This window comes from Sus scrofa, chromosome 2, assembly GCF_054392235.1.
Source record: "Sus scrofa isolate SSC_HxYL_T2T_F1_AM1 chromosome 2, Sscrofa_HxYL_maternal_Yorkshire_Landrace_v2.0, whole genome shotgun sequence".
NCBI lineage: Eukaryota > Metazoa > Chordata > Mammalia > Artiodactyla > Suidae > Sus > Sus scrofa.
This window is the reverse complement of record NC_139384.1, coordinates 148,718,197-149,003,356: the sequence shown is the minus strand read 5'-3', so window position 1 is coordinate 149,003,356 and position 285,160 is coordinate 148,718,197. Positions and strand designations below refer to the sequence as shown.

Sequence of the window (285,160 nt, the reverse complement as noted above, 5' to 3'; positions counted from 1 at the left end):
AGCCAACACCCATCACCCAGAGACAATCTGTTACGTTTTTAGCTTACTCTGCTCTGAGGATTAGTCTTCTCATTCTCCTTCATTTAGGCCCCCCACTTTCAACTTCTCTAGGCATTGCTTCATTCATTCATTCAACAAATATTTATGGTACTCCAGAAGTTGGGATCAGAAAAATATTAGAACTGTTCAAGTAGTTTTGAAGAAGGTGGAGATTCAATGCATCTCTTAGAAATCTTTTGGGAATTTGCACAGATCTGATCTGATTAGACTCTCTCTACTTATGGAGATACGATTCTACCTTTACTTACGTAGGTGTCCAGTAAGTGCTTGCTGCATTGGATTAAAAGTGTATGCCTACACATGTACGTATGTGCGGTGATCCCTGATGTGCCCAAGTGCCTGTGACAAGGACGGTCATGGAGAGATGAATCCACCTCACTTCGCAGGTTCCAACACTTATGTTTTCACCTTGCAAATGAATGAAGAGAGTAGCAAGTCAAGTCCTTTTCAAGGAAACATCTAAATAAAGAAAAGCATTTGTAGATTTTCTCCAGGACAATCTTTATTCTGGCTTAGTTGCTGACTCTGGGGAAAGTTGGGTACCAAATGGTTTAATAATAATTTCCTTATATGAAATGTTTTCTTTGATTTCCTTTGTGTAGATGTTACTTCTCTGTGTAATTGTTTCACTCTCAGCCAAGAAGGAAGAATGGAATTGTTGTGAAGTCAACTTATCAAGATTATTAACAATTATCAATCATTTCAATAGAATTTTCTTGATTTTAATAGAATTTTCTTCTCCCTTTATATACTGTGTAACTTATCTACTGCTGCATCACATACCACTGTAAGACTCAGTGGTTTAAAACAACAGCCATTTTGTTGTTCACAAGGTGTGCTGGCTGGGCTCGGCGTGGATGGCTGTTTGTTCCACAGAGTCACCTGGGACAACTCAGCCAGCAGGAAAGATCCACGAAAGCCTCACCCCCACATCTGGGAGCTTGGCGCTAACCGTGGGCCAGGGTGCTTTAGTAACCCTCGAAGTGGCCTCCCTCTCCAAGTCAGCTCTCTGGAGCAAGATGGCCTGGGTTTCTCTACACAGTGGTTGGGTTTTTGAAAGCGAGAGCAGAAGCTACAAGGCCTATTAATATCTGGGTTTCGAAATTCCAGAACCTCACTTCTACTACATTCCTCTTGGTCAAAGCAAGCCGCAGGGTTGACCCAGAGTCAAGGGGTCGAGAAACAGACTACATCTCGTGATGGGTGAAACATGAAGTCACACTGCAAAGGGGTACTGACACAAGACGGTATACTTCACTAGATGCGGTTTTAAAGTCTTTCTGCCGAGTTGGGTGAGAGGTGCCCTGGAGGGACTCACTGAGCCCAGACACACCCAGCAGAATCAAAGCAGCCCACAAGGAGGGCTGATACGACTTAAGAAGGGCCTCCGTGAGGGCCACCCTGAGTCTGGCGGGCAGGGGGTTGGCTGAAATGAGGACTCTTGTTCAAAGCCCACTGCATGGACCTGGCAGCCCAACAGATCCAGGTTCAAACTCCAGTGTTGCTATCTATGTGCCAGTCCTGGCAGGTTCCCAACCTCTACAAAGCTTTTTCTCTCAAGCACAGAAGAGGCATAATATTATTAGGGGCCTCCCAAAGGTTTGTGTGAATAAAGCGTTTCAGATGAAGTGCTTAGCAGAGAACCTGGTACAGGGTGAGTACTTAATAAACAATAGCTCCTATTTCACTGGGAATGAAAGATTTTCCTCTAAAAGAAATGCCCCTCCTGACTGCACAGCCTGCTGGGAGAAGGCAAGCTGGGCTTTCCCTGGCTGGGAAGCAAGAGTGTGACTCAAAATACTAACCGATCTCTGTGACCCTGGACTAGCCAATCAAAACTGAAGCCAGTCAGCCAGTTGTAGGGCCCTGCTGTGCTGAGCAACAGCCCTTAAATTACTGGATTGGGAAAGATTCAGGAGATCTCAGGGGACAGGCCAGGGCAAGCGGGGTGACAGAAGAGCCTGTGAAGGCCTTGGAGCAGTGGCTGTTCACCAATACATGCAAAAATATTTCAATGTCGTACCTCTAAGGATGGCCACAGAGGTGTGAACCAGCTAAGACGACAGCCTTATCCAGAACCATAAGTGCCAAGGCCCCTCCTCTGGAGGTGACTTACCTTCTCCGCATAAGCAGCAAGGAGTAAGGTAGTTAACACACCATGTGACGCACTCAGCACAGAGCCAGGTCCTGGTCGCGGGTAAGCGTGATGACTGTTCCCACCACCACACACAGCTCGGCAGCTGTGCACTGACCAAAGGGGTCTGGTCACTCCGAGCCATGTTCCCATGAGGTGTCTGGCATTTTCTCATTCCCTAAAACCACTGTATAGCTGAGGAGAGCCCTGACGTCCTCATAAAATTTTGTGAGAACAAATTGAGATTGTATCATTGTGTGTTCAGCCCAGGGTTTGACAAGAATTATATGTTCACTGTTGCTGCTTTATCATTGTGTTGCTGCTGATGAAAACACTACCTTTCCTGCCAAACTACTCTGCCCATTGCCTGCGGCACACAAAGGGTTCCTTGCCCTTCCAAGTTTCGCAGGGGCCTGTCTAGTGCACCTCCAAGGGTTAAAGCTTTCCCATATGCCAAACCCCTCTTCAGTTCCTGCGGCCTCTGTAAATCTTTCTCTGACAACTTTCGCCTTCCTCTTTTGAACCCCAGAGCATCAACTGTCAGCATAATTCACTTGGTAATTAATCATTCTGCGCCTTGTCAGGGCTCCGCACCAGAGTGAACCGGATTATGCTGAACTGTCTCTGCACCTTCCCGTTGCCCACCACACCCCCCAACCTTTGGATGTCCCTGAAGCTCCCAGCCCAGTTCTAGCACCCAGGAGGAGCTAGGAGTATTCATTTGGAGAATGAGATGAGATACGGCAGTGACTTAAAGGGTTAAGAGCAAAGTGCTTATGGAAGGTTCTGTGACGATTGTAAACAAAACCTGTACAAAAGAAAATCAGTCAGTCAATGAGGCAGGAAAGGACATTTTTTCATTAGCAGCCACACTGACTGACTGACCGTGTGTAAGTGTATAAATGAATGGTATAAATATAAAATCAATCTGTATTAATAACAATATTTTATCTGTTTTAAAATGTATGTGATCTTGGAAGTTCCCATTGTTGGCAGCAGATTCCAAACCTGACTAGGATCCATGAGGATGTGAGTTCCATCCCTGACCTTGCTCAGTGGGTTGCCGTGGTAGCTGTAGTGTATGTAGGTTACAGACGCAGCTCAAATCTGGCATTCCTGTGGCTGTGGTATAGGCTGTAGGTCGGCAGCTGCTGCTCAGACGAGACCCCTAGCCCAGGAACTTCCCTATGCTGCAGGTGTGGCCATAAGAAGCAAAAAAAAAAAAAAAAAAAAAAAAGTCTGCAATCTTGTTTGAAAATGGGTCCCACTGCTTAAAACAAAAACTGCAACACAAGTTTGAAAAAGACTGTTTCCTATCATACATCTGGTAATTAACCCTTAATGATCTAAAAAATCTCTGGCATTGTTGTCTTGCATCGTCCATATGTGTGGACCACATATTAATTAATTGTGGTCTTTAAAAAAAAAAAAATGTTGGGGAAATTGAGTTCAGTTGCAGAAGCAGCAGGGAGCTGAAGCTGGGCTTTCTGCCATTCCGGTCCGCCCTGCCTTTCTCCAGTCAGAGGAGCCCCCCTGTTCACTTCAGAGGAGTGGGCACAGAAGATCAGACATGGACTGGCATCATTTTCTAAGATTTTACAGAGATGTGTCCACCTGCGTTCCTCTCCTATTCCATCCTTACGCTGATGACATCAATGATGGCCAAGGGTCACTGACGTCCTGGCTTCCCTGGCTGCGCTGGCTCTTCTTCATCAAACCGGTGCTCCAGACCTCCTACTCCTAAGAGCCCGCAGTGTGTTGCCAGGTTTGCGGAGTCCCGTTTCAGGACTGGTGGAGTCTGTGGACTATCTGGAGTTCTTCCCGTGAGGGAGAGCTCAAGCATCATGGGTGCCTGTGATCTATTGTCACAGATGTTTCAATTCACTTAGAGCAAAGAGTTTTAAGTAAGAGTTAAAATAGAAGGCCATTTCCCATAGACGATATGCACATGCTGAAATTAGACTAATTTTTATCCCAGGCTTCTCCACTGATGTGCTGTAAGATCTTGGGAAAGTGATTTAACGTCGAGCTTCAGTTTCCTCATTTTTTAAAAAAAGACAATAGTAATACCTGCCTTTTAGGCATTTTGAGGATAAGGGAGGACGGCAGGACCATATATATAAGTGTTTTGAGAGTATCTGGCATACAACGAATGTTAGCTATTATTTTTAGTTAATGAAGTTACAGTTAAATCAGCAAGGCCTCACTCTCACTGACCCACTTGTAAAAAGCTTTCCTGAATGATAATGAAAGGCTGGAGGGGTAGCTAAGCCGTGCTAAATTTCTCACAGTCTCAGGAATATAAAATAGAGTACCTTGCACCCAGAAACATCCATCATGTCCCGGGGGTTTCAGACATGCATCTCCACCTAAAGCCAAAGGCATTTCTTCAGGAGCAAAATTCTTAAGCTTTCTGATGACTTTCCTTTCTTTTTAAAATATAAGGACTTTAAGATCATGCCTACAGCCCAAAAATGTCAAGACGCACAGCAGTAAGAAGATACAACTTTTGTCTGCTTTTTTTTTTTTTTTTTTTTTGTCTTTTTGCCTTTTCTAGGGCCGCTCCCGCAGCAAATGGAAGTTCCCAGGCCAGGGGTCTAATCGGAGCTGTAGCCGCCGGACTACACCAGAGCCACAGCAACACAGGATCCGAGCCGCATCTGCCACCTACACCACAGCTCATGGCAATGCCAGATCCTTAACCCACTGAGCAAGGCCAGGGATCAAACCTGCAATTTCATGGTTCCTAGGCAGATTTGTTAACCACTGCGCCACAATGGCAACTTCAAGAAGATACAACTTTTGGAAGCACAGAGATATGGGTCAGAGTGTAGCTTAACCACAAATCATGTGATCCTGGAAAAGTCATTTAAATTCCATCAGCCTTTCTCTCTCTTCCTCTCTCCCTCTCCCTCTCTCTCTTTCTTTCCCTTTCCTTCTCTCTCTTTCTCTCTCTCGCTCCCTCTCTCCCCTTCCCTCTCCTTCTCATTAGATGGGACAAAGTAGCCATATCCTTCTGAATTGTTAAAAGGATTAAGTTAAAATACACCAAGCATATAAACTGGACCTTTTTTCCCATATGTGGCGTTAAGCAAGGTAATCTCTAAATATCCATTTCTTCATGAATATATTGAGAATGAAAATAATCTGTTTTTTTATACTTGAGTCACAACTGACATGCAACAAACTGCATTTATTTCAAGTGAACACTTCCATAATCTTTAATGTATGTATACACCTGCAAAACCACCACCACAATCAAGATAATGAACATAATATCCACAGCCCAAAATGGTGCCTCACACACCTTTGTAATCCTTCTCTCTCGTCCCTCCTGTGAATTCGGGCAATCAACTATCGATATAATTTCTATCATTCTACATTAGGTGAATCTCCTAGAATTTTAGATAAGTACAATCATTATAGTATGTACTCTATCTTTGTGGGGGGGGGGGTTGCACTCAGCATAACTATTTTGAGAGTTACAGAAGTGTGTATCCACAGTTCATTCTTTTTGTTGCTGAGTAGCACTCCATGAGATGAATACGGTCTGTTTATCCTTTTGTCTGCTGATAGACATTTGGGTTGTTTCCATTTTTAGGCTATTCCAGATAAAGCGTGTTGAACATTTGTATACAAGTCTTTGTATGGACATAGGATTTCACTGCTCTCGGGTAAATTCCACTCCTAAGAACAGGATGGCTGGGCCGTGTGGTTGGTTTAACTTGTGGGGAACTAAAAAGCTGTTTTCCAAAGCACTCTTACCATTGCACGTTCTTACTAGCAAAGTATGAGAGCTCCAGCCCCTCCACCTCCCGACGGTTGGCATGGTCCGTCTGCTCTGAAGTCGTCGTTACCAGCGAGCAGCAGTCCTTCACTGTGATCTTCATTTGCGCTTCGCTAATGGACTAATAACTGCGTTGATCAGTTTCTCAAGGGCTTCTTTGCCATTCAGGCATCTCCTCCACTGGAGAAGAGGATCAAATCTCCTGGCCATATCTTTATTTTGTTTTGTCTTCTCATTTTTTTCATTTAAGAGTTCTTTACATATTCTGGACGTGAGACCTTTATCAGATACAGGTTTCGTAAACATTTTCTCAGATTCCAGCTTGTCCTTTCAGTCTCCTACCGCCCTATTCCAAGAGTAGAAGTTTTAATTTTGATGAAGTCTAATTCATCAATGTTTTTCTTATAATTCATGCTTTTTGTGTCATATCTTAGATATCTTTGCTTACTCCAAGGTTACAAAACTTCTATATTTTCTCCTAGAATTTTTATAGGTTTAGGTGTGACATTTATATTTATGATCTATTTTGAAATTTTTTTGCATATGCTGTGAGTCATGGTCAAAGTCCTTTTTTTGTTTGCTTTGTTTTGTTTCCCATATGGATGTACAATTTTTCCAGCACAATTTGTTGAAAAGACTACTGTTTTCCCACTGATTCACCTTTGTGCTTTTGTTAAAAGTCAGTTCCTCATACATGTGGGAGTCTATTTTTTCAATTTGCTACTCTATTCCATTTTTATTACTATCTTTGCAGTGACACCACACTATAATAATTACAGAGGTTTTATAATGTCTTGAAATCAGTAGTGCTAGTCTACCAATTTTGTTCTTCTTTTTCAAAGTTTTTTGCCTGTTTTAGTTCTTTGAAATTGCATTAAAATTTTACAATCGGTATGTCAATATCTCCCCAAAAAAAGGGGGGGGGCTAGTAGGATTTTTATTGGGGATTCAGCTATGAAATAATCTGACAGAATTGTCATTTAACGACATCTTATGACCAACAGTAGTATCTTAACAATGCTGAGTTGACTAACCCATAAATACAGTATACCTCTCAATTTTCTTAAGACTCCTTTAATTTTTCTTTGTGTATCCATCTTTCATCTCTTTTGTCAGACTTCTCCCTAAGTATTTTACACATTTTGATTTTACTGAAAATACGTTTTTTTCTTTCAATTTCCAATCGATTTCTTCTAATTGAGAAAAAGAGCTGACTTTTGCATATTGATCTTATATTTATAACTTTGTTAAGCTTACTTGTCAGTTCCAGAATCATTTTGTATACTCCACTTCACTTTGTACAAAGACAGTAATGTTCTCTGTGAATAAAGAGAGTTTCACTTCTTTTTTCCCCCAATTTGGATGCTTTTTATTTACTTTTCTTGCCTGTTTGCATTGGCTAGAACGGCTAGTATAAAGCTGAAAAGATGTAATAGAGCTGACATCCTTGTATTGCTTCCGCTGTTAAGGGGAAAGCTTTAAGTGTTTCATCAATAAACATTTGCTTTTTTTGTAGGTTTTCTGTACATATCCTTATGGCTAAGGAAATTGAATTCTATTTCTACATTGTTAAAAAATTTTTATCAGGAATAAATCTCAGATTTTGTAAAATGCTTCTTCTCATATACTAAGTTGATCATATACGGCTTTTCAGTTTTTGGTATGTTAATATAATAAATTACACTGATTTTTTTTTTTTAATGCTGAACCACCTTTGAATTCCTGGGATAAAGCCACCTTAGCCTCTTTTTATATATTGTTGAATACGATTTGCTAAAATTTTGTTTTAAATGTTCCCATAAGGGATATCTGTCTGCAGTTTTCTTATATTGATTTTCTCTGGTTTTGCTAACAAGTTAATGCTAATCTCAAAGAACTAATTAGGTAGTGTTTGTCTTCACCAATTTTCTGAAAGACTTCACATAAAATTGGTATCTTTTCTCCTCAAACGTATGGATGAATTCACTAGGAAGCCATTTGAGCATTTAGTTTTCTTTATAGGAAAGTTTTTAACTAAAAACTAATAAACTAAAGTTTTTTAACTAAAAATTCAGTATCTCAGATATTCAAGTTTATTTCTTATTGAGTGAATGTTGGTAATTTGAGTCTTTCAAGGAATTTTTCCTTTTCATCTAAGCTGTCAGATTTACAGGCATAAAGTTGTTAATAACATTCCCATGTTAGCCTTGTAACAGCTGTAGAATCTGCAATGATGCCATGTCTCCCATTCCTGATAAGAGAAGAACACATGTTCCTTGGATTAGTCTGGCTGCAGGTTTAATTTTTTGATCTTCTCAAATATATGCATTTTTTGTTTTCTCGTTATTTCTGCTTCGAACTTTATTGCTTCCTTTTCTCCTTTCTTTAGTATAATTTGCTCTTCTTTTTCTGCTTTTGTTTTTAAGATGGTACCTAAGATCACTGTTTTATGAGTTATCTTTTTTCTAATATAGATGTAAAGGTGCACGCACCCCTATGTTCACTGCAGTGCTATTCACAATAGCCAAGACATGGAAACAACCTAAATGTCCACCAACAGATGAATGGATTAAAAAGATGTGCTATATATATACGTGGAATACTACTCAGCCATAAAAAATTATGAAATAATGCCATTTGAAGCAACACAGATGCAACTACATATTCTCATACTAAATGAAGCAAGTAAGAAAGACAAAGACAAAAACTACATGCTATCACTTATATGTGGAATCTAAAATGTGGCACAGATGAACCTATCTACAAAACAGAAACTGAATCATGGACTTGGAAAACAGACTTGTGGTTGCCAAGGCGGAGGGAAGAGGGAGTGAGATGGATGGGGAGATTGGGGTTTGGGGATGCAAAGTGTTACATTTAGAATGGATAAGCAATGAAGCCCTACTGTATAGCACAGAGAACTATATCCATTCTCTTGAGATATACCGTAATGGAAGATAATATGAGGAAAAGAATGTGTATATATATTCATATGACTGGGTCACTATGCCATACAGCTGAAACTGACTCAACACTGTAAGTCAACTATACCTTAATTAAAAAAATTAATTTTTAAAAAGCACTAAATACAACACCTGTTTCTGATAAAAATTCTCCAGAAAGTGGGCACAGAGGGAAAGTACCTCAACATAATAAAAGCCATATACGAAAAACTCACAATTAACATAATTCTCAATGATGAAAAACTTAAAGCATTTCTAATAAGATCAGGAACAAGACAACGCTGTCCATTTTCACCACTACTATTCAACACAGTTTCGGAAGTCCTAGCCATGGCAATCAGAGAAGAAAAAGAAATAAAAGGAATCCAAATTGGAAAAGAAGTAAAACTATCACTGCTTGAAGATGACATGATATTATACCTAGAAAACCCTAAAGACACTACCAGGGAACTGTTAGAACTCAGCAATGAATTTGGCAAAGTTGCAGGTTACAAAATTAATACACAGAAATCGACTGCATGTCTGTATATTAACAATGAAAGATCAGAAAGAGAAATCAGAGAAACCATCCCATTTAACATCACATCAAGAAGAATTAAATGCCTAGGAATAAATTTTCCAAAGTAGACAAAAGACCCATACTATGAAAACTATAAGACACTGATGTAAGAAACAAAGATGATGCAAACAGATGGAAAGATAGGCATGCTCCTGGACTGGAAGAATTAATGTTGTCAAAATGACTGTACTACCCAAGGCAATCTGCAGATTCAATGCCATCCCTATCAAATTACTAAGGACATTTGTCACAGAACTAGGACAGAATATTTTAACATTCGTATGGAAACATAAGAGACCCCAAATAGCCAAAGCAACATTGAAAAAGAGAAACGGAACTGGAGGAATCAGGCTCCATGACTTCAGACCCTACTACAAAGCTACAGTCATAAAAAACAGTATGATACAGGCACAAAAACAGAAAAATACATCAATGGAACAGGATAAAAAGCCCAGAAATAAACCCAAGCACCTAGGGCCAACAAATCTATGACAAAGGAGGCAAGAACATACAGTGAAAAGAAAGATTTTCTCTTCAATAAATGCTGCTGGGAAGTTCCCATTGTGATGCAGCAGAAACAAATCTGACTAGGAACTATGAGGTTGTTGGTTAGACCCCTGGCCTTGCTCAGTGGGTTAAGGATACAGCATTGCCATGAGACACGGTGTGGTTTGCAGATGTGGCTTGGATCCTGTGTTGCCGTGGCTGTGGTGTAAGCCAGCAGGTGTAGCTTCGATTTGACCCCTAGCCTGGGAACCTCCATATGCTGCAGATGCAGCCCTAAAAAGCAAATAATAATAATAATAATATCAATGGTGCTGGGAAAACTGGAAAGTTACATGTAAAAGAATGAAATTAGAACACTCCCTAACACCATACACAAAAATAAACTCAAAATGGATCAGACACTTAAATATAAGACCGGATACTATAAAACTAGAGGAAAACATAGGCAGAACACTCTTTGACATAAATCAGCAACATCATGTTTTATCCACCTCCTAAAATAATGACAATGGAGACAAAAATAAATCAATAGGACCTAATTAAACTCAAAAGCTTTTGCACAGCAAAGGAAATCAGTTAAAAAAAATGAAAATACAACCCACAAAATGGGAGAAAATCTTTGCAAATGATGCAACAGACAAGGGCCTAATCTCCAAAATATACAAACAGCTCATATAACTCAAGAACAACAAAAAACAACAACCTAATCGAAAAACATGCAGAAGACCTAAATAGACATTTCTCCAAAGACAACATATGAATGGCCAACAAGCACATGAAAAAATGCTCAAATCACTAATTATTAGAGAAACACAAATCAAAACTACAGTGAGGTACCACCTAACACAGATCAAAATGGCTATCATTAACATCTCAACAAACAACAAATGCTACAGAGGGTGTGGAGAAAAGGGTACCCTCCTTCACTGTTGGTGGGAATGTGAATTGATACAACCATTATGGAAAACAGTATAGAGGTACCTCAGAAAACTAAACAGAGAACTACCGTATGATCCAGCAATCCCACTCCTGGACATATATCTGGACAAAACATTCATTCAAAAAGATACATGCACCCCCATGTTCACTGCAGCACTATTCACAATAGCCAAGACATGGAAACAATCTAAATGTGCATCGACAGATGAACAGGTTAAGAAGATGTGGCAGATATATACAATGGAATACCACTCAACCTATAAAAGACAAACTAATGCCATTTCAGCAACATGGATGAAACTGGAGATTCTCATACTAAGCGAAGTAAGCCAGAAAGAAAAAGACAAACGCCATATGATATCATTTATTTGTGGAATCAAAAAAATGCCACAGATGATCCTGTCTACAAAACAGAAACAGATCGTGGCCAAGGAAAGCAGACTTGCAGTTCCCAGGGGAGGGGAGGAGGGAGTGGGATGGATGATGGGTGGGGAGGTTGGGTTTTCGGATGCAAACTGCTACACTTGAAATGGATTCGCAATGGGGCCCACCTGTACAGCCCAGGAACTGCATGCCTGGGTCACTGTGCTGTACAACAGAACCTGAAGAAACACTGTAAATCAACTAAACTTTAATAAAAAAATTAAAAAGCTCTAAGTAAAATACTGTTTAGCAGCATCCCAAAAATTCTCACTGTTTTTTTTAATTTTAATTCATTTCAAATACTTTGAATTCTCCTCTGATTTCTTCCTTGACCCACATGTTACTTAGAAATATGCTACTCCGTTTCTAAACATTTGGGGATTTTTCAGAAATCCTTCTCCTATTGATTTCTAATTTAGTTCTATTACAGTCCGAAATTAGACTGTAATCATTCTAAATTTATTGAGACTTATTTTATGACCCAGGGGTCCGCCTTGGTAAATGTTTTGTGTACATTTGAAAATAAAGTATATTCTGCTGATGTTGAGAGAGCTATGTAAATACCAATCAGGTCAGGTTGGTTGACAGTGTTGTTCGAAACTGCTATGTACTTGGAGAATTCCTGCCTGTGTGTTTGAGGGGAGGTATATAATCTCTCAAAATAATTATGCTTTTGTTTATTCTTCTTGCAGTTCTGTCAGTTTTTGCCAGGTGTTTTGAAGCTGTGTCGTTAGGCATATAATAAACATTTAGGACTGTTATGTCCTCTTGATGATCTGACCTACTTATCATTATGAAATTACTTTCTTTGTCCCTAGTAATATTTTTTGTTTTGAAATCTATTTTGTCTGGTATTAATATAATCACTTCAGCTCCTTTTTGGCTACTGTTATCAAGATACCTATTTTCCTATTCTTTTACTTTTAACCTATGTGTGTCTTCACACTTCTTACAAGCAGCATATTACTGGGTCTTGCTTGCTTTTTTAGCCAATTTCACAATCTCTGCTTCACTGGAGTAGTTACATTTAATATGATAACTGATCTATTATGTTTAAGTTCTTCATCCTGGTTTTTGATTTCTATATGTGTCTTTTGTTCTTTGCTTTTTCTTTCTTTTCTGCATTTTTGAGGGACTAAATATTTTTTAAAATATAATTTATCTCTTTTGTTGGCTTATTAGTTGTTAATCTTGCTCTGTTGTTCTAGTGATTTCACTGGAGTTTATAGAACACATCTTTAACTTATCACAGTTTATCTTCAAGTGATAATATACCACTTCATACAGAGTATTAGACCTTAACAATAACACACTTTCATTTCTCACCTCTAGGTTTTAATGCTATCATTCTCATATATTTGTATATATATATGTATTATAAATTCCCCAATACATTACTGTTATTTTTATTTAGTCAATTATCTTTTAAAGTTATTTAAATAATAAATACTATCTACCTGTGTAATTACCATTTCTATATGCTTTATCCTTATATATAAATTCCCTCTGGTATCATTGTCCTTCTGCCTAAAGGACTTTTTCTAACATTTCCTGTAATATAGGTCTGCTAGTGGTGAATTCTCTCAGTTTTTGTATGCCTGAAAACATCTTTATTTTGCCTTCATTTTTGAAATATATGTTTCACATGTATAGAATTCTCTGCTGATAGTATCTTTCTTTCAGTTCCTTAAAGATGCTTCTCCCTTGCATTGTTTCTAATGAGAAATTTTCTGGCATTCTTATTTCTGTTTCTTTGTACACAAGGTCCCATTTCCCTCTGATGGCAATAATTTTTTTCTTTTTCTTTTTTTATTTGTTATAATGATTTTTATTTTTTCCATTATAGCTGGTTTACAGTGTTCTGCCAATTTTCTATTGTACAGCAAGGTGACCCGGTCACACATACATGGATACATTCTTTTTTCTCACATTATCATGCTCCATCATCAGTGCTACACAGCAGGATCTCATTGCTAATCCATTCCAAAGGCAATAGTTTGCCATCTATCAACCCCAAATTTCCAGTCCATCCCACTCCCTCCCCCTCCCACTTGACTTTGAAAAAACAGATCATGTGCTGTGCTGTAATTTTACTTATATTTCTTGTGTTTGCCGCTCATTTATTTTCTTAGATTTGCGATGATCAGATGCAGAAATCTAATCTGGAGTTTAAAGGAAGTAATAGCTCACATGAGCCAGAGGTAATAAAGATAAAACACCTTATACCAACAGCCCATCTGAAAAGTCTCCTGGATCAAAGGCTATAATCAGGGATGGTACCTGGAAAATAAACTTTGTGGAGAGACGTGTTTCAAACCTCTGTTTTGGGGTCATTCAAGTATTATAAGGCTTTCTATGAATGGGAGATACTTCAGGCTGATTCCTGTGTTTCAAGAAAAGAGTAGAGAAAAACCCTGAGAGCGGGTATAAAGAAATGAGGGATTTTCAGCAATTTGACAGACCAAATTTGGAATGGAATTTCACATGGAAAGAAATTTATTGTATCAAAGATGTCTCAAAAATGCTTCCCAATAATGACTCTATTTATATAATTCTCTGGTGGATGTGTTCTGTGGTCTAGCCTTTTCTAAGAGTTTTAGAGTGCACTAAAAAATCTGAATGCACAAAGGAGAAGGAGGTAGAAGAGAGGTAAAAGGGAGGGGAGGGGAGGGCAAATGTTCAAACTCACGACTGCACTCGAAAATCTTGGTTTTGCAGGTGTATTTTAAGAATATTTTAAGAATATCTCTGCTGCCATTCCTCGTCTCCTTTCACAAGCCTCCATTTCCGAAAATGCCTTTGTCATGGCAAATCATCATACAAACTGATATGGAAACAACACAGGCAGGTCTAAAGGAGAGGGGGAAACAATTATGTTTATAAAGTGTAGACTTTTGGTAAGAGGAATAAAGCTATAAATAAAAGAAAATGCTAAAAGGATTTCATGAAGAACATATTCCTGTCTGCTGGGAGACACAACAGCTGAATGTGGGCAAAGCAACATGATTTGGGCAAAGCACTGAACCCTGGAACAGGCAGAGTCAATACAAATGGGAGATAGCAGCTTCTTGTGATGCTGCTGATGCAGAGCAGCCTCGTTCTTCTCAGACTCACAGAAATGCTTGATAACACATTCTTCACAAAGTGTAGAATTCAAAGTCCAATGTGAAAGAAGCAAAAGGAATGCCCAAGGGTCACAAATGAAAAGGGAAAGCAATAAAGGGAAGGTAGTGTCACGGCGGATTAAAGGAGTGTAGGAACATATAAAGGCTCTAGGGAGTGGAAGCTGGGGTTTTAAGAGTCCTCTCAGGAACCCAGGGTGACATGGGACACAGCCCCATGTTACAGCGATACAGTTCCGTGCAACAGAGCTCTCAGAGGGATAGCAAATCCTCCCTGTCTAGTATTCCATTTTATAATTACATCAAAAGTTAACTGTTCATTCTCAACTGACAGACATCTGGGTTATTTCTGCTCTTTAGGAATACAGACATTGGTGCAAATATAAACAACTGGTGAATTGATATCTGTTGAGTCAGTCTCCTCCACCACCTTTTTTTTCCCTCTGAGAAGTTTTAGCCATCATTGCTCTCTTGCTGCTCTGCCAAACCAAATGCCCCACCACACACACACACACACACACACACACACACACACACAGAGAGAGACCTGTTCTTATACTATGTTTAAAAGTTTAGTAAAGAATGATAAAATATTAGCAGAAACATGATATGGTAATATTAATATCAAATTACACTAGGGCAAAATGCTTCTTTAGGGACAGAACAGTATCCTACTTGATGAAATTTAGAGTTTACCAGGAAGATATGACAATCCTGACCCAGTATAAATGAACCACAATCTCCAAATGTATAAGAAAAATAAGTAGACTCTAGATGAGAAATTGATCAAACAATCACTATGGGGTATTTTAACACATCTCTCTTGGAAACTGATAGATTAAGCAAGCTATGGATAAATAAGGTGATGAAAGATTTGAACAGCAAAATAATATTGATTTGGCAGACATATCCTACAAATAGAATAAACACTATGGATAAATAAGGTGATGAAAGATTTGAACAGCAAAATAATATTGATTCAGCAGACATATCCTACAAATAGAATAAACACATTCTTTTCAAGTACACAAGGATAATCACAAAAATTGACTGCGTTCTGGACCATAAAAGAAGTTTCCATCAAGCGATCAATGAGAAACACTGAATTTTATAATTATAAGGCAATAGCATTAGAAATCAATAGCAAAAAGAATGCTCTTCAAAAATCTATATACACAGCTCGTATAGAGTTTTTCAGTTTGCCAAGCTCTTGGAAAGAGAATTGTTCAATGGCCTTTCCCATAAAAGTTTAGAAAAAAAATGACTTAAGCTATGGGATCAACCAGACCCTGGTGGGATTCAAGCTCATTACAGTAGCCTCGTGACCTTGGGCGAGTGACACAGCCTTTCTGTGTTTCTACCTCTGCAGACAGAGTGTAAAGTGCCTTTCTCATAGGGCTAGATGAGGATTCAATGAGATAACACACAGCATAAGACTGCAAAGAAATATCTGATGTTGGGGGGTTTTATTAGGTTTTATTTAATTTTGTTCAGTTATTGTTGGTATTATTATTATCATACTAACAGCTGCTTTTCAACATCACAGTCAATTTTTCTCTGGATTTCTGTCCTGGTACAGCCACCCTTTTTCAAGTATGAACCACAGGTTAAATTTCAGACATAGCACTACAGTAGAGGAGGCCAAGAAAAGTAATTAGCTTCTGGTTTCTCACACTGGGATTCTCGGGGTGTTCATGGCTCCCAAGGAAACTCTTCTTCCAATTTCCCTATTTAAAGCGCCCAAAGAGACCCATTCAGATTTGACTACCTATTAGCAAACATGTGGACTAGAGATTTTTTTCCCCCTCTATTTTTTTTTTTTTTTCTTTTTTGCTATTTCTTTGGGCCGCTCCCGCAGCATATGGAGGTTCCCAGGCTAGGGGTCCAGTCGGAGCTGTAGCCACCGGCCTACACCAGAGCCACAGCAACACGGGATCCGAGCCACGTCTGCAACCTACACCACAGCTCACGGCAACGCCAGATCTCGTTAACCCACTGAGCAAGGGCAGGGACTGAACCCGCAACCTCATGGTTCCTAGTCGGATTCGTTAACCACTGCGCCACGACGGGAACTCCCTTTTTCCCCCTCTATTACCTTTGTTATCTCTTCTTTGAAATCCTTCCAAGTCCTCTATGGATGAGTATGGAGTTGTGGATATTTAAAATGCTAATAAACTAGCAGCAAAGTGACTGGGGTTAGAAAGCCTGCTGTGTCTCCTTTAGCCTGCTGGTGACCCTAAAGGGGTCTGTCTAATGGGGAAAGTCCCTTTTTGCTAGGGAAATGGAAGACACTTCTGGGGAGCAAAGAGAACTTAAAGTGACATATTTATGCACCAGTTGAGGTTATTAGCGCCTCCCCCAACCCCACCTGTGGCCCTCACAGCCGCTCCTCCCTTCCCCCCAGGGAACATTTATGCTCCCTTCAAATCTGACACATATACAGAAAGGGAGGGAGGGAAGGAGGTACTCTATTGGAACAAAGTTCAAGAAGATATGGGAAGTGTGACAAATCAAATTAGCAGGAGTCATGGAGAAGAGACGGTCCCAGGAAACTGGAAAGGTGGGTCTGCCGCGGGATGTTTCCAGGCACCTCTGACAATAATGACAAGGAGACATGAGTGATGATAGAAACAAAAGCCCCCTTACAGATGCTACATAAGATAACAATGAAAACGCAATGCATATAGTCATCGAATAAAATACAATTTTCCTGGTTTAAAAAAAAAATCATTTCTTTGAAGATTTGTTGATGGGGAGAAAGCTTGTGATAGAATGATAAATAAGTAAATACCTGTGAGTGCACTGGAGGGTAATCATTCTTTCTTCATTATTTTGTTCTGTACCTTTCTCATATTGTACCATAAATGTGCACGATTTCTACTGTCATAGGCTGAACCAACATGGAGGGACATGGACGCCAAATTAAACACTGGGAATGCACTGACTGGGGCGAAAGACTGTGCCTAATTTGTCTTTTTATCCCATGTACCTGCAAAAAGATGGGGGGTATGGAGGGTGCTCAGAGAGTGTCTGTTCAAAGGAGTGAAGAGGAATTGGATTCCATGAGCACTGAGGCTCATGAGCAAGAGCATAATGAGAAGAGAGTAAACATCACACTACACAAGCACTCACAGTGGGATGTGACCAAAATGTCCTCTGTTTCTCCTACTGTTCCTCTGATGTTCTTCCTTATTGAAGTATAAGTGACGTACAATAAGCCACAAATGTTTAAATTGAACAATTTGATGAATTTTGATATGTATACACCCCCATTTAAGCATGAGCACAATCAAGATAGTGAACATTTCAATTACCCCTGAAAGCTTCCTCCTCACATTCCTTTAAACAGGCTTTGAGACAGAGGCCTGTGTGCAGGTTTACCCAGGAGCACTCTCAGGAATAAGCTCTCTGCAGGAGTGAGGCAAGCGGGACTGGGGTCGAACTGTAAGCAGGCTCGGCAGAGGCTTTGACCAGCCGACCCCACGTGGAGCTCTTCAGAGCTGCCTCACATTGAGACAAGGGAGCCTGTCCCATCCTTTGTACCCCACTTCTGCCAGCCATCTGGATACGGACTTCCCCCTGGGGAGGAGCTTAACTCTGACAGCTGCCTTTGACCTAAGGTAATTCCTGGGGGTCAGGGGGGGACTCAGCTATGAGCCTCAGCCAGCAACTTTCCCAGCAGCTGCAAGAATAAGAACCTGCATCATCCAGAGGAATCGGGGTGGGGCAGCACAACATCCACCTCCAACGGGGCCAGTGAGGGATACTAGGGCAGACAGACCTGGTCCTTACCCTTACGGAATGAACAGGTGCTAAGGGGAATTCCCTCCAACCAAACCAAAGCTTCTGCCTGCACTGCGCCATGCACTATTCTAAGCACTGCACGCTTCTCACAACCACACCATCACACCCTGGGAATGTAGATGAGGCAATTGCAACACAGAGAGGCCAAATAATCACCCAACATTACATAATCAGCAAGCTCAGAGCTCACAATCAAGACTCCAGGCTGTGTGGTACTATTTTACATTTTTAACTACTACAATCTGCGGCCTCTCTGAGCTTGTATTTCCACTCAAGTTTTTTTTATTATGTTTTATGTTGCATATCTTTATCTTGTAAAAGGTACCATTTTTACATTTTATGTTCAAAATGCAAAAATTGGCAGTTTGACATACACTGAGTCTATAAATCATTCCACGCCTGTATTAGAAATTACCAAAGTAACATCTGCAAAGTTACATGATATTTTGTCACTACATTACTACAAGGCTATCATTATAGCTTGTAATCATGATGGAATGAAAACACCATCCTAGAATTAGTGGGATTCAAAGGAGTTAGAATTGGAAATATATATTTCAACACATTCCAAGGAAGGAGAACTTGAAGGCCCAGACTCAGAGCCTTATTTCTTTTTTTTTTTTTTTTTTTTTTTTGTCTTTTTTGCTATTTCTTTGGGCCGCTCCTGCGGCATATGGAGGTTCCCAGGCTAGGGGTCCAATCGGAGCTGTAGCTGCCAGCCTACGCTGGAGCCACAGCAACGCGGGATCCGAGCCGCGTCTGCAACCTACACCACAGCTCACGGCAACGCCGGATCGTTAACCCACTGAGCAAGGGCAGGGATCGAACCCGCAACCTCATGGTTCCTAGTCGGATTCGTTAACCACTGCGCCACGACGGGAACTCCAGAGCCTTATTTCTTATGCCTTAGGAAATGGTCACCTTTTACTGAATTGTCCTAGTAACCGAGAGAGATTAAGCCCCATCTCTGCAGCTCTCTGATGAAACTCATTACCTGTTACAACTGACAGAGTTCTATGAGAGAAGCAAAATCACTGTGACAGATTAGATATATTAAAAGCTGCATCAGCAATTGGTAAAGCAGGTTAAAGAGTCTATGCGAAACTTCCACCTGCCTATGAGCCTAAATCTGCAGACAAGATCATCAGGAAGAGAGGACAGGTGAAAAATGGGGAATGCAAGGACAGAGTGCCACCCATGAGGATGAGCAGAAAGGACAAGTACCCACTGCAGGCTCTCACTGCCTCTGGGCTCCTACTTTGATGATGGAGGTATCCTTCAGGGAAAGCAGACACCTTCATCACAGAGCTAAGCACATGTCTGCTCCAAGCGTTAGAGAAGGGTGGAGGCAGAAATGCGGCAGCAGCTGGAGGTGAACCAGCAGATCGGCTGCAGCATGTGATGACATGCACGGGCTACACCAGCACCTCATGCCCTACACTGCCTTGTAGGCACAAAGAACACGGCTGCTTTGTCACTTCCACCTGCCACATCTCCTGAAAAATGCCTCTTCTCACCCAAATGACTTAGAATTACATGGGGAAAGGAATTCTGGGAACTTCGCTTTTAGCTACATTGACAATACAAATCGATCATGCTTATTTTGGGGGCAGATCTAGGAAAATGATCAGATATTCCACCTGAGTAACTGTCACATTAGAGCTTCTAAATGGAGTTGTGAGCATTACGTAGGCAAAGATTTAGTTGGGTTTTTTCCCCGCAAACACTTGGCACTGTGGATTTATATCCATTACCTTAGTTAACTCTTACGGAGAGTACTCTATTTATTAGTCCTAATTTGCAAACAAATAAAATGAAGCTTAGACAAATTACCAGGCTTACTCAGAGCGACACAGCATGTTGCAAATTTTGTAACTCCTGCCATCACCAATTCACTCTGCTGTTCCTGTGTCACTAGTTAGAGAAAATCTTTCCTATCAACACCTCTTATGAAAATCTGGGAAGAAGCAGATTCTTTATTGAACTGGTATAGCCCTACCTACTTCTTCCTGGGTGGACAGTGAGAGTGAGAATCAGAGACCCATAAGGAATTAGAACTGGAAGGGAGCCAGGAGAAGGCCCACTTCTAGAAAGAAAGGAAGAGAAGGGAAAGACGATTAAAAGTTCAGGAAAAAAGTAAGAGAAGACAATCACAGGCCTATAAAGGGAATATCCAACTAAGGCAGGAAAGAGAAAGATGTACGAGCAACGGAAGGGAAGTACTCATGCATTTTCAAAAGGAAAAGGAGAATTTGTTTAGAGTCATGGGCAGGCCAAGGGAAAGACAGAAATTTTAGTGAGGCCTGGGGTTAGGAAGAAAGCTGTGCCTCTCTGCCTCTATAATTCTGCACTGTCATGACCAAAATGGCCTTATCATGCCCCCAGCTTAACTAAACTTTAACAGGCTTCTTTTTTCTTAGAGCATTTACTGTAGAAATCATAACTGCAAATCTTTTCTCTGCTTCTTTGAGATGTTAAGTCTTTTAAAAAGTTTCTTAACCCATTTTACAAACCCTATAACATCTTTCTCAAGGACCGGGAGCCATCTTTACGAGACAGACATATTAAGGGAGTTAGCTCCCCTATCTCCTCGTTTCTAGGAGGGGCAGCATGGTCGTCTAACTTCCCAAGTTGACCTAAGGTACAAGTCAAATCCAAAGTAAAGAGAAAAAGAGAAAACAATAAGCATGGACAGAAATTCATAAAATTGAAATCAAACAAGAGAGAGAATTAACAGTCAAAAATTCTTTGAAGAAAATAGTTAAAACTGATAAATATTTACTAAGACTGGTAAAAAAGAAAGAGAGAGAGACTGCGACTTAACAACATTGTTAAGAAGTACATCACTGAAAAATCTACTGATGTTAAAAGGGTGAGAGGAGATTATAAAGAGCGTTACGCCAATAAATGTGACCACTTAGATGAAATGGATGAATTCCTCAAAAAACACAACTTACTAAAACTAACCTAAGATTTAGATTAGATATTTTAGCAAATATACTATTACCGAGGTACTGTTTTGTCCTTCTTAGTTCATGACTTCAGGAGGCACATAATGTAAGTTTATTCCACTTTTAGAGATGCCAGGTTTGATTGCCTGGGTGAGGTGTAAAACATCAGTTATGTCCATTATAAAAGCAAATTTTTCCTTTTACCCCAAATAGTCTCTGGGATGTACTCTGAAGCCACATAGATATCCTGCTGCTCAACAATCATTAACCAAATAGTTTCAGCATTTACTGATCATCCTAGATTGAAGAATTAATAATTAATTGATAATAATTTATTACATTGGAATGAAAATTTTAATTCCTGGTAGAGTGATTCCACCTACATCTACTAGCCAGCATTTTTTATAAAAAGAGCCTTTCTTCCCTCTTGATCTCTTTTATCTTCCTGTTTCTCTCATCTCAACACGAGGAGCCCATGAATTCCGTTTACTCAACATGTTATAATCAATTATCATCATTCTTTTTGACGTGTAACTTGTCCCAAGCCAGCTTTTGTACTTTTCTTGTTAATGATCCCATTAGTCTTTGTGCATTTACTTGCTTTTTGACATGTGATTTTTCAGGTTTACTTTGTAAATTCCCTGCTCTGGGCTTGGCAACAGCCATTCCTCTAGGAAATGCTTTCATGGTAATTCAGTGATAACCAAATTTAAAAAGGAAAAATTATAAGCCATATACAATGAATGTAGGAATTCAGATACTCTGAGGAGGCAAAAATTTCTTTTTAATCCTTTACAATTTGTATACGTGCTACATTTTAATGTAACTTTTTAGAAATGTGAACTTTAATAGATCTAACAGTCTATTTTATATCTTAAGAAATCCATTACACTATTTTTACATCCCACTCTAGCAAGATCCAGCTATAACCCGTTAGCTGCCATAAAATAATATTTTTTTTTTGAGGGAATGATTTAGTCTCAGAATTAGTCCCACGAGACAATGTAACTGAACAGGACTCTATGAGGCCTTCCCAGAGTGGGCCCCCACCAGGTCTTCCACCTGCCTTTTGTCCATAGAAAAACTTTAGTCAAAGAATCAATTTAATGGGGAAAAAAGGAAAACAGCCAAGCAATACAAAATAAAAACAGTTAAGCCATTCAGTGAAGTCAAAGACCTTTAGTGCTTCCTCGAGGACTGCAGATAAACATTCTGAGCCATGTCCTTGGAGCTATTTTTCAGGTGCTGAAGCCCCCATCAGGTGGAAGAAGTCAATTATGTGCTGCCCACAAGCACATGGATTCCAGACCGGTTGGAACCAGAAAGCTGATAATGCTGACTTGCAATTACCTCACCACCAACCAATCAGGAAAAGGTCCAGGAGCGGAAGCTGATCATACCCTGCTCCTTGAACACTGAAGGGTCCTCATTACCCCTTCCCGGAGCGGGGAGCCTAGTCCCGAGGCACTAGCCTGCTGTGTTCCCTCTTGCCTGCCAAGTAAAGCCACTTTTTCTGTTTCTTTCAACTCTGTTTCCATGTTTCTACTTAGCATCTGTGTACAGAGGCAGCTGATATTGTGTCAACAAGATCACTTTCTTGTAAGAAAATCAGTAGTGGATCTGTGTTCATATCCTAGAAAATTAAGGGCTCAAAATCAAAGGCTTCGCTGACTTGCGATTCAGGTACTCCAGCTGGAAGATTCTCTGGGCCCCTCGATGTTCCATTTATTTCTTCCCTTTTTCTCCTCCTTTCTCCTATTTGCCAGTGTCCTCTTCGGCACTGGGTAACATCACCATTTCCGGGAAAGAGCAACAAAAGGGTAAATAAATCAGCTCAGGTAAAAACATTCTGGTGCAAAGGAGGATGAAATAAATAATAATAGTGCATGAGGCACCATTAGTCATCGTGGTCCTGCAAACTCTTTCTCCAATAAAACCATCTTTACCACACTCCCTTAGATAATTGGTTCCAATGACTAATACATGCCCACTGATCCAGAGCCTGAGGACTGTGAGTGACAAACAATAAACCTGCTTAGGATAATGTGATTGATTGTAATTCCATTTAAGATAAATGTAACAAATGGTGATATGCCATCTAGTTAACCATGCAGCACAATTATAATTGCTAAGGTTGTTCATTTCATTACACAGAGTCCTCTGTCAGAAAATTAGAAAAAAAAAAAAAAGTTTTCTGCTCTTAGAATCCCTTCATCTGATCACATGGTTTCCACTGACTTGTTACTTGGCCAGTTTTTATTTCACTCTGGCTTCTGGAAAATCTGGAGCCTGTCTATAGCCTGTGGGCGGGACTCAGGGAGATAGCTGCATGTTAGCTTAAATCAAGCAGTTTATGTCCCTATTCTTATTACTGCCCTACTTTTTTTCAACTATCTCTAATCGTGTTTCATAATGTATTTATTCCTGTGAGTCATCTGCCGCAGGTTCTCCAGAAACAGCTCAGATACGGTGTTTGGGGTCTAAGACATTTATTTGTCATCAACACTGGTGACAAGAAGAAGGAGGAAGTAGAATTGGGCAGAGGGAAAACACAGGTCTGATCAAACTTCTGCCAACCTGACAGAGCTCCACGAAATGAGTACAGTCTTGTGCCAGCCCTAATGGCTGGTATATTCCCTACCTCCAACAGTCACCAGAAACAGGCTTCCCCCAACAGGGATAGGAGCTCATGCGAGGTTGGCCTCTAGAGCTGAGGGAGACTCTGAAGGGGCTGAAATACAGAGACTGTCTGCTGATTCTAACACTCTCAGCCAGCAAGTAGTCCCTCCTTGATGAAGAAAGATGGGTGCCATATCTACATTTTTCCATTGCAACCCTCTGTTCCCCACAGGATGGAAGACAAGCTCCACCAGGGGTCTGGCATGCCTCTCTTTCTAAAAGAAGCTTGTAGAAAAGCTATTAGTGTGATAACTACAGTGCCTAAAGCGGAAGTGGGTCTCAGAATCCCAACTCCCAGCAGATAGACACTCATTATTTTCTTCTTCCACTATCTGTATTAGATTCCTTTAACTGTCAACCACCACCCCTGCTGGCCTGGGTGCTTACCTGTTAATGCGCCTCAGCCCTAAAGGCCTGAGCCTGAGATCACCATGCCCTTTGGCTGTGGTCACTGTACCAGCCCATTTACAATCACAACTAGGCAAAGGAATACTAATACAGACTCAAGTGGACCTACTGAGTTCCTCCCCTATTACTCCCGGCCTCCACTGTGTAACAGCAACCCTATCTCCTCCAAATGATCAGTCAGCTCCCCCACCAACATCGTGACTCCTCTTCTTGGTTCCTGAACACCAGAAAGTCAAAGTGCTTTGACTAAACTAAAGCTTTTAATTCAATGGGGCTCTTCCTGTGTGCCCTTGTCAAAGTGTCCCCTCTGGGAAGCAGGCCTCTAACCCAGAAGAACCCAAAATTATGGGGAAAGGAAACGCAATGACACTCAGCAGGTTATTGAAAGCAATGCTAAGTGGAGCTACTGTTTCCACCCTTTGATTCTTGTGTTCACATATTCTTCCTTCTGGGGACACAACACCATATAAAGGTCACTGGCTCAAAGTATTCTGGGAGACAGCATCACATTTGTGTAGAGTATTAACTCTGCGCTTCTCATGATCTATTAGGCTAGTAGTTTATGAGTGGAGTAGAACGTGGTATGGCCAGTGAATCTCATGGTCATAGACCCATTCATGAACCTTCTTTGTTATAAAGGACTCCATACCAATGAATCAAACCCTCTGTAAGTTCTTAGATGGCAGTGCTGGTTGATACTCTATGGACAGGAAAGGCAAACTCAAACCCAGAATACATGTCCATTCCTGTGAGATGTGAAAATAAACAACTAAAATGAATTCCATGTAGTCAACCTGCCAGCTGGGTGGTCTTCTTGATTAGTGGTATCATATTAACATTGTTCTCCGGTACTTGCATACTGGTTATTAAGCAGTAACCATAGCTAGACAAGCCTTGATAATAGGAGTCCAGGCTGTTGAGGGCCTGCACATCCTTTATCTTTGTCACCGTCATTTATGTGTCCATTGGGACAGCAGTGCAGTGGCTGGTAATGGAAGCTGGTGGCTGTCAGCAGAAGAGGTCATTTTGTTTCTGTGGTTATTTAGTTTCACTCCCATAGTAGATGCTGTCTGGTGGACATGAACATGTGATACAGCGATCGTCACAATCCATTCCCACCCCCATAGGTCCATTCACAGCCCTCTTACCCAGACTTTCTGGTCATCAGTCTTCCATTCTTTCTTCTTCTAGGCCCCTGATCAGCTGGCCAAGTCACACCTTACTGTCCATCAGTTTGGATGTATTTTTAATCTCAGGTTAGTTCTCTTTCCATGCAAAAGGGGTAGCCAGGGCCACCAATCCTCTGTGTATTGAGGGGATTTCCCTTATCTTTCAAGGCCCTTTTTGAAAGAGATTCTGGTATAGTTACCATCTATTTTTCAACTTGTACCCAAATACAAAGCCAACTCATTAGTACACTGAATTCAGATTTTTTTTTCCTCCTTTTTCACCTAATATATTAAATTCTTCACACAGCCATCAGTACGACCTGAAGAAAGAACAATGGTGCCACAGCAGTGGATGGCATGGGGATCTGAGCTACCTGCTCATGCTTGTCACATATTTTGCTTGTTTCTTCTGGTTCTGATATTACTCAGTCCTAGATATATCGCTTTCAGTTTTCAATGAATTGTTCCTGGGCCCATCTGATCTTAGGACTTGTACCTCTGACAGAACCCAGTTCAATGGACAGTTCTGGATACACAGTCAATTAGTTTGGTCAAATGATCCATCTCTCCTAGGACCCAGCAGCATTCCAGATGTTGTTTTTAAAATAGTATAAAATTCTCCACTGCAAATAGAACCCTAAAGGCCTACATCATGATTCTCTCACTGGGGCTTAACAAAAACTATGCACGACACCTTTTCCCATAAATGATAACCCCTAATCATATTTGGTCTGCCAGAGTCTGTGGCCCAAGAGCAAGGCCACTTGTACTATAACCTGGTCCTACTGTAGAGTCTTTTCCTGCTCTGTGATGCACTCAAAGCTGGAAATCTTTCAAGATTCCTTGAATATAGGCTGCAGCAGAATCCTTAGACATAGAATTTGCTGCCTCCAGAATCCAAAGAGGCCTACGAGTCAATATGCTTCTCTTTTTTGGACAGGAGACTGCAAGACACAGTAATTTGTTTTTACTTGGGGACGGATGTACGAGCATGCTCCTGATTCCTGGACCCCTAAATATTTTACAGACTCAGAAAACCCATAATCTTCATAGTTTTCATCTCCTTCCTTCTGGGGTACATGTGTCGCATCAGGACCTCCAGCATACTGACATCTTGCTCATCTGACCCAGTCAACATAATATTACCAACCTAATAACTTACTAAGGTGTTGTGCGGTACGCCTAGGCAGCCCAGATGTCTTTGTTCTACGTTATGACAGAGATCAGGAAAGTTAACATAAGACCCCAAGCAAAACAATAGATGTATACTGTTGTCTCTTCAGTGGGAACATCTGATCCTCCTTCATGATTTGGAATACAAAATAATGTATTTTCCCAAACAATGACAACATTTCTATTGTGTATTAATCTACCCCAACAAAGACCATATTTAGTAAGCAGCTGTGACAGGGACTACCATTTGCTTGAACTTGCGGGAGTTTACAGCTATCGTCTGGGACCACAGGTTTCTGCAAGTGCGAGACGGACCAATTAAGTGGAGGTACTTCGAGGACTATCATTTCTGTATCCTTTAAATTCTAAAGAGTACTATAAATCCCCACTACTTTTCTTCTCCAGGATGCCACATTCCTTCTCACTTTACTATTTGTGTAGAAGGTATGGGGGATAGCTTCAAGAGCCTCTCACTTGATTTTTCCTGCTGTGTTGGTTCCTACCCCACATAACTAAAACCCAACATGGAGGTTACAACATCTGACAGGTATGCCAAACTCATTTAATATCCTGGCACCAGGGAAAGGGCCATCAGGTGGGTTCATGGAAACAGTGGATCCCCCATAAGCTCAAGCTAGGCCAGCCAGCACTCCGTTTATTAACTGGTCATTATATACCACCACTCTCACAAGAGGGCTATGATGAGGCTTTGGGTCCCTGAGTGTTAATGTTAACTCAGACCCTGCAACCAACAGATCCCAAAATGCCTGGGCATTCCCCTTTCTCTCTTCCCTAGTGCAAAGGTGTTCAGGTAAATGATCTAGGGACCCTTCAAGGAAGGGCTAGAGCAATCATCACCATGTAAAGATGCCAGGTGTTCTTTCTTCTAGGAATCAGCTCACTTCTTTAATCAGTGAGTTCCAGGCCAGAAAGCTGGATCAGATCCAAACACTGGGCAAGGGATCATGATCTTTAAAAAAGGAAAAAAAATAAAAGACTGTACGTTTTAAAGGAATTCTATGTTCACAACAAAACTGAACACCAAGTAGAAGATGTTCCCATATGCCCCCTGCCCCCACACTATCACCATGCCCCCTCAGAGTGGTGTACTTGTTAGAACTGGTGGACCCACACAAGCATATCATTTTCACCCAAAGTCTATAGCTTCCATTAGGGTTCACTCTTGGTGTCGTATATTCTGTGGGTTTTGACAAATGTAATAATAACATGTATCTACCATCACAGTATCATGAAGAATAGTTTTATTGCCCTAAAAATCTTCTGTCATCCCTCCTTCCCTGCTAACCCCTATCAACCACTGAACCTCTTGCTAGCCACACAGCTTCGTCTTTTTAAGAACATCATACAGTTAGAATCATACAGTACATAGCCTTTTCAGACTGGTTTCTTTCTCTAAGTAATATGTATTTAGGATCATGCCCTTTTTATTAAAGTAACATACTCTCAGCCTACCAGTAATCCTTTCCTGATTTTTCTACAGGCACATACTGAATAGTAGCTTAGTCAGCTGCCCATCTGTTTTGTCCTTAGTGATAATATTTTCTATTAAGCATTTCTATAACTCTGTAGGTTATACCCTCTTGACTGCCCCTCCAGTCTTGCTGGTGAGTACAATATTACAACAGCCTGGCTTAGGATGTTTAAGTATGGCCACCTAACTCCAGCGCTTCAGGGTTCTATGAAGCCCACTGAGCCAAGTTCTACAACAGACTATCCTACTGACGGCCCTGGCCTACAGAGAAGAACCACACTAAAAATTTTAGTGATACTGGTGCCTTTCTAACAAATGCATTTCTATGCCCCTGGGAAAAGATGTGTCCTCTACACCTCATGAACATAATCATATAATGGGCCTTCGAGCCAAACAGTGATTCCAGCATCCTGATATCTATAAGCTTTTTATTCCCTTCCCCCATCCCCTACCATGGAAATTCCGTCATGTAAACTTTGCATATTGTGATCCATTGTTTTGGTTTTGGTTTTTGTTTTCATTATTCCAGGGACCAGCCTAGCAATAAGTTCACACCATCTCCTGGGATCCCTGCCAGAATGTTAAATCCTATAATTTAAGAATCAATAAACTTTCACCATCCAATTTTTATTCCATGCCCCCATGATCAAGCACCCTCAGAATCCAGCCCCACACATACTCTCCTGACTCCTTCGAGTATATGCTGACTAGTTCTTGTACCTTCTTTCCTGCCTTATCTACCTCAAAATACCCTCTGCTCTATTATGGATCTCTAGAGTTAATGTCAACTCAGATCCTGTGTAACTTAACCCAAATTATAGGACTTGTAGGCAGTAGGGAAGGTGATGTGGGTCCTGAGCCAGATACGTGGTACTTCATGGGTGAGAGGCCTGTATCATGCCTTCCGGGTGAGACAGTGGTAAGTAGCTCTTGATGGGGATGACAGGGCCAGGTCTGCAGGCTCAGAGGGTTCAGAGGTATATGGGACGCCAATATATCCAGAGATGTCCATGCAGATATCCTCATTCCATCAGAGTCCTGGATTTTCCCAATCAAGGAGCTGACCTTGGCATGACAGGCCTAATTTGGTTTGGCATTTAGTCATCTCTGAAACTCAACCCTCAAAGTATTAACTGCTAGGCCCAGGTCTTTATTTTCTCTACCCTCCCACTAGTGCAGATAAGAGCTTCTTTGCATGTTAAGAGGTCCTCTGGCTTTTACACCTGGATTTCAATTTCCTATTACACATTCTCATTTACTCATTCTTTTTGTTGGGCACCTGTGGAATTTAATAATAGCCATCTGATACCACTGCACTTATTATTATTTCTCCTTTATGTTTCAAAGGCATGACACATGACACCTGTTCATGTATTCTCTTCTACAAATACAACCTCCTAACTCAGCATAGGTTAAAAAAGTTTAGGTACTAGACCATGACCTTATTCCAGGAGTTGTATATACTGCATATACAACCTGTGTTGGGGTCCATAATGCCAGCTGGATGGTGATGATAACATCGTTAAAACCCATTTTCGTCACCTACTTTCTCAAACCACACCTGGTGCCAATTAATGCAGGTGGTATTCTCTGGACACTGAGCTACAGTTTTGGGTGAAAGATACTTATTAGGTAACAGCATGTATGAAAGAAAAAGAGAGGAAGGACGACTGGGCAGAGGAAGAAATCAAACTATGATAATATAGCAATGAACAATGGAATAAGTATTGCTTAGAAGAGTATCCCTCAAATGGCCTGTATACTCCCACCTTTCTTGGTCACCAGATAAAAAAGCTACCCAAGAAAAGGTGTTACCTCAAGCAAGGTGGCTCTTTGTAGCTGAAGGCAGACCCCATCTCCACACAAGTCCTTCCTTGAAAGAGGATTCCTATGTGCTAATAATTATTTCATATTCATTTCTATTTGCTTTTTACAGAAAGCTTTAATAGGTTACTGGCCAATTACTGCAGAGATAAGTACAACATTGGAACCCACAAAATGACAGTGCAGACTGGAAGTTCAGTAATTTCCTATAAAATGCATAAAAATGAATAGTATTAAATCAGCACTATTCTTATCACTTTGAGATACTATGCTATTTCTAGTGACTCCCCACCTGTTTGTGAATAAAAACACAGTTTTCATTACTCAAGAACAGTCTAGAGCATAGGATTTTGACTGGACCATGTGCCCACTCTGGAGAAGTTTTGCAGTGATACTGCCATCAACCAAGACAAGAGACCACCCCTATTCTTTGAGCTTAACAAAGAGACTTTGAACAATGTAAACCAGATTTTTTTTGCAATAGGACTGATTTGCACCACTTTCCTAAATCAAAAGTGTAAGAAGTATGCTTATATTATATGACAGTATATTGCTGTTTCTATCCAGGAGAAATACCCAGGTCTGTCCAGTAACCCAACAAAGTAACATGCACTGTTAAGGCACATTCTGAGGAGGAGTTGGGGAGAGAAAATGAATGCACCAAAGCATTCAGTCATTTGAAACAGACTTTCACACTCAGGCTGTGGTTTCTGAAACAGCTCGGTCTTCCAAAAGACAAGAGCGGTGTTTCCTCAAAGGATGATTTATGAATCACTTGCATCAGAATCACCAGAGATTCTTGGAGAAAAATGCAAATTCTCTGGCAGCACCAGAAATTTGTCTTTTATATTTTTAAGAAGCTGGAACACACAAAGTGTGAGAACCATGCATCAACAGGATGCTCACTGTTCAGCCACAGATTGAGTTGTTAAGCAAGAAGAAAAGCTTACAGGAAGGGTCCAAGATGGAGGTGTAGGAAGACCCTGAGCTCACCTCCTCCCACAGACACACCAAATTTACACCTACCTATAGAGAAATTCCTCCTGCAGAAGACCTGCGGGCTGACTGAACAGCTACTGCCTACAAAAGAACCACATAGAAATGGGCAGGAAAGCTAAAGACACAGTATCCACAGGCACCTCATCCCCAATAGAGGCAACCTGGATTAGGGAGGGACACTGCAGGGGAGCCTGGGGAGCCTGAGCATAGAAAACACACACACACACAAACAGTTTAAAAGGTACTTAGATTATGTGGGAAGGTAATCAATTCACCAACCCCAGAGTTTCTGCCAAACAGTCAAGGAATTGCTAAAACTCCCTCCAAGGCCAGAAGTACCAGAGGGCAGACGTTTTGAGGCTTCCTAGGACTCCCCCGACCCTGTGACCACTCTAGTTCTATCCATCTCAGTAAGGTGGCCTTAGGTTCAGCACTCCCCAGGGACTGGCCGTGGTCCAGGCCCACTCCAGCTCTAGCCATCCGACCAAGGTGCCCATGGGCTCAGAATTCCCCAGGGACTTCCCAATGCCCATGCCAACTCCAGCTCCAGCTGGCTTTCCAAAGCCTCTACACACAAAGAGTCTACATGGGTGATGCTCCCACTCAAGGCCATTTCTTCAAGACCAGGAGAGACAGCTTAACTCATGGAGATGAAACCAAAAGTCAAACAAATGAGGAAACAGAGTCATATGTTCCAAAGGAAAGAACAAAGTAAAAGCCTAGAAAAAAAATGTAATGAAACAGGGTTTTCTTTCTCTTTACCGATTAAAGAGTTCAGAGAAAATGGTCATAATGACGCTCATTAAACCCAAGAAAAGAATGGAGGGACTCCGTGAGAAATTCAACAAAAACTAGGAGAAAAACAAGAAAAGAACCAATCAGAAATGAAAAATACAGTAAGGGTAGTAAAATTAACTAGAGGTAATCAATAGCAGATTATACAACAAAAAAGAAAGGACAAATGATATGGAAGACAGAACAGTGGAAATCACCCAATTACAACAGCAAAAAGAAGGAATTTTAAGTAATGAGGAGACTTAAGGGACCTCTGAGATAACATCGAACATTCAAACATTCATATGATGGGGTCCCAGAAGGGAAACAGAGAAAAGAGGGGAAAAAACTTACTTGAAAGGAGGTTCCTTGTGGCTCAGCAGGTTAAGGATCCAACACTGTCACTGCTATGGCTCAGGTCACTGCTGTGGTGCAGGTTTGATCCCTGGCCCAGGAACTCCTGCATGCCAATGGGCACAGTCAAAGAATATATAAGCATATATATCTTACTTGAAGAAATAATGGCTAAAAATTTCCCTAACCTGGAAAAGGAAACAGACACCCAAGTACAAGAAGCACAGAGAGTTCAAACAAGATGAACCCAAAGGGATTCGCACCAAGATATATTATAATTAAAATGGCAAAACTTAAAGAAAGAATTTTAAAGGTAGCAAGAGAAAAACAACTAATCACATACAAGGGAAATCCCACAAAACCATCAGCTGATTTTTCAGTAGAAACTTTACAGTGAAGAATGGAGTAGGAAGATATATTTAAAGGGCTGAAAAGAAAAAAACTTTCGACCTGGAATACTCTATCCAGTAAGATTATCATTCAGAATTGAAGGAGAGATAAGCGGTTTTCTAGGCAAGCAAAAAATAAAGGAGTTCATCACCAGTAAACCAGCCTCACAAACAATTTTAAAGGGTCTTCATTGCACAGAAAAGAAAAGGCCACAACTAGAAATTTTTAAAAAGTATAAAAGAAAAAAATCTCACTGGTAAAGGTGAATACATAGTTTACCTGGATCCACCACTTAGCAAGCTAGATTGAAAGTAATAAGACAACAGTGGAATAATCAACTCTAACTACAATAAGGAGTAAAAGAATACACAAAATAAAAAGATGTAAAACATGGAGTTCCCATCAAGGAACAGTGGAAATGAATCCGACTAGGAATTATGAGGTGGTGGGTTTGATCCCTGGCCTCGCTGGGTGGGTTAAGGATCTGGCATTGTTGTGATCCTGTGGTGTAGGTCGCAGACTCAGCTCGGATCTGGCATTGCTGTGGCTGTGGTGTAGGCCAGCAGCAACAGCTCCGATTGGACCCCTAGCCTGGGAACCTCCATATGCCACAGCTGTGGTCCTAAAAAGACAAAAGACAAAAAAAAAAAAGATTTAAAACATTATATCAAAAACATATAGGGGACGGAGTAAAAATGTAGTACTTTTGGAATGCCTTCAAACTTAAATGATATCCGTTTAAAACAGATGGCTACATATATAGGTCTGTACACATGAAAAACAAGCTAAAAGCCTAAAATGGATACACAAAAAATAAAGAGAAAGGGATCCAAACACAATGCTAAAAGAATCCATCAAACACCAAGGGAAGAAAACATGAAAAGACAGGAACAGACAACAGTTAACAAAAAGGCAATAAGTAATACTTGTTAATAATAATTTTAATGGAAAATGGACTAATTCCTCCAACCAAAAGTCAGAGAGTAGCTGAATGAATCAAAAAATAAGACCCAGGAGTTCCCATTGTGGCTCAGTGGTAATGAACCTAACTAGTATCCATGAGGATGTGGGTTCAATCCCTGGCCTCGCTCAGTGGGTTAAGGATCTAGCACTGCCATAAGCAGTGGTATAGGCCAGCAGCTATGATTTGACCCCTAACTTGGGAACTTCCATATGCTGCAGGTGCAGCCAGAAAAAGCAAAAATGAAATGAAAAACAAATAAAAAAATATAAGACCCATCTACATGCTGCTGCCTACAAGAGACAACTCACATCTAAAAACACATAAAAATAAAAGTGAAGGAATGAAAAAAGATACTCTATGTAAATGGAAAAGGAAAGAAAGCTAGAAATACTCATATCAGACAAAATAGATTTTAATTTCCTCATCTTTTTTTTTTTTTTTTTTTTGGTTTTTAGGGACACACCTGCAGCATATGGAAACTACCAGGCTAGGGGTCAAATCAGAGCTACAGCTGCTGGCCTACACCCCAGTCACAGCAAAGGAGAATCTACAGCTCACAGCAATGTCAGATCACCCACTCACTGAGCAAAGCCAGGGACTGAACCCACATCCTCATAGATACAAGTCAGATTCATTTCTGCTGTGCCATGACAGGAACTCCCCAAAATAGACTTTAAAACAAAGACCGTAAAAAAAAAAAAAAAGAAAAGAAAGAAAAAGGGCATTACATAATGATAAATGGGTCAATCCAACCAGAGGCTATAACACTTGTAAACACTTATGAGTCCAGGAGAGAAGCATCTAAATATATAAAGCAAATAGAAATAGAAATACAAGGAGAAAGAGGCCGTAATACAGTTATGGTAGGGAAATTTAATATCCTTCTTATATCACTGGGCGGATCATTCAGACAGAAAATCAACAAGGAAAGACTGGCTTTAAATGCACATTAGATCAGATGAACTTAATAGATATACAGAGAATATTACATCCTAAATCAGTGGGATATACATTTTTTTCAAGTGCACATGGAATTTTTACCAGGAAATATCACATGTTAAGCCACAAAATGAGGGTCAATAAATTTAAGAAGATACAGTTCCCCTTGTAGCTCAGTGGTTAACGAACCTGACTAGGAACCATGAAGTTGCAGGTTCGATCCCCGACCTCACTCAGCAGGTTAAGGATCCAGCATTGCTGTGAACTGTGGTGTAGGTCGCAGATGAGGCTTGGATCCTGCGCTGCTGTGGCTGTGGCATAGCCCAGCGGCTATGGCTTCAATTAAACCCCTAGCCTGGGAACCTCCATATGCTGTGGGTGTAGCCCTAGAAAAAAACAAAAATAAAAAAAATAAATAAGACTGAGATCACATCAAGCACACTTCACTGGTTTCAAACTAGAAATCAACTAAAATAAGAAAACTGGAAAAAACACAAAAATGTAAAAACTAAACAATATCTTATTAAACAATCAATTGATCAATGAGGAAATCAAAAAATACCTGAGGCAAATGAAAATAAAAACACAACTTTCCAAAACCTATGGGACACAGGGAAAGCAATTCTAAGAGGGAAGTTCACAGTGCTAAAGACCTCCCTCAAGGAACAAGAAAAATTCAGCAATCTAACAGTACATTGAAAAAACAAAAAAAAAAAACTAAAAAAAGAACAAGCAAAAATCAAAGTTAGTAGAGGGAAATGAACTAGAGATCAGGACAGAAATAAGTGACGGAGACTGAAAATAATAAAAAAGATCAATGAAAGAGTTGACTCTCTGAAAAGATAAAGTCAACAAACCATTAGCAAGACTTATAAAGAAAGAGAGCCTAACTAAATGATATCAGAAATAGGAGATATTACAACTGGCAACACAGAAATATAAAAAAATCACAAAATAATACTATGAACAATTATATGTCAACAAATCATATAAGCTAGAACAAATATAAAACTCCTAGAAACATGCAGCCTTCTAAGACTGAATCATGAATAGAAAATCTGAATAGGCCAATTACTAGTAAAAAAATTAAATCAAAAATCAAAATGACCTTTGAATAAAAGTTCTTTCTAATTAAAAAAAAACCTCCCCCCCAAAAAAAACAATAAATCCAGATCCAGATGACTTCCCAGTTAAATATACCAAACATTTATGGAAGAGTTAATACTTTTCCTTCTCAAATTATTCCAAAAAATTGAACAGGAAGTAAGACCTCCAAACCTATTTTAAAAGGTCTGAATTACCCTGATAACAAAACCAGACAGAAATATCAAAAAAGAGAGAGGGGAGAAATTACAGGCCAGCATGCCTGATGAACATAAACGCAAAAACTGTCAAAAATATTAGGAACCCAAATTCAACCATACATGAAAAGAATCATAAACCATGATCAAGCGGAATTCATTCCAGGTTTACAAATATGGTTTAACATCTATAAATCAATAAATGTAACACACCATATTACCAAGGATAAAAATAATATGTTCATCTCAATAGATGCAGAAAAAGCATCTGACAAAATTCAACATCCATGTATGATAAAAACACTCCAGAAAGTGGGTATACAAGGAAATACCTCAACATAATAAAGGTAATATATGGCAAACCTGTAGCTAAACATCATACTCTATGGTAAAAAGCTGAAAGCTTTTTCTCTAAGAGCAGGAAGACGATAAGGAAGCCCACTCTCACTACTTTCACTCAAAAAGTATGGGAAATCCTATCCACAGTAATTAGGCAAAAAAAGAGAAATGAAAGGTATCCAAATTGGAAAGTAAGAATTAAAACTGTCATTTGAAGATAATATGATACAGTATATAGAAAACCCCAAAGACTCCACCAAGAAGTTATTAGAACTAAGAAATGAATTCCGTGAAGCTGCAGGATACAAAATTAATATAAAGAAATCTGTTGCATTTCTATACACTGATAATGAACTATCAGAAAGAGAAATGAAAAAAAATCCCAATTACAACTTCATCAAAAAGAATGAAATAACTTGGAATAAGTTTAACCAAGGAGGTAAAAGACCTGTACTCTAAAAACTGTAAGATGTTGAGGGAGGAAACTCAAGATGATACAAATCAATTGAAAAATATATCATGTTCATGGAGTAGAAGAATAAATATCATTGAAATACCCACATTACCCAAAGCAGTCTACAAATACAGTGCAACCTCTATCAAAACACCAGTGGCATTTTCCCCAGAACTAGAACAAACAAGACTAAATTCTGTATGGAACTACAGAAGACCCCTGAAGAATCAAAGCAATCTTGAGAAAGAAGATCAGAGCTGAAAGTATAATGCTCCCAGACTTGAAATCATACTACAAAGCTACAGTAACCAAAAGAGTATGGCACTGGCACAAAAAAATGACACAAGATCAATGGAGTAAAATAGAGTCCAGAAATAAACCCACACTCATATGGTCAATTAATCTATAATCACAGAGGCAAGAATACACAATGGAGAAAAGACTATCTCTTCAAGAAATGGTGTTGGAAAACTGGACAGAAACTTCCAAAGGAAAAAAATTGGGTCGCTTTCTTATACCATATATAAAAGTGGATTAAAAATGGATTAAAGGCTTAAATAGCTGACCTTAAATCATAAAACCCCTAGAACAAAATATAGGCAGAACCACTCTGACATCAGTCCTAACAGTATTTTTTGGATATGTCTCCTCAGACAAGGGCAAAAAAAGCAAAAACGAACAAATAGAAGCACATCAAACTAAGAAGCTTTTGCACAGTGAAAGAAACCACCAACAAAATGAAAGGACAACCTCTTGAATGGGAAAATATATTTTCAAATTACATATCTGATAAGGGGTTGATATCCAAAGTGTATAAAGAACTCATACAACTCAATCATCAAAAAAGCAAAAAAACTGATTTAAAAAATGGGCAGAGGAACTGAACAGACATTTTCCCAAAGAAAACATACAGAGAGACAACAGACACATGATAAGGTGCTGGCACATCGCTAATCAACAAGAAATGCTAATCAGAACCACCTCATACCTGTCAGAATGGCTATTACCAAAAAGATAAGAAATAGCAAGTATTGTTGAGGCTGTTGCACTGCTGGTCGGAAAGTATACTGGTGCAGCAACAGTACAGAGTTTCTTTAAAAAAAAAAAAAACTAACTAAAAATTGAACTACCATACAGTCCAGAGATTCCACTTCTGGGCATTTATTCAAAGAAAAGAAAAACACTTATTTGAAAAGATATACATACACCTACATTTGCTGCAGAACTACATTGCTCCAGCCAAGATATGGAGGTAATATAAGTGTCCATTGACAGATGAACGGACAAAGAAGTCATGGTGTATACACATACAATTGAATATTACTCAGCCGTAGAAAAGAATAAAATCTTGCCTTTTGCAGCACCATGAAGAGAACTACCATGTATTATGCTAGGTGAAATAAGTCAGTTAAATACTATATGATTTCATTTATGTGGAATCTAAAAAACAAAACAAACAAATTAAGACGCATGGATAGAGAGAACAATCTGGTAGTTGCCAGAAGGAATGGGGTAGGAGGGATGGGGGAAAAGGTGAAAGGGATTAGAGGTATAAACTTCCAGTTATTAAATACATAAGTCACAGGGATATAATGTAAACTATGGGGAATATTGTCAAGAACAATGTATCAACTCTGTATCGTAATGGAGGTAAGCAGACCTGCTGTGGTAACCATTTGTATAAAAATATTACATCACAGAGTTCCTGTTGTGGCAGAGAGGAAACGAATCCAACTAGCATCCATGAGGATGTGGGTTTGATCCGAGGCCTTGCTCAGTGGGTCAGGGATCCAGTGTTGCTGTGAGCTGTGGTGTAGTATGGCAGCTGTAGCTCCAATTCGACCCCTAACCTGGGAACTTCTATACGTTGCGGGTGTGGCCCTAAAAAAAAATGGTATGTTAATTATAACTCAAAATATTTTTTGCTTTTAAAAAAAGAATGAAAGCTGATATTTGCTGAGCTCTGACTGTGCACCAGGAATTTGCTATTAGCACTTTATGTGAGTTGTCCCATTTTTTTCTTCACTGTAACTCTACAAGTAATGGACGTTATTTTCCTCATTTCACAGGTGATAAAATTAAGTGATACACTTGGGGAAAGGAATATTTACAATTAAAACACAAAAAGTTTGACTAGAAGTGGTATGTCCTCTACTGTGAGCCCAGGACAAAAACTAAGCTCAAGACCTTACACAGAAAACCCATGCGGGAGTTCCCGTCGTGGCGCAGTGGTTAACGAATCCGACTAGGAACCATGAGGTTGCGGGTTCGGTCCCTGCCCCTGCTCAGTGGGTTAAGGATCCAGCGTTGCCGTGAGTTGTGGTGTAGGTCGCAGACGCGGCTCGGATCCCGCATTGCTGTGGCTCTGGCACAGGCTGGCAGCTGCAGCTCCGAGTGGACCCTAGCCTGGGAACCTTCATATGCCGTGGGAGCGGCCCAAGAAATGGCAAAAAAAAAAAAAAAAAAAAAAAAAGAAAGAAAACCCATATATCTACCACCTTCTGAACTTTTACTGTTAATAGTGAGGACATAATCATTTCTTGCGTTTTTACAAATTGAAAATACTTTGATCTGTATGTAACTATTTTCAGATTAAAAGTGTTTACCCCCAAACCAAATGTGTTGTGTATAATACCCTTCAGAAGTGATGAAGTGCTCTAACAATGTGGATCCTTCATAAAATATCATCTTAACCTACACTTCTAAAGAGCTGATTCTGACATCTCTCTAATCAATACATCTACAGGTAGCTCATTTCCTCCATCTATATGACTGTGGTACTGTCATTGGCACAGTTTTTAAAATACATTTTTTTATGAGCTCATCGTGAGTGGAAACAAGAACACAGTTCATGTCAGAATTTCTTTGGGTTATTTATTAAAAACAGAATATAATAAGACTTCATCTCCATCATCAACTAAAAGCCACAATCTAGTATTCTTCGAAAGTATTTTATGATTAAGAGTATCTTATTCTATTTTGCTTCACTAATCATGAGGAGGAGGATCCCAATCAAAGGGGTATTATCAGTGTCACAGCTCATCTTCTAACTCTGGGGTTGAAGAAGACACTGTTCCCGTCACGTGTTTTGCTCTATACTTTACCGTAATACTAAATAGCTCTTAATTCATTAATATTTTATTAAAAATGAGTTAAATGTATTTTGTGCTGATTAAAATTAAAAATAAAATTCCCTGGTTCTTCAAAACTAAAATTTTTAAGAGAAAAAGTCTAGATGTTTTAGAAATTTTTTTAAATAGTATTTTATCCATTCAAGCACAATCATTAACACTAGAGAGCTTGTGTGGACGCTTATGAGAATAAAATTAGTTTGTTGTCATGCTTTTTAGAGTTTTAACTGGATAATTACTGTAACTTCTCTTGAGAAAGGAGGGGAGGAGAACTCAAATTTACTATGCATCTCTTAAATGTTAACTCTTCTGGGTGTTTCATATATATGTTACTTCAATTGATTATTACTATGCACTTTGAAAAAAGCATTATTACCCATTTTTACCCACCATTTACAAATGAGAAGACTGAGATTCAGTGAGGTTAAGTATTATGCCCAAGGTCACACAGTTCATAAGTGAATCAAAATTTCAGGCTCTTTTCCCACACGCCATGTTGTATGCAGAGAAAATGCCAGTAGCATATTAATAAACCAACACAATCTGATTTGCATATAAACCTAGGATGAAATTGTGCAAAATACATTAAAGCCAACTCTTTATCCTAAGTATTGTATCTGCACACAGAGATGGTCATTAATACAGACTGTCAGTTGTTGATCATGAGTTGGTTTCAAAGAATAAGCATTCTGACTTATTTTTCAGTGACCCAGGTAGATCCTGGGCATAATTCTGGTTTGTTTCTCTTACAGTTAATATTTCAGTTAAGGAGGTTTCTTTCCAATGAGGCCATCAAAATAATGTTTAAGAATTGTAGATCATTTATTAAAATAGCAATGGGTGAGGATGGGGAGGTGGGGAAATTTTTGCATTAGGAATTTTCTTTAAAAAATGGAAGTCACAAATGAAACTTAACCCTATTAAAGTCTTTTTACTAGCATTAGACTTGATCTACATCACTGACCTCTTCCTGATCCAAGACAAGGCTAAAAGATCATGAAACAAAAGGTTGAAGTTAGAAAATGTATCACTCACAGAAGACAAAGTGGGGTGTGACCTTAAAGCTTAATTAAAGTAAACCACCTCTGTTATTCTTCAGGTTCATCTCCTTACAGTGTTCTTCTCAACTCCCTCCCTCTGTAAACACACACAGACACAACAGGTAGGAAAGCAATTCATTCCTCATTTTCATTTCTTTTAACAGACGAATATTCTGCTTCAGGAGCTAGAACTTGCTACCTTATATAACTGAGGTGTGTGTGTGTTCATGCGTGCACGTGTGCGTGTGCATGTGTGTTATGTGCCCTGTTCTGGGGTGTAAGAGGGGGCAGGCAGAAATCCTAAGGAGCTGTGGCAGGAAGGCAGAGTCCTTACCTTCTTTTCAAAGCTACTGGGAGAGGGGGTGGAGACTCTAACAACCCATCACCACCCGCATGCCAGTCTCACACACGCGTCTTTCTCCATCATGTTCCCTGGGAAATTTCCCCCAGATTAGGAAAAGAACAGTAAAGCGGGTCTGCCTCCGAAGGCGAGTTTTTACTATTGCAACACAAAGGACAGTGGAGCGCGCTTTCACATCCCTGCAACTCCACTCACTCGACCAGCCCCACACTTCAGCACCACGGAGAGTGGCATCTATTTGGCTACCACCCATGGGGAGCCAGATTCCCGGGACTCAACACCGGATTCCGGTCATCTAGAGAAGGGACAAGCCTGCGTGTTTCACCCTCAATGTAAGCAGCTATGATGATTCTTTCATAATGATTTTTCCAGTAGAGGTTGTTTTCTCGCAGAAATATGGAATTAAACTTTTTGTATTAGCTATCTCCCTCTTGTGCATTGCTTGGATTTTTAGATGTAAATCTGCATCTGAGGGCTTTCTTATTTGTTGGGTTGGTAGAGAATTTTTTTTTTACTTCTCACTTTAAGTCTAAGTTTACAAAGCCTTTCATAGAGAACTCATCCTGGTAGCCCTGTCCTTTTGTGCTAGAGTGTAATTTTATTCCTAGAAGAGAATGTGTTGTCACTTCTCCTTCTACTTCACTACTGTCAGCTTTTTAATCTGATTTTTTGTGGTTGTATTTATCTTAATGTAAATTACAGGGGGAAGGAGGAGGAAGAAGGCTATATTCTAATAAGTAGCCAGCACTAAAGAACTACAGGTGGGAAGAAGGAGATTATTATTTTTCTTTGCTTTGCTTTGATGAAAACATGTCCTTTAGACATATTTATGCTTTTAATAAGAGATGTAATCTGGCAGGGCTTTGATACATGCTTTGAAACCCTAGAAAAAGAATCTCCCTTTTTAAGTTTGAAGTTGTAAATTCACTTAAGTATGACTAAGACGACATGCCCAGGATGCTATTGCCATTAATTGTGATTTAAAGGCTTAATGGATTTAGGGTAGATTTGAGAGAGGCAATAATGATTGACCCTCTCTGGTGGCACTCAATGAATTTTTGCTTCAGAATGCCACCTGCTGGTGGGTCCTATTTCTGAAGCATTGGGCACACATCAGATTTATGAATGAATTCACATTAATCCAGAATGTTCATTTTGGATTATGATTCAAACTCACTCACTAATATCTTAAACAATGACATTGGTTCAATCATTTAACAATTTACCAAGGTTCTATGTCACAATTATAAGTTCATAAAAATTCATTTCTAAAAACACTTGTTCCTAAGCTTCAGGACATACAGACTAGCTAACTCCTTTAGGCAGTAATTAACCCAGAAAAAAATCAAAACTACATGGAGCCTCGCTGAAGCCAATTACAGATGCATGCGGTATCCTGGATGAGCGTATTTTGCTTAGGAAAAGCAATCATTTCCTCCCTCCCCAGATAAATTTTCAGAATGCTATTTTTCTCAGAATTATAATTTCATGATTTAAGGGCCTCTCTTACTTTTTTGGTAGTATATGTTCATTTCAGACTCTTGTCACAGAGGTCCACAAACAATGTGGTAGTAAACCTTTTGATTAAAAGGTTATACATATCTATGTATTCCAAGAAAAACCTTTGGAGGAAAAAAAATCTTCTAACTATTAGAAGAACGTGTTTCAGCTCTATCTCAAGCTGTACACAATGGGATATAGACATCCAGTTTCATAACTCTCCAGTTCCAAATAGACTAGGCTTTAGTAAGAAAAAATAAAATAAGCACACACACAAAGCACCAGTTATATTAATACATAAGGTAGTTCGAAAATACCGAGAACAACCTCTTCTTTGAATGATGATATTTGGTGAAAAATAAATTTCTTATAAAATCATTTATCAACATTCAGGAACATTAGATAAATTTTTAAATTCAAGATGGAATAGGGGAAAAAACCCCACATGATAAGCATTTGGAAAGCATATCTCAAAATAATGTATTACAATGAGTAGAAGGATACTTGGCTTGCTTCCTGTAGGACCTGACTGGCAAAAGGTATATGAACTCATGTATATTTAAGGAGTAAATAAGTGATTATATTTTTTATTCAAAATATGTGTGCTGTACAAGCAAATCATTTTCACTAATTTTGGTGGGAACTTGAATGCTTTGGATCCACAATTATTATAATTGCATGAAACTAAAATCGCTAATAGTATCCAATTATTACTAGAGTACTTGCAAAGCACTATAATTTATATGCACTATCTCACCTCAACTTTGACAAAATAAGGAAAATGATACCTAGAAAAAAGTTGGATGACTTTGGAAACACATTTTTTTAAAAATTTGGAAGTATTTTAAAGAAGTGGAATTCCCAAGCTATCTGCCTAAGTCACCCACAAGACTTAATACATCCTGTGATATTAGCAGTCTAACCTAGCAACTTATGGGCCATTATTTATAATGGAGCTAACTGGAAACTGATTTTCCTTTGGAACTCATACTTTATTTTGAAAGTTGTCAGTTACAAATAGGAAATAATAGTTATAGGATTATATGGCTCTTGCGTTTGTAAGAAAGAGGACATTGGTAAACACTAGCTCTCTGTTTTATTGGCCTTCTTTAATAACCAACCCAAATTAAAGTATTTAAGAATTAAGTTAGTTGACCGTGCACTATATGCCAGGTATGAGGGGTACTGGGAGCCAGATACATATACCATACAAACAGGTTAATTCTCCTACCCTCAAGGATCCTGCACTCTAGTGGGAGAATTTACAGTCTAAGGAAACTTAGAAAAAAATGCAGGAGGAAGATGGATGGCAGCAGCATAGCAGTTGAAAGCATGGGCTCTGAAATCAAACAGATGGGACTCCTAACAGTGCGTCTACCATTCACAAATTACATAGTGTAGGCAAAAGCGGTTATTTTATCTGAGCCTCACTTTATCATCTGTTAAATGGGAATGACAATAGCAACTGTATCATATAGTAGTTTATGAGAATTCAAAGTGATAATGCATGTAAAGTACTCAGCATGGCAACATGATTAATGTGTAATAAGTGTTAATCATTATGATTAGTCATTAAGGAAAAGAGCCAAGCTTATCACATGATTTGTGTGAATTTAAAACAATTCATATAAAGCACTTAGCATAGTGTCTGGCACATGGCAAATGTGTAATACATATTAACTCTTGCTATTATACAGTCATTTAGAAAAATAGCTGAGCTTAATATATTAGTGTAGAGTAAAATGTAAGCCAATTTATAATTATTCACTTAAGTGTACTGATATGTAAGGTTTTCATCATTATTGCCATGGACATGTGTATAAGGCTGGAGAACATTCTAGGGTAGGACGTTTGATATACATTATTTCATCTTGACTGCAGTCTTAAGGCACACAGAGTATGGATTTTATTATTTTCTTTCTATGAGTAAGAGAACTTAGATTTAGGAGAAAACTCCAGGTCACTTTGCTATTTCATCACTATTTCTCTGAACTAAAATTCATAACATGTACACCTGCAAGAGGATCAGAGCTGGGTTTTTTTCCTGGACGACTGACCTGCCTCCAAGATTTTGTTTGGTTTCCATGTTTAGTTGGGGAATGTCACAGAGTGAATTGGTTTCGGTCTTGGATAATTTCCTCAAAGACCTATGGTGCATGTAGCAATTTCATTAAAAAAAAAACAAATATTTCTAAAAAGACATTTTCATTAAGTGTGGCCTTTTCTTCTTCGGTAATTAACCACAGTTCCTATCTCCAAACGGCTCTGCGATGACGCTTTTGCAGCTGGACTCAGGGTGTGGAACTCATACTTTTTATGGATCACTGACATCTGGCTTCCTTCAGACTGGCTGATGCATCTGTAAGAGCAGCTTGATAAAAATAGCAACCAAGGGATCAAGAGGGAGTTTAATAATCAGTCCTCCTCTCAAATACGGTTTTGTTTCCACTGGAACCCTTCCTCTCAATGACATCAAATGTCAATGTATGCATTTATGGAAAATGAAAACCACAGTATCTTAATTGAGGTGTTTGAAGAGTTTGATCACTTGTTATCTCAGTAATATATGCAAATAAAAAGGCATTTGCATTCAAAGTTCATTTTTAAGAAAAATATTAAAGAAAGGGCAATCAAATGTTAACTGCATTTTAGGAAGAATCGTTTTGCTCATTATTGGCAGTAAAACTGTGACAAGATCCCCAGGGTCCAGCAGAGCAACACTTCAGATTCATGACTGTGAGCTCTGGCCACCAGCTATCAAGGGCCAAACGACTTTATCTTTCTGACATATCATCATTTGTGGATTCTTTCCAACCTGTGTGAAAGGTATGGCTAAAGCTTGACGATAATGTCAAGATTATATGGCAAGGGTACAGCGGCTAAATATTTACATAGTTGTATAAACGTTTAAATGGGGGAAACAGAGAGGTTGGTAAAGAGTACAAACTTAGAGCTATAAGATGAATAAAGTCTGAAGATCTAAGGTAAAATACGGTAACTAACGCTGATAACACTGTAACTGAAATCTGCTAAGAGGGTACACCTTAAATGTTCTAATCAAAACATATGTGTGTGTGTGTGTGTGTGTGTGTGTGTGTGTGTGTATAGTGATAGACGTGTTAAATAATAAGGTGATGGGTGGGATTCCTTTCAGGGTGTATGCACATATCAAATCATCACAATGTATATATACTTCAATATTTCACAGTTTTATTTGTCAATTCTACCTTAACAGAGCTTAACAGAGCTGAAAAAATAAATGTTTAAAAAGCATCATCAGAAGAAAAGCTGGAGCGAACAGGAACTCCCAGGAGGGTTAAGAGGCCTCCACCAATATCTGAATCAATTCATGTAGCTCCAGGCTGTGCTGTGAACCCTTATCTTGAGAGCAGTCTCATGGTGCAGCAGACCCCACTACATGCTTGTTTGCATACATGACTTGAAGGCCCGTCACGTTTCATTAATGCCAGATTCTATCAGGAAGGGATCAGAACTGACAATGCTGTGAGCATCCAAATGCATCTCAAAGCTGAGGTATTTTAAAGGCGGGAAAGAGAGGCTTGTTTATTTCTTACTACATCTGGGTGTTTGCTTTCAAGGTCATTCAGAAAAAAATCATGCCAAACGATGAGACCATTTTAACTTCTCACAAATACCTGCCACGCGCACGTATTTTTCTTTGATAAATCACAATTATTACGGAAACATCAAGATTTATACAATGCTCTACTCTTGTGCAGAAAGTATTTGCCCTAAAGTTCAGTCATTTACCTCAGTTTCTCTACCTAAAAATGAGAATGTTAGTACATTGCTTTTTATGTTCGTTTGCATAAAGAGGGGAATTAACAAATGAGGCTTTAACATCCTTAACATTTGTAGGCTACAGCATCTGACATTCAGGTGGACTCTGAATTTAGATTGGGTACTTATGTCTTCCTTGTGAAATGTTTTTCTGCTCTGACTTAGTTTGGTAGTTATTATATTTCCTTTGAATTAATCTGTCTGTGGCTTGATACTGTGTATTAGTTGTATACTTTTGACCTTGCAGTGTGACCTCTCCTCCCCCTTGAGCAGATTGCTAATGGAAAAGCGATGTGGAATCAAGCTCCAGCTCCTTCTAGGACAGTTACTGTTACATCTCTGACATTCAGCTCAGATGCTCTTGAATGGAAAGTGTCTTTATTCGGGTTGAGAGTCCAGAGAGGGGCTCCTGAGAAGGGGGAAGCCTCATCACAGGACAGGCTGAGAAATGCCATGAGAAAGAGTTTTATTTAGTCTTCTGTGGGCTTAATTCCCACCTGAGTGTGTGTACTCAGATGACAGATCATAAAACTGAGTTTATATCATCTTCTGAAACAAGGCCCTTTGAGGACACAAATGAGGTAATGGCTTAGCTTTCAACTCAGTCACTGCCTCTCCTTCTGAGAAACCTATAAGACTTAATACATGTACCAATTTGTGAGCCCTTCTCCCTCCTGTAAAGATCACTCTTGGACTCCCAATCTCCAGTCTGCACTGGCATCAGTGAGCATCCTCTGTCCCTGGAATGAGGGCATTGTGGAGAGAAACAGTTCAGAAGGCACTCACAAACCTGCATCTGGAGAATCTTGGATCAATGTGCACTGTAGAAGAGTGGGTGACAGCTGAGACATTCTCGCGAAAGGAGCTCAGAGCTCTCCATCAGGATTCATCACCCACAGCTGCCTTTGGAAGGATTTGCCCATCATTATTCCTTTCCCTTTTCTGCAGATGAAGAAGCTGATCCACTGAATGGTTCAGCAGCTTCTCCCAAGAAGTGTGACTCAGGACTAGGCAGAGTTAGAGCATAAGGTCTAACCTCCAAGTCTCTGCTTTATACCAAATCAGGCCCCTCAAGGCGCTAAAACCAAACAGGTTTGAGCATGTCAAGAGGTAAAATGAACAGAAAGCCCCCAAATTTTTAAAAATCACAACATTGAGTGACACTATTTTATTTCAAAATGTAATTTAGAAGCCTTCTTCTGTGATTACTTTTGTGTGTTTATTTTTTATAAATGACTTCAGTTTATTTTTTATAAATGACTTTTTCTTTTTATGGCCACACCCGTGGCATATGGAAGGTCCCAGACTAGGGGTGGAAATGGAGCTGCAGCTGCAGGCCTACACCACAGCCACAGCAATGTCAGATCTGAGCCTTATCTGTGACCTGCACTGCAGCTCAGGGCAACGCCAGATCCTTAACCCACTGAGCCACCACAGGAAGCCCTGGGGTTTTTTGGTTGTTGTTGTTGTTTTGTCTTTTTTTATTTTGGGGGGAGGCTGCACCTGCGGCATATGGAAGTTCCTGGGTCAGGGACTGAATCTGAGCCACAGCTATGACTTATGCCGCAGCTGTGGCACCACCAGATCCTTTAACCCAATGTGTCCGGTCCATGCCTCTGGAGCAACTCAAGCCACCGCAGTCATAATCTTAACCCACTGCACCACAGTGGGAACTCCCTGAGTATTCTTAATACATGGAGACTTGACCAATAACAACAACGACAAAAACGAAAAACAATCGGGAACACGGAAAATAGTCTAAGACACCCCAAGTACTTGCTCTTTACAACAGATACTTTCTTTTTGAAATGTATGCCATCCTAACATGTGAATGATTTGAGTGGGGACAGACTAGAAAAGGAGATTTGAAAATATAGGTAGGGCCAACTGGAGAATCAAAACAGTGTGAGAGGTTCAAGTTGGTTGAGAATTAGGGAACGTCTGGTCCAGAGTCTCTACTTTATAGTTAAAGCATCTCGAACAAGGAGTCAAGGTGATCCAGAGATGGGGGTCCAGCTCAAGCTCAAATACGTGACAGCTATTATTCCCTCTAGTCTGCCATTTCAAAACCCTGACAAACTAACGGTTAGGTAACTTGTCCAAAGTCACAGGGCTGGCAAAAGCTGGAGCCAGGATTCCTACGCTAGACCTGCTGATGTGACAGCCTGTCTCGGGATCTTCATGTGAGCTAAGGATAATAATAGCATCTACGCCATAGGGTTTATGCAAGAATTACGCTGGCAATATACGTAAAGTACATTAACCTCTTAGTTGTTTGAGGCACATCACAGGTGTTTAATAAATGTTGACTACTCCTGCTAATAGTATTAGTATTAATGTTACACTGTATGTTACCACAATAGGTAAGGACAACACATTGAAAATCAGCTCAGCATATAAATTAACCTGCTTTTCCATCCATATAAAAATTCAAGCTTGCTCTTAAGAAACTATGGCTGAATTTCCTCAGGAAGGCGTACCCAGTGGCCATGAGTAAGCGGCAATGAGTCTATGCCTGCTTCATGCCACACCTTGCCCTTTCGTGGGTGCTTGGGCTACATGGGGATGACAAAGAAAGCACAGGCCCGATACAGCACAGCACTAAGCGTAGAAACAGAGGCATGTGGCCATGCCTGCATACTGAAGCAGTTTTGTCGTAGTGTGGGAGCTCAGTGGGGACAATACATCTGAAGCAAAGGCGCCAGGATCCCTGGTGGCCATCTCTACGGCACAGCCCTTGGAGAAGTGGCCATACCAACAGGCAGGAGCAGAGCATAAAACCAGCACCGACTGAGTCCTTTCCACACGCATGTTACTTCACGTAGTCCTCCTATGGACCCTGTGGCACACAAGTTATCCACACGATACTGGTAAAAGCAGAGAAGCACTGAACTAAAGCACAGGAAGTCTAGCGACATGCCTGACTTTGCACAAAGGGAAATAAAACAGACAGGTATGTTTCAGCCATATCATGACTTCACGCTCTCCACCTCCCATTCAAGTTGGCCTAAACCCACATTTCAGCCCTCCAGACACTCCTCCACCCAAGGCATACAGATACTGCATAACTAAATCAATATTCTTCTCTTACTAGAAGAATTGCTCAGGTGATCCAATGTGCCTTACACTTAGTGAAAAAGCAGTAATTTATAATAAGATTGCAACATTTCTCATAATTTTCCAACTGTGACATTCCTTTTCATTTTAACCGTTTCTGTTTGCTCTGCCCTTGGGGAAGCTGCAGAATCCTGGGAGAGTAACAAGCATTCCTGCCTTGTCGCCCCACAGGTTGGGGAGCAGCACCTTCAAAAACATGCAGCGCCGGCACACGACACTGAGAGAAAAGGGCCGCCGTCAGGCCATCCGGGGTCCTGCCTACATGTTTAACGAGAAGGGCACGAGCCTGACGCCGGAGGAGGAGCGCTTCCTGGACTCGGCCGAGTATGGCAACATCCCGGTGGTCAGGAAGATGCTGGAGGAGTCCAAGACCCTCAACTTCAACTGCGTGGACTACATGGGGCAGAACGCGCTGCAGCTGGCGGTGGGCAACGAGCACCTGGAGGTCACGGAACTGCTGCTCAAGAAGGAGAACCTGGCGCGGGTGGGGGACGCGCTGCTGCTGGCCATCAGCAAGGGCTACGTCCGCATCGTGGAGGCCATCCTCAACCACCCGGCCTTCGCGCAGGGCCAGCGCCTGACGCTCAGCCCACTGGAGCAGGAGCTGCGCGACGACGACTTCTATGCCTACGACGAGGACGGCACGCGCTTCTCCCACGACATCACGCCCATCATCCTGGCGGCCCACTGCCAGGAGTATGAGATCGTGCACATCCTCCTGCTCAAGGGCGCCCGCATCGAGCGGCCGCACGACTACTTCTGCAAGTGCAATGAGTGCACCGAGAAGCAGCGGAAGGACTCCTTCAGCCACTCCCGCTCGCGCATGAACGCCTACAAGGGGCTGGCAAGTGCTGCTTACTTGTCCCTGTCCAGCGAGGACCCTGTCCTCACCGCGCTGGAGCTGAGCAACGAACTCGCCAGACTAGCCAACATCGAGACCGAATTCAAGGTAACTCTCCCACTTACCACCCCGCAGGCAGATTGGCTGGTGGGCTCTTCCAGGCGTGTCCAGGAGACAAACGGGTCGTCTTCAGGTCTAAGGCGGGGTCGTGCCTGGAACAGGCCCACAGGGAGGAAGGGAACTTCCTCAACCTGTGGCAGGTGTAGGCCTGAAGGAAAAGCAGCCCATTAGGTCAAACACCTGCAACCACATAATTTGGTCAAGAGGTGACTGACACACAAATGCACATAGGAAAAAATGCAGCACACAGGCAGGAGTCCACTGCGGTTCTGGTGTGAAGGCCTCAGCTCTGCAGGCAGCTCACAGGTGTCTACGATACCTGTGCTTGTTTTCCAGTCCTGGTCTTGGACATTTTGATTGTCTCATCTGCATAGTTTTCACTTGTCTTGTTCAGATTGGCTCTAACTCATCCTAGGCTGGGCTGCTCCTAGATTCAATAGTAATAACTGGCTAAATAGAGAAAGGCTTGCAAGTTCTGTCAAAGAGCTGAGGAAGAGGTACAGGAAATGAAAATAAAACTGCCTCTGTACAGCTGGGGTTGTCATCCCAGTAGATGGACCCAGGGCAACTCCCTGAGAATACCTGGAACTGCCAGACTAGCCCAGGGGATGCAGACCCATCTCCAAAGTCTGTTACTGCATAACGGTCCCAGGCTTTTACTGTCAACTGACTCTTCCCTTAAAAGAGAAGACTGGGATTCCCATCATGGCTCAGTGGTTAATGAATCCAACCAGGAACCATGAGGCTGTGGGTTCGATCCCGGGCCTTGTTCAGTGGGTTAAGGATCCGGCGTTGCTGTGGGCTATGGTGTAAGTCACAGATGCAGCTCGGATCTGGCGTTGCTGTGGCTCTGGCATAGGCCGGCAGCGGTAGTTCTGACTGGACCCCTGGCCTGGGAACCTCCGTATGCTGCAGGTGCAGCCCTAGGAAAGACCAAAAAAAAGAGAGAGAGAGAAGACTAGGACCTAATTATTTTAACAATTTAATATTAAATTAAGACCCAATATTTAGTGGGCACTTACCATGTGCCAAGCACTAACTTCCTTACCTATATGATATTCTTTAATCCCCTCAACAGCCATTGGTATGGGAACCATGATTATCTTTAATTTGTGTGAAGACACAGAGATAGAGAGATATCATATAGCTAAAAAGTAATAAAACCATTGTTTTATTCCAGGCACTCAGCCCTAAAGGCAGCTCTTGGCCAATGTGGGAAGTTGTAAAGTCAGAAGCCTTGTTCATGCGTTGGGGTTCTCAGAGTTACATTTGTCTCTATCTGAATAGATCCTTCTACTGCAGAAGGTGTGACTGAAAGAGTAGAAACTACATAATTTCTCATCCTGCCATTCAATCAGAACCCATGATGTCACGGAGCATGCGAAAAGGGTGTCACGTGGGAGGCTGACAATGCAGCTGGGGAACATACCTCGGGAGGGAAAAGGTTCATCGTCCAAACAAGCTGTCAGTGCAAGAGTTGCCCCTGCATGGGACACATTCAGGTGGACAAGAATGGGCACCAACTCACGGAAAAGGAGGCCCCAAGGACCATGTTGAGGTAGATCTCAAAGGAAGAAATGAAGTGAAGTGGGCTTTAATGAGCAGGAGGAGCTGAATCAGTGGGGAGAGAGGTAGACATTCAGAGGAGGGAAGGGAAGGTGAGAGGTCCGGAACGGCCCACAGCAGGCAGAGGACTGAGAAGCCCCCTGTGACGACTGTAACGCCTTCCTGTAGCGACACACAGCAGGAAACCCGAAGGGATGAGCAGACAGATCTCAGAGGGCCCTGCCCGTCAAGCTGAGCAGTTGGGATCCTGCAGGAAACGGAGAGCCACTGAAAGTTCATAATTAGGAGGCTGAAATGAAAGCTAGGGTTTTGGAAATTTACTTGGCTGGTACGTAAGATGAGGTAGAGGATTTGGGTTATGAAGCACTGGGACCACAGAGGGGACAGTTGTGTTGTGCACGCCTGGGGCCCCTGAACCTCTCTGCAGGAATGGGATCGGCCACAGCCAGGCGCAGAAGAGCCAGGCCCACAGGAAGCTGCCGGTCACCACAAATTATAAATAGATGAAAAATCCTATAATTAAACTAATTCTACTCCATCTGTCCCCTCATCTTGGACGCATCTCCTGACTTGGAACCACTTCCATAAATCCTATCATGTTCACAGAAAAACTGGTGGTGGTCAGTGTAGAGGTTAACCAAAGAGACTCCAAGGAATGTAGCTATTCCCTCTTATTTCTTTGTTTCTGTACAATAAATTCCACCTACCAGCAGTACGGCCAGTGATGTCTCAAGGAAGCTTAGGGGAGTTTTGTTTGTTCCCTGGCTTCACACGGAATTTGCACAAATCATATAAAAGAGATGGTTAAGCCAAAGAGCTTAGATATTTCTGCCCGAGGGGGAAAAAAAAAAAAAACATTTCAAGCAAAAGATGTTTTTTGGATCAGATTATCTGGATAACTGCACAATTCTCTACTTATGTGGATTCTGGCAGCAGGCCAGCCTTACTAAATAAATCGATGCTAGGCTAACATTTGGAAGTACATCTCAGCCATTTGTTTTCTTTCCTAAAACCCAAGTCTGGCATATTTTTGGTACATATAGTATCTAAAATTGGAAATTTATTTAAAATATCTGCTATGATATTTTCATTTTAAAAGTAACTTACAAAAAGTATGGACAATTAAGAACATGACTCACACGATGACAAATCTTTTCTACACTGCCATGAATAAATATATCTGCTGGCTAGTAACATCCCCTAGTTATCTCTGTTTGAAATAATGCCTTTCAGATCGCTGACAAATGGTGCGTTATATACTAACATAAGCATTCCCTCAGAACCTTATTACTTATTTAACTATCCTTGTCAGTGCACTCCTGACATTATAAATCTCAGAGAAGAAGAGAGCAGTTTATTAGCAACAGGGAAGTCAAATTGTCATAAAAGAATAAAGAGCAAGTGATACGTCCTCACTGTCCAGGAGTCTGTTCTGCTTTAAAGGGACGACACACTGACGACTGTAACCTTGTGTTATGGAGATGGCCCAGTGCTCACTGGAGATGTCATCTGTCACCTCCAGGTCCTCTAAAACACTCACTCTGGGAGTGACTCTTCCTGACTGGAAAATACCATGCATGAAAATCTGGATTTAGTTGCCCAAGATATGGTTTTTGGAGTCTCTTTAATTTATTACCAGAAGAAAGTTTAGTCATTAATAAAAAGTACATCCAATGCCAAGGTCTGCAGCAAATTGTGGCTGGACTCAGATATCTAATAGCAAGTCATTATTCTTAGTGTGGAAATTTTGCAGCTATTCAAGAATTTTCTTATGTCTTTCTTACCTACTTTGGGTCTAGAAAGATACTAGAACTTGACATGGCTAGTGAGGCTGATGTGGCTAGTGAGGCCTTCCACACGCCATGAATGGTACCCAGTAATCTAGTAAGCATTCCATAAATATTTGGATAAAAGATATCCTTAAAGGATAATCATTTCAACTGCTTGGTTTTCTTCACTGATCATCCTTCTGATGAAACTATTCAGGTTCCCCTTTATTTTGCTAGTGTCTTTCCAATCAAATTCTGGGGCATTTTGTCTATGTGTGTCATTTATCTGTGGAACTGTTGTTTCAAAGGGATTACAGGTGTTCCTCTTTCTTCCAACTTAAGAGTTATGCCAACAGCAATGCCTCGTGGGGTGAGGAGGGGATGGGGAAGGAAAGCAGGACAGGGGAGTGTTACAGAGTGAAATTCAGGGCTTTGGGAAACAAAGCGAAAGCAGGATGAGGACTGGAGGTTTTCCCTTGCTTTCTCATCTTTTGCTTAAATTAAAAACTACCCAGGAATTGCTGTTGTGGCTCAGCGGTAACAAGCCTGGCTCGTATCCATGAGCATGAGGGTTCGATCCCTGGCCTCGCTCAGTGGGTTAAGGATCCCACGTTGCCATGAACTGCAGTGTAGGTTGCAAATGTGGCTTGGATCTGGCGTTGCTGTGGCTGTGGCATAGGAGGGCAGCTGCAGCTCCAGTTGACCCCTAGCCTGGGAACTTCCATATGCAGGTGTAGCACTAAAAAGCAAAAACAAACAAAAACAAAACAAAACAAAAACCTACCCAATGTTCCCAATTCAAGAAACTGTGGAAGCACAACAAATACTTTACCTCAGTAGGTTAAGATTTGATCATTCTGAATAATAACAAAGTTGCAACTGAGAAAGCTTTTCCTGTTAACAAACACCAGCACAGAGGCTGCAGATGATGCCTCGGTTACAAGCACTTCATTCTTAGAGACCACAGAGAGGAAGAGTAGGGGGTAAAAAAGCTAAAGCTGTAATTCTATCTTGCTTAAAGTGTTGATGATTTTTCTGTGTTGTCAATGGGTTGTTAACCACATGTATTATGAAAAACAGATAATGAATTATGTATCAATGTTTGTGTTGCCATTTTAAGACCCATAAAAAACTCTCCCAGCCTAAAATACCACAAATTAAAAATGCAAATAATGATAAATCGGACCAATTTGCCACCTGCTATGATCTCTAGTGAGATCCCATTGTGGAAGGTAAAGATGTTGAGATGACAGTTTGCAATCTGCTTGCAAACTTATTGAAATGGAAGAGGGGACTGAAAGGCAGAAAGGGGAAGGGTGACTTCATATTGTGGTAGCAAGAACCCAGAGCACATTTGAACCCCGGAATCCAGAGCCAGGAAGCTTGAGCAAAGGCTCCTTCTGGGACTAGGGTGGTCCCAAAGCTGAACAAGCCCATTGCCCCCAGCCTGCAGTGGAGTCTATGTTTGCACCTGTTTCCCATACCCTTTGAATGTTTTTAGTATTTTTTAAGTTTTATAGTCCAACATCCTGGGAAAATACATTTCCTTGAAGTCTGAAAGCTTGGCTGGCAGTATAAACAAATGCCTGCTTAATATGCAGAAAATGACTTGAAAATTGTTTCTTTTTCCACGGGGAAAATATGTTTAAGCTGTGAAGGCTGCAAGTCTTAAAAGCAAGTTGTTGCTGCTTTTTAAGAGAATCAGGCAGAAACTTCCTCAAAGCACTCATTTATATATCATCCAAAAGACCCTCGTGGATCTGACTGTGCCACCCAAGTCCTCTGCTGGAGCATCTGAGGATGCAGAATGTAAGCAGGGAAGAGACAGATCACAGATGTCAAGTGGTGCGCTGTGACGGGACGGTCCCACTCTGCATGCACAGGGAAAGTGCGGTCAGAGCATGAGCGCCAGTCTCCAAATCTCCAGGGACTGGCTGGTCTCAGGAGAAGAGGCAGAGGTGAATCCACCTGTTAACTTTGCCTTTTTCTATTTTCCTACCTAAGTGTCTGGAGAAGCACTTTCACCAGAGCATTCCTTAATGAGTCATCATAGGAAAATGAGCTAATTAATGTCTTTTAATGATGATTTTTCATTGGATCACCACTATGCCTCAAGTTGTTTAATTTTCCTCTTCTACTCTTTATGCCAAAAGGAGTAACCTCTAAAATACGAGAGACAGTGTAAGCTGGGTGACAGGCATTCAGGGGACATAAAAGGGGCCACTATGCTAGACAGAGATAAGGACAGGGGACAGGGTTGGGGTGAGCACCCAGTGCAGCCATGCTTCATTTTCTCAAGGGTATGGAACAGAGAGCACAGACCTCGGCTCTGGCATCAGACTGACCTGGGTTCCAGTTCACAGCCATCTGGTAGCAACATATAATCTTGGACATCCAGTAAAAGTCAATTTTCTTATTCGAAAAATAGGGGTGAAGAGAGAACAGATGTTAGAATAGAACTCTCACATCTCCAAGACGGAGCCCTGTTCTCCCCACCCCTGCCCTTACCCTAATGCCTGTAAATGACATCTCAATCCACCCCACTGTTAAGAGCTTTCAATGCCTCATACCATTTAACCTCCAGAATGTCCTGGCACATATTAGGTACTCAGTAAACATTAGTTCAGTAAAGAGTCGGCGAGTGAATTAATGAGTAATGACCTCTGGGGGGGCTGGTGAGGATTGAATGAGGTGAAGAATATCAACTCTGTTTGCAGAGGACCTGACTCGAATCTTCCCCAGAGATCTCAGTGGGGATCCCTGTGTGTTCCCCAAAGCCCACTGCATTTTCCACACTACCACTTTTCCCCCCAATAAACATAACTGAGGTTTCAGAATTTCCCCTCCTCAGGGGGTCTTCTGATTTCTGCTTAAGCCTCTCTCCCAACCTCAAAGATCTTTCCAGAACAAGAAGACACACAGGCTGTATGTGTGAGCTCCATGAATAGAAATAGGCCAAGGGAGTATGTCCCAATTGGAAAAATGCAGACCCCTGAAACTGAAGAAGCTTGGCGTGCTGCTAAAATATTGCTGGGAAAAGCAGCAACGCAGGCAGGAAAGACAGAGGCTGCAAAGGAGCAGGCAGGAGGAAACCGGGAGGCAGAGCTCCTGCCAAGTACAGACAAAGATTATTTTCTGAGCTCTATCTCTGGGGAAAATATTCATCACTACACACATACAAAAAAAAAACCTGGGAAAATCATTTCCTATACAAGTGCAACTATCAGTCTGAAATATCAGAGATACGGAGAAAATGGAGGCAGTTCTTGGAGGATATCAATGAGCAGTAGCACAAATTACATCAGAAGGATAAGATGGAAATGCAGGGTTCTTCTCTGAAAAAAGTTACAATTCTATATATAAATTAATCACAGCCGGGCAACACTAATCAAGTATGCTGCGCACACCATCGACGGGGAGGCCTGTCTTTTCCTAGCAGTGAATTCACATGCAGATTGAATGTGGAAAATACATGCGAGGAGGGTAGATGGGAATTTGGTCTGCAGACCCAGAGAAGAGCAGATCAGGGTGGAGCCTGGTTCCAGAGCTACCTGAAAGTTCAGCATTCGTACAACACATATTTAATCACGCCTCTAGCCTGAGCCAGGCTCTGGATTGGGTGCTGGGATGAAACGATGAAAAAGATACAGTTCCTGCCCTCAGAACCTAGCAGTCTAGTGGAAGAGACAGGCACGCTCCATGTGATCACAGAAACATGGCTTTGCAAATCATGCAGAGGCTACGCAGTAAACCAGCAGGCTTAAAAGAGCTGCCTCTGTGCGTGTGCAGGTGCTTAAAGATTTCTCAGAGACGGTAACATTTAAATGAAAATGGAAGGTATGGGAGAGATAAACAGACAGCAGGGAATGGGAAGATGGTTCTAGGCATAGACAATGCACATGAACTAGCCCGGTGCAGAGAAGGAAAGAGAGGCCTTGTAGAGAACTGAGAGCAGGGAGTGAACAGGAGAGGTAGCAGGGGCTGGAGGTGCAGAAGGACACCTTAGCCATAGACCACACTGCTTGGCAGCCACCGGAAGAAAACAGACTTCACTGTATGGTGAATGAGGACGGTCCAAACGTTTCAGCAGATGAGTGAGTGACTCTCATCTGTAGCCTGGGGAAAGATCCACTGTGCCTACTGGAGAAACCAGCTTAGTGGGGACAAGACCGGTGGTAGTCCTCCCAGGATGCGGGGAGTGGCAGAAGGACCAGCACATCTCAAACAGCAGGTGACTCACTGCAGCTGGAGTGACAGCACAGTCGCAGGAGGTAATGGCTCCTGGCTGTTTCCAGGACAGCTTTCTTGACTGTGAGCTCCCAGGAACTTCTGTCCCTAGAGCCTATTAGTGCTCCGGCAGTGGAGAGACACAGCAGGGAGGGAAAAAGCAAGGTTTCCACAGGATTTTAATCTTTCCACTGCACTTTCCAGATTCTGAGAACATCTTTCTCTCAGTGTTCGCTGCATGGCCCAAGTAAAGTTTTCATTAAAGTAGAGGAAAAGGCCTAATTTCATCTCTGATTTGTGTTCAACTGGAGCTGGTTTTAGCACAAATAAAGGCAAAAAGGAGACCTCTCCCTCATCTTCCCCCAAGACTCCAGCTGTTGAGAATGCCAGTCCAGGACGGTCCTGGAGGCAGGCTTTTCTGGGCACACAGAATTCTCCCTGGTGAACACCCAATTGAGCCTAGCTTAGATGTGTTAGTTTCTTGGGGCTGCTGTAACAGAGGACGACACATGCGGTGACTGAAAACAAGAGAAATTTATTTTCTCACAGTGCTGGTGGCCAGAAGTCCAGAATCAAGGTGCTGGCAGGGCCATGTTCACTCTGAAGGCTCCAGGGTGGGAGAGGTGCTTCCTCGGCAATCCTTTGCTTGTAGACGCCACTCCAGCCCCTGTCTGTCATCACACAGTGAGCTCCCTGTGTGCCTCTGTGTCTCTTACCCTCTTCTTAAAAGGGCCCACTCTCTTCCAGTAGGACCTTGTCTTAACACATTACACCTGCAAACCCTATCTCTAAACATGGTGCTATTCTGAAGTTCAGGAAAGGATGTGAGTTGGGGGGGCACAACTCGTTTCCACACAATGTGGCAGCACCAGACTGAGATAAACTGAGGAAGGCGGACACCAGGAATCTAGGCAGACCCACAAAGCAGGGCAGGATAAAAGGGCACAGGTCAGTTATTCTTGGAAAACGAAGACAATCCTAAAACTAGGAGGTCATTCTGGAAAAAAAGGTAGAGACTACTGATCCTTGCACAAGCCAAGACAAAGATATGGGAATTCTGTAAAAGCCTGTGTGTGTGTGTGTCTGTGTCTGTGTGCACGTGCGTGTGCGAGTATACGCGAGTATGCACATGCATGCACACGTGTGCGTGTGTGTGTGCGTGTGAGTGTGTGTATGTAGGAGAGGCAGATGGGTAAGAAGTGGGAGGCAGCTGACAGAAGCAATGGGGGAAATTGAGTATTGGGGCCCGCCCACCCAAGCAGGAGAAAACATTTTCAACTTTTGGGCTTGGGGATAATGAAAATAAAACACACTGATTATAAAACTTTTAGAAAATACAAGAGAAGTAGAACAAAAAGATCAGCAACAATCCCGCCGTCTAAGAGCGCCTTCTGTTTCGGCACGTTTCCGTCTAGTGCTCCCGCTACCCCAGGTGCAAACACTGCCTACTGCGACTTCGCCGGTGGCTCTTTACCATCGTATTTTTGTTTCCCTTCATACTTTATCCTCGTGCCTCTCCTCCCCACCCCTGAAGAAAAGCACCCACTTTAATGTATGCATTTTGATATGAATATCAAAATATGAATAGTGCAACAGTCCCTCATGAGATGTCAATACTTTATACATAAGTTTCTAGAAAATTTTAGCGTCCTGTTTTGGGAGGAAAAAATTTCCACTACCATCTTAGGCTTCGATAGTTGGGGGCCTGTAAATTTACTAACAAAAGACAGATTAACAAGAGAAGAGACAGATTCAAAGATTAACAAAAGAATAGTTGGGGGCCTGTAAATTTACTAACAAAAGAGATTAACAAGAGAAAATTTTTCATACACACATAGAAATGCATAAAAGCAGCACGTCTCTGCACTGCTCAAGACAGGGGTTTATATACCGAGTAAGGAAAGGAAGAGGAGAAAAGAGTTTCTACAGAAAAAAAGCACATTTAGGACACACCTGGGCTTTTAGGGAAACAAATGGGAGGCATGAGAGTTGGTGATGTTTGTTCTCATCTGGGTACTAGTGGTCAATCTACTTTTTAGGCTGTAAACCACACCCCCAACACCCGCCACAAAGGGGATTTATGGCTGCTGGATTTTCGCTTAATCAGCAAAAGAAGTTTAGCTACTGTTTTGTTCAGATGTTTTTAATTTAAAATAATCTTCGTGCCATTGTGATGATCTTCAGAGTCCCTACAGAGAATCAATAACTAAATCCCTGGGCCCCACCACCTATCTCCTGTGGACCAGTATAGGGTGAGGGTGGCCCTGGGGACTGGGGCAGGGCCATGTGAAGAAGGGTGTCCCAGCTCCGCCCACAGAGAGACAGACAGGCCTGTGCAGGGGAACAATTTTCCCACCACCCTCTGAGTTCAGAGCTGAGACCCCATGCAATAAAAGAGTAAGAGAAGAAAAACAAACAGAAGTTAGAAGCATGTGTACCTCATGTATAAAAATGAGTAACTCTCTGAGGTGGCTTGGAATCCAAAACTAAATACCACCCTAACAGGAAAGGACTAGGGTAGGCCTTTTAGGGGCCCACACATGATTTTGGGGAAGCATGGATGGACCTTAGGAGAACAGTGGGAGGCATGACAGTTTGTAACAAGGTCTGTCTGGGTGTAGCACCTCCTCTCCCATGATAAGAGCCCATCTTCCTTGCTTCAGAAAGCTTCCTGGGTGGGGCATGGGGGGGCAGATCTATGACAATCAGGTTCCTTTTGGACACTCTGTTCTGTCTTTAGGCAGATAAGGCCGGCGTTCGGAGAAAGCTTCTTTCTGCATGTGCTGTTGCTGTAAGTGTCTACAGCTCAAAATAATCAATACACCAACATGGCATATTTTGCTTTCCTTCAAGGGCTACTGAATGATGTTTGGACTCAGGTTTGGTTTGCAGAGTGTCACCTTCACCTTTCTCTCCCAAAGAGACCTCACTGCCCCAGGGACTGGTGACAATCCACTTAAAAGTGAGAAGGGCGTCCTCATATCCTGAAAGGCTCTTTCTCTTACACCCCACCCGCTAGCAGCCCTAAGCAGAATGAGAAGACAGATCCCAGGGATCCTGGATATGCTGCTGATGGCCCTGCAGAACTGGCGTGGTGAACAGAGAGGCCTCTGAGGCCATCCACTAGCCCTTTGCCAGCCCAGCCAGTGGGGGGACCAGGCAGGACCAAGACAGCTTCAGGGCCAGCTGCCCCAGTGGACGTTTACCATTTTTTGTTGAAGTTTTATGTAAAAGACACTTAGAAGACCCTGGAAATTGCATATAAGAGTTAAAGGACTAAGTGGTAGAGGAGGGGATGGGGAAAGCCAAGGAAATATGAATCAATTACCCAAAGGGCTATTAGGAAAGAAGGGTGAGGGCTGTTGTCTCTACTTCCTGGGGAGTACAAGAGGGAGCTCGAAAAAAAAGTCACTGATAAGCGAGCTAAGATCAGAGATTTGTTTCCAAAATGACTTCGGCAATGTGGGCTGAGTCGGATTCCACTGAATGAATCCACACTGAGGACCAGAACTACACCATGACGACGATCTGGGGTCCCCCCCTTGCTGCTGGATCTGTACCTGACTGAAGAGTTCCTTGTAGATGCAGGAACTCAGCCTGCAGCAGTCAAGAGTCTGGTTTCTCCTTGGGGTTCCCTTTGTAGCAGAGCACACAGGAATAAGGGACAAATGAGGAAGCCACCCATCTTCTCCAATTTTTATCAAAGGAATATATGATGTAAAAATAATTCAGATAGGACTCGACGATATACAGTAAGGAGTAAGCTCTCCCTTCCTTGAACCCTCTCTCCTGCCCAATCGCATTTCTCAGACTCAGCCTTATTAATCATTTATTCTATATCCGGGTATAACTCTTTTATTCACACATAGGCATATATTCACAGCCTATGTAAACAGACATGTCTATTTACTTTGTGTCTTATATGTATTGAAACATACTCCACATTGAGTTCCCAACTTACTTTTCTTCACTTAATAAAATCTGCAGAGATGTCTTTCCATATCAGTATCTCAAAGTCCAGCCCTGGCTCCAAGAGCTGTAGAGTGTCCACAGCACAGACGCACCGTCATTTATGTAACATTGCCTTATCTCTGGGCCTTCAGATTAGTTGCAGCTTTTATTCTGATAAACAATTCTGCATTGAACATCCATGTACATATAGCTTTGTGCACTTCTGGGAGCACATGCGTAGGCTAAACTCCTCGAAAAGGAACTGCCGGATCAAAGAGCATGAATATTTAAAACTGTGCTACAGAGTGACAACTGCCCATCCCATAGCGAAGTGCCAAATTATAAACATCACCACCAGGGTGTAAAAGTGTCTTTTACACACTCTCCTGCCCACAGTGAGTGCTGCCAAACTTTTTAATTGTTACTGGTTTCATAGGTAACAAATGGTCATTCAGTACTAGCCTAACGTGAGTTTTTTAAAGATTAGACACCTTTTTGTTTATTGTCCATTTGTATTCATTTCTCTATGAATTGTTTGTTGCTACCTTTGTCCACTTTTTACATTCATATTTTGTTCATTCCTCTTTTAATTTTTATTTTGTAAGAATTGTTTTTACGAAAAAGAAAGTAGACCTTTATCTATACGGTATATAGCAAATATTTTTCAGCTTGTTGTCTCTTATGGTATTCTTTTCTGAACAGCCATGCGTAAATTTTATTTTGTCTGATTTGTCAGTCTTTAGTTGTGGCTTCTAGGTTTCATGTCATGCTTCTAAAGGTCTCCCTATGCAAAGATTATTTTTAAAATGTACCTGTGTTTTCTTCTAGTAATGATACTACTTCATTTTTGTATAATTAACTTTTAATACATCTGGAATTTATTTAGATATAAGGAAGAAATTTGCTCACCTTCTTAAGAGCAACATTCTTCTGCTCCTTCCAGTAAATTACCAAGATTTGATTTCAGCTCTATAGATGGTGGCTCCTATGTGAAAATATCAACCAAAAGAACTTATTGTAATTAAGGAAAATGACGTGAATGCCAGGGGACATGACTACTCATTTACCCATCAAACCCCAGCTACGTACATTTAAGCCATACATTCTTAAAAGAAATAGCCAAAAGCCACGTTCCATTAATTTTTTTTCAATTTTAAAAGTTTTTTTTCTGGCTTCGGATTATTTCAGTGTTTGGTTTTTACCAAACAAATAGTCATGGTTCTCTTCTTCCATTAGGCAACAGAGCAGAAAAAAAAAATCTTTTTCTTCCTATCCTTCTAGGTTCCCCAGCTAGAGTTCTACAAACTAGACTGAGAAAAGACAGATAAACAAACAAAAAAAATAGATGTTTTTTAATACGTTCATCATGCAAGTAGAAGAGAGAACTCAGTAACTCAAAGGGGTGGCTAGGACTTGAGCTTACAGATCATGTTAACAAAAGAATAAATTTTTAGAGACATGACAAGATAACAGAAAAGAACTCTGAGTTGGTAAGGGCATCAAACTGTAGGAGGTAAATATATGGGGGAACTAACAGTAGGCGAGAGCTAGTTTTAACAAGGTTACATAGATTCCTCTGGCGCTGTCTCTGGGCTGAAAGGTCTAGCGTTGTCTCTGGAGATTAACTTCTCTTTTCCTTGGTAGAGACTGGAGCAGGGACACTCTTTACAAATTTACGTTCTGCTTTTACCCAAACAGAATGCAGACTATTTCTTGACTACCTTTAGCTCGAAATAATCCTGATGACAAAGTGGCATATTTTAGGGTGGCAGATTCTGCTACCCTTCAAGCCCATGAACTGTAAGAAGCTGGCAGAAACCACTATAGCTCCTGGACTCCAGATAAGAGGTTCATTTAATACCAACAAAGAAACTGAGAGAACTGCATTTGAGTGCTAAGGGAAAGAAGTTTCCATCATACAGAAATCTTGTTTGGCAGTGATGAACTAAGAGTCTTTTTTTAAACTGTGTGATCAGTGTCTACCATAAGTGTTTTACACTCAAACACAGTGCAGGGGTAAGATACTCTGCAATAAACACTCTTAATATACTGGCATGGGCTTCCTTTCAAAATACGTATTGCCCTGGCACTAGGAGGCCATGGGCTTTTCCATCAGCTCTCAGTAAGACAGATCAGGTGGCAGGGTACCTTTGCCAAAATCCCAGGAAGCCTGGAGGAGTTGGAGTATAGGCTCTGGTCACCGTAGAGGCAGGATGGCATAAGATCCAGGAAAAATAAGGAAACTCAACTTGTATACCTAGTCCTAAAATTAGTGATGTAAGAATGACTGAAGCTAAAATTTTCTAAGCACTATCAACTCTCAAACAGAAAAGGGTTCCCCAAATGCTTGTAGCATAATTATCTTTCATATTATTATGGTCTTTCTGTCTCCCATACCTGCAGTGTGAAATTAATAATAATGACCTGTTTTTCTGAGCTCCAGGGCAGGTTTGCTAATTATTGATGGATAAGTGCTTTGAACATTAAGAAGGGCCGCAGTGAAATGCTAAGCTTCTCTCTCTTTCTCTCACTCTCATACACAGAGACACACACAAACATACACATACACACACAAGCATGCACGCGCACACACACACACACACACACACACACACATATGCTGGAAATACAACACACTTCCCATTTACTAGTAATACAATTGCTTGGACAGGGGGGTTGGGGGTGTGGGGTTGGGCAGAAGTCACATTCGCATTTTTGGGAAGAGTAGCATGCCTTTTGCTTGATAAAGACCAGGGCTTCCCCTGTGGAGTAAATAGCTTCTCCTGCATAGTGTTTGAAAACAGCAGCCCAAAAATCTTTCTGATGATAATTTCTCTTCTCTGATGATTATTAATTTTGTTTAAAGTTTATACTCCAAAGAATTCACCCAAGACCTTTCCACAGCACATAAGAAACTTGATGTTTTCTGTGTTTAAAGCCAATATTTTAACAGAAACATGAAGATGACCTCCAGGAAATGTGAGAAAATGTTTAATTTGGCTGAAAAAATCTAGGAGCAGGAGTTGATTTCTCCAGATGGTATCCCCTCTAAAATTATAACTGTAGAAACCAGATTTTTAACATACAGTTGTATCTTTTCTTTCCCTAAAGCAAACATGTGAAGGGTGTGCTCATGGTAGTCAGATTCTGGAAATGGCTTGAGGGAACCAAATAGCTTACAGCTTTGTAGGCACACTCTGCCCAGGACATGGCATATGTCACACAGGTGATCTGGATGCTAGGACGTGGGTACTGAAGGAGGAGACCCAGGGCTCTACCAGGAACTGATGTGTGACCTCGGCTCAGCCATTCTACTGCTCCATAGCTCATCCTCCTTATTCATACTGCCAAATGCTTTGACTCCTAATTCCTTGTTGAGTCCCAACTTTTCTAGCCCTTTCTGCTTCTCCTTTCTACAGTCATAAATGTCGTCCAAGTTGAGGTTTAAGAGATATTACTCCCATTGTAGAGATGAGGAAACAGACTGAGAGGGATTAAATGATTTTGGCAAAAGGTAGTCTTCCTTCTGTGTGCCAGATATGGTCAGATACTATGTACCAGGTCTACAAGTGTGGAAGAGACCTGAATTCTGTCCTCAAAGCAGAGGACAAATACAATGCAGGGGAATCGGAGCAAAACTCTATGACAACACAAAAAAGAATGCAATGAACTGCCTGGTGATGTGAGAGAAGGATTCTGGAAGAGATGATATTTTAAAGTGATTGCTGAAGGATGAGTTTGGCAGATGGAGGAGAGAAAGGCATAAAGGCAGATGAGTGAGCATGTGCAGAGGCATGAAAGGGTGTGCTTGGTGGTCAGGTGTAGCTGGAGGGGAGGTGGGTTTATGGGAAGGGGGCAATCTTAGCGAAGTATATTGAAATATGACAATAAAGATGTGTGGATTTTCTTCCATATGTGCTTAACAAAGGGACAGTGGTTTGGCATCCGGGTAGAAGGGAACTATTGTCAATAAAGAGTCCAATTAGGAGGCTAATTCACAAGTCTAGACACTAAATTATAAGGGCCTGAATTAAGATGACTGTGAGTGTGTGTGGCAGTGGTTAGACAGTGGAGAATCTTTAGATCACCATCTGCAGATCTTGATAACTAATTGAAACAGGGACAAAGGAGAACCCAGGATTTCTAGCGCAGGAGGCTTAGTGAATGGGGACTCTCTTTCCTGAAGCAAAAAGCAGAAGATCAGGCCTGGTTGTTAGATGGAAGACCCATATGTTCAATTCAGGGCGTGCAGAGTTTGACACCTCTGTGGAACTTACCAGTGCAGATGACCACTTGGCAGCTGAATATTTAAATTTGCTCCTCAGAATACAGGTGGGAGGTAAAAATCTAGAAGTCATCGGCATGGAGGTAACAGTGGAAGCTGTAGAGATACATGAAAACATGTCAAAGACTCAGCTCTCTTTTTTTCATACGTACACAACAGCTTTAGGTCCTACTTCCAAGGGTTACTCAGTCATTCATTGGATAAATCAGTCAAAAAAAAAAACAGAATCTGATTTTCCTGATTAGATTTTAACTTATTTGAATGCAATCACTTACTCATATTTTACCCATGTCCTCAGGGATTTTTAGAAAGTCAGTGTAGTTTTCTATGCTTAAGATAATGAGCCTTTAACAGGCAGGTTTGGCTTCAAGAGCATCTCTGAGTGCCAAGTATACCCCACAGTGCTGCTCCTAGATCAATTCCCTGGTAGCCATACACCAGCACTTACTTGCACCTCAATTTCCCATACATAAAATTCTTGAATCAGGGTATATGCACGGTCATTTTATACAGCATTTATTAAGTCCTGTAATGTGGCAAGACTTGGGCTAAGATATACAAATGAATAAAGTTGATCAGTTAAATATGAAAATACCAAATATACAGAGAGCACTTTGAGAGGGCTACTGGACCCTAAGAATAAAATGCAGCGGTGCTCCAGTGTGACAGATTTCCCCCAGGGATATCGGGAAAGCCATCCTGGAGTTATCTTTGAGCTGGTCTTGAGAAGGGCAGAGGTTCTTAGGAAAAGAAAAGAAGAGCCTCGGTCCAGGCTTGAGGATTCAATGGATACTGGTAAGGCGGTGAAAAGACCGGTGCATGCTTCTTGATCAGAGAAGTCATGAGTACTATTTGCCTAATACGGCTTTGGGGTTTTGTTTCCTAGTGAGCAGGGCCCTCTACGTTTTTTAATCCCTACTTTGCCGTCTAGTCAGCCCCTCTTCATCAACAGCATTTTCAGCAATCACAAGCAAATTTTTAAAAAATTACTTCTATACATATGCTATGCTCTAATTACTCTTTAAAACAAGTGTCATGAACATTTACTATTCTGAATCCATAATCAGGTGAGTCTTGGCATAATCCTCTGGAAGGGTTGTATTATCTGGTGATGCCAACTCTAAATTAGTGTTTCTCTGAAATGTTTTCACAAGAGACAGTAAGTACAAATAAGATGCCTAGGTCGTATTTGCTCTGAATCTCATTTTGGATGTCCTTTTAATGTATTAGATATCAAGTAGAGAAGATGGCAGGCCTGGCTGAGACAGCACCAAGGCTGGATACCCCTCTCCAACACTGAGATTAAAGAGTTCAGCAAACTTTGCCCAAAGGAAAATAGGCAGGTTTAAATACCATAACTCAACTCAAAATTATTTCTTCACGTTGGAAAATGTGCAATTAATGCAAGAAATGAAACTGTTCGTTTGTAAGAAAATTCACCTATAGTCCCATCAGATACTAATATTTTAGGGCATTTCCTTTCATTGTTTGACATACAAAGGATGCCATTTATTGAATTCTTGCTTCCCCTCTGCACCCTAAATCCTGCTGGTACTAAACCCTAAATGTATTCCCCAATCCATTTCCACCCCTGCACCTGGCCAGATGATCACAGCAGCTTCCACACTGATCCCACCTCCAAGCCCCAACTTCCCACCACTGAGGTGGTCCTCCGCATAGGGCCAAAAGGGTCCCAGGGAAATGCAAGTCAACCAGGCCCTTCTCCCACTTAACTGTGGTGCCAACTGCCTATGGGAGGAAGTTCCAGCTCCTTATCATGGAAAACAAAACCATCTGCGGCATGGCTCCTGCCTACTTCCCCCAGACTCATCTTACGCTGCCCTCTGCCTCCGCTTGCCTAGTTTCCCGGATACTCATACAGTATATTTCTTGCGCCTCTAGAACCCTGCTTATGTCATATCCTCAACTTGGAATGCCCTTCCTCCACTTCTTGAACTTGGCAACTGATTTTATTCTTCAAGATCCAGTCACAACTTATTTCCTCTAGGGCAACTTCCCTAAATACCCAGGCAGGAATAAAAGCCTATCATTGATGCTGGTGTCCCAAAGCACCCAGCTTACCTGTCTGTGACCCTTTGTCAGGCAGACACTGCCACCATAATGTTGTGTGACAAACCACCCTAAAATGCAACAGTCTACATGTCAACATTTACTATCATGTCTACAAGTCTGAGGGTTGGGGAGAAGGCTGCTCTACATACCTAATCCTGGGGTCCAGGCTGGATGGACAGTAGAGACCAAGGGTACTCATGGCAGAGGTCAGAACTCCCAGAGAGACAAGGAAAAATACATGATGCCTCTGCAGACCTAGGTTTAAAGGTTACGCACTGTAGTAAATGGGCTAAAGTACAGCCTTTACTTTAATGGGCTGAAGTTAAGTCCCATAACCAAGTTCAATATCAATGGGGAAGGAAGCACACTCCTCTCATGGAGAAAGAGCAGGAAGAGGGAAAAAGCTCATCTAACAAAGGGCTCATCTCATAAATGGTTGTTCAGACCAGAAACCTCAGAGTCACTCATCCTATCTCTTCTCCTTCTTTTTTCTTTCTTGATGTCCAATCCATCAATAAATCCTCTTGGCTCTATCTTTCAAATTCATCCAGAACTCTACTCTTCTCATCCCCCTGACCATTTAATTTTCTGACCTAGGCCACCTCCATCTCTTCCCCGGGTAAATGCAATAGCCTCTTAATTGGTCTTCGGGCCTCTGCTCTTGCTCCTTACAACTTACTGCATCCCAGCAGCCAGAGTGGTCCTCTTTAAACATCCTCCAGATCATGCTAATTCTGCTTTCCAAAGCCTTCCCATGACTCCCCATCTCACCAGAGTAAAAGCCGCAGCATCACAAGTGCCTATTTGGGCTTTGGCCGTCTGTCCCCTGCAGTTCCTCTGGCCTCACCTCTTCCTGTTCTCCTCCTCACGAACTCTGCCCCAGGAACTGGCCTCCTTGCTAGTCCTCAAAAATACCGGATGCCCCCCTCTTCCTCTTGGCACTCCTCTCCCGCTCCGCACTGGGGACCTTCCGTCTGGAGCACTCCTTCCTCATCTATCTACCACAGACAGCTCCCTTCTTCTCCAAGTCTCCATCCAAAACCACCTCCTCAGGGAGCTCCTCTTCTATCTAGATGAAAGAGCAATCTGTGGTCCCCGGGGCCCCAGTAAAATATGAGCTCCACAAGGGTAAGGAGTCTGTTTTGGTAATGGCTGTATTCAAAGACTGAGAACGTACCTGGAACAGAATGGGAGCTCAGTGGCTATGTGCTGAATGAGTGAACAGCACTGCCATATAATTTCAGAATGACTGGGCTATGTGCAGCCCCTCCCACGGCTGGGCGGTAACCACATCCCAGTCCTCCTTACGCCAGTACTGGGCAGAGCTTCTAGAACACAGAAAGCCCTGTAAGCAAAGGTTCAGCCAGGGGAACATTGTGCAAGGATAGATTACTGGAAAGCACTCACGCTTTCTAGCTCATAGACTTTTAATGTTTCTACTGCTCACCAACTAGGTTTATTTGGAAGGGAACTTTTCCTGGGAATGAGGCAGAATGTCAAGAAACTCAGGTCTAAGAGTTCCCGTTGTGACTCAGTGAGTTAAGAACCCAATCAGTATCCAAGAGGATGGGGATTTGATTCCTGGCTTCACTCAGTGGGTTAAGGATATGGCAATGCCTCAAGCTGTGGCATAGGTCACAGAAGCAGCTCGGGTTTGGCATGGCTGTGGCTATGGCTGTGGTGTAGGCTGTTAGCTGTAGCCCCAATTTGACCTCTAGCCCAGGAACTTCCATATCCCACAGGTGCGGTAAGAAGAAGAAACTCACATCTAATTTACACAAAAAGGAGAGCTCCCCATCACATTTGGCTGCAGGACCCTCACTGCCCCTTCTCCCCTCTGCTCTGTTGGCTCCCTGGGGGAAGCAACCATGCCTCCCTTGCTCCTTATTGATCTTCAGGGCCCTAGCAGAGTGCTCAGCATGGGGGCGATGCTCTATGCATTTTTGTTGGTTCATGAATGAAGAAATGAATACATGAGTTCTTCTGTGAGCCAATCCATGGACCAAAGTGGCTTAGGTGTGTTTATGAATGAAAGCTTTGGAAGGATCCAGGAACAGAAAGTTAATTCTACAGCTATACTGTATGCCTCAGGTCCAACACAGCAGACAGACCCAAAAATCATGCTTGCTAAAAGCCAGTGAACAGCAGTCACCATGCTGCCCCCTTTGAAATTCACCAGGCACAAGCAATGCCACTTCATCCCGCCAGGTACATCTGAAGAATGAGCTGCAAGGTGCTCCAGCTACTGCAGGGTGGAAAGGCTGCAACCTCTCTGCTTCTCACCCATTCCCCTACCTTCCCACTGTGAAGACAATGACCCTGCATGGGGGAGAGGGACCTGTTACAGAACAGAGGTGTATGGCCCTCTGGTGGGAAACTTAAGAGCAAAAAGGATGCAGAGGGGCACGGGGAGGACAGACTGGCACTTAAAGAAAAGGCTTAGGGCCTTGGGAGCAACGGGAATGGCACATCCCATTAGGGATGACTTTCTCCCTGACATTCAGAAGCCAACACACGAGTCCGAGGCAAGCTCAGCTCCCTGAGCCCAGCCCATCAACCTCCCTGGCCTGCCCCTGGGTACGGGTGCACAGGGTATTGCCGCTCACAGTTTCAGCACCTTTTCTCTTACCAATGGGCCCTCATCTCTCTTCCCTTTCACCAGAAGTCCCATGAATCTGCCCCTTAAGGGTAGTGCTCAAGGTTTCAGAGCATGTGCCAGGGCAGCTGATATTTTTACCAGATGAGTGCTTCCCAGTGTTAGCATTATGGACTTGGGAGTCAACCATACCCAAGGTCATATCCCAGCTGCCACTGAAGTCGCTGGGCCTCAGTTCCTCTGTCTATAAAGAGGAATGGTGATGATATCTGCTTCTTAGGTGTGTCATGAGAATCCAATGAGCTCAATATGTAAAGCGTTCAGTCCGGGGCCTGGCACACTAAGCATTCAATAAGTGATACCTAATAGCAGTGAAAACTGTAACAGCCATACACTTTAACGCTGTCTCCCATTCCCAGTGAGTCGGGAGACCCAGCCATCAAGTTTAGGTCAACCCCACATGGAGGCAGGGCAGGAAGGCAAAGGAAAGGTGGGTCTCCTATGTAAGTGAATCGCAAGGTTTCCTGAGGTCCCTCCTTCTCTTTGAGCTCATATATCCTGATTGATTTCCTGAGTCATGGCTTGAGCTACCATGGAGCACTGACGTATGGTTGACAGAGTGAAGTGAGACACAGCGAGGGGTGGGGGAGAGGAAACAGAGAAAGACAGAGGCAGAGACAGCGAGTCTGCAGAGAGAGGGAAGGGAGCCCTGGAGCCTCCCGGGAGGCCTGGAGCTGTGAGGAGTGGGCACAGGGCAAGGTTCATACAAGTAGACCTGCCTTCCTGTCTTTGTTCCCCGTGGTTCCAGCAGAGAAAGCAGAAAGCTGAAGAAAGACTCTTCTGGGCGCTCAGCCAGAGAGAACAAGTAACAGCTTTCATCTGGATAAGGATGTGCAGAGATGGTACATGAATTCCTCTCTGGATCCATGAGCACACTTGCATTTAGTTAATTATGACAGGTTATGTAAAACACTGGATAATGCGCATAACCTATGCATGTAACCGTCTGTGGTTAGCAGCTAATACCCATCCCAGTCCACCCGTGGGTGCAGGTGCTCTGCCCTCTGGGCCTCTGCACTTCCAGTCCCCCTCCCTGGAACATCCACTCCCTGTCGCCCTCCTCCCGACACCTGCCTCGCCACTGCCAGCTGCCAGCCATCCTCAGGACTCAGTTAATACTCTGCCTCCTCTTTGAAGTTGCCCAGCTGTAACTGGGTCGCATACCCCTGGTGATTTATATCACCTTGTGGTCCTTACCTAGTCGCTTGTCATTCTCTCCAGGAGACCCTGGATTCCTCGGAGGCAAGGACTGTGTTTTATTGAGGTCTCTATCCCCAGTGTCTGGCCCACAGTGGGCACTCAAATATACTGGTTGAATTAGAATCAAATACAGTCGCTCATCTGTTTCCTGGAAAGACAGCCTCCATTCTCCTTAGGCAAATTTCTGAATGCATCAGAGGGGAGTTGTAAAAACACAAGCAGAATAGTGTATTACTTCCGGGGCTTCACAATGTCACAGTGACGGCTAAAGGACTCCCTTACATGTCAGAAGCTGCCAATTAAAGAGACCAGAAGTCAGGACGGAAACCAAAGTATCAACAGAGGACTGTCAACACTGCTGGCTAAGAAAGGTGGTGCAGTCACCTGTAGATTCAGGCTCAGCACCCAGGGGCCTGCACCTCCACTGTGAATGGCCAAGGACTCTGTTCCAGACCCTGCTCCAGTCTCCTGTCCGGCCACCTACACCTTCCACCTGAGGACTGACACAAGGTGAAGCCATGGAACTGAATCCACCTAGGGGCATGTATGCTTTGTTAGAAAAGGCACTTGAAAACCAACACGCCGCTAGAGCCAACTTTCCATGTTTACATTCTGCTAACCTACAAGTCACATGGATCATGATACTGGTGAATACTTATCACATAGTGTGTTAAACAACTTACATTATCTTACTTAGTTTACTCCTTACAACAACCCTATAAAGTAAATAATGGTATCATCCCAATTATACAGATTAAGCTAGATCACAGAGGCAGATTAAGTTACACACTCAAAATCACACAGACAGTATGCAGCAGCTGGTATTTGAACCCAGACACTCAGATTCTAGAGCCCAACCAAAAACGAACCACCCAAATCATCTCTCCCATGCAAAGCCTGATCAGGCCTGTCCGGAGAAAGTCGAAGATCACCATATATAAACATCTTTCCCAAGTTCTGATGCACTCAGGACACAGATCCGATCAGGAAACGCAGCGCGTAAGTCTGGATGAGGAAAGAGGCTCCTGCAGAGAGTGACAGTCAGGTCAAAGAGGCCGTGGGTGGCCAGGGGCAGAGTCTGAGAACAGTGTCTTTGAGAGGGTCCCTGGAGCAGGGAGCCAGCCTGCCCACCCCACCTCGGATCAGAACCCTGGATTCTGAGGGCCTGGGGGCTGTCTAACCCCCCTGGGAAAGCCAAGGCAGGAAATGCCGGCTGTCTGACTCATGGACGGGACTTGAACCACCCTTCTTGGATCTGCCTTCCTACATGGAAATTAAATGCTGAAAGATGTTTGCTTTTTATGCTCCCTCAGAGCATGGGCTTATTTATACAGCGAAGGTTAATGAAACAATTAGGTGTATGCATGAAAGCTAAAACATGGATTGAAGCTTTTCAATTTCCATCTGCAATAATGAGCATCAGGCTCAGGTTCTTACCCTGCATTTCACATCCATTAATTATTTCAGTGATTCCGGTTACAATGAATAAGGATTCAGTCATGTGGGTTAAATCTTAACATTCGGCCTGCTTTCCCATCAGCTGAGTGGGGGATATGCAGAAAGGAGTGCTGGGGGGCGGGGAGGCAGGATAAGGTTTTCAAGTCCTTTCCTAACTAAAAGGTACTGGTCCAGACCTACATGCCCAACCCCATGCTATGTGCTTCACTTGTCTTACTCACTGAATCCTCACAATACTCAAATTTCAGTATTTTAGTCCCTCTTATGTCATCGCTCCCTTAGAAACTGCACCCGATTCTCCATAGTGCTCCATATACGCCCCTCTCTGTCCTCACACCCACTTCTTCATCCCCGGGTATCCTCCCCTTTGCCCTCCGAAAACCACAGTCTTTCCTCAGCAAAATCCCCCGGGCATCGCCCCCTCCTCTGAGAGATGCACCACCTCCTGCTCTTTCTGAAGACTGGCTCCCCCCCAGGACACGCGCCCTCTGCAGTCCTCCCAAAGGGCGCTGGCTTCGCTCCCACAGCCCTCATACCCCGGGGCCCAAGAAGCGGGAGGGGCATATCTCCCTTGCCAGTCCTTACCACCTCCAGACCTTTCCCCCTGTTCTCCTCCCTAAGAACACTGAGCTCTGAACCGTATTGTATCAGATTGTGTCAGCCATTTTCCCACAGCACTGCAGTCTGCAACAACGGGTCCCTCTGACATTTCTCCACGGTTTTAGTTCCTGCTATCTAAATTCTTAACATTTTATATGATGCACATATATATATACAGCATCCTTTTAATACCCAGACTTGGGTTTATGAACTTGTCTCCTCCAGTGGTCTTACTTTAGTCACCATGAGCCTACCTGAACCTACGCCTGTCATGATCAACCAACACAAACTCTCCATAATGTGAGCAGCACACATCACACTCTGACTACTAGCTCAAGTTTTTATATCTCCCTTTAATATCCCAACACTGTCAATCTTTTGCCTCCTCCTAGCCTTCCAACTCACTAATCATTTTAATAGACTTTATTTTTAGAGTGGTTTTAGGTTCACAGCAATATTGAGCAGAAGGTGTACAGTGCTACCATATATCCCCTGCCCCACACATGCAGAGCCCCCTCCGCTATCAGCATCCCCCAGCAGAGTGGAGCATTTGCTACAACCAACAAACCTGCTCTGACACATCATTATCACCCAAAGTCCATAGTTTACGATACGCTTCACTCCAGGTTATGCACATTTGATGAGTTTGGACATGATATAATGACCTGTATCTACCACCATAATATCATGCATAGTAGTTTCACTGCCCTAAAAATCCTCAGTGCTCCATCTATTGATCCTTCCCACTCCCCAGTTCCTAGCAACTGTGATCTTTTTACCGTCCCCATAGTCTTCTCTTTTCCATAGTGTCTTATAGTTGGAATCATACAGTATTGTTTTAGCCTTTTCAGATTGGCTTCTTACACTTAAGACTAGGCATCTAAGGCTCCCCCATGTTTTTTCATGGTTTGATAGCTCATCTCTTGTTAGCACTGAATAATATTCCATTGTCTGGATATATTGCTACTTATTTATCCATTCACCTACTGAAAGACATCTTGGTCACTTCTAAGTTTTAGCAACTATCAAGATGCTATAAACATCCATATGCAAGTTTTGGGGTAGACATGGCTCTTGACTCCTGTGGATAAATACCAAGGGGCAGGACTCTTGGGTTATACAGTAGAAGGATGCTTTCTTTTGTAAGAAACTATCAACTTTATGTTTAAAGTGTATTTCTCATAGATAACACATAACTGGGCCTTTCCACGTAGCTTCTCTCCTGGAAGTCCTGTCTCCCTTCATCCCAGCCTCCATACCATGGACTAACATTATAATCTCCCCACATACATCTCAGTTCCTCTGCCCCTCTCTTGAGTTCTTATAGTCTCTGGCAAAAAATAAAATCCTGCTACATTCTAACTGTTTACCTACTCCAATGCTGGTGCCCAGGGAGGTGAATGTGGTTACAAAGAATCAGCCACATTTGCTGGTCTTATTCTGACCACGAACCTCAAATGGGCTCTTACTATTCTTCAGCAATCATATCCTGTCTCCCTAATTTATTCACCTTTAAATTTCCCTAAAATCTATTTCAGATCCCATCTCCTCAAACTTCTATCACTTCTTCCATAATCTTACCTTCAGTTGAGCCTTTTTTTTTCTGCTTCACTGGGGAAAATAACTGAAGCAATAGAAAGAAGTGGTCTACAGAGTGCCATCACCAACGCACCCACCTATGAGCATCCTCGCCCACAAACTTGACCCTCCCTCCACCACAGATAAGCCACATATAATTCTACCCAAACCCATTCCTTCATTGACACACTGCACTCCATCTTCTGACTTATATGCTGTTGAATTACCAGAGTCATATACGAATAGCATATACAATGATCAGCATAATTATCTACTGGAAAATTCCCATCAATCTACAAGATACTATGGTTTCTCCCACAAGAATAAGAAAGGAAAGAAGGAAGGCAGGCAGGGCAAGGAAGGAAGAAAGGAAGAAGAGAAAGGGGAAAAAAGAAAGTTTCTCTTGACCCCACTTCTCACCCCAGCTACTTATCCATTTCTCTGCCCACCTGTGCAACATAACAACTCAAAAGGGCCGTCTGTTTTCTGGCTCCAATTCTCTCTCTTCCCATTCTTCATTCCTTACCAGTCACACTCTCCATTCAAATCTGCTCCCATCAAGGTGACCAGTGACCTCCAAGTTGCGCTATCTAATAATCAATTCTCAGTCTTCCTCTTACTTGGAAATAATAATACTATCAACTTTACAAGTAACTGTGACCATCTAATGAAATACTAAAATGTTTAGAAAACTTCTGTTGTAATCATTTCTTTAAAATTCAGCCTGTCAAATAAACCCAGAAAACCTCACAGGTTTACAGTAGGCACGTGTATGTTGATCTATATCCATTTATATTCCAGGTGGAGTTTTCAATAAATACTGTTCCCCACAACTGGGTCTCTGAAGGGAGGAGAAGGGGGTGTGGATGTGAGGCCCACTCTATTTTTTAATATAATTTCCAAGGTCTCCATGGAGGAATGAGTGTTAATTATTCTCTATTGTATAGATGTCTCCACAGCATCCGTCTGAGAAATTCATTTAACTTTTGACCGATCAGAATAATGAGCTTCTCTCTCTCTTCTATTTGTCAGTAGCTTTGAAAAAAGGCTGAGTGGGGGTTTTAACGAAAATCAAACAAACTAATAATTTCCTAAAATTGGTGCTGTCAAAACATAGATTTAACATCAAAAATTCAAGGTATAGAAAGTTCCTGTGGTGGCTCAGCGTTCATGAGCCTGACTAGCATCCATGAGGATGCAGGTTTGATCCCTGGCCTTGCACAGTCGGTTAAGGATCTGGCATTGCCATGAGCTGTGGTATGGGTTACAGACACAAGTGGGATCCTGAGTTGCTCTGATGTAGGCTGGCAGCTGTAGCTCAAATCAGACACCTTGCCTGGGAATTCCATATGCTGCAGGTCTAGCCCTAAGAAGCAAAACAAACCAAAACAAACAAACAAACAAAAAAACAGTTTCATGGTATAAAAATATTATGTCAAATCATTTTGTTTTGTCCTCTGTGTTGAAGCCAGAAATTCATCTTGATAATAAATGAGTTTGTAGGGGAAGAGATTCTATAACAATCAAAAATTAAAGAATCTCTGTTAACATCTGTGTTGAGAAGAGCACAAGAAATAAACGGTGGATGAATATTCTAAAAACCTTTCAATACAGTAACCAAACAAAACACTCTGAGCCCATAATTTTGGGTTGAAAGCCAGGGAAAATGTGCTGGCTACATTTTGTTGCCAGAAATAATCCTTTGTAAATCTTCAGACCAATGTAAAATTATCTAACTTGCCATTTTATTAGTCATATTAATAAATACATCTAAGCTAAGTGTGGAAGAGTAAACAATCCATATTTGCGGACAACATGCTTGTCTCTGTAGAAAATTCCAAGAATTGACAAAGCACAAGTGAGCTTAGCCCAGTCAAAGCATATAATGTTTACATATTCAAATGAGTCATATTTCTATATACAGCAATGAATAATTGGACACCAAACTTCTTTTAATATTCCCAATAGCTACCAAAAATGGAATATTTATATATATATTACAAAATATATGCAGAATCTATATGCTAAAAGCTATAAAACACCAATGCAAGAAATCAAACAAGAACTAAATAATGGAGAGATATATTATGTTCATGGTTTGGAAGACTCAGCACAGTTATGATGGCAGTTCTCCCAAAACTATCTATAAACTTAACATAATTCCAACAAAATTCACAGCAAAATTTCCTGTATTCAAAAATATCAACAAGCTTATTCAAAAATGAATATCAAAAAGTAGAGGAATGATAAAAGCCATTACAACTTTTTAAAGAATGGCAAAGCTGGAGAACTCTACCTCATTTTAAGCCTTAATAAAAGCTACAAAAATATAGTGGGTATTAGTGAAAAAACAGATTAAATATAGAGCAAGGAAACAGGTTAGAAAGCACAGAATTAAACCCATACAACTATGGTTAACAAAATTTGACAAATGTGCAAAAACAACTCAATGGAGTAAGACTAATTCAACAAATGAAGCTAGAATAAATTAATAACTATGTGCAAAAAAAAAGGAACTTTGACTCTTTGACCTATATCTTACACCTTATGTAAAAGTTAACACCAAATGGTTCATAGCCTAAATATAAAACCTAAACTACAACACTTTTATGAGGACACATTGGCAACATTGTGTTAAAAAAAGATTTCCTAGCTTATGCCACCAAAAGCATAATCACAAAAGAAAAAATGATAAATTGGACATCATCAAAAGTTAAAACTATTAATATTTGAAAGACACTGCTAAGGGAATGAAAATATATGCTACAGACTGAGAGAAAATATTTACAAACTCTATCTTTTAGAAAGGAATTATATCCAGATGTATATAAGAACACTCAAAACTCAATAATAAAATATTCAAATTAAAAAAATAAACAAACAGGAGTTCCCATGGTGGCGCAGCAGAAACGAATGTGACTAGGAACCATGAGGTTGCGGGTTCAATCCCTGGCCTCGCTCAGTGGGTTAAGGATCCAGCATTGCCGTGAGCTGTGGTGTAGGTCGCAGACGCGGCTCAGATTCCACATTGCTGTGGCTGTGGCATAAGCCAACAGCTACAGCTCCGATTAGACCCCTAGCCTGGGAACCTCCTTATGCCATGGGCGTGGCCCTGAAAAGATTAAAAAAAAAAGCCAAAAATAAAATAAATAAATAAAGTATGTGAACAATCAAAAAGGTAGAAAGATGGGAGCAGAATCAAGATGGTGGAGGAATAAGATTTGGCGTTCAACTTCTCTCATAACACATCAAAAAAAAAAAAAACATGTAGAATGATTTGCACAGAACATCTACTGAATACTGGCAGAAAGTGGTAAACCTCCAAAAAGGGCAAGAAACCCCCCATATATCTAAGTAAAATAAAAGAGAAAAAAGAGAGAGAGAAGGAAGAAAAATGAATCAGGATGGGACCTGCACTCCCGAGAGGAAGGGAAGAAAGGGGAAAGGAACCCACAACCGACAGGGAGGCCAGGTTGGAAGGGGAGCCTCATAGCCTCAGAGCGAAGTGCAGCAACTGGACTGAGGAAGGAAAAGCAGAAAGAGAGCCACACAGACCGTCAGTACCACCTCCCCAGGACATAACAGCCTGAGACACTTGGACAGGGGCTGGGTGCTGAGACTCAGGCTTTGGAGCTCACTTCTGGGAAGAGGACTGGGGTTGGTTGTGTGGAGACAGCCTGGGGGAACTAGAAAGTGGTGTGCCAAGAGCTAGGGAACAGAGCACCACAGCCAAGAGAGCATGGAGGAGGCCTGGCCTGCAGAAGAAGCAGGCGCCATTGTTGAGGAGGGCAAGAGGAAGAGGGAGGGACTGCCATAGGAATACTTTCTCTGGGCACACGCAAGCTCTCAGCCAGCAGGGCACCTCTTGCACAGACTACAAGGGCAGGGGCAAACCTTGCAACCATCTCAGATTCCAGAGTTAGGCATGGGCTGCTGCCACTAGGAGTCTGTGAACAGGCATCACCTAAGGCCCAAGTCACCTCAGGGGTCGATGCAGAGGGGGCACTGCAACTGAGCACCACCCATTTCCCCTATTCCCCTGGGAAGGTACACACCCTACTGCTGCCACTGCCAAAGGTTCTGGGCACCACCTACACCTCCCTGAGGGTCACAATGCCAGGTCCCAGGGCCCTGCAACCAGGAGCAGCCTATACCACCTTCCCACAAGTCCTCATCACTGTCAAGGGCCCGGAAACTGGCACTGATATATTATAATAAAACTGGCAAATGTTAAAGGAAAAGATTCTAGAGGCAGAAAGAGAGAAAACAGAGTTAATTATAAGGGAACACCCATAAAGCTATCCCCCGATTTCTTTACAAAAACCCTACAGGTCAGAAGAGAGACAAAAGATATAGCAAAGGTTCTAAAATGGAAAAATTTGCAGCCTAGAATACTCTACTTAGCAAGATTATCATTTAAAATAAGAGAAATAAAGAATTTCTCAAAGAAAAACTAAAAGAATACTAAACCCATTTTAAAAGAAATACTGAAAGGTCTCCTCTAAATAGGAAAGAAGTAAGAAAACATAGGATGGAGAAAATCACAATTGGAAAGTAATCACTTAAATAATTTAGTATACAGATCTAAAAGGAAAAAAAATCTATTTGTAAACACAACAATAAACACAAAAAATAGCAACAGTATAAACATGAAGATGTAAAAAAGGATATCAAAATCATAAAATGTAGGGAAGCAAAGTATGAAAACCTAGATTCATTTTTTTATAATGTGTTTTAGCCTATATGACTATCAGACTAAACAAGCAGATATAGGAAGGGGGTTAACATACTTAAAAGACAGGGCAGCCACAAATCAAAAACAAAAAATACATTCACAAAAACTGAAAAAAGAGGACACACGCATAAAATAAAAGGAAATCATCTACCTCCCACCAAAAAAAGAGAAAGAAACAAAGGAGAAACATAGAATCAAGTGGAAAACAAGCTTTAAAATGGCAATAAATACATAATTATCAGTAACTACCTTCAACGTCAATGGACTGTATGCTCTGATCAAAAGACAGAGTGGGAGGCTGGATTAAAAAAATAAGAGCCTACAATATGCTGCCTACCTTAGGGCAAAGGACACACATAGACTGAAAGTGAGGAGATGGGAAAAGATATTTCATGAGAATGTAAATGACATGAAAGCAAGAGCTGCATTACTCGTGTCAAAGTAGACTTTAAAACAAAGGCCATAAAGAAAAATAAAGAAGAACTCTATTTAATGATAAAAGAATCCATTTAAGAAGAGTATATTACACTCACCAATATATATGCCCCTAATATAGTAGCACCCAAATACATACAACAAATACTAACAGACATGGTAATATGAAAATAGCAGGAGATTTTAACACCTCACTCACATCAATGGACAGATCCTCTAGAGAGAAAATCAGTAAGGCAACAGAGATCATAAATGACATAGAAAAGTTAGACTTAATTGACATTTTCAAGATATTACTCAAAAAAAAAGAAAAAAAATACAGAATATACATTCCTTTCAAGTGCAAGTGCACATGGAACACCATCAAGGGTTGACTACATGCTGGGACACAAAACTAACATCAACAAATTTAAAAGTATAGAAATTATTTCTCAAGCATCTTCTCTGACCACAATGGCATGAAACTAGAAATTAACCACAGGAAAAGAAATGAGAAAAAACTGATTACATGCTACTAAAAACCAATGGATCAATGAGAAAAATCAAAAGGGAAATTAAAAAATACCTTGAGACCAATGCCAATGAAAACACAATCATCCAAAATCTGTGGGATGCCACAAAAGCAGTTCTTAGTGGGAAGTTTATAGCAATACAGTCCTTACTCAACAAAGAAAATCTTAAATAAACAACTTAACCTCCATCTAAAAAAATGAGACAAAGAAGAACAAATGAAATCCAAAGTCAGCAGAAGGAAAGAAATCATAAAGATTGGAGAGGAAATCAATAAAATAGAGATTCAAAAAACAATAAATCAGTAAAACCAAGAACTGGTTCTTTGAAAGGGTAAACAAAATTGAAAAAACTCCAGCCAAATTCACCAAGAGAGAACCCAAAGAAACAAAATAATAAATTAAAACGGAGAAATCTCAATGGATACTACAGAAATACAAAAAACCATAAGAGAACACTATGAACAATTATATGCCAACAAATTTGACAACCTAGACTAAATGGACAACTTTCTAGAAACATACAGCCCAGAAAAACTGAATCAAGAAGAAATAGATGATTTGAACAGACCAACCACTAGAAATGCAATTATGTAATAATAATAATTTTAGGAAAAAACTCCCTAAAAACTAAAGTCCAGGACCAGATGGCTTCACGGGAAAATTCTACCAAACATATGAAGAACTTATACACATCCTTCCTAAAGTTTTACAAAAGACTGAAGAAGAACACTCCCAAAGACATTCTCTGAAGCCACCATTACCCTAATAACAAAACCAGATAAAGAGACTACCAAAAAAGAAAATTATAGACAAATATCTTTGATGAATACAGACACAAAAATTCTCAACAAAATTTTAGCCAACCAAACCCAACAACGCATAAAAAAGATCACATACCATAACCAAGTGGGATGCATCCCAAGTTCAACGTAAGGATGGTTCAACATAAGCAAATTGATCAATATAATACACATTAATAAAAGTCAAAAACCATATGATCATCTCAACAGATACCAAAAAATCATGTGACAAAATCCAACATCCATTCATGATAAAAACTCTTAACAAAGTGAGTTTAGAGGGAACATATTTCAGCATCATAAAAGCCATTTATTATTTTATATATATATGTATTTTATATATATATATGTATTTTTTTTTGTCTTTTTGCTTTTTCTAGGGCTTTTTCTAGGGCCGCTCCCATGGCATATGAAGGTTCCTGGGCTAGGGGTCTAATCGGAGCTGTAGCCACCAGCCTACACCAGAGCCACAGCAACACGGGACCCAAGCCGCGTCTGCGACCTACACCACAGCTCACGGCAACGGCAACACCGGATCCTTAACCCACTGAGCAAGGCCAGGGATCAAAACCACAACCTCATGGTTCCTAGTCAGACTCATTAACCACTGTGCCACAATGGGAACTCCCAGAAAAGCCATTTATGACAAACCCATAGAAAATATAATACTCAAAGGAGAAAAGCTAAAAGCCTTACTGCTAAAATCTAGAACAAGACAAGGATGCCCACTCTCACTACTTTTATTCAACATACTATTGGAAGTTCTAGCCACAGCAATTAGACAAACAAAAGAAATAAAAGGCATTGAAATTGGAAGAGAAGTAAAACTGTCACTATATGCAAATGACATGATACTTTATAAAGAAAACCCTAAGGAATCCACACAAAAACTACTAGAAGTGATAAATTCAGCAAAGTAACAGGATACAATATTAACATTCAGAAATTGGCTACATTTCTGTATAGTAACAATGAGATAGTAGAAAAGGAATATAAAAAAATACTTTTTAAAACTGCACCAAAAAATTAAATACCTAGTAATAAATCTTACCAAGGTGGTAAAAGAGCTATATGCTGAGAACTATAAGACAATAAAGGAAATTAAAGAGGATTCAAAGAATGGAAAAATATCCCATGTTCCTGGATTGGAAGAATTAATATTGTTAAAATGGCCATACAACCTAAAGCAATCTACAGATTTAATGCAGTTTCTATCAAATTACCCATAACATTTTTCACAGAACAAGAATAATCCAAAATTTTTTATGGAACCATGAAACACCCAGAATTGCCAAAGTGATCCTGAGGTTAAAAACAAGGCAGGAGGCATAATCTCCCAGACTTCAGACAATAGTGCAAAGTTACAGAAATCAAAACAGTATGGTACTGGTACAAAAAACAGAGATACAGAGCAATGGAACAGAATAGAGAGCCCAAAAACAAAGCCAGACACCTACGGTCAATTTATCTTCAACAAAGGAGGCAACAATATAAAATGGAAGAAGACACTGTCCTCAGCAAGTGGTACTGGGAAAAACTGAATATAAATCAATGAAATTAGAACACATCATCAAACCATGCGCAAAAATAAACTCAAAATGGCTTAAAGGTTTAAACTAGACACCATAAAACTCTGAGAAGAGAATAAAGGTAAAATATTCCCTGACATAAACCACACAAATGTTACACACACACACACACACACACACACACACAGAAAGACAACCTACAGAATGGGAGAAAATGATGTAAATGATGCAACCACCAAAGGCTTAATCTTACAATTATGCAAACAACTCATGCAACTCAACAACAACAAAAAACAAACAAACAAACAATCCAAGTGAAAAATGGGAAGAAGACCTAAAAAGACATTTCTTCAAGAAAGACATATGGATGGCCAGAAGGCATGTTTAAAAAAAAAAAAAAAAAAAAAACAACTCATCAATAATTACTACAGAAATGTTAAATTCAAAATACAATGAGGTATCACCTCACACCACTCAGAATGGCCCACATTAATAAGTCTACAAATAAAATATGCTCTAAAGGGTGTGCAGAAAAGGGAACCCTCCTACATTGCTGGTGGAAATGTATACTGGTACAACCGCTATAGAGAAGAGTATGGAGATTCCTCAGAAAACTGAATATAGAGCTATCACATGATCCAGCAATCCCACTCCTGGGCATGCATTCAGACAAAACTACAATTTCAAAAGAAACATGCACACGTACATTCATAGCAGCACTATTCACAAGAGCCAAGACATGGAAAAACCTAAATGTTTCTTGGTAGATAAATGGATTAAGAAGAAGTGGTACATATATGGAATACACTCAGCCATAATAAAGAATGAAATAATGTCATCTTTTTATATATTTTTTTAAGGGCCTCACCTGCAGCATGTGGAAGTTCCCAGGCTATGGGTCAAATCAGAGCTGCAGCTGCTGGCCTACACCACAGCTTACAGCAACACCAGATCCTTAACCCACTGAGCAAAGTAGGGATCGGACCTGCATTCTCATGGATATTAGTCTGGTTCGCTACTGCTGAGTCACAAAGATAACTCCAAAATAATGTCATTTTTTAGCAACATGGATATATCTAGAGATTCTCATACTAAGTGAAGTAAGTCAGAAAGACAAATACCATATGATATCACTTACATGTGGAATCCATTCATCCATTCTAAATATAATAGTTTGCATCTATTAACCCCAGACTCCCAGTCCATCCCGCTCCCTCCCCCTCACCCTTGGCAACCACAAATCTGTTCTCCATGTCCGTGATTTCCTTTTCTGGGGAAAGGTTCATTTGTGCCATGTATTAGATTCCACATACAAGTGATATCATATGGTATTTGTCTTTGTCTTTCTGACTTACTTCACTTAGTATGAGAATCTCTAGTTTAATCCATTGCTAAAAAAAAAAAAAAAAATGACATTATTTCAGAATTTCCTTTGTGGCTCAGCAGTAACGAACCTGACTAGTATCCATGAGGACAGATTTGGGACTTGGGGTTAATAGATGCAAACCATTGCCTTTGGAATTGATAAGCAATGAGATCCTGCTGTACAGCACTGGGAACTATATCTAGTCACTTATGATGGAGCATGATAATGTGAGAAAAAAGATTGTATACATGTATGTGTAACTGGGTCACCATGCTATACAGTAGAAAATTGACAGAACACTTGTAAACCAGCTATAATGGAAAAAATAAAAATCATTATTACAAAAAGAATTAAAGGAGGAAAAAAACCTAACAAAAATAAAACGTCTGACAAAATAAAATATGGTACATATGAACCTATCTACAGACACAGATAGAAACAGAAATGGATTCACAGACATAGAGAACAGACTTGTAGTTGCCAAGTGGGAGGGAGGAAGTAAGATGTTCTGGGAGTTTAGAGTTGATAGATGCAACTGTTACATTTAGAATGGATAAACAATGAGGTCCTACTGTATAGCACAGGGAAATATATCCCATCTCCTGGGAAAGACCACGATGGAAAACAGTATTTTAAAAAAGAATGTGTACATTATATATATGTATAACTGAGTCACTGTGCTGTATTGGAAAAAAATGGCACAACATTGTAAATCAACTGTCTTTAATAAAATTAAAATTGCCTATAAAATAGAGGCTCTGCAAGAAGGGAGACAAGGACCTGAGGGGCATGAAAACCAGTGAAAAAGTAGTATGGTCAGTGGCTTGTAAGTCTGGTGAAATCAAAGGACTGCCAGAGCTGGGGTCCCAAATGGAGAAAGCTGGACATAGGGGAGGTGGTAGTAAGACAGGGGGGACTTAAAAGTGCGGTCATGGAGGAGCTGCAGTTATTGGGAATAACTAAGAGAATGAGCAGTTGAGTTGGAGTTGAGGCTACTAAGGTCACCAGGAAAGATACTGTCAAGGAAATGAGAGGGCAGAGTAATGGGAGAGATATCTTTTGGGTACTGAAACCACCAATAACCACAGTAGTCAATGTTGGGAAAATGGAGGTGAGACAGGAGCTACAATCTTCAAGGAAGATGACACAGTAACCAGAGATGAGTAGATGACCAATACAAGGAAAAGCAGATTCAGCCTGTTAGTTTCTCTGAGTCTCAATTTTCTCATTTTTGAGTTGGAAATTCTGACAGTCCTTCTAATACGGAGTTTTCATACAGACTGAGTGAGATGATGGAGGTAGAGTATCTGTCACCCATTGGAACTGGCAGACTTCAGTGTGCAGGAATATTAAATTATTTTTAGAAGGGCACCTGTGAAGTCTCATCTCTCCAACTAAAGATGGGGGTGGGGTGGCTGGAAGGCTCACTGAGCTCAGGGCTGATCCATTATATCATAATCATCCTTACTCCCCAGAAATGTTTACCTAAGGCTCTCTCCGGCAGGCGTGGCCCTGACAGGACCCTCCCGTCTGCAGCTATCCATATCCATGTCATCTCCGTCTTCCTGGCGGGCCTGGTTCTGCCTCTTGCAGCCATCTGCTGACCCCAGGCATGTTGCCTTCTAGACTGAGTGTCTGATACAGAAGGCAAAAAGCAAACTAGCCGCTCTGGCAGCTCTGGTGTGTTCCTCCTTTTTATGACCAGGCTAGCTGAAAGATCTTAGAGAAGTTAAAGTGTCTAATGAAATGGTACCTTCTGTTCTGAACTGCACTGAACCTAGAATCATGCAGAGGCTTTGGGACGGCCCAGTCTGATTTGCTCCATAACAATCTGCCTAAGCTGAGCAGTCATTTTCCTATCCAGCATTTCCACACCACCCTTCTTATCCCTAAATTATATATAAAAATGAAGGGCAGCCACTTTTGTCTGAAAACATCTTCTTAATCCTTTTCCTTTTTCCTTGACAACATTTATTCATCTCTTTCTCTAATGCAAAGGGACATTTTGACGCAGCAGCACTGGAAACAGAAAAGAATCATTAATTTAGAAAAATGGTTGAGCTTCTGTAATTTGTCAGGCTTCCATCTATTTGCTGAGAAATCCAGATGCTGGAAAAGGAATCTGTACTCCCATTTACTAACTCCTGTTTACCACTCCGAGGGCTTTTGACACTGATTAACACTAAAAGTGACATCTGGCTCTTGTGTTCCTTCTGAATAGACTTGTTCCAACTAAGAAACCAATAAAGAAGCCTTTAAGGGAAAATATTTGGGGGTAGTAGTGGTTTGAGAATGACATGAAACATTCTTTTGTCCAACATTTTGGGTCATTATCTGGAATTGAAGCAGTCTGTTTCAGGGGACAGAAAAGTTGATTTGTCACTAGAAATGCAGTCAGCTCACAAAGATAATTCAGAAAGGAATGCCTAGGGAAGAAAAGCGAGAAACCCAGAGGCAACTCATTTAAAAACAAAAACAAAACAAGGTGTCAGAAGCTGAAAATGTTATTCAACAGGCAAGTGATTTAAAAAATCCTGATTTACTGTACAAAAGAATTTGTGGTAAGAAAGGATTCTGTTAGATTTAAATTACATTCGACTTTTACATTTATTATTTATAAGGAGCTTTTCCAGCACATTAAAAGAAAGCACACCTGCGTACGTTTCCTCCAACTTAGCATGTCAGCGATGCCTTTCCAGTACTCTTCCTGCATAGAGCAGTCACCATTATAGGTTGACGGTAAACGAGTGAAGTGTTATTTCCATCAGCCTTAAAAGTGCATTTCCTTATCACTCCTCCCTCATACTTGACTCAGGAGAACTGCTGCTTTCAAAATGCACAAGATAGGCTGTGACAGACATCAGAATCACATAAGAACAAGGCTAAAAGACAGACTCCTGGGCCTCGTCCCTTGGAATTCTGAGTCAGGAAGTCTGCACCCAAGGTGACTCTGATGCAGGTGGCTGTGGAGTACACCTTGACAAAGCCCGTCTTAGAAAAGATGTCCTCTAGGCTGTTGGTCAAGAGAAATTGTCCTGCCTTCTGGGTCCAGCACATCCCCTGGTTCCAGAGCACTCTATAAACTCACACTTAGTGGACAGGTGCTGCTCGACACTGCTGTGCTAGGCAAGCCCATCTGTGCAGCTTGGTGTGACACACACCTGATTTCTCTTTATTCTGTTAGAACGATTACAGGAAGTTATCTATGCAATGCAAGGATTTTGTGGTGGGCGTGCTGGACCTATGCCGAGACACAGAAGAGGTGGAAGCGATTTTAAATGGTGATGTGAACTTCCAAGTCTGGTCCGACCACCACCGTCCGAGTCTGAGCCGGATCAAACTCGCCATTAAATATGAAGTCAAGAAGGTAAGCTTCCCCACCTCTCCTGGCCTTCTCGCCTCCGGGGCTGCTGGCCAGTCTTTGAGCTCATGCATATTTTCTGTTTCCGCAAGGTGATGGGGACAACACCAATTACCCCATTTGTCTCTAGACAGGGAATTTCCAGCCTTCTAGACTGCTCAGAGCCCCTCTCTTCACCCCCAGCCCACGGGAAGAGAGAGGAAATTACAATATCCATTCCATGAACAGGCTTGGGGTCTGGAGAACAAAAGAGGAGACTGTCAGCCTCCAAACCACTGGCAAGGACAAGACCACAGTGAATGGTCCTATCAGGGAGTAGCCCAATACCCAAGTTCTCATGAAAACACTCAGCTCTTTGAACATCACGTACTGAACTTCCTCTGTGTGCCTGGGGAGGGATGGGGATCTATACAGAAAATGCTTTAGTGTAGAAACTTTGTGGGATCCATGGTTCTGGGGGGCTTAGAGGAACTTCACTCTCAAGGCTTATGAAAGTCTTTAATAGAAAATAAGAGTAGACTTTCAAAAGAATAAGTCCATCTCCTCGATCAAACTCAAGGTGTCTTTAATGGCCACTGGCACCCAGGAGCCCCCAAACTCACAGTGGCTGGTCAGACTGAGGTCCTAGGGAGCAAAATTCAATTATGTTTCCACTTTGGATGTACTCTGGACTCTTTAGAATATGCTCTTACGTTAGATGAGACTATTCATCCTCATGAAAACTGCTGAGCTCCCAAGATCCATGATCTTAAATGCCAATGTGCTTTCCACAAACGCAAGATGGATGATCAGCTATTTCACAATGCAACTGCTGGGGGTATTTCCAAAACCCTCAAATTGGCCCCTTAGCATTCCTTCTCTTGGCTGATTATCTAACCTGTGTGGGGTGAACCATCCTTCAACAAACCACATATACCTATGGAATTCATCTAGAGTAAGCTTCCAAGTTTAATAAAATCTTCCTGCCCTTTTAATTTTAATAAGAAAAAATTCTAGGAAAAAAATTAGCTTTTTTCAAAGAATCTAAGTCCCAAAGATAAAACTGATAAATCATGGGAAAGGTGGCCTGAGATTAATATTCAAAGGCATGGGCTTATGGGAGAGGAGGAGTCAGGCTGCAGGTACAAGTACGTACGATCCTATTTTCTTAGTACAGGAAAACTCACTTTTTTAGCTTACCTCCAGAGCTCACTGAGGCTCTTGATCAAAGCACAGAAATCCCTTCCTGGAGCTTCTGAGATCCCCATGGTCTTGGAGTACAAAGATACGCTGCTGTAGAGACTGTTTGGCAATGAGTGGTAGCCGTAAGTTTGGGTTTCTAGCATTCCTTTCCTTTCCCAAGCCTCAGTACCCTCCTGCTTCCCACCATAGGATGAAGGGTAAAGACATACGCAATGCTTGGCATTTGCAGATTGACTCAGTTTTGGCTCTTCGCACAATGCCTACTGCCCATGAACTGCAAGTATCTGCCATTTTTATGAAACATAAATCCAAATCTCTTAGAAAAACAGTCACTGAGGGCAAATCCTTCAGCTAGTCCAGATTCTGGCCACCACCTCACAGCCTGTACGTTCCTTCTCATTGTCAACTAGCAAGTACAAAATGTCTTGATGATGAATGAGAAGAAAAAGTCAAACAGTCTATGAACATGACAGTTTGGGTCGGAATAAAAAGGTTTTATGAGGGAAATTATTTACTCTAGTGGTATCTGCCAATTAGGAGAGTCATAAAGGTCTCAAGAAATATGCATCATGAATGTCAAGTGTCTGCTGCAATCCATAGGTAGGAAGATGATAAATGACCTGCCTAAAATGTCAGCCTTGTTGATTTAAAAAAACGTCCAATGACTAAATTTTCTCGAACCACATATGCCATCATGCGACAGCAAACAGACTCATAATTTTCCTTGACATTTATTCTACCATGAATTACCAGCAAAAACACCTAAGATATTATTAATATTATAATGAGATTTCATTTTTAATTTATGAACTTTCGCATGCTTGCACGGGTACAATCTAAAGCCTGGGTCTCTGAATTATGAAACGAGCACCAATTGTGAAAATAGCACCAAGGTCTATTTACAAACACATGGCCTTTACACATCCATGTGGGTCTTAGGCTGAATTATAAAACCATAAAAACTTCCCAAGGCTGTGTCCACATGTCAAATCAAAGCACTAATTCAGTAATTAAGACAAACTAGTTCTTGGCAGTTCCATGATATGCTAATAGGTATGACCTTCAAAAAAAGATTATATGTTCAAAGAAATCTGGAGACCTTGAGTTAAGCACAGTCCAAGAGACTTCTTTGCTTGAAGACACTACAGGGCCTCCATCATGCACTGCTACTCTAAACGAAGAAAGGTACAATGCGTGCCACCTGACTGCGGAACTCCCCATCTCACGGGGCATCCGGTAAAACTGGTTTTCCATAGGAACGGTCTTTGGGAAACTCTAATACAGAATCAGCCTGTGTATCCATCAAATACATAGATCTGAATGAAATGGGTGCTGCTCTGTGGCTGGTACTCCACCCCAGATCACGTCCTTCATGAGAGTTTGCCTCTCTTCAGGCACCACCCTGGCACCCAGCGACTCTGGCTGCCTCAGTTAGATAAAAAAGGATATCAGCAGGTCCCCACTACGGCACAAGGGACCACCCGGTACCTAGGAAACCATCATGGAGAGGGCATCAGAAGAATAGATTTCTAGTGTGATTCTTACATTTACTAGCCACGTGGTCTTGGATAAGTCCTTGAAGCTCTCTGGGCCTCATTCCCCATCTGAAAAATAGGCATCTAAGCTTTTGCTTTAGAGGGTTTCCTGTGAACTTTCAAATGAACTGATAGGAGAAGAAATGCTCCGGAAACTGAAAAGGTCACTACGGCTCCAGGGGAGCATCAGTGATGCTTGCAGTGATGCTCCCCCTTTCTATCGGGACGAGAGGGGTCCTTCTATCCCCAGAGACATTCCCTAGCTTGTCTTTTGTTATCTCCCCAGAGAATGCCAGAAATGTCCCCCTGGGTAAGGACATCATCTGTATGACCAAAAATTCCTCCGCTGAAGACCAAAGGCCTTGTGAGGATATGCTTGTGCTCCATGACCTCTGTCTTAATAGGGTGACTTAGCCTCCCAATGCGTCTGGAAGGCAGTGTTGGAGAAGTGACTAAGAGGGTACCCATTGAAGTTAACCATGGGCCAAGCACTTGTTAATGGGGCCACTTAGCCTCTTTGTGTCTCACTTTCCTCAACTATAAAGTATGGTCAATAATGCCGACTTCACTGAATTGTGATGAGAATCAATGGAATTATGTGTGCCTCAAATAGCCCTGGGCCTCCCCAGCCTGTGGGAATAAAGGAGGCAGTATTAAAACACGCTGCACTGGCTTAGAGTCAGCGTTCACAATACTTAAGACATTTCTGTCGTCCATCGCAGTCCACGCCGGCCCTAACAGTCCACAGTCGCTCCAGAAGTCAAGCATGCCTCGTGAAGAAGCAAAGAAGTTTCTTCCCCATACTGAGTTACAGTTAAGTTCGGAAGCAACTTTACTTTTGCTTCACAGAGAAAGAAAACAACCCCTCCAGCTCTGGCCTACAGCCCCAGTGTATATGCAGTCCTCGGTCTGCTCTCTGAGGTCAATCTGAGGACAGACATCTTGCTATATGCTCCATTTCTATCTCTGCCACCAGGAAACCATGCCCAAATGCCCTTCTTAAAGACTCTCCTCTCCACCTGCATTATCAACTCTAAAAAACACTTGGGGACTTCAAGTCCCACCAACTGGGAAGACGAGTCTTTGAATCCATTCAGGCTCAGCTGGGCCCAATGTGCACTGATGAAGAAAGCTCAGTGTCTGGCACAAGGTCACTGTTGAGTGACGGGTCACAGAGACTCAGACAGAATCCTTAGTGCTCTTTTCCACCTGTCTAAGTGAAGACTCACGTCTGGGACCGTCACTCTCATCCCGCCCTGTCTCTCCTCTCTGTCACTTTGTCTCTAGGCTTACAGCGGTGCTACTTTCCTTTTATCCCCCACGTCATCCCTCCCTTCTTCCTGACTCCAGGTTCGCCTTAATGAGACTCAGGCGAATTTCATATTCACTCAAAGGACTTTGGGGGCATGTGTCTGCCAGACTCAACTGCCAGAGACCTGGAGGGTCCTATTTTACACAACAGTGGCCTTAACTCCACCTGTAGAGGATACGGAGGCCACTTTGGACACAATTAGGCAATTGTATGCTACCAAAATATATATATATATATATATATATATATATATATATATATATATATACTACTATCACTGCAGAAAGCATGTCTGTTATTAGGCAATATTACCAATAAGGGTGTTAGTTTAATTGGACAAGTTGTTTTAGCCACCACCTATAAGCTCTACAGGCAGTGATCAGCCAGCCAGGGATCCTGAGGACAGTTTTACCCTAAAAGAGCCATCAGTGTGATGGGTAAGGTGCAGACAGATATGCTCTGACCGTAACGGCAACAGCCTCTGCACTTCGCTAGCTGAGCAAGGTGGAATTCATGGCAGTTACCTCTTTGAGACTTCCGGGTGTGCCCGTGTTCTAGCATCTTGGCACGTGGCTTGATGTGGAGGATATAACCATGGTGCCAAACATCTTTCCTTCCAACTGATGAGATCCACCCACTCTCCTCAAGAAGAGCTCCACTCAGCTGCACCCGCCAGATTACAGAATTTCACAGGTGCCAACCTCATGGGTGATTCGTGGCCCAGAAAGCTGGCATCACAGGAAATAAAGACCTGGGGCAGGACCAGGGGAGGGGGTGGGGAATGCAGGTGGGACCCTCACTAGCCCTACTTGGAACACAGTTCCCTTTTTCCTCATACCGTTGTACCAAGGAAACGCCCCCTGTGATTTTCATTCACTGCCTCACTCATCACTTAAACATTCAGCGATGTCTACTACACCACCAGTTCTCACCTGAGCCCTGGAGAGAATGAGAAGACCCATGCCTTGCCCCCAAGGGGCTCGTGGAGAAGTGGAGAGAGGGGTGTGAACAAACATTGCAATCCTGCCTGAACAAGGCAAACAGGAATGAAAGGGGATAGCATGGAGGTCAGAGGAAGCACTGACCAGCTCAGTCTGGACCTCAGGACAAGGTTCCCAAGAGGAGAAATGCTTGAGATGAGGGTTAAAGGATGAGAGGTTCTGGATGGGATGGCAATTTATGTGGAGAGAGGTTCAAGTTGAAAAGGCACAGACATCTAAGGAAGAGTGGCATGTTTCGGAAAGGAACCTGTGCAGAGGGGGTGAGCATCTCCCCGTGGCTGTGCTGCTGTGGGAAAGAAACAAACTGGGAGGCTTGTCAGAACCAGATCCTTTGGGGTATTGTAAGCCACGTACGAGCCCTTGACTTTACCCCGCCAGCGCAATCTTAGAGAAGTGTCTGTGATGTTGGAGACGTTCTATTTTCTACTATCCAGTATGGTAGCCACCAGCCTCACATGGCTAACTCGCACTTGCAATGTAGTTAATGTAATTATGAAACTGAATTTTTAACTGTTCAATAAAAATTTCAGTAGGCACATGTGGCCAGTGGTTACCAAACTGGACAGTATAACTGTATTCATGCATCCATACCTGCATTCAACAAACTTTCATTGAGTGATCACAAAGGATGCTGTGCTCATTACTGAGGGTGTTGTAATGAATAAAAATGACAGGATGTCACTCATCACGGGGAAGACAGATATTAATCAAAACATCACCCCCAATATATTGTAATGTTCCAACTGAAGTGTTATGAAACAGAAAAATGCAGTATTGTATCTTCAAAAAGTAGATGTGACCTCATCAGAGAGGTCCATAAAGGCTTCTCAGAGGAACTCAAGCTTAACCAGAAGTGGGGAGGACATTTCTGGCAGAAAGAACATGTTCAAAGTGGCTCAAAGCATATACAAAGGCCCTGTGGTGAGAAGAAATACAACATATAAGAGGAACTGGACAAATGCAAATGTGGCCAAGTCAGAAGGCATGAGGAAAAGCAGGGTGTGGGATGAGTCCGAAGAAGCGGACAGGGGCCAGACCATGCAGAGGTCTATAGATCGTGCTAAAGAATGTTGGTTTTGTCCCTTTTTTAGGAACAACAGGAAGCCACTGGAGGTCTTAACCAGAGTGGTTGTAAAATTAGGATAGAAAGAGAGACAGCTCTTCCCCTAAGAAAGGCTGGAAGGCAAAAAGGTTGGATGTGGATGTGTCATAATTATTGAGCAAAAGGGACAGGCTATTAGTCAAGGTAGATAAACACCTGCTGTGTTAACAAGCAAAAACAAAGCTGTGGTGGCTTTTAACAAAAGAAGGTTTATTTATGGCTCATCTTATTTCTGTCATGCAACAGAATCCAGAGGCTTCACTCAGGAGCCCAGGCTGACAGACTAGCCACTAGCTCAAACGTTTCCACCCTGCCAAAGGGAGATCCGGCCCCGGAGAGTCTCCCATCAGCAATAAAGGCTTTCACGTAGAAGCGACACACAGTTTTTCTGCTTACAATTCACTGACCACTGCTGGTCACATCCCCACCCCACCACAAAAGGGACCAGGAAGTCCTGTATAATCCTGCCAGGCATTTGAAAGGAGGGGGGGGGGGTGGAGCTATTTGGCAAAAAAGCACTAACTACCACCAACAGGAGCAAAGTGGAGGGAATTAAGGGAAAAGTTGAGGGAATAAAGAGCATCCAACTTCTCTCTAAATAGGAAACAGAATCACTCTCTGAGGTAGATGGCAGCCTAGAAAAAAAAAGAAAAAAGAAAAAAAGTTCAGGTAAGATTCTGTGGGAGGTGAGAGAGATCTAATGCCCAAGATGAGAGATGGTTAAGTCTTCGGCAAGAGCCTGTGTTCTTAATAAAAACAGGAAATCCTGGAGTTCCTGTCGTGACACAGTGGTTAAGGAATCCGACTAGGAACCATGAGGTTGCGTGTTTGGTCCCTGCCCTTGCTCAGTGGGTTAAGGATCTGGCGTTGCCGTGAGCTGTGGTGTAGGTCACAGACACAGCTTGGATCCTGCGTTGCTGCAGCTGTGGTGTAGGCTGGTGGCTACAGCTCTGATTCAACCCCTAGCCTGGGAACCTCCATATGCCGCGGGAACAGCCCAAGAAACAGCAAAAAGACAAAAAAAAAAAAAAAAAATGGGAAATCTTGTCCCAAAATGCTAACACCCCAGGTCAATGTCCTCCACGAACCACAAGACCGTGGTGTGAACTTCACCTCAGGATTCCTTCAGACACGGAGCCCAGAAGTGCACAAAATGTGCCCCAGAGCAGAGCGCACAGAAGGTTCCCTCCGAGAAGACCACCACGCGGGCAGGCGCAAGCTGAGGGGGAGCGGCACACGGGGCCCTTCCACCCACATCACCACCCGGTCCGAAGCGGGCCACGGCCTCCAACAGCACCAGTCCCTTTGCTCCTTCCTTCCGAGATCACCATCTTCTGCACATTTTACAGTTATGCCATAAACTGGCCTTTTTTTTTTTTGGACCTGGAAAAGCTCCCATGAGAAGAAAACGGAACCTGCTGCATAGTAGTATACAGCGTCATGGCCAGGAGCCTGCCTGCTCAGGTCTCCACTTACTCAGTTACTGAGTAACTTGCCTAAGTTGCTCAATCTGCTCAATCTGCTGACCTGCAGGTGCCCCTCAGATAAAGCGGATGCTGCCTCCTGGCCTAAACATGTGCTAAGAGACCATGAGGCCCACAGTAGATGCACACTCGGCTGAGACCCCTCACCCTAGTGCTGTGACCACAGGCAGGGACACTAGAGAGGGCAGCTGACCTCTACTTGGGTTCTAGTTCATCTCCTCCATATGCAGAGAACACGGGGCCAGCAAGTGAAGGGGACGTGGGGACACTGGGGCTTTCTAGAGGACGTCTGAGAGGCCAAGCAGACACTCACATGCTCTGAGCAGACATTCTCCCACTGTGTTTTCCTGCTGAGGCATCGTTGTAACAGATGCTCAGAGTTAAGAAGACCAGAGCTGTCACAAACACAGTCTGGCTGGTCAGGCATTACCCCAGACTGCGCTGCAGGATGCCCAGGAGCTGCCAAACAATGTTGGGATCCACTGATACCAAAAGCATCCATCAGTGTCCTCTTGAGGGATTCCTCGCCACACTTCTGCGGTCCTAGCCTGGCCACAGAGCACAAAAATGAGCAATGTCCATAATCTCTTGGCTCAGAAGAGCTATCTTTTGCCTAGGAAAAGTAGTCTTGTTCTTCTCAAGCGTCGATCTTAAGAAGGACTAAAGCAAGTATGAATGTATCCCTTTTCTGCCTGGAAAAACTCTCAGAAGAAGACAAACCGATCCTGTTGGGCAGGAGCTGTCATTGTGGCTGTAAACCTGACTCTACATGTGCAAATCCTGAGTCTTTCCTTCACTACACAGGTGATTTAGATGATTTATTTCATCTCTAGGGCTCAGTGTTCTTCTCTGTATAATGGGAACAAATAATAGTACCTGATACACAGCAATCATGTTTATTCACACATAATCTAGCTAGAACATGCTAAGTGCATTAAATGGTAGCTAATGGAAACCATGTCACACTGGTTTCAGAAGCAGAACCTCCCCTTAAGATGAACCAGCGTTGCTCAGTCTCAGCACTACTGATATTTTGGGCCAGACAATTCTTTGCTGTGGGCACTGTCCTGTCCACTGGGGGATATTGAGCAACATCCCCAGCCTCGACCCACTAGATGCTAGGAGTGTCCGCCTCCCAAGTTACGTCAACCAAAAATGTCTCCAAGACATAGTCTCTAGTGTCCCTGGGGCCAGGCATGGAGACAAAACCATCCCCCGAGCAGACTCTCTGGGAAGAGAGTCTCTTCAGGATCTAGGCTACTACCCCTTAACAGTCAACCACTGAGGACAGAGATTCCCGTTCTCTGAGGATGCACTGCCTCTGTCTAGACCAAACCCAATGTTAGATCAAAGCCAAACTCAATGCATCCCTCTAGAACAGACCAAGTTCTCACACTTAGCTGCATAAAGGAACTACCTGGGAACGTTGTACATAAACACCAATGAGGGTGCCCCAGCCAGAGTTTCTAATCCACTTCTCCTGGGTGGGAGTCCAGGGACAGTGTTTTTGAAAGGCTAGCAATCCTAAATTCTGTAAAGACTGAGCTCCCGGCAGGTGGGACCTCTCCTCATTCATCTTGATCTCTGAAGACAGAGAAGAGTACCCACTGGCACATAATTAATGTGCAGGCTCCATGGTGAGCAAATGCATGGACAGATGTGGGTAAAGTGTGAAGCCAGAGCCCTACTGAGCTCCAAACACCTGTAATTCCTCATGATTAAAAATCAATACAACACGAGTTCCCCTCGTGGCTCAGTGGTTAACGAACCCAACTAGTAACCATGAGTACATGGGTTCAATCCCTGGCTTCACGCAGGGGTTTAAGGATCCAGCATTGCCATGAGCTGTGGTGTAGGTTGCAGACATGGCTCGGATTTGGTGTTGCTGTGGCTGTGGCATAGGCCGGCAGCTACAGCTCTGATTAGACCCCTAGCCTGGGAACCGCCATATGCCTTGGGTGCAGCCCTAAAAAACAAAAGCAAAAAAATATATATCCATACAAGAGAATCCAGGTGATGCTCCAGTCCGGCCTGAGAGCATGGGGCCATCACTTCCCTCCACTGCTGACCTGGGTCCCTTTCTTGTAACTTTAGAAGAGAACTCTCACTGTTCAGAGAAGCCCTATCAGTGCTTCCAGCCTGGCAGTCTTTGGATGGAGAGGGGCAGTGGGTGGTTCCCAGGGTGGCCCCACACAGCAGGAAGAGGCAGTGGGGCCTTTGTCCTCCACAGGGGAGCTCAGGTCACTGAGTGCTCCTCTGCTCTCAGGACCGAGGTGCTGGCCTGTCCCCACTGCCTAGCTGGCTCAGCTTTAAGAGGGAAAAGCAGGTCGCCTGCCTGATGCCTCCTGTCTGCCCTGCCTCGGGCCCACTGCGAACCATCTGACACAACTATAAAGAGCAAGTGCTGCTGCACGTTTGCAAAAGAGATTTCAGTGCCTCAAGTCATCACAACCAGGCAAAAACCTACTGCCTTTTTGGTTGTTTCGCTGCCTTTTGCTCAGCTTTTCGAGTATTTGCATGAAAGGATAATCCTTTGCAGTATTTTTCTTCTTTGCCGTTGTTTCCTGAGCTGTGGAGCCTTAGCTTGTGTCCCTATCACTATCACCCATCATGTGTCAAAGTATTCAGGAGGCTGATGATTGCTACATCCTGATTTAGGGGCTCTCGAGAAGATAGGAATTTGAGGACAGTCCAAGGAAGGAACACAAATCCACAGAGCCTCCAAGAAACAGATGCAAACAGATGCCTTTACTGGCCCAAAGTGGAAGGAACAAGAGCCATTTTCACACTGTCACTTCCACCTCAAATTCAAACAGATTTTAGAAACTATAGTCCCTCCCCACCCCAGGACCGGTAACTAACTCCAGTAATTAAGCCAAAGACCAACTACACATTTCTGTCACATTATTTCTGAACTCATATTTGGATTCGGAGTCTTAATGAGAACCTGATCTTTTATATAGTCCTCCCATTGTGTCCCAAAGTGCATTATTCTTTTATTAACATTCATCTGCCTAAGGTCACTTGCGAATTTCCTGATGGAAGGGGAGGTGTGAAAGTAACTGAGGATGAAAAATCTCCGTTTAATAGAGATGCATTAATTGATATTATCCAAGCCACAGCCCAATCTTGCCTGGATCACTGCAGGAGCCTCTGAATGATCCACCTGCCTCAATCCTCTCCCTCCCTCCTCCTTACCACACACACACACACACACACACACACACATACACATACAAGCCACAATCAGAGACCTCTTTTAAACAGTCAGATCATGTCAAGTCCCCTGAAATCTTCCATCTAACAGTTAACGAGATAGGCATGGTTCCTGCCTCCAGGGAGTTCTGAGTCTAATAATCATTACTGTGAGAAGCAGAGCCTGACACAAGGATCCTTGTGCAAGCGAGTGTGTTCTGGAGAAGCCTGCAATGAAGGGACAGAAGCAGGACGAGGAAGGAGGAGCTAAGCCGGGCTGTGGTTTCAGTGACAGCTCACTGGAGCCTGACCTTGCTGGAGTATGAGCAGCACTGCACAGGACTGCCACACTGCTCCCTTCCTCACCAGCCACTCTCTCTCCCAGGGGTCTGCTTTTTGTAGTAAATATCACATCACTTCTCATGGGTTTACTTGTTTATTGTCTACTTCCTTAAACATGGTAAACTCTGTGGCAGTGGCTCACAATGGTATTCCTAGCCTAGAGCAGACCCAAGCAAGCAGAAGATTCTCGAAAACACTCATTGAAGAAGTGAATGACTGAATGAACGAATTCACTATACTTGAGTTTTCCTCCAGTTTCTCCAGTTTTTACTTTTCTCAAATAAAACAAAATCCCACATCCGAGATGAGATGGGTTCCTAAAAGCTATTGAGGGAACTCTCAGGGTTCTCTTGCCTGAATCAAAAAGAGAAAGAGGAAATGAGCCCATGGTGAGCTACTAGACATGAGACATTACTTGTCTCATTCCTTTTTTAAAATTTTTATCTTTTATTAAAGTATAGTTGATTTACAATGTTATGCCAATTTCTGCTTTACAGCAAAGTGACTCAGTCATACATATATATTTAAAATATATATAAATATATTTTTTAATATTACTTTCCATCATGGTCTATCCCATATCTGTCTCCTTCTTAAACTCCTACAACTATTGGCACAGAGTCCATGGAAACTCAGATTCTAACTAATGGCCCTATTTTACCTAAAAGTAGAAACAAAGAAAGACTATTTAAATACAAAATACCATTGTTTGATTAGTAAGTAAGCATTTGGCCAGCAAGCTGCATCCTGAAGAAATTACAATTAATCTTTTAATAGGTATTATTCTATTATAAACCCATCAGATGTGCCATCATCTGACTGCTTCGCTTGCTCCCCATCTGAGAGGTGTGAGCTCCTGCCAAACAGGCAGATCTGCAAGCCTGGAGGGAGTCACCATGTGACACCAATTATCAGCTAAACCTGAGGACACTGAAAAGAGAAGACCGAGCCCCTGCCATGGGAAGCTAACGTCCTACAGGGCTACACACTTCTGAGCCAGCCCTTTGCCCAACAAAGAAAGGAAATATTAATTCAGGCAAAAAATGATGTGGGAGACCGTCCTGGAGGAGGAGAAGGTAGCCGGTGAGTCCGACTTTGAAAAGTGGGTCAGAGCTCAAAAGACAGGGAGATGCCAGATGGAGGAAACCCTGGGGGAAGCACAAAGCTGCAGTAACGTTTGCAGAGTTATGGATGGTGGGGGTGAGAGAGCACATGGGAAAGCGGCTGCGGTGGATGGAGCAAAAGGAGGAGGGGGCTTAGGAGACTGGGACTGAAGGAAACACCACCTGCTGGGGAAGCGGGGCGAGCAGGGGTGGGCGGCGGCGAAGACAGGCTGAAGCAGACAGCCTTCATCCATAAGGGGAGGGGGACGCTCGAGCGGACGCTGCAGCCGACTTTTATAATTTTATTTGTTGTACAAACAGTATTTTAAAAATCAGAAAACTATTTAGGCGTTCCCATGGTGGCTCCGCAAGTTAAAAACCCAACTAGTATCCATGAGGATGCGGGTTGGATCCCTGGCCTTGCTCGGTGGGTTAAGGATCTAGAGTTGCCATGAGCTGTGGTGCAGGTGGCAGACACGGCTCGGATCCTGTATTCCTGCGGCTGTGGTGTAGGCTGGCAGCTGCAGCTCCATTCGACCTCTAGCTCGAAACTTGCATATGCCACAGGGGTGATTAAAACAAAAAAAACTGAAGAGAATGTTCATCTGCCCCAGGTGGCAGGTGTTTTCCTTTGTTTCCATTCTTCCCGTTCCTTCCCACAGCAGGCATGTGTCTACACACTCAGAGGATAAACAATTTCGTGACTGGATGTACCCAGCATTAGAAAGTAAACATTTTTCTCTTTTTTCTATAATTATGGCGTTTATGTCAGCATTAAGATTGATGTGCCATTGTTTATATATTTTCTACTGGTAAACATTCACTTTTTATATATTTATATTTTACTATTATCTCCATACATATCACTTTCTTTCCTTCTTCTCTCTTATTTCCTAAAATTGGATTTCTGAAGAAAAAAAAAAAATGGAGTTCTGGTCATGGCTTAGCTGTCAACTAATCTGACCAGCATCCATGAGGACGCAGGTTTGATACCTGGCCTTGCTCAGTGGGCTAAGGATCTGGCACTGCCGTGAGCTGTGCTGTAGGTCACAGAAACGGCTTGGATCCCGTGTTGCTGTGGCTGTGGTGTAGGCCAGCAGCTACAGCTCCGATTCGACCCCTAGCCTGAGGACCTCTGTACGCCTCGGGTGTGACCCTAAAGAGCAAAAAATTTTTTAAAATAAAATAAAATTGGATTCTGATAGTGAGGCTCCTGGGTAAAAAGACACAACTATTTTGGAAACATACTGCAAAATTATTTTTACAAAGGGCTATACTATTTTTCAATGTCCACACTGTTATACACCTAAACTAGCTTCAACAGTACTTTGCAAGCAGTAGCTATGATCAGGATTTTTTCCTCTCATTTAGTAGATACCATCTTATGTGAATTTTAAACGTCATTGCTCTGGTCACTAGGCAGATGAATTTTTATGCGAATTCCCCCTGCGCACAGCCACTCAGTACACCACACCACCAGGATCCTCTAGCACTTCCACACTGGACCCTTGTTGTCCATGCTGATGGGTGTGGCTCTTGTGCAATACCGAACTCTTCACACATCTTTGGCCAAGTCAGAGTATGTCATGACTGTAGGGAGCCTTGCCTCCGTAAGACAGTTCCAGTAACAGGGTTTGATGGTGTGTATGAGAATGGAGACCAGCCAAGACGCTGCGGGAGGGGTCCAATGGGAGGAGAGGAGGGTCCAAATAAAGAAAGGAAGCAACCTACGAAATTGCAATTTGGAATTCCAACTTCGATTTTCAAAAAGGACTTTGCGTCCAGGGCACAAGTTCAACCTAGAAGCTTCTGGAAGAGTGGCCCCATCAGAGACTTCAATTAGGTAAGGGAGGGAACTAGAGGCTATTCAGGAGCTTGGAGGACTCTGCTGTAGGACAGGGGAGCTCAGAGCCCCAGATCCACATGGATGGAGGAAGGACTGGGCAGAGGACAAGGCAAAAAGAATCGGCCTCAGCGGGCACGGAGAGAAGGTGCTCAGAAAGAGGGCACGTAGAGTACCTCTCACGTCAAATGCCAGGCCTGTCCCTGCTCATCACTGACAAGCTGCACCCACCTGGCAGCCTCGTCGTGTTTTCCTCATCTACTGATGAAGGGGCCAGGGCTCCCAGAGGAAAGCCAGTCCCTGGAAAGTAGGCAGCTGGTAAGAAGCAGGCAGGGACTCCAACTTACGTTCTGGGTCCCGAAGCCTCTGTTCTTAACAGCCACCCTGTGCGGGGACTGGCAGGGCTAAACCAGCTCTCCCTGCCTAGCAGGCTTCAGAGGGAGACCCGAAGAGGAAGAGTGGGGAGCAGGTGAACCCACAGGGCAGGGCCCCCTTGCCCAAGTCCACGAGCCTGTGAATGAAGGCAGAGCAACACAAGAGACTGGAGAAGGGTCTGGTATAAAATCGAATGCAGCCAAGATCTGCAGAGACACTAAATCCCCACCAGGTCTTCAGCTACCCCTTCTTACCCAGTTTTCCTGGATTATTTTCAGTGGATGCACAATGAAATTTTCTAAGGACCCCCATTCAACGGGCCGGGCAAAAAGGAGATTTTTAGGACCTCCCATGGCGGCGCAGCGGAAACAAATCCGACTAGGAACCATGAGGTTGTGGGTTCGATCCTTGGCCTTGCTCAGTGGGTTAAGGATCTGGCGTTGCTGTGAGCTGTGGTGTAGGTCACAGACGCGGCTCAGATCTGGCGTTGCTGTGGCTGTGGTGTAGGCCAGCAGCTACAGCTCCGATTCAACCCCTAGCCTGGGAACCTTCATATGCCATGGGTGCGGCCCTAAAAAAAATGACAAAAAGACAAAAAAAAAAAAAACAAAAACAAAAAAAAAGGGAGATTTTTAAATGTTTTCTAATTCTGAAGCTGCTTTCAGTGACCATCAGGAGGAAATTTAGTAAAGTTAAGACCCATTAGGGAGGATTTATAAAAAGCAAAGTTCCATCAGCACTGGTTGCGGATCTGTGGTGATAACAGAGGAAACTGACAGTGTAGGAAGAGCACAGGGGACAAACGCATCACATATGCACATCTGTCATTCTATTACAACTGGATGTTCGCACAGTGTACCCACATCCCAAAGTCCTCCACATGGTTCGTAAAGATGATCAAAGAGTAAGTTATTTCTATTGAAAAAGAGACCTTGACAGATGACACAGAAATAAGACTCTGTGTGGAGTAGCAGTCAGAATCATGAACTCCGGAGTGAGACAGCCCAGGTCACCTTGAACCAGTCACTTAACCTTGCTTTTCCTTCATCGCTAAAGTAGACGTAATAATCCTTTCCTTACCAAGTTCCAGTCCAGAGTAAGTACTGGCTAAATACGGGCTACGAGCACATCACAAATGTCATCTTTCAGGAATTATTCTGCTCTACAGCAGGTACTAGTTCTAGCTACATATTACCTGGTTGGCAGGCAAGGCACAGCTTACTCCAAGTTACCAGAAAAAAAAAAAAAATTCTCTACTTCTAACTACATTCTGTTGGGATTATTATTTTACCATATTACTAAAATTTCACATATAATATTATACATGTATCTATATGCAATTTTAAGCATGGAATTAGTGAAAAAACAAGTATAACCAGTATGAATCTGCTTCACGATGCTCAGAGATGGGCGATCCCGCATCTTAACTGCTGCTTGGTATAGATGAAACTCTGGCATTGAGAGTGCCTGAGCGGTTCATATCCTGGCTATGTGACCTTGGACAAGTTATTAGCCTCTCTAGGCCTCGATTTCTTCACTGGGAAAAAAAAAAAAGTTAAAAATTTTATCTATGTCATAAGATTATTGTGAAGATTAAATTAATACATGAAAATCACTTAGAAAAATGTCTGATATATCATTAACGCTCAATAAATGTTGGCTCTTAATCATTTTGAACTTTTCTAAACCAATATGAAATCTGGCCCAGTGTCTCCTACCCAGGTTGCCAGGAAATCTGCCTCATTCAGTCCAGGGCAGTCTCCTCTGTGTCACACCACAGTCCTAAAGACTCGCCTATTTACCCAAAGGGGGCCCCTGGCCTATGCTCTGCTCCCTGTGCACACCAGACCCTCTAACACACACTGATCACCAACATGTGCCCAAGCTGTGGCTCCAGCTTATTTACTCAGCTGTTTGTTTTTTGCGCACTGAGCACTGTATCCCAGATACTATAGCAGGTGCTGGGAGTACAAAAATAAAAACAAATCAGAAAAGAATCCCTTCCCTCATGGAGCTTCCAGTGAAGCAAGATCTCCAGGTCAGACTAGTACCAGAACTTCCACTGAACTTCCATAAAAAAGTCCTTTACAACTGGTCAACTACCACCCCCCTCCCCCAACCCAGCACTCTGAAATTACTATTTTGGGGTCCTTCAACCTCCAAAGCAGAGAGTTCAAGTGGAATCTGATGTCTACACCCCAGAGAAAACTTCCAAAGCCCATTCCCCTCTCCTGGTCTCAGGAAGCGACTCTCCCCTTCACTGGCCTTTATCCCCAAGAAAGGGTCTTCAAAACTATTCCTAAACCCCCCAGAAACTGTGAATTTCCTCCTGAGCCAGGACCACCTAGCTCATCAGAGCCATCCTGGCCACCTCCTCAGGAGTTAGAAGGAAAAACACCACTCGTTGTTTTGTGATGAGTGTTTAGCCAAGGACACAAGACATGCTCATCTCCCAGGCAGGTTACTCAGACACCCAGCAATGCAGAGGGGCTCGGGGGGAAGGCATTTGTAGTTCGGCAGGCAGTAGGCAGCACCTGGGCTACAGGGCCGTCAGAGGGAAGGAAGACACAGAACAGACTTGTAGGTCTGCCAAGCAAAAAAGACCTTGCTTTTGACTTTTCAAAAATTTTTATTTGGAAATAGATTCAAACTTACAGAAACACTGCACAAGTAAGAACAACTCAGAGAAGATAAATATACCTTTCACCCAGATCCCTATTTATAACCTTTTCCCCACTTGCTCTCTCTCCTTCTCTCTTGAGAAAAGAGATTTTTGAGAAAGCCATTGCAGCAGAGTTTAGGAGCCAGGCTTCAGACGGTCAGGAGGCTGCACGGAAGATCAAGAACACAGGTGAAAGCCAGCTGTGATCAGGAGGGAGGCATCCTCCTCAGAGAAGGGAAAGGACCACAGGATGAGCAACAAGGCAGAGGAGAGGTGAGGACGGAGAGGGAGCTCCTGCCCAACAGCTCAGTGTGGCCTGAGACTGAGGCAGAGGGCATGAGAATGATGGTGGATTCTGTAACCTCTCCACCCCCATCGCCCCAGCAGCAAAGAGGGGACATTATCTAGCTAGAAAGAATGGACTCTGCTAATAACTGAGCCTCCTTCAGCTGGACAAGAGGCCAGCTTAGAAAAGCATCACACTTCTTCCCATGTCTATCAGACTTTTGCTAACCTGGTTCTTCCCTACATCACACCCCTCCTCTCTGGGCACTGTGATCCAGCCCACTGGCCTCCTCATTCTCCCTGAAACACACCAAGGCCCTCCTTGACCATCCTGTCCAAAACAGAGCGCTCTCCTCTGTGTACCACTCAGTCCCTCCCTGTCCTTTTAACCAGGTCACCGGGCTTTCCCTCTAGGTCGTCAGAGCTCAGGGGCAGAGTCTTTATTATACGTTCGACGTTACAGTGACTAGAAGCTCTTCTGGTCAGGAAAAGATGTAAGAGGTATTCTGCATCACTCCAGATGGCTTCGTAAATTAAATTAAACCCACAACTGGCCCAGGAACTTTCCCCATCATAATTACATTATTGATCATTAACATTTAAAGAGGTTGCAAAATGAATCCTGGACAGAGCAATAAATTATCCTCGTCTACTGGGCTGGTTCCATGAATCTGGCTGCCCCTGGAGCTTTCTGAGCCTGTCTGGCGATGTCATTTAAGCGATGTTGTTCTGCCCTTTGGTAAACGGGGGCGGGAGTGGGGGCAGGTGCATGTGCACATACAGTCTACACCACAGGCATCTGGCCTAGACATCCAACAATGACAGTCTATTACACCCTAACTCCCCAGACACTGTGCTTTTCCAGGGCACGTTTGGTCTCTATCTCAGCATGATGCAAGACCCCTTGAGGGGCTCCCATCTCCTCCCGTTCACCCTGAGATACCTGCACCTGTCCTGATCCCCAGGCTTTAAGGCATCCTTAATAACAAGGACGACTACCACTTATTAAGTGCTTAATCTGTCCCCTTCGACATGCCCAGTGTTTTGAGTGTACTCATTCAGTGTACTGTCAACACTGTCATCCCCTTCTACAGCTGAACAGGTTCAGCTCAGAGGCAAAGTTGAGATTTAAATCAAGATCTAACTCCCTTGCCCAAACTCTTCACAGCTACTTCTCCTCAGCATGCCCTTCCTGGCTCTGTCAGTGTATGGTTATAGCCTTCCTGGCTCAGTTCAAGAACCTCTCCTCCACGAGGCCTTTCCTCACGTCCCTCCACCTCCCCTCTTGGCCTGGGTGCCTCTTCTCTGCTGTTGCATGGCATCCAGGGCTAACCCATGTCATATAACTGACTGAGCTACAATGAAACTGCCTGTTTACCTGTCTGTCTCCCCGACTAGACTTTGAAGGTCATGAGAACAATACTGAGAGGCATTATTTCCAACCTTTGTGCTCCTGGCATCTGGTTCAGTAGGTATTTTCTGGAGGGGTGGATGAATGGATGGATGGATGGATGGAAGAACAGATATAAATTTATGTATACAGAGATGTAACCTTAAATATATCACAATTACTTATGAAACTCAGTTTCCACTTCTACAGAATATGAACATGCTGAAAGGGAGATCTGCCATAGGATGATTAGAAAAAAAAAGCATTCAGGGAGTTCCCATCGTGGCTCAGCAGAGATGAATCTGACTAGCACCCATGAGGATGCAGGTTTGATCTCTGGCCTTGCTCAGTGGGTTGAGGATCTGGTGTTGCTGTGGGCTGTGGTGTAGGTTGCAGAAATGGCTCAGATCCTGTGTTGCTGTGGCGTTGGTGTAGGCCAGAAGCTACAGCCCTGGGGACCTCCATGTGCTGTGGGTGTGGCCCTAGGAAGACCAAAAAAAAAAAAAAAAAACAGCAAAGTATGACCCAAATTAAAACTCAACCAATTTTCTGTATATATCATGGCTTGGGAGCTGATCCCTGAATGACAAAGAGGACTACTGCCTCTTCAAATACCAAAGAAAAGTGTTGAGGGACTTTGGTGCCTTGGTTACCGAATATGCGCATCTTTCATGTGACATCTAAGAACACAGAGGCAGCAGTCACCTGCACGACCAGAATGTGCCCTCACCAGAAATAAATGCTACATGTGTCCCAGTGGTTGGGGTGTATGAACTTCCACCTTTCCCAGAGAACTGAAAAGAGCAACTGAGGATGTCCAGACCGGAAGTCTTGGGTGACAGCAGGTCCCTCTACCACCAAGAGAAAAGAAAGCAAGTCCCTCTACCACCAAGAGAAAAGAAAGCAAGTCCATCCACCACCAAAAGAAAAGAAAGCAGGTCCATCCACCACCAAGAGAAAAGAAAGCAAGTCCATCCACCACCAAGAGAAAAGAAAGCAGGTCCACCCACCACCAAGAGAAAAGACAGCAAACCTATACAATTGGATTGTGATCATTGTACAACTACAAATGTAATAAATTCACTGAGTAATAAAAAAAATTTTTTTAAAGAAAAGAAAAGAAAACAAAGCCACACTTACTCATGATCTAACCTAGGTATGTGCCAGGCTCTCTGTCTACGTACCAATGCCCTTTAAAGTATCAGAGGGTAGAAATGACCAGTAGGACGGAGGGACTAGGAGACACCCTTTAAAAGTTCGCTGTGCGCTGGATGGGAAAAATGACGATGTTGTTGGGGAGGGGTGCTCATAACAGACACATCCTGTTGTTTGCAGAAGGTCCAGAACCACTCAAAAAAGAACTGAACACGGTCTGCGTGAAGTTTAACTTTGTTGGTCAAGTCAGTGCTAGGAGATGGAAGAGCATGAAATAAGGTTAATGTTTAAGGGAAGTCCGAGAGAAAATTTCCTAGAAGTGAGGAGAAGTCTGGCCAAGCAAGGCATGAGCATGAGGGATGAACGGGGGTTCTGAGTTAAGCAAATGCTGGTCCCCTCTGCGAGGACCACCCCCCTGGCCTCCCCACAAGCCAAAATGAGCTGTGTCTAGGACGCCAAGAGCACCAGATCAGGATTTAACACCTCTCTCCATCCAGCTTTCAAGAGTCCAACTCACGTAGCCAAACAGCAGTAAATCTAAGTAGGACAAGTCATCCTCCAATTAGGATCCTCAGAAACAGAATCATGCAGGTCAAAACATGAGGAGAAACTGAGGAACAACAGAAGGCATTACTTCACCCGCGGCATCACTTCCAAAGACTCTGGTGGGGTGCGGCTCTCTAGAAAAGATAAGCATCAGAAGAGACAGCCATCTGGGGGCAAAGAGATGGAGACAGGCAGGATGGAGAGCCAGTGGCCATCTCTGCTGAGAAAGGAGATGCCCCACAAGCCAAGCAGGCATCCAAGGTCCTGAGGAATCAGCACCCACCACCACATGGGAGCCCACCAGCCCAGGAGCAGAACTACCAGAGAAAGTCAAGCCCTCAGAGCAGAAGGAGCAGAGGGATAGGACACTCTAGAGGCATGGACCAGCCAGCAGGCTTCAACACAAGCAGAACAAGAGAGTACCCAGAGCAAGGCTACAGAGACCCTGCAGCACTTGTGCCTGTGCACTAGACTAGCTACCAAGGGATAGTTCAAAAAACATTTACTGACAGGTCAACTGACTTGTGTAGGGTGCTTGAAACAAGCAAAAACCACATAGGAGGAGGCAAACACTTAAAAAAAAAAAAAAAAGAAAGAAAGAAAGAAAGAAAGAAAGAAAGAAAGAAAGAAAGAAAGAAAGAAAGAAAGAAAGAAAGAAAGAAAGAAAAAAAAAAGCCCTGCCATCTAGCCTGAAAGGGCTCCAAATCATCAAAATGTGGGAATGACAAGCTTCCCAAAGACACAGACCGTAACCACCTTGCTCACGGCTGTGTCCTCCAAGCGGGAAGGTGCTTGGTGCACAGTTATCAACTAGCATTGACTATCTGGTGATGGATGCATGCCGGCCTATGAAAGGGGCCAGGTCTGCACTCACCGACTGCCAAGACCCGGGACATCTGGGTCACAAACACGCTGTTTCTAATTCGTGAACCAATTGTTATGCTGTTATTTCAGCATTTATTTCTCGTGTCAAAATACTGGTAATGCTATTTCTATAAGGTAATACTATTTCTATAATACTAATTCTATAAGACTTGAGAATTCAAAACGTTAAAGTTAAAAAAGTGACACAAAATCCTAAGCTTGTTTCAAAGATAAACTTGTATATACAAATAAAAGCATCAAGTAAAAATAAAATATGGGTAAAATGTATGCTATCCATACATAAGCAAATTTATAGGAGAGAAATTAATTCGTTTTATTTTAAAATAATTACATAAAACATGCAGTGTGATTTGAAAAAGTAAAGTATATCAAATACATCACTGCTGCGTTATAATGCATATTTCTCTGCAAGAGAAACTTGGAAAATTTGGAATCATAAAAGAGAGGTATAGGTAAACTCCAGATAGCTCCCTCTGACTCGTTGTTCATCTGCAACTGACCTAACATTTTATTCAATAAATGGAGAAAATCTTCTGGAAAAATGTATGACTCCCCCACCCCCAATCAGTTACCACTAGCTCCAAAAACCTAAGACTATGATTTTTATATTGGTTGTCACCTGCGTTTTACATTTCAAGAAAGAATTTCTAGTCTATCTTTGTCTCCTTTTGTTTAATTAAATATAAATGTTGATTTCCTATATCAGTTTCAATAACTTTGGATGTATATTCTCCTAGTTGATAAAGTCTTTGAACTAGAGTTAGACTTTTTCTTGCGAGAAAAACATTGCTTTTATTCATAATCAAATTTCTTTCTCTACTTAAGAACCATAAAAAATGTACAGATGAATATCTGTGAAAACACTTTTGATTGATTAAAATTTTAATGCATGACATAACTCTTTGGACAAGGCTTAAGATATAAATAATTTATATTTCTGACTTTCATGACAAACAGCATTGTGGCCCTTGAAAATTGATCCATAAACCAAAAACTGGAACTGCATTTTCTGAGCCCTTGAAACCTCGAGTTAGTCATGCTTATGCTCATTTTATAGATGAAGAAACTGAGGCCTGAAATGTTAAGCCCCCTGCCCCTCACTAGTCGGTGGTAAAGCCAAGACGGGCACCCAGAGCCTGTGCATGTTTTACGGCCCCATGAATCACTGCACCTAAGAGACAGTAGTTATGGATCCAATTTGGGAATACCGTCTAGTCAGATCTCAGGCTCAGAGAATTTTCTGAAACTACACCTCTTCCTAGTACAAGGTCAGTATCAGTTGGGACTTGGCGGGAAGTCAGGGATCCTAAATAGATCCTTCAGCAAAGCAGGGATTTGGCTGGAGTCTGTACTTTTCAGGGCTGAGAATCTGGGCTCAGGTGGCCTCCACGTTAACCTGGTTCCTGGCACGGCGGTGAGCAGGCAATTGAGCCACTGCTGAATCAACTGCTGCTACAATCTGTGTGCAGGAGAGAGGGCCTAGCATTTCATCTTTAGCATGATGACTCATTCCTTTTAGGAAGATGAAGTTGTCGAGGAAACTGACTTTGAGCTCTTTCCCTAGCACATTCCTGATTTTTATCTCCACTGGGACTCAGCTGGCCCACAGGCAACTTGGATCACGAGAGCCCCTGGCCTGTGTGGGCTTGGAGAAATCATTATGGTTCCTCTTGCTTTGACATGTCTGCCTGATTCAAAAATCTACCTTGCGGAAATACAGGTTAAGAGTTCAAAACATTATCTTTGGCTTCAAGTACAGCCCCTGTTACAATCACACAAGTTGCTTAATTTCTATGCATCTCATGCTTCCATATTTAAAATAGGGAAATAACAATATCAATTTCAGTGAATTGATGAGGTTTAAAATATAGTTACTGTTAACCACAAAGCCTGACACATAAGAGAAAATCAATAAACATTAGCTATTCCTTATAATGACAATAATAATTACTATTATTATTAAGTAAATATTTTCTAGATCAATGGCAGTTTGAAGTGGTAATGGCATACACAGAAATTCAACAGTCCTCATCCAATCCAAAAGAGAATCCTCAAGCCCTATTTTAGCCCCCCATTTCCATCATCTCCTGCAAAAAAAGAGCCAAGTTTAGTATTTTCAATTGTTATTATAGTACAATGTTCTGTCAATTTCTGATGTACGGCAAAGTGACCCGGTTCAATGCGCGCACACGCACGCACGCACACACACACACACACTTTTTCTCACATTATCCCCCATCTTGTTACAAACAAAAGTCCAGGACCAGACGGCTTTACAGGCATATTCTACCAAACGTATAAAGAAGAACTTTACCCATCCTTCTTAAACTTTTCCAAAGGGCTGAAGAAGAAGGAATAATCCCAAGACATTCTAAAAAGTCACCATCACCCAAATACCAAAAACCAGACAAAGATACTACCAAAAAAGAAAATTACAGGCCTAGTTTATTTTTTATCATCTCTCCCTGTCTGCCCTCTAGTAAAGATGTGAAGACAGTTAAGTGTTTATCGGACCCTGCGCAAGAGAGGATGATTTATTTAGAAATCATTCTGGCATGATGAGTCACAGAGAAGATGATGGAGCAAATCTTAGAGGCTTCAGAAGAGCATAATTTATTACTCAAGAGATGTTTAACGAGCACCTACTATGTGCACAACATAAGGCTGCACACTCTTGGGGATACAAAGATAGCTGGTTTCCACAAAGAGCTTAAAAACAGCAGAAGAGTTCAGATGTAAACACGATAATAGAGCTATTCACAACCTGACCGTGACCATGACTGTCAAGTGAGTACGCCAGATAACAAGACCCAGAAGAGTCCAAGATATCTCAGGGGACTAAGGGACTTGGTAGGACTTGAAAGAGAAAGTTGGATGGTGAAAGCTGATTAGGAACTGAACCAGAAGGGAGCAAGATGGAGCTTCCGTGAAACAGGTGTGGGGCGGGGGACTATACAGACCACGTCTGGGACCAGCATATAGAGCAGCTTAGCTGGAGGGGATGACTCAGGAGCAGGAAGAGTTGAAGGTAATCCAAGAAGGTTTTCTAGAAGCTGCTTCCCTTTCTCCTTTGGTTTCAGGCTAGGGCATAGCCCTAAGGGGGTGCAGTGAGTCCCTGCCCAGGTTATGAAGAGTGGCCTCTCTGTGACACTGTGAAAGAGCAGAATCCGTCATCTGCAGCCAGCGAGATGCTCACTCTGAGTCCACAGTGGGACTCTGGCTGTGACAACATAGCCACACTGGAAGCCAAGTCACATCAGCACCCTCTGGGCTCAATGCTGTGGAAGGACTCCTGGAGGGCACTGGACAATAACAGTCAACATTCACCTCCAAGAGGGCCAGCCAAGGTCCACTGCCAGTGCACCTGCACCCAGGAACTGGCTCACCCACAGCTCTGAGAGAAGCCCAGAAGCATTTGTCTGGGTGGTCCCTGCACCCCAAAGACTGGATCACTGGCTGGTTCATCAGAAAATCCTTTCCTGGCAAGAGAGATGCTAATGAGTCACAGGTACAGTCCTCAGAGCCTATTGATATAGAAAATTCAAGGTTTGGTCAATTTGAGCTGGAAGAGTTTTCCATGTCCTGATCTCCCTGGAAAACAGGAAGAGAGTTATCTTTGGGAACAACAAGTAAGCTGCTTGACTGAACAGATGCTATCGAATCTCTGTGGGAGCGAAGAGCCTTCAGAAGTGCCCACCTCCTCTTGCTGTCCTCGAGCCTTCCAGAGTGGCTCAGTGGGCAGCTGCCTGAAGGCCATGCCCCTCAGCTGTGTCAATAACTAAAAACATGCCTGGGCTGCTGGGCTAGCAGGTGCACAAGTGGGAGAGGAGGCATCAAGTGAGACCTGTCTGCACAGGCATCCACATGAAATCTCCCAGCAATGATGGGAGTGTTTCAAACACCCAGGTGGTCAGCAAATGGACAATGTTGAAGGTGGTGCTGCGAAAAGGCGAGGAGAGAAAGACAGTGCAGAGGCAACACGTATGAAACAAAGGTCCCAAACTCTGTGTGGGCTGAGTTCCAATCTGTCTGGCTCCTTGGCTCAGTTCTTGGGCACCCGTTCCACATGACAGTACGAGTTTTTTTCCTGGTAAGATCTTTAAACTCAAAGCTCAGCTGCCTTTGGGAATGAAAAAAAGTTGTTGTTGCCGTCATCATTGTTTTCCAATCTCCTGGCACTGCTACAGTGAGAGGAAGTTCAGTGAAAACATGAATTCGGTCACTTGTCTGTTCATCATGTCCCCTGGAGAGCAGGCAAACTTTCAGCCTCTTGTACCCACGGGTCTCTTCCAGATGTGGTGACATGGCCAGAAGTGCTGGAACTCGGCCACACCCACAGGCACCACGGAAGGAAGGCTACTCTGGCCAAGTAGGTGGTACCAGGTTTGCAGTATGAACACTGAGAACTTGTAGCTGCACCACTCATCCATTCAGACAACGCTGCCTGAGTACCCGGGCACTGAGCAGCACACTGAGGACCGTAAGAGCCTTCTGGGAAGGGTTTTTCCTCCAGCGGATGATTATACAGGCATATAACTCTGATTAAAGAGAGACACTGCTAATTACTTGAGAGGAGAGAAAGAGATTCAAACCTGAATGAGTAGGGTTCTGTCATGGAAGAGACAGTTACTAAACTGGATAAAACTCCGACATGTGGAGATGAGAAGGAAAGCATTTCAGGTAGCAGAGATACCTTGGCAGAGGCTCAGAGTCGGTCTAGCACGGGACAGGCTCTGAGGACAGCTTTACTGGAGTTTGGCGAGAGACCAGGGGTGGGAAGGAAAAGAGCAGAAGTTGGACCAGCAGCTGGAAGTCAGGTTTTAGACTCTTCTACTTTCTCCTCCTCCGTTCTGCTCTTTCCCTTCCTTCCAACCCCCTTTATGTGCTTCCCTTCCCCCCAGTGAAAATCCCACCCATCTGTGCCTTCCTCCTTCCAGCCATCCCAACGGCAAATGTGGGATGAGCACAGACCTACAGGAAGTCAGAGAGCACCTCTCCTCCCCAGGAGGATGCAGCCCACTCTGCCACGGGTTGAAAGGAGACACCCAGAACTCAGATTGCAAAACAGCGTGTGCATCTCTGTGGCACATGGGAAATCTGTAGGCTCCAGAGAGACCCTCCTGCTTTGCAGAGAGAACACGCCAGGGACCTGACCCAGGACGCAGGCGATTTCGGTTGGGAGAGGTGGTGTAAGAAAGTGGTTAAGAACGTCCACCTTGGGGTCAGGTGTGACGTCAGTCATGGTCCTGTCGGCTTTCTACCAGGCCTAACATTAAATGAGAAGATGTTCATGTGCTCAGCACAGGCCCTGATCCATGAGTGCTCAACAGTGTTTGCTTTTTACTGCTGTACTTACGACAGAGAACTGAGACCAGGAAGGGCTGGCCCAAGCCAACCCAATCAAGAGAATTCCAGAGGGAACGTACACGTACACGTAAAAAGACCTCTGGCTTTGGCATCAGGCAGACCTACGCCGGGACCCTGACCGCCCCATTCTCTAGCTGTGGGCTGTGAACACCTTGAACTGTTCCAGCCTCAGCTTCCTCAAGTGCCAGATGGGGATGATAACATATCCTCACTTGTATATGAAGATGGAAATAATACATCCATTTTTGGAGGGTTTACAGTGAAAATTACAGATAATGTCACCAAATTTCTCAAACACTCAAGCTGTGACTTTAAAACATTTTACATAGTGCCCACATTTAGAGGCTCCTTGAAAAAGGTATGACTTTTGGGGTCCCCACCCAAAGCTCTAAGCCCCACAGCTTTCTCTTCCCACTCTCCACCACCATCTACCCAGAGCCATCGTGAATTGGGGTGGCCCCTTGGGAGCTGCATGGCTAAACAAACAGCCTCAGTGAGCATGGTGACAGTGTTGTTTCCATATGAGTAGGCCCCCTTGATTTAAGATTTAGTAAAACAATGGCAATTTTTACTGTCTTTGTTATTGTAATCAAGCATACTAAATTCTTCAGAAATGTTTAACTCTAAGAACACCATGGCCATTCAACACTCTCTGCTCATTGATAAATTCAACTAAGGACAGAGCACAGAGAATTATTTGAAGCCCTGGAGAGGTAGCACAAGGGTGAGCTGGAATAGCAGCAGCAGTAATGCCAATGTCTGCCTTAAATCCTTAACACCAGACCAGGTACTGAGCAGCCAACACACAAGTTCAGAGAAGTAAAGTTGCTTGCCCAAGGTCACACACCTGGGATTTGCACCTGGATGGTCCAGCCTCGGCGCATGTGCATGTAACCACTCTGCTAACCGCTTGCACAGAGAAGAACAGTCGGAAGGTTATCGATGTAGGCAAAGCGACTCGCTGTGCCAAGGATGTGCAGCTCTCAGCAGCGGGTCTCACAGGGAGGGGGCAGCAGGAGAAAGCACACTGATGGGACCATCATCCAGTGTTCATTCATCTGGGGAGGGCCGACTCCGGAGCTGGCGGGGTGTTACGGCTAAGCCTCATTCCACTCCCAGAGTCACAGAGCTAAGAGCCCCGCGAGCGGACGAGGACTACAACCTGTGCTTCCAGTGCAGGGCTCGGTGCCTGGTCAGAGGGGGGCACTGAGGAAACGGTGGTTAAACGAATGAAAGAACAAATCAACAAACTAGTCAACCACAGGCATTTCTATGTCTCTGCTTCCCTCCTCAACGTCCACGACTTGAGAGCTTTGCCAAGACAAAACGGCAGGCAAGACCACTGGCACCTCTGAAGCCCAGCCTACGAGATGCTCCGAATAGGAAAGGGCACCAGAGAATTATTCTAATTCAGGATGACTGCCCACACTAAGAAAATCCACCTGAGAACTGGTACAGTGTCTGTCTCTTTCTGCCTATCTGGACAGTTTGGGGGGGCGGGTTCCCATTAGGAAAAGCTGGCGATGAGCTTCATGGAAAATCCTGGCCATGGTCGCAGCAGCTTTGGATAGTTTATCTACATAAAATAAGGTCATTTTCTCCATCAGCACTGGATTTCACGCATTTTTTCCCAGCTAAGTTACTCTTCAGCTTATCAAATCAAGCACTGCCACATCTCATTATTGTGTAAACGAGGCCTATGGTCAGAGAGGGAAATCTGTGCTTCAGGGATACGGAAATCACACAGCCTCAGAGCCTCTGAGCTCCGATGCAGCCCTCCTCCCCTCCTGCCGCAAAGGGCAACATACAGGATTGAAGAGGTTTTACGGTGGAGGAGAGCAGGGCTGTTAAGGAGAGAGAAGTACTGCTGCAGGTTCCTCACTGACGGGGCGCTCCAGAGAGGAAGGGAGGGTCAGCGTGCAGGTCGTCAGACGTGAGGGTGACCCTAACTGTCCTCGCAGAAACCAGTCCATCGTCGGCCAACTGCCCGGAAAAACCAAGCTGCACTGTCACTGGAGGATGAGGAGGGAGGGACTGGGGACTCGCCCACCTGTCACCCACCTGTTAGGCAGTATGAACCTTTCCGAAGGCCCCGGCCCTTCAAGAAACTCTGCTGAAACAACGTGGAGGTCAGAATAACGGTACAGGAGGGTGGAGAAGTTCCACAGGGAGCGGCGAGGAGGGCAGAGAAACAAGAAGAAGAGGGAGAAGTAAAAATGGGGAACGAAAGAAGGGTCCCAGGCTTATTTTCATTTATCAAATGCTCATACAACACTTACTATTCACCAGGTACTGTCCTGAACACTTTATAAACACTCACTCACTTAATTCTCATTCTTAGCCTCCTTTTACAGAAAAAGCGTGGAAAGAGTCAATGACCTAAGAGCACAGGGCCTGCGTATGGCAGCGCCAGGACTTAAGCAGCCTTGCGCCAGTCCACACACGTAAACACCCCCCATCAGGAGAGTCGCAGTCTGATGTCATGTGAATACATGGCCCCAAAGCCCAGGAAACAGCCCTCAACAGTTAGTTAAGGAAGGTTGATGGCTCTTTAACAACAATCTATTTGTAAAATACCAGATACTTCCTGTGAATGGATAACAAAGCAGGGGAAAGAGTGAAAGAGAAAATTTCCTTTGAGCTATAAAAGAAACACAGCAGCTCATGGATCAAGTAAAAGCAATGTAAGAATGAAGATTTGGCCAATATTCCCCAAAGGTCTCATATGCCAGCATTATAGTCTCATTAGGTCACCAGGGGCTGGGAGAAACAGGAAGTTTGGGTGAGATTTTCACAGAAAACTAGCCTTAGGTACAAATGTTGTTACACTAAATATGAAGGCTGGTCAAACATGTCACCAGAATAACCGGCTTGAGAGGGAGTCAAGAACCAGCAGCCACATGAACGCTGGTCCCTCCTGACCCTCAGGTCCTGCTTCCCAGCCTCCTTTTCCCTTAGAGGGAACTCTACCTCACAGCTCCCTCCTGGCTCTCCTGGCGAAGGAACGTCTTGGCACCCCACCCCAACCCGCTTCTCTGGAAGAGTCCAGCCCACGTGTGGGTATGGTGTGATGCGTATTTTCCGGAGCGGCCGCTCAGCTCCACGAAGCCCACCTTAACAGAGCCTCAGCTCCAGGCCCTTCCTCTCTAGGAAGAGTGTGAATCACGTCGCTGGGAAAACGGAGGTGATCACACCAGCGCTTCCCTTAAAGCTCCTCATAAACGCTTCCCTACCGGGCTCTCAGTCCAGAGCGCCTCAGGGGCACGAAGGGCCTGGGCAAACCTCCTGGGGTGAGCCTTCCTTCCATCACTCCATCCTTTCCTGAGCCAGACGTTAAAGAACGAAGGCCCGAGACAACACGGATGGACAGAATGGAAATTCTAGTCTATCCAGCTGTGGGCTCTTCTGCCTCTGTGCCTCTCTGACCTTGCCTTTGAAAAGCCTTCCCCTGCTCCCTCCCCCAGGAGTTCTTCCTGCCTTTGTCCCCTGGCCTGTCCTCTGTTCCATTCCAGTTAGGGTGTTCTTTGAGTCTGGATGGTGGGCCTCCTGCTACTCTCATCTTCCTGGGGTCAAGAATGATGTTTCTCTGTTTCAAAAGCATAGTGGGAAAAAAAAATCCTTTGATGCACATTGAACCATATGTCATGAAGGTGACTTCAAAGACCTGCTCCAGATATAGAAAAGTACCCATATAAAGATAAATAATTTGGGCTTCAGCTATCAGCTGCTGTCAGCTTTATGGCAGACATTATATTACAAAGTTTGTCTACAAATAAATAGCTAGGTTGCTTTATTGTGGACGAAGAAATGCCGAAGTGGAAATTAATAAAGGAGGACAGAGGAAATTAATAATCAGAGGAGGACAGAGTCTTGAGAAAGAGCTCCTTAGTTCAGCTGGGACCGGTGTCCTCCCCTGAGGCAAGTAAAGGTGGGTCGGAATGGTTCCCACTGTGTCCTCTCTCACAATTTCTTCCCCCTCCTGCTCTGCTGCCTGATCTGTTGGGCCAATTTGTCTGCAGGAGGCAGCAGAAGCAGCATGGGTGGGTTCTCCCTAGACAAACACAAAGAGGCCAGTGGTGGGGACCAGGGCGGGAGTCCTTCCAGAGTAGCTACAGTGCCCAGAGCCCTAGGCTGAGCTTAGTGGTCTTTCTGCTACTTCACGGGCCTCAGTCTCACCTTCTAATCGGACTGTGAGTTTCCAAGAGCAGGGCTGTCTCAGTACCCAGAGGTGCTAACTGTTGAAAAATAAAACTGACTGCCCCCCACACTCACAAGGTGACCCACTATGGGACCATGGCATGCCCAGGCCCTGAGATGACTGCCCCCCACACCCACAAGGCGGCCCACTATGGGACCATGGCATGACTCTGAGAATTACTCAAAGACCTACAGGGCATTGTGCTGTTTGCTCCACTTTGTTGTGAGCAGAAAGAGCACAGGAAAGCCTGTTCCCTGATGGCCTGGGTTCCTACCCAAGTTGAGGAGAATCTGTTGCTCTTGTTCTTGAGGGAAAAACTGCAATGAATCCAATAAGCTACCTCCCTGCAAAAGTCTCATTTGTGGCTAATGACTGAGTGGCACTGTCACCAGGGGCTGCTGCAGGGCCAAACAGAGCTCTGAGCGCATCCTCACAAATCGCTTGGCTGCTACTGTGAGTTCCCAGAAACTCGAAATAAGATGTTGCCATCTGCATGGAGAATTTTTCCGAACAGCTCTATTTATATTGTTCCTATGATGAAGAGGGATGTTCTGCATTTCCCAGAAATTGTTGTATATGTCCTCTTACTACCCAAGGAGGCAAGGGGGGCAACCGGGACATTACGGTCCAGGAGAAAAGTCGGTCTCTCTGAAGAATGCCCCTTCTCTCTGTGCTGCTCCATGGGCCCCAGCTCCTCTGGCACACGGCTATCCCGACAGGGCCAAAGAGCAGGGCTGCCAAGAGCAAGTAATGGCTTCCCTTTGTCACAGGGAGGACATAAGCTAGGGAATGTAATCTTCTCAAGGGGAAACTTTATTCCCATAAATTTTACTTGCATGTTGCCTATCACCAGTTTCCACTGGTGAAGACTCAAAATCAATGAAACAAATGGCCAAGTAGCACTAAATATTTGCAGAAAAAGGATGTTTGGTTGCAGCAGCTCAAGTCAACTTGCTGAATTCAGCAGAAAAAGGAAGATGCTGTCTATGAATCGAGGGGTATTTCATGGGCTGGGTGCGCAGAGTGGAGGCTGGGCCTCAGAGAGGGTGGGACACTATCTGAGCCTTCCATACAACTTCATCCTTCTGTCTCTCTTTTTCTCTGGCTTGTTTGGCTACTTAGTCCACACAGCGGAAGACAGCTGCCCGGATATCCCAACATTACAGGTTCAACCCTCAGTGAATACACTGCCTCTCTCCACCACAGTCTCAAACAGCCAGCTGAGAAAACTAATGGACCCAGTGTAAGTCTGGGTTGCACCTCGAGAGAGGGAAAATCCGCAAAACAAAATGTCCACAAAAGGCCGGTCTTGCTGCCTGGCATTAGGACCAGGCAGCTCCAAGAGAGGGAGGTGGCAGTGAGGACCCAGCGCACGGGGGATGCAACGCGTCAGTGCTCCCACGTGTACAGAAAGCAGCACGAACTCGGGACAAGTCCCAGTGAAATCCCGGGGCGGGGGGAATCCTGGAGTTTTAATACGTCCTCTGGAAACACTGCAAGAACTGTTTCTTAGACAGCACAGGAAAAGCGAGAGGAACCTTCTTTCTATAATGTCTTGTTTAGTCCTGCAAGACAATGTGACAGGCTCTGCTTTGCAGATGACAATACTGAGGCTCGGAGAGGTTAAGCAGTTGTCTCAAGGCCACCTGGCTAGTAAATGGTAGAGTAAAATTCAAACCTGGGTGGGACTCAAAACCCCATTCATGGTGCCCATCCATTCCAACACGTCAAAACCCACATGAACTCTGCCCAGAGATAAGTCGCCTTGGAGTAGAGACCAACACTGACCCCGAAGGTGGCTGCAGTTTTCTGTGCCTGAGACTTCTCAGGCCCTCCGTGTGCCACGTTCTGAGGCAGCCAGTCCTGAGAGGGGCCAGTTGTGCAGCCACAGCACAAAGACCCCCAGCACACCCAAGTCCGAAGGGCCCAGCAGGTACCTGACGTAGCTGCTCCTGATCTAACACCCAGGCTGGCCCCCCACCCCCCGACCCCCGGGAAAACACGTTAGACTCAAGCTAATCGCAGTTCATATGCTATTCAAGTGCTACCGATGCCATTTTCCTGTTTGCGTTTTGTTTTTGTTTTTGTTTTGTTTTTACAGTTCGTTGCTCATCCTAACTGTCAGCAGCAATTGCTTACCATGTGGTATGAAAATCTCTCAGGCTTACGTCAACAGTCTATCGCTGTGAAATTCCTGGCTGTCTTTGGAGTCTCCCTAGGCCTCCCTTTTCTCGCCGTAGCCTATTGGATTGCTCCGTGCAGCAAGGTACAGACTGCTTAAGGTGCATGTCGTTGCGGTGACTTCTTCTCTCCACTTAGCATAACCTCAAGTCCGTCTTGTCCAAACATGCAGCTGATCATGTTCCACATTTCAAGCAAAGAGCCCTTGTATCTCAGCAGAAGTAGAAAACCATTTGAGAGGGGAAATGCTAAGATTTACTTTCTAAAATCATTTTCTTAAAAGACAGAGGAGTGATAAAATGGACGATTTCACGCACCTAAGGTATAATCTTGTCAATGACAGAACCGAGGCGGAATGAAAGCATGGCTCCTGCTCTAACTGTGCAGGTCCCGAACGGGGCCTCGGAACCCACAGTAGTAGGAATTATAATGATGATAACAGGAAGGGGCCGACATTTATTGAGTACTTTCTTTTTGCTAAGCCCTTTCCGTGGAATAGCTCACTTCACTCCTTCAATCACATTAAGATCCACTCACTTCACAAGTAACTTCAGAAAAGAGAAATAACTAGTAGCTGAGGGCCAAAGGCTTCTCATACGGGGGGCACTGCAGACCCATCTCAACATCTTCCTGGTTTCCTGGCTTCCTTGTCCGGGTTCTGGCCCCACATGAGCAACTAACTAGGTCACTGGAAGAATAAAAGACAAAGGGAATGAGCAGGAGAGCTTGAAAGGTGCAAAGCTGGGTTCTTTCCTCCCTAGAAGGGGGAATGTCTGCTGCCCACCTGTAAGGGGAGCAGAGCCTGTAGGTGCCCAGCTGCCACACCTCCTGCTCCATCCTCCCCACAGCCCAGCCTTCTGACCCAAAGCCACAGAATGTGCCAGCAGTCACTCCAGCTTCGACCAAGAGTTAGTGCCTATAAATCCAAACCATGAAGAAACTCTGAAATGTGTTTCATGGGTTAAGTGGTCATTAAAGTTTTCAAAACTGCATTTAATTTGTGATACATTAAAAAAAGGAATTAAGCTTAGGTCATCAACATTGAGTAGAAGAAATATGACTATAGGGAGATTAGTCCCACATGGAATTTGATCAGCTAATGCAGTTAATGAAAGTGTCATCAGTGAATGGATCCTCTTGTCAACTCCGTCAAGAGAAAACTCATGCCAGGACAAAAATGATGCCACCTAACCAGGCAGGCCATGAACTGAGTGCCTTAGAGTAGGAGGAGTGGCAGAGAAAGAAATCAGGACTCAGAATGGTATTAAAATTAAAAGCCCTCATACTGAACAGTTGTGGTGTTCAGTCTTACATACTGAGGATTTTGTTTCTAAGGCAGTCTACCATAACACAGATCTCTCAATCAGAACTCCCCAAATGATATATACGGTGGTGATGGCAATTTTTTCCATCTTTATCATAAGCTGGAAAAAGCACAGTGAGTGAAAAAAGACTAACCACGTTTAAAACTGGATTAGAGCTGGTCCCTGGTTTCAGGCACATGTTTTCATACTGGAATCATCTCATCTGCAAGTTACATGGCTGCCTTCAGCCAGAGCCCAGATGGAGGGGGGATGCTAGCCTCCACACCCTCTAAGCCCAAGCTCATTCTAGGACATCCAATATTAAAATAAGAGCCAAGCACTGCCAATCCTCACTTTTGCTGCAAAACCTTAAAGTGACAGCTGCCAGAGAACTGGGACTAGCCCACCCCAGCAAACTGGTTTCCCTCTGCCCTCCTGGGGAAATGTACCAAAAGAGAGTATATGCCAGCTGCTGACTCAATTTTTTAGACTTTCAGTAAGTCTGAGAAGAAAAATCTTGGTCAATATCATGCAAATGTGATTAAAAAAAAAAAAAAAGATGTGTGGAGATGGGAGGAACCCTGGACTTTCTGGGGACTCAGTAAATTCAAGAGACTGATGCCACTATGGACTACAGAATCAGACTTACAGTAGAATATTCTAGAAGAAATGATTGCAGGAAAGTTTGCCCCCATGGCTAGATCTTCCTCTCCTCTGTGCAGATACTTATCTGACTGGCATTTTATGCTCCTGGAATGTCCAGTAAGACAGGAAAAGAGCATTCGAGATGTAAACATGAGCTTGTCATTAAGCTGCTTGTGGTTTCTTTGCACTTTCTTGGCTCCAAGTCTGAGCTCCATGCAGTGGAGGCTGTGTCCATAGCAGAGTGACAAGCATTATTCCATGGCATGTGATAACTTCTGGTGACAATGCTCATTCCAAAGAAAGACTCCCTCATTCAAGAGCTTGTCAAACCTGCTCTTAGGCAGCCAAAGGCCAGATAAAAACAGTCAAGACATTTTTAGTCTTTTCTCTCACCATTTAGAAAGAAATCTTTTCAAGTTTGGCAGGGATATTACATTTCTGGAGATTACAGAGAAGGTGCAGCTTCTGCGTGAAGAAACCAGCCCTCTCTGAAGGCTCCTGATCCCCAGAATACAATGTCCTCTCCAGAAGAGTGGCACAGAGGCAGGGGGAGCTTTGCGAACAAGCTCGTGCCCCTCCACCCAAGGGGTCACCGCCTCTGTATCTGTCCAGTAATTGCATGGAAGAGCCAGTGTCATTCTAGCAATTCACATGCTAATGGTCTTACTGTACCTCCCTAATAGAAATTAAGCCCTGACTCTCTTTGATAAATGTATTCATAGGACCTCCCAGGGTGGCTCAGTGGTAATGAACATGACTAGTACCCATGACGACGCAGGCTTGATCCCTGCCCTCACACAGTGGGTTAAGGATCTGGCCTTACCACGAGCTGTGGTGTAGGTCACAGACACTGCTCGGATCCCGAGTTGCTGTGGCTGTGGTGTAGGCCGACAGCTACAGCTCTGATTTGACCCCGAGCCTGGGAACTTCCATATGCTGCAGGTGTGGCCCTAAAAAGACCAAAACAAAAAAAAAAGTATTCATAAAATGTCACTGCTAAACTTCATCAATCAGCTAATGTCCGTCAGTGTCTAGAAAATTTTGAGATTTCTGTTTCCAGCTTAATGGTGCCTTTACTTCCTAAGAGTTGCAGTCCTAATTTAGGGACTATTAGGGACGCCAAAATTACTTGATTAGCCTGCCAGAATGACCTCATCATTTCCTTCCCACTGATTTTCCAAAGCTGCCAATTATATCTTTACATAGTGTCTGAGGGTCCCTAGAAAAACAGCTGTATAAAGAGATTACAGGTGAAGAGTGTCCACAGCAGTTGAGCTTGCTAACACAGTGAGTGAAGAGGGCAGCCAAGTCACAGACAGGTACACACGGTGGTAACTCAGGTCTGGAGCAAGGGACAGATCTGTCAGCATCAACAAAGAGAAGAGTGAGTTTTTTTATCATTTCCCATCGGGTGAGGTGAGGTGGCCCGCGAGGGGACGCGGAGCTCTTGTCCACGCGGAGGCTCTCAGGCAGATCTTTCCCCGGAGAGCTCTTCATCCTCTATACGAGGGCGCCAAAGGGCTTTCAGGACTGATTGGGTGGTTTTCTATCCTTGGCTTTTCCATTCTAACTCCTCATTTAGACTGTTAAGCATCTGAGAGCTGAAAAAACAGCAATCGTCTTCAAGGGCAGGGGGGCTGGAGCAGAAGTCGGCATCGTGAAAGTCTGGAGGAACCACACAGGTTCTCATTACAAAAGTGCAAGAGGGGAACCTCTGCAGTCCAACTGTCCTTCTGTATGAGTCCCTGGACTCAGGCAGGGAGAGCTGGAAACAGCTTTAGACAGCGACCTGATGTCTGTGTACTATGAAACCTAATAGTCCTGACTGCCAATAATTCTTTCTTGAAGAGTAAAATGCTAGCCATTGCCTCCAACCCCTTCGGCCCCATTCCAAACAAAAGCATCTAGTGAGGAAGGCAGGAGTGACTGCAGCCTTTGAAGGTCCCAGCCTTATCGAGGCTGAAAGGCTTTGAAGCTAAGATCCTCAAACCATGTGGCCCAGGGCCAACAGAGAGGGGACAGTGCCTCCACAGGCCTCTGTGCCCTGCTCATCTGTCTCTAGCAGAGAGCTACTCCAGATTAAAGGAAGCCACCACGTGCAACTTTAAAACCATTGCCAAGGAGGGGAAATCTATGCCAAGAAAGAGAGCATTTTTAACTCTTTTGTTACAAAAGCATCTGTCATCAAATCCAGAGTCCATCACGTGTCATCCTGCTTGGAGAGGATTCAGAAGTGCTAAAAAGCTGATCACTTTCATACGTAGCCCAGTCTGAGCTCTGCAAAATGCTCCATTCCCTACCACAGTGTTTTGCCCGTTTCTGTTCCCGCTAGAAATCAGCAACTTTGAAGGGAAGACCAGCTCATAGCTTTTCTTATGTCCATCACCTTCACTGTCCACATCAATTTGCACAAAGATAGTACCCCCCCAAAGAGCTGGTAACATACACATATAAGGGCTCTGAATAGGTCTTCCTTGTGAGCCCTTTTCAAGAGTTCGTCGACTCTATTTTAAGTTTCCCCTTTAGGGGAATTGCCTGAGGTCCTCCAGTGCCACACCGAGTGTTTCCTCTGTACCAGGAACTGCTCTGCTTTGCACATAGTAAATAATTCACTCCCTACATCAACCCTGTGTAATAAGTACTATTTCACCTCCATCACCCAGATGAAGAAACTGAGAAACAAAGGGATTAAATGCCAGAAACTATGGAGCTGTGATTTTTAACCCTGGCTCCAGGGAGTACCCCTTGTGGTGCAGGGGAAACGACTCCGACTAGTATCCATGAGGATCCATGATCCCTGGTCATGTTTGGCGGATCAGGGATCCAGCATTGCCGTGAGCTGTGGTGTAGGTCACAGACACAGCTCAGATCCCGCGTTGCTGTGGCTGTGGTGCAGGCTGGCAGCTGTAGCTCCGATTCAACCCCTAACCTGGGAGCTTCCATGTGCCTCCAGTGTGGCCCTAGAAAGTAAAAATAAATAAATTAACTAATAAACCCTGGCTCCAGAGACCTGACCTCAGCCACTGCACCTTACACATGGACACAGCAGCCCTCCCCAGCCCCACCTCGGTTACGGTTACATCGGCAGCATTACAACCCTCAACGCTAAAGGTAAATAAACATCCTAGCTTCTGAGGAGCTGACCTTGGAATGAATTTGATTCAGATATTTAGCAGGACTTTTCTAGAAGGGAGGAGTCAGAACCACCACATGACTATCTCTCCTCCTTTCTTCTCCTTCCCTAGAAGCCCTACCTTTCCACAGCTCATGGCAACGCCGGATCCTTAACCCACTGAGCAAGGGCAGGGACCGAACCCGCAACCTCATGGTTCCTAGTCGGATTTGTTAACCACTGAGCCACGACGGGAACTCCTAGAAGCCCTACCTTTAAAATCCCACTACTACCTAGCACCTCTTCAGCCCCCAGGACCAAAGGTGGAAGCTTATGGTAACGTGAAAACACAACGATCAGAGACACCTAGTGAGCACTTCCCCCGCCCCAAAGAAAGAAGACTCCTAAGCCTTTGGTTAGGGATTTTGAAAACGAATGTTTTAGGGAGCATCTGAGGAATCTGCCATTAATTTAACCAGGATCTTTCAAAAATTTGAGAACCACTCCAGCCTTGCATGTTTCTTTCTAAAATGCTTGATCCCAAGTCTGCCTCCATGGAGATGTGAACAGCTTGTATACTAAGCCCTTGCTTGTGGCTACTGGTGGCTGGCTGGCTGGCCATGAGTGACAGGGATTTGATGAGGAAGACCTGGCAGTTCAGACTGGGGAGAGATGCTGGGAACCTTCTCTGCTCTACCGCTGTCATTCCCACCTTATTGGCATGTGGCCCCCAGGTCCCACTTAGGTGCTTACACGTGTGGGCTAAGCATGCCCAGTGGCGTGGAACACAGAGGTATGCCAACAAGTAAAAGCAGGTGCCCACCCAGAGGGCTCAAGGATGCCATCTCTTGGAGCTCAGGCAGGGGCGCTACTCGGTTACTCTCCTGTTCCCGTATTTCCCAGAGTAAGAGACCACTGAGCACTCAGGAAGCCTGCGGTGACCTGACTGAGGACGGTCAGCTTGGACATCCTGATATGTTCTCAGCTCATAAGGGCCAAGTCATGACAGAGCTGCTTTAGTCCCTGCTTCACACTCACCAGTTTTGCTCTTCAGGCGGCAGCAGGCCAAGGCCTGTATCTCCTGAAGCTCCACCATCTCTTTTTATACCTAGTGCTGTGACCTGACCCAGCTTTAATGATTTCCCAGCTAAGAGCTGCTGGTATAGATTCGTTGACTTTTTTCTTTTGCTTCACCTGGGAGCTTTGTGAGAGGAGGAAGTTTTCCCCAAGCATAACTGGCTTCAAAAAATTGAGACAAACAGGGACTGTCACCGAAAAAAAAAAAAAAAAGGACAAGGAAATCACTGAAATGATTTGCTCTCATCCGACCTCTATCAAAGTTTTACCAGTTAAAAAGATGCCTTCGAGCCGAAAGAAAAATAGGAAAAGTACATCAATTCTTAACCTCGCTTTTCTTCCAATGGCTTCAACCAAGCGGGACTGAGCCCAGGGTCACCTCCACATCACCACAGGGCCTTATCAGGGTTTTTCTTACGGTTTGCAATAAATACAGTAAGTTTCACAGATGCATCTTCTGCCAGAAGAGAACAACTTGAAAGAGAGAACAAAGAGAACATTAAATTCCTCAAAGCAGCTCTTGCGGGGAGCCCAGGGCCAGCATGCACCTGCATGCAAATTCCTGAAATCAGTGCCTCATCTACATGAGACGATGGAGAGGTGTCCCCATAGCCTCATCCAGTCGGTCAATGGAAGATGTCAGGTAGAGCCCGCTGATACATGTTGAGGAAGCTTAGCCATCACACCCTTAAGAGCTGTATCTGCCTACGTGTTCTCCATCTTTTTCGGACATTTCTAGGACCTACAGGGACATGCAAGATCTATATCCCTTACCCTCTCCTCAGCCTTCCCCTAGACATTCTCTATCTTTATTCGCCCCTCACCACTGCCTCAGCTCAGACACATGACAGGAAGCAATGCAAAGACTCTTTAAGGATGTCTCCCACATACACCAAAGCAGCCCAGAATGCTGGTTAAGAAATGGTACTCCAGCATGCCAACACAGCCAAGTAAAACGATGAGAAATTCAAAGCAGGTATTGACATCACATAGCTCAAAATGAGACATGGTTTGATTCATTTTTTAACTGAACTTATGTGAGAAATCTATTTGTCCTTATATTCAATCTTTGCATTCTGAATTTAGTACATATACCGATGCAAAAAAAAAATAATCTACAGTCCCTATTCTGTAAATAATAAGGTTAAAAATTACAAAGAAATGTCATCTGGAAGATTCTGTGAGCCCATGGTTTTCAGGGAAACATGGTCTCTATCTCTGAAGTTATTCTAGTGTCATATGACAATTTGACAATGCAGGTGAATCCAAACAATTTCCAGCACAGGTAGGAATTTCCAATGTCCAGACTTGAAATACAGTTTTTGAAAGAAGATTAAAATGATCTTTTTTTAATGTCAATAGATGGGTTCTATGACATTAAAACGTTACAATAACTAGCACCATTAACGTGGATGACTACCATGCTGAAGCATTACAAGAACATTATCGAGCCGTCTGATTTACAAGTGCTATGTTGAACACAGTCAGAGGTAGGGAACTTTTACCCGAGAAACCCACATAACTGATCTTCTCGTGAACTAATACTCTGCATGCCTACACTCTAGGCTCCTGAACGAGGCCGGGCATGAACATCAATTAATTGCACACTGGCTGTAACTGAACGTCTCCCCTTGAGAAGGAACTGAGCTCCAGGAAAGGTTTCCCTCTTTGCTCCTATCTTATTAGTATACCTGGGTGAGGGGTGAGACTTGGTGCTCTCCTGCGTAGGGGGGGATGGCAGTGACCTAGAAGAGACCCAAATGAATTCACTGACAGGGGTCAGCAAAGACGCACTGTGCAGCCCCCAGTTTACTCCTCGAAGAGCCAAGTGGCCTTTGGACGGCAAGACAGGGATAAGAAGATGTAACCAATACCTGTTACCCACAGGATCACTTCGGGCTCACGTGGAACAACTGCACAAGTTAATCATGTACCGGGACATGAGGAACGCCTCAACAAGTTTTAGGGTAGTGTCACAGAGGCTCTGAGCCAAACACATGCTGCAATAAAATCAGGATTTTTAAAAGCAGGCGGGGAAAGTCCTCTATGACTGGAAACTAACCTTGGAGCTAAACATGAAATCAAAAGGGGAATTTAAAAAAATATTTATACTTGGGGCCCTACTGTACAGCACAGGGAAATGCGTGTGATTGGGTCACTTGGCTGTACAGCAGAACTTGAGGAAACACTGTAAATCAACTACACTGTAATTTAAAAAAATAAAAATAAATTCAATTTTTTTTTAAAAAATAAGAAAATATAACTGAGTATCCATGAAAATGAGACATGTCAAACTTTACAGGAACAGAGCTAAAGCAGTACCTAGAGGGAAATGCACAGCTTTAAATACATTTACCAAGGTAGAAGAAATACTGAAAATACATCATCTAGGCTCAAATTCGAGCAAATAGACAGAAGAGCAACAGAGCATATCCAAAGTGTATTTTTTTAAATTGTGAACCCTATTGAAACAGATTATATTATCTAGGGTCAAAGAGCATGACATGCACCCGCATGTGTTGGGGTAGCAGTGCAGTCAGACTATAACAGGGCGGCCCTCAGTCGGCTCTACTCCTTCCTCCTACCACCCTCAGTGCGTCTCCTAAACAGGAAAAATTAAAGTCTCTAGACGATGGATTTGGGCAGGCAGCCTCTAACATAAAAGCGCTTGAGAAAATGTCTGGGTTCAGTCAGTGGCTTCTGTCCCAGATGGCGGATCCCCTGGTTCAACCTTTGGCAAAAGTGGGTGAAAGAGGGCCCTGCACCTGCCTGGAGCTGCCAGGTTAATGTGTCTTGTCCACCTTTTGTTTCCAGCTAGGACGAACCCTGAGGAGCCCGTTCATGAAATTTGTAGCCCATGCCGTTTCCTTTACAATCTTCTTGGGGCTCTTAGTTGTGAACGCATCGGACCGCTTTGAAGGCGTGAAAACCCTGCCCAACGAAACCTTCACCGACTACCCGAAACAGATCTTCAGAGTGAAAACCACGCAGTTCTCCTGGACGGAAATGCTCATCATGGAGTGGGTCTTGGGTAAGCCCGACACGCACGCGGTCTTTTATTCTCTCCTCCCCTAATTACAATAGGACACTGCTACACCCTGGCTGCAGAAGCCCTTCCTCTGCCCTCAAATGCACGCATGGTAGACACATGCTAAGTAAAGGACCAGTCGATCTCTGCAGGTGCTGGTGTAAAAGATGCACAGACCTGTAACATAAACTCCCAGTGGTGAAAGGAGATGTGTGGGGGAAGGTCGTTCTGTACTTTTCCTCATAGGCATATAGAAGTGGTTGGAAATTGTGTGGGAAAACATATGGTTTTGCTCGTTTAAGTATAGTCTATTAGAAGCCTTAGGAAATCGAGTTTTGTTTCTGAAAAAAAAAAAGCATAAAAGTACATAGCTCAAAAGATATTTTCTGTTACCACTGAATCCTGATATATAGTAGAATAGGGATAATATAAATCTAAAAAGTTAGGGGAGTAATACGTTCTTATTATTTGTGTGAATGAACACAATGAAGCTGTGAAACTCCTCTTTGTGGTGCTATTTTGTGCTGCCAAGGTCTGCCACTGAAATTGTCAAGGAAATTCTTCACAGCTGCCTCCATGACTGGCCAAGAAAAGCTCTCTCTCTTTGCCTTACTCATAAGAACTATTACTAGTATAAATAAGCAAGAAAAAATAAAACCAGTAATGGCTAAACTTGTACATGACCAAATGTGTTACAGATTTTTCTAACACTGAAAAATGCAACACTAATGGGTAAAAGAAAATCAGACGTGGTAAGAAAAAACAATCAACTGTAAAAGCTATAATACAGTAACACTGTATATAACCAAAACTCGAACAATAAATTGTAAGATTTACAACAAAAAGATTTGAATTTGATGAGAATGTTTTGAGTAAAACAGAACTGGAGATTAAAAAAAAAATTAACTATGTAGTATGAAGATTTGATCAATTAATGCAACTGCCCTCATGGTATTCACCCCAGTTGCCTTTCTTAACAAAAAGTCAATAGTGGTGTAATTTCCAATACCTTTACATTCGCAAGCAATGAGTCAAAATGTACAGGGACATGGCATCTGTACCGTCAATCAACAAATTCACGAAAGAACAGATACCTGAAAAGACAGCCCATGCACCCCCTATGCTAATCGAACAGTATTGCTTAAGGGAGCCACGAGAGCTGAGCCACTGGAGAACAGCCTGCAGATTCCCATACTGAGAACAACTGGGAGCGTGGTCTCTAAGCTGAATCTCTCTCTAGGCAGAGAGTGATGAGAAGGATGTTTTGACCCAAAGGGCAGAGAAAGAAAGGCACACTAGCATCCCAAGAGCTTTCAATCAAGCGCCAAGCCTGTAACCAAAGGCCCACTGGCATTCAAGCTGGAAAGGAAGATTAAAGCCTACTGCAGAGTAAGTTTTGTGGCCTCACCTTCACAGTTCAGAGTCTAGCCCAATTCTCCCTAGTATACTGCCCCCACCTTCAATTTAACTCCATTAAGCACCTTAACACTAGGCACTTTGCAATGGACTGAAGATTTATGTCCCCCAAAATTCTTTTTTTTTGCCTTTTTTTTTTTTTTTTTTAGGGCTGCACCCCGGATATATGGCGGTTTCCAGGCTAGGGGTCTAATCAGAGCTATTGCCGCTGGCCTACGCCAGGACCACAGCAACATCAGATCTGAGCTGCATCTGCAATCTACACCACAGCTCATGGCAATGCCAGATCCTTAACCCACTGAGCGAGGCCAGGGATCGAACCAGCAACCTCATGGTTCCTAGTTGGATTCGTTTCCACTGAACCACAATGGGAACTCCTGTCCCCCAAAATTCCTATGTTAAAATCCTAATTCCAGGAGTTCCCATTGTGACTCAGTGGTAACCAACCCAACTAGTATCCATGAGGACTTGGGTTTGATCCTGGCCTCACTCAGTGGGTTAAGGCGTTGCCATGAGCTGTGGTGTATCTCACAGATGCGGCTCAGATCCCATGGTGCTGTGGCTGTGATGTAGGCTGGCAGCTGCAGCTCCGATTCAACCCCTAGCCTGGGAACCTCCATATGCCACAGGTGCAGCCCAAAAAAGGAAAAAAAAAAAACAAAAAACAAAAAAACAAAACTACTTGTAATGTGATGAGATGTGGGGGCTTTGGGAGATGCTTAGGCCATGAGATGGAAATCTTACGAATGGGATTAGCACCCAAATAAAAGGTACCCCAGAGAACTTGCTCACCCTCTCTCTGCCCTGTGAGGACAGAGCAAGCAGTTTGCAATTTTTAAAGAGGGCTCGCACCACAACCCAAACATGCTGGCGCCCTGACCTTGGGCTTTCAGCCTCCAGAACTGTGAGAAATAAATTTCTGTCATTTATAAGCCACTCACTCTGTGGTACTTTAACGAGCAACCCAAACTAAGACATAACTTAAGGGGGGAAAAAACCTCGCATGTTGGGTTTATGTACAAAATTCAGTATTTATGGCACCAATGACTTACCCACCCCATTTCCCCACCTGGACAGCAGGCAGAAGACTGGTGAGTGAGTACACGTCCCCTTCAGTGGGGGTGCTACCACGTGTTAACCACGGGACTCCCACGGAGCCATGACTTCTTCCTGAGTCCTCATACTTCTCTTCCTAATGTCAGAGCATCATCCCAACGAGAGGGAAGCACCACTAGTTACAGAGGTCCCAGCTTTCGCAGTCGGTCCCAGTTCCTACCCACTAGAGCAAAGCTGAGTTTTCCAGAGTATTGTACAGAGGAAGCATTATTTTTCATTGATCTATTTCCTAGTACATTTCAGACAGAAGAAAGATCCCAACTGCTTTTTCTTACCTAGATTTTATTTTTCAAACTTTCACCATCATCAATAATTTTAAGAACTGCAAACACCAAGAGAAGATTGTAATGAGCCCTATGGACCAATCCCTCATCTTCAACAGTTAGCAAGACAAGGCTTTGTTTCATCCTACTTCCCTTCTCCCAACCCTGCAGTATTTTGAATCAAATCCCAAGTATCATAAAATTTCATCTATAAATATTTTTGTGTGCATCCTAAAAAAAATTTTTACTTTTTTTTCAATCTTTCTGTGCTGTAAGTTTACTGATATTTTTCTGCATTATCTGTGATTTTAATCCCCAACCACTGAGTTTTTCATTTCAAATATTGTATTTTTCAACCCTTTCAAATTTTACTTGGTTCTCTTCATAGCTTTCATTTCCTTCCTTGTTATGTTTCCATTTTCCTTTAAATCCTTGAACATAATGTACTTTTTTTTCTTTTTTCTTTTTTTTTTTTTTTTTTTTTTTTTTTTTTTTTTTTGCTTTTTAGGGCAGCAACCACAGCATATGGAGGTTCCCAGGCTAGGGGTCGAATCAGAGCCACAGCTGCCGGCCTCCACCACAGCCACGGCCAAGCTGTGTCTGCAACCTCCACCACAGCTCACAGCAACACCGGATCCTTAACCCACTGAGCGAGGCCAAGGATCAAACCTGCATCCTCATGGAGCCTAGGTGGGTTTGTTAACCACTGGGCCATGAAGGGAACTCCACCATGTACATGTTTACAGTCACGACTGTTATAAGATCCTTGACTTCTAATTTCCGCACCTCTACCATTTCTGGGTTACTGGTTTTTCCCCTCACATGGATCAGATTTTCCTACGTCTGGCGTGTTAGTAATTTCGGACTGAATGGTGAGCATCTGGATTTTGTTGTCTTTCTTTAAACAGTTTTTTTTTTTTTTTTTTTTTGCTTTATTCTGTCAGGCTGTTAAATTCTTATCGATGAGTTTGGTTCTTTTCAAACTTTCTTAGAGTGGATCTGATCATCCTTATCCTACAGAGACACACATATGGGGTCCCTACCCAATGCCCTGGGTTATCAACAAGGACTCGCAACTCGGGATGGTCAGAGCTCAAACATCTCTCCAAGCTGGGTGAGCTCTGCCAACTGTTCAGCTTGCAGCTCTCTGGCTGCTATTTGCAGAGTTTCACTCTATGCAGTCCTAACTAGTGTTCAGGGAATATTCAAAAGGACCGCTACATAGATTTCTGGACTATCTTTGTGTTTGGCTTTGGTTTTGGTTCCGCACAATACCCTCCTCTCGGGAACTCTGCCATGTAATATCTAACCACCCCAGGCTTTCTGAAGCTCTGTCTCCAACTCCCTGGGACTGCCTCCTAAGCTTCTAGGACCCCTTTCCACACCCCATAGGCTGGGAGGTGCCTCCAGAAAAAAGACAGGGTTATCGTGCGTCTTACCTCGCTGTTTCTCTTTACTGAAGGCTCACACGGCTGTGAGGTGTCCAAAGCCTGAAAAGAGTCTCTTTTCTTTTTCCCAGTGTATTGCTCCATCTTGGCTGCTAGTAGAAATCAGGATTCTTTTTCTAAAACAGAATTACAGATATAAAAGAAAATTAATAATTTTTTTTTCAAATACCCAGTCAGTATGCAAATGTCTTTGATCGAGGAGACGCGTTAAAGAAATTTCTGCCTAGCTTGTTTTCTCTCTTCCCTCAGGTCTCTATCCAAACTTTACTTCATCAGAGTAACTGAGCAGGTAAGAATAAACTCTCTTACCCCCTTCCTCTGATAAAGTGAAACGTGAACAGAGACCTGAAGGATGAGAGAAAGCACGCTTTGCAGCCATCTGGGTGAAGAGCATTCCATAAAGAAGGATCAGTGTGTGTCAAAGGCCTGGATTCTGGAGCAAGCTGGACAAATGTGAGGAACAGCAAAGAAACGAGTGTAGCTGCAGCAGACTGAACAAGGGGGGAGGTGGCAGAGATGAGGTCCGAAGGAGAGGCGGAGTCCATCACGCAAGGCCTTGGTCGTGGGATATACACAGTCTGGGTCTTATTCTGAGGGTGCTGGACCTGACCAGAGAGTTCTGAGTGCAGAAGTGACATCCTAATGTCACTTTTTTTTAATGGATGACTGGCTGCTTTGGAGAGAATGGATGATTCTGGGGCAAGAACAGAAGCAAGGGAGACCAGTTAGGAGGCCACTACAGCAATTCAGACAGGAAATAGCTGGTTCTGAGGCAGGAGATGGTTATTATATGTGGGGAGTAAAATACATAGTCTTTACTGCTGGATTGCCTGTAGAGTGGGCGATAAAGAAAGGAGTCAAGGAAAATTTCAAGTGATTAGCTCTCGCAGTGGTGTAAGAGAGAGCCACTCTCTAAGAAAGCAAAGACCAGGGGAGGAGCAGCCGGGAGGTGAGCAGACATGGAAGTCGAGAGTTCAGTCTGAGATTATCCATTAGACCTCCAAGTGGAAATGGCAAGTGGCAACTGGATATATGTGCAGAAGTCCAGAGAGGCCGGGGCTAGAAGCACAAATGTGGGCATGTCAGTCTGCTTAAAGTGAATGACATGCAATAATAGTACCTCGCCTGTGATTGTGAACGGATGAACTAAGGACCAAGCCTAGGGCACCGCAACGCCTAACTGCAAAGACGAAAAGTATCCTATCAGCAAGGGAGATGAGGTAAGAGGGTGCTGTCCCAAAAGCCAATGAAAGCCACTGTGTCCAGAATCAGGGAGGGATCACGCATGTCCAATGTTGCTGGCAGATCCAGCAACATGAGGGATGCCTGAGACTCGACCAGACTTTGGAAGCAGCGGTCCTGAGGAGCAAGAGGGGATGGGGTCCTGCACGCAGTGGAGGCCTTGGCCTTGGCGTAGACACTTCATCCACCATAACAGAAAGAAGGCAGGGCTGAGGACACAGAGAGGGTAGCCTGGCGGACACAGTGCCGAGGGCGATGTGTGCGTTCCCTGACAGTGTTGTTTCTATTTTCTCAATTTTTTTTCTCTGAATGTATGTTGTGGTTATTGAGCCTTATATGATGTACCCGGCACAGTGCCCGTTAATGAAGCTGCTACAAGATAAGACTAGTATTATCTCATCGCTAAATACTTTCTAGAGCTTTAATTATTAAACACCGATAATAATAACAACCTTTGAGAGAAAGCCATTGAGCAGAATGCTGTCGCCCGTGTTCTATGCACTGGCACAGCCTAAGGTCCACAGCCTGACCTGCTCTCCACTCAGACATGGAGATGCCTCAGGCCCCACCGAGCGAGGCTCCAAATTCTACTCCCAGGCAATGCTGGCGAGGAGGCCTTGGGTCAGGTAGAAACACGGCAGCCAGTTCTTCTGCCCTAAGACTCATGAATGCAGTCCTTTGGACAGACTGGTTATACCAACACCCAAACCATCACTCCTTCTGCACCAGAAGCAGCCTTAGAGCTGAAGACACCTTTAGGGCCCTAACAAGTTCAACCTGCTCCCCTCAGGGATGGAGCGAGAGGGTGACCACAAAGAGGGGAAGGGCCTTGTCCAGGGGTCCTTGCCTCTGCCCCTCCCACCCCCCGGGCCTCAGTATATGCGCAGCACAGGAGCCAGAGAGATCCACTTCCAACATAATCAGGGTTTGTCGCCCTCTGTCTCAGAACTCTTCAGGGGCATCCCACGCCCCTCAGCGTGACAGCCAATGTCCTTACAGTGGCCCAGAGAGCCTGCACCTCTCCACCTCATCTCCTAGCCTTCATCTCCCACCACTTCCCACTCACTCACTCTCCTTCAGCCCCACCAGCTTCCTTGCTTCAAAGTGTTTACACATCAGAACCTCTGCTGAGGCTGTCCCCTCTTCCCCGGGGGGCAGCTGCATGGCTCACTCCCCATTCTGCTCGGTCTTTGTTGAAAAGTCTCCTTCTCAGAGTTCCCGTCATGGCTCAATGGTTAACGAATCCGACTAGCATCCATGAGGACGCAGGTTCGATCCCTGGCCTTGCTCAGTGGGTTAAGGATGCGGCGTTGCCATGAGCTGTGATGTAGGTCACAGATGCGGCTCGGATCCTGCGTTGCTGTGGCTGTGGTGTAGGCTGGCAGCTACGGCTCCGATTCAACCCCTAGCCTGGGAATCTCCATAAGCCGCAGGTGGGGCCCTAAAAAAAAAAAAAAAAAAAAAAAAAAAAAAAAAAAAAAAAAAAGTCTCCTCAAGGTGAAACCTTTTTAAACAAAACTATTCAAAATGGCAAGTTCCTCCAGGCTCATGGCCCTCCTCTTCCCCTTCTCTTCCTCCCTCTAACAGTTAACACTTCTGCCCATACTGCAGACCTGCCTTTGTTTCCTGACTGTCTCAATTAGTATTAATATTTCTGTAACCGGAGTTCCCGTCGTGGCGCAGTGGTTAACGAATCCGACTAGGAACCATGAGGTTGCGGGTTCGGTCCCTGCCCTTGCTCAGTGGGTTAACGATCCGGCATTGCTGTGAGCTGTGGTGTAGGTCGCAGACGCGGCTCGGATCCCGCGTTGCTGTGGCTCTGGCGTAGGCCGGTGGCTACAGCTCCGATTCGACCCCTAGCCTGGGAACCTCCATATGCCGCGGGAGTGGCCCAAGAAATAGCAACAACAACAACAACAACAAAAAGACAAAAAAAAATAATAATAATAATTCTGTAACCACACAAAACTGCAGTCGGGTCTTTTCCTCTTGTGTTAGTCCTCGCTCCATGTGGGCCTCTGGTTCTCCCAATGGCCTCTTTCCGTGGCCACACGGTGTGACTGTACGCTCACTGCCTTCCCCACACCGCTCCCGGAGGTGTAGGTAGGCCCCCTTGTGCTGTACCTTCTACCGAAGGGTCAAACCCCATTAGAAATGCGTCCTTCCTTAATTCCAGACGCTTACCTTGATTACCAGCAGAACTCTGATAACCCTCTAGATTGTAAATCCAGGAGATACGAAGCAGGGGCGGAGGAGGTGGAAGCCACAAGGAGACGAAGACTACGTACAAAGGAAGAAGAGAACTGAGGACACAGTGTCAAGGAGGCCAGGAGAAGAGGGCCTCCCAGGAGGTGGTCTGGAGGCCCCGGACAGTGCAGAGGAAGCGGCCGTGACCGTTTAAGGAATGCACAGAGTCGAGTCTCACAAGAGTGTGAAGGGGGATCGCTTCTGAACAGCATCTGAAGGGTGGGAGTGAACTGCCTTTTGAACTGTCAAGGGCCATCTCCGCAGCCTGCAGGCCACTGTTTAAAACCTGCCCAAATGAAGCGCCTCACTTCCCCCAAGGTGTCCCAGCATTTCCCAACCCGTTCCTCCACCCCCCCGTCAGCCTCATTAATTATCAGCAACCTTGTTCTCTGGGCTTCAGGTGACCCTGAGTGAAGGACATTTTGCCTGAAGGAGGCTCCAGTCGCAGCATCCTCACCCTCCAAGCCCCTGGGCTCTATATTCTCATCCTATTGCCGTGCTAGAGGCAAGAGTCCAGGGGGCTCAGCTTGGATATGTAACACCCAACTACTCTCAGCGCCCTGGAGGCGGGGGGCTGAATTTCCCTCCCTACATCACTTAATTTCACACATTTCTTTTTTCATTAAGCATTCCTGCTGCTCAAACACTTGGACCCAGGCTACTTTTACTCATGGCCTTGGAACAATTTAAATTAGTGTGGATAAATTAATATGTAAATCGAGGAAGACGGACAAGGGCACTGGACCATGAAGGAAGTGATTTGCAATGCCCAATGAGGAGCCTCTATATTGGTCAGAAAAGTCAGTTTTCTGTAAATAATTTGCGTTTCAGATTCAAAGAGCTTTAAGTGCTTGAAATTATCCCCAAACTCCAAGAAAATCAAGGGACTTACCCAAGGTCACACATCCAATAAGTGGCTAAGGCAGAATTGAACCCAGGGTTTCCTGATTTAAGGCCAGTGATAGCCCTAAGTGATAGCCTGTGATTCTCCTAGTGCCCAGCTAAAAGCAGTTCCACTAAATATTAGGAATTTTAATGGGGGGGCATAGAGAAAAGCAGCAAACATTTTTTTTCTGGCCTTTAATGGTTTTTCCAATAGCATACTTTAAATATCTATTTTAACAGGCACAGATGAAAGTACATCTCAGTGTTAAGGACATTTTACTTCATTTAATTACCATAAAAATCTTCAAAGTGTAAGCTTGGGAAGTACAGCTTTGTTTTAAAAAAAAAAAAGAGAGAGAGAGAGCGAGCGAGCAAGGTGTATGTGTGTTGGGTCGGGGGGAGTCTTGTAAACAGACCCACACGCGATGCTTTGGGACATTTCCTATTGTGCAGACTCCAATTTGATACAGACACACAGATCTTGGAATCTGCTTCATTAAACAAAGCCATGACTTCTACAACAGACGCTCTCAAATTACTTTTCTCCTTAGAAAAGCATTGTTGCTATCCTTTCCATGTAATAGACTATTTTCGCCAGAAAAACAAAAACCCTGATGAAAACAGTGCTTGGTCAGAGTCCCAGAGGAGTGAGACAATCAGGGCCTCACTCAAATAGAGCCAGACGTGGGCCTGGAACCAAAGTCAGCCATGCTTTAGCCCCGTGACCACTCGTCTGCTCCCCATCATCCTTGACTCAAGGCTTTTTAAGCAGCTGGGTCCTCAAAGGTCACTGTCTTATAAAGTGCACATGAGTCAGTAAGAAGTTGGAGTTGAGGAGTTCCTGCTGTGGCTCAGTGAAAACAAACTCAACTAGGGTCCATGAGGAAGCGAGTTTGATCCCTGGCCTCGCACAATGGGTTAAGGATCTGGCATTAAGCCGTGAGCTGTGGCGTAGGTCACAGAAGCAGCTCGGATCCTGCGTTTCTGTGGCTGTGGTGTAGGCCAGCAGCTGCAGCTCCAATTGGACCCCTAGCCTGGGAACTTCCATATGCCATGCGTGCAGCGCTTAAAAAAAAAAAAAAGAAAGAAATTGGAGCTGAAAACCAACAAGAGGCCAGGGCAGATCAGAAAGTCCACCAGAGGGGGAGCTGCAGAACTGGTGCTCCACAGCGAGAGCTGAGGAGTCAGGGCGCAAACAAAGGGGCACTGGGCAATGCTGGGGCTGTGAGATGGGAGCGGGGAGGGGGCCCATCTAGCATAGGGGGTGTTTCCAGCACTGGGAGGACATCTGCTTAGAGCAGTCGCTCTGCATGGTGAGAATTCAGCTTTAACGATCTTAAGAAAAGTAGCAAGATCTTCACCTCTGGGACATTTGGAAGAAAACAACGGACAAAGGTGCCAGGATGGATGCACTTACTCAGGGCCAGAGGGGAAAAATGAGGACGGCTGAAAAAAGCAGCAGCTTTAAAGGGTAAGAGGAGGATGAGGAGAAACAAAGGAAGCTGAAGAGAAGCAGTGAGAGAGACAGGAGAAGCCCGGAAGGCAGGCTGTCAGGTCTGATGCATGGGAGCGAGAGGCGTGCCAAGAGAGGCGTGCCAAGAGAGGCTGGCAGTGTTACCTTCTCGGGAGCATGTGGTCAATGAGCTGGAAATGTTTCACTAACCAACTGGTTAGTGATTCTTTTACCACATTAACCTCTTAAGCATGCAGGTTAACTGTAGCTCGGGGTAACACACAATGGGCTAGTTCTGCATCAGATCTTTCCTAGATTTGAGGCGTTGTAAACTCCTTGATGTTAATTAGAACACACTCAAGATTCTTCTCCATTCATTACCTGCTTTCAACCCAATTTTACTTCCTGAAAAAGCAGAACAGCATAGTGATCAAGAGCGTGGACTCTAGGGCAGAACTTCTGGACTCAAATTCCAGATCTCCTGCCTCCTTTCTGGGCACCTGACAACTCACTACGCCTGAGGACATTATCGCCTGCAAAACTCGGGTAATAACAGGATGTACGTCACAGAGTGACTGCAGAGAACTGAAGGAGTTAATATGCATATCAATATATAATATATAAGATGTACACATAATAGGTGCTCAAATGTTACCGAATACTAATTTTTAATCATCTAAACAATTAACTTCTAATTATCAGTGACGATAAAGGTAGAGAATAGCCCTATTCAATAGGAATATAAGGCAAGGCACACCATGAGCCACATACTTAAATGTTCTAATAGCCACACTGTAACCCCGTATATCTAAAATATTATTTCAATACGTGATTGAGATTTTAAAAATACTGAAATATTTGACATCTTTTGCATAAAGTCTTTGGAATCTGGTGCGTATTCTACATTTTCACGCATCTCTCGGTTTAGCGGGCCACATGTCAGGGGCTCAGTGCCCACATGTAACCAGTGGCTACCATACTGGACCATGAAGGTACTGAAGAAGACACACCCAACGGTGAGTCTAGGCTACAGCGCAAGGCTGCCTTAGGGGTGGGGTGGAGGAACTAGCAGCATCTTGTTGACGTCTACGTTGCTTGATACCTAACAATGACCACATATGTCTCTAAAATCCAAGACGTCATAAAACTGCAAGGAAAAGAAAAACTAATAACCCCAAACGATGCTCACGGAAACATCCACATAAAGGAAAGCAGTTCTCGTCGTGGCGCAGTGGTTAATGAATCCAACTAGGAACCATAAGGTTGTGGGTTCGATCCCTGTCCTTGCTCAGTGGGTTAAGGATCTAGAGTTGCTATGAGCTGTGGTGTGGGTCACAGATGCAGCTTGGATCCTGAGTTGCTGTGGCTCTGGCGCAGGCCGGCAGCTACAGTTCTGATTAGACCCACAGCCCAGGAACCTCCATATGCCACAGGAGCAGCCGTAGAAAAGGCAAAAAGACCAAAAAAAAAAAAAAAAAAAAAAAAGAAGAAGAAGAAAGAAATATAAAAGAAAGCATTCTAATCAAGGAGTTAGGAGAATTGGGGTTGGATCAAATGTGGGACCTTCAAAAAGCCCTTTACTGGAGTTCCCGTCGTGGCGCAGTGGTTAACGAATCCGACTAGGAGGTTGCGGGTTCGGTCCCTGCCCCTGATCAGTGGGTTAAGGATCCGGCGTTGCCGTGAGCTGTGGTGTAGGTCGCAGACGCGGCTCGGATCCCGCGTTGCTGTGGCTCTGGCGTAGGCCGGTGGCTACGGCTCCAATTCAACCCCTAGCCTGGGAACCTCCATATGCCGCGGGAGTGGCCCAAGAAATAGCAACAACAACAACAAAAAAAAGACAAAAAAAAAAAAAGCCCTTTACTGTTCCTGGAGCTCAGTTTCATTATACCTAGTTTACAACTGGATGATTCCTTATAACTTCCCGGTTCTTAAAACATATAAATGTCAGCCATTATTTCTCCTATGTTACCTCCAAGAATCTAGCAGCGGATGAGAACTTTCTCCTCACAGCTGGCGATCGTTTATTTGTAAGCAGAGGAACAGGTGGCAAGAGTATTTGCCCTCCGAAAATTTCGACTCTGCCCTTAAAGACACGGTTCCGTTTGCTGCTGGCTAGCAACACTCCCAGACCCAAAGAGCTTACATTTACACCTGTGCCCTGCTTCCCTCCGTGCCCCCTCAATGGTCACACCCTGGGAAGTGGAAAATGAGTCTGACCTTCTCACTTTCCCGCAGGGATGATTTGGTCCGAATGCAAGGAAATCTGGGAGGAGGGGCCGCGGGAGTACGTGCTGCACTTGTGGAACCTGCTGGACTTCGGGATGCTGTCCATCTTCGTGGCCTCCTTCACCGCGAGGTTCATGGCCTTCCTTAAGGCCAGCGAGGCCCAGCTGTACGTGGACCAGCACGTGCAGGACGACACGCTGCAGAACGTCTCGCTTCCGCCGGAAGTGGCCTACTTCACCTACGGTGAGTCGGAGGACTAGGGTCCAGCTGCGCATCCCGCCCCTCGCCCACTTCCGGGGCGTGGCCAGAGACCATTCGTGTGTCTGGTCGCAGCTGGTGGTTTCTAACAGGCTGTGGCCGGCGTTGGTCTTTTCTACTGTCCGAGCAGACCACCCCGGCCCGGCAAGAGAGTCCTAATGCCTGCAGTCCAGCCACCTGATTAGAACCTGAATAGGCCATGGAATCAGTGCCTGCAAGAAATGAATCGTTTGGTATTGCAAAGGATGGATGTGCTTTGGAAAGGGTCCTGGAGCGTCTCTGTGCGGGTTCTTTGTGTGGCTTTTTGTTTGTTTAACTTTTTAAAGAAATCCCGTTTCTGATGTGGATCCAGGAACTTTTCCTTCACCTTGGATCCCTGTTATTTTGTGCAAAAATAAGTCCTGCTTTTCCAGTTCAAAAGGTTTCTCACAGCGATATAAATTCTTAGAAGATGATTTAATTCTTTGAAACCACAAGGGTATTCAGTGCAAGGTAGTAGACTGAATTTTTAATAATAATAATGATTTATAGCATCCATTTATCAAGGACCCACCAGCTGCCAGGAACTAAATAGACATACTACACCATACACTCTAGTCCTTGCAGCAGTCCCACAAAAGGGGTCCTTTTTTTGTCCCTATTTTATAGCTGAAGAAACAGGTTTTCATGACAGGGCTTACAATGTTCCCAGAAAGAGAGGATTGCCTTGTATAGCATGGAATCCTGGTTCCACATGAAACGAAACAATGCAGAATGGTATAGTGGTTATGTTCGCAGGCTTTGGAGTTAGAACCGGATTCAAATCCTACTTCTGTAGCTTACTGTGAGGACTTGTGTACTTAACTCTATTTTCCCACATGTAAAACTAGGATAACACATATGGTAGAAGGTTTTTTTTTTTTTTTTTGAGGATTAAATAAGATAGTTCATATGAATAATTCTGTACCATGTTCTGCAATATTAAATGCTCACTGATAGTAACAGTTATTACCACTGCTACCTCTGGAGTCATTGTCGGCCTCAGTCATGTATCTTCAGTGCAAGAGTGGAGAGAAAAAACAGTAGCTGTTTGTTATTGCTAGTAAATTAGCTGGATATTTAACAGCCACTCACTAGTGACAGGTGCTACATCATGAAAAGTTTGTGTCAAATGTCCCTGTTAGATGGAAGCCATGTGGTGCCTGTGACCACAGAATCTTCATGGTAAGATACCACAACAATCTGCAGAAGAAAGGTGGCCACTTAATGCTGAAGTTGAGTTGCTGCCCATATTCAGAATAGGTTGTATTAGGCAGATGATGCTACATGTAAATGTGGTAGGGACCCCTACCCCCCACACTGAGAAAAGGAGAGTCTTGTGGTAGTACAAATCATCCACTTTTCCTTTGTTAGTTTAGCAAAGCCAGGGGTTTTAAAGGCATGAGCTGTATATTTGCTTCTTTATGCTGTTCAGGATTCATTAAGGAAAGATGAGAGAATCTTGATATTGCATTGAATACTTGGTGCTGTGATTCAAGCCACAGTATTATTCACTCGTGACTTCCAGTCCTTTAAGGATTGTATTAAAGTGTCACCCAACCCCAACGCATCGCGCTTTATTGCCCTTGCCTGTAGCTCACCCTGTGCCCTTGAAATCTTTTGGATCTCAAAGGGATGGCTTGTGCTCCAGTTATGGAGGAAGAGCGCCCTCTAGTGGTCTATAAGACAGTCTCTCCCCCCTCCCCACTTCCAACCTCTGCAGCACAAGGTAAGCGGTTTTTAGGTTGCAAGAGGGCAATTTTTCTCCTAGATGGAGTTCCATGAGGAAGAAAATCCTTTAGCCTGAGTCATCACAGTGCTGTTAGCTTTTCTACCCATCAAACCTCTTACAATCCAGTCCAAATAGAATGCTTTTCGCTAAAAGTCTTGACCAGGTCACCAGTGACTGACAATAGCTAAATCTATCTTAATAGATTAGATGAGAGGTTTTTATTATGGCAGCTGAGGTTTAGGATAATAAATTATAGGTGGCATAATAAAGAAATTCCTTTTGGTGTCTGTTTGAAGAAGCCAGGTTATCCAAATGTGATATTTATCTATAGAGAGTGACAATATATTGGAAAAAAATACAATTTCTTCCGTTTACTTGTTTTTCTGAGTTGTGATGACTGGATGAGAACAGAGTCTATAATTTTCAAATATTTCCAAATATAATTTCGAATGCACTACATGAAACTCTGTGACAAACAGAGGCTTGGTTCCCCTCACTAAAGATCTCTTACTGCTCTTTATTATTATAATTGTTTAACAGAGTCTAGCTTTGAAAATAAAGAACACAGTTCTTCCTCTTCCATCTCCCTTGGGGTGCCAAGAATTGCTATGTAATATCCTTGCTATCTGCATTTACCTGGCTCTGAAAAGAACCCCATAGCCCAAATCCAATCTTTAAAATGGCAATAATAATACCTACTCTACAAGGCTGTTGTGAAAATTACAGCTAATGTAAGTGTAAGGGCTAATTTAGGTTTCTCTCTGTTTCTCAATTTAAGTTTCACTTAGTATTTCTCAACAGGGATGCAATTGTGTTGTTCAGCAGGGCAGTTCTCATGGAGCAGGTCTGTCTGGAGCATTGCAGGATATTAGCATCCCATAATACTCCTACTCAGTCACTCGGACAACCACAGCCATCCTTCCCCACCCCGCATGCGCGCGCACGCACGCACGGACACACGCTGCCCCAGGAGGATGGTGCTACCCCCATGTGAAAATCACCATTATGTCTTGACGCATAGTAGGCAGCTTATTAAAGAAAGATGCTGCTCTTTGCATCTTTGCAGGTTTGCTCTGCTGCAGGAATGTACCCAGGCCAGTTCAGACTCTCACCAGTGACCACAGCAGAATCTCCCCAGCACCCAGCATGGGAAAGGTCCTGGAACTCTTGCCACCTGGAACAGGGCTGTCATAGCAAACCTGAATGCCTGGTCACCACTTTGGGGGCCTCAGCTCACTCAGGGAGCACCTCCCAGGCACGCATTGCTTGAGGCACAAAACCAAACTGCATTTTCTCAGGCAAGACCCTTCAGATTCCTGGCCCCCGTGTGAGCTCATCTGTTCTGATTTGTGGCTAATCGAAACCTGTGGTTCAGATTTCATTCAGTCATTTAATAAGCATTTATTAGCACCTGCTCTGTGCCAGACTCATCCCCAGGGACCAGAGTGGTCTGGAATTTGCTAAGTATTTTACATATGTGACTTCATTTCATCCTCACCACAGCTCTGTAAGGTTGATGACATTGTCCCCAATTGACAGATGGAGAATATGAGGCTTGGAAAATTAACTGGCTTGCTCAGAGTCATACAGCCACTGTGTAGAGAGGCCACGTTCAACCTCAGGTCTGTCTGACACTAAGTCCATGCTCTCCCTGTGAATGGGACAGCCCTGTTTGTGGCTGTGGTGCTCAGACAATGGCAAGGAAGACAGGATGGCAAGCAGCACGGAGAGTGCCATGACACGAGGGCACACAGGATACTGTGGGAGCCAAGAGGGGAACAAGGAGGCTGCTCCAGCCTGTGGAGGTCACAGAAGGCTTCCTGAAAGAGATGGCACCTGAGCAGGTCTTGAAGGCACGCTAGGATTGAAGTGATGCAAGGGTGGTCCAGGCAGATGGGCCAGTATGTTCTAAGAGGGAGGATGCCACCTTCAGTCTATCAGGATTGAAGACAAGGGCGGGAACAGCAAGGGATGAGGTCAGGGGCCTCTAAAGACGCCTAACTGCTTTCTCTTCCAGGGCAGAACCTGCCTCCCAGTGAGTAACCCACTCTGTTTTCTTTTAGCCAGGGACAAGTGGTGGCCTTCAGACCCTCAGATCATATCGGAAGGGCTGTACGCGATAGCTGTCGTGCTGAGCTTCTCTAGAATCGCATACATCTTGCCAGCCAATGAGAGCTTTGGGCCCCTGCAGATCTCCCTGGGGAGAACCGTGAAAGATATCTTCAAGTTCATGGTCATTTTCATCATGGTATTTGTGGCCTTCATGATTGGGATGTTCAATCTGTACTCCTACTACCGAGGTGCAAAGTACAACCCAGCGTTTACAACGTGAGTAACCCAGCCCTGAGGGGCTCTCCGGGCTCCCCGGGCATCCTTGGGAGGCTCTGGCAAGTGGTTCCTCACAGAGACTCGGGCTTCCTTGGCATTTCTAAGGGTTAAAGGTAACTTTATTCAAGGGCCCTTTCGAGTTCAGGTTCTGGAGTTGGAAGAACAGAGGGAGCTGGGTTAAATCCTCCCTTTGCCATTTATATGCTGTGTGGCCATGAGCATGTTCCTTAACCACTCTGAGCCTTAGTTGCCTCATCTTTAAAATGAAGTAGATAATAATACCTGCTTAATAAGGATAATGTGAGGATTCAGTAGGGCTGATTCAGCTATCAGACAGCAAACTAAATACATGGAAGGAATTATTACTGTTATGACTGGTTTAGCCTGGGTTACCTAGAAAACAAAGCCAGCCTTGGGCAAGTCTTGCATGCCAACATGTTATTGGAGAGAGGGAGGTGCAATCCTCATGAACGAAGAATGAAGGAAAAAAGAAAATGACGCGTGGAAAGAGGAAAAGCACAGAGAGGTTGCTGACCTGGCCACCGTCTCCCAGGATTCATAGCTTGGTCATGACAGATTTCTCCAGGAAGAGGATAAGGAAACGCATCTCAAAACAGCCCATCAGGATGCGAGTTAGAGAATTTATCAGCCAGAGCTTTCCCATCTGCTATCTTTCATTAGTCAAATTCACTCCACGGGACATCGATGCCTTTACGCCCCCAAGGCAGCCCCGGGGAGCCATTTCTGCAAGCATGGCAGGTAGGTCTGCATGCAGGCACAGGTCAGCAACTCTCCGTGCCTCAGTGGGCAAGCCAGTGCCCAGCATAAGCATTTAGCCTGTCCTGCAGCATCACGTGCCTCAGTGGCAGCAGGAAAATAAAGACCAGGTAAGGAGCTAAGAGGCATGTGGTGTGAACAGAGACAAGGCACTGTCAGGCCTACTGACCTCAGGGGCCAGAAGCAGACACTGCAGGCAGAGCAAGCAAAGCTGCAGCCTGCCCTTCGGGCTGCTGTCAGAGCTCTCTGAGCCTGTGTCCACGAAGACCCAAAGCCCCTCCCCTCGGGGACTGCCAGGTGGTCTCCTGGAGGACCATCCGTAGCACTGAGCAGTGGTCTAGTCGAAGAAGCTGGTGAATCTGAGTTTACATCTTGGCCGGGGCATTTAGTGGCTAAGGACCTTAAGGCAAGGTACTTGATTTATCTAAGTCTCTGGGACCAACGACACAGAAATAAGGCTTCCCACCTTGCACATAAATACCTTCACAAATAAACGAAGGGTTCCAGAAAGTGCCTGAAGCTCAGAAGCATTTCAGTCTAGGTCCTGCCCTGGGCTTGCCTAGTCCCAGAACTGCTCCTTGCCTTCATCAGCCTCCCGTCCAGAGTCTTGAGAGAAGGACAGTCAGGTCTCCAGCCACAAGCACAGCCGCTGGGACCAACAGGGCTCAGCACTTCCTGACACTGGTCCCCAGGAGCCCCTGAGGGGCCTGGAATTTGCTCTCCAGCCAGTGAAAACAGCAGAGCTGCACCATGCAGGCTCCCTGGGCAATTCCCACCTGGCAGCAAGGCCTCCACTTGACCCTTCTGGAGAAATCACCCATTAAGGGAAGGTACGTGACCCCAAGAACCCAGACCAAGTGCCATGGGCCCTGTGCCCCTGGGTTCAGAATCAGGGACTGCACCGCCTCGCCCCAGTAGAACAACGTCGAAGGGTGCGCCCCTTGTGCTGCCGAAGCACAGAAGCTGTTACTCTCTGAGGCAAAGAAGGAGTTTGTGTTGACGGAGAGCAGGTGCCTGGCCTGGTGCTGAGCAATGCACCTGAGCACAGCCTGGCTCTCTGCCTTGGCCCACAGCACCCCCCACCTCCCCAGCACAGACAGACTGGCTTTCAGTCTGCACTCTCCTCTTACTGGCCATGTAGTCTTGGCCAAGGGCTTAAACCCCCTGGGTCTTCATGTCTCCAGCTCTGAATGAGAATAGTAAGATGGCCAGCCTGACAGGATCCCTGCAAGGACTCAAAAAGAATGAAAACAGATTGAATATAGAGCTTGGCATACAATAAGCCTTCAATGAACAGAAGGGGTCATAAGAGAGATGGCAAATAAAGAGGGGGGCAGGGTAAGCTGCAGGACAAGACCCTGGGGACTGACTGGCTCCATACCACCCTTTCTGGACCGGGACCTAGCCTACCAACTGTCCGCCAGATCAGGCCAAGTGCATGAATCACTCATTTGGACTGCTTTGCAGCACTCCAATGCTCTGTGATTAGCTGCTGCAGAAATGAAATACGCTTGAATTACTCAAAAGCAAATTTGCTGTGGATCTGCTAGAGGCAAAGCTAACTGGAGGCATCGGTGTGGGAGGCGAGGCTTACTGACGTCAAATGAAGACGTCAGCAGATACACAAAAGCTCTTGCCCTGTGTGGTCCAGCCCTGACAGCTCTCCTGTGTTTCCGGTCTAGCAGGACGCCTTATACACAGTGTGGCTCACTCAGTGCTTCGCAGAGAGGAATGAGGGAAGGAACAGGAGAAAGGACGCCAGACTCAAGGCAGCGGGAAGAGCAATAGACCAGGAGTCTGAGCAGGACGCTTCCGTCCCATTTCTCCTGCCCTGCTTCTGCACGGTCCCCCTCCACTGCCCTCACGGGGAAGCACAGTTCCTCTGACAGTCAGTACCACAGCAATGAAATGAAATGAAAAAGGCCACAACCTCAGAGCAGGGCTGACCTGGCCACGAGCTCAGCTGGACGCAGCCCAGCAGGTCTATAGAGGGCATCTTTACAGAGGGGATCAGGAAAAGTCAGGGGAAGGTGAGAACAGGAGCAATTGGCTTGTCCCACGTGCTGAGGACAAATAGAGACTTTCTTGACACAAGGGACCCAAACAAGAGGCCACTGCGCTCTTGAGGATGGGCAGAGGGCAGGAATGCAGAGGCCAGAGCAAGCGCAGCAAAGAAAGGACAGGATATTTATCACCTTGGCAGCTCCTAAAATGGGACGTGCGGCTGTGAATAGGGTTTGATTGAACAGGAAGCAGTCAATAGTGCGGTGAAGTGGAGGAAAGAATGGATTTTTGTAAATGCCAGCTCTTACCTTTTGACTGCTCTCTGGAGCGCATGGCCCCCAAGAGATCTTTGATAAGCAAAAAGCCACAAGAGGATAAAGGCGTCTCATGCTTCTGGGGACTCAGAACTATTCTGAGTGCCATTGATGCTGATGATAAAATCGAATGACTGCCTCAAATGATGCCTCATGGCCCATACCCAGGCCACCCTGCCCAGCTTGGGACCCACCCCCAGGGGACCCTCTGTCTGTGGAATTTGGAGCTTTAGGGTAAGGTGGGTCCTCTCAGCAGTTTCTGTAGAGTCAGAAGACTCAACCCAACAGAAGGGAAATTTGGGCTGGAGCACCTGCAGGTGCCCTTCCCCCATCCCCCCGCACATCTCCAACCCCACCAAGCCAGGTTCAAGGACAGCATGGGTCCCGAAGGGCTGTTCAGTAGTCCACTTTGAGAAGTCAGCCCTTAGGAACCCACAGAGAGCTGTCTCCTAAGAGCCCTGCTCCCCTTGAGGTGTGGGCCCAGCTCACAAAAGCCAGTCCCACACAAATCCCACTGAGTCAGAGCACGGGCCCAAATGAGAGGGGTAGGGGCAGCCTGGGACAACAGCAAAGAGAAAAAGAAAAGCTTCTCCACCAAAGACAGACCCACAGCCCTCAGCCAAGCCCTGGCCTAACCCCCAGTTTGTTCCAGTTCCAGAATCATATACCTCCCTCCCCACCCCCAAAGTCCCATGCCCCCCACCCAAAAGACCTAGTGAGGGCAGGGAGAGAAAACCAGACAATTAATTCTGCCCAAGGTACAAATAAACACACAGCATGAGCAGTCTTAATTGAGACTAGTATTTCTCAATTACTATTCTAATTCGCACCAGAATCCTCTGGGGAGATGGCTGAACCAGGCCCTCCCATGCCCTGCCCCTTAGAGGGTCTAATGACAACTGGTCCAGGTAGGGCCTAGAAGTCTGCATTAACAAGCACCGGGGGATCCTGATATGGGGTGGTCTTAGGACCACATAGCGAGAAATGCTGACTGCAGAGACAGAGACCACTCTCAGCTCTGCGCAGTAAGAAAAACAAAAAAACTCATTAACCTAAGTGAGTATGTTATTGGTAGAATTTCAGGCCCAGTGCAGTCAGAATAGGCGACTGGATCCAGCAGAGAGCAGGGTTTGAAGTCAAATCCTAGGAGCAGTTCTCAATTCTCCAGCTGCCTTTCCCTCCAGAATCAAGGGCTCCCTCAAAGGTCTGGGTAATTTTTTCCCAGCCGCTCCCATGTTGGGGGCTGGCATGAGGGGAGGCACAGGGACAGGGTGTTCAGGGTCACTGGGGGGTGGCAGAGAGGCACCTGCTGGCAGCTCACTTCTATTAGAAGCTGCCCGTGACCAGAGTGGAGGAAGACAAGGTGTGCAGACCCGTTTTACGCTCTCAGTATGAAATCTAAGTGTCCTGAGATGGGGGTGAAGAAGGGAAGGGGAGATTGCCCGAGAATGTCTCGTCTCTTCTTCAAGTTCTCAAAATTCCACCTGTTAGAAATTTTGTTCTTCATGGAGTTCCCTTAATGGTTAACGAACCCAACTAGTATCCATGAGGACGCAGGTTCCATCCCTGGCCTAGCTCAGTGGGTTAAGGATCCGGCGTTGCCGTGAGCTGTGGTGTAGGTCACAGACATGGCTCAGATCCTGCATTGCTGTGACTGCGGTGTAGGCTGGTAGCTGTAGCTCTGATCTGACCCCTAGACTTCGAACTTCCATATGCCACAGGTGTGGCCCTAAAGAGCAAAAAAAAAAAAAGGAAAGAAAGAAATTTTATTCTTATTGGAGTTCCCTTTGTGGCCCAGCAGTTAATGAACCCGACTAGTATCCACAAGGACACAGATTCAATCCCTGGCCTCACTCAGTGGGTTAAGGATCTGGCATTGCTGTGAGCTGTGGTGTAGGTCGCAGAGACAGCTCAGATCTGGCGTGGCTGTGGCTGTGGCATAGGCCAGCAGCTGTAGCTCCAATTGGACCCCTAGCCTGGGAACTTCCAGGTGGCGCGGGTGTGGCCCTAAAGAGCGGGGGAAAAAAAAAGAAAGAAATCTTGTTTTTATTGGGAACATAGCTTTGCTTTTATCATGAAAGTCTGCAGACAAATAGGATTTGCTTGTTGGAGTTGTGTTTTGCAGCCAACCTGGCCTGTAAGGCACAGGCTTTCAGCTGCGGGATTATGTGGAGACCCTGGGGTCCAGCAGCCTCGCCGCAGTGTGGAAAGAGAGACACAGGTCCTTGGCTCACTAGTGAAATACACATGGGGGAGAACGCATAGAAAAGGGGTAGCCTTTCCTCTGCTCAGATTGGTGACATGCAGGACAGGTCCACAAAGAATGGGAGAGGCTGGGGGCAATGAGGGGACCCAGAGCTGGAAGTGACAGGCCTTCTAACACAACCCAGGATGGGCTCCTGGTCTTCCCTTTGGGTGAACTCGACCTCCCCCACTTAATTTTTCTTTTAGGGCCACGCCTGTGGCATATGGAGGTTCCCAGGCTAGGGGTTCAATAGGAGCTGCAGCTGCCAGCCTATGCCACAGCCACAGGAATGTGCTATCCAAGCCACCACGTCTGTGACCTACACTGCAGCTCACAGCAATGCCAGACCCTAAGCCCACTGAGCGAGGCCTGGGATCGAACCCACATCCTTATGGATGCTCGTCAGGTTCGTAACCCACTGAGCCACCGTGGGAGCTCCATCCACCACTTAATTTTCATTGGGGATTAAATGGAGGCCCCGACCCTCAAAAACAAAATCCCAATCAATCCTTTGTACAGGCTGTTGTGGATTAACTTCATAGCATAGCTGGGCTGAGACATTTCTAATCAAAAAATACCTCTCTTACAGTTACTCTGTCTCCCCAGGAATCGTTTTAAGGGAAGGAGCTTTAGCAGTGCTAGGCAAAATTAGAAGCTTCGGGTTTTTATGGCAGTTATGGAAAATTTCCACACTCTGTATTCAGAGAGAACCCTATGCACACCTGGGGCAGGAGAGCCAGCCCCTCCTTCCAGGAAACCTGGAGACGGGCAGTGGGGCTTAAGCAAAGGCTCCTGGACACTCTGCCCACACACACTCTGGCCCAGGACCACCACACTCCCTTGTCGTTGAACACCTGGTGACAAATCCGTGATCTGCTCTCTGGTTTAATCCACATGACAAGGGAGTGGCACAGATAGCGCTACCGAGAAGCTGAGGCTTAGAGAGACAGTGCACTTGCCCAGGACCTCAGAGCCGAGAGGAGGACTTGAACCCAGACCTGCATGGCCTCAAGCCCATCCTGCACTTGTGACCTGAAATTCCTCCACTCCCACACCAGGGCCTATGCTCTGCCGTAGACGCCGAGTGCCTTTCCAAGCTGGGTCACTTTCCTGTGACACTAAATTCCAAAGACTAGTGTGCTCAGTGCAGGCTTTGATTATCATTGGGAACCTGATGATTCTACACATCTCAAGTCTCACTAAGCAGCCTGGGACTGTCCCCTGCAGGTTTCTGTTCCCAGCATGCTTACTGACTTGACAAACACGATGGAGCAGCGGCTCCCTGTATGGCCCTCACATCATACAGATTAATAAGACAATCTTCCCATCCCCGAGGAACTCAGAGACAGGAAGGGAATTCTAGGGGGAAAAGGAGGAGAGCCTCAGTTAGTACACCATGGGATCATCATCAAAGGGCACTTGGGCAGCACAGGGAGGAGGAAGGCTTGCTTAAGGGGTGAATGGGGTTCTTCAGCTAAAAACGCCATGCTATGCTCTGCAAACAGAGAGCCTGAGACTCCCCTGGCCCAAGGAAGTGGGGGAAAGGGAGACAATCAGGTGAGCCATGTAGGCCCAGAAACATCCAGAAGGGAGTGATGGGGCTGAGGGGCCCCCTGGCTGCCAAGGGCCAGCCCTCCAAGAAGGATCCAGCTGCAGAGGAGGTCCTGCTGGGGCAGCCGGGGCTGAATGACATCATCTGCTCTTGTAAAACTCACTATAACCAACGGCCGGTGAAGAGAAATCAGTGTGGCATCAGGACCGTGGCCTCGGCCGTGTTCTCTGTGCCAGGCCCGCTAAGTGTGTGGGCGGGCAGGCATGTGGAACGGCGTCAGCCTCCTGGGCCGCACAGGGGAGCCGTTTTCCCAGGACCCCGGGTCCGTGTGAAAATATGGGCATCCCTGGTGCCGAAGTGTCATCGTCATACTTCCCTATAATTTGAAAGTCATCATCTCACCTTCCGTCTTACAAACTCAAGTTCGGCACAAGTGTGCGGGGAACGAGAACTCATTATGCCCATTTTCACGTGGAGAAAAGTAGCACAGAGGCCCAGCCCTTGATGGAGCAGACAGCCGTGGTCAGTGTCAGGGCCCAGGTCAGGCTCAGAGAGGCTGGGCATCTGGAAATAGCCTTTAGGTGTCCGAAGAAAAAAAAAAAAAGAACAGTTGGGTCTACTCTCTGTTCTTATATGTGCATAATTCTCCAATAAGTGATAAAATACAGATCTTTCCCTGAGCTACTTTAGAAGAATGGTTATGCCTGTTAGAAGCAGACATTCTACCATCATATAATGTTGATACCCTCTCCTCATGTTTCTTCATGACATGAATTTTCAAAGCCTGCTGCCTGTGAGCTTCTGGAACAGGCTGAGAGCCCACAAAGTTTTGGGGGAAAAGATGATGAAACAGAGAAACTGTGCCTTTGGGGACGGGGCCTTCACAGCACGTCCGCAGGCCAAGTCCTCGGTCTTGTCCTCAGCCTGACTGTAGCATCCTAAAGGGGGAAAGCCCTCTCTTTTGTTCACTGAAATTCAGTTCTAGGATGGCGATAAGATTTAAACGGTCATTCTTCAAAGTGACAGCGTGACAGGAAACAGGACTGTCCAGGGTTAGCTCTAGAATATGATGCAAAGCAGCTGCGAAGTGGGTCCGAGGCAAGCTGACCGAGACCACATCACCAGGCGCCTCAGTTTCCCAGCTTCAGTTATTCCTCGAGGAAGAAAGTTCCCTGGGCCCCCAGGGTGAGCTGAGCACTGCTCGGGGCAGGAAGGCGGAGCAGTGAGCAAGTCACGACCTCAAAGAGGTCGCATCGCTGCAAGTGGGAAAAGAGGGAAGAGGAAAATGATGATGATGATGAAAACAAAGAGATGAGATCGTTTTAGATGAAGTGCTAAGAGCGAGCGAGGAAATTAAGACGCCGAGCCAAAGATTAATTAGGAGAGGACCTCCTGTGAACACAGAAAAGGCTGACCTGAGCCTGTGAAAATTAGCTTTAGAGTCTGATAGGCGAGAAGAACGCGGTGGGCAGCCATTCGTGGGGAGAAGGGGGACTGGACGGGCAGAGAGGCAGGGGAGCCCCGGCTGGGTGACTAGAATTGTTAGCCTCTGGAGAGCCCCTAAAGGAGAGAGGCAGGATCCGATTGACATTTTTAAGGGATTATTCCGAGAACTGATTGCAGAGTCTTGCAGCCTGATGCTGGAGCCTATGACAGCTAGGGCGAAAAACAAACTCACACTAACGTGAGTCACATTTATTGCACACTGGTTATGTGCCAGGCAGTGTTTTATGCACTTCACACGCTCTCTATTAACTCATTTAATCCTCACGCCGACCCTAGGATGTAGAGATTATTGCATCCTCAGTTCTCAGCAAGCAAGAAAGAAAAAAAAAAAGAGGCACAGAGAGGCTTAGTTATTTGGCCAGAAGCTCACAGTCCCACCCAGTCCCTGCTCTCTGACTGCTCCACCAGAGCCCCCCTCAACCCTGGGGTCGGGGACAGGAAGTCCAGATGTGCAACGGGGACTCCATCCAGTCAAAGGACCCCTTCGGGGTGCCAGGCTCTGTGCTAGGTTTGGGTGTTCAAAGGGAAAAAAAACATCGCTCTGCCCTCAAGGAGCCCCCAGGCTACCAGGAGGAGAGTCAGAGCCAAGCTGCAGTGTGAATAAATCCAGCTGCAGGGCCCTGGGGCCAGACCCCTCTGCTTCTGGACTGGCGAAATCATTCCTCATTTAGGACCCAAGGTGAACCAGGAGGTGATTCAGAGGATAACGGCGGGGGTGAGGGCCAGACTGCCTCAGGCACCTGACACTCCTGCCCTGACTGCCCTCAAGCCGGGTCCCACTGCTCTTGTCTCCGGGTCTAGGCATTAGAGAAGCAGAGCCCTCCCTCAGGCGGGTCTTTCTAGATTGCAAGCCCCTTCTTGCAGCCGCCCGCTGGGATGGCAGGTGAGCCTTGTTTCTGCTTCAGCAGGACTCTAGCCACAAGGCCAGCTCTTATCCTTTAACCTGAGGCACAGCCTTTCAGGAATGGATCCTCCTGCTTAATGTGAGCCTGCTCTGTGCAGCTTCGGGTAGGTAGTTGAACTGAATGGTTTGGGGTGGGGGGCAGGGTTCCATGACACCGCGGGGAGGGCCTCCTGGCATTCTGTAGAAGCAGCAATTTCCATAACAATCACCCGAAACCCTCGCCTTGGGGATCTGTTTGTTCTCTGAGGCCCTTACACAACTGCCTCTTCAGGCAACCTGTTATTAAAGCCCCATTATCCCGGCGAGACAGACCTGGTGGAGAGCCGGTTACCTCTTCCCGCCTTCTGCCTGACAAGTCAGCCCCAACCTCCCTAGGCTGCCCCCGCCACCCCGCCTACAAGAGGAGGGTGAATCAGGATGTTGATGATTATTCCACACCCTCTCAGGCACGCTTCCCCTCCCCTGACTTCATCAGGAGCACTTCTTATGCTGGGGTAGCCTATTGATGAAGTTTCAGCCCCTTCCACCGCAAGCCCGGAGTCAAAGAGTCAAAGACAGCAGGGGCTGGAGAAATCACAAAGACGATTTGCATGAAATCAAGGGTTGGCAAGGATCTTTGCAGAGAAGAAGGAAAATGAGACTTGTTCAGAAAAGACCATATGCAGCCAAATGGTTAATTCCGTTCAGCCCTGCGTGGAGTGGGGCTGATGGGGTTGGACATGTTCCTGGCCAAGGCAGCGGGGAAACATCCTTGCCCCCAGCCCTGGAGCACACGCCGCCCAGCCCAGTAGGCTTGCTTTAGGCAGGGACCTCTGTGGGCTGTGTGCCCTGCCGCCTCCTCACCTGGTAAGGTGCCTGGCATAGAGTCGGAGTTCAGGGCACATCTGGCAGACGAACAAATGAATAAAACGAAGAGCTACCATTTATCAGACTCTCACCATACACGTTACCTGGGTTGCTCGTTTCATCTGCGCAGCAGCTTGATTCTAAGGCCCCATCATCTCTGTCACAGATGAGTAAGCTGAGGCTCAAGCAGGGTTTGTAACCTGCCCCGGGTCACACGGCCAATCGGTGATGGGGGCTGGGAATGGAACGCAGTGCAAGCACCTCTGCTTTCTTAGTCCTCCAGCTGTCTCTGGGGAGCTTCCTGTGACTGACAGCATTGAAGGAATCTGTGGCAAACTCGTAGGCAGCCAGACTGGGCGGGGGAAGACGTGGAACCAGGAGCCACCATCCCTATCAGGAAAGAAGCTCACGTTTAGCCTGGAGACCAGCTAGAGGACAGAGAGGGCTGTTAATGAGATATGTGGCTTCTGGGCGAACATCAACTAAATCCACTGCAAGATACTTTCTTCTGGAAAGACAGCCCAGACCTCTGCGGCGACTGGTCTTCTGCCCTGCGCCCTGTATCCCGTAGCTCCTGAAAACTGTGGATGGCGTTTAGCGCATGACTCAGAGAGCCACATAACCTCACGAGACACTGGGGCTGGCTCCACTGGCCAAGCTCTTGGGGTCAGGAATGTACTACCGACTCCTATTCAAGGCCAGGCTTCTCTCTGAGAATGTGTTATTACAGGTTTCCCAGGTCAAGGTAAGTCTTTTTCCACTCAGGGCACTGAGGACAAGTTTCATTTATTTCCTGCTACCTGTTCAACCAGAAGATGCCAGCAGCCTGACCTATCAAGTCACTGGTAGCACGCCTGTCACCCCCAAAAGCATCAAGTTTTCCTGGGAGTTTTTGTCCCCTTTTGTCAGCAAGGATGGCTGTCATTTTCAGATTGAGTTAGAGGAGCTCTTTATGTAAGAAAGACATCATCCATTGTCTTGGGTGTTGCACATACAAATCCTCCCCTCAGTCTTTAGGCTTCTATTTTTACTTTGTATGTTTTTACTCACCATATAGGAGTAACATTTTATATGAGCATATCTTTCAGTCTTTCCGTTTGTAGCTTCTGAAACCTCTGCCAGATCACGATTATATAAATACCAGTATTTTTTTCTGGCTTTTTGATCATGTGATTTTTCAACCTTAAATGCTTCATTTCCATGCAGAATTTGTTTAGTTATACGGTTTGAAAACTATGGATGAAATATTGTATTGCTTGCCACTCAGCCCAGCTAATGGGGCATAAATTCAGCCTATAAGGTCCCTTCTGAGAAACAACAACTGCAAAAAATAGTCTGTTCTGCTAGTCCCCTGCATGTCAAGAGGCTTGGGTACCAATGAAAGAGCCAAGAGATCTCAGGAATGAATCGAGCCATTTTGGATGATCCAGGACAATGAACCTGGCTTTATCCTTAAGGAAGTCTTTGTTACCACCACTCATTTTGCCCTGTAATAAGAGGAAGCAAGAGCTCTAGACCTTCCCGAAAGAACTTAGAAGAGTTTGTTGAAAATGCATCGTTTGGGAGTTCCTGCCGTGCGTGGCACAGTGGATTAATGATCCAGCTCATCTCTGTGGCATGGCCAGTGTGATTCCTCAGCCCAGCACCATGGGTTAAGGATCCGGTGTTGCTGCAACTGAGGCATAGGTCGCAGATGTGGCTCAGATTTAATCCCTGGCCCAGGAACTTCCCTGGGCTGCTGAAAAGTGAGGCAGCGGGGAGCATAGTTTGGCTAAGATCCCTTCCTGGCCAGTTCAATGCTGAGAGCTTTTGTTTGGGGGTTGAGGGGTGGGGAGGGGGTGTCACTTTTGTTCTGGCAATCACAGTGAGTCTGAGCCACGTGTCATTAGATTCTCCTGGAGGTCATGGCCAAATTCAAGCAATGAGATCCTGCTGTATAGCACAGGGAACTATATCCAGTCACGTGTGATGGAGCATGATGGAGGACAATGTGAGAAAAAGAATGTATATGTGTATGTGTGACTAGGTCACTTGGCCTTACAGTGACAGAACACCGAAAACCAACTATAATGGCAAAAATAAAAATCACCTTAAAAAAAAAAAAATACAGAGGTGCATCCTGCAGCTATAGAAGAGAACTCAAACAGGCATGATGACTGAAAGCCAAACAAAGGGACCAGATGAGCCTTCCCAGCCTGGGGATGGGGGTGTGAGAGGAGGAGCAGTGGCGCAGGTTTAGGGATCTGTAATATTCTTTTACTGCAACACAGGCTGCTTCATGGGCCAGCTCTGCCCCCTCCAGATTATGACCAGAGATGCCTAACTGAGGGCCCCAGGGCTAAATCACCACTCAGTAACACAATGCACAGCTAGCAGCAAATGAGAAGAAACTGCAAGCTGAATCTAGGCCATTTTCCCTAATCAAAATGCGGAAGGGGGGAGTTCCCGTTGTGGTGCAGTGGAAATGAATCCAACTAGTATCCATGAAGATGCGGGGTCAATCCCTGGCCCTGCTCAGTGGGTTAAGGATCCAGCATTGCAGTGAGCTTTGGTGTAGGTTGCAGACACTGCTCAGATCCCAAGTGACTGTGGCTGTGGCTGTGGCCCGTGGCAACTGCTCCGATTGGACCCCTAGCCAGAGAACCTCCATATGCCACGGGTGCAGCCCTAAAAAGACCAAAAAAAAAAAAAAATGCAGGCTTTCTTGGATGTGTTCTAGAATCCCTTAGAGTTTCTTGCTTTACTTATATCAGCCAAAGATTTAGTGGGGTTTTCCAAGGTATGAGAGGGAAAATGCATTTCTGTAAAAGGTCTCTCAGTTGGACAGACTATCCATTTCTTATGTGGTTCATGATAAGCCTATTACCCTGGACCAGTACTTGTGGGCCCAGCCCCTCCCTCGGACAGTCTGGTTTTCACCTGGGCCTGCAGATAAAAGGAACCAACTGTCAGAGCAATCACGTCCTGCCATCTCCTTCCAGTTCTGGGCTTGGGCTCATTCAGTGGTTTTAGATTCTCTCTGCCACTGTTCCCTGCCAGTAAGTAGGGTGATAACTCAAAGACTGCTTCTTAACGGGAGGCAATACCTGCAGTGAATCTCGCCCACACCTTGAACGGCGTCTTGTTCACCAAAACGGATGCTGCCTCTTCTGTGAGGAAAGACTCTCCCCCACTTCTCAGAGCAGCATCAGGAGCTGGAGCTCTAACGCTATAGCTTGATACCCAGTCTTCTAAAACCCCAATAAATTCCTTCTTATGAAAACTAACATAAATTAAACATTCCAAACCCCCAGATTTAAAAAATAATAATAATAATAATAATAATGGCAGCAAAAACTCAGTTCAGTGTGCAGTTTTCAGACTCTGGGGTACACAGGGAATGAGCAAACAGCTGGCTAGGCACACACACATTCACACACACACACACACTCACACATAAGAGACCTGAAAATTCATGCAAGTCAGTGTTGGATTTTTTAGCCAAAGTAACGAGTACTAGTATTTTTGTGCATCTTGTCAGATAAATACCAATCTTTAAAAAACACTGATTTTTTTTTTTCTGAGATCTAGCTAATCCTGGCCATTTGTGGGTGAGTGCTAAAAATCTGAAATGTTAAAGAGAAAAAACAAAGGGCTTTCTCATAATAGTTCCCCAAATCTGGATGCAAACGAAGAGACCTGCCCTTACCCACTCAGATGTTATCACATACACGGGCACAATCTAAACCAGCCAACCAAAATCCAGCTTTCTAATTGGATTCTGTGTCACAAACCTGATATAGGAGCAGACCCCCCCAAGTATAGACTATGAAAATGTGCTTGGACCTTACTCTTTTTTCTTTTTTTTGGCCACACCCACAGCATGTGGAAATTCCCAGGCCAGGAATCCAGTGTGAGCTGCAGCTGCAACCTATGCCTAATGCCAGATCCCTAACCCACTGCCCCACCCAATGATGCTGCCAAAGAGATAAGCCAGATCATTAACCCACGGCACCAAAGCAGGAACTCCCTGGACCTTACTCTTAAAACCAGCGTGACTTAACATTCTCGAAAGTGTCAGGGAGCAGTGTCCTGAAAGCCGGCTCTTCCCCGGGCTGCCCTCAGAGCACGTGCGGTGTCTACCCTGAAGGAGCTGCGGGGTGAGGTTGGGGCAATCACCTGGGGAATATGATGAACACGGAAACACCAGACTCATCCCTCTCCTTCCTGATACATCATCCCCAGTTGAGAGGACCTGGCCTCACCACCCAGAACCAGGGTGAGGGTAGATCACAGTGGTTGGAAGTACCTGCTTTTAGAAACCTCAGACACGCCTGAATGTGCATCCCCTTGCCAGGTGAGCACTCCTGGGAAAGGCACGGAAGGCTCTGAGCCTCAGTACTTCCATCTGTCAGATGGAGGTGATAAGCCAGCCCACTGCAGAAGTGGGCATGAGACAAGTGAACTGCCCTGTGTCAGTGCCCAGCGATGCTGGCTCCGTGAGGGAACAGTAACCCTCTTCCCCTTCTCACGGGGCTGGATAGTCTGCAAAGAGACACTCAAGAGACTATTGGGAGTTCCTGTTGTGGCTCAGCGGGTTAAGGACCCATTCAGCATAGTCTACGTGAGGATATGGCTTCGATCCCTGGCCTTGTTCAGTGAGTTAAGGATCCAGTGTTGCCTCAAGCTGTGGAGGAGGTCACAGATGTGGCTCAGATCTGGTGTTGCCTGTGGCTGTGGTGTAGCCCGGCAGCTGCAGCTCCAATTTGACCCCCAGCTTGGAAACTTCCATATGCCGCAGGTGTGGCCCTAAAAGAGAGATAAAGAGACTATGGAAGGAAGAGAGTGCTTTCTGAGGCTAATAACCTACAAGGACAAACATTTGCCCTGATATTTAATTTTAAATGTTTAATTAATTACAAGATAAAAATGATACGGCAGCCTAGAGTCCTAATAAAAGAACTAAATGGAAAAGAAAGAGCCTGCCTTTTACCATGCTCCTTCAAAGCCTTCTCAGAAAGCTGAGTGTCTCATTATTTCAGAATATGGGCCCCAGCAACCAGCCCCGGCCCCTCCAGGGTAACCACTGCCACCTGCGTGGTGGCAACCTTCCTGCAAGAAGCGTCGGCAGGTGCAAACCACCTGAGTCAACTGTCTGTTTCCTCGCAGGGTTGAAGAAAGCTTCAAAACCTTATTCTGGTCCATCTTTGGCTTGTCTGAAGTGATCTCGGTGGTGCTGAAATATGACCACAAATTCATCGAGAACATCGGCTACGTTCTCTACGGCGTTTACAACGTCACCATGGTGGTTGTGCTGCTCAATATGCTAATAGCCATGATCAACAATTCATATCAGGAAATTGAGGTAAGACCAGTTCACTGAAACCCACTCTCTGCCCCTTGGTTTAATCTACATCACTGTTTTCAGCCATCACGGTAGTGACTGCGTGCTATGAGATGCGAAGCCAGAACCGTCAACAAGAGGCATTCTTCCTGGATTGCTCCAAAAAGCACTTCCAGGCACGGCTGGCACCACGCATGCAGGGGCCCAACAGGGCAGGGGCAGAAAGAATCAGGGTCACGACTCCTTCCCTTTGACAGCATGCAGGTGAGCCATGGTGAATTAGAGTGACTGTTATCTTTCAGCCCACAGTCACCTCTGCCTCTCACATGTTACTTATTAAGTACCTACTGTATGCCAGGCGCTGGGGATATAGAGGTGACCAAGACACGACCTCTGCCCTTGAACAGACTCTAACTCGGCCCAGTAAGAAGCACAGGCACACCAGTCAACAAATTCCAGAGCAACAGCACAGCCAGAGAAGTCCCAGCAGGTGTAGGAGGCGCAAAGCAGAGAGAGTAACCTGCAGAGGTGATACTTGAAGGCCATTCAAAGACTGAGTCAATTTTGCTAGACAGACAAGGGAGCCAAGAGAATGTATGAGGAGGCAATTTATCAAAATCCAAAATGCACGAACCATGAGCTATTGATTGCAGCCTCGTTTGGAACAGCGAGAAAATGAAAAACAAACTAAATGAGCGCTAATAGGAATCCAGTGAAATAGATTATGAGGCATCTGAACAATAGGCTGCTGTGCAGCTTTTTACAAGGATGAGCATGTTCTTTCTATTCCGATGTGGAAAGACCTCCAATTATAATGTTAAGTAGAGAGAAAAAAAAATCAAGTTGCAGAACAATGTATATATTGTACTCTCTTTACAGAGAGAGGAAGAAAAAGAAACACATTCGCTTTTGATTGTCTAATCACTTCAAAGAGAAAAACACCCAGAAAGGGTATCCAAGAAAAGCAGAGCAAAGGTGCCTGTTGAGAGGTGGCGGTTGGGGGACATGGCAGATCGAAAGGCTTTCTCTTTATACCCTTTGACACTAAAAATCACATCCGTGTTTTACCTATTCAAAGCTAAATAAACCCAAAATTGAAATAAAATGCCCTGATCCTTTGACTCAACAGTTGGGGGCAGAAATACGATTTTTCCATAGATGTTCATTACACGAAAAACTTGAAAAGAGCCCATCGTCATAGGAATAAATACATTTAAATAAACGGATACAGCCTAGACTTTAGTATACTGTTTATCGACAATGAGAAAGACCTTTTTGTGCCGATATAGAAAACCTCTATGATTTTGTTAAGTGGAAAAAATGCAAACTGATATTTTTTAAAAATCCATAGGCAGATCTCATGTACATAACAACACACAGGTGCACATGCAAAGCAAAGGTAGAAAAGGCATATGTCCTCTGGGGAAGGGAGAGACCCTGAATCGGAAAGGAGATTTGAAAGCGGACTTTCCCGTCTGCTTCAGTCTTTTAAAAGAAACAATTGTTTGCGTCTAGAAAAAACTTAAGGCTTCCATGTATTCGTTTGCTAGGACTTCCACAACGAAATATCACAGCCCGGGTGGCTTTAACAACAGAAAGTTATTTCCTCCCAGTTCCGGAGGCGCGATGGCCAAGCAAGATGCTGGCAGGGATGGCTTCTTGCTGTGTCCGCACGGGGCGTCTGTCGCGCCTCCTGTCCTTATGAAAACGCCAGTCCTCTGGAATTAGGGCCCCACCCTTGTGGCCTCATTTCACCTTAATTACCTTAGTAAAGGTCCAGTCTCCAAATATAATCACATTCTAAGATACAGTGGTTAGGGCTTCAACCTATGAATTTTAAGGGGGAGCGTTTGATCCCCAACACCCCTCCAAAAAAGAGTATTCTAGACAGCTAGGAACAGCATGTGCCAAAGCAGTGAGGGCTAAACACTGTGGTTTACGCAGCCCTGCGCTGCAAGAGTGCAGACTGAGCGAGGGAAAGCAACAAGAGCCAGGACAGGGTAAGCCTCCGTCTCAGCCCCCAGCCCCTCCTCCTGGCCACCCCCACCACCAGCAGGAAAACACGGCACTGTGTCAACAAACACATACTTCTATAAATTTTAAGTGTTTTATGTGCTTGGTCACCTCTGTGGATCATGAGCTGTGGCTATCTAGCCTTTCCTGTCCTTCTGGGACTCAGCTTCCCCACATGTAAGCACAACCAGATGGTGCTGGGAATAAGCAGGTCTCCGGTGCACCGGCTACAGGTGTTCTGCCCCATTCAAAAGAGCTCATCGTGCCTTGGTCCAAATGAATGGGACATGAGATGTCACGTGACTATTATGCGCGATGTCCCTTGGTTTGAGATGGGAGTGAGCAAGCCCACGGCTTGTAAAGTGATGTCAAGTTATCCCACCACAGCGTGATACCAGGGAACAAAGAGAGCAGACTGCAGCTCAGCCCTTGGCCACCTCCACCCACCCACCCTCCCCTCCCTCCCCCTCCCCCCCCATCTCACTGGCGCTGCAGTGTGTGTACACGGACCAAGAGCACTGCTGCCTGGTGTTCAAGGTCACAGTGAAGGTTGATGAAGGACAGATAGGTAAATCCTTACAGGAGAACGCTGACTGAGTCCCTGGACCTTGAGCACCTAGTTCCCCATATGCAGACTCCATACCTGCAGTCCCCACCCCCACTGCCCTCCTGCAGGCAGACAGCACCCCCCAGGCCCCTGGGTCCTGCCCTCTCCCCTCCTGAGGAGCAGCCAGGGCACATGAGCCCTCCCGCCAGCATCCTCACCCTCTCCCTTTCTCATCCTTCCTGTCACCATCCTGATCTTAAAATGAAAAAACACAAACGATCCTCCCTGCGTCTGACTTTCCAGCTCTCAAGCTCCTTCTCTCCTGCTCCTCCTGCCGCCTTTCTGCCAAGCGCTGTTTACACTTCTTACTGTTTCTCCACCAAGGCTGCTGTCACCCCTACCCACCCACACCTGACCTGATGGAGAGCCACTCCCCTTGGCTCTGAGCTCAAACACCCACCCTAGGGACAGCCTTCTCTGAGCCCCAGGGATCAGGACCCGCAGCACCCAGCACCCAGGGCACATAAGCCCTCCTGCCAGCATCCTCACCCTCTCCCCATCTTACTCTTCCTTCCCCCAGGGGCCAGGACCCCCAGCACCCAGCACCCAGCCCTGGGTCCCTAACTCTGATGAGTTAACACACTCATGTCATTGGCCAGGCTGTGTGTTCCAAGAGGGCATGACTGCCACCCCCAGGGCCCAACTAACACGGGCCAGGCACACAGTAGGTGCGCTGTAGGTCACACAGTAGCAGGTTTGCTGAGGAACTGAAGGCTGAACTCCAGGCACTGCATTAAGCTTAGGATACAAATAATATTTACTGAGGGTTTACTAAGTATCTTACAGTGTTTTTCATGCATTCACTTTAATTCTCCCAAGAGCCTCGAGGTAGGGATTACTATCCTCATTTCACCGATGAGGAAAGCAAGGCCCCGAGCAGCTGAGTCTCCATCCATGGTCACCAGCACCTAAGGCACAGAGGCGGGAATTGAAAGCAAGCCTGCTGCTGATGACCGTACACTCTCCTGGCGCATCCCGGCAGCCTCGGGGGTGGGGGGCCCTACTGGGCTCACAGCCCCTTAGAATGGAGCTAGTACCTGTGGGGACAGAACCCCGCTATTCACAAACCCACACTCAGTGCCAGACTCAGGGCTGAGTTTATGGGAGGGAGGCCGTGCCCTCTCCGAGTGCAGAGAAGCCAGCCCAAGACAGCTCCGTAACATCACACAGCGAGTGAGGGTCCAGCTGATTCCAAACCTCACGCCTCCTTCCTGGCCTCACACTGCCCTCCGAGGACAGGGGCCCAAGGAGCCTGCCTAGCGAAAACACGCACCTGCTACCTCTCGGGGGACCCGCTCAGCATTCTGGGATTGACGCCAGATCAGCAGTGGGCTTGAAATCTACCACCAGCAGGAAGTCAGGGGCAGACTCCCTCCGGCCACCTACTGTCAGGTTAACTCCCCTCGAACTAGGCACCCTAGACTTCTTAGCAGCATTCAGCAGGCAGCACTCGGAGCAATGAGAGATCCACTTTCTAGTAGGAAATATGGGCGTGGGGGAGCGTGGCCTGATATGGTAGCCACGAACCATGTGTCTAGTGAGCCCCGGAACTGTGGCCAGTCCAAACTGAGGAGGAGAATACAGGCCACTGTCAAAGACTCCGGGTGCCAAAAAAAATGTAACTGATCTATTCTCGTTAATAATTTTTATAATGATTACATGCTGAAAGGTCAACAGTTTGGATCACTGGGTTAAACAAAGTGCAGCACTGAAATTAATTGCGCTTGTCTCATTTTTACTTCTTGTAATGTGGCTCCTGGAAAATTCAAACTGACTTCCGTGGTTCCTCTCTGTGTCGGGCAGCCCTGCCTCTGACAATGTGGTCTTGTTGCGCTTGTCCCACAGGAGGACGCAGATGTGGAGTGGAAGTTCGCCCGAGCCAAGCTCTGGCTGTCTTATTTTGATGAAGGAAGAACTCTACCTGCGCCTTTTAACCTAGTGCCAAGTCCTAAATCCTTTTATTATCTCATAATGAGAATCAAGATGTGCCTCATAAAACTCTGCAAATCTAAGGCCAAAAGCTGTGAAAATGACCTTGAAATGGGCATGCTGAATTCCAAATTCAGGGTAGGTGGCATGGCGTTTATGGGGCTGGAGAGGCAGCAGGCAGGGGCGGGGGCGGGAGTGCTATGTGTGGATTCAGAGGGTGCCCCGATACAGGGGAAGCCTGAGACCCCCACCCACCCACCCACCCACCGTGCATTTCAGAATCAGCTCTTGAGCAAAGCTGCAGTACCCTCCTCCTGCAATTTCGTAGAAGGATGCACGGCTGGGGCGCAGCAAGCTGCCTGGCCGAGGGACTCCTCCGTGGGTTCGGAAACAGAACATCTCATCCCAGAGAGGATCCAGAGTATGAGGTCTGGGCAGAAAGCTTCCCTGCCTATTATCTCCTCCTCCTGGAGATTCTCAATTATTAGCCTATTAAAATCTCTGGGGAGCTGTGGAGGAAAGATACCCATGTCACTTTAACTCAGCGCTTTCCAAACAAAGGTGACAAACAATAACTGCACAACCCACGGACATCCGACAGAACAAGAGTCCCCAGGAAACCAAGCAGGAATGGGGATAGTGGCCTCCTATGGATTTTAAAGACAGCCCCGTATGTGGGTGCTATTCAAGGTCCTCCTATGCATGTATGTAGCATGTATTATACGTATCCTACATTATGTGTGTTGTGTTTTTTTTCCCCAGAAGACTCGTTACCAGGCGGGCATGAGGAATTCTGAAAACCTGACAGCAAATAACACTTTCAGCAAGCCCACCAGATACCAGGTAACCACCCCTTCCTGGGAACAGGCAGAAGTAGACTCTGTTAAGACATAGATTTAGTTACACGGCTGTGTCATCCCCCCAGAACACAGCTTCATGCCTTGTCATGCAACAAATATCTATGGGGTGCCTACTATATGCCAGGCAGGTGCTGCTCCCTAGGGATACAGACACACTTCCTATCATAGAGGCGCTTCCAGTCCTAGAGGATGAGATACAAAGGACAGAAATAAATATGTAACTTCAGATTGATGAGTGTAACACACAAATAAATACGCACCTTCAGATGGATAAGAGTGCCAAAAGGAAAACAGTACGGTGCAAAAATGGAGAAAAAAATAGGGAGCCCCTGTTTAGATTTGGTTTTGAGGATCAAGGAGAGGGGAGTTGGCTAAGACCTCATCAGTGAGCAGCAGGCAGCCACAGGGCATCAGCCAAAGCCAGCGGGGAGAAGCCTGGCACATTCAGGGCAGTTGGGGCTCAGGGAGCACACAGAGGGAAGGGCGATGAGGTCAGAGTTGAAATCGGGGGACCAGCCAGGTCTGGATGGGGATTTGATGCTGAGTTATCTAGGAAGGCGGCGGGGGGGGGGGGTGTACCTCAGAGGAGGGAGACAATGATCCATTTTTATTGCTGCTTTAAGAAGACCTAACTGCCCTAATGAGAGGAGACCCGTGGCAACAAGAGTGGAAGCAGGGGGACCAGTGAGGAGGATGTGACAGTCATCCGGGTGCCGGGGATGGTGACTTGGATTGGGGTGTGAGAAGGGTGATGGGGAAAAGCCGACTGACTCAGTATGCATTCTGGATGCATAGCTACAGGGATATGATGCGAACCGTGGCCGTGGGGTAGGGAGAGGCAGGCACCCAGCGTGGCCCCAGGGACGGCTTAAGCAACCAGGTGGATATCGGTGTCTGCAGTGAGTGCCTGACCTCAGACTGCCAGCCTGCAAAGTCTGTCATTCTAAAAATGAGCAGACCTTTTATGCTTGCAGTTCTCACTTGGCTTTAGGAGATTAATGCAACATCTCTGTACCAGTTTGAATCAGCCAGTGAGCCAGCGATAAATGGTTACTACAGGTTATTGATGAGAAGAGTGCAGGCCACTCCATTCCTGCTTGTCCCTTCCCAACGACCCGCAGTCTTATCCATGCTGGCCATTTCCCACTGGATGTACATCTGAAACTGTCCTGAGGGTGCCTTCGGGCCGAGGCGATATGTCCTGGTGCCACCAACCCCGAGGGAGCCATTGCGACTTAGCATCTTCCAGACACAGCTCTCTAATTGAATCTCCATCCGTATTTCAGAAGCTGCCTGTGCACGAGGAGGAGTTAAGTGCACAATTAAGGGATGGTGCCTCCTCCGCAGTCCTTTTAGTTTTATCAGATGACACGGGCTGAAAACTGGCAAAGGGCAAATCTTGTATCTAATTGTGCACAAAACTGGACCTGACCGGCTTGATCTGCCTGTAGGTATTTTATAGGACAAATCCTTTGGTCAGGGGAAGGATTTTCATTCTGAGGCTTTTTGGAGAGAAATGTAGACCATCTGTGCCATGGAAAAGGTAGAAACCCCAAATGGATGAGGGTTCCATCTCTCTTGGGTGTGGAGCAGGATCAGGGGCTGAGATCAAGGAGGACAGATGGTGGGGTTCCGGTCCTCCATCCAGGATGAATCCCCTATGAATGAGTCCGTGTTGCAGAGCAGTCTCCGGCGGATCCCACGTCTGCCTTCCATCGTCGCTGAGCCCCTGCAGCCTCCAGTCTCCGAAGAGCTTCCTGCTGCGATTTTGCCCAGATTAGCTGGTTTGCAGCCTCAGGGGACTGATGGTCTGGGAAAGCAGGCCACCCTCCCCCCCCCACACCCGTATTTTGTGACTTCAAGAAAAGCCGGGGGGCGACCGATTCAAATCACTGTCACCAAAAAGAAGATAGAAAAACTGGGCCAGTGGGTGTCGGAGGGAGAGAGCTGAGCCCACAGAGGACAAAGCAAAGAGCATCTAGCGTTTGCACCTTCACCCTTTGCTCAGCCCTGTGAAGGCAAATCTGGGCATCTTCTGAGCCGTCGTCTGTTCACACAGGAGTGAACCTGGCGCTGACATGGATGGACAGCCGGGAGCAGACAAGACTCCAGGGCAGGGACCTTCTCACAGATGCCTGCGAGAGAGGCAGGGCGTGTAACCTCATCGACCAGCAGAGGGGACACAGGCTCTGTGATCACAGGGCTGGTGGACCTGAGATCTGACTCAGAAGGGCACCCCTCCTGCCCGGGGAATGGTCCCTCATTCCTCTTCACAGTATCGCCCCAGAGCCTTCCTGGAAGCTACCCCGCCCGTGTCTGACAACCACAAGAAGAGATCTAGCTGAGCCTGGGGGCAGGACGCAAGGAACAAAGGCGCTTTTGCAATCCTGGGGCAGCAGCCAGTGCAGAAGGAAGGATTTAGGCAGGGATCTAAAAATAGCGCATCCCTTTTCTCAGGCCCACGGGTCACCTTCCTCCATACCTTGCGTTCCTCCCAAAGCAACTTCCAAATGTGCCGAGGCTGGGAGGAGCCTGGCTCATTCCCTGTATGTCCGGGCTACATCCAGAGCCTCCATCTCCCAGAGCACAAACTCCTTCAGCCTCTCACCCGGGAGGTTCCGAGACACTCTGGAGTGATCGCAGTAAGACAAAAGCCTCGCTGCACACATGCAATGGTTAAGCTTGTTTAACTTTGTGTCCCCATTAGATCTGCTGGACTGTTCCAACTGGATGCGTCCTGGGTTTATCCAAAGCTTATTATTCCTTCAACTTTTTGACTCTATTGTAAAGGCAGGCACTTCTGCCAGGCTTCAGAGGCTTTCCATGCTTCTCTTAGGCTTCCAGGCATCTGAATTGTTATTTTGCCCTGAACTGGTTCCTAGCTTTTATAAAATTGTTTCCCCAATCTGGACATGAGACCAAACAACAGAACAAAACCATGATACCGGCAAAATGGCCAAAGCGTGCTTCCCATCCAAGCTGCCTTGACCTGTTCCAAGATCCAGCATGCCCACTTGCTGGGGTGTGTGCAGGCCTTGTGTACTCACTGAGGAGACATTTCCTTCATGAGCAAAGCAAACAAGCTGCATCCCAAATGAACCACAGAATCCAGGCCCAGTCCATCACTGAAAGAAGCCCCAGCGTTTTGGTTTTTTGGTTTTTTGTTGTTTTTTTTGTTTGTTTGTTTTTGCTTTTTAGGGCCACACTCATGGCATATGGAGGTTCCCAGGCCAGGAGCTGAATTGGAGCTGCAGCTGCCAGCATACACCACAGCCACAGCAATGTGGCATCCAAGGTATGTCTACGACCTACACCGCAGCTCACGGCAACGCTGGGTCCTTAACCCACTGAGCAAGGCCAGGGATCGAACCCACATCTTCACGGAGACTAGTCGGGTTGGTAACCCACTGAGCCAACCAGGAACACCCAGTTCCAAGCTTTATGATGCAGTCCCTTCCTTTCCCCAGAGCCACTGGGGAGTCCTCTTTGATTCCTTCTAGACGACCTTCCCGGTCGAGATCAAAGCCAGTGGGATAGACAGCTTGCCAATGCTGATTTCTCCTGTTCTGGGGCCTGATAAAGCCCCCCTGAGCCAATGACCCATCCTGCCGTCCATCCTGTCCCCTCTCCTCTAGGTGCTCCTCAGTCTCCCCTTCCTGGGTGGCAATATGCCTTCCCTCTGCAGGCCTCTTGGTTTGCCATCTTCAGCCTGTGTGCTCCCTGCCTTGTCTATGTCCTCAGCTGCCCTGGCTGCACAGAGTCCCCTTCCCTTCCCCCGGCACCGGCCGCAGCCAGAGGCCACCTGGCTCCCGGGGCCTGGGAGGGGACCGTGTGCCTTCCTCCCTGGCAGTGGGTCTCAGGGCCACAACCATTCCCACCCACCAGACACCTCAGCATCAGTTCTCTGGCCTGAGGAGTATCGTGAAACACACTCATCTGCGGTACTTGCTAAATGCCTCAGGGCAAAGTGGCCAAGGTGGCACCGCCAGGGCCATGTTAACTGGGGTGAAGTTGATTATCTCCATGGAGTGAAAACTCTAGGGAAGGTTAAGCCAGGAGGGATCTCACACTCGTCACAAAGGAACGTGCTTTTCCCCCCACCGAGTGAAGGAAGGGAGGCTTTTAACGTCCGCCCTTTCTGGAAGCAGAGAGCCTATGTAGCATTTATGGTCAAGAGAATTCTGGGCATTTTCTAACCATTCCAGGCCTTCTGGGGGCAAGACCGGGATCTGGCTCCTACAGATCCCAAGATGGCAAACAAAGAAATGCCAGAGGGGAGACAAGGTCCTTCTGAGGGTACGTGGTCTCTAGGCAACGGACAGGCAGTCACACTGTTCTCCCGTAAGGTAGCGGTCACTCCCGGGCACGAATGGCACGACGGAAGAGGGTTAAAGGGTCCCCGTGCGTCTGCTGAGCTCATGCGATTCTGCTTCCATATTAAACCGCTAAAATCCTAGTGTGCGCTAAGAGGCTTCATGAAAAGCAAACCTTTGCTGCTCTCCCCTTGGAGCTGCAGGTCTGCAGAAAGCTCAGCTCAGATCACGCATGCCAGGGTTCAAGAGTGGGCCACGGGCATTCCTGACAATGACAGACCAGCGACCCTCTTCTGTGGGGTCATGACCCATCCTCTGAAATCGAGCTAAGGCGTCCTCTTGCACAAGAGACCCCATGCTTTGTTGAAGGACGAGTTGGTATCCAGAAGCAGCCCAAGCCTCCTGTGACCAATGGGAGCCAGTCTCCTGCATGTCCCCTCGTAAGCCAGCGTGCACGTAACCTTTTTATGAAGCTGGGATGAAGCCCCAACTTTGGTGTCCATCTTGGTGAAATCCCAGATCTGCCACTTCCCAGCTGTGTGGCCTTGGAGAGGTGACCTTGTGCGCCGAGCCTCAGTGACCTCGTCTGTAAATGGCAACATGCGCCCCCATCTCACCTGGCTCCCGGGGGGGGATTCCACGAGGTCGCTGTGTCAAGGAAGCTAACACAGCTCCTGGGTGGCAGGAAGTACTTGCTCCATTTGTACTAACAGTGAGCACATCCTATGAAATCTCTTAGAGTGATCCGTCGCATCGTGTTGTGCTAAAACACAGCACATCCGGAGCCAGGAGGACTACGCGGGCTGCCGTAGCTGTGAGTGGATTCTCCCTCCTCTCGGAAAAGCCCTTTCATCCTCCAGCTTCTGATTTTACATCATAGAGTCTCTGTAATGCTCTATGGAAGGACCTCTAATTCTTGAGGTTTTTCCTTAAAAAAAAAAAAGAAAAGCAACAAACTTTAACCAATCCCCTTGTCTTGTGTCTGCCTGAAAGTGTGCAGGAGAATACCTCTGGTTTTCGTTTGTTTGTTTTGTCTTTTTTTAGGGCTGCACCTTCGACATATGGAAGTTCCCAGGCTAGGGGTCGAATGGGAGCTGCAGCTGCTGGCAACGCTGGATCCTTGACCCACTGAGCGAGGCCAGGGATCAAGCCCACGTTCTCATGGCTACTGGTCGGGTTCATTACTGCTGAGCCACAGTGGGAACTCCAACTTCTGAATTCCTTATTCAGTAAGAACGTCAGATACGTGGCTATCTGGTTTGTCAGGTTCTTTCCCCCCATGAGAACTGGTTCAGGACAAAAGTTCATTTTGTTTGGTTCTGTTTCTCCAATTCCAAGTGCAAAGGGCCTTCCTGAGTCCCAGGGAAAGGCACAGATTCTCACAGCTTTGGCACCGGCCTTACTGACTAGAAGAATGTCAGTGAGAAGCCCAGCGCCGTGTAACCACCAGCAGGACAAGTCGCAGGCCTCTCTGAGAAGGGAAGCAGGAAGGCAACTTGCTAATTAACTGATCAGCCTGAAATGAGACCAAGACACAGACCACCCGCAGGGGCTGGGGAGCAGCACTGGCCCCCATGAGCTGGCTCAGAGTTCAGGGCAGAGCCTTCTGGAGGCCAATTCCATCTCGGAACCATGGGGCTGGAGTTGCCTCCTTGGCAGGGTCATCACCGTGAAAGGCCCCTAGGGGACCACTAGTTGGTGATAATAACGAGTTCAGTCCTCCAGCTTCCTGCGTTGCAGTGGTTCGCTTTCCTTCTACTTGCAAGAAGCATTTCCTGAGCCTGTGTAGTCACAGAGAACGAAGCCACCTGCTTGACCTCGCACAGCAGTGCCAGGGACAGAATTTGGGGCCCTCAACCCCGGGCCTCTGTCCCCTCGGGCCTCGGGGTAAGCAGATGAGCGGGCCCCCAGCAGAGACAACAAGGAGCAGAGACCCTCCTCTCTGGGCAGTACTGCTCAGCTGCTACAGGACTCAGAAGGCTCAGGCACCAGTGTATTTTTAAATCCTGCGATTTCACAGTAACCCCAGAACGCCTCGCTGGCAAAATCCAAAGTTCACCTCCCGCAGTCTTTCTTACACTTGGCTCTATTCTTGGTGGCTCTGAAGTGTTTGTTCCTGCCTCCTTTGCTTAAAGAATCCAGTACGTGCATAATAAGTGGAACCTCCAGCCTGACTCCGGCCGTGCCAGATTTCAGGGATGCGCTTATCTCGGCAAAACTTCCTGAGGCCTGGCCGCTCTGTCTCTGCCTCTGCCTCTGCCTCTGGTAGGAATTTTCCAAAGTACAGTGGACTTTTCCTCCACGCCTGGTTCTGACTGTGTGCTAAGCGAACCTCCTCTCCTGCACAGCGGCTCCCCAGGAGGGGAGGCAGCTCGGCCTGGGCTGGCCTGTCAAGGCTGCCTTACTCCCCCACCCCCCATTGCATCAGTTGCTGAAATACAAGAAAGCCTTTCAGAGCTCAGGCCCCGGGAGGAGGGCATGGCAGGCTAAGGTCGCAAAGGCCAGGGCAGAGCTAGGCCCAGGCCCCTCCAGCAGCACCGTGGCTGGACCTCCTGCCACCGAGCGTATCCTGTTTTCACGTCCCAGGGTCAGGTGGCACGAATCCTGGAGGGACATTAAACGGAGAGACTGGAACCTCCCCCACGAGGCAGGTGTTCGCTGGAGGAAAAAAAAAAAAAAAAGAAGAAGAAAAAAAGGCTTAACCTAAAAGATGAGAATTGTGTTTTATTTGGTGGATAAAACCGAGGACTCGAGCCCAGGACACAGCATCTCAGGCACCTCTGAGAGAAGGCTCTGCAGAGGCAAGGCGGGGAGTCAGGATACACAGGAGCAAGTCGGAGCATCGAAAGATTCCTGTTAATTAAGGAAAACCAGGCATCTCAAGGAAGTGAGCACTTTTTCTATGGACGGGAAGGTGCAAGACTCTGGGCTCCCTGGAAGCATCCCGTTGGCGAGCACTCAGCTCCCTGGGACCAGTATCCTGCGTTTGCTCATCCGACTCTCCTCAGGGCCCCCTGTCCGGGGAGGCTGCTGTGTCTGATGGCTTGAGGATGGTCATCCCGCTTCCACCCTGCATCTCCTCAGGACTCGCCACCGGGGTGGTTGTCATGGGACAGCTCGATGGCTGCAGCGTCCTGTTTGCTGAGACAGCAGGCGACATCTTTCGTCCACACAGGGAACCCCTCGAAAGTGAGGCCACGGTCAGGGGAGGATCCCCAGCTCTGCCGGGCGCTCTGGGGGAGGAAGGAGTCACACAGGCTGCCTCTGTGCTCAGCCAGGCTCGTTTAACCCCTTTCTTGTGTCCACATTTCAGAAAATCATGAAACGGCTCATTAAAAGATACGTCCTGAAGGCCCAGGTGGACAGAGAAAACGACGAAGTCAATGAAGGTAAGCCATGGGATTCGTTTCCCAGAAGGCGGGAGCTGGACGTGGCCTCAGCAGGCTGAAGTCGTCCTGTGGGCGGCGGGGCTGTGCTCCTGGGGAGGCTCGGCTTCCCCGCTCAGTGGGGTGTTGGCAGAACACGGGTCCATGCAATGGTGGGACTGGGGTCTCTGTTCCCTGGCTGGCTGTCTGGCCCTAGAGGCCGCCCTCCCGTCTCTGCATATAGCCCCTTCATCTGAGTCCCAGCAACAGGACACGGAGCCCTGCTCGCATTGTTCTGCTCCCCGCAGTCACGGCTGCCTCCCGTGAGCTGGCATCCTGTCCCTGAGCTCAGGACGGCCCAGAATTCCCCATCCCGTGGGCACACAGACAGACACGGGCAGACGACACACCTGCAGGTTCTGCGACAGCCTCAATGCCAGCTGGCCCTGTCCTGTCTTGCAGGCTCTCAGAATCTTGCTTCACAAAGAACCCTGCCCCAGAGCACTTACTAAGAATGCGGATCCCACGGCCCACCCAAATCAAATGAATCAACAGGGCCCGGGGTCTACACTGTGATAAGAACACCAGGTCCTTCTGATGCTCACTGAAGTTTTCCAACTAGGTTATTTTCATTGTTTGGGTTATTTTCCAGTCTATTTTAAGCAATTACTCTTAAGGGAAAAGCAAACGACCATATACCAGGTAATTAATCTTCATGAGACACCTAGGATAAATATTTGCTCCCCAGAAACAGCCTCCTCCAAGAATGAAGGCATTAAGTCCACTGCAGGGGCCCCAGGGGCTTCCAGAAGGCGCCTAGTCATTTAGTGACCTTCTGGTTTGAGCAGCCTGAAGATCGGCCCAGCCTGACCAAATGACCGCTGGGCTGACCCCATCTAGGAGCCAAGCAACAGCCCATTACCCACCCCCCTCCTGTTGGGTCTCCCATATACACCTGCCCGATGCCATGGCAGCCAGCCCCCAGCAGCGTGTAAGGTGACTGACATAATGAAACTGATGACAGAAGGTGGGGCGGCCCAGGTTTCACACCGCCAGAATTCTAGCGAAGCCCCTATGACAATAAAAGAGGGGAGGTATGCCTTTGTCAGAACGGAGCCAAACTGTACCCTGAAGGCCTCTGCATCTTCTGTAAGGCATGCGTGGTGCAGAGATATGACTGATGTGGCTCAGGCCGTGGCCTCTCACTTAAGTCCAGGATCTACCGTATCAGGAGAGACCCTCTCGACTCCCCTCTGCAGTTAATAAGAGTCCCACAGCCCAGGCCCATGTGGTTCATAAGAGAAGCAGAGGTCCCCACCTGGCGGTCCCTTGCTAGGGGAGGAGGAGGAGGCAGATCTGGCGCCGGGCGCCGGGAGGCACGCTGCTTCCGTGATCCAGACAAACCCCGCTCCTGCGAGGCTGCTCCACCGCCGGGTCCACTGTGCTGAGCCGATGCCCTCAGAGGCTTAGGCGTTTCTCCTCCCTGCGAAGAACAAAGGCAGGACCAAACAGAGAGCAGCATGAGAAAAAACAATCCAGTGAATGAAGGTGTTGGTCAGAGCCCTGAAATCTGCCTGTAATCTACAAGACCAACATGCTAGCCGTCCTGCTGTGACATGCGTGCTGGCGTTTCACACCCGGATCTCGACTTCTCTGTCGGCCTCAAACCCTTGCGTGGGGAGCGGGACCGGGAACGGGAGAAAGATCTTAAAGGGATCGATGTGCCCTTTGGTGGGGCTTAGGTCAAAACAGAGCCCCCGTCCCCTCGCCTCCACCCCTGGTGGGCTGGGCTGGGCCAGCAACCTGACATTCCCGCCGCACGTGCCTATGGGATGAGCCCCGTCTGCAGGCTCATACTCACCCAGCTCTCATCTGTCCTTGCAGGTGAACTGAAGGAAATCAAGCAAGATATTTCCAGCCTGCGCTATGAGCTTCTTGAAGAGAAATCTCAAGCTACCGGCGAGCTGGCGGACCTGATCCAACAGCTCAGTGAGAAATTTGGGAAGAACTTAAACAAAGACCACCTGCGGGTGAACAAGGGCAAAGACATTTAGAGCCTGCGCCATCGCCACCTGTGACCTCTACCAGCATTCCAAGGCCAGGAGGGATGCCCTGGCCACCAGCCCCGGTGGGGAGGGGTCCCGGGCCCACTCCTCTAGGACTCTGAGGGGACCCTCTGGCTCCGTCCTGACCAGCCTTGCTGACATCTGCAGCCCAGTGGCCTGCCTGGACCCAGAATTGCTGGGAATCTAGGCTGTTGGGTGAGAAATTCAACCACAGGCGGAGGGAAGTGCTCCCTAACACGTGTGACACCTCCAGTCCGGTCACAGTGACATACGTCCCTGAGGCCAGCGCAGGAAAAGGCCATCCCAGATGCACACCCGTGCCGTCCCCACTGCACATGGACCAAAGTGCTGTCTGCAACCAGAAGACAAACCGCCTCGTCCCATGCAGCCCCCCTTATCCCCTCCCCCGCGCCCACACACACCCATGAGAACCGGGAGGTGACCTGTGATCTATTCTTAAGTGCCAGATGAGAACACAGATAGCCTAATAGCAAAATAGTTCTATTTGTTTATTTAAAAAAAAAAAGTTTAAAAATCCTAAATCAAAAATTGTACTGTAGGTAGCACTGTTCAGAGAACAAGATCCAAATGATGTATTTTTACCTTTATTAAAATTATCTTGTATTTACTATTTTTACCTGAAATGGAAAGAAATAAAATTACCTCATAATAGCCTGGGGCGCCCCTGTGGCTGCGCTGCCCTCCTGTTGTCCTGTGCCCTCTCTGGAGGTGGCCTTGGGTGTCCCAGGAGCAGCGCTGCTCTGGGAGGAGGAAGGGCAGATGGGAGGGGGCGGGTACCACCCCCTGAGAGTCACCCAGCCAGGCCCCTCACCTCCCAGAGTCTCCGCCTGTCCCCAGACCTAGTCACCCCACCCTCACCAAGGTCAGGAAGGAAGCAAAGCAAAGAGTGAGGGAAGCAAACATTTTCTCCCCCCCCCACCCCCTCTCACCCTTTTCCTGGAGTGGGAGGGGCCGCCTGGCAAAAGGAGCCTGAAAGCCTTCCAAGGGGCCTAGGTGTGAGTAGGGAAAGCAGCCACCAGAGGGCGCCCCAGCCCCGAGCGACGCCCATTCCGAGCAGGCGACGCCCATTCCCAGCGGGCTGGATGGCCCCAGGGATCACTGCGGAGTAACACGAGCTGATGCACCCTGAGCACTTGCAGTGAACCCCGCAGGGGCTCTGCAGGCATCGGTCACTGAACCCTCACAGCAACGCTCTGAGGAGGGTCGAGGTCACAGGTTCAGATGCCTTGCAGACACCCTCGACAGGCAAAGTACATGGACGCATGTGCATCTGTGTGCATGCATGTGTGGTTTCTAGGTGCATATGCGTGAGGGGGCCTGTGTTTAGTGCCATACAGTCTATCTTCGGAGACCAAAGGTGCTGACTCAACGCTGCCCTAAGAAAAGTGCAGCTCAAAGGCAGCGATAAACAACTGAATTGGTCCCAGCTGACACCCAGCCCAGCTAATTGTTGCTGGAAGAGAGCGGGCGTTTTGCCAAATCCTCCCCACTTCTAGGGGGGGAAAGCCCATGGTGGTTGGGCCTTGGCAGCCAAGTGGGGCACTAGAGAAAGTACCCTGAAATGTGACTCCAACCCGGGCCTTCCCAGCACCACCACTACCCAGGGCTCCGTGAGAAGGGGACAGAGGCAGCCGGCAGGACCAGGGTGTCTGTCTGTGCAGGGAGCTTTGCCCAGGGGCTTACCACGGGCGGTCCACGTGGGGCCCAAGGGTGGCTTTCAAAGCACCGGCAAATCCCGATGAGCCCATCACACTGTGAGCTTGTCTTTGTGACGGTGCCTTGGGAGGAAGAGAATGGCTGCTCCTCCGTGGCCCCCCAAAGGCTGCAGGGGATGATGGAGCCCCTTGCCGAGCCGTGGGGCAGGGATGCAGGGGTAAGTCCATTCCTCTTCCCACGAAGTGCCTCGGTGCCCCATCTGGAGGAGAAAGTACCCACACTTGTGAAAAATTTCCTTCCAGATCCCTCATTTATCATCATCAGAATGCGAATAAACACTTCTAAGATGCATTATTCAGTGGCCCTGCCTTCTACCCAAAGCAGCTGGCAACCCCACTGTCTAACCCCGGGGTGCCCTTTCCTATCAGACCTATGCCTCCAGTTTGCTTCTTAACTAGATGAAGGAAAACAAGTCCCACTAAGTCACTGAAACCTGGGGAGGAAAACGAGCTGCCCCCGTCAGGTTTTGGCGGCTGTCTGGGGGTGCTGTCAGTCCAGGAAGGGATTCACGGTGGCCCGAGAGATGGGGGGAGGGACCCCTCTTTCATGGAAAGCTGTTGGAGAGGCCTTGGACTGAGGGCGGGCAGAGCTGTCAGCTGCTAGGCAGGTGCTTCGTGGTTTTCTAGGCGCTGATGGCCTCCCTCGCTCTCCCCCTCTTCCTGGGCGCCTCTGGAATTAGCCAGGCAGGGGAAGCAGCTCTTGGAGACACAGAAACAGAGGAGTGGAGTCAGGGACGGGGACAAGGACAGAGAGGAGGGGGAGGAGACAGGGCCCAGGCCCTCCCTGCAGAGTCCACAGACAGGCCACCCCCCCCAGACTCGCACGCCTCCCCAGGTACCCAATGGGTTGCTGTGCAACCTTCTGCCTGTCACTGTGTGGTCTGTCACTTCTGTGTGTACATGCAACCTTAGGCTCTTTGTGTCTGTGGGGCTCAGGAGAAGCAGGGCTGTCCAGGCCTCCGGGTAAGCAGTGGTTAAGGAGCAAGTTCTCCAGCGACTTGTCACCTCCTGACAGTTCCTAGTCAGACGTGACAGATCCTAGTAACACCGCCTGGGCAAAACCCCCCAATTAGCCCCCAGAGCTCTTCCTGAAGGGCAAGAATTCACGCACTTGAGAAAGCACAGCCCTGCTCTTCCCATCACAGGGCCTCTCCCTCCCTCCCAGCCAGGCCCCAAGGAAACACCTGCCCCAAGCAGCCCAGGCGGGAGGAGGTTCCCTAATAGGGGGCGACCCTGCCAAAGTTCCTCCCAGGGTCTGCACACCTAGGAAGCCAGTGACAAGAACCATCATCACGTCTGCGGGCCTTGGGGAGGCTGAGGCACCGTGTCCTGCTCTGGGGAACTCAGCCTTGGCGTCTGGTTAAAAATAAGCGGCCTCATCGCCTGTCAGTCCTCAAAGCGCTCATTATCTCCTATATAAAGGGTAGAGCTTGAGGCTCCAGGAGTTTTGATCCTGGGAAGCAGGGAGGCCACGCCCCATGCTATGTTTATCTGTCTCTTCATCCCCTGAAGGGCGGACTTAGAGGGCGGGACTCTGGGATAAGCAGGTGGATTTCCAACAACTCAAGCTTGTTAACCCTGCAGCAAGCCCCCTTCCCACCTCTCCGCAGACAGAGGGCCCCTGAGCTCCCCAGCCTCAGGGCGGAGGCCCCCTGGCCGGCTCTTCCTGGAAAAAGAAGCGCCCTGGGTTTCTGCCTCTGCTTCCCCATCATGGTTAAGCCCTAGGGAGGTACCCGGTCCTTTTAATTCGGGGGTGGGGGGGAAATGACACAGAGGCAGGAGAAAAAAGTGTCCAGGGCTTGGGTTCCTGAAGAACCCAAGAAAGGAGAGGATGGAGGGAAGAAGGAAAAGATTTGAGAGAAGCGGTGCTGCAGGACAGAGGGCTCCCCCCAGTTAGCCCCGCTTCCCTCCAAGGGCCGGAGGGGGATGGAAGGAAGGCTCTGAAAACAAATGGCCTCCTTGGTGCCATAGCGATGGGCCAGGTCCTCCCCCAGCATTCGGGGCAGCCAGGGCAGCAGGAGGAAGAGGAGGTAGGCTGGGGCTCCCCGAGGGAGGGGGACAGGGGTGGAGGGCGCCCACATGACAATACGCTTAAAAAGTGCGGATTTCACATCCTCAGAGTGTCTGCATCAGGAGGAACTGGGTCCAGCGGAGTCCATCGGCCGTGCCCGCGGGTCCTGTGGCACCGACCCCACACACCCCCACGCCCACGGCCCGCCCGCCCCAGCAGCGCGCAGGGGAAATAGAAGGCAAAAGAAGGCAGCTATATGCAAATAAACACGTGCCAGGACCCACTCTGGTGTCTTTGGGCAGATCGGACCCTCTGGGAGTGGACAGCACTTCTAACTGTGCCAATTCCACCCACCTCCAGGGCCCCGGGCTCACGGGTGAGGCAGAGGGCAGGCAGGGCAGGGGGTGGGAGAGGGGAGGGCCTGACTTGGTCCTGCCTGTGACCGCCTCTTCGGCCGCAAACTCGATCTCACCCCCAGTCAATGGACCCTGGCACCAACACAGCCTCAAGCAGGGCAATTGCATTCCTGCCGTTGCCGTGAGGCTTCTAGCATGTGCACACTGGGAACCAGAGGGTCGCTGAACAGGACAATGGGAATCTGGGACACCAGTGGTCCCCTCCCTGCCGCACAGACGGGCTGTCTGCAAGAGAGGTCAAACAGATGAGCAAAGGGAGAGGGGAGAAGGGAAGGTGGGAGGGCCTGGGGGGGGGGGAGAAAGGGGGAAAGGTGGAGAGGGCAGCTGTGCCATTTCCTTGCCCCTGAGGCCCTTCCTCCTGCGGCTCTTCCTCTGGTTGGGGAGCTGCTCCAGAAACCTCCTCAGCTTGGCTGCCAAATAAAGTCCCATTCTGGTTGATGCTAGTTTGCCTGGGTTCCTTTACATCCTCAGAATCCTGATGAACACAGAAATGACTCTAGAACTTTTCTGCCTCCCCTCTCTACCCAGAGCAGTCTTGCATGTCTGTAGTTAGAGGGGCAAAGGCCAGAAACTGCCACGATGGTTGTTCTTGAGACTCCCTGAGCTTCATGGCAGTGGGTGACGGCACCCAGCTGGTTAAACTGTTTCCGAGTGAATGCACAAGATGCTGGGTACGTAAGAGCTGCACTGGGGACCAGGTGGTGGGCGCACCTCAGGCCTGGGAGGGGACTCTTCTTCCCCCTCAGCTCCGGCTCCAGCTCTGGAAGGATCCAGAAGTGGCACCCTGGGCACTTCTGTGGGGGACAGTGGCCCCAGCGAGGCACCTCTCCCCAGCTGTGCCAGCAGCAAAGAGCGGGGAGGCTGAGGGGGACCAAAACAGCAAGGGGACAAGGGGACTACAGCTGTCACTCTCATTTGAGGGGGTTACCACTCAGAGGCCTCAGAAGTAACCTGCGACACTTTGAGGATGACCAGTTTCTGGCTGGCGGGGTCCCTGCTGTCCGCAGTGAACGTGGCCTTACTGGTAGGCGCGGGCTGCAGAGGTAGGCTGTGCGAGTTACATAAACACAGCTCAATACTGGATCTGGGGACGCGTGCTGTTTTCGGAGAGCTCAGACGGCTGCGAGTGGCCCGGATCCCAGCAGCTGTACCACCGACTCCTGGGGTTTTCAGACTGGTGGTGCCAGGGGGGCAGGGACCACCCCAGACCCAAGCTGGATCAGTCTCCACAAGGGAGGAAGATAGGCTGGATCATTTCAGTGATGGAAGAGAACAGAGCCCAGGGTTTCACTCAGCTCCGATCAATCACAGGACAGACACGCCAGCAAAACAGAGCCACTGGTGGCTCCCCGACCTGCAGAACTGAATGAGAAGCCGCAAGGCCACGGAGCCCTGCTGAAGGTGAATGATCTGAGAGCCCGGCAGCTTTTTTAGGCACCTCCCCACGTAAAGACGCTCACAGCATCCTCCCTGGCTGTCACCAGCAGCGTGAACAGAATGTGTATTCTGAGCCTTGGTAAAAGGCCCTGAAGCTGGGGGCCAGGGTGTCTTTTCATGACCCCCCCGCCCCAAAGGCACACGGATGTACTGCTGCTGTACTCTGGGCCTTCCAAGCCACCATGTCCCCAGACACCGGCTCCCTCCAGGGCAACCACTCTCATTGCGCTGAGGCTGCAGCCAGAGGCAGGTATGGATCAGTATTCTGGTCACTCTGGAGAGATTCTCAGCTCTTCCGCCCAAGGGGAGAAATACCGCTTTGCCGATTCTTAAAGACTTTCCAGTCCTCTCTCTGCATACATATGACACGAAAGATTGAGCCGAAGGTGAAACAAAAGGGACCTCTTCCAGACAACAGAGCTCACGACGATGGTTTCAGACAAAAGCACGTATGTGTGAAGAAACCCAGGGATTGTCACGCCCCACACAACCCGGGGACGCATCGATCCCCCCACAAGTGTCCAGGGCCAGATGCCTGTGACGCTGAAGAGACTCCAGGTGCACCAAGCCTCTGGCACCCATCACACGGTCAGGGATGAGGAGGGGGCTATAGAGTGGGGCCTGAGCCCCCAGCACCCCAGCCAGAGGAAGAGAAGGTGGAGCTGCCCACCCCCCACACTGCCATGCAGGTCCCTGGCCGCAGAGACCCCAGGCAACCCAAGCAGATGTGGAGGGTGAGAGCATCATGGACCCCAGGAACCCACGGGCCTCTCTGCTGAAAAAGAAGCCAGAACCGCGAGACACTCAGCTGCGCCACCGCAGAGGGTCTGGCACAGCGAAACTGCTTACCTGCCAGGCCTCTGCATCTCCGCCCTGCAGACTGTGGCCACCCAGGGCCAGAAGCCTCCACTGGCACAAAGCACAGGAGCTGGGGGCTGTGTGACCTCCTCCTGGTCACAGCCCAGGCCCCGAGCCCAGCAGCACGGATGCTAGTGGACAGAGAGCCAGGAAACTCAGCCCTGGCTGCTGCCCTGTTCCAGTAAGGATTCAGGTGAGTTCCTAAGCGAGAGAGGAAAATGAGGCTATGGGAGTTTATACCACATCAGGGGCCTCCAGGAAACCCGCTTGGGTTGGGGGAGGCCTGCCTTTGCTAATTCCCCTCCCACGTGGACACCCAGCTTGGTCCCGTGATTCCAGGGAGCTGGTTCAGCACAAGCAGTGGCTCCATCAGCACATGCCCCCAGGGGCTTGTCCTCGTGGACAGCTTGGCTTTGCTACTCACTTTCAAGACGCTGCATGGAGAGAAACCTCGGGGGACCAGCAGCCTCTGCTTCTTTCCTGTGGAGCCCAGCACCCAGCCGTGCAACAATTCCCAGCTCCCAGTGCGCAGAGAGGAAGAGCCACCCAGCTGACACCTGTCAACCACAGGCTCATGGGAAATAGTGTTGTTTGAAGACCTAAGTTCTGAGATGGTGTCTTCCCCAAACAGGAGGCAACTCAAAGGGATGAAAAGACCCCTAACGCAGGAAAGGAATCTTACCCATTCACCCCAAGAGAATGACTGCCTCCCCCCACCGGTACCTCAATCAACAGCCCAAGAAAGCAAGTCCGCAGGTGTTGAAGCCTCAGTGAGGAGGCTCAAGCCCCCAGGGCAGCTTGGCTCCACCTGGAAAGAAATCTTGTTTCTATGGGCCAACAGAAACCAAGAAAACAGCTCTGGCTGTCTCACGGGAGGAGGCAGGCTTTGCCGAACAAGCTCAAGGCAGTCAGTCAACGAAGCCAAGCCCTCAGCTGGGAGCAGATAAGCAGATTTGAGATTTGTAATGAGAGTGGCAGATGCCTCGGAGGTGGTCACAGGGCAGAGGCGGGTCACTGCCTGGGGGCATTGGCGACTCTCCCTTTGATTCCCAGCCTTACAGCCCTCCAGGCACCGGCACACCCCTTATCACACTCAATTAAAACAGCCACCCAGCCGGTGGGCAGGGCAGGGTTTGTTATCCTCTCGTCTAGGGAGCTGGTAGGTAATGCAAGTATCCCATTGGAAGGGCAATGGCATACTTCCCTGGGGCCCCTGAGCGCCACATACTGGGCTGGGTGCAGAGTGGGTGCCAGTGAACACAGGTGAATGGGGGCTGCCCTTTGGCTAAACAACCCGTGTAGAGGGCCTGTCCTGGGCAGCCCGGGGCAGGAAGGATGCGCCTTGCAGGGCATTCGTCAGTGCCATCCTAGGACCACCTGCCTCAAATCTCCCGGGACACTTGCTGATGACGGAAAACTACACACTGGGAGTGGGGCCTAGGAATCCATATATTTGGAGGACAGGGGTGCCCACACATATGAAAGTCCTCAGACCAGGGATCGAACCTACGCCACTGCTGTAACCAGAACCATAGAGGTGACCCCACCAGATCCTTAGCCCTCTGAACCACCAGGGACCGCCTAGGAATCTGTACTTTAATATGCTCCCGGGTGACTCTGGTGGTCCGCTGCGTTTGGACACCATGGCCACGGAAGTCCCCCTGCCAGATAACATGGCCATCAGGTCACCTGACTGATGGGCACTAAAGGACTGGGGACTCATGGTCCAGGGCTCTCACCAGCTGTCTTCACCAAGGAGGTGGGACTGATCCAGTTTAGGAAGCATGCGTAAGATTCAGGCACACAGAAAAGATGGGGGATAAGGCACTGGAGTATCGAGAAAAAAAAGCGGGGGTGAAAGTACAATGTGACTTTACCCTGCGCTGCAGACCCACACCCAACAGCATCTTCACGAAGGAAAAACTCCGCACAGGAAGCACTAACAAGGGCTGGGAGATCACGCTCTCCAGGCACGGCCTTGGTGGGACTGGGTCTCCTGCCTCCTGGACATGAGGAAACGCCACTCCTGCTCCACAGGGGTCACAGGCAGGGTCCCCTCCCGCCTGCCCTGGGATCTCGGGGCTCGCCTGGAGTCAGACAACCTGCCCCAGTGAGGACAGCAAGCTTCCTGGGTGTCCTGGCACAGGACCACCTGGGAGGGACCCTCCAGGCCCCCTCCCCCATGCCAGGGGCAGTTCTGCCAACGGGGGGGCGGGGGGCAGAGAGAAGGCACCAAGCTCCCCTCGGGCCCAGCAAGCTGCGGGGCAGGGGGGCGGGGGGTCCACTCCTCTTCCCACCACAACTAACAGGGCGCAGGGGGGGGGGGGGGGGGAGAAGCAGAAAGAGGGGGAAAGATTCCCAGGCTGAGATCCACACTTTATTTTTATCACCCTTTCCGACTCTGTGATGGAATCTAAGCCACTTCCGTTGTGTATCAGAAGGAATGTGCTGTTTAAGTGCGCTGGTAATTAGGCCCAGGTAATTCGCTCTTTAATAATCAGCTTGTTGCTCCCTCCAGCTCCCTAACCCGCTCCTGCCTCCGCTCTGTTTCCCGCCCAGCCCCCTCCCAGGCCGGATGCCTTAAAGGGCCCGGCTGGCTTATCATCTCCCTTTCTCTCCCAACAGGAGTGGCAGGATTGGTCCAGGCGGGCCTTTTCCAACCCAAGATTCAGAGGGGGCTGGGAGAAGGGCCCTGAGGGCCTGAGGAGCGGACTCTGGGAAAAGGTGCTCTGTGGGAGCCTGGACACTGGAAAGGCCAGGGTGCTCCCCTCGGGCTCTGCAGACCCCCGACTCCATCCCCCAGCTGCCCGGGGGGGGGGGGGGGGGTGTGTGGGGGTGGGGGGGGGGTGGGGGGGTGGGGGGGTGGGGGGGTGGGGAGGGGGAGATGCTATTTCTGCGAAGCCAAAATTGGCAGGAGTCTCTCTAACATCCCAGCCGGCCGGCCGTCCCCTCAAGTGGGTGCATAGAGGACAGAAAAGTGTCCTTGGTGACGGTACTGCCAGGGTCACCGTGACTCTAGGACTCCTGGCGACAGACAGCCACTACCTTCCTGGGCAATGCCTGCCAGGCCTGGGCAGGAAGGAGCCTGGAGAGGGGGACAGGGGCAGCAGGAGGCCTGATGGATGAGGCTTATCAGAAAGAAGGATCCCAGAGAGGGGAGAGAAATAAAAATGCAACTTACTGTTGCTACAAAATTCGTATTCTCATTAAAAAAGCAAACATAGTCGCTGGAGAAATTTTCAAAAACCTCAGCACTCAAAAAAAAAAGAAGGAAAGAAAAGGAAAATCGCCCTTAATCCCATCATGCAGAGACCATTATTAGAGGGTAGTTACTTAGGGTTTTCTTTGCATAGGATATCAATCCCAAGCCACAAACTCAAGTGGGTCATGATGTCATGCGGAGTTCCCGTTGTGGCGCAGTGGAAACCAATCCAACTAGTACCCATGAGGATGCAGGTTCGATCCCTGGCTCCTCAGTGGGTTAAGGATCTGGCGTTGCCATGAGGTGTGGTGTAGGTCGCAGATGGGGCTTGGATCCTGTGTTGCTGTGGCTGTGGCTCCAATTTGACCCCTAACCTGGGAACTTCCATATGCCGTGGGTGCGGGCCTAAGAGAAAAGAAAGGAAAAAAAAAAGAAAAGAAATGTCATGCTATTTTTCCATCAGTGCTTCTCCTCGAGGAGCCCACCCTGAAGCGCTCGGAATCTCAGCTCCGAGTCCACACACCCACTCTCCCCGGCGCTGAGCTGAACTCTGCGGGCAAAGCTGGGTGGGTGGCTCTCCTCCCAGCCCTCCCCACGGGCGTCCACCGCCGCCACCGCCACCGCCGCCACTGCCCTCTCTGCTTCTGAAAGGTCAGTCCTGCTGTGCACCCCCTCGTTCCCTTCTAGAGGCGTCTTCGGGCACCCCCTCACCACCCTCCCCGCCTTCCTGGAGCAGGGGTACCTGAGCCCTCCTCGTGTCCAAACCACTGCAGAGCTGGAGGAAGCGAGCTGGGCCCCCCACCTGCACTTCCCCACATGCTAAGGTGAGCTCCCTGTGGGGCTTCCATCTCCCTCTGCACCCTGGTCCCCAAACTATCCGGGTTTCCAGCCTCCCTCCCAAGGCAGAGAGTCCTTCTGCTCCCTTGAAGGGACGCCCCCCCCTCAACACCTAAGATTTCCTTGTCTCGCCAGCACCTCTCCTAGTCCACGCTCCCACCCAACACTGCCCCAAAGGTTGGGGAGATGCCTTCTAATTGTGGGGACCAGGACGCCTGCACAGGGCTACCACACAGGCCTGCGCAGTGCGTGCGCTGAAGAGAGGTGGCCGGCTGTGGGCTGAGGATGCAACTGGAAGCTAAAAGCTGCCCTGGCCCTGCCACCGAAAGAGGTGCATTTTCACAATTCGCTCCCAGGTGCCATAAGGCTAGCACGGCCCTGCCCGGCCCTTCAGGCCTTGTCCCAAGCCTCCTACCCAGGCCTAGAGTTTGGGGAGCTCAAAAGCCAATCATTCGAGTCTGCTAACTCGGCCATCCCTTCCTGTCCGAGGCAGCTAAGGTTGGGCAGCCTGACCACCATCGGCCTGCCAGGAAGGGTCACAGGTGTCAGCACACGCCAGGGGACACCTTGATCAGGGCTCGAGGACATATTTCATACACACACGCACACATGCAAACACGCACACATGCAAACAAGCACTCACACTCCTTGCTCCAAATGCTAGATTCAAATCCTTGGGGCCCAGGCCAGAACCTGTCTTTTAAAAGCTCCCAGGTGATTCTGAAGGGCTTGGGGAGAAGGGGTCCCATGAGGAGAGAGTCCCTGGAGACCCACCCGCAGCTCAGCAACCCTCGTGGGGGGTGCAGATGCTGCCCTTCTGGCCTGGGTGGGCGATCCCAGGACCCGGCCCGGCTGGGTGAGGGGGACGGTCACACCTCACACGCCCTGCACAGGCCCACGCATCTTCCCAGTTTCCCTCTTTGGTTCCGGTTGAGACGTTGGGAAAAAACCCTCTCAACGCCATGTCTGCGGGTGTGTCATTTGAACGGCTCTCTCTGAGGAGGGCCAGTGATGCCAGGTCCTCCGGCCCCTCTCCCACCCGCAGGCAGAGCCCGCAGGCAGCGTCTTCAGGGAGTGGCAGGGGTGAGGGGAGAAGCCCCTTCCCCAGCACTCCTGGGGTTGGGGGGGCAGCCCCCATGTGCCGCCTCAGAGGAAACTTCCAGATGGAGACCCCCTCACTCCTGAGCCCCAGGAGAAGAACAGGTCAAATTTCCTTTGCCTCAGCGTAAAATGGCAAAGCTGATGCAGTTTCTAATTTAGGTTTTAAAATGCCACTTAAAGGACAGCTTCAGTCCTGTCACTTGAAACTTTTTTTAAATAATCACATTTCCTCATGAATCAGGCCACGGGCATATGTGTCCCTTCCTCCCTGTCAAGAACTGACAGAGCGAGAAGGACATTCTCAGATTTCTTCATGACCAACGTGCGGCTTCTTGGTCAGGGAGCCCTGAGCCCTCTCCATGCTCCCTCAGCCAGCGGCCTCTGACGGGGATCCTGACCCCCCACGCCCCTCCCCGGGGGAGAAGAGAGAAGAGGGTGCTGCCCAGAGGCACAGGTGCAAGACGGACAGGGAAGAGACCCCCACTTCCCCAGATCCTGTCCAAGGGGAAGGTGTCGGGGAGGGGTGATGGCTGAAGGGGAGACGTCTCCAAAATTAAGATAATTGGGATTCCGAGGAGCTTTGTAGGAGAGGTACCAAGTTGTCTTTTTGTTTGGTTTCATTTAAACTTTGGAAGAAAAAGAAAAGCATTTTTCTTTTATGGAAATTCGAAATCTTTGAGGAATAGTTTTCTAATTATTCCTCAAGGAATATATTTCTGAATTGGGTAAACGTGGCTTCTCCTCCTCTTTCTGGAAAAGGAAGGGAGTCCTAATATATTGTAAATGTGGGGGGCGGGGAGGGGCAGGAAGCGTGTCTTCCGAGGGGGGCTCTCTTTGCCCACCCTCCCGTCACCTTGGGAAGGGGCTCTGGGGTTTGGGCCCATGATGACAGGGTCTCAGGAGCCCAGACCAGCTGCAGGGGCGCCATCAAGAAGGAAGAGTCTTCCCTAGAGGATTGGGTTTGCAGGCTTGGCCTGGTCCTTGCGATGGGGGGTGAGTAGGGGCGGCGCCTGAACATGCAGGGCTGGTACCCACCCCACAGAGGGAGGTCAGGCCTCTGACTGTCTACCTAGGACCCCGGATCTGGAGCAGAATCTAGAGGCAGAGTTCAAGCCTGCCCTGCTCAAGTCTCCCATCTTGGCCCAGACCTTCTACAGGCTGCCTGGGGTGGGGTGGGGGGTCCGGGGTGGCCCAGAGAAGAATGTACTCATGGCAGGGGCTGGTGACACACCTTCTGGCAGGTCCCCAGTGCCAGAGCTTCTTGCTGACTCAGATCAGGTCTTTCTAGCTGGTGCTGCCCTTGGTCATGGGTGGGGTCACAAGTCCCCTGAGCTTTCACTTAAGTCTCCCAGGTACAGGTTCAGCCACACCTAAACCCTACGAAGGTGGAGCCCTCCCCAGTCCTTCCTTTGCAATAGATTCCCTGTCCCCACTTCTCCCCAGATACCACATCGGGCATCCCAGGCAGAGCTGGAAGCAGGACCAGCCCTCAGCTTGTCTGCCCGTGGGAGCCCTCAGCTCACAGACCTAAGTCTGTGAACAAGGAAAGACCTCTTCTCACCGTCTCCAACATACTGGAACCACAACAGGCATCTCGCTCATCAAGACCCCAACCGTGCCGCATCTTCTGCTCAGGCCTCACTTGAGACCTCCATGGCTTTGGATAGGGATAATAATGGAGGCTGGCCATCAGGAATGTTCTAGAACAACCCGCCAGACTGAAAGGAGGAGCATTACGTGCACCCACGTGCTGATGTCTGGACATTCCAACCTGTCTGCCTCAATGTCCCGTCGAACCCCCGGCAGGGGACAAGGAGTAAACCCCTCGGTGGGTACCGCTTCCTCCGGGGTTTACTCCAGGGTGACTTCCACCGTCTACATTGCCCCTTGTCTACATTCTCCCAGTAAGGACCAAATACTACTTTTACAACCAGAATAAAATCAAGAGGAAATGCGTTTATTTTAAAAAGGTCAGTGGAAGCCACTGGACGTCACTGACTCAGGTAGTGACCTCAAGATAATGGGTTCCCTGTGGCAGGGGGCCACCTGTGGGATGGATCCAGGTGGGTTTACCGGGAGGCAACGAAGCTTCAGCTTCTGGCCCGAACTCACGCTGCCCTGTCACGTGTTTATAAAAGTTGCAAAGCCAAGAGTTGAAACAGCTGTTTCCCACTACAACCCCCCACCCCACCCCCGCTGCCACACTCCTCCTCAGGCTGAGTGGCACTGAAGGGACCGTGGGAATGTGGGTGACCCAGACCCCAGGGGAGAGGAGGCTGAGTCAGACATTCCCCCCACCCCAGCATCAGCACATGTTACTGAGTGGTTTCCCGTTACTTTGCAGGTAAGGTCCTTCCGGCCCTCCCTCCACTGTGGTTCCCAGAAACACTCAACCACTTGAACTCACAAGTGTCAGGACACGAAGGTACAGGGTCAGAGTGAGGACGGGGTGCGGAGTTGTCAACAAACACGGGACACCCAGAAACATGATGACGGAAGGGAACTGAGGTTGGAAACATTCAGCCCTGGAAGTCAGTCTGGACTTGTAAAAATTCTAGCTTTTTAAGCTGTCTCCCTTATTGTGATTCCGTTTCTCATGCTAAATAAATATTTACTTTAAAACCTGATTTTGTGGTGTTGTCCTCAGAGAGGGCCCCTAAGACGTAGGAGCTCCGGGTTCCATAAAACCTGGCTCCGCCCATAAGGATGGGCCACAGGGCAGGGGGCCGCTGGAATGTCAGTGTCCAGCCACGAGGCACTGCCCAGGACATCATGGACCTGATGCCACTGACCACAGAAACAAAGCACTGGCTCTGAGGGGCTCTGATCTTGGCTCAGACTCACAGGTCAAAACCCAAGCATGTAACTCTCACCTTGGAAGACTCTGAATCTGGCACGTGGTCAAAGGCATCCGCCAACAGCTGGAGACTGCCCGGGTCTCATCCACCCAGGAGAGAGGTTGGACAGGAAGGGTTGGCTGGGGAGCGGGCTGGGAGAGGGGGGTTCTGAGAAGAGGTGCGTCTGGCTGGGACTCCGGCCCGGCACCTGCCCCTTCCTCCAAGCCTCGACAGCCCAGGGTGAAGGGGCCCCAGCCCCAGGAGGGGAGAGATGACTCTACTCTTGCCCCACCTCCAAGCCCAGCTCTGCACAGCTGCACACATCCTGCCTGGGGGGGACTCTTCTTTCTGGCCACCCCCTGGCCTGGATGAGACATTCAGCTTGAAGGGCTCCCCACCAAGTCCTTCCTTCCCTTTTCCTCTCCCAAGGGTCAGACCCCCACTGCGATCTGAAGGCTCTCCCAGCCTACCCCTACTCCGGCTCCCACACCTTTCCTCCCTGCAGGTATGTCCCCTAGGAAATCTCTCACTCATGCTTCCTCAGAGGACCCACACTGACAGAGGACCAAACTGGATTCTTCTTCTGGCCATAATCAGAATAATTAAAGGAGACTGCAAGACGGTCACTTTTGCATTGTGAGATTCAATGCTGTTCAGGGCCACACCCGTGTGCCATCTAAAATAATCCTGCAGCCCACCTGAAGGAAGCATACCGAGCCTTAAGAAATGCAATCCAACAAAGAGCCATCTCCAAATGCGAACTTTCACATGTAGAAGATGGATCATCAGTGGGGACCTGCCATTCGAGGTCCACTCGTTGTCCTGGGATAACCCATATGGGAATGGCTACGGGGGTACGTGTATGCCTGCCTCACTCTCTGCATCACTTTCTGTGCAGCGGAAGTTAACACTGTCCATCAATTATACTTCTGTCGAATTAAATTAAAAAAGAAAAGAAAGTAGGAGTTCTCGCTTGGGCACAGTAAGTTAAGAATCCAACTGCTACGGCTTGAGTCACCACAGAAGCGAGAGTTCTGGCCAGCATAGTGGATTAAAGGATCTGACACTGGATGCAATCCCTGGCCCAGAAACTTCCATATGTGCCACAGGTGTGGCCATAAAAGAAAAAAAAGGAATGTAAAAAATAAAATAAATAAAAACTCTCTTCCTGAGTGAGTTCTGTAGGTAGGCCCGGCCTCACCACCAAGTCCAGGCCTTTCATGAAAGAGTTCAAGACGCCATAGACGGGATGGGGTGTGGGGCTTCTTAATGGACTGATTATACCCGTTCTCTGCTTTGCTGCCTGTCGCCACTTCTGGGTCCCAGGAACCCCCTCTGGCTCCCAGTGTCCTTCCAAGTGCAACCTCGTGGGCCAGGCTCCCCTTCCCCTGAAGTATAGGGACAGGAACCAGAGGACCCCAACCAGAAGGCCAGGTACCCCTGAGCCCGCTACCGATTCCAAACAACACCCCTATCCCTTTTAGGCACATGCTGGCTCCATCCCAGATTCAGCCTACTTCCCGTTCTTGGCCAGAGCAGCGGCCTGTTTCTTAGTGGGCAGTGACCCCACTCGTGGCTCCACTCCAACACCTGACCAGGCAGAGGCAGTGGGTGGAGTACAGCTTCACCTTTGTGCAAACCCCTGTCCTTCCCAGAGGACGCTAGGTGATCAGGCTCAGGGGGTGGCCGTTTGACCGAGTAGCCTGCAAGCTTTGTGTCCCTGGAACCCGCTTGTCTAGAGACCACACAGCTAAAGGAACCCTGACTGGCAGAGGAGGTCACGTCACTGACACCCAAGAGAAAGATGCTGAGGTACTAACCAGTGAGGCTTGGTCTAGAAAATGCCCAGAGTCCACCAGCGTCAGAGGCAGCACACGGCCTGCAGACCCAGGTCCCGGGCAGCCCCGGAACCACGTCACTGACCCTGCATCCCACCCTCCCATCCTGCAAGACCCTCAGGCCCGTAGGATCAGAAGACAGAGGTAGAGACACCCTCTCTGGGATCAGAGCTCTTCTGCGATCTCTCTCCTGGCAGGACCGTCTCTCCCGCACACCCCTTCCCGTCTCCCACCTTCCCGCTCCTCGGACTGCAGCCCCCGAAAGCCCTGGCCCGACGATTCGCCAAGCCTACTGTTGTTTGTTTCCTTTTGGAAAAATCGCTTCATTTCAGAGCCTGGGCTTGGCCTGCTTGCTACAATAAGCAATATCAAATGCAATCTGTGGTCACTAACCACTGTGGTTGCCAAAGCCATCTTTATTTAAAAAAAAAAAAAAATGCCAGGGGTGATGTTTCAAATCAAAACATCTGCGGGCAAGGGCATGGCCAGCATTCACAGAGGGCACGGAGGCTGCTTCACAGCAGCTGAATATGCCCTGTACACAGGGAAACCCACACCAGCAGCAGCCAACTCCAACCCCAGACAGCACCGTTTCACCCTTGACGTTCACCCCAGCCCCCGGATGACGCTGACGGCCTTAATAATCATTCCTCTGGAGAGGAAGAAACAAAAATAGCTTCGCCAGGCACTGCGGGCCGGCGCGGCACCGTTTATGAAATCCTGGGGCTGTAAAGCGTGCAGTCCCCCAAGTTGCCATGAAACAGCTACCAAAGGGCCCATCGCGGCAGGAGGGGCGCGAGGCCTCACTGCCCCCGGTCCCTCTGCAGACAGGCCAGCAGGGAGGGAGCACGTGTCACTCAGCCACCACATAATGGCGAAGAGGTGGCGCCGGGTCTCAGCCCTGTGACCGCTGCCTGTCAAAGCCAACCTCCGGGCCCCTTTATAATCTTCCCCGCGACTTAAAAGTGTGGGTACACAAAGCTCCCCTAATGGAAGGTCGCTCTGGCTTGTGTAAAAAGCTGTGTAAACTTCATCTCCGCATTTACTCAGTACAGGCCTTGTTTGATTTCCTGCCCAGGGATGTGCAGGACACGTGACTGCCCTCCCCGGGGCTCTGAACCTCTTTCAGCAAAGAAACAGTGCCCTCCCCCTCCGAGACCAACCCCCCCCCCCAAAAGGGCAAGGTACCGCCTCCAACTTGACCCAAAGGAAAGGCTGTTTGGCCACATGCTCTCTGCTAAGTACTCAATGGAAAAAGCAGCTTAAGACTGAGTGGACCAGCAGGGGCTGCCAAGTCCGAGGCTCCCTGCGACCCTGACCCAGCCCTGTGACCTTGGCAAGCCCCACACGTCTCGAGGCTCCAGCTGCCTCCTCGGGAAAACGGAGGTGACAGCGTGGCTGTCTCGCAGGTCGCTGTGAGGAGCAAGTGCTTGGCCTAAGGAAAGAGCTCTGTGGCTGGGGGCTCCTAGAACTGCCAATAGAGGCAGCCCATGGGAGCGGTTCACTGCGTGGACTCTGGAGCCCACAGCCCAGGTTCAAGTCTCAGCTGCACCATTCACAGGCTGCGAGGCCTCGCGGATGTTACTTCTGCAAAATGCAGTCTGGTGATGAAAAGCAGTCACCCTGAGGCGTGAGCGCTGCCTGGGGCCCCAGATGCAGAGATTTCCCTGCCCCACCCTGGGCAGGGGAGCTGCAGAGCCCCAGCATCTATGCCAAACCCTCTGCAGACAGCCCCGGCCATAGGCCCACTTCCTGGGCGACCGCAGCACGTTTCTAGAGCAGAACCAGAATTCATTTACCATCCGCTCTTATGTTAGAGCCCCAAAGGCTGAGGCCTGCCCAGATGCCACTTAGGACCTCTTCACTGAGTCGCCCAGACTTCCTTCCCCCGCCTGGCGTCTTACCCTATGGGTGGACGGGACAGGAAGTGGGGTCAGCCAGGCCCCCATGACTCCGCATGCAAACACATGGAGGAAATTCCAGGCCAAGCCGCAAATGGAGCTACAAGCAAAAAACATTTTGATGTTTTCCTTCATTGTATATATCTTAGATGGGCATGAGCTTGAACAAAAAAGAAATGTTTAATATGCAATTTGAAATAATTTTGTTCTATACCTTAAGCAAACACCCAGGGCCCAGGGAGTCACTGACAGCAAGGGCTTCGCCTGGGTAAAATCCCCTCCATCCAATTCACATGCCTGTTCTCCCCTGGGCTGAAAGCGTCCCTGAGGAAGCTCGTTCTGGTTTCCCATAACGTCCCTGGGAATCCTGCCGGCTGTGTAATACTGCCCCAAATAGGTCAGGCCTTCAGAGGAAGGGACTCTGTCCCTTGCCTGATGGGCCCACATCCAGGGCTGCTGCATCACTGTTACATGGGGGTCAATCTGTGCTAACACGGATAAGCCCTGGCCCTGGCAGAGCCAGCTTTCCCATCTGGAAAATAAGGGGTGGGCTAAGCAGCCACCAGGCATGGAGCCTCAGGGTCCTGTGCTGTTGGAGCACACTGGGCAGCACCCCAGAACCCAGGTGGGCAGATGGGGTCTGCCCTCTACCCCATGCCCACACATGGCCTTCTGTGAGCCTTAGGCTGACCCATGGAACTGCAGGGAAACAGTGCCAAGGGTCTCGTGAGCATTTCTGCACCTGTTCCCAAGCTGTCAAACTCCTTGGGGGGTCAGGGCTTAGGACCACAATTTAAATGTTAGACAACAGGCTTGCAGAGGTGTTTCTCCTGACTGAGCCAGGCTTTGTGGGAATGTGCTCTGGGCGAGGGTGGCCCTGCACACCTTGCTTGTTACTGTTAAGCCCTTGGGCCAGGTGGGAGGTGTGATGGGGAGAGAGAAATAACAAGCTCGTTTCAGCTCATTTGCCACTGGTTCCTTCACCCAGCGCTCTCCAAGCTCTCCCAAGTCCTGCACCCCTTGAGAGGGGAAGGAGGTGTAGGGGAGAGAAACACAGCTGCCTTCTTGGCCCCACAGGGGTCTCAGAGTTGGGACGAGGTGGCGGGGGGCGGGGGGGGTGGTGCCCAGGATGCAAAAATGGAAGGAGGCACACTCACTCCTGACCCTGCACTTGAACTTCGACAGCAAGTGCCTCCTTCAGTTTTGAGCCAGACAATGACAGTCCAGGGCAGTCAGGAGTTCTTGAGAAGTTCAGGGGCTGTGGTGGCAGGGGGCACTGGTTCCCATTCCAGTCTGGGGATGTGGGGGTGGTGGAACTCTTCTCAAAGGAAGTAAGAGTTTGGACTCCTGAAACAAGGAGACCCCCCTTCAATCCTGCTGACAGCAAAGGCTTTGCCAGGGCTGCCAAGGGTGGTTGTGCCATGGCCAGCATCACCTCTTCCCCAGCAGAACTGTCCAGGGTCTCTGAGCAAGTGAGCCCTTAATGGGGGGAGCCCACGTTCCCTCGGGGAGAGAGAAGCTGGGGCCCATGGAAGCAGTCCCAGTTTGTCTGCGAGCCCTCTGGCCCTGCCCCCCGGGGCCTCTGCTGGACCCCAGTGCCCTCAGTGAGCTACCCAGCCTTGGGGCTCGGAGCCAACAGGGCTGTGCCTGGAGAGAGGGATCCAGGAGAAAATGGAAAGCAGGTACCCATGGCCTGCTGAGCCTGCTCTCTGAATCGGTTTTCTGTTTGAAATCGGTTTGCTGAATCCATACAGTCTCTGTGTTGCATGTGTCTGTAGTCGTCTCGGTACCGTCTGTCTTTCCGTGACCCTGTGTTTTCTCCCTCCCTCTCTGTGTGTCCCTGTCCCTGAGTGATGTGGGGCCGGCCAGGGCAGGCCCAGCCCTATCCTCTCTCTCGCTCTCATTGGTTCGCAGCGGCTCCGGGGACCGAGCCGCCAGTCCCGCCCCCCCGCCCGCGACCTGAGCGCACCGGGCCACTTCAGAGCTCAGTCTCCTGCTCAAGACAGGAGCGCAGCAGCTGGTGCCAGCGGGGACAAGGCTCGGCGCGCACTGGGCATCTCGACAGGGACTCCGGCTGCAGAACTGCTCCGAGACGCGGCGGCAGCGGTGGCGCGGGAGGACGCGGAGGACTTCCTGCCTGAGCCCTCGTTGCATTCGGCGTCCTGCAAGGACCCCAGCCTCGGCCGCACTGGCCACTCACCTCTCGCCGCCGCCGCAGCCCAGGGGCGCTCCGGGGCTCATCGGAGCCGGCGTCTGAGTTGAGAGGGCGGCCGTAACCCGGGTCGCTCATTCGGAACCGCGCGTGGCGAAGACGAGAAACCTGGAAAGCACGGAGGTCTTGGGTGCCTAGCCGTCCAGCTCTGAGCCGCGGGGAGGGCAGCTGAGCGCGGCAGCGAGGGAGCAGCGGCGGTCCGGGGGCTCCGCGGCCCCGCAGGCACCGGGGATCGGGGTCAGTCCTGCGCAGCGGGGCGGTGGGGCGGGGGGCGCGGCATGGAGGCACCGGGAGGCGCCGAGAGGCGCGAGGCGAAGTGAGGTGGCCGGGCCGGGGTCGGCGGCCCCGCGGGCCATGTACGGCGACGTGTTCAACGCCACGGGCGGCCCGGAGGCGGCGGTAGGCGGTGCGCTGGCTCTGGCAGCCACGGTCAAGGCGGAGGGAGCTTTGCCGCTGGAGCTGGCCACCGCGCGCGGGATGCGGGACGGCGCGGCCGCCAAGCCCGACCTGCCCACCTACCTGCTGCTCTTCTTCCTGCTGCTGCTCTCCGTGGCGCTTGTCGTCCTCTTCATCGGCTGCCAGCTGCGCCACTCGGCCTTCGCTGCGATGCCCCACGACCGCTCGCTGCGGGACGCCCGCGCGCCCTGGAAGATGCGGCCGGTGTAGCGGCGGGGCCAGCCAGTCCGGCGGGTGCCGGTCCCGGTCTCGCCACCAGCAGTCGGTATGAACCCTGCAGGGCGCTCCTGACTCCCCTGGGAACACTGTGCCCTGACCCCAACAACCCTTCCAACCTCGAGCTGCAGCCGGGACATCAAGGGAATCGGAGGCGTTAGGACGCTGCAGAGGATCCGGACCCTCGTGGCCCCGGGGAATCAACGTTTTGCTCCCCTGGCAGAGCCTCTTTTTCCTGGACAGCGGGTCCGCCGGGTGCCTTTCCGCAATTCGGCGCGCCTGCCCGGACGCGGGAGCCCTCCTCGCCGCCTGCCTACTTCCCTACTTCGTACATTCAAGGGGCAGGCGCCGCGAGACTCCCTGGCCCTGTGGCAGTCTTTCCGCGGCTGCTACCGCCGTCCCCTTCTTTGGCACCAAGGGTCCCACTAGGTTCCGAGCGTGAACTCATCCAGACTTGGGAATGATGGCCCTTGGGGGCTGCATCCCCGGGGGAAGTGAGGGGACGCGGAGGTTCACTGGGTCCCGCCAGGGTCCGAGGACCCGGTTTTCCCTGCCCGCAAGCGCGGAGGGGAAGCAGTTCTAGAGGCACAGCGTCCCACTTGCAGCAGCCTGTGGTCAAAGATCCGCGTCCTACATACATCTCCAGGGGCCGTATTTCTACAATAAAACCTCACCGAATTAGATCCAGTGCTGAGGCCGCTCTGGTCATTGGTTGCGCCGCTGGGGAAGCGGGGATAAGGGCAGGGCGAGCCAGAGCAGGCTGACACCAGCGCCGGACCTCCCACCTCCCACCTCCCTGCGACCCAAGTCAGTTTTAATGATACTTGCTCTCTAGCTCGAGCTTTCTCTGGGGTCAGTTACTTGCTCTGGCAAGTGTTTTCAGAGTGGGTTTCAAAGAGGAATTGCTGCCTCATGTGCTGAAATAACATCCCCTGTTACAGGCAGGGCTCCACCGAGACCTTCCCCGCCTCACAGTTCTTCCCACCTGGCATCCATTCCATTGCTCTCAGAGCCTCTCTGGGCCTGAACCCTATCAAAAGTCACTTCTGAACCAGAACCACCTGGTGACACCATCTGGTAAAAGGCCTAAGGGTCAGGGGACAGGGGCAGCTGCTCAGCACTTCTTCCCCAATTGGGTGGGAGGCCCTGCTCTGAAGAGCCAGCAAAGCAATGGATGAATAGGCCCAACCAAGAGGAGCCGATTTCAAAGCACCTGAGAGGGAACAGAAAGAACTGTGATAACCTTGACCCTTTTCAAAGTGAACCTAAGTCTAGGGAGTCTTCTTTATGGCGGTTTAAAATAGGAATCACGTGGTCCATGAGGCTACCAGCAAATGTTTGACTAAAAGGAGATTTGGTAGATTATCCAATCCAGAACTTCTAAACCATTGAGGGGTCGCTCAGGTTTTGAGGATCTGAAGACTTGTCTGGCAAAATGGATACAGGGGACACAACTGTGCGAACTTTTTGTGAGGGCTGACCTAGGGACCAAAGCTGAGGCTGGGAAAAGACTTGCCAGGGCCCCAGTCTCGGCCAGGGCTCCCCACCGTCACTTCTCCTCCCAGCCAGTGCCCAGGACTCCCTCCCGTCCTGTGATGCAGCAGAGTTTCATCTTGGGCTCCATTAGCCATGTCATAGAGAGCTAGCACAGCTGAGCCCTAATGGAGCTAGTTCTGTGACGTGCTCACAGAACACTCTGGTTTGGGGAAATGCAGCCAGATCCTTCTGGCCTTTTGTAATGGTAACTCAGCTAATCTGTGTGACCCTTGGGTGCAGAGAAGATGAAATGGAATAAATGTTAAACCAACACGGCTGAGAGAGGGGACCCTTCAGCCCTCATCGGGGAGCCGTGAGGGGCAGGAGACTACTGCAGCAGCAGCACGTCCTCCTCCACATCTCCCAGGGGCCACATCTCAGGGCAGCATGCAGAGTGCTCAGAAGCACAAGCTCTGGAGCCTGTCTGGATTTAAATGCCAGCTCTACTGCACACTGGCTGATCGGCCCTGTGTAAATTCCTTACTCTATCTTAGCGTGTTTCCTTACCTGTGAAATGGGTATTCGATCACCTAGCTCTACAGGTTGAATGTCAAATGACGTAACCAGTGTAACATGCTGGCATCCAGACGTTGGCTGCTGTCGTCACCGAGCCTTGGGCTTGAGGCAGCACTGCCGCAGGAAGAGGCTGACCCACAGACAGGACACGCTTTCCCCACGGCTCCCGGTCTACCAGGACCACAAACAAATGCAAGGGGAAAATATCAGAGCATGACTGGCCCAGCGGTTCCCAGGCCAGAACCAGCTGAAGCCAGAGTGGTCCAGGAAGCCCTTGGGACCCTGTAATAAAATGCTGGCCCAAGGCATCAAGAGGTTAAAGTTAAAAAAAAATGCTAAGATGAAGACAACTTGGAAAGCATCTTTCTGATGCTTCTGTACGGTTGCAGTGGGTTTAGCTCAAGGTGAAAGCCACTTCAAATGAGCAAATACTTCTGGAAGAAATTCCTAGGTAACTGGGCTGTGTAGAGTTGGAATCTAGAAACCAAAGCAGGGGGAGAGGAAATGGATTCAAGTTCTGCTTTTTACCAGGACTGTGGCTAGTGTTAGACTTGATGAGCAGTGTTAGCTCCTTTGTCATGTGGGACCTGGTCTTGGATTCTCCCCCGGGAAGCAGGGATTTGGCCAAGTTCATGTCTGTCTTCTGCGGGTATGTGGGTAAGTGGACTAGAGTCTGGTAACTGCACACTGTGGTGGGTATCAGGAAGGGCAGTCTACATACACACACATCTGCCTGCCCTTTGTCCTCCCACCAAGCCCATGATGCTTGGAGCTACCTTTGACAGGCTGGGCACGGCAGGCTAAAGAGAGGGCTGAGAGCCACCTTGACATGGGTGTTTAGCTGCTCTGGGAGCAGACAAGAGGGCTGAGAACACACTTTTAATGCAAGGGAGGGGGATGGGTAGGGGGAGAATTAGGGAAGGGGGTTGTAGATGCCAGGAACAAGGGAGAGAGAACATAATTCAGTGACCAAGAGCCGGAGCCCTGGAGCCAGGGAACCTGATCTTGGCCCCCCACTTGGTGTCTGGGTCCTACTTCTGGATTTCTGAAAACCTGCTTCCTCATCTGTGAAATATTTGGGATAATAACAGGCCCTGCCTCATGGGGTTTTCAACACTGTGGGAGACACTGTAGGTACAGTGTTCAGCTCATGTTTGCCAGGGAGTGAGTGCTTGGGATGTGAGCTGTCATCATTATTAACCAAGATGGCTATTTCAGAAGCGTATGCAGCAGCTCAAACAGTAAGTGCTCTCCCCCAGTGACTAAAACGCATCACTTTGCCAAGTAAATAAGATCCTCCTTCCTCCAGCATTCTCCATCTCAGTTAACTGCAGCATCATCTGGTTGCCCCAAGTAAAGCTCATGGTGGGGAGCTCCCATTTCGGCGCAGTGGTTAACGAATCCGACTAGGAACCATGAGGTTGCAGGTTTGATCCCTGGTCTTGCTCAGTGGGTTAAGGATCCGGCATTGCCGCGAGCTGTGGTGCAGGTTGCAGACGAGGCCCGGATCCCGAGTTGCTGTGGCTCTGGCGTAGGCCAGCAGCTACAGCTCCGATTCGACCACTAGCCTGGGAACCTCCATATGCCGAGGGAGCGGCTCGAGAAAAGGCAAAAAGACAAAAAAACAAACAAAAAAAGAGTTCACGGTGGTCATTCCGGACACCAAACTCTTGTTTACCCTCTGGTATGCAATCCATCACCTCCCAGACACCACTCCACTGGATGCCCCCTCATCTCCACATCACCACCCAAAGTCAAAGCCCAACACCCACTTCTGTCTCTTTCCAAGCAAAGCACACATCGGATCCCAGTATCTGCTTCCAGCCCCAGCTTACACTCCTGGAGCATCTCCTTGCTCTCATGCTGTAGAACAAAACCCTAACCTTGGCCTACAGGAGGCAGCATGCTCGGGCCCCTACCAGCCTCTCCAGCCTCACATGCCTTTTGTACTCCAGGCTGTAGACACCGGGGCCTTTTGGTCCCGAAAGCTTCTCTGCCTAAGCTCTTGTCTTCCCCCTGCACCTGGCTAATGCCTTCTCATGCTTCAGGTTTCAATACCTCTTCCTCCAAGCAGATATTTGCCTGAGTTCTCAGAGAAGATCAGTTACAATTATTCATTGGCCCTGCTCAGCTCCCTTCTCCCAACTATTAAATAACAGCTCAAGTGGTGGCCTCATGTCTCTCTCTACTAACACATAAGCTCTGTGATGTCAGGGACAACGCCTGCCTGCCCACTGCTGCCTTCCCAACACCCCGCATAGTGTTAAAACAGACACTGAACGACGCTTGAGTGGAATTTAGTGGGAAGACAGAGCTACAGGTCAGGGTAAACTTTTGAACACGTCACCTTTGATCTTCCGTCTTAAACTAAAACTTGTGTCGGATGAAATATTGAGTTGAACTCTCCTTATTGATCGGCCTTCCTTCCCAGTGTCCAGTTTCGTGGAGGTGGTAATCCAGCAAATTGCTAGCAATGGACATTTCTTGTCTCCATTCATGTAACACTTCAGTTATTACTGTATCTCCTGCAGAGACTAAAGAACATGCACTTTAATCGTTCGTACCTTTAGCCATTTCCGCTTGAATGACGCCTTTTCCTGCAGGGGAGCTGAGCTCTTTACCGAATCGTTCATCGCTTTCGGAATTGCCTTGACGAAGCATCAACATCTCTACTCCTCATACTGACTCCTTAACCTCTTCCTGGACTTGGATCCAAGATCTCCCTCTCAGTGAGACCTTCTTGGGTTTCTTGATCGACAATTTCGGCCGTCTTCCTCCCCCTGACCCCTGACATTGCAAATCTTCCTTTCCTACGTTTTTTCCTTAGAACTCACCACAACCCTGTGTATTCTATTTACCTTGTTTTGTGTTTCCAACCAGAATGAAGACGGTTGAAAGGATTTTTGCTTTGTTTCATTTATCCTCAGCCTGACATCTAATAGGCCTTCAAATATTAGTTGAACGAATGAACAAAACAAATCACCTGATACTGCTCAGGGCCAGGAAGAAAAACATTAAGAAAAACAGGAGCAGGAGTTCCCGTTGTGGCGCAGCAGAAATGAATCCGACTAGGAAGTTGTGGGTTCCATCCCTGGACTTGCTCCGTGGGTTAAGGATCCAGCACTGCCGTGAGCTGTGGTGTGGGTTGCAGACATGGCTCGGATCCTGTGTTGCTGTGGGTGTGGCGTAGGCTGACGGCTGTAGCTCCAATTTGACCCCTAGCCCGGGAACCTCCATATGCTGCAGGTGTGGCCCTAAAAAGCTAAAAAAAAAAAAAAAAAAAAGAGAGAGAGAGAGAGAGAAACAGGTGCAGAGTCCAGTTTTCAAAGTCTCCTTGATTCTCCATTTCTGCCCCTCCTCCACCCTCCAAAACTGATCCGATCGGCAGAACTAGACAGGGGCTAAAACCATTAAAATAGGTTCTATTTTCACTTTCCATGGGGACAGGAATGCCTCCCTGTGATGGCTCTGCTGCCTGTAGCATGAAGCCTGGCTTGCAGTGTGCACGCAACACAGGTTTGGTGAGAGTAAGTGAAGAAGCAAAGGACGGACGAAGCCGGTCACAGTCGGAACTGTTACAACCAAGAACATGCCCCACCTCCACGTGTCTTTCTCGCCTAACCTTCCAGGACTAGCACAGCTCTGCCAGCCTCGTCCCTGAGCTTCCACGGCCACTTCAAGGCGGCTACCCCAGCTGCTACCATCGTATCTGCATTCCAGCCACAGGGAAGGGGAGGGGTGCGCGGACTCCTTGGCAGAGCGTTATGCCAAAACGACACAGATCATTTCTGCTCGAGACTTGGTCGCATGACCACCCCTAGCTGGAGAGGCTGGGAAATGTGGCACGAAGCTGGACACCGGTGTTCTAGGATCAAGGAAGGAGAAAATGGGAATCCGTAAACTCCTAGCAACTTATTAGACAGTTAAAGGAAAGCACGTGCCTTTTTTTTCAGATGAGGATCTTTTCAGGCTTCCTATTTACAGACAACCAGTCTGTGCGAGCATTCACCCCCTTCGCCTTCACTGCCGTCACTAGCCTGGCCTCGGCCAATTCTGTAAAATTCATGGAATTTTATGTAAATAAGACAATCAACGAATGCTTACTGTTAATCCTAATAATGTTTGCATCACCCTTCAAACACTCCTGTGCTTTTTCTCCCCCATCACACATGTACTCTCTTGAGCAAAATTCATCTTTTATTCTAAAAGTACAAGTTCAGGTCACTATGTTCTGTGTCTCAAAGGCATTACTTGTGGTGCCCCACTTGAATGTAACTGAAGGCATGTCCCTCAGGCACCACAGCTAGAGGTGACATTACGGCATCTAAGCCAGGGCACTGCCATCAAACTACAGGGTTCTCAATGCTGCCACCCCTGTAGGCTTACACTCTTCTTTTTGGTTATTTCCTCTTGTCAAATACATCAAGGCAACGGTACCCTTGATTTTTTTTTTTTAGGGCTGTACCTGTGGCATATGGAGGTTCCCAGGCTAGGGGTCGAATCAGAGCTGTAGCCACCGGCCTACGCCAGAGCCACAGCAACAAGGGATCCAAGCCATGTCTGCGACCTACACCACAGCTCATGGCAACGCCGGATCCTTAACCCACTGAGTGAGGCCAGGGATTGAACCTGCAACCTCGTGGATGCTTGTCAGATTTGCTTCCGCTGAGCCACAGTGGAAACTCCAGAAACTGTGCCCTTTCGCCTCTCTCTGGGAAAATATTCAATGTCAACAGGTTAAAGCTCCAACTTGACTGTTAATTTTGAAGCTTCTCTAAACAACAGTGCAGGAACCTGAACATTTTGAGGCAAAGATCTCAAAGGTCAGAGAGAAAGAACAGATAGGTGTGCTCTTAGTTGAGGTTCCTCCTTCTGCTATGAGGCATGTCATCAAGAGAGCGACAGAGTGCTGAGCTCAAATCCGTTCAATTAAGCACTGCGCTATTACATAATTCAATGCTACATTTTAGCGTAAAAAAAAGCACATCTGACTTCAGTATTCTCATTCATTTAACAAATTTTCGAGTACTTGCAGTATATCAAGAACTGTTCTAGCAGGGGGAACATGCGCCTGGCCACAGCTCACCTTCCTCTGAAATGAGACAGTCCATCAACAGGGTAAAGAAGGAAAACACGTAGGCCACTGAATGGTGAGAAATGTTGAGGAGAATGAAAACCTTTTTCTGTCTCATTTTCCAAGGTCTTATTTTCCTTCTTTCTGAAAGCCTTCCCAGATTAACACCCATTGTTTTTTGCTGCTGTTGCCTGTTTTTGTCACTTCAGCAGTCTCATTAAAATATCTGGAGAGCTCAGCTTGATGTAATCTGTTTTGATGTAATCTGATGGAAAGGTCTGCCATTCAACAAAACAGGAGAGAGCTCAGAAAGGACAGTGCTCCCTTGAGGACACGGAATTCGAGAAATACTCTGGAACCAAACCAGTTTCTTCGCAAACTCTTTCTAAAAAGGTGCTACAGCTTCACTCCTAGTCAGCTAAATTTCTGTCAAAGAAGTAAAAGGACTGATGGAGGGTTACTATCTGAAAAGGTTAGAAGGCTACATGTACAGATGTTTAGTAGTTCGTTATGGGTTTGCGATTTTCAGTTCATACTTTACTGTTCAATTCTGAGGAGTTCCCTGGGGGCTCAGCGGCTTAAGGATTAGGCCTTGTCACTGCTGTAGCTTAGGTTCGATACCTGCCCAGGAACTTCTGTTTGCCGTGGGTACAGCCAAAAAGAAATTCTCAGCATTTATTTCAGATAAATAGGAATTATTTAAAATGAAATAGCACATGAGGGGAAAGGGGTAAGAGATTAAGACAAAGTATAAGGAGGCTTTCCAAATCCACCCCAAACATCAAAAACTGCCTCAGGAAACACCACTCACAGGAACTATACATACATCCACTTGAAAAAATATGGACAGTAAAATAATCTTAATCACCAACCCGACTCCTTCTTTCACTTCTCACTTCTATCCAACATACTTGAGAAGGAGATGTTTAAACAAGCTGGCAAAAAATCTTCTTTATATTTTCTCTAGAGCCCCATTCCCCTTTAAAATACAACCACAGAAAGTGATTTAGATCAAAAGAACACAAGAGGTTTTTTAAAACAAAAGTCAGTTTATTAAAGATAGGTTTACAAATTCAACAAAAAAAACCCAGGAATATTTAAAATGTTCAATGGAAGAAAAAAGTACTTTCTCAAAGTCCACTGACAGCCTTCTTATAAATATCTTATAAAATATAAACTTCATCAGAACTGCTGTCATATGAAATAGCATTAGCCACTGAGTCTCACGTCTAAAAGAAAACTGAAGCAGATGTCACAATTGATCCCTCTGTCACCTCAACTGTTTTGGCTATAGCAATTTGAAAACTAATTATCTTCAATCTGAGAGAAAACAACACCTCTCACTGTTAAAAATTGTGTGCCAGAACAAATGCTTTTAATATATGTTTCTAAAATAGCTGGTGAAGTTGCTAGTAAACACCTTCCTAAATGCCTTACATATGAAACAAGAAAAGCCTAAGAAGAAACTGATCCGGAAATGGAGTTTTTTGATGAAGCGTTTCCCTCTAAAGAAAATAATAAGTAGTTTTTTTATATTCATTCTTTTGGGTTAAAATATTTAGTTTGGGTTTTTTCCAGTAGGGTCACATGGGTTTTCATCCTCTCTTTCTAATTGGAAGAGTTTGTATTTCTTACATATACAACACAGAAGGTGGTAAAAGCAGGCACTTGGTGGGGATGACAAAACGAATGTGTGATTGTGAATATTTTTTTTTAAAGGATAAAATTAAGAAAAGCAAGGCTAATTTGCAAAGTGGGTAATCAAGGGTTAATCTACCAAGTTAATTAAGCAGCATCAGAAATAATCTCTCTCTTCCAGTTCAAAGAAGTACAGGAAGGTAAGAGATAATAACAAGAGTCCTTATGGGCTAGCACTGTTCTAAGTACTTTATTTGTATTACTTTACTTCATCTTCCCCTAAATCCTAGAAGGTAGTCTTTTACTTACAGATCAGGAAACTGAGGCACAGATGGTTAAGCAACCTGCCTAAATGCAGAGAGTGACGGAAGCGATGAGGCCCAGCACTCAAATGCAGGCAGGCAGATTCCAAGCCAGCTCTGCTAAGAGCTCTCCTCTCTCTCAACCATCTGGTCAAGACCTCTAATTTCAGAGTGCTCTAGAGAAGGGAAATGAATGGTTCAACTAAAAAGCCTACACACTCTAGATTCAAATACCTTTTCAAAACACAACTAAATTAACAAAGAAAAACACATCAACTGTCTTAAAAACAGAAAAGAAAAAAGCTGATCATTCTGAGCAAACCTCATGCTGATTGGAAAGGCATGGAATATTCATTTTCTATCACTAGTGCACAAACACAGATAACACAGCTGGTCACACAGCAACTGATAATCTCATCCTTTTTATAACTGTACTCAATGAAACATGTTAAGACAACAGAAAATACCCCCCAAAACAAACAAAAAACAAACATTAAGCAGATTTTGAGATTTATTAAAATAAAGTATTAGCAAACGATATGCAAAAACAAAGTTCTTAAGAGTTATGCTTTGAAAAGCACAATATAGTAAAACCTAATACATTTTCATAAGTATCAAAAAGATAACAGAATTGAAGCATGTTGCTAGAATTTCATTGTCTACAACATAAACAGAAGCAGAACAAGTATAAGTAAGAAGCGGACCTACAGTGCAGCCATTGGTTTGGTCTTTATCATCTGCATATGACATAGCTTTTTACAAGAACATGGGCAGTTACATACAAATACCCAGTTTTCATGATTATAATTTTACCCAATTTTAATAAAATGCAACTTTAACCAACCAGGTTAAGGAGAAACCAACCATTTTCTTCAAGAGTCCCTACAATTAAAATACTCTATGAATAAATCAAAGCAACATCATCTCCAATAGTACTAGGAAGGGAATATCAGACTCTAAAAGATGTATTCTTTACTTGGGATTGTCTGGCCTCATTGGGCTTTTGTTATAGCTAAGAAGGCACTATCTATCAACGGGGTAAAACAAGAGCTACCTCTACATAAAATTTTGAACTTTTTAAAAGCAATCTCTTCAAATAAATTCTTATGATGATTTTAAGAATTTTAAGAACTGAATTATCTGAAAGAGAACCACACACACCTTTTTCTCTCTGACATAAACAGTAGAAGTAGCCTGTTCCGAGACTCAATCTTTTCAATAAAACAACTCATCACTTGTTTTACAGCAATTGCTACCAGCAAATATTACAGAATATGCTCCTATTTTTTAAAAACAGTTGATAGGTAAAATCCATCTTACTGGTTTTTGTAAATCATCCAATTTTAGGGTAACATTTCAATTATAATAACTGCATTGTAGAAGATGAGTTTCTACTATGAAAAATCCAGTCTTACAAAGGCTTGACAAATACCGTTACCTCTTGTAATTAGGACAGGCTAAACCGCAAACCAGTGAATTACAAAGAACTGTCCAAGTTTCTGTTCAGCAGGTATGATTCTTTAGAAGAAATGCCTCAAATTCTCTCTCCATGCATGCATCTTCTGTAAGAAGAAAACCTCCCCAGATTTCCACCTGTATTAATCAAGAAAATGTTCCTGCTTCGGGGGAAACAGGCATCAAACCTGAGATTACGACCCCAAAAGCCGTGCTACTGAATACCTGAAGAGATGCCCATAAACTTCTGCCAAGGAGAATCACCAAACCCTTCTAAAATCACCAGGCTATCTACAACCTTAAAGAATTCTTGCTTATGGAGCTGACGGACACAGACTTAGATTCCTACCTGAGAGATTAGGTGAGGATGTAACTAAGAGCACAAAGAAGAGCCCCAAGCCTCCTCAAAGTTAACAGGTCCAAGATCTCAATCGTCACTGGAAGTGGAATTTAAGATTTATCTAAAGACTCCTCCTCAGAGAGTATAAAAAGCTACTTACATATTTTAGTGGGACACGATAATGATCCAAAGTACTGTTTAGCAGGCAACTAGGAAACGTGTAAAGAGATGGCTCTAAACTGGTGTACTAGATGCTCTCTGTAACAGAAGGACAGCTCTGACACGGGCACCGCCAAACTTTAGAGTTTCTCCGCTACAGGCCTGATTTCATTTTTGTATAAACTTTCTCTTTCAAAAGAACTCTATTACAGGGGAACCGTCTCCCACAGGTACTGGAAGGGCATACCGAAGGTTTTATAATGTGAGCCCCAGTCCTTATCTTGACAATAGATTTCAGATCTGAATTCCTGCTGATCATTTACATCCTAGACGAATGTCTTACTCTCAAATGTTATGAAAAGTATAAAACAGCTACACCCTCTTTCTGTACTATTTGGTTTAGCTTGTTGAACTACCTAGTAATATTACTGTGGATTTCACCTCAGAAACCCAGCCAACTCTATTATTATAGTTTATTTATATAACAAGAAAACGTAAAAAAGGGTTTATACTCTGATGTATATATGTGTCATTTAGACTGATACCTTCCTTAAATTTTCTCTATAAAGAAAAAGAGTTCACTTCAGCAGACCAATAACATGTCTACTAGTTTCTATTCCACAACCTAAGACAGGTAATTAGGAAGAGATGTTAGTCAAATGCACCTTTTAAATCTTTTCCAGTCACTATCTTTTTGTTGCTTTAATGAATTACTGAGATTAATTTTGATACTATTTCTCTTTTTGCATTTATCAAACTAGTTATAATTTTATTATTCCCAGACTCTCTTTTCAGCTGGCATATATTTATTTATATGTTGTACATGCTATAAAATGTGATTTTTCTGGTAGTGTTGATGTTTTCATAAATTCGACTATAAACCATCCTGAGGATTACGTAAAAACTTGAACTGTAACTTTCTGAAATGGTTTCTCTCAGGCACCTTTTTCACTGGTAGAATTTTACTTAGTTTTTTAAATCTCACTGGCAATTTTTATTTCCCATCCATTCCTACATTGAGAAACCACAGGAATTATAGAATCAGCTGGATTGAAGGAAGATAGTTCAGTTTTGGAAATAAAACAGCCTTATAGTTCTCACGAAACTCTTCACAGTTAAAAACTTCAGTACTATCATTCATAAGCCACACCTCCGTAGAGAAAATACAGAAAAAGCCAATCACATAAAATCCCATTAACTCTAAAGGCTGTTACATGAATAAAAAATGATTTTTAATTGACTCCAAAGAAAGTATCAATAAAACAATTCAACAGTTTCCACCAGCTCAAGCCCACTGAAGCTGATTACATGTATCTGCCATTCAACCTGGGTGGTTTTTCTACAAACGTGTTCCAAAGATTGTGCCATGAGCCTGGTAAGTAAAAGAATGATGGAACTAGCTAAGTTCTATCACTAAGCAAATAATCCTCTTTTGTGTGGCTGACACATTTCTGGAAGACTGAGTATGCATGTCATGCAAAACTTAGGTTTAAGGCTCAGGTGACTGTCAGAAAGTTTCCTTTTACTTAAGCAAAGGACTGTGAGCATGAAACACATATGGCACTTCATCTGAGAGAAATGAAACCATCCCCTGGCTGCACTTTATAAAAGCAATAAACAATGTTATGGAAAACAAAAGGAATCACATTCTCCTTTCCTCAAAAAAAAAAAAAAAATGCATTTTTCCCCCCCGCATAAAAGCAGAAAAAGTAGAAAGTCAAACCAAACTAAGAGTTTAAACAGAAGACAGACATGGCTCCACATACTTTCAAAAGGCACCAGAAAATAAGCTTCTTCTCTTAGGTAAATTAGGTGATTTTTCCCCCCAAAATAATGTCTTTCGTTCTTCATGCCACAACTAAGGGTCCATTTGGCTGCTCCACAGAAAAAGAGGTTAAGAGTCCTTTACTCAAAGGCCTTAAGTACAAGTGATTAAATGGATATTTTAGAGTTTTTCACATCTTTCCTCTGAGGACTGCAGAGACTAGCATCCACATAGGTGCTGGGGGAAAAAAAAAAAAAAAGAAAAAAAAAAAAGAAACAAGGAAAAAGAGCACACATGGTAACTGTTTCCAAATCAGTTAGCTCAATGATCACTGCTGATTCCTTTAAGCATCAGACCAGTGGCCTCATCCTTGGGGCCAAACTGAAGCGGAGAGATGGCTATAGGACACAGGTCCTTGCATGGGGAGACTGGTGCACGTTAAGAACAACGGGATTATATACACAATTTTTAACATTAATACCATCCATAAAACTGCAGGGAATTAAAAAGGCACCTTCAACTGGAGCTACTGAATAACAGTCTTATAATCTAGGCTGAAAATACAACAAAAGCTAGAAAAGAATAACTTCCTACAACTGTAATCTATAAACTGCAGTGTTTAATACAAAAGGGGGTACCGAGGAAGTCAGGATGGGCATCTAAGTCCAACTCACTTGAGTGTGTTTCACAAAAGGTTACACTAAAAACTGTCACCCATCAAAGTGCAAAATAAAAGATTAATGCATGTCAAAACTAGAGTTCTTGCAACATTGGCCAAAAGCAGCAAACACAGCTGAATAAAGCCAGGCATGCACTGGCACTAGCTATAAAGTAGTACTTAAGACAGATTCTGAGTCAATGACATATACTGGAGAGCTGTTGTTTGCAGTAATTTTTTTTTTAAAAGGAAATGTTTTAGAAAAGATATACTGAGTGAAGTCACAACACACTGACAAACATTTAGCTGTATTAAATGTAAATTTTACGATGTCATTTAGAAAACTATCACTTAGCTTTTATTGAACACTACTTGTTAGAGCAGTGCATAGTGTTCCTTCAAATAAAATATATTTTTATAGTTTCTTTTAAGGCCCTACCATATGATTTTATAAAACAGTGAATTACACTTTTTTAAAAAGTTGGTAGGACAAAGAAACTGGTAAAAAAAAAAAAAAAAAAAAAAAAGTACAGCTTCTGGAAAATCAAGACTAGAAGGGAAGACTTTCACTGAACACCATCTTATACTGTTAACTCTTTTCCATCGTGTGACGTGTTACTTTTCCAAAAAAATTGTTGGGAAATAAGGCAACAAGTACATTCCAGTTTAAGATCAATGCCAAACTTTTGAACAGGGGCACAATACTTACTCTGCATCTTTCACAACACTTTTGAGAGTTAATCACATGAACATTAATACAAACAAATGTAGATTCTTCACAAAATACAAATGTATTGGTCACAATTATGTAGAAAAAAAATAAGCTGTGATATCTGTTTTCCATGTAAGCTCACAGTATCTGTACTGAAAGTTTCCCTAAAATTAAAACAAGTCCACTAATAATACAATTGAAAAAGAATACTTCTACACTATGAAACAGAAGAAATGGGGTTCAGAGGGGAGCCCATCTGAGTGAGGACTTTATCCAGCCACTGAAGAGGCCCATGAAGATGAATCTCAATCCAACACGGGGTGCTGGTAACATCCTGCCGGTGATATTCTGCTCCCCAGCCCTACAAAAATCAACAGACATCACAGCAAACCACTATTTAAGCTGTCAACCAGTCTAAACCAATTTAAACATACTAACCAAAAAAATACTTTAACAGTAGAGATGAATAGAATGTGTGAAAGGAAAAAACCATCATAAAACCAATCTTAACATTCACCATAGAATTAAAAGCAACACAATAGCTGCATCCATAATCCCTTAATGGAGCAAGATAGGTCTCAAAATTCTTGTTTTATTATTATTATTATTTTTTTTTACTTTTAGAAAGGTAATACTGATGCAATATCTCATAATTAAACCATTAATATTTCTGCAGTGAGCAATATTCTCTCTTAATGGGATAAACAAAACCTGGATATAGCCTCATGTAAGTTCACATCAGATTTTGTTAAGTTTTTGATTTTCAGGGGTTTTTTTGGGGGGGGGTAATCAGATAAGGCACTGTAAATCTTATCAGTGGATATAAGTGTAATTAAAGTGGCAATCACATATCCTTTTTTTTTTTTTTTCTGGTCTTATTTTTTTTGGGGGGCTGCACCCACAGCATATGGAGGTTCCAAGGCTAGGAGTCAAATCGGAGCTGTAGCTGCCAGCCTGCACCACAGTCACAGCAACACGGGATCTGAGCTGCGTCTGTAACCTACACCACAGCTCAAGGCAATGCTGGATCGTTAACCCACTGAGCAAGGCCAGGGAGCAAACCTGCGTCCTCATGGATACTAGGCAGATTTGTTTCTGCTGAGCCACAGTGGGAACTCCTATCATTATCATTTTAAGATGGTAAATCATTGGGATGAACTGAGTTGGAACACTTTAGCCTAAAACCCCAAAGAGTGAAACAGAATTTTTTCACTTTTATTTACCAGATTTTTCAAGTTCTCTGCTTCACTGTTTACGGCGGTCCTGGCCCAAGAAAACTGGGCAGCTGTCGTTGGGCTGCAATAGGGGAGTACAAGTCATGTTTCTATAGAAGGGAAGGGAAATGCCTTCGGGGCTACTGATAAACTGCTGCGCAAACTGACCTATAACAAAGCAGCAAGGAAGAACTCACTGGGCTGTGAGACTGTGGGCCAAAAAGAAAGAACCTATACACAGTGAGTACTAGACAACTGCTCCTCTTTGGCTAAATCCAATTAAGGCCCAAGTGGATACAGCATAGGTTGCTTAAATCTATCACTAAAGTTCTAAATTGTGCCCATGAACCATCATTTGGAATGCCAATAAAATCCGGCCAAGAGCAAATAATAAATTTGGTAAGTTCTTTGAACTTTTGCAAGTCCTTAATAACAGAGCATAAAACAAGGACAATGATTTTAGTATTGTCAAGAATTCTTTAAGTCAATCTAATGGGATCTAATAATCACTGAAACTGCTAACGCCAAAAGGAACTTAAAAAGCAATTTTAACATTAAATGTTTTCTAGCAATTTAATCTTTAACCGAAATTCTTTATCAACTCAGCCCCTGCTCAATGTCAAAATCATTATCAACTACTTTATAATGTCTGGATTATAAAATAAAATCTCAGACCAATCACATGGTTTAAATTATAAATTGAAGGATATCATTTAAAAACCTGTTAAATCAGGTCAAAAGTAATTACTACCTTTCAAAGACTTTTAAGAAATCATCATCTGCAGACATGTACTATTCATATTTACAGTGACTCAAAGCTACAGATCACAACCCGCTTACCTTGACAAAACTCATTCGAATGGTACACATTTTGGTGAGCTCATACACCGCCTCGAATCCATGATTGACAGACTGGGCCAGAAGCTGAGCAAACTCCTGATTGTTAAAAATTTTGAGGCTGCAGCTGCTGGGAATCTTGCAGACAGTGGTAGGATGGAAGCCGTGATGAAAGTTGCAGTTCCTACTCTGTACAAATATGCTGCTGTCACTGAGGCACTCGGCATACACCTCTCCACCGACATAGTACAGATGAACACCTTAAAAAGACAGGCATGACAGAAGTCAACTTAAGGAAGCAGTACAATGAAACCAAAGAGGCTGTAATAGGTGCAACCAAGAATAACCACTGAACATAACCAGTTTTCAGACAGATGCTACCACTAGGTGGCCTTATATCGCTGAAGATAATCAAGATGTTGATGCCTGCCTACATTTAAAAGGACTCAAATAACTAAGACTTCGGCCTCCGGTCGGCAGCACACTAGGTTACCAGTTCTCAGGGGTTTTTTCCCTTTTCCAACAATCATTTACTGTTTCTATGAGGGGAAACGATGGCAAAAAGATCTCCCTGAAAAACACCTTCTGATGAATCCTTTCAAAGGAATATTGGTGCTATCAACAATCGTAAATAGTTGTTTGGCAAAGAGCTTTGCACTCTTTTTGCTAATGCAAAGGTCAGCTGCAGCTGCATTAAAAAAAGAAAGCTCGGAGTTCCCATCGTGGCGCAGTGGTTAATGAATCCGACTAGGAACCATGAGGTTGCGGGTTCGGTCCCTGCCCTTGCTCAGTAGGTTGACGATCTGGCGTTGCCCTGAGCTGTGGTGCAGGTTGCAGACGTGGCTCGGATCATGCGTTGCTGTGGCTCTTGTGTAGGCTGGTGGCTACGGCTCCGATTAGACCCCTAGTCTGGGAATCTCCATATGCCGCGGGAGCAGCCCAAGAAATAGCAAAAAAAGCCAAAAAAAAAAAAAAAAGAAAGCTGTAAGTCACAGACACAATTTCAGATCATAGAAGAGGCTTTAAATGGCAGGTCTATTTTACTTTCCTTTAAAAAGATGTTTTTGACACTTAAATTACATATAAATAATACATGAACATAGCTTTAATATGTAAAAATTAAAATTATATAGCTAAAGCTGAAGTTGTTTCCAACTTTTCACTACTGCAAATAGTACTAAAAAGACCATCACTGTATGCACATACCTCTGCACACATGTGAGTCACAGACTAGCATCAGGCTCTGATATTAAAAACTATGCTTTGCTTATGAGCAAATAAAAATGACCTGTGGAAGAAAGGATCTAGAACTGTATACCAGGGAAAAAGGGAAAAATGATTCTAGAATTTATGAATTCGCCAAGCAGATTTACTGTATTAAGAAAAATCAATGCATAGAAGAAAGGCATTCTTTTTTTTTTTTTTTTTTTGTCTTTTGTCTTTTGTTGTTGTTGTTGTTGTTGTTGTTGTTGCTATTTCTTGGGCCGCTCCCGCGGCATATGGAGGTTCCCAGGCTAGGGGTTGAATCGGAGCTGTAGCCACCAGCCTACACCAGAGCCACAGCAACGCGGGATCCGAGCCGCGTCTGCAACCTACACCACAGCTCACGGCAACGCCGGGTCCTTAACCCACTGAGCAAGGGCAGGGACCGAACCCGCAACCTCATGGTTCCTAGTCGGATTCGTTAACCACTGCGCCACGACGGGAACTCGCCGAAAGGCATTCTTACCTAAAAAATAATGGCTAGGTGATAATTAAGTCAAAAAAGAATGGAAACTTTCTTTCCAACTTATTTTTGGACACATCATTTTTCTGAATTTCTATAAGAAATTACATCACAATTACAGTTATTTAACTTTTGCCCCTAATTTGGACTTAGACTTTCTCAAGCCAAAGAAACAAAAAGTAGTAAGTAGTAAAAACAAAAGACAGGCAAATGGCTCTATCTGGGATGGGTTCCTTGTGAAAAGTTCCTTGTTTGTTGTGGCAACTGTCTTGTAGCATGAATTATATAAAAAACCTTATTACTGAATTTAAAAGGTGGGAGCAGTGGCAATGAAGGCATTGAAGACTTAAGTCTTTCAAACTGGAGTTTCTACTAGAAACCCTGCTCCTCCAACATAGCAGAAATTCTTCTAAGTTGTATCAAGGACTATTCAGCTTTAGCTATATAATTTTAATTTTTAAATACTGAAGCTATATTCATACATTTATACATAATTTAATTGTCAGATATCATAATTTAAAATTTTTAATCTTTCACTGACATTCACATATTCAACAAATATTTTTTATGTATGTACTATGAATGGAAATAATAATTCTATGCTACTGAAGACAATGTTGTGAACACGGCAGATTTCTGTAAAGCTTATATTTCAGTTAAAAAGACAATCAAAAAATAAATATAGAAGTAGTATGATTTCAGATCCTAAGTGTTATGAACAAAAAAACAGCCAGGATAAAGAAAAGAAGTCTGATTGTGTCTTCACTTATTTTCAGCATCTGCAACTTGAGGGCAGGATGTTGTGCCTAAAATTTCTCCGTATGCCCCAGCACCTTACACTATGCAGAATACACAGCCAGCACAACAAATGACTCAATTCAACTGAATGCAGGGAAATGTCGAAATCACCTTTTCCAATATGTCGCCTAGTGTTTTCAATTGTCGAATTACGATTAACATTTGACAACAACCCCAAGCAGAATCTACTTTTGTTATTTGAAGGGTCTGTGAATCCATCTACTAACACACTAGTAGAAGATGCATGGAAAGCTTCCCCAACACGATTATTTAATTCATAGTAGACAATTGAACACCAATGTTTGGGCTCTTCATAGGCAACAGGCTGAACATCTGTGAACAAACCAGACAGAAAAAATGTTTAATGATTATGAGATCATTAACTCCAGTTTCTGTGTTTCTCTTTAATCCAACCCAAGTGCTATATGAAAAAGAAAGATTTGGGGCTACTTCACTTAAGTCTCACTGTCTTTCCTGGACCTCAGTCTATATCAAAACAAAACAAAACAAAAAAACATCAGAAATGCCCTGAATATAACATTTTCTTAAGTCATACATATACAAGGATGGGCAACATCACATTTTATACTGTTTTTCTAGCAGAATCTAATCTGGGTTTAAATTTGAGATGACAAACTTCTGTTTCAACAAACTGAAAGATCCAATTATACCAGTATCCGTTAAATTATTTTAAACAAAAATTTGAACTAAAAAACTAAGTAAGACCCTCAGCAAAATAGGAATAGAATGGAACTTCTTCAACTTGATATAAAAAAATGTATAACAAATTTATAAAAAATTTAGGGAGTGCCCATCGTGGCACAGTGGAAACAAATCTGACTAGGAACCATGAGGTTGAGGGTTCAATCCCTGGCCTCACTCTGTGGGTTAAGGATCTGGCGTTGTCGTGAGTTGTGGTGTAGGTCGCAGACTCGGTTCAGATCCTTTGTGGCTGTGGCTGTGATGTAGGCTGGCAGCTGTAGCTCTGATCTGACACCTAGCCTGGGAACCTCCATATGCCGTAGGTGTGGCCCTAAAAAGCAAAAAATAAAAAAATGTAAAAAAATAAAAAACTTACAGTTAACATCATACTTGATGGTGAAAAACTAGAAACTTTCCTGCTAAGATCAGTAACAAGGCAAGGATGTTCTCACCAGTCCTTTTTAATAATACACTGGAAGTCTTAGCTAATGCAATAAGATAAGAAAAGGAAATAAAACACACAGATTGAGAAGGAAGAAATAAACTGTCTTTGTTCACAAATGACATGACTGTCTCTGCAGAAAATCTGAAAGGACTTACAAAAAAACTCCTGGAACTGATAAGCTATTATAGCAAGGTTGTAGAAGGTAATAAGGTTAATATACAAAAGTCAGTCACTTTCCCATACCAGCAATGAACAAGAGGATTTTAAAATTAAAATCTCATTGCCATTTACATTGGCACTCAAAAAATGAAACACCTAGGTAAAAACCAAACCAAATAGGTATAAGATCTATATGAGGAAACTATAAAACTTTAAAGAAAGAAATCAAGGAAGAACTAAGTAAATGAAGCTATATGCCATGTTCATGTACAGGAAGCCCCTGTAGTCTCAAGATTTCAGTTCTTCCCAGCATGACCTACAGAGTCAAAATCCCAGCAAATCATCTTGTGGATATCAATAAACTGATCCTGAAGTTTATATGGGGAGGCAAAAGACCCAGAATAGCTAACACATTAAAGAACAAAACTGGAAGACTAACACTATCCAACTGGGGACTCGTTATCAAGCTACAGTAATCAAGCCAGTGTGGTTTGGCTAAAGAGCTGACGAAAAGATCAAAGGAACAGAAATAGAAGCACATAAATATAGTTAACTGATCTTTGACAAAGCATCTCCATTATTTTCAAAAAACAGAGAAAACACAGTCTTTCCAACAAATGGAATAAGAACAACTGACATTCACATGCCAAAAAAAAAAAAAATCTAGTATCATACACCCCTCATGAAAATTACCTCAAAATGGATCACAGACCTATGATACAAAACCATAAAACTCTAGAAGACAACACAGAAGAAAATCCAGATGGCCTTGAATATAGTGATGGCTTTAAGATAACACCAAGCACAATTCATGAAAGAAATAATTGATAAGCTAGCCCTCATTAAAATTAAAAACTTCTACTCTGCTAAAGAAACTGTCAAGAGAATAAGTCAAGCCACAGAATGGGAGAATATATTTGCAAAATCCTGATAAAGGACTGTTAGGCAGGAGTTCCCACTGTGGCTCAGGAGACCAGTATCCATGAGGATGCAGGTTCAATCCCAGCATGTTAAGAATCCAACGTTGCCATAATCTGTGGTATAGGTGACAGACAGGCTCAGATCTGGCATTGCCATGGCTGTGCATAGGTAGGCAGCTCCAACTCTGATTCCACCCCTACCCTGGGAACTTCCATATGCAATAGATGCAGCCCTAAAAAGAAAAAGAAAAACAACAACAAAAAAGGACTGTAACATAAATATACAAAGAACTCTTAAAACCTAATATCCCAATTAGAAAAACTGGTCAAAGGTGTGAGGAGACATATCACTGAAGAAGCTATAAACATGGCAAATAACCACATATAAAGATGCTCCACATCTTATGTCATCAGGGAAATGCAAATTAAAACAGCAAGGAGATACTACTACACACCCACTAAAATGACCAAAATCCAAAACACTGACAACACCAAATGCTGCTAAGCATGCAGAGCAATAGCAGCTCTCATTCACTGCTGGTAAGAATATAAAATAGTATAGCCACTTTAGGTCAATGTATAAATAAACTACAGTACACCAGATAGCAGAATGTTATTTAACACTAAAAAGAAATGAGTCGTCCAGCCATGAAAAGGTAATGGCAGAGGTGGGGGTAGGGAGACTTAGATGCATATCACTAAGTGAAGAAGCCAATCTGAAAAGGCTACATACTGTAAGACTGCAATTATATGACTTTCTAGAAAAGGCAAAACTATGGAGACAATAAAAAGGTCAGTGGTTGTCAGGGGTTGGGAGATGAACAGGCAGAACACAGAGGATTTTTAGGACAGTGAAACTATCCTTTATGATACTATGATGATGGCTACATGTCATTCATTTGTTACAAGCCAAAGAATGTATAACACCAAGAAGCCTAATGTAAACCATGGATTGGGGGTGATAATGCAGTGTCAATGTAGGTTCAACGATAATAATAAATGTACCACTCTGATGAGGACTCTGAGAAGTTAGGGAGGCTATACATGTGTGTGCGGAGGGGGCATATATTTCCACTCAAATTTGCTGTGAACCTAAGGCTGATCTAAAAAAATTAGTGTGAAGAAAGAAAGGAAGGAGGGGGAGAGAAAAAAATATAACTAAGTAACCATTTACACCTTTGGATAAAAGGTGGTATATACATTTTAAATGCTAAGTGCTAGAACAGCCCATTGAAATAGGTTAGTACATAATATAAAATACTGGCCAAATTCTTATTGGTAAAAATCAACAATTCATAATGGAAACAATGGATGAAGCGACACATGGAAGCTCTTCATGAAGAGCTAGCAGGGTATCTTCCCTGGAGTTGAAACAAGGTAGAGAAGTCATGGACCCTCTTTTTTTTGTTTGTTTGTTTTTTGTTTTTTGTTTTTTCTTCAAGAAAAGCAGAAACAAAAAACGTCCAAGAAAAACATAGGAGTTGTCACAATGCCTATGTAGGCACTGCAAAAGACTTAACTTTTAAAATTCAATTCTGATTATTCAATTGCAAAGAATTCAAATGAGGAGGAACAAAGAAAAACACACCAATGCAGACCTATAGTGAGAAGTACTAAGAGCTCAGATTTTAAAGAAGTTTATATAAAAGATAGAACAAAGAGGGGCGCATAACTAAAGACACACATATAGATGCATAGCAAGAAGTTATATAAAAAAAAGCTAAGCCAAAAAAAGACAATTTTAGTTTGAATAAAAAGAAGGAAAAGAGAAGTTTTGTCTCTGCTCAAAGCAAAGGACATATCGTTAACCAGTGAGTCAGGGTGTTACAGTTTAACTCTTTTCCTTTTGTTACTCTCTGTCAAAGAAAACAGACAAAAAACTCAGAACACCACTGAAATGAGAAGAAAATTTAGTGAAAAAAGACATCTACAAGGGTAAGAAGATTTGGGTGCCAGGTTCTTCTAAAGGGACTCTGTTTTGGCCAAGACAAATTATATTCCAAGGACTATCTAATATACAATACCACTGAAATTGCACTCTCTGATCACTGGACAATCAAGAGAAAGAGCAGGTAAATGATAGATGTGATAAATGTAGTTCATATTTTCAGAAGAAGGATGATAATACCATTTATTGGGTACTACCTCTGCTGTATGCCAAGATCATTACAAACTGTCTAATTCAATCAACATACTAACAATTCCTGTGTAGTATTATCTCTATTATACAAGTGGAAAAACTTCGGCTTGGATATTTTTTTAAAGCTACTCTAAGTTGCAAAGCAAATTAAGTAGAGATTTGGGAATTCAAATCCAGAAATTCATGTTCTGAGTTTGCTCTAAATGAAGATCGATTCTATGAATAGTAATCAAATTAGTATTGGAAAATTCCTAGATAAATTCTAGATTTTGAAAAAGCAAAAATATTACTCAAACATTAACAATATTAGTAGCGGGGCTTAAAATTTAACCACTTTTAGGAATGTGGAGCTCCTGGGCAAATAGAGTGGGACATCCAGTCATTCCATATTATCACAAACATACACAAAACACACAAAGACCTCATTCTTCTAAGAAATATATACAATGACAGCACCTTACATCCTCTAAACTTGTGACAAACTAAGAAGATTAAGGTCTCAAAGTGACTTTAAAACCACAAAGCAGGAAACCATAAAAAAAACAAAAAACAAAAAGACAACCTACAGAATGGGAGAAAATAGTTTCAAATGATGCAACTGACAAGGGCTTAATCTCAAAAATATACAAACAACTTATACAACTCAATAGCAAAAAACCCAACAACCCAATTGAAAATTGGGCAAAAGACCTGAACAGACATTTCTCCCAAGAAGATACATTAGATGGCCAACAGGCACAAGAAAAAAATAATCAACATCACTGATTATGAAAGAAATGCAAATCAAAACTACTATGAGGTACCACCTCACACCAGTCAGAATGGCCATCATTAATAAATCCACAAATAACAAATGCTGGAGAGGGTGTGGAGAAGAGGGAAGCCTCTACACTGTTGGTGGGAATGTAAACTGGTACAGCCACTATGGATAACAGTATGGTACCTCAGAAAACTAAATACAGAAATACCATTTGACCCAGCAATCCCAATCTTGCATATACTCGGACAAAACTTTCCTTGAAAAAGACACATGCACCCACATGTTCATTGCAGCACTATTCACAATAACCAAGACATGGAAACAACCTAAATGTCCATTGACAGATGAATGGATTAAGAAGATGTGGTATATATACACAATGGAATACTACTCAGCCATAAAAAAGAACAGAATCATGCCATTTGCAGCAACATGCATGGAACGAGAGGCTCTCTTATGGAGTGAAGTAAGTCAGAAAGAGAAAGACAAATACCATGTGATATCGCTAATATCTGGAATCTAATATATGGCACAAAGGAACCTTTCCACAGAAAAGAAACTCATGGACCTGGCGAACAGACTTGTGGTTGCTGGGGGTGGGGGGAGGAAGGGAGTGGGATTGAATGAGAATCTGGGGTTAAAAGATGCAAACAATTGTATTTGGAAAGGATAAACAATGAGATCCTCTCTATAGCACTGGGAACGATAGTCACTTACGATGGAGCATGATGGAAGATAATGTGAGAAAAAGAATGTATATATGTATGTGTGACTGGGTCACTTTACTGCACAGTAGAAAACTGACAAAATACTGTAAATCAACTATAATGGAAAAAAATAAAAATCATTTAAAAAATTTTTTTAAAAATTAAATAGTAAAGTGAGAAAGGCTACAGAAAAAAAAAAATAGCGAGACACCACTTCACATCCATTAGGATACTATTCTTTAAGGGGGGGGGGGGAAAGAAATAAAATAACAAGTGTTGGCAAAAATACGGAGAAATTGGAACCCTACTGCACTCCTGGTGAAAAAGTAATGGTGCAACCACCGTGGAAAACAGTTTGGTAGTTCCTCAAAATGCTAAACATAAAATCTAGAAATTCTATTTCCAGGCATGTAATACCAAATGAATTAAAAAACAGAGATTTGGAGTTCCCATCATGGTGCAGTGGAAACAAATCCGGCTAGGAATCATGAGGTTGCGGGTTTGATCCCTGGCCTCGCTCAGCAGGTCAAAGATTCAGCATTGCCATGAGCTATGGTGTAGGTAGAAGATGCGGCTCGGATCTGGCATTGCTGTGGCTGTGGCGTAGGCCGGCGGCTACAGCTCAATTAGACCCCTAGCCTGGGAACCTCCATATGCTATGGGTGCAGCCCTAAAAAGACAAAAAGACACACACAAACACACACACACAAAAACAGAGATTCAAACAGATACCTATACACTGATGTTCACAAGCAACACTGTTCAGGATTGTCAAAAGCTGTAAACAACCCAAATGTCCATTAAGCGATAAATGGATAAAGCAAATATGTTATATCCATACAACAGAGTATTTTCAGCCTTAAAAAGGAATGAAATTCTAATACATGCTATGACCTGGATAAATCCTGAAAACATTATGCTAAGTGAAATAAGCCAGACACCAAAGAACAAAAATAAGGTTCCACTTAGACACAGTAATTAGAATAGTCAAGCTCATAGAGATAGTAAGCAGAATGGTAGTTACCAAGGGGGTAAGGTGAGGGGGAATAGGAAGTTATTATTCAACAAGCAGAGTTCTGTTTGAGATGATGAAAAGTTCTGAAAACAGTGATGACTGCATGACACTGTGGATGTACTTAGTGCTACTGAATTGTACATTTGAACAACAGAGACCCCAAAACTAACAGAAGTGAAAGTAGAAATAAACGATTCAGTAGCAATAGCTGAGGACTTCAACCTCCCTCTCTCAATAACTGACAGAACTAAAAAGGAAATAAACAAGGATAAAGAAGAACTGAACAATACCACTGACCAACTTTTATCTAACTGAAATCCACAGACCCTATGACACCTTACAACATCAAAATACACAGTTTTTTCAAAGGCACATGGAATATTCTCTAAAAGACACTACATGTTTTGCCAGGTGTTAGCAAACCTTTTCTGCCCATGAGGTCTACCAACATATAAAAAGGATTATATAGCATAACCAAGTGGGATGCAAATACTTTAGGTTTTGCAGGCCACATACTATCTCTGTCATATATTCTTTAACAACCCTTTAATAAGCTCAAAACCATTCTTAGGTCACAGGCTATACAACACAGGCATAAAACAAGTTTCAAAATTTAAAAGAACCGAAATCATGCAAAATATGTTCACTGCTCATAACAGAATTAAGTTAGGAATCAATAACAGAAGGAAATTTAGGAAATCTTGAAATATCTGGATATTGATTAACATGCTACTAAATAATCCATGGGCCAAAGAAGAAGCCACAAGGGCAATTTAAAAATATTTTGAACTGGACAAAAATGAAAACAAATACATGAAAACTTATGTGATGCAATTAAAGGCTTGGTTAGAGGGAAATGAATAGTTTTGAACACCTATGCTAAAAAAGAAGCAACTGGAATTCCCTCTAAGACACAGCAGGTTAAGGATCCAGAATTGTCTCCGCAGCAGCTCAAGCTGCTGCTGAGGTGTGGGTTCAATCCCCAGCTTGGTGCAGAGGGTTAAGGATCTGGGGTTGCCACAACCATGGCTTGGATTCAATTGGTGGCATGGAAACTTCAGTATGTTGCAAGTGTGGCTAAATAAGGAAGTAAGTAAATAAATAAATAAATAAATAAATAAATAGAAGAATCAAACAGCTCGAATTAATAACTTAAGTGTCCAGGGAGTTCCTGTTGTAGCTCAGTGGGTTAAGAATCCAACCAGTATCCATGAGGATGTGGGTTTGATAGCTGGCCTCAATCAGTAGGTTGAGGATCCGTTGTTGCCATGAGCTGTGGGGTAAGTCATAGACAAAGCTTGGATCCCATGTTGCTGTGGCTGTGGTGTAGGCTGGCAGCTGCAGTTCCAATTCAACCCCTACCCTGGGAAGAAAAGCAAACCGAACCCAAGCAAGAAGAATAAAGGAGATAAAGATTAAAATAGACTTCAATGAAAAAGAGAAAAGCTGTTTCTTTCAAAAGATCAACAAAATTGATAACGTCTTATAGAAACCAAGCGAGAAAAAAAGAATAATAAAAAAAAGAATAATAGCAAAGGAAACCAAAAAGAAAAAAAAAAGACAACTTACAGAATGGGAGAAAATAGTTTCAAATGATGCAACCGACAAGGGCTTAATCTCTAGGATATATAAACAACTTATACAACCCAACAGCAAAAAAGCCAATAAAGCAATGGAAAAATGGGCAAAAGACCTGAATAGACTGTTCTCCAAAGAAGATATACAGATGGCCAGCAAACACATGAAAAAATGCTCAACATCGCTGATTATAAGAGAAATGCAAATCAAAACTACCATGAGATACCACCTCACACCAGTCAGAATGGCCATCATTAATAAATCCACAAATAACAACTGCTGGAGGGGGTGTGGAGAAAAGGGAACCCTCCTGCACTGCTGGTGGGAATGTAAACTGGTACAGCCACTATGGAGAACAGTTTGGAGATACCTTAGAAATCTATACATAGAACTTCCATATGGGCATATATCCGGACAAAACTCTACTTAAAAGAGACACATGCACCCGCAATATTCACTGCAGCACTATTCACAATAGCCAGGACGTGGAAACAACCCAAATGTCCATCAACAGATGATTGGATTTGGAAGATGTGGTATATATACACAATGGAATACTACTCAGCCATAAAAAAGAATGACATAATGCCATTTGCAGCAACATGGATGGAACTAGAGAATCTCATACTGAGCGAAATGAGCCAGAAAGACAAAGACAAATACCATATGATATCACTTATAACTGGAATCTAATACCCAGCACAAATGAACATCTCCACAGAAAAGAAAATCATAGACTTGGAGAAAAGACTTGTGGCTGCCTGATGGGAGGGGGAGGGAGTGGGAGGGATCGGGAGCTTGGGCTTATCAGACACAACTTAGAATAGATTTACAAGGAGATCCTGCTGAACAGCATTGAGAACTCTGTCCAGACACTCATGCTGCAATAGAACAAAGGGTGGGGAAAAAAATGTAATTGTAATGTATACATGTAAGGATAACTTGATCCCCTTGCTGTACAGTGGGAAAATAAAAAAAAATAAAAAATAAAAATAAATAAATAAGTAAATAAATAAATAAATAAATTCAGGAGAAAAAAAAAAAAAAAAAAAGAATAATAAATGAACTACCCAAATTAGGAATCGGTACCTACTCCTACAGTAGAAAGATTTAAAAAAAACAAACAATCCCTTTATATTAACAAATTAGACAATTTAAATGAGATGGACAACCCCCTAGAAAGATATAAATTACCAAAACTAACTCAAGAAAAAACAAACTCTGAATAGACCAATATAACAACTAAAGAAACTTGAATTGATAATTTAAAATCCTCCCACAAATAAAAATCCAGGCCCAAATGATTTCACTGATAAATTCTATCACATATTTAAAAAGGAAATAACACTGACACCTCACAATCTCTTCCAAAAATAGGAGGGAACTATTCCCAACTCATTCCATGAGGTTATAATTACCCGAGAGCAATACCAACAAGGGACGGCACAAAAAAAATTACAGATCATTGTTCCTCAAAAATATATAAGCAAAAATACTCAACAAAATATATTCAACTAAACCTAACCTAGCAATCTATAAAAAAGGATTAGGAGTTCCCGTCATGGTGCAGTGGTTAAAGAATCCGACTAGGAACCATGAGGTTGCGGGTTCGGTCCCTGCCCTTACTCAGTGGGTTAACGATCCGGCGTTGCCGTGAGCTGTGGTGTAGGTTGCAGACGCGGCTCGGATCCCGCGTGGCTGTGGCTCTGGCGTAGGCCAGTGGCTACAGCTCCGATTGGACCCCTAGACTGGGAACCTTCATATGCCGTGAGAGCGGCCCTATAAAAAGACAAAAAAAAAAGGATTATACACCATGACCCCATGGGATTTCTTTTTTTGCCACGCTTGCAACATATAGAAATTCCCAGGCTGGGGACTGAATCCAAGCCATAGTTGTGGCAAAAAAAAAAAAAAAAAAAAAAGTAATCCAGTCTTTTACCACTAATTATGATGACAGCTGTTGGTTTTCCACATACGCCCCTTAATAAGAAGAAGAAAAAGAAGTTAAAGACATCCAGGTTGGAGAGGTAAAAATAATACTGTTCTTTATTCATCGATGACATGCTTCTGTATTCAGAAGACCCTAAGGAATCCATATTTGCACACACACAAAAAAACCTACTATTAGAACCAACAAATGACTTCGTGAAGGTTGCAGGTTATAAGATTAATATACAAAAATCAATTGTATTTTTAATTAAAAATGTTTCATCTTTCTTCAGTTTTATTGATATAGGTGACATACAGAACTGTGTAAGTTTAAAGTGTAGAGCATAATGATTGATTTTACACACATCATGAAACATTTACCACAATTAAGTTTAATGAACATCCATCATCTCATACAGACACAAAATTAGAGAAACAGAAAAAATTTTTTTCCTTGTGATGAGAAAACCCTTCGGATTTACTCTCTTAACAACTTCATACATAACATACAGCAGTGTTATAACATACAGCAGTGTTAATTACAGTTATCATGTTGTATGTTATATCCCTAGTACTGGAAATCTGTGTCTTAGGGCTGTCTTCATTCAATCAATTGTATTTCTATCTACTAATGAAGAATAAAAGCATGAAATAAAAAAAAATTCCACTCATTTGGCAATAAATTTAAAAAGAACAAAAGTAAAAGACTTACACACTGAAACTGAAGATCTAAAAGAAATGGAGAGGGAGTTCCCATCGTGGCTCAGCCGAAATGAACCCGACTAGAAACCATGAGGATACAGGTTCGACCCCTGGCCTTGCTCAGTGGTTAAGGATCCTGTGTTGCCATGAGCAGCAGTGTAGATCACAGAAGAGGCTTGGATCTGGCATTGCCGTGGCTGTGGCGCAGGCTGGCAGCTATAGCTCCAATTTGACCCTCAGGAAACTTCCATGTGCCACACCTGAGCCCCTAAAAAGAATAAAATAAATGGAGAGACATTCCATGCCTGCGTACTAGAAGATGATGGCAAATCTCCCCCAAGCCGACTTAAAGCCTCAAGAGGGCGGGGAGGGAGGGGAGACTGGGAGTTTGGGGTTGGTAGATGCAAACTATTACATTTGGAGTGGATAGGCAATGAGGTCCTGCTGTGTGGCACAGGAAACAAGTGAAGGAACTAGTGACAGAAATCCAGTCACTAGTGATGGAACATGAGAGAAGATAATGTAAGAAAAATTATGTATGTATATGCATAACTAGGTCACTGTGCTGTACAGCAGAAAATGAGAGAACATTATAAATCAACTATAATTAAAAAAAAAGAAACCATGGCAAAAAAAAAAAAGATTCAATGTGACCTCTATCAAAATCCAAGGAGGGGTTTTTTTGGGGGGGAACAGACAAACTGATACTAAAATGATATGGAAATACAAAGAATGCAGAATTACCAATTTTCAAAAAGTACAAAGTTGGAGGACTAACATCTGTCATTTTCAAAGCTCCCTATAAAATTTTAGTAATCAAAACTATGAGGCAAGACAAAAAAAGGGGGAGTTCCTGTTGTGGCTCAGTGGTAACGAATCTGACTAATAGCCATGAGGACACAGGTTCAATCCCTGGCCTCACTTAGTGGGTTAAGGATCCAGTGTTGCCAGGAACTGTGGTGTAGCCTGGCAGCTACAGCTGTGGTTTGACCCCTAGCCTGGAAACTTCCACATGCTGCAGGTGCGACCCTAAAAAAAAAAAAAAAAAAAAAAAAAAAAAAACCAAAACCAAAAACAAAAATGTGAGGCATAGCTACATGGGCCAATGAATAAAACTGAGAGTCCCCCAAAAAACTCTCCCATTTATAGTAAATTGATTTTTCACAGAGATGCCAAGGCAATTTAATGGAGAAATGGTACTCTTTCAACAGCTAAGTTGATAGAACCAGCTGGATAAAGACTTGCACAAAGATGAGTTTAGACCTTTACTATACAAAAAGCTTAACTCAAAATGAATCTTAGACTTATGAATAAGAGCTAAAGACCTAGGAGAAAACACAGGAGAATAATTTTTATGACCCTGGGGTAGAGGAAGATTTCTTAGATGCAACACCAAAGCATGATCCAAAAAAGAAAAGAAAAAAAAAAAAACTGTTAAACTGAACTTCATCCAAATTAAAACGTTTGTGTTTCAAAAGACACCATTAAGAAAATGAAAATACACAGACTGAAAGAAAAAATTTGCAAATCATATTGTGATAAAGGACTGCTATCCAACATACATAAAGAACTCTTACACCTCAATAAGAAAAACACCCAATTTAAAAACTAAGCAAAAGATCATTAAATAAAAATTTCACCAAAAAGATACATGGATGGCTAATAAGTACCAAAAAAAATGTTCAAAATCATTACTCATTAGGGAAAACGCAAATTAAAACAAATGAGATATCACTTCACACCCACTAGGATAAACGCATCAAAAGATAAACAGTGTTAGGAGGATGTAAAGAAACTGGAATTCTCATATGGTAGTGGTAAGAATGCAAAATGGTACTGCCACTTTATGGTGATATGGCAGTCTTTCTTAGTATTTAAATTTTCCCTGTGACTCAGAAAAATAAAAACAAGGTCTACACAAAGACTTATCTGCAAATGTTTATAGGACGAAATCTAGAAAAAATGCAAATGTCCATCAACTGACAAATGGGTAAACGAAATGTGGTCCAATGAAATACGGTTCCGAAACAAAAAAGGATGAACTACTGACAGATACTGCAACATGGAGGAATCTTAAAGACACTATGCTAAGTGAAAGAAGCCAGGTGCAAAAAGACTACACATTGTTCAGAAAAGGCAAATCTACAGGAAGAGAAAACAGACTAGGTTTCTGGATCTGAGGGGTAGGAGGAGAAAGACAACAAGCAGGCACAAGGGCTACTCCTAAAGGATTGTGGAAATGTTCTCAAACTAGATCATGGCAATGGTGTAAAACTTCACACATTTACTAAGAATCACCACATCATACACTTAAAATGATAAATTTCATGGTATATAAATTCTACCACAATAAAGCTGGTTTTTAAAAGTGGTTGAGAAGTTAAAAAAACAACAACAAAGTGAGTATTGTATTTCTCTTACCTCTGCTAGATATGCTGGGCATAATCTGAGGAATCATATTATTGCTTGTATCCATGGGCTGGGAATTGTCTTGACCCATCTGATCATCTGGTGGCATATAGGCAGGAGGAGGAGTATCAGCTATGAGGAAGAAAACGAGACAAGTTCCAAAAGAACAGTTAAAATACTCATCCTGCTCAGAGTTAATCTAAAAGCATCAGAAAATTCTTAAGATTACCAACAGGATTCATTACTGAACACCACAGACACATAAAAATGTAGGATGTTATCTCATGGCAAGGGAAAAGAAGAAACATACCCATTAGCTACCAAAAACCTACTGCAAGTCCACATGTATTTGGTCCAACCCAGGACAGCAAGGTGACTGTTAAAATTCACTAAAACAGAACGCAAGGTCAAGAATTTTGCCTTTATTTGCTTAGAATCATATGCTCAGAGAAACTGCAACTACCGGAAATCCATCTGAAAGCCACATATTATCCTCATTTAGATACCTACAGATACATTTTTAAATTATCAAGATCATGACATACTGTCCATTGTTACTTAAACCTGGAAAATAAAACTATGCTCTTTCAAAATTTACCAGCAACACGAACAGCAGCTAATTCTTTTGCAACATTCTAAACTGGTTGTATTGTCCTATTAAATGGCTAAGTAACTCTCTTAGGAAATTGAATGTTAACTAGAAAATCTTCTGAGTTCCAACATTTGTGGCTGAAAATCTTTACAAGAGCTACAGCTATACTCCTTTGTCTCAGTTAACTATAAATACTGACTATAACTTGTCTTTTCACCTTGGGTTTGTACAAGATGTTTTCTGAGACAAAGCACAGCACTGAATCTAGAACAAAGTATGAAAACTGGTTTTTAGAGCAAGTTAAACAGTTGAAACAACTCCTCTTCAAAAAAGCAAAAATAAAACTTCAATCAATATTTCACTGCATTAGAGAAACCACAAAGTATATATTTACATATGACTCTGCCTACAATAGTAGCCATTCCAATATTTCTTGAGAGACCTAAGGATGTATCCACACAGGCATGCCACTGACAAAAACTTACCAACTTTAAAAATCTACTTGTGATCTTTCTTTAGGCATATCAGTTCGTCAGTTATCTAATTAAATATAACTGGGAGTTTATTTTAACCTAACGACATTTAAAATGATTTAACAAGCAATGCAGCAAAGATAAAAGAGCATAGACTTTAGAATCAGAGAAACCTGAGCCTGAACCCCCACATATTAATTGTGTGGCCTAAAGCAAGGTACTCAAACTCTTGGGGGTAATACCAGTTTCATTTTCTATCTGTAAAATAAAAATATCTATCTCACATGGTTGTTTTCACGATTAAATTTAATGCAGTACTTTTTTTATCTTGAACTTTTTAAAAATAATTTTTATTTTTTTCCATTATAGTTGGTTTACAGTGTTCTGTCAGTTTGCTACTGTACAGTAAAGTGACCCAGTCACACATACATATATACATTCTTTTCCTCACATTATCCTCCATCATGCTCCATCATAAGTGACTAGATACAATTTCCAGCGCTATGCAGCAGGATCTCATTGCTTATCCATTCCAAATACAGTAGTTTGCATCTTTTAACCCAGATTCCCTTCAATCCCATTCCCTCCCCCTCCTCCCTGGCAACCACAAGGCTATTTTCCAAGTCCATGAGTTTCTTTTCTGTGGAAGGGTTCCTTTGTGCCATATATTAGATTCCAGATATTAGCAATATCACATGGTATTTCTTTCTGACTGACTTCACTCCGTATGAGAGCCTCTCGTTCTATGCATGTTGCTGCAAATGGCATGATTCTGTTCTTTTTTATGGCTGAGTAGTATTCCATTGTGTATATATAGCACATCTTCTTAATCTATTCATCCCTCGATGCAGAATCTTTTCATTGCAGTATCAGTTATATAAAATGCACTTAATAAATGGTACATGGTATTATAAGTTATGTGAAAACAGATATGTTAAATACAGCTAATTCCTTTGCTGTTGTTGTTGTTTTGGTCAAATTTAATTTTAATGCCTCAATATATGCATGGATTTAGTCATCTAAATGGTCCAATAAATGGTCAAGTGATACCAAAACTACTTTGTTTCCAGTTCATCTACTTTACTCCATATTCATCAAACAGATAGTTTTCTGTCTTAATGTTTTTGATAAGCTTTTACTACACTCTGCCTTTAAAGTTACCTAAGATTCCTCTCTGTGAAACTGCTCAAGTTAAATAACACAATTTGGCTTCAATCTCTCAAGTTGTAACTTGATGTAGGGGTATATCTATAGTTAGCAGTAAATGTATTTATGTGTTGCCATAATCTTATCCACTCATTTAGCAAATATTTATTGAGGATCTTCTGTGTACCAGACACTGATATAGGTATGGGGATGTGCCAATAAAAAAAGATGCTATAAAAATCTGTTTGCATGGAGTTTATCGTCAAGATAGAGAGGTAAAAGACACACCAAGTAAATAAAGACAATATTCACTATTTGGATTGTAATAAATGCTATAGAGAAAAACCAAACAATGAGAAAAGGTGGGTTGGGAGGAGGGAGTACAATTATTTTACTTTCTTGTCATTTTTAATGACACCCCAAACACCCCAAAAGTGTTTGCTTTTTTAAAAAATTCAATTTACTTAAACAAAAAAATAAAAATAGTCCACCCATTTCCCCCACTCCCACCTCTGCCAACCACCAATCTGTCCTCTGTATCTACAAGCTTATTTATTTGTTTATTTATTTTAGATTACGTATATGAGAGAGATCATATGGTATTTGTCTTGCTTGGTTTTATTTCACACAGCATAATGCCCTCAAGGTCTATCCATGTTGTCGCAAATGGCAAGATTTCATTCTTTCTTATGGGTGGATAATATTCCTGTGTGTGTGCACCTATCTTCTTTATCCATTCATCTACTGAGGGGCACTTAGGTTGCTTCCAAATTATAGCTACTGTAAATAAGAATGCAGTGAATATGAGGGTGCAGATACCCTTTCGGGTTAGTGTTTTTGTTTTCTTTGGATAAATATCCAGCAATAGACTTGCAGCACATGGTTGTTCTATTTTCTTTTTCTTTTTTGGTCTTTTGTCTTTTTAGGGCCACACCGGCGGCATATGGAAGTTCCCAGGCTAGGGGTTTAAATGGAGCTGTTGCTGCTGGCCTACACCAAAGCCACAGCAATGCCAGATCTGAGCTGTGTCTGCGACCTACACCACAGCTCATGGCAACACTGGATCCTTAATCCACTGAGCAAGGCAAGGGATCGAATCTGCAACCTCATGGTTCCGGGTTGGATTCATTTCCGCTGCGCCACGACGGGAACTCCTATTTTCAATTTTTTGAGGAAACTTCAAAAGTGGCTGTAACAAATCTCCATCCCCATCAATAATGCCTAAGAGTTCTTTTTTCTATACCCTTCTCAATACTTGTTATCTCCATCTTTTTAATGACAGCCATTCTAAGAGGTGCAAAGTGGTATCTCACTGTGGTTTTGTCCTGCATGTCCTTGATAAATGATGTACAGCATCTTTTCATGTACCTGTTGGCTAATTTTATGTCTTCTTTGGAAAAGAGTCTATTCAGATATTCCACCCATTTTTAAATAGAACTGTTTTCTTTCTATGCCACTGAGTTGTATGAGTTCATCATCTATTTTGCATATTAGCCCCTTATCAGACACATCATTCACAAATTTTCTTTTCCATTCAGCAGACTGCTTTTTCATTTTGTTGACGATTTACCTTGGTAGCAAAAACTTTTTCTTTTTGGCCGCACCCGCAGCATGTGGAAGTTCCTGGGCCAGGGATCAAACCTACACCAACAGCAGTGACCTGAGCAACAGCAGTGACACCACCAGATCCTTAATCCACAGTGCCACAAGAAAACTCCCAAAACTTTTTAGTTTGATGTAGTCTCAGCTGTGTATTTTTGCTCTTGTTGCTTTTGCTTTTAGTGTCAGATTCAAAAAATCACCAAGACTCATGTTAAGGAGTTTACCACCTACGTTTTCGTCTAGGAGTTTTACGATTTCAAGTCTTACATTCGATCATTAATGCATTTTGAGTTAATTTCTGAGTATGGTGTGAGAGAGAGATCGATCTCTGGCCTGGGAAGCTCCACATGCCACAAGTGTGGCCAAAACAATCTCATCCTTTTGCATGTAGCTGTCCAGTTTTCCCAACACTATTTGTTGAAGAGACTATCATTTCCTCAATGTGCATTCTTGGCTCCTTTGCTGTAAATCAACTGGCCATTCTTGCATGAGTTTATTTTTGGACTCTCTTTTCTGCTCCATTGACCTACGTATCTTGTTTTTATGTCAACGTTATACTCTTTTGATTACTATAGCTTTGTAAATACAGTTTGAAATCAGGGAGTATGATGCCTTCAGTTTCATCCTTCTTTCTCAAAACTTGGGCTATTCAGGATCTTTCATGGTTCCATGCAAATTTTAGGACTGTTTGTTATATTTTGTGAAAAACTATGTCTATGTACATTTTTTTAAACATATGGTACTTGACAAAATAAATAAATCCAAAACTATTCCGGAAATCAAAAAATTACCAAAGAATAAATAGTCTAATAAAACAGTTAACTATTGGCATAGTAACGGTTCACCCAGAGGATAAGCTGTAAAAGAACAATTCTCAGGAAATTTTTTTTTTTTTTTTTTTTTTTTTGGTATCAATAAAATAAATTCTTACCTGGGAGCTGAAATGGACTTCCTGGTCCAGAACTTGCTGGGGAGTTGGGATACGTGCTGCTAGCAGGAGAAGGAGGGTAGGGACTATTCGGAGATAAGGGAAAAGGAGTGTTGTTGGGCTGATGGAAAGAATCTGGAAACGTTGCATTTTGTGGCATGTGTGGTTCATTGTGGCTTAAGTTTCTAAACTGAACCAGAAGGCTGTGTTGTGGATTGAATTCATTATGACGAGGCACTAATACTGGAGGTAAGACTGAAAGACAAAAATCAAAAGTCATTTGTCGGCAATGACTAACAAACATCTCATACACCTGAAGGGAAAGATAGAAAGGATTCAGGGAAGATTATAAACCTATTAAAACAATTTACTTTTAGGAAGGGCTGTTCTGTAGAACACTGAATCTGTATTTACATAATAACTAAAACAGCCTATACGAAATACTCTGAAAGACACAGCACCCAGAGCAGAAAAGACACCACTCCTGGAGTTCTATAGCAGATCAAGCACATTTAAAAACAACCATAATTACAATATAGGGAAAATAGACAATATTTATAAAAACCATAAATAGGTTCAATCTCTGGCCTGGGAACCTCCACATGCCACAAGTGTGGCCAAAACAAAACTATAAATAGAGTATAACTTTTAAGAATTTTAAATTCCCATGTTGTACACCTGAAACATATAATATTGAACATCAACTATACCTTAAAAAAAAAAGATTAATTATGTCATTATCTCTTTAGATGTTGTTGCTGGTGATCTTGCTTTTTATCTACATGCAACAGGGAATATATTCCAAACTACATGTACAAAAGTATCATCCATCCTTTAGCTTCAAACAGGGCAGCTATTTTCATGACATTACGGTTTCTTTACATATTTGCTCTTTACCATTCAAGGCTGTGCAAGCTTTGAACGAAGTAAGATGTTCATATGATTTGAAATAAAATAGTGGATTTTTTAATTAATTTATTTATTTTTGCTTTTTAGGGCTGCACCTGTGGCATATGGAGTTTCCCAGGCTAGGGGTCAAATGGGAGCTGTAGCTGCCAGCCTACACCACAGCCACAGCCACAGCCACACGGGATTGGAGCTGCATCTGCGACCTACACCACAGCTCACGACAATGCCAAATTCTTAACCCACTGAAGAGAGGCCAGGGATCGAACCAGCAACCTCATGGTTCCTAGTCAGATTCGTTTCCACTTCGCATGCCAAATTCTTAACCAGGGATCGAACCAGCAACCTCATGCTTCCTAGTCAGATTCGTTTCCACTTCGCCACAACAGGAACTCCAAAATAGTGGATTTTTTTAGTTAAAGAAAATAGATAAATCGAGAAATCAAACAAAATACTGTGAAAAAGACAGCATCTGACTGGGCATCAAAGACCCGGGAGGGTTTCACGCAGAGGTGCTGGGGTGCTGGGGTGGAGAGAATGAAGGAAGGAGATAACAAGGACGTCAGGGGGCCTAAGCTCTGAATAGAAGGGTGTACGTCGGGGGCGCGGGGGGGCGGGATATATAAAACAAGAGTAGAGGTGAGGTCAGCTATGCACATGCCCTGAAAACCTCTGTGTTTCCAACTTTGAACATTTCATTGTTGTTTGCAAACTCCTGCATTTTTACCTTCTTCAGTAACATTTTCCCTAATGAAAACAGCAACATTTCCTAGGTAGACGTTTTCCATTCAAAATATTTTTATAAAAACACAACCGTAATGAAAACATATAAAGAAAGCCTAAACATTTTCAGAAGATACTTTTTATTTTTTTTTAAAGAACATACTTTTTAAAAGATTCACTTTGAATAAATGTTTGAATAACATTCATTTTCTGTAAGGACTCGAGTGATCAGGAGTTCCCACTGTGGCCCAGGTAGTTAAATACCCAACTAGTTAGAATCCATGAGGATGCGGGTTTGATCCCTGGCCTTGCTCAGTGGGTTAAGGATCCAGCATTGCTGCAAGTTGTGGCTTGGATCTGGCATTGCTGTGGCTGTAGTGTAGGACGGCAACTGCAGCTCCAATTCAGCCCCTAGCTGGGAACTGCCATAAGCCACGGGTGTAGCCCTAAAAAGACAGATAGACAGACACTCAGACAGGAAGAAAGAATAAAGACTCAAGCCATCAATCACACACCTTTCCCTATAGGAAACTGAAACAAAATAGCTTTCTCTCACCTCTTTCTGTACCAATTCATTTCTTGCACAACGTTCCTGGATCTGACAGCGTACTTTCATGTCTGAAAATGTCACTTTGACTCTGACACTAGTCAGCGTCAACAAAATCAACCTGTGTTTAAGTTAATGACGAATACTTCTGCTCCCTGAAGTAGGGATGAACCTGAGAATCAGGCTCTGTGAGTGAGTATTTGCACTGTTTTTGTCTCTTTTCATTTTACAGAACTAGTGCTGAAATTATGCAGTTAACATCTGATTACAAAACTGCTTTGTTCTACTGTGTAGTACTAACTGCTGACCCCTTAGAGAACGATGGGACAGCTGCCACTGGATAGTACATCATGAGACAGTAAGAATTTCTATGTTTAGCCGGCTAGCAATCTGAAAGCCTTAGTGAAATAACTACTCAGGAATTCAATCTGGTAGGGATTTTACTCTGTATGAGGCAAAACTAAAATCACTGATTTCTCTCTTACTTGTATATTATTTATATACATCATTTAAAAAGATTATTTTCATTCAAAAATAAGTAATTTTAAAAGATAGACACTATAAGAGGTTATAAATGAAAAGAATAATCTGTAAGCCTCCTCCCTCCCATACTGCTTCCACAGACAACAAATTTAAACTTACTCATTTCTTCTAATATTCACTTTGTGTACAACTACATAGTAACTTTATATTGCTGTTACTGGTTTCTCAAGACATTATTTGTAGACTTGCTGTTACGACGAATAAAGTATTTTATTAAATCATTCTATCCCACTGCCCTTTCCCATAATAAAATTACATAAAACATTTTGTTTAAATCAATATTCAATGTTTATATTTTATATATATTATACATATATACAATTCACTGCTGAGCCAGGTATACACTATTTTTTCTCAAAAAGTGTTTTTATTAAAGTTAATTATTGCCTTATTCTTCATCTGCTTAATCTCAAGTAGGTATCATTGATTTCCAAAAGTCCAACAGATGTGTCAAATTCCTATCAGTTCAATTTTCCAGATGCCACAAATAAACAAATATCTGTTCACTCCATTTTCTCCCCTGGATCCTCCATCCTTTTGCTACAGTCTAGACTGGCTGCTTCTTAGGTCTCCTAGAAATCTGAGGTCTCTGGACCGCCCTTCTCTTCTCTCCTGTTGGATCCTGTTTCCTGGACTTTATTCTCTACTAGCTTCCTTAGGAAGGATGTAAAGAAGTTAAATTTTGAGTCCTTACCTATATGAAAATATCTTGTCCTATGTCTGTCTGCAGACAGATTCCCAAATAGATACCTTTTTCTCTTTGAATTTGGGGGGGAGGGGAGTATTGCTTCACTTTCTTCTAGAATCCACAACTACATTGAAAAATCGTATTCTCCTTGCCAATCTTTTGTAGGTACCCTGTCTTTTCTCTCTGGGAGCTTTCAAAACCTTCTCTTTTTATCCATGATATACTAAAATGTCATGTGTGAGTCTTTTTCTATCCCTGTTCTGGTTACTCAGTCACTAGGCCCTTTTGTTTTTCAGTTCTTGGAATTGTTCTGGTAGTATTTCTTCGATAATTTTCTCTTTGCCATTTTCTCTAATGCTTGACCTGTTTGATGAGACTGGTATATAATTTGAAACATTCTGAGTCAGTTAATGCATAAATTCATCTAATCCTCATGACTAACCTGAGGTAGGTATTATCCCCTCTTGACAGATGAGGGAACAAAGCCACCGAAAATTTAAGTAACTTGTCTGTGGTCACACCAATATGACTGGTAAAATCAGGATTTAAATCCAGAAAGTCTGATTCCAGAACAGAGTCTTAACCAACAGACCATAGTGCCTATTAGAGTAAACAGTAGACCACCTGGGTTGGCCATCTATTTTTCTTTTACCATTTTCCAACTATGTTCCTTTTTTAAACCATTTTGTAATAATTTATGGCTCCACTACATACTGGCTACGTAATTGTGCGTAAGGTACCTCCCTCTCAAGTTTGGATTTCCTTATCTGTAAATTTACCGTTAAACATAAAAGAACATTGTAAAATGTTAGTAGTATTTTCTAACCCTGTGAAGCAATAACCTCACAGGATTAGGCAAGTGTCTGGCCCTTAAATGCTCAATAAATATTCACAGAATTGAAAGTAACAGTAACCATTACTGTTACTATGACTTTATTAATACTGGTACTCTGAAGTGACCCATCCTGTGCCACAGCTGCTTAACTTGCTTAAGCATACCAGACCTAAGTCCCCGGCTTTTGTATAGAATGAATCACAGCTGAGAAAAATAGATGGCAAAAATAAGACATTTCTACTGACTCATTATCAGACAGACCCTGGCTATGGGGGAATTCACTAAATTCCTAGACTTTCTTTCCAACAACCCCTATTAAATATTAAGACTGGGAATTTTTCAGAGTATAGCTTCTCCGTTAAATCCTCACATCTTTCTTTCCTCATCAATTCCTACAGCTACAGCTCTCCTTGGCATCTCTTAAGTAGTTGAGAGTCACCTCAAATACCACCTAGCAGCTCCAGAGCCCTTAAAATGAACTCTCCCTGATAGCACCACAAGTGCTATTATTTTGGGCTTGTCTCCATATCCAACATTATTTTTATAGAGTTTTTTTACCATCCTGGGCTTAAACTATCTTCATGTGAAACCCAGCATGGTCAGCAGACTAAGGTGACTACCATGACCATTCACCCCAGAGTAATCCCCTCCGAGTATATTATCTGCGACTTGCTTCTAACTAACCGGACATGGCAAAAGTGACAGGATGTACGTGATAACATTCCATAAGAACATAATGTCCCTTCTCACAAGAAGACCCTTTCTCTCGTACTGGCTTTGAGGAAGTAAGCTGCCATGACAGTAAAGCTGCCTATGGAGAAGATCATGTGGCAAGCAAATAAGGGCCGCCTCCAGTCAGGAACCCACCAGAATCAACAGCCTGCAAGGAACTGCATCTCTGAATATTCACATGAGCTGAGAAGCAGAGGCCTTCTCAGTTCAGACCCAAGCCCTGACCAATACCTAGACCATAGCCTTACCGTAGGACCCAGTAAAGCCATGTCTAGACTCCCAACCTACAGAAACTGTGAGATCATTAACGTGTGTTAAGCCACTCAGCTTGTGCTACTGTTATACGGCAAAAAAAATATCTAATGTACCCAGTCAGTATCTCAGCTTATACAATTTCTTCATTACAAAAAAAATGTTTACTGAGCACTCCCTACTGAGTTCCAGGTCACAGTACTCTTCTAGGCACTGGGGATGCAGTACAGAGTAAGACAGCGAGGGTCCTTCTTACCTCAGTCAAAAAACAAAGTAAATACCTGAGGCAAGCAGTGATAAGAGCTTCTGAGCAAGGATGGAATGAAGAGATAAAATGTAACATGAAAAGAGCGCAGGGGTTTCTTCTAAGTAGAAGAAACAGGACAAAAAAAAAACAAACAAAAACAACTCCTAGATGCAGGAGTATGGCAAGTGTAAGGAGTGGAGGATGTCTGAGGATAGGTCGCGGAGGACCTTGTAGAAATCTGTTCTAAGGGTGACAGAAAGGCTTTAAAGTGTTTTGGGCAGGGACTGACATGACTTGATACATATTTTCTAAAGACCACTCTCCCCCCACAGAATGGGTGGGGGGAAAAGGAAACAGCAGCAACCAACCAGGAGACTACTTAAGGTGAAAGATGAATACTAGAGTTGCAGTGTTAGAGATGGTGAGAGGTGCTATCATCAAGATATATTCTGAAGGAACGGCAAACAGCATTTGCTCATAGCTCAAAAACCAGACTTCAGAGAGAAAAAGTAACTTCTAGGGAGCAGTTACACGAATGCTAGTGCCATTTACTTCAATAGGGAAAACTGGAGGAAAAAAGTGACGTGGTGGGGGAAAAAAAATCCTATTTAGACATATTAAACATGATATGTTTGTTAGACATTTGGGTGAAGATGTTAAGTAGGCAACTGGATACAGAAGACTGAAACTCAAAGGAGAAGCTGACTCTGGAGTTCAAAATATAAGCAAGAGCTTATAGACGGTTTTAAGATAAGTGGCGGCATGAGAGTACACAGAGGGAAAACAGAGGTCCAGGGGCTGAATCTTGTGAAAACAAGAAAATAAGCCAACAAAGAAACTAAGCAAAACAGCCAGCAAGGTAGAAGAACCCGCAGAGTGCAGTGTTTCAGAAGCCAAAATAAAAGTTTTGAGTGGGAGGGAAGGAGAGCAACTCTATCAAATGATGTTGAGAGGGAACGTATGATGAGGATGGAAATGAACGAGCTTTCCATCTGTAAGAAGGTAGTTATTAATGAATCTGACAAGTCAAATTGTACGGAAGAAAGACTAAGTGCAGGGGTGTCAAGAAAGAACTGGCAGAAAGTGATGCGGAGATAAGAGAGATGCAGACTCCTACAAAAGGACTAGAGGAAACGGCACAGTAGACCAGAGGGGGGCTATGCGAATGAGGTCGAGACAAAAATTCTTTAACTTTTATTTGAAGTTGGGCAGTATCATGACATGCTCGTATGCTGTCAGAAAAAGTCTAACAGAGAGAGAAAGTACAATGCTGGGCAGAGGGGCAATAGTTATAGAAACAAAGTTTGTGAACCTACAAAAAGGAATGGGACACAGTACACACGTGCACCTTGAGCCTTAGGTAAAATAGACAAACGGCAGAGTGTACGTATGACTGACTGCTTACAGTCAACAGTGAATTAGAACAAGCCTCTTGGGAGCCAAATCATCTACATATATTAAGCTAAATTCAAAATCCAGTATTCCTCTCAAGATTAAAATCTTTTTTTTTTTTTTTTTTTTTAAAACGGCTGTACCTGTGGCATATCAAAGTTCCCAGGCAAGGGGTCTAACTGGAGCTGGAGCTGCTGGCCTACACCACAGCCACAGCAACGTCAGATCCAGGACGTGTCTGCAACCTACCCCACAGCTCATGGCAACGCCGGATCCTTAACCCGTGCAGGAAATGAACCTGCATCATGGATATTAGTCAAATTCGTTTCTGCTGAGCCATGGTGGGAACGCCTCAAGATTAAAACTTTAAGAAGGAAACATGAGGCTAAAATTACCTTTCAATTACTAAATTCAGTCAAGTGCAAATTATGAGAGAGGTTTTTATGATTCTTCCCAGGGGAGTAAAAACCTACCTGGACTCTCCACTCTCTTATAGTGGTATGGGTTGATACAAACTTCTTTTTGCTTAGATCCAAAAGGAAATTCACAAATATCCAATGGCTTTAGCTCATGATGACTCTGCAAATCAGGCCAGCGCCAAACACGACAATATATAACATGGGGTAAGCCTTTTCTGTGAGAAACCTGCAGGCGTCCGTCTAAAGATCTGGGAATAGTGACACATTTGCTCGGCTGTCCTGGGCTGCTCAAGGCTTTTTCCAGTTCCTCCATGGCACCCTTTTTCTTTTTTAGCTTCTTCACCAAAGCATCGACTGCCTTTTCTGCCCATTTCTCTTCTTCATCACCTTGCTTCCAGCCCAACAACCGCTTTACTGCTGGACTAGTAAAAGAAAACAAGCTGGCCATTGACGTCATTTGATAAAAATCTTCAGAGATCGTCCTGCAACTCAAAGTCAGTGGCTACTGAAGGAACAGATCACCGGTGAAAAGGCATGTACAGGTCCTAAGCAAAAGCACCAATTAAAAGGGAGGAGTGACATGTATCTTCCTCAGGGCCGTAAGCTTCTTTCATTGGTTCAAGTCCTGAAAGAGAAAGGGGGAAAGGATAATATCCTTAATTTAAATGAATTCAATTAACATACATTTAAATCAACATAATTGGAAAAACACGTTATTTTTTAAATAAGAGCAGAAAAGGATTACAAAGTTAAGCAAACAAACAAAAAAACCCCTAAACCTAGAAGGACAAATTTTTTCTAAGTCCTGTGACCACTCATTTCCTTCTTCATCATATGAACAAATGATGCAATGGCAATGCCAAATGTAACCAAAAGCAAAATAGGGTGCTCTACTTTCTATGTATTGTCTCCACAAAACTCAGCCCTAAACCTTCATTTCCTTCAATCAGAAGCCCCCAAATCTAAAGTTTAACTCTGAAGTACTTTACTGAAATCCATGTGTATGTGCTATGCCAGTTTTGAACATGATATTGTCCTGATTTCAACAAAAGTCTTAAGAGAAATCTAGCTAGGGTCATTATTTTCTTTAAAACATATCGCAGAGTTATAAGGTTTGGGCAGAAGTCATAGTACTATTCAAGCCACATTATCAGATGTAAATTTTATTAAAAGTTTTCATAAGACGCACAAAACCCTCAAATAAGTCCTAACACACTTAAATGGGAAGTATCTACTTTTAAAATAAAGAATGATAGATTTAAAGAGAATGAATTCAAAAGTTTAACCCCCAAAAGGATAGTTTATAATTTCATAAACCTATTGCCTTCTCTGATATTTTAAGTACGAAAAGTTAATGAATCTGACCCCCACCTTACACCCTGAAGAAGCTCTTGGCGATGGTGACAAGAGGAAGGCGATACGCACTGGCACTCCACCAATAAGAGTGAGCTGTCCTGCAACTCAAAGTCAGTGGCTACCACTATTGTCACTACATAGCCAGCTACAAACAATAAGGAGCCAGTGACCTAGGAGGAGTAATGTCTGGAAAAAGGATGTCAGTAACAAAAGATGTCCCAGAAAATCCCTTTTGCCCGGTGAAGTATTCTGGTAAACCATCTCTCAAAAACAAATGACAGGAGTTCCCGTCTTGGCTCAGCTGTCAACAAACCTGACTAGGATCCAAGTGGATGTGGGTTCAATCCCTGGCCTCACTCAGTGGGTTAAGGATCCAGCATTGATGTGAGCTGTGCTGTAGGTTGCAGACACAGCTCAGATCTAGCATTGCTGTGGCTGTGGCGGAGGCCGGCAGCTGTAGCTCCGAGTGGACCCCTAGCCTGCGGACCTCCACATGCTGTGGGTGCAGCCCTAAAAAGCAAAAAAAAAAAAAAGACACAACCAAATCCTGATGATAGTGCCTGCCAACTTCCCTGATGTAAATACTCCCATCTGGCTGATTCCAAGACGCTAGCATGGCACAGCTCAGTGTGGCCTTGGGAAGAGAGATGCAGATTGGGATCCCGTGAGCTGGACATTACTCACTGGACATTACTCCAGGACATTACTCACTGTGCCCCTTGGCAGAATACCCTTCTTCTCACCCTCATTTAATCACTGATCTATTATCTGTCCCTTTGGTTTTTGCCTTTCCCCCAAATCACGTAAATAGAATCCTATGTACATTCTAGTTATTCTTCTTGAACATCTATCTCTGCCTTCTCGACTCAGAGACGCCACGGTGCTCTGAACGAGTGTCCCCTTTCCTGCTGCACTGAAAAAAATGTCATCATCTTCTTCTTCTTCTTCTTTTTTTTTTTTTTTTTTGTCTTTTTGCCTTTTCTATAGGGCCGCTTCCCGCAGCATATGGAGGTTCCCAGGCTAGGGGTCTAATCGGAGCTGTAGCCACCGGCCTACACCAGAGCCACAGCAACGCGGGAGCCGAGCTGCATCTGTGACCCACACCACAGTTCATGGCGATGCTGGATCCTTAACCCACTGAGCGAGGCCAGGGATCAAACCTTCAACCTCATACTTACTAGTTAGATTCGTGTCCACTGTGCCACAACGGGAACTCCAGAGCTGCAAGGATTTATTCACACTGCACGTCAGACCCAAAAAACCTGTATCATAACCTCTCAGCACCTGTCACTAGTCATGACACAATCTTCAATTAGACTGACTTCTCCTTACCTGCAAGGGCAGATCACACAGCCTGCAGAGAAGAACCTATGTCTGTTTCAACTCAATTCAAATTCCCAGCACCCTGCTGCCACTAGGAAGTCAGAGACATGCTCAGAGGCTCAGTAGTGGCTACCCAGACTGCGATGGTGGACCCGTGGGAGGAAGGGAGTGGGAAAGTAAAGATACACTCTTTAAGTACGGATGGATACACCCAACTCTACGCAGGATGTCTTCCCCAACCCCACACGGGATAATTTTTATCGGGTAAACAAAACTGCTGACATTAAACCAAAGAAATATAACAAGAGAATTAAAGCACAATTGTCAGCAACAGGTCACAAAATGTAAAGTGTTATGAGTTAACACATTGTAAGAAAGGGTCACTTCAGATGTAGCTACATTAAAGGTACAGGATAAGAGCCATCTGGGGAGAGGAAGACAAGTGGTTGGTTGTCTGAGACAAGTGAAATTTCAAAGGAAAAGGGGCACAAACGAAAAACTACACGGGTAGACATGAAGAGAGAATTTCCTAGGATAGAGAGGAGATAGGCCTGGCTGACCAGATGTATTCGGAATGTAACAGAGGCTTGACAGAGCAGTGCATGTGAGAGAGAGAGAGAGAGAGAGAGAGAGAGAGAGAGAAGGAGCAATGGTGTGCTGAAGAAGGGAGAGCCAAAAGGGGAGGAACTTGAAGACCAGATACCAGATTAGCAGTTAACCACCAGAAAGTGCATCATAAATGTTAACTACTAAGCTAGTATCACTATTATTATTATTAAATACTAACTACAGTATGCAGAAACAAGAGAAACGGGAAAAGATCTTTGTGTACATAAATCCAGAACAAGGGCTAAAAGAACACATCCTATTCTTTGCACTTACTCTGGGGAGAGGCATGGAATGGAAGACAGGCAGCAGAAGGGGTCCCGCACGATCTGTTCTACATGCTTCTGTACTGTTTTAACCTTTTAACAAAGGCCTAACGCTAAGACGAAAATAATGATTATGTAAAACAAATGACAGTGAATAGAATGGGGTAAAGAGTGCTAGGACAAAAAGCAGGTGACACTAACGCAGGCTATTAGAAGTCAGACTGTGGTTACCCCTTGAAGGGAAGGGTCGGCGGACTGACTAGAAGGGAACCTGAGGGTTTCTGCCATCCTGAAGTTCTTAATCTTGTTCTGGGTGATTTTATGAGAGAATCAGTTTGTGAAATTTTGGCCGGATGAATATTTAAGATGTATACACACAGGTGTTATGATTTCAAAGTATTTTCCTGCCATATAAAAAACAGAGAGTGATGAGCTCCCTTCGTCTTCTTCTCCCCATCTTCAGCACCCGTTCTCACAGATGACCCCTCTTGTATTTGTCATTCATGACTTCGCAGAAAAAATACAAATATATATATATCATTTATACTTATAATACAAATATATATATCATTTATACTTATAATCTATATAGAAAAATATATAAGATGTATAATCAATCTTTTTAACATAAATAGTGAAGAAAATCAAGGTATAGAAAAAGGTATAAACAACATATCTTCAAGATTTTTCCCTCTCTCTCTAGAAAGAGCTTCCACAGTCTTATTCCAGTGTAAAAGTAATCTTAAAAGTACATCAACTGTGTCACTTCTCTGATCAAAAGTCATACAGCAGCTTCCCATTACATTCGGTATCTAAATTTTTTCACATTACTTTATAGGACCTACATGATACAGCCTTTGGCTTTTCCTCCAAACTCATTTCTTAGCATTCTCCGAGCTAACTTTTCACTTAACCATACCTGAAGTCTTTCCATTTCTCAAATGCTCCAGTCATTTTTACCTCAAGGCCATTACACCTGATATTCATTCCCTCCTGTGGAAATCTCCTCTCCTTTTACTCTCTCAGTTCACTCAGCTGCTCAAATGTCACTTCCTGAAAAAAGACGGCCCTGACCACTTTAACTAAAATAGCATACATCCCACATCATTCTCTATCCCCTGATTCTGCTCAATTTTCTTTCATGACATTTATAATAATCTGATGTTATACCTATTTTATTTATTAACTACATGTCTCTTCCCCACAGAAATTTATTAGTAGGCGGGCAGCAGCCTTGTCTTCCTTAGCCATCATATTCCCCCGAACCTAGAACAGGGCCTATTTATTAAATGAATTTTTTAAAGGCAATTTATAAAAACATACATACCTTTATAAAAGCAACTGCATACAATTTTAAACAAAAAAATGTTATGTATGGATATGCAGAGATACAGTATACAGTAAGAGAAAAAAAGTATGCAAGAAAATGATGCATGACAACCTCAGGGTACTGACTACTGATTACCTCTGGTGAAAAAAGGAAAGAAGGTAGAAGAAACAATGGAAAAGTCTTAGCTGTGTTCCGTTTAAAACTACAATGGAAGAAAATTTGAAAAATCATGAGATATACTATTTTCTCTACTTTTCTATGTGTTTCAGAACTCAAAACATCCACTATTTTTAATTTTTCACGTATTATAATGAAAACAGAAGAGAATTCGATTCTGTCCTTTACTAGGTATATGACCAGGTATCATTCTTCCTTCTATAAAACAGAGATGATGGTTCCTACATCATTAAAACGTTGAAGTAATAAATAATGTGTGCCTAAAGACTGAAAACATAATACAGTTTTATAAACTGAAATGTGCCATTCACACATGAATTTCTAGCACTGGTAAAGGGGAAGGCACAAAATTTGCACTCACTGCTTTAAATAAAGAATGATTAAAAACTTCAAACATGTTTAATGACATTCCTTCTAAAAATGTTTTATGACTTTCCAAACTGCATAAATGGTATGTGCAAGTAATCCAAGTACTTGTTATCTAAGTTCCAACTCATAACGTTAAAAAAGGGAGCAAAACTGATCGTAAAAATTCACTAGGAAGTAAAAGACCTGATCAGGTACTTCACAAAAGATACCAAAATAGCCATGAGATGGTAAAATGGGCTTGACATCATTAGTTATCAAAGAAATTTTTTAAAACAGTGGAATATTATTACAATCTCCAAGGATAGACTTTAAAGAGAGAGAGAGAATAGATGTTTGTGACAATCACAACTGATACTCTTACGTACTCTTGCGAGCAAGAATATACATTAGCCCAGTCACCGTGGAAAATTGTTGGACAACATCCACTAATGCTAAACATAGACCCCCATGACCAGGCCATTTCATTCCTAGGTGTATATCCAAGAGAAACAAGTACTCCGTCAACCAAAAGGCAAGCACATGTTCACAGCAACTTTATTTGTAACAGTCAGTCCCAAACTGGAAATAACCCAAATATCCATCAACAATAGAGTAAATAAATCACAGTAATAAATTCATACAACGGAACACTTGACAGCAATGAAACAGAACAAACACTTGTAAAACATGAATGAATCTCATTGATTTAATAGTGAAGAAGTCAGATACAAAAGATTACATATAATATCATTCCATCTACAGGATATACAAAAATAGGCAAAATTAACCTCTGGCACCAGAGGCAAGGATGCTACTAAGAGGGGACAAGACAAAGCCTTCTAAAGAGCTAGGAAACTTCTATATCTCCATCTGGGTGATGGTGGCATACATGTATTCATATGTACAAGTTCACTGAGCTATACACATTAGATTTGTCCACTTTAGGATATACTTCAATTTTTAAAATCTTCTAAAAACTGATGATTGCAGGGATCACTTACAATTAGTTCTCGTTCACTAGCCTCTCCCTCACTACAACGGCTTCTAAACTATGAGTGAAACATACAATTTGCAAAAACTGTACCATTTCATAAAGTTTACGAAAATGACAGCTAATGATGCAAGGTCTGAAGTTAATTTTACCCTACCACCCATAAACAAATAAGTTAGTCTGGTACTGCCTCATAGATACTGACAAAGAACATGAGACTCCTGGGTCAGAGACAAAGGACTTTATTAATCATGGCACAGTAAGTGACATAAGCATCAGATGTGCAGTTCCCTTTGCCTGTGAGACCCACAGGATTAATGCATTAGGGACTAGATGGATGGTATTCCTGTAGTGGGTCTGCATTGATGATGAACGTTGAGTATGAGAATTAACCACTTTTATAGTAATCAGTAAGCAAGCCTATTCTCTATAGAGAAATAGTAACTTGACTATCAAAGGATTAACAGAGGTCCTTGGGAAAATCAATATGTACATTTTTATGAATATTTTCACACAAAAAATCCTCTTCATACTAACAGTACAAATGTCAAATATGAAGGATGTCATATCATGCTACTAAGTTATTTTGTGAGAAAAATTAAGCCTATCCATCTACACTCAATTCAGTCTTTGCTCACTGTAAGATTTAATGCATATTCACAAGTATAACCCAATGTTTTTCCAAACTTTTAATTTTTCAAGATGAAGTCCCAATCAGACATTTTATTCACAATTTGGTATGAAATACTGGTCTGCATTTTAAGTGGTTTCATTTTAAATGGGCTTTTTCCTGAACCAATTATCACTGGTTCACAAAAAACTAAACACAGCATGAGTTTTTCTTAATGACTTATTATTATGAACCTCTGTATTGTGTCTGCTAGAAATCCTCTACAGAAAGTGTAGATAATGGGCTGCATTGCTACTGACAGAAAAAAACTGAAGTGAATGAGTGAGCTTAAAAAAGTTACCTATAAAAGGAGGCTTTTCAACATTTAACTTTCTTGAAAGTATATTGCTATTTCAAGAATTTGAACAGCTTTCTTTTTGCAAAAACAATTGCTAAAGAGGATGACAATATTCCCACAAGAATAATACCACTAACATTTATTGAACATTCACTATGGCAAGCACCATCAAGAATCTATAAACCCAAAATCATTAAAAACTCAAAACAGTCATATAAGGCAAATTCCATAATTGCCATTCAGCAGATAAGAAAATAAGTGAAAGGAAACTAGATGTAACTTTTTTATTTATATAAACAGGAAGAAATAAAGCTGGGAATGGAAGGCTGGCAGCCCAGCTCCAGAACCCACCCTCCTAGCCACTGCACACACTGCCTCCTAAAAATAAAGCCTCCTGGGGAGGAGTTTTCTTCCCTTAAAGATCTTCCCTCTTATCCTCCATACTTCTCTGACTTCTCCAATATATTCAAACCACTATATGCTATCAAAAAAGAACACACTGCTTCAGAGACCAAGGGTAATCCAGTCATTTTTAAACTGATTTTTATACCACTTAACACATCTCATCAACTTCTGTATCTAACTCACTCTTCTCTCAGTTAAGTTCAGTCAGTCCGTAGGTCTGACAGAACTAAGTATTTGCTACTATTGCATAAAATTTACATTTATTATGGAAGCCTTACTCCAAAGACTTTTAAATTATCATTACGACGTTTTTGCCACACTTATCACAACAACACAATTATCTTAGAAATGATGAAACACTGCACCAGTTTTTTAAAAACATTTTTTTCTAAATATGAAATTTCTAATTATAAAATACTCTTACCCATAACTACTTCATTAATATTTGGACTATTAATTCCTAATATTTTTTTCTCTGCATATATATAGTCTCCCCAATCTCTGGCCATGATTGAGGGCATAACACAACACTACGTGGTATTCTGCACTTTCCATTTAACACCAGAAGAATATGCCCAACGGGGGAGCTCCCGTTGTGGCTCAGCAGATTCAGGTTCGATTCCTGGTTCCACTCAGCGCGTTAAGGATCCAGCATTGCCATGAGCTGCAGTGTAGGTTGCAGACGCAGCTTGGCTTCTGGTATTGCTGTGGCTGTGGCAAAGGCCGTCAGGTGAAGCTCCAATTCAACCCCTAGCATGGGAACTTCTGTATGCCACAGGTGAGGCCCTAAAAAGCAAAAAAAAAAAAAAAAAAAAAAGAAAGAAAGAAAGAGAATATTCCCAAAGGTATTTCACACATCCACTTTCTTAATATTTAACATGTAGATTTCTCAATGAGATTGTTATACTAAGACTGAAACCATTTTATGGTACCCATGTGTAGATCAATTTTCTCCCGTTCTCTTTTCTGTATAATGTATCATACTTAGAGTAACACACTGTCCACAAATTGAAGTAAAAGTATCAGAGTGTCTGGGACAGATAGAGCAATAGATTTATTTTAGTATCCTCATATAAGTCCTTTTAGTATCCTCACAAATCCTCCATTATGAAAGAGTTTTTCATCACGTACACAAAAAAAGAGCAAAATAATAACTTTATGATTTGCTTATATTAGCATATGCAATACGAGCCCCAAGTGAACTTGAAATACTTTGAAAATAAGAATGTCATTAGGTTTTCTAGCAACCAAAAGGATTAATTTTAAACCTGTTATTGAAAAGCTGGATCGATCTTGCACATGCACTTCACCTTGTCACTAAAGAACATTAATTTAGAAACACTAGGAACAGCCCTGCTCAATTCAGTCAGCTGATGATGTCCACCATCATCTACTATACTCTCTATATTATCCCTAAACTTATCCTAGGAATCGAGAAAAGTCCAAAAAGGCGCTATTCAGTAACTTCAGTCTTTAGAGGTTACAGACTGCTGGCAGTTAGATTTGGTCCTCTGTACTCCCTTTCTATGATGCTTTCAGGATCTACAAGGCACAAATATACACAACCAGTGCTAAACTTAATCTCAGACTTACACTCTTATTTATACAACACATATTTACCAAGAGAACCTAAAAAGGGCCACTAAACTAGATTCTAAAGGGTTAAAAGATAAATCAAATCCATGCCTTAACTTTAAAGAATTACAAACTAATAAATAACTAAGATGTGCCCATTCCCATCTATAGTACACCATGAAGAATGGCAAATGCCCTACAGTGGAGAGGATTCTAAAAGAAATTCAGGGAACGGCCCTTTGGGGAAGGGAGCGGAGGGAAACAAACAACATGAAGTAGCTGTATCTTAGGCATAAAAGCTCTTCTGAGCAAAGACACAAAATCAGAGTTTTTAACTACCAGGATGGGGAAATACAACAGTTCAGCTTGCTAGAACACAGGTGGTAGAACAAGAAATCTGGCTAGAAATAGACAATAAGGCTAATCTATACAGGATGTTAATATTTGTATCATAACACACAAAATCACCAGATGTTAGTCTAATGACTAGAGTTCAAATTCTGGGTCTAACACTTATACCTAAATCTCCACTTTTCCTGTTTTGTATAATCAGTTCTGAGAATTAAATGAGATAAACACTTAACTCAATGCCTTGCACAGTACATACATAGTCTGTAAAGGGAAACTAAAATTAATATTGTAATAATCATGAAATTTTTTTATATCAGGCTGAGGATTTTAAATATATAGCTGGGCTACTTTATTTCGTCAAATACATAAAACCATGTACTTTCGAAGTACTATTATTTTATGAACCTTGAAGGAAGAAATAACTGCAAATTAAACTATCACACCATGCTTTCTCATCACTCAGATTTTTTTCTTCATAGTATCATCCTTCTCCATCAAGACTATAGGTCTGAAGAATGTTCCAGTACAACTCCAGAATTTCGTTCAAGCTACTGACACCCATCCTGCCAAATTTTGAAACTAGTGCTTGATCTAGAGTGTAAATCAAAGAGTTGACAGTAACAAAAAACAGCACAGGCAGAGTTTGTGCACATGCAAATGACAACAACATCAAAACTGCCACCTGGCCAAACCAATATTCAGATGCCATCAGCTTTATGACCCATCCAATTTCAGAGATGTTATGAAGGGGGGGGGGGGGGGGAAAGCACATCTTAGAAGAAATAAGGCGGCTTTTTCTTTCCTCCTCTCCCAAAGTCCTTTCTGATGTTCTCTATCACATCCCACCAGCATCTACTATTCTTCTCTCTTGTTCTCATTCCTTCGACTCTTCTCCTTTCTTGCCTCCCCTTTCTCCATTCCTTACAGCTTCTCCCACATTCCTCACTGCTGATTTTGGAGAAGCCTGGCTACTACCTAGTGATGTATAAATAATGAACTTTTCTTCTAGCTCCTAAAGTATGTATTTGTATCTTTGGTATTTTCTTGTGCTCTAGGGCTTGCTTATCTCTGAATTTTCTTCTGAGTAGAGGAGAGGATGCCGTTTGACAGCCCAGATATGTGAGACAATGTCCTACATGAAAACCTGGCTTCTAGGCAAATTCTATTTGTGTCTCTGTCATCCTCCTCCTGGACCACCTAACACACTAAAGTTATCCTAAAGCATACCATTGGGAATAAGACAATTATTCTTTAAAGACTATATGTTTAGTTCCTAAGAAAACCAAAATATCAGTAGACTTCAAGGAATTTAAATCACGGAGTTATTTTCTTTTACAATAATTCTCCACAAGAAGTTCCTTTAAAATAGTTATTATTTATAAATGTTAGAGCCATATTTCAAGAGCATAATAACAGATAGAGAACAAATTCTGTTTTTCTTTTTTGCTCTTAATGAAGTCAAACTAAACCAACCATTTGAATGCTAAATATCAAACTGAGCCTTTTTCTTTAAACCCAAGTCTTACAACGATGCATAGTGGGCTAACAAAGTCATTAATACTACAACAACAAAACCCACAAACTAAACTGAACAATGTCCAAGATATCTTTCAGGGAATGTCTATCTCTAGTCTAAAAAAAAACTAGAGAATCCCACAAAACTAACATCCCATCAGGAACTACACAGGATAATCTGTCTAAGGTAAGTCAATCCTCATCAATACCGCAGTCTGAGTGAATATGATTAAATCAAGTGATCACTTTCAAACTTCTATCTATTTAGGGGAACTATAAACAGAACAGAAAGGAAGAGGAGTGATGACACTATAACTGGAAGACAGGGGAGGAAAAAGGAAAAAAGATTACATGCTTGTGAATAAGATTGCTGAGAAAGATTGAGCTGTGCTGCAAACAACTAGTGAAGACAAAAAGTGGAGGGCTTATAACTTGGAGTTCCCATCGTAGCTCAGCAGTAATGAACCTGACTAGTATCCATAACGAATCGGGTTCAATCCCTGGCCTTGCTTAGTAGATAAAGGATCCAGCGCTGCCATGAGCTGTGGTATAGGTCACAGACACAGCTCGGATCCTGCGTTGCCTGTGGCAGTGGTGTAGGCCAGCAGCTGCAGCTCCCATTCGATTCCTAGCCTGGGACCCTCCAAATGGTTTTTCGCCTTTTTTAATTATTTTTATTTCTTTCATTAAAGCACAGTTGATTTACAAGTTGTGCCAATTTCTGTTTGACAGCAAAGGGATTCAGTCACACACAAATATACATTATTTTTTATATTCTTTTCCATCATGGTCTATCCCAGGAGACTGGATACAGTTCCCTAAGCTATAGAGTAGGACCTTATTGCTTATCCATTCAAAATGTAATAGTTTGCATCTACTAACCACAAACTCCCAGTCCATCCCTTTCCCTCCCCCATCCCCCTTGGCAACCACAACTCCGTCCTCTCTGTGAGTCTGTTTCTGTTTTATAGATAGGTTCAAGAGTTGAACTTGATTCCGTCAAATTTATTGGGTACCTAATAAGCCAAGAATATTCTGTGCTGGGAACTGAGGCTTAAAAGACACCTGTAATCTCAAAGATCTTAAAAGGTAATGGCAAAAAAAAAAAAAAAAAAAGAGAAGTTGCTATGAAGAGCTTCCCATGCTGTTTATTTAACACATCACTAAGTTTTACTCTATATATCCATATGCCAGCAAACAGAAATGCGGCAGTAACAAAGAGTGAAAAATACATACAGCAAGCACAGAAGGCCAGTAACTGAACAGACAGGAATGCATGCTACTTCTTACATCACAACTTGGAGGAACTTAAGAAAATAACTACAAACACATTATCTGCTATTAAGCTTGTCTTTTTACAGTTTACCTCTGGCTTATGAAGATCTAACTAGATGACTCTTTCATTGATGAGTTTTGTCATTTCAGACAGCTAGAAAGAAAACAGGGATTTAATCTTACTGCATCACATACCTCTATTTTGCAACACTTAACATACCTATGTTTTTACCTTTACCTGTCCAACCTGGCAAGAATATAAATGAAAGGAGCCCTATCTGTTTTTGCTCACCACTATAAACCCAGTGATACATGTGCTCAACAAATATTTGTCTAATGAATGAAACAGAACATGAATACAAAGCTTTTGAAAGGACGTTAGCCACTGGGGTGGGGTGGGGCTCAGGGCACTTTTTATTTTCTGCTTCATACAATTCTGTACTTCTTAAAATAAACATGGATTTCCAGAGTCCCCTGGTGGTGCAGCAGGTTAAGGACCCAGCCTTGTCACTGCTGTGGCTTGGGTTGCTGCTGTGGCATGAGTTCAAAGCCTGACGCAGGAACTTCTGCAGGCCACGGGTACAGCCAAAAACAAACAAAAAATCACATGGATTTCTTATATGCTTAGAGAAAAAAAGATTTTAAAATCAAAGTGCAGATGTACCTCAACTATACTAAAATTCTTACTAAAGAGAGGATTTATAAGAGTCATTCTTATTTCAAAATTCTCTTGAATATATTTAGGGTAATGCAAATTTAAGAAAAAGCAACTGAAAACTCGGGGCAAATACTTTCTGTCAACAAGTAATATTAAAAATTCATTTTTCAAAAGCATTTATCTTCCTGTACTGGAACACCTTTTGTACCTTCCTGTACATGAATATCACTCACGGCCTCACCACTTTCCTCAAACTCCACCACTAATTTTCAGCTCTCTCATCACTGAAGGCTTCAGCTTTAGCTAGCATCCCAGAGAACTTCCCTGATCACCCCGGAACTCTGTATAAAGAAGGCTTTTCCCAAACTCCAATCCAATACTACATTCATTTCCTTCCCTGTACTATCAAGGAGTTGGGACTATGAAAGTGAATAAAGGGAACCAAAATCCTCATCCTCATGTATCTTACGTTCCAGTGCAGGGAGACGGACAAAATACAGTAAACAACTGACACGGTATAGTCAGCCAGGTGAAAAATGCTATGGAGAAAAAAAGCAGACGATGGTGGATGGGAGGGCTGTAACTTGAAATAGAGTGGCTGGGCTGACCCTCCAAGCGAAGGCACCAAATGAATCAATACTTTAAGGAACTAAGAGTGAGCCAGGCAGACATCTAGGGGGAAACCATTCAGGCGAAGGCAACGGGCAATGTGAAGATCCCGAGGTGGAAGCATGTCTGGAGCACTCGAGGAAGTGCCAGACCATAAAGCCTGAGAATAAGTGAACAAGAAGGGCAAAACAAGGAATGAGGTCAAACAGGCAAGAGAGCCAGACTGGGCACGGTCGGTGGCTATGATAAGGGCTCTGTTTCTGGAAGTGAAATGTGGAGCCATCTGAGAGCTCTGAGTGGAGACATGACATTTTCAGACGTACATTATTAAAAAAAATATCTCTTACTGATGTGTTGAGAATAACGGGGGTTGGGGGACAGGGGGCAAGGGTAAAAAGCAAGGAGACCGGTTCAGAGTTGCAGTAATTTAGGTAAGGGATGATGATGGCTTAGACCACGATGACAGCAGTGGGATGGTGTGAAATAGACAGTTTCATATGTTTTGGAAGACATCAAGTTTCTAATTGAAGAGATATGGGGAGTGTGCCTGGGCTACTGGAAGAATGGGATTTGTCATCAAGGCTGAAGCTGAAGGCTAAAGTAAGGGATAATCAGAAGTTACATTTTGTACACATTAACTGTAGAAATAAAAAGTTAAACTTCACCAGGCTTTCATTCAAATGAATTTATATTACTGTCAAGAAACCAAAAGTCTTGTTCTTACTTCAAGCTACTTGAGTAGGACCTCCTGGCCAATTCTCAAATACACACACACACACACACACACACACACACACACACACACACACCTCTCTCAACAGTCTTTCCCCCAACAGACCTACACTAAATAATACACTGCTCATGCTCAGACTTCTGAGGTAAATTCTTAGAAACAGCTCCTTCACTTTCTGCTCAAATATCTCTCTAATCGCTTCAATGCAAAATAAAAGGAAAAAAAAATCCAAAAATTTCACCCAACATTGTCAGCCAAAAGGAAATCTGAGCATATCAACCTAGGCAAATAAGTGTGCATATGGTTCACAACCCACAATCATCAACCAAACCTACACAAAAGAATTCCAGATGGGGATTTTAAAGAAACAAATTCCTCATAACCATCCCACAAAATTCAGATTCATTAGGCTTCAGAGTAGGGACCTACCTCATACACTTTCAGTAAGAGTCCTGGATTCTACAGCAGGTTTGAGAACCAAGACCCCTGGAATCATCTCCAATCGAAGAAAGTCATTTGCCTATACACATCCAAGGATAACTTTTTTTTTCTTTTTTTTTTTTACGATTGGTGGGGGTAAAGCTTTTTCTTTTTTTTGCGGGGGTGGTAAAGCTTTAAGAATGTCTTACCCCTGTGGTTCTAACATCAATAGCCACCAAGAATTCACAAAAATAGAGAGCAGACCTACCACTACTGGCAAACCAATCCTAGATCTAGGTGTACAATTTCTATAAACCAAGCAGAGAAGAGAAAGAAACCAAGACCAAGTTTGCCACAAAGCTCTCCTAGATTCACAAATCCTACTCTTTACGGCAACATCTACAAAGAAGAGGAAGTACAATCACATGGGCACCAAAATTATTTCCCTAGAGAAATACTTAAAACACCACCTTTCCCAATGGTGGCTCCCAGTTTCCGAAGACATCCAAAGTTCTCACAGTGGATTTCAAAGACATTCAGGAGCTGAACTCATGATCCCTGACCCTTCTCACAGCAGAATGCTCTTGTCTAGTTTCTGTGCCCACACAAGTCTCTACTTTTTTATCTCTCACATCCAGACTTTTGTTTCCCAGTTTTTTAATCACTCTTTAAATTTCACCTGCTTCTCTAAGTCCTCTAATTAAGCAGAGGCTGATCTAGATGTATCACTCACCCCCACAGAGCCTGCAAGATTTCCGACACTGCTACCAGATGTGTCTGCGTACACTTGTACAGGCGTGTAGATACAGGAATAGACACAGAGCTGGCCAATGTTTATAGTGCTTTCCTTTAAATTATAAAATCGTCAAGGGCAGATACCAAATCATTACTTTACAAAACGTGTCTCTGAAGCACAATATGCTAACTCGTGTCCACAGTATATATTCCAAGGTGTTATGGAGGTGTTCTCCAGATACCTCATGTGCACCCCAGAGGTCAAGTCACCTGCCTAGAAGGAAAGGGAACATACATACTCTGGGTACCTTTTCAGCTCTAGTCATCATTTATTTAATTTACACTTGCAACTCCAAAGAGTGGAAATGGCCAGTGAGTTAAGTGGCTACTCATGGAAGTGGGCAGAAAGATGTGATTAAAGGGAAAGAAAAATTTCTGCAGGGGCCCCCTTCTCCTAGGAACACAGAAACCAGAATAACTAGATTTCAAGTTATACAGCCTACCAGATAGGATGCTAAGCAGATCCTAACACATCTTGAAAACAGAAGTGAACAAAACAAAACTTGCCTTGAAACTACCAGACATATTCTGAGACCATAGTTAAATTTGAAAAGTGTAAGACTGTTCGCAGGACTCAGCTGCTATGCTCAGAGAAAGGTGGAAAGGTGACACTAATTTTTCTTTTTTTATTATTACTTCCAGTAATAACAAAACAACATACACGAAAACCAAAAAGAAAAATCCAGTTAAAATCTCATAACAGATAAAGCCATTTCCAAATTTCCAGAGTATACCAGTCTATAAATTATACATATAATTTACGAAGACTATTGTACCAAAGAGTTCAAGAACAAACTCTGTTTACAAAATGCACTTCTGGCTTCCCAAAGTGAATTACAATAATAGTATTATTGCACACACAAAACTACTAAATTCTTTCTTCTAAAATATTGTCATAGCCAAGTTAGGAATACTGTAAAAGCAAGAAGAAAAGTCACTGAAACCATCTCTCTACCAGAAAGGAGCTAAAAATCTCCATGTCTAGCTACACAAAACAAACAAACAAATCAAAACTGCACAGCCCAGAACTAGTTGATTATTTATGAAAAACCAAGTAACTCTGTAATTCCCCCATCTTTTCAAAATTGTGGAACAATAAAAGCTGTCAGAAGATGAGACTGAAAAACCAGCTGGTCCTAACAACAACCTAGATTTTAATCATTCCTCAAAAAGAATTTTATATCGTAACCTTTGAACTAGTAAACATACTTCTCAGATTCAGACTGCTGGGTAATGGCAATGAACTAAATAACCCAGCCCTAAGAATTTCAATTACCTTTATTTGATTAACTGTGGCAGTAGAAAAACAAGGTATAAAAAGACATGGAAAGGCTTTGTAGGGTCATTCATCATCTTCTACGGTGGGGAAAGCTCCTATCTCTGTGCAGCCTTCTTCAGTCCAATCCTCCCAAATAATCTTTTCTCCAAAATATTCAGACTAGTAGAGCTTTCATCCCTCAGGCTACTTGTAAGAGTTCCTTTTATAAGACCTTCCCTTACAAAACTAAATCTCCAATGTCTTTGACTTTATTAGCATACTGGCAAACCCATAAGATATAAAACACCCAAAATGTCTGAAGAAACAAAACTATTTTGGCTTCTTCTTTTTCTTTTTTTATGGCCTCACCTGCACCGTAAGGAAGTTTCTGGCGAGGGGTCGAATTGGAGCTGCAGCTGGGGCCTAAGCCACAGCCACGGCAATGCCGGATCCTTAACCCACTGAGCAAGGCCAGGAATGGTACCCGCATCCTCACAGAGATAATGCCGGGTCCTTAACAATGGAACTCCTATTTGGCTTCTTTGTGGTTAATATGAAGCATGAAAAAGAGAAAGAAGGAACACGACCCTCTGGAAGTAAAGAGAACAGGGAAGACTGATAAACCAGAGCAATAAAGGCAGCTGTATCCTAAAGTGTACTCAAGTCAGCCATGAAACTCACCCAAATGTGCAGCTCACTGCCTAAACCAAAATATACATCTGGTAATAATAAACACTGATAAGTCATAAACAAAAAAGGCTTTCTTAATTCAAAGACCCTACCAACTACTGGTAATAATAAAATTTACATACAACAACAATCAATATGTACAAAATCGATTATTTAAGACAGTATCTCAACTTAAGTTCCTAAGAAATTAAAAATGATTTGGTATTATTTTACTGCCTAGTCTTCAAAACACTAAGACCCCAATATCTTTGATTTGACCAAGTTACAAATCTGTTTTCAGAATCGAGAGAAGACATACTGCCTCTGTTTAACACAAAGGACAAAAAAGATCATCACTGCAAATCATAATGTTTGGGTTCATGATGAAAACAGGAAACAGACAGGCTGCCCAGGTATAATTATGGTTATAGCCTAATGTGCCTTCAGGTTCAGCCAAGAATTAAAACCCAGGGAAGAGGGTAAGCAGAATTGACTTGCCTCTACCTTGCTACAGAAGGCAACTTTTAATAATACTTCCAGCAACATGTTACATAACCAGTAAACAACAATCTGATTCAGACCTCATTAGTAACAACATTCTGCCACTGCCTCTCACTGAAATTAATAACTCACTTTGCCAGAGGGGAAAGAAATGCAACACGTATCAATCTACCCATTTTTGTGGCGCCTACCACAGTGAACCAGACAAGCAGATAACCACATCTGCACAGAACCTACAAAAATATTCTTTTCTTTTCCAGATCCCTGTTCTTTTCTTCATTTTAAATAGACATCATATGGATGCATTTAAAATCTAAGAGGAAAGTCAGTTGGGAAGGTTCATCTAACTTTTATTGCCTATTTCAGCTGTGATCTCAAAGGAATGGAAGCATAAATGACGAATGGATTTTATTAACAAAAATAACTGGCTGAAGTTTATGCGATAAAAGCAGCTATGTGCAAAGCAAAGGCATACCGACTGAGAAAGCAGCAGTGCAGAGAAGGAAGAAGGGAGGAGGCTATGGAGACAATCATTTAAAAAAAAATCTAAAGGTAATTTATACAACCTTTATGAAGGTTACACTTTGTTAACTTGTTTCTTAAGAATTGTTCTGTATTCTTGTAATCTCAGATTCACCTTAAAGGAAAAAAACTTAACCAAAGTAGCAGTAAAAGAAGGGATATAAAATGTGTTCAGATCTATAAATAATTCCTTATTTACTTAACTTGGAACACAATGATTTCATTAAAATATATGGATCAAAAAACGTGAAACTGTCACACTGTGTAGAGAGGTCCTCTCCCCCACAACACTGGCATGTAAGAGCCATGTGAAACTGCTTGGAAGGTTACTAACCTCTGGGGATGAAGTTTTTTAACCTTTCAGCTTGCATATTGGAAACTAATTCACTCTGGGCAAGTTGGGTACTCTAATTGAAGGATATTTAACTACTCCAGTTAAAAAAAAAAAAAAAGAATAAAGAGTTTAAAAAACAGCAACTCAAGAAACCCTTCCTCTCAACTTCTATAAGGCCAAGGCTCCTAGGACAACCTCCTACCTATCCAGTCTTTGTTGCTGGAAGAGAACACTTCTGGTGGTGCTAGGCAACAGGCATGATGTGACAAACCTAACGAGACTTCAAAACTTTTTCCACAGAAAGATAAGGTAAACAAGATACACTTAGTACCACACCCACAAAAACGCAGAGGCAGCCAGGAATGCTCCCCCCAACTCCCCCCACCCCACCCTCCGACCTCCAGCTGGTCAGGAAACAATGTCTCTACAATCAAGATAGAGATCTGGCCCAGGGTGTTCAGGCATTCCTCACCTCTAGGCTGGCCTACAGCTCCACTCTCCAATGCCATCCAAACCAGAACTGGAACATTTTGTTAGGAAGCGGGCAAACGTCCAAAATACCCGACTATCCTCGCCCCAGTTCTTTTTGCAACCAAAATCTGTTTGGGCTACTGAGCATGCTCCGACTTAAGACAGGCGCCACATGGGAGTTTTCAAAGCTTAGGCTCCAAACTCCACGTAATAACAGCAGCTGAAAGGGGAAGAGAGCAAAGAGGGGGAGGGAGGGGGAGGGGAGCCGACCCGACCGTGAATCTGAGTCCTGACACTCGACTGGAGGACCCCGGCAGGGGTGGAAGAGGCTGTAGGCAAACAGTCACTGTCTGCCGCTTGCCTTGCAGCAGCTGATAGGAAGTAGAAGAAATCTCTGCCAGGATGAAAACTGGCATGGCAAGTGGCTCAAACCAGGTCGAAGCACCAGCTGGGTGCAGCGGCAGGTCACAAATAACCAGGGTGTAATTCCCACCGATAAGCGTGGATCCTTAAGATAAGGACTGAAACACAAAGCGACGGCGGCACGGATTGATTCATCGAGCCACCGGGCTGCTTGGCAGGGTGGCCGACCCGGCTGCTCGGCCGAGCTCGGCCATCCTCCCAGGGGTGTGTTTGAGGGTGGCGCTTAGAAGAGGGAGAACAAACCGCTCCTCCGGACCGAAGCGAGGCCGGGGAGCCCCGCGAAGCGTCCTGAACGCCTCCCGCCTCAGTGCGGGCGGTAACGGCGGCGTCGGGACAAGGGCCAGCCTCTGCCCCGCCTCGGGACGGCCCCGGCCGCAGGCCAGGCCTCCGCAGCCGGCCGAGCCGCACCATGGGCGCCCGCCTGGACCCGGGCAGGCCGGGGCTCGGCCTACCTCCCGCCCCGCAGGCCCGGCTGGTTTCCGCTCCGCCCGCGGCCGCACGCCCCCGCCTCGGCCCGAGTCCGGCCGCTAGGGCAGAGCCGCGTCCCCGCACAGCCCGCAGCCCCCGCTCCCGCTCGCCCGCCCGTCCCAGGGCCCCACATTCACTCACGGGCCGGCGGCGCGCGCTCTCCCGGCGCCGTCGCCGCGCTTTCCCTCGGCGCAACTTTATTAGCAGCTCGGCCGCGGGACACGCGCACGGCGCCCGCTCGCCCAGGACCCGGATGAAGGAGGGAAGGAGCCGGGGAGGACGCCGCGGGCTCGGCGCATGCGCGCAAGCGGCCGAGTGACCGCTGCGGGACGGAGGGAAGGGCCGTCTCGCTCCGGCGGCTGAGGAAGCCTCCGCGCTTGGCTCGGCGCCCGCAATCTCCGGCTTCCGATCTGCGGATCTGGTGGAGGCTTCCCGTGTCCACGGCCAGGCCCAGGAGTGGCAGTCGGCTAGTTCCCACCACCGCTAGTAGTCTCCATTAACCAAGTCAGCCCACGTTGTAATAAAATAAAATAATTGTCCTTGACATGGACGGTTGAAGATTTTCTCAGTCACATATAAAGTGTAAATAAAAACATCTTCAGATGCCCCTTAGCTCCGCTTAATGATTTGCAATACAAATATAAATCTGAGGGCAGAGAGTCCTCTTTCTGCGGAGAGAGTAAGTTCAAAACAAGCTGCTTGGATACAGCTGCTTACTGGATGCGGCCTGAAAACCCCTCCCACGTGGAAATCTTGGCGCCTCTACCATCCTCCACCCCTTTTGCAGTGCCAGACCTTGGAGTTCCCCGAACTAGGGCTGTCCACGTACTGACACCCCAGCAGTGCAAGAGAGGCCGTCCTGGACAGCTGGGGACACCGAGGGGCGCAGAGGGCGCCCACAGACTGATAGAGCTCCACTCCATCTCCCCAAACAAGAGCCTACTTCTCTTTTCTCAGATACTGAGGCTCTTCTCAAAGCTCCCTCCCTCCCCCATCCTCCAAAGAGTCAGCATGTCCCAGAAAACGAGAGTGGTACCTTCTAAGGCACCCACTTTGGAGACGACGAAAGAAGAAGACTTTTCGGCAATTTTGTTTTTATTTGAAAACTTCCATACGGGTTTTCCATATTCCGCTATGGGTTAACTCAAATCAATCTAAGTCAAAATCAAAATTGGAGTCATTTTCAAATCCTCCCTCTCATTCCCTAAACCAAACCGTCGCAAAATCTTATTAATACTACCTTCCAAATATATCCCAAATCGGACCATTTCCTGTGGCCTCTTTGGCCACCACTGTGGCCTGCCCCAAGGTCATCTCACCTGAAACAAGTGGGAAGCAGCTGTCTTGCTCCAGGCTTCAGTGGTTGGTTTCAACGGTGAAGAGATATAGTCAATGGGAAATATCCCTACATTCAAGGCAGTCATCTCAGACGTGGACAGAGGCCTCTGAGGGAGTGGGAAACCAGGGAGGCTCTGCTCTGTTCAAAGGGGGCAGCTACTATTTCACCCCAGCTAACTGTCACCATGGGGGAATGTGGGAATAAGAACCCAGGGTTGGCAGATCTTCTGATTTTTCAAAAACAGCTGGAAATCTGGACTTTAATGCAAAAAAAATCTCAGTTTTATATGTTTATCAACTTTTTTCATTCTTTCTCTCTTTGTCTCTCTCTGTCTTAGACATTCAGGAGGCCAACACTGTACAAGCCAAGTAAAACAAATCCATGGTCCCAATTTAGCCTGCTGGCCATTAGTTTGCAATCTCAGGTCCACGTCTTAAAACTCTTTACTACATCATAAACTTTGTGAAAGTAAAATCTGTGTACCTTAACTCTTTGTCACACTCACTGATTATTTGTTGTTAATTCAGAACTTCCCAGCCCTTGGAAGGCACATATTTCTGGAGCCTGCCAGGGTTTACAGCTCCCAGAAGTGCCCACAACCCTGCCTTGGAGAATGCAATTTTTTTTTCCCCCAAAACGGCTGTTTGCAGAGAGCTGTGCAGAGAACATTGTAAGACATACTTTGGTTTAAATATTTTCTATGCTACAGCTATTCCTCACTTCCAACAGCCAGCAAAGTCCTTCCCAAAGCAAACTGTCTGCTGTCTCGCAGTCACTACACACGTATAACAATTTGTGATTACAGGATTCCTTTTGACAATCCCATGTTAATCTCAAAGCCAATAGTTTTGTTTCCAGAACTACTGATCAGATCAACTAGAGACTCCAATGACTCCAAGTTGCTGTGTGGGCTCAGCTTAGGTCTTAAATTGGAAGAGATGATAGCATAGAAGACAGGAAGGGAAACTCCTCCCAAAGGACCAAGATGTTACCCAGACCTCAAAGGGTATAAAAAAATCAGACAGATCATTAAAGATCTATAGAGTCAGATTATCTAACAGCAAATGACTATGCCTGTCAGAGCCATAAGAATGGAATAAGGAAGTCTCTGCTTGGGGCAATCAGATGGGATCTAAAAACAAATGTAGAACAGGACAATCTGAACATGTAGATATAGTCAGTGGGGCATCCAAATAAACTGCTTTTTCAGTTGAACATTTATGGACCAGAAAGACCAAACAGAAGCAGCATTAAAAGTCAAATATATTACTTCTAGAGAATACTGTTTCTGGACAATTTAGGCCAGTGATTCTCAAACAGGGTCACCGTGGGCTCCAGGAAACATTTGACAATCTTTGAAAACAATCTTGGTTGTCGTCGAATCTAGGAGGGTGGTGCTCCTGACATCTGCTGGGTCAAAGCCAAGGATGCTGCTAAACATTCTATGATACACAGGAGAGCCTCCTTCTACCAAGGATTATCTGGTCCAAAATACCAACAGTGATGGGGTTCAGAAACCCTGATTTGCGCTCCAAACAGTTCCCCTATAGCCAAGTGAATGTTTAAGGGTAAAATGAGCCCTTTCTTTAAATTTTTCCAACAACTCTGTTAATTATTCATTTGAAGTAAAGACCCAGCCTAAGTGTTTGGTCAATGACCTACTTCCACCTTGAATTTTGCAGATTCAGTAAGGGGGTAATTTTCAGGAAATGTGGGAGCGTCTATGGAACAAGAAGACCTGGAAAGACTAACTCAGTCTTTCCCTATTTTTTTAACTTTTTACTTTTTTTTTTTTTTTTTTTGTCTTTTTAGCTATTTCTTGGGCCGCTCCCTTGGCATATGGAGGTTCCCAGGCTAGGGGTCGAATTGGAGCTGCAGCCACCGGCCTACGCCAGAGCCACAGCAACGCGGGATCCAAGCAGCATCTGCAACCTACACCACAGCTCACGGCAACGCCGGATCGTTAACCCACTGAGCAAGGCCAGGGACCGAACTCCGCAACCTCATGGTTCCTAGTCGGATTCATTAACCACTGCGCCACGACGGGAACTCCCAACTTTTTACTTTTAAATATAGGGTAATTGAGGCAAATTGGGTTTGGTTCCTATATATTTAATATGTATCTCAATTCTACCCTTTGCTGTAGAGGAATTGACAGCAGAGTCTTCTGTATTCTGCTGTGGAAGAATCTTCTGTATCAGAAGAGTCTCCCTAAATGACTGGTGCACACCCAACAGACCTGGAAGAGTGGGGTGATGTTCAGAGAAGTCACTGAGCATAGAAGGATCAATGGGTGACATCATGGAGATCCAGAAAGGGTCCTAGTAGATCTCTCACCCCAGAGATCTCTCACTTCCTCACACGCTCATGGCAGGTGGACATCAGAGAAAGACGTGTCTGAGTTGGCGTGATTCCTCCAGATAGTGTCCAGGAAACAATGCACCTGCCCTTCCACATTCTGAAAAGTCTACATCCTTCAGTTGACAGACTAGCCCCACCTCCAATCTTTAATACTGGAGACAGTGCAGGATGCAGAGAAAAGTTCTCAGAAGAGTGAAGTCCCAGAGAAATGGTGTGCAAAGACATCCACCACAATCCCAGAGAGAGGAAAAAAAATCACCATGCTAACAATTTCCAAAAGAAATTTCACATTAGTTTTTAACAGCATGAGTCCAGGTTCTGTCCCAACCGGAGAATACACTGAAGTGGCTTTATTTGAAATTTGAAAGGATTTTTTTTTTCCAGTAAAATTTGAGTGTTTGGGTGTGAAGTGATCCCTTAATAATACAGAGACCTTTTCTTTTCACAGAACTTAAGCATCTTGAAGTATTGAAAAAAAGGAAAAGTAAAATATAAGAATAACACCAGCCTCCACTGGAAGCACAAGAATCTCACTGCCAGACACTCCTTGAAGCTTAGGGATGCATATCAGAAACTCCATGAGCCCTGTGGAATAAATATGCACATTTCGGTATATATACCTCTGTACAAATTTTCTGCAGAAAAATCTGTAGCTTTCATCAGAGTCTCAAAAGGTTTCCTGACCTCCAAACGTTTGCAGATGCCTAAAGCAGTGGTTACTTTACATGTGACATAAATTTAATGTGTCTATTTTAAGTTATCTATTTTTTCTCTTCTCTTTTCTGAGCAACATAATTGGGAGATTCCTCTCTGGGGAAGGCTGCTTGATGTCGAGAGGAGGAGCCCAGCGTGCCAGTCTCCAGCCATCTGCTACATTAAAGGAGGCCTCCTATGGCTGGAATCCAAAACACAAAATTAAAAGGGTTGCGTGCACCCAGAGTCATAAAACAAAGAGGCTTTCTAAAGCGAGGCTTGGAGGGAACGGTCATTTCTTCCTGACTAAAACAGCATCTGTTCCTCCTGATGGCAAACACCCTCCGAGTTAACTCAACTGACCTCCCTGGTTCTACATTCTCAGTTTTCATCCTCAGACCCAGAGTCTCAGATGAGCCAAACCACGTGTGTGCACCGCTGCAAATCCGGAGCAGCAGGTGAAAACCTGGAAGTGTTATGGAACTGGGGAAAGGGGAAAGAGACAGAAACTTCTTGTTCTCCAAGGTGTCCTTTAACTGGATAAAATCTTGGTCCTGAGAACGCCGAAGCTAGATTTCCTGGTGTGAACAGAGACTGTCTTGCTTATGACATGTGTGACCTTTGCACGATTTCTCAGCCAGTCTGTGTCTTGGTCTTCTCATCTGTAAAATATGGATAACAGTCGTTTCAACTTAATTATTGATTTGGAGTCAATGAATAGAGGCTAGTGAGGCATTTAGAACACTGCCTGGCACATAGTTAAGTGATATTGATTTGTTTTAAAAATACACATTTTCTCCAGCAACCTCTAAAATATTCTTAGCAGATTTGCTTGTTTTTTTAAAATGTGTTCATTTAGCAGACTCTCTTCTCTTCTTGCTTTAATAGGTCATCTCACTCACTTTCAGCCCTCTGATATTATCTGTATTAACGATTCCCAATTTTTTGTTTCCATCTTGGACTTGGCTACTGAACTCCAGGCCCTTAATCTACCCTCTTAACCTCTCCGCTGGACTGCAGTAGTTGTGGATTTTATCTGCCTGCCCTACTCTCCAATCTCCTTTCTCCTGCTTCCTTTGTGGTACCATTTTCTGTTTCAACCCAGATGCCTGACCTCAGAGATGGGGTTATTGTAGTTTCCCACCAGCCAGGCTGCTGCGATTGGTTCACAGATGGGCATATGACTCAGCAAAGTAACACCTATCACCTCTCACGTTGATGTATGGATGTTGAGAGAGAAAAGCCTTCCTTCTTACTGCCGTCCTTGCTAAGCTAAGGATGACTCAGGGGCTACCAAGGGCTATCTTGCCACCATGTAGAGGGAATCTACTTCATTTTCATGAAGCCGAAAGAGAGAAGCAGAGCTGCAATAGAGAAGAGAAGACAAAGCCCTGGCAATATCCCTTGATCTGGCCATGCCTGAAGCTCTAAAGACATTCTTTAGACTTTCCAATCACATTAGCCTATACATTCTGCTTTGGTTTAAGCTGGTTCTATGTCTACCACTTGTAACATCTGCCCTTGGCAGACTAACTGGATTTAGCAGGTGCACATGTGAACTCCTGATGTTGGTCATTCTTCCTCCCCAACCTGGTCCTTCTCCAATCTTCACCATATCAATGAATAGCAGCTCCATCCACACAGATGCTCGTACTTGGCAGTCATCTGTGATAGACTAGATTATTGTTCTAAATCTTCACCCCCTCCCTGTGGAAGGCGTACGCACTATACACCCTTGGCCATGTGACTTTGTGGTAACCGCCCCCAGAGAAAGTGCAGTATACTTCTTTGCCCCTTGGATGTCATCTTTGGCCATGTTGACTTTGGCAAGTAGACAGGATGTGAACATAAATCCGTAGATGTGCTTGGTGATTTGGTTTGGTCTTTTATGCTTTTGCCATCTACCATTAGACGAATAGACAATCCCTCCTCCCAGGTAGCCACCGGCCTGAGGAGGATGAAAATATACATAGAGCAGAGCAGACCCCAACCTATAGCTTGGAGCCTAGCTTGACAGACCTACAGCCGGAGCTCAGTTACCCAAGCTGATTCTCAGACCCATAAGTGGGAAAAATAATATTTGCTGTGGTAGGCAACTGCAATTCTGGGGTTGTTTGGTATCCTGCAACAGCCAACTAAAACACTTTGCCCATTCCTATTTCTCACTCTCATTTATTTATTCATGTGCTAACTCCCTCTGTCAATAATGTGACAGATATTTACTGAATGACTATTATGTACCAAGCATAGTTTGGGGCCCCAGGAAAAAGATATTAAATAAGATGGACAGAAATTCCAGCTCCTGTGGAATTAATTTGATCACTTTTAAAAATATGGAAAGGAAAATTTAGTATATCATGTGATCATGAGCACTTGGTAGAAAAAAAAAAAAAAAACCCTGGATGGGAGTTGGGGGAGAGGGTCATGGGAGGAGGAGAAGCAATGGCTGCTGTTTGGATGCAGAGTCAGGGTGAAATCAGGTTGTCCTTCCACTTCCCATCCAGCAGCAAGTCTGATCAGTTCTACCTTCAAGCCCATACCTTAAATCTATCTACTTCTCTCCACATCTACTGGCCCCAGCTGTCAGATCCACGGCCTGGTCACTATCATCTGCTTCCACCCAGCCTTGCTCCAATCTCTGATCACGCAACAGATAGAATATGTTGCAAATCTAAGTGAGGTTACAGTAACTCTTCAAGCAGATAGAATATGTTGTAAATCTAAGTGAGGTTACAGTAACTCTTCAAGCAAAGCTCAGCAAGGTCCTTCCATGCAATTTGGATAAAACCCAGGCCCCCCACCATGCTCCGCCCTGAGTGATACGGTCCCTGACACTGCCAATGCTCCCGCATGTCCCTTGCCCACACTGGCCTCCTTTCTGTTCTCCATATGCCACAAGCCACTTCCCACCTTAGGGCTGTGTTCCTGTGGTTCCCTCTGCTTGTTCCCGCCCTCCACCTTGGTCACCTCCAAAAGGCCTTGCCCATCACTTCGCACTTGTCTCACTCCTTCTCATCAACCTGAGTCTCAGCTTAAAGGTCGCTTCCTTACAAAAGCTTCCTCTGCCACGCTCCTCCACTGGCCTCGCCACCCCGCACACACTGCATTTCCAAAGCATCCAGCTCCTTCCCCCATGAGACGCTCTTCTTACATGTCAGGACTTGATCAAAGTTGATGTTCCCCCGTGAAATTAAGCTCCTCTTCACAACTGAATCCTCAACATTTAGATCAGGGCCTGGAGGGCTGCAGGCCCTCAATAAAGAGGCGTTGGGATTTTCTGCTTTAGTTTTTGGTTTGGTTTGCTCTTCATTTTACACCTAACTTTTAAAAATTTCCTAGCCAAATTTTAATATGTAATAGGACCTCACTCCCTTATCTCCCAAGCAAAAAAATCAGCCCTTCCACTTAGCATTCATTCGTTCCCTTATTCAATCAATTTAAATATTTACATAGTACCTACTATGTCCCAGGCACAGGGCCAAGTACTGGGAATACAAAGGGGAGTGGTATTTTCTCTGCTCTGGTGAATCTCACAGTCTCCAGGGGGGATATTTTGTTGTCTTCTATTTTCAAGATCCTTGAACGCTTGATGGAAAAATCAGAAACCAGAAAATCAAAATCCATCCTTTTAAAGCTGAAAGACCAAATATTTACAGTGGAGGAAATGTTTCCTACCTTTGAGGATCTCTTGTTTTGTTTAAAAAAAAAAAAAAAAAAAGCCCCTGCAAATCATAGCCCATTCAATCAGAAAACGGTAACACAAAGACCTTTTTCTGAAATGGAGTTTTTAGCACTAAAGGGTTAAACTATTCAGTTTGATCGTTTGAAAGACTATTAGAGGCATAGTTGCATTCCTCTAAACTACATCTCCTGAAATGTTTTATTGCTAAGTATGGATTTTTTTTTTTTTTTTTTTTTTTGGCTGCCCCATAGCATATGGAGTTCCCAGGTGAGGGATAAGATTCTAGCTGTAGTTGTGACCTAAGCCACAGTTGTAGCAATGCTGGATGCTTAAGCCACTATGCAGCGCCTGGGATCAAATCTGTGTCCCAGTGTTCCCGAGACCCTGCCAATCCTGTGGTGCTACAGCAGGATCTCTAGGACAGTTTTTTTTTTTTTTTAATAGCTTTCTAGATTTTACTAAAATATTGCATGCTTATTAGAAAATGTTAAATTACAGAGGAGGAGTTCCCGTCGTGGCGCAGTGGTTAACAAATCCGACTAGGAACCATGAGGTTGCAGGTTCGGTCCCTGCCCTTGCTCAGTGGGTTAAGGATCCGGCGTTGCCGTGAGCTGTGGTGTAGGTTGCAGACGCGGCTCGGATGCTGCGTTGCTGTGGCTCTGGTGTAGGCTGGTGGCTACAGCTCCGATTTGACCCCTAGCCTGGGAACCTCCACATGCCGTGGGAGCGGCCCAAAGAAATAGCAAAAAGACAATAAATAAATAAATAAATAAATAAATAAATAAATTACAGAGGAAAGGTTAAAAAAAAAAAAAGTAAAAGTTACTTGAAATCACACAAACAGAAACAATTGAAGTTAATAGGTTGATGGAACATTTCTTCCTGTGAATAGTAATAGCTAATGTTGATCAAACACCTACTTTATGATATAATTTATAAATTTCATTAAAAATGAAATATACCAGAGTTCCCATCGTGCCTCAATGGTTAACAAATCTGACAAGCATCCGTGAGTTTGTGGGTTCAATCCCTGGCCTTCCTCAATGGGTTGAGGATCCGGTGTTGCCATGAGCCGTGGTGTAGGTCACAGATGTGGCTCAGATTCCACGTTGCTGTGGCTGTGGTGTAGGCTGGCAGCTGTATCTCCAATCTGAGCCCTAGCCTTGGAACCTCCTTGTGCCATGCGTGTAGCCATAAAAAAGCAAAAAAATATAGATATGTATATATATGTGTGTGTGTATATATATATATATATATATCACAGAACATTTATCACAGAAAATATACAGTGTAGTTACTATTACTCTCATCATCATCCTACTTTTTCTAAGTGAAGAAACTAAGCCACGAGTCATTGAGGAACAAGCCGTTGTGAATGCGTATAGTTCTACAGCCTCCTTGGGGTTCCCGCTCCTGGAAATGTTTCTAACTTCGCCTTGGAGGGTGTCCTTTTTCAGGAACTAAGGCTTGCAAAATCCTTTGCTAATCACTGACAGGGATAACAATTTGGTTGAAATATTTGGTACCTAGGCCCCCTTCCTCCCTCTGCACATTTTGTAAAATCTTGCATTCTCTGCTTCCCACAACCCTGTCCCTTCTAACTTCTGTACCACCAGCCTCTCCCATCACTAAGCTGGTCTCTTTGCAGTCCCGCTCCTCCCACGGCGTTGCCATCAACACACCTGTGCTTTCACAGGAAACGGCCCCTCCCTTGGCCTGTCCTATCTTTCCTTCCCAGGCCAACTTAAGTGCCTCCTCCCTGGTCCCCCCCTGATCTTTATGTATTCTTGGCACCGAGTGAGAGGTGCCTGAGGAGGACAGATGCAACACAGAGGTGGTGGGAAGGGCTTCACACCCACTTTATAATTAAGGATAAGGAGACTCAGAGAAGCGAAGTCGATTCCTAAGTTGATACAGGCTGTAAGCAGCAGGACTAGAATTCAAAACCAGGTAAGTCTGATGCCCAAACTCCCGCTCGAACCCCTATGCACACTGCCTGCTGTCTTGACTCACTCTCAGCAAGAAAGCCGCAGCTCTTGCTTCCCAGCAAACTGTTCTTGCGAATCCTATGATCATAATCAGGGAACACATTACTCTGTGGACTGGGCAGGAAAACCATCTCCGTTACTCTATCAAAGAATGAATGAATAAGTGAATGAGTGAATAATTAAATGTGTTGATGGATACCATTGCAATTTCTAAACCGAATGGGTGTGATCTGGCGATGGTAAAGTCACCCAGAGCAAGTAGGCCATAAAACTGTGTTTATTCTAACAGTCAGGTAAGGGCCCTGAGCAAGCTCCAAAGGCCCTGAGTGAATGGAGTTACTGTTCCAACATGTTTATCTTGAAGTGTAGTGAAACCTATTAATTCTATTTGTATAATGACTAATGCCTCTGTGGATGTATCATTTACAATATGGTGGCATTACTAATGTGCCACATTAAAGGTGATTTGACCTGATGAATCAAATCAGTTAAGCTCCTCTAAGTCAACTCTGGCTACCCGAGAGTCAGGTGGCATAATGCTCCCATTGCAGAGAGGCGCTGTGCTGAGTAGTCCAGGGGTTGATCTCATCTGTGTTGCTTCCACAAACCTGTTTTGGTAAGAGCGCTATCGCACTATGTGCCAAAAACCAGGGTTGAAACATTTTTAAAAACGAGAAAAGTCAACAACATGGCCTGCCTTGACTACGACATCGATGGAGCAGGGGGGTGGTGGGGGCCGGGGTTGGGGTGGAGGGTTGCCAGGCTATTCTCCCAAAATCGAGATATCTGAGCTCCAGTGTGGTCCTGGGTCTGATGTGTCTGGGGTCTGAGCAAAAACCATCTGGGAGTGCTTCTGGTTTTAAGGACCAGAGGTAAGAAGTCTCTTTGTCATATTGGTTAAAGTATTTATTGTATTTGCTAATGACTGCTGGGTGAATGTATATTACATGCTAGGCCCTGTAATGGCAAGGAAATGGCCCCATATAGTCCTCTATTTATTCATGAAAAATAAAGGCCACTCAGAGATAAAACCATCAGTGGAAAAGTTGGTTCTCTCCTTGGCTCTCCCTCCCATCTCTTCCTTCAGTCAGTTGTCTATTCTGATCTCTGCCTTCATGATAAAAACCTCTTTTCTGACTCATTCATTCACTCAACAAACATTTGTGGAGGGCCTGCTTTATGCTTGGCCTGGGTCCACATGCTGAGAAGGCCTTAGAGCGCAAAACCAGGCAGGGCCCCTGCTCACATGCAACGCAATCAAGCCAGGAAAACAAACATAAATGGCTTCCTCTCTAGTCCGCCCAGCCAGCATGGACTCAAAACACCCCTTACTTCTTCTGATCAGCACTGCCTAAGCAGAACTTTTAAACTGCAAACTTATTTTCCTCCCCCTACGCGTCTTATCATCCCATGGCTGGAATTCATTTCTGAGGTCTCTAACCAACCTCAGGGACACAGATACTCTCACACCTTGCTTGTTTGTTTCGTTTTGGCAACATTGACAAAACCACAAGCAAATCAGACCAACAAGAGGCACCAGATACCCAGGCATCCTTGTCTTCGCTGATTCCAGAAAGGCTTAGTACCTGGGATGCTGGTGATCACTACTGACTCAAACAGGCCATGCCTTCACCTGGCTGTGGGGTCACCTTAAGGACCCCAACATTTCTGGAACTACTAGGATGCTGTGATCGATTTCAGTAGCAGGTTAGCGTGCCCTAACCATGTGAGCATACTGGGGAAAAAAAGATGCTAGACACAGTGATTTGTGCTGAGTGGGTCCTAGCTGCTGCCTCTAGAGACTCCTAATAGGCTTAAGGAGGAAACGGAGGGGTCTTTTTTTTTTTTTTTTTCCATGCTCAGCCCTCAATGAAGACAAACACACAGACAGAAACCGATGCCACATTTTCACCCTTGGATTGTTCTTACTCCTTGAAATTGAAAGGAGGGATGGACGTGAGTGACCAATGGTAAAGGAAGTGCAGCCAAGGCCGTTGGGCAGTGCAGTGTCACAAAGGATGTGGTTTCCTCAGCCATAAAGTCACTCTGGTCCCAGGGCTACTGAGGCTGGGTTGTCCACAGGCCTCTAGAACAATCACTCAGGGCACGGCTGGGGATTTCACCAGCCCGAGAATGAGACCTCCTCTGTTCTCAGTTTTTCAGAATCCCTGGTAATGAGACTTCTCAAGAGAAACTCTCCACCACCAAAAATGAATTTTACTGGGTAGAATTTCATGCCAGTCCTCTTCAAAAAGTATGGGCTTCTCTCGTGCCCAGCTCATTTGCAACGTGGGACATCAGACCTCAGCTAGGCAACTGTCGCCAGGGCTATAAGGCTGCTTCCACTCAAGCCACATGGCACAAGTCACAACAACTTCTCCAGGAATGAAGTGACTTGAGCCACTTTCCCCAAGGTTGCCATGGGCATGCAGAGCCCCCTGGGCCCTTGGACTCCCCCAGTGCCAGCCCAGCACACAAAGTGAGGGCCAGGATCTGCTCAGTATGGACAGCTACCTCCACACAAGGCATTCATTGATCCATTTATCCATCCAAGCACTCATCACACTTTCACTGAGAGCCTATCCTGCCACAGGCTTTGTGACAGGTGCCAGACACAGTGGGCAAAACCAGACCAGTTCCTGCCCACACGGATTGTATGCCCTCCTAGGAGAGACAGGTAATAATCAAATAACCAGGCTACACAAAAAGGAACACGGGCCCATAAGCCCATAGAACCAGGGGACAGACAAGGCTGCTCTGAAAAAGGGGTGCTGGAGCTGAGATATAAAGGACAAATAGGAGGTAATTAAGTGGGGTCAAGTGTGGGTGGGGATGAGTGTGGGGCGAGCCTTCCAGGCCGAGGAGGGAACCAGGTGTGTGTAGACCCCAAAGATGGGAGGGATGTGGGGGTGACAGTGAGAAACAGAGACCAGCGATGGACAGAGAGAGCCAGGGGGCTGGGCTTGGGGACGTGAGCAGCACAAGCCAGGGCTCTGCAGGCCATGGCTTGTGGTTGGCATTATCCTAATGTGGACCGCATGTCAGAGCTGGGCCTCAGTCGCCTCCCTGGTGGCCTCAGAGGAGAGACAGGGACAATGGAGGAAGGAGACAGGAAGAGAGTATTCCTCATGAGACAAGCTCTCCATCAACATTTCAGGACTCTGACTTCTGTCTCACCTGTGACTTCCACCCCAGGGCAGCCCAGGAGCACTTGGCCACACCAGATCCACCCTGGCTGGTACGCCTGGGATGTCGTACTGCCTTCCTATTGGGCTGTGGGCCTGTAAGGGGACAGACCAGGATCTCACCCACCTGCACACCTGCTGTTGGGAAGGGCAGGAGTGAGATGGAACATCAGAGGAGCTGGTATGTCTGGGGCAAAGAGGCCCCACGGAAGACGAAGCCTCACAAACTGCTGTCACCCTTCCAGGAGGTGGGGGCAGTGGGGACTCCTCCATGACTCCCAGATGACAAGACATCCAAGAGTAGACCCATCTCTTGGCACCTGTGTGTGTGTGTGTGTGTGTGTAGGGGGGTCCTGTCCTCTCAAGCAACCTAGGAAGGCACTAATTCTGGCTGGTCGGTCAGGAGTCACCAGACTGGTTCAGGGCTGTAGAGTGAATTTGGTGGACGTCTCTCGGGTGAAGGCATTGGAAAGAGTGCTTTGCTCCCTTGTGGACAGGGAGGAAAATTCTTGCCGCAGTGGACAACAGGAGAGAGGAAGGTCCCCTCCGTGATGGCCCTGTCCCCAAAAAGAAAAGTAATCCTTTCTTCCCCCTTTCCCTGTAGCCAGGACCTGGGGACCGGAGGCAGGATGAGGCCAGGTCTCCCCCGCCCTCTCTGGCCTGGGGAGGGGACTCGGGTGGTGCCCGCCCGCCACTGGCACACAGCTTACCTGGAGGTCTGAGCTCTCCCTTCCCTTCGTGGGGTCGAGTCCTTGCTGGGGGAAGAGCTCTGGGCACTTTACACAGGGATGTCTTTCTGGCAAGAGGACCCTTCACCTGTTCAAAGGGTGTGTGATCTCCCAGAGGCTAAGAACTCTTCTCCTTAAAAAAGGGAGTCTTTATATTTTATTTCCTCTTCCAGAATCCCTGACAACCGTGGTCTCCTTTGGGTCCAATCATCTCAGTGGCCCACCGAGGAGAGCCTGCGCCCCCTGAATCCGTGAATGAAGGTGACACCCGAGGAAGCTTCCTGTGGGGCTGGAGGCTGGTCTCCCTGGGAGCTATTGCTCCTTTGAAGCGGAATTCCCAGAGAGGCGCCTTCTACGCCAGGCCGGGCCCTCTGCCGGTGCTGCTCTTCAGGCCAAACAGCTTGGAGATTCCAGCGCCAGGACAGCCCCCTCAGACACCCACAGCCCCTCTGCGTGCCCAGGCGGCCCTCTGCCTCTGATGGGAGGCTGGCCACCCAGGAAGATGGAGAGAGAGGGGGGCAAGTCAGGATGGAAGTGGGGCCTCAGGGGTCTTGACAGAGTCCTTCCTGGTGCTTGAGGCCTGGGGGACTGTCAAGCTTGGCCTGAGGCAAAGGAAGTGAAATGGTGGCGTGAAGCATCCTCCGGAGGAGAACCTGTGAGGGGAGGGAGGCCTGGGGGGGGGGGGGCTGGGCAGCTCAGAGGAGGCAGGAGGTCGGGTGGGGGCAGGAAGGGGGAAGGCAGGGTCCGGCAGGGGGAAGGCGTGGGCTCCCTCTGTGACGGGGAGGGGATGGCCGGCAGAGCGCGAATCCCCGAGGCTTTGAGTGGGGAACTCTTCAGGTGCAAGAGGGAGAGGGTCTGGGAGGCTGAGTCCATGGCAAAGGCCTGCGTTTCCTGAGGAAGGAAGAAGGCCCAGGAGTCCGGACGGGGAGCACGCGGCCTTGAACCAGACACCAGACGGTCTGGCATTTCGGATTCCTGTCCTGTTAAAAGGACAGAAGATTAAAATTAGACCACCAGGGGTGTGTATATATATATATATAATTTTTTTTAACCATATTCACTTCAAATCTTCATCTTAATTGCTCATTTCTTTTTTCTTTCTTTTTTTTTTTTTAAAGTATATTGAAGTAGAGTTGATTTGTAATGTTGTGTTCTCCCTGTTTTTTCCTTAGCAGGCCCTTGAAGTGTCCCCTCATAGTTTCTCTTTCAGGGGACTGAACAGTTAGTCAGAAGAGGCATCTAGCCTAGGAGGAATCCTTTCGTCTCGAATCCTTTCGTTCACTGTCCACTGTTCCCAATAAGATATTCAGAGGCTGTGCGTTGGGGGGGGGCACAGTGGTGCTGGCGGTTGTGTATGTCTCCATAAGGAGCAGTTCTTTGCCCGCTCTCACCCCGTCCACTTCTCTCCATCGTCCCTGCTGCCCCGCTGGCTCACAGCACCGTTTTCTCTGTCCAGAGGGTCTACCAAGGGGTTCCCTCCCTGAGCCTCTTGCCCTGTCCACTCTGTCCTCTCAGATCGCAGCATCATGTCCTTCCTTCCTGACCCCCAGACTCGAGGGGTTCCTTCGTTCTAGGTTCCCATACAACTGGATTCATCTTTCAGAGCACGTGTGAGCCTTTGCTATTATATCCTCAGGATGCTGATTGAAGGTCATGCCTCTCGTTAGTCCAGAAGCTCCATGCAGTCAGACACACCTGTTGATGCTCCCCTGGACACTCCCACTGGGCCATAGCAGGTGTCCCCCCTCCCCTGGGACTCATGGCCATTAATGGGAGGGAAATAAAGGCTCTGGAAATTCACAGAGGGGTCTAAGGCCTTTTTCTGTGGGGTGACTTTTTAAATATTTCAGAGTAGTTCACATGATTCCTACCCCATTCCTCATGACAACATCAATAAGCATCTGATGAGAGTTCTGGCCTTTGCCTCAGAAATATCATTAAAACGGTGGAAGCTCTCAAGGGAGGCAGACTTAAGGGGACCAAAGACTTCCCCCCTCACACCAGCTTTTCAACAGGTCCAGGTGATGTTGTGGAATCAAGAGAGACATGTGCTCTGTTCCTCAAGCTCAGGCAGTGGTGATCCTGGAGTTTTGATGGTGCCTGGTTGGGGAGGTGGCCCCCTTAGCGAGAAAACCACCAGATCATGAGAAGCCACGAGCAGAGCCTTCTCAGCCACCCGGTTCCCAGGACTGACGGTCCCCGGTGAATGAGCAGAGGTTTCCAGTCCGGTTCACCTGGAACCAAAATGTGAAGAATTAGAGGGTCATAAGGGGAAACACAGAAGCTTTTCTGGGGTCTCTGGGAGGAAGGGAAGAAGGGAAGAGCTGCCGTGCAGAGTTCCCAGCCAGCGAGATGGGTCAGGTCATAAGGAAGCCCTTCCTTCCCAGCTGGCTGAGACCCAGATCTGCTCCCCAGGGGGAGCCGGCTCTGCCCCTGGCCTCCCTGCATGCCAGCTCCACAGGAAGAAAAAGCAGGGGGTTGTCCCTGCCTCCAGGCCACACCCACTGCTCCTCTGCCCTGAAGCTGGCTGGCATTTGCTGCCCTCAGCGGGGGAACGGATCCTGGAGCTGCCTGCACTCCAGGTCCTGCAAAGCTCAATCACCGTCCACCAAAGATCCCACAGAAGAGTCCAAAGCAAACCTTCTCTCTGGTCCTTGAAAGTGCACTCCAGCCTAGCTGAATGCCCCAAGGTGGGCGCGGAGGCTCAGCCCCTTAGATTTATTTACCCTCAGGTTTGCTGATGTACATTTCCTTAACCATCTTTAGCGGGTTTTTTAAAAATTCAAAATGAATGTGTCTTCATCTCGGAGAAGTCAAGCAGTACATAATAAAGTACAAATGTCCTCTGCAAAGAAGTTCATTGCAGCACAGAGAGTGACTCACAGACTGAAAATCTTATGGTTTCCAAGTCAGACAGGATGGGGGGTTGGGCGATGCACTGAGGGTTTGGGATGGAAATGCCTTAAAATTTGTTTGTGATGATTGTTGTACACCTATAAATGAAATAAAAGTCATTAAGTCCTTTTAAACAAGTACAAATCTCCTGCATTCTCCTTACCTCCCCCATCAAATTTACAAGCACCAAGAGTCCTGGGTCTTTTTTTCCAGACCTTGTCTCTAGGCATATACGAACAGAAGGGATTCCACTCTGTTTAATATTTTGCAATTTATTTTTTCTACTTAGTATGTATTAGAAACTTTTCATGCCACGCTCGTCCATATCCTAAATGCCCTCAATACTTCAAACGGCTCCCATAAATGGATTTTGCATGGTCTCCCTCGCTCTCTCCTGCGATTCCAAACATGGTGTAGTGAGCATCCTCACTTCTTTGCCCCTGGGGATGGGCACTGGGCTGTTTCCGATTCCTTTCCGTTCCTGGCCTGCCGCCGTCAGCAGGTTTATGCCTCTGCCTCTGCGCATGCGTGCGCTTGTTTCTCGACGAGACGGACTTCTTGACTGAAAGGCTGGGCGGAAGGGTAGGTGCATCTTTTAGTTTTGAAAGACTGCCAGATTGTGCTCTCAGAAGGCGGTGCGAGTTTTCAGTTCTCCTGGCAGGGTGTGAATTATTCCGTTGTGCGTTAAAGTCCTCCTTGGCTTTATCGAAGGAGGTACCAAGACACAGCTACACAGACCCCATTCCGGCACTTGCCATGGGATGTATGCTCAGCACAGTATGGGCAACATCACCGGGCACCTGCCAGAGAGTCCCACCTGAGGCTGCACACGAGTAATGAGAAGGCCTAAGGAAACTTCTAAGAAACCCTGACAGACAGATATAGGCATCTGGACAGATAGACACTGGGGGAGACCCCTGTCCTCTCTCTTATCCAAAGAGTTACCTTTTTAATTAATTAATTAATTTATTTATTTATCTTTTTGCTATTTCTAGGGCGGCTCCCGCAGCATATGGAGGTTCCCAGGCTAGGGGTTGAATAGGAGCTGTAGCCACTGGCCTACGCCAAAGCCACAGCAACGCGGGATCCGAGCCGCGTCTGCAACCTACACCACAGCTCACGGCAACGCCGGATCGTTAACCCACTGAGCAAGGGCAGGGACCGAACCCGCAACCTCATGGTTCCTAGTCGGATTTGTTAACCACTGCACCATGACGGGAACTCCTACCTTTTTTTTTTTTTAAACTAGATGTTCTGTATTCCCTCTCCAAGACACACACACACACACACACACAATCATTTTCACCAGTTTCCTCTGCCCTGGGCTCCATCAATTATCTAGATAAACGATCCAAGGCTCACTGAAGATTCCCTTACACCCCTGCCTGGTTCAGCAGGTGGACAAGTGTGTAGCAAGCCTGCAATGCCGTGTGACTGTCAGGTTCTGGAAAGAAATGACATCTTGATTTGTTAGATCTTAGCTGACTTGTGAACCATTATGACTTTAAGATCCTCCACTGCTCTGTCTACTCAGGCTACCCCTCTTTGTACGATGCAGTTCTGCTGTGGTAACATTGGGCATTTGAGCCACATCACCAGAAATGATTAGAAAAAGAAGTGACAGCGTTCCCATCGTGGCTCAGTGGTTAATGAATCTGACTAGTAACCATGAGGACACGGGTTCAATCCCTGGCCTTGCTCAGTGGGTTAAGGATCTGGTGTTGCCGTGAGCTGTGGTGTAGGTTGCAGACACGGCTTGGATCCCGAGTGGCTGTGGCTATAGTGTAGGCCAGCAGCTATAGCTCTGATTCGACCCCTGGCCTGGGAACCTCCATATCCCCATATGCCACAGATGCAGCCCTTAAATGACAAGAAATGAGAAAAAAAAAAAAAAAAAAAGAGAGAGAGAGAGAAGAAAAAAAAAAAAAAAAAGAGAGAAATGAGGTATAAGCCCAAACTGGGCCTGTAGCCATAAGCTTGGATTAGTTACTGTCAGACAAGGCAGCCTTGAAAATAGCAACTCATCACACACAATAGTTAACACGGATTCAGTAACCACTCCAAATGCACTTAACATGTTTTAGATTATATGCATATACAACTTAATTTAACTCTCTCAGCAATCTTATGTGGTATGAATTATTTCCTGAGTCTGATCTGAGTGAAGCAGGCAGTCTCATTCCTCAGCTCGCCCTGCCAAATACTCTTGTTTACACATCACGTCTCTTATTTTATCAATCATTCCAAGTTCCAAACACATCATCTCGTTCGATGTCCAAAAAAAAGCAATGCCAGGAGTCTGCGTGGTAGACAGGTATGAATGGGCTTATCTGACAGGTGGGGAAGCTGAGGTCCAGAGATGCACCCGAAGAAATCCATGAAGCAAGTCCTTTGGGGTTGTTCACATGACACCCCAGTTGAGTGTCTGTTTTTAGGTCCCAGGTATTTCCTCAAAGTACAGGGTTTTCTCAGGACGTGAGGCCCTGGGTGGTCATCCCCAGTGGCCCCCTGCCAGGTGACAGGATCTGTACACAAGCCTGGTCCTTGCCAGCCTGCTAGTCCTCGGGCAATTATTTTCAGAAGCCATTGACATCTCTGTTGGCTAGAAAGCCTGGTTCTCACTCGCTGCCCAGGAACTGAACTGCTCATTGGTCCATGGGTTTATGAGTGTCAGCTGCTTTTTCTCATTACCACTTTCAATTAACTCATTGTTCTGGGCCCAAAGCTAACAGGCACCCCTTGGGATTCATTTACATTAATGTGGGGGCCCCGGTTTCTTTCTCTCTCTTTTTTTTTTTTTAGAAGAATGGTTCAGGTTTTGTGACACGAACGATTAGAAATATCAGTGTTAGAGCCTCTGGTTGTGGGCCCAGGACAGAAGGGACACATGGGTCCCACAGAGCCACTGTCAGAATGTGGAGCCCTGGCCACCGAGACAAGGTGAGCCCATCCTTCAGACGCCAGATCTGTGCTCCTGGTTGGAGGCAGCTGAGGCTGCAGGACAAAGGTGCAGGCGAGTGAGCAGACGGAGTGCGATGGGGCTGGCTGAACAAGCCCCCGCCGTCCTGGGAGGACCCACGGCCTGAGAGCTGCATTTCCAGTCCTCCGTTATGGAAGGAAGAGGTCAGGAAGAGAACTAAAATGCATGAAACATCTGCTGAGGGTGACTGCCCTCATGTCACATAATCCCTGTGTGAATGTGTCCAATAAGAACTAAACAAAGAAGGTACGTATATGTATGACTGGATCACTGCGCTGTACAGCAGAAATTGATGCAACAGTGCAAATCAACTACGATAAAAAACAATTTTTAAGACAAAAAGAAAAAAAGAACTATATTTCACTTTTATGGGTGAGGAAACTAAGCCACAGAGAGGACAGTCCTGAGCAGAGTCACATACGCCAGGGATGGAAGGATTCAGACAGACCTCAGGCAGCACAGATGCCCACGGGAAAGCCGAGTCGAGGCACAGGACTGGGTGCCACTGAGGGAACGTTCCTAAAAGTCCCATTTGAAAGGCTCCCTGGGACGACCCACTTGCTTATCACGGATTTCTTTGGGAGACACTTTCTCCTTATGGCCTGGAGGTAGCCCAAGGGTGCTGACTTGAAAACCAGCGTCTTTTCTGGGTGTATTTCTTCTTAGGTTTAAACAAACAAACATAAGGCTTCTGCTCACCTCCCCCCACCCCCTGCAATCAAGGTGTTTATGGGATGGCTGGTGGACGTGGGCGCAGATGAAAACTCCCACCACAGCTTCTGCTGCTGCTACGTGACAGGAGTTTGCAGATGGAGGCGACCCCTGAGAAGGAGACCCAGACGACTGCCGCCCCCACTCCCACCGCCCTGGAGCAGGAGGCAGAGGGAGGAGGCCGGCCAGGCCCAGACTCTTGATTGTCACTCTGCTTTACCAGAGTGGGCTATCTAAGCAGAGCCTAGACTGGGCTTTTGAGCTGCCATCAACCCCAGGACCCAGGGCAAGCCCTTCCTCACCAGGCAGAACCTCAGGTTCTCTACCTGCAAAAGGAAGGAAGTGGCTGAGCTGCTCTCTGCGCCCAAGTCCTCTGCTTTGCGTCAGCCCAAGTCCTCTGCTTTGCGTCAAAGACCTGGGACTGTCGTTACCCCGGAAGCTGAGACAATTGCCTCCCCTATTATTTTTTCACACCCAAACACTTTGATGGTAAACAGAATTTCTCCTGATTCTCTTCAGTTGCAAATTCATTTAATTACCTCCGTCTTTGATCAAGGCCACCGGGTCTTCAATGGATCTGAATGTAGTGATGGACCAAATGAATCCAAGAAGAGACAGGCTAGCTCTTCCCGCCGCCCCCCGCCCCAGACATCCAGCAGCCCTCACTCCCTGAGGAGGGTATAGAAAATTTGCAGGACTTTGCAGGCTACCTTTTGTTTCTCCTCGGAAGGGTGTTCACGTGTCTGAGCCAAAGGAGATGGGGCGTGAAGAAGCTGAAAGATCCAACCGGGAGGAAAGGCCGGAAGTTTACAGGGAAGATGGCTAAGCCTTGCCAGTGGGGTGAAAAAGTCAGACATCTGGTTGCTGGTTGTGTTTCCTGCTGAAATTCAGGGCAAAAGGTCCCCTAC

The 285,160-nt window shown here is 44.9% G+C and overlaps 3 protein-coding genes, 1 long non-coding RNA gene and 1 other non-coding gene across 9 annotated transcripts; 3 read left to right on the top strand and 2 right to left on the bottom strand.

Moving 5' to 3' along the window:
* Positions 1-49,608: 49,608 nt before the first annotated feature.
* On the top strand, positions 49,609-178,052 carry TRPC7 (transient receptor potential cation channel subfamily C member 7; the record flags this gene model as incomplete). The annotated part of the gene is given in 11 exon segments (NM_001145753.1): positions 49,609-50,386; positions 88,323-88,505; positions 121,563-121,727; positions 130,595-130,811; positions 143,114-143,347; positions 147,176-147,440; positions 162,737-162,932; positions 167,377-167,598; positions 168,226-168,303; positions 175,947-176,022; positions 177,883-178,052. Coding segments are annotated over 11 exon segments (2,584 nt in total), but the record flags the coding sequence as incomplete, so codon positions are not given.
* Positions 178,053-198,194: 20,142 nt separating this feature from the next.
* On the top strand, positions 198,195-202,873 carry SMIM32 (small integral membrane protein 32). Its single transcript, XM_085014639.1, has one exon. It carries the CDS (start codon positions 198,805-198,807, stop codon positions 199,114-199,116), a length of 312 nt encoding a protein of 103 aa, XP_084870765.1. The 5' UTR covers positions 198,195-198,804; the 3' UTR covers positions 199,117-202,873.
* Positions 202,874-208,681: 5,808 nt separating this feature from the next.
* SMAD5 (SMAD family member 5) lies at positions 208,682-263,945 on the bottom strand. Of its 5 annotated transcripts, none has more exons than XM_085014636.1 (8): positions 263,832-263,945; positions 243,398-243,968; positions 236,063-236,314; positions 231,331-231,450; positions 217,964-218,185; positions 215,332-215,588; positions 214,501-214,573; positions 208,682-213,638 (listed from the first exon to the last, which is right to left on the bottom strand). In XM_085014636.1, the coding sequence occupies exons 2-7, from the start codon at positions 243,798-243,800 to the stop codon at positions 214,523-214,525; spliced, it is 1,305 nt and encodes a 434-aa protein (XP_084870762.1). In that variant the 5' UTR covers positions 243,801-243,968; positions 263,832-263,945; the 3' UTR covers positions 208,682-213,638; positions 214,501-214,522. The 5 variants fall into 5 exon arrangements, with proteins under 5 accessions (XP_084870762.1, XP_084870763.1, XP_020940444.1 ...); XM_085014637.1 differs by lacking the exon at positions 263,832-263,945 and adding an exon at positions 262,801-263,019; XM_021084785.2 differs by lacking the exon at positions 214,501-214,573.
* LOC146405764 (small nucleolar RNA SNORD36) lies at positions 209,293-209,369 on the top strand. The gene has a single exon (XR_014839213.1). It is a non-coding gene; the product is annotated as a small nucleolar RNA SNORD36 (small nucleolar RNA).
* Positions 263,946-267,128: 3,183 nt separating the features above from the next.
* On the bottom strand, positions 267,129-278,405 carry LOC146405763 (uncharacterized). The gene is made up of 2 exons (XR_014838826.1): positions 277,649-278,405; positions 267,129-268,745 (listed from the first exon to the last, which is right to left on the bottom strand). It is a non-coding gene; the product is annotated as an uncharacterized LOC146405763 (long non-coding RNA).
* Between the last annotated feature and the right edge of the window lie 6,755 nt (positions 278,406-285,160).

Excerpts from the sequence above, each read along its gene's own strand:
- SMIM32 (XM_085014639.1), top strand. The coding sequence starts at position 198,805 with ATGTACGGCGACGTGTTCAACGCCACGGGCGGCCCGGAGGCGGCGGTA.
- SMAD5 (XM_021084785.2), bottom strand. The coding sequence starts at position 243,800 with ATGACGTCAATGGCCAGCTTGTTTTCTTTTACTAGTCCAGCAGTAAAG. Across the intron at positions 231,451-236,062 it reads AAGTCCATTTCAGCTCCCAG|CTGATACTCCTCCTCCTGCC; the intron begins GTAAGAATTTAT and ends TCTTCCTCATAG. Across the intron at positions 218,186-231,330 it reads GCCCAGCATATCTAGCAGAG|ATGTTCAGCCTGTTGCCTAT; the intron begins GTAAGAGAAATA and ends GTTTGTTCACAG.